Here is a 288,358-nt window from a genome sequence, read left to right on the forward strand (position 1 = left end):
AATGATCTCTCCTTCAGTCATAAATCCTCGGAGACAACAGCATTGACACTGCATGTTACTGAAGCAGTAAAAGAAATTGCTCCTGTAACTCTCCTTGTGTTAAGTAAAATGATGATAAAAAGCAATGGAATGCTTTGGCAGGACACCAAAACCATCCTCCTTCCTTGATATCTGCTGCAATGGAACCTTCCACTGGAAGAAAGCCTCTGATGACTTGTCACCCCAGAGAGGTCAGCTTTAGAAGCAGGACTGCTGCACAATAGAATGAACTGGAGCTCCTTAGCATCTCTTACATCCAGGAGGGGTGTGATCAGACCCACCTATCACCTTCAGGTGCGCTTTCTGACACCTTGTCTGACTTCACTGTCACTGTGCCAGCATCCTCAGGCTTAACCTGCTTCATTGTCAGTGTGCAGCAATTGCCAACGTTCTTGATGTCATTGTAATTGTTGGTGTAAAGGAGGTTGCCATTCAGGAACCATTCCACGTCCTCGTCATTATGGGACAGCTCGCAGGAGAAGACAGCAGAGCTCTCTTCTTCAATTTCTACATCCTGCAGGTGCTTCGTTACTTCTACATTGCGGGCTGTGGGGAAACAAGGTGAACTGTTACCACTGTTACTATAAATCATACTGGGATGTGGTAGAATGGTTGGACTAGATGATCTTTGTGTAATCATCTATGTGAAGATAATACATGTATAAAGTTAGCAGGAGAGAACGGCAGAAGTCAACCTCAAGAAGAGAAATCTGAGGTGAAATAGGACATGGAAGAGGCCACCCTCCCTGCTCATACCTTCAGCTGTCAGCGTGGCCTCAGTCTCTGCAATTCCTGCCTTGCACTTGTACACACCAGCATCATCGGGCTTCAGCTTCAGAATTCTGAGCTCTACTGAATGCTTATCCCTCTTGATCTTGTACTTCTCAGAGGGCTCGATGGGTGTGCGGCCCTTGAACCATTTCACAACCTTTGGAGAAGGCCTGAAGTCACAGGACAGGATGACAGAATGACGTTCCAAAGCTGTCTTGTCCTCCAACTTCCTGGTGATTTCTATATGGTAATCTGCAAAGCAGGGGTGGAAGAGAAGAAAGGATGAGGACAATTGGAAGAAGAGGAAAGTCTCTTGCGTGTATTCCATTCCAATTAATGTCAAGTTCACAATGGTTCTTTGAACGACTCTAAAGATAAAACAAACGATTGTCTATAGGGAATGCCATTGACTACATTTCTATGAAGTAATACTGTACAGTATCTACCAAATGCAAGGTCCAGCTCTTGTTCTGTGCTTATTAAATTGCTCCCAATTGTTGAGGCTTTTATTCAAATAAGAGTGAGTTGAAAATATAACAAGTACTTTAGGATGTGAATGGATAATCTTACGCTGGGGACAACAGCAGATAAAAAGCCTGCAAGTTTCTTTCAGATGAAATCAATGACAAACCGCACCAAATTTAGGTGCTACCAAACTTAAACTTGTCTAGTTCAGAAATACAATTAATTTCACCTGATTTGACTTCTTTGCTATAGCCAAGGACAAAACCTCAGCTCTGTAAATCTGAATAGTAAGCACATCACAGCTATTCAAACACATCTTTTACTGAGATGCAGCTGTCTCATTTAGTGTCCAACGACTTTGAACTGGAAATGGAGCAGACCAAAGCAGAATCTAAACATGGCTTCTACAAGGACTGATCAAATGCGGCCACCGTCAAATTCAAAGTATCTGATACAGAAGGATCACACTCACAGTCAGACAAAACCTCTTTGGAGAGGTGAACTGACTGCCCTGTTCACCCCCACTTTGGAAATAACTGCACTCATTTCCTACCTGCTCCCAGCAGTGTGGGATGGTGGGATAGCATCACACTTCCCACACTAAGCATCCCACCATGTCACTTGTTCCACCTAAACCTCAGTCCCAAAACAAAAGGGGAACTCGCTTCTGAACCCTCTTCACTTCATTTCAGATGTCTTATATGCTTGATCTCCAACCCACCCCCCACTCAGGAGAAAGACCCCCCGCTTACACCCTACCATCTTGTTGCATTCTGATGTTGTCATCAGCCTTCAGCTTGTTGTCCTCTTTGTACCACTGGGTCTGAACCTCATCGTGTGAAATCTCACAGACAAAAGATGCACTCCCATATTCATTCACTTCCACATCTTCCAGTGCTTTAACAATCTTGATATCTCCAGCTGTGAAACAGTAGAGATATATTTGTCAGGGTATTTCCAGAACTGAGTGCAGCATCTTTTCCTTACACATATTTGCATAGAAAATAAGTAGGATTATGTTTTATTCTAAACCATCATCCATTCCTGAGTCATTTCTCTCTTCAACACAGTCAATGCATTATTGCCCTTGAACTTAAAGACAGACCTACTAGCTACAATGGAGCTCCCTGCAAACAGTTTTCATGGAAACCAGAATCTCATTTATTCTAAAACCTTTCAAGCAAAATTAAGGGTAGAAAAACAATAGAACTGACTGAATCTTTAAGGTCATTTAGTTCCAGTCCCCCTGCTATAGGCAGGGACACCTCCCTCCACACCAACTCTTCTCCTCAGGGTCAAGGCTTCTCTCAAATCATTCTCCTCTAAGCCTGTGCCTGTGCTTGGGATTGCCCTGACCCAGGTGCAGGGCCTTGTACTTGGCCACACTCAAGTTCATGAGGCTGCCAAGGGCCCACCTCTCCAGCCTGTCCAGGTCCCTCTGAGTAGCATCCCTTCCCTCTAGCACATCAACAGCACCGCTCAGCTTGGTGTCATCTGCAAACTTGCTGAGGCTGCATTTGATTCCACTCTCCATGTTGCCTACAAAAATGTTAAATAACACTGGTCCCAACACCACCCTCCACCTGGACACTGAGCTATTGACTGCAGCTCTCTGAGTGTGACCATCCAGACAGTTCCCTATCCTGCAACTGGTCCATCCATCAAAACCATTTTTCTCCAGTTTGGTGACCAGGATGTCATGCAGGACGGGATCAAATGCTCTGCACAAGTCCAAGTAGATGATGTCAGTTGCTCTCCCATTATCCACTGATGCTGTTACTCCATCATGAAAGGCCACCAAGTTTGTCAGACATGGCTTGACCTTGATGAAGCCATATTGGTTACCACCAATTACCTCATCTTTATTTTCCAAACTATGCCAAGGAGAACTAGACAGAACTCTACAGTGTTGTGTCACTACAAACCTGTCTGAACCATTGGCTTCTCTGCATGCTCATCACTAGTCTCTCCTTAGCTTGTGTGCCTACAAACAATGTATGGGGAATGTCAGCCACAAATCTTACCTAGGGGACATCTTTGCTTCAAAATCCTTTGAACATCACACAATCCCTTTTAACTCTCCAGGTCTGCATTTAGTTATGTCAGAATCAGGCCATATTTCTGTGCTGCTATATCCCTTTCCTTCTGAAGGGCCTGGATACAACTTGGATTAACCTCAGGAGAAGAGTTCCTGCATAGAATCATAGATTTACCCAGGTTGGAAAAGACATTGAAGATCATCAAGTCCAACCGCAGCCTAACCAGTACCCTAACTCTAAAAACCCTACACTAAATCATATCCCTGAGTACCACATCCAAAAGGCTCTTAAACACAACCAGGGATGGTGATTCAACCACCTTTCTGGGGAGCCTATTCCAGTACCTAAAATCTCTAGTATCTAAATCTCTCTAAAAGAGCACAGGTATTAATCTGACCAGAAAGGTTCCTGTTTGTTCATAAAATGAGCCTTTTCCGCTCCATCTTGCATAGGCCACTGGGCACAGGGTAGCTGGGAGACCACAGAAAAAGTGGTTCTGTGAGCAATAGGGAAACTACTGCCTAATCCAACTCCTCCAATCTCTGCGCTCTGCCAGCATGTGTAAATAGGGTGGCAGATACACACAGGAGATAAATATTTCCACTTCCCTCAGCCAACACTGCTCTGAATTTCTATGGGACACACAGTTAGATGAAAAGGCATTTGACAAAGAAGGAAATGAAAGAGTTTAATCTGCTGTGTCATTCTCTCGGTAGCCAGAATAACTAACCCTCGCCAGTGTTAGTTCAAAGAATAGGCAGATTTTATCTCCTGACATGAGCAGTAATTCAAAGAAGCTGGTATATGATCCAGTATCCTGCATATTCACTGCAGGCAGGAAAAGACATTATGAGATAAGGGAGATCTACACATCACTTGTTATGAACACCTCATAAAGATAAAACCACACACAAGAGGAGAGTTTAGGAAGAGGACCACTCTTGGACTACTTTCCAAGAGGCATCAATTAGTACCTCTCTTCGCTCATTTTTCACACTACTCCACAGTGTCCTCCTGAGCCCCCTTACTCCTGTTGCCAACTGCTGATGCAGGGAATCCTGAGGAACCAAGGATTCATAGTTGTTCCATCAGTAGTCCTTGGTCAGCTCTCCCTCCCTGCCCCTTCTGTTTTGATCCCACTAACCAAATTTTAGTTAGTCTGAAAAGAGGATGGAAACCTCCGCAGCAATTAGTTTCTAAATATCTTGCAATGGGCAGCTTGTAGGAGCCCCATCTCAATGCCCACAGCACAGGAGGCAGGACTGCTTAGCCCATGCACTAGTGCATTTACCAGCACAGATGTAAGCCCAGATCTATGCACACCAAATACAGGCTCTCAGTTTGCACAAGGAGGCATCCATGGAGCTGAAGTATTAGGCAGATATTGTGGTGGGGCAGCAGTTATTGAGACGCCAGACAGAAAGGACACAGATAACGTGGCAACTCAGCTTTACCATTATGACTGATGATGGAACATCTAATTTCACTGCTCAAAAGAGAACTTCCATATAACTGGAAAGAATGAAATTCACAGGGGAAACCACACACAGACACACACAAAAGCAATACAAAGGAGATGAAGGATGGTTCACATACTAGTGATTCACTCTGAGACGCAAGCAAATGAAAGAGTATCCCCAACCATTTGCCTCCTGAAATGCTAAGTATATAAACTCATTGCTGTGATAACTCTGCCAGACGTGAGTCATACACTGTAAAACCTTATGGGGTCAATCAGTTTAACTTCATAAATTCATTACACCAACAAAAACAGACCATCGTGTCCAGGCTGGTTCATTTCAGCTCTTCAAAGCTGTTGGTAAAACTGCCTGAGAGCTGAAATGCTTACCAGCAAAAGCTAAAAACTGTAAATCAAATGTAATAGGCTGGCTTTGTCTACTGTATAGAAATGATGCCTGAAAAAAAGAAAATAAAAAAGAACGTAAACCAGAACAAATGGAATGGCTACATAAAACAGCCAGTACTGAAACAGCAACCCAACCTGGTTGCAGAATGAGAGAGAAAATGAGAGTTCACCAAAGTCATGGGACAGGACACATGTTCATGTTCATGCTAACACTGAACCCAAGTGGCCACATGAGGACAGCATCTAGTAGGAAATCAGAAAAAAGCATCCTTTCATACGTCCCTTGGGAAGGTGGCATCTACCAGGGCACAGCAGACCCGTGTGTTCAGTAACAAGTCTGATGCTTCAGAGCCCAATGATGAGCTACAAACTGGGGTTTAACCAATGCAACACATGGAGGGAAAATCTGTCTTGAGCATAAAGAAGAAAGAGAAAGGTATCCAAAAGGACTAACCAAGAAATGCCCAAACTGCCCATGAAGCATTTCTTCCCGTGGTGCAAAATACCACAAGAGGATTTATTTGCTCTTTCAGTTAAACATAAAATGAACCTTTAGGGTAGCTGATGTCTTGTCTTAGGCTGCTCAGCATGTGGATGTTCCCTGATCTTCATATTCACACTTGTGAATAATGAGACTTCTCTTATTTCCCTGGGAAGTAATGCCCACTTTTTTACTTTGACAGAGCTCCTTCCCATCCTAGAAGGGAAAATATCAAGTCAGATCTCCATTAGTCCTTCCATCTCTGCACTCAGCAAAGGGAGACTTCAGATCTATGCTTAATTCACCCACTCCCCTAGAATTAATGGAACTGTGCTTACTGGAACATATGCTGAAGCTTAAGCACAGTGCAGTGTTTTCAACATGAAGGAATGGCTATAGAACATGCATAAATTCTGGCTGACCTATGACAGCTTAAAGCACTGCGGAGGACTGTTAACAAGCCTGTTTGGACATCACCTTGAATAAATGACGTTATCCCCAAGTAAGGGAAGGAACAGCTGAGCACCAGGGAGGTACACAAAGTGCCAGAGCAAATTCTCACACTGTCAGGTGCAAAGAAAACTGAGATTTCACCCCAAAAACCCAGTTCACAACAAGGCTACAAAATCCCGGCTGAGAATTTCTGTGTTAGACTTGAAGCTCAAGACTGTACTGTAGTTCAACCAACAATATTTTGTGCAGCATGACCTAAAAAGTTCACAATAAAACCAAAACAAACTTCAATTTCAACTTGATAAATGAACTCAGGACATAATAACAAAGAGTGCTGATCTGGGCAAATAAAAGAGCATAAAGAAAAGAGAGCAGTGAAAAAGCTATCAAGGAAAAGCTCAGACTCGCATCCCTTGGAAGTGAAATTAAAGGCTCTCATTCATTTCCAGAGAAGTCAGAAAGGAAAATACCATTACATGCCATACCTTGAACCACTTGACGTCCATGTTGGGCCTGGACAGCTCACACTCAAATGTGACCTTGTCCTTCTCAATGACGCTACTGTCTGCCAATGGTTTGCTGATTTTCACAGGCAATTCTGAGAAGGAGAAAGAAGAATGTGGATTTAGTTGGGAACTTAGTTTTGTTCATAACCAGGTCCATGGGTGCTGTTAAATGGATCCTTCCAGATGGAAAAAACATTTCAGGTGGCCTCCTAGATTTTACCCCTTTTTGTGTTGCACGCAAGACTGAAAAAAAAAATTACTTCTGCAAAGTTCTTCTTGTCATAAGGAAACAAATATTTGGGGAATGGCAGAACCAGGTAAAATTTTCCTTCACGTCAAGAAAGTATAAATTTCACTCTCATGCTCTCGGTGTGGTTTCTGCTATGATTATTTGGACTAATTAAGCTTCTCCCTGATGAAAGCCTAGAAGTATATCACAAGAAGGACCAACTTACCCGTGACCTTTTATTTGTCTTACTCAAGCATCTCCTCCTGACCAAAACTGACAATAAAAGATTCAGCCAGACTACAGGTTTGAGCAGCTGAGTTGTTTCTAGGATCTCCTGCAATCTCAAGCTTGGAACACACACTTGTCTTTTGACTAAGTGTCTCTTATAGTGCAGTAAAACAACAGGTTTTCACACGGCGATTCCTCATTTACCTTGATCTGAAATCATTCTCAAACCATGTGGGATCAGTCCAGGGAGAAGGGGAGGAGAGGGGAAGGGAAAGGGGAAGTCCACAGTCCTCTAAAATCAGGCTTCTTAGCCTAAAGCTCAACAGCAAATAGCAGTCCACTTCCCCACATTGCTAGACTCCGAGCATTTAAAGAACATCAGCTGACCTCATTATGAGCTCTAACATAGCCAAAGGAATTCATATATTCAAATATTCTCTTGAGTGATGAGAAATATGGAGCATAACTTCAGACTTCTGCTGTTAAACTCTCACTTCTATCATAAACCAGAGTAAGAGTTCAATGCTGTTTTAGATGGAGGACTCATATTTTAAATAACTCATCTCATTAAGGCTTGGATTCCCTACTACAATTAGTTAAATTCCAGTTTGGATCATGCTTCACCTTGGATCACTTAGGGCTTCAGCCACTTATTGGAACTAACTCAATTTGTCTACAGAGAAGCTGTTTTCTATAGCAACAATAAGCTGTGATTGCAACTGGATGTCGGGAGAGCACAAATCCCGCAGTTATCCTGTACCAACATCCTCTCCTTCCATCAGAACAGCAAGTTTTTAAACCAGACTCATGCAAGCTTGCATGACACACCTTGTGTAAAACTGTTGGCAGCCATCAGGACAGCCAGTTGCTTCCTGTATAGACACTGTTCCATCAGTTTTGGTTTTTTGTCTCGCTAGAACAACAGCCAGTGTCTGAAAACTCCCACAACTGAAGCAACCACGCTGATATACCGCAGTCACTGGAGGTGCTCAAGAGCCACGGGTATGTGGCACTGGGGACGTGGTTAGTAAGTCCAGTGAGGGTGGGCTGGGTTGGACTCAGCTATCTCAGTGGTCTTTTCCAGCCTTGGGTGCAACTTGTAAGAGGGAATGAAGCAGCAAACTGCCCAGCACTGAGCTGCATTCTTCTGACACATGGTATCAGTGAACTGCTGTATTTCCCAATCTTCTCTGGAGCTATTGATCTAACCTAACTGAAAAAGTAAGCCTGAACCTAGATATAAATCAGGATCATAGTCACCCATGGTTGCTTATATATTCAGAAAGACACTCCAGAGGGTAATTCAGCGCATCTAGAAATTAAAGTAGAAGTTCCTTAGTCAAAAATATTCCACAGCCAGATTTTCACCTCGCTACCACTACATTTAAAAGGAGAATCCAACTTGTGGTGTGGGTCATTGATGTTGTTCCGGGGGGAATTGTGGCTGTTCCATGCCCACAGGGTAGAAGACAGCCAGTCTTCCTCTAAGCCACATAAAAAGCTGCTTAGTGCTCCCAAAGCGAATGCTCACCAGTTGTTTCCAACTTGAAGGTCATCTTCTAGCCAGCAGCCTCGCAGATGTATTCTCCAGCATCTTTCTTCTCCAGCTGCTCCACAACCAGACGCCGTGTTTTGCCCACAGATTCCATTCTGAACTTTCTGGAGGAGGCAAGCAGTCTTCCATCCTTGTACCATTTTACTTCGGTTGGATCCTGTGCTACTTCACAGCTGAGGGAGGCACTTGCTGCCAGGGCAGCACTCACCTCTTTCTGCACCTGCTCCTGGTTTATAAACACAGGTTTTGGCTCTGAGGGAAGAAAAGAAAAAGTATTGACTGAGGGACCGAAATGAGACCAACTTGCAGGTTTGTATGTACAGGTTGGAACAGGTTTAGGTTACCACTTGTGCCCAAACTAATAGCCTTCACTAGAGAATATCAGCTCTTCTGTTGAAACAAAATGTCAAATCTAGGCAAGAAAGAACCTAGGAACTGAAGGAACCAAGAGGGTCCTTGAACACCAGTCCCATGGTTGCAAGTCACTATGCAAACATATTGAACCCAAAAGAACATCTGTCCTGCAGGCAACCAAAACCTGAGTTCCTTTTACTTAAGACCCACTGTGAAACATCAAAACACATAAACATGTGATAGTCAAACCACTGGCTGCCTTTTCATGACCCAGAACAGTACTCCTGGCTTCCTGAACAGACTCCTCATGGCCTCTACCATTGCCACAACTGTGACTGTCAAAGGCACAAAGGAAATATGCTCACCAACGCAGTCCTTTGTTCTTTGTGTGTGATTTGCAGATATCTATCTTACTTTGAGCTCTGGCAATAGTCAGCTCTACCAGGTCTCTTACTGTGAGTAGCAGACTCACCTATCCAGATGCAGCCTCCAACATAAAGGCATAGTAAAAAGGCAGTGTACTACTAGGAGAATTTCCTGCTTCTCCTGCCATGAAAGGCTGCACGTAGAACATGCACTCCAGCCTCACTGCACATACTTATCTTAGTCAAATGTTTAGGTGAACAAGAATTACAGTTTGGGATCTCAGGCACAGGAGAGATTTGAATAATATCTTGAATATTGCTTCCACTGTACATATATTACTAATTATTGCTCTACAGACAGACTGAAACAGGTCTTTGTGTCATACTGAAACCAAATACTTTCTACAAACCCAGGCAATCAAGTCTAGGGAAAAAACCTCAGCACAGACTACAGTGATCCAGGTGCAGTATAATAGAAACTAGATTTTACTTTACTGTTCTCTGCTGTATTTCATACAACACCTGTCTTACCTGTGACATGAATCTTGAAGGTGAGTTTCTGGCCAGCAGCCTCGCAGCTGTACTCCCCTGCATCTTTCTTCTCCACCTGGCTCACCACCAGCCGACGCTGTTTGCCCTCTGACTCTACCTTGAACTTCTTGCTCGAGGTGATCAGTTTCCCCTCCTTTTATCACTTGACCTCTGTGATAAAATGTTTGCTCATTAAGACCGGGATGTGGTAGCATTGTGGTGGAGTGCTTGTTCATTAGGACCGGGATATAATGGTGGAATATGGAGGCCACAAAGGTTGCAGAACACTCTAATTTTATGGGTAGATTGTGTACTCTGCGTAGTTACAGGCAAAGCGCGCCCCGATGGATACAAAGTTCCACGGAAGGACCAACCAAGGAACGACACACCAAGTCGCACGATCACAACCGACCAATTAAAGGACAATACGCTCGGGATGGACAATACAAAAGAAGTTGCAAGGGACGGGACGGCGCAGCAGTTGGAGGAACAATAATCCCCCTGTCGCCCAGCGCTGAATTGTCTTTTAGTTTTACCCGCTACAATTAATAAAAGTTTATAATTGGAACATTATTGGCTCATTGCTTATAAATTGATGACAACCTCCATCTTCTCCTGGGCCACCTCGCAGCTCAGCGTGGCATTTTTCTGTTGTTGCAGCCTTCACCACCTTCTGTACCTTCTCCTTGTTTGTAAATACAAATTCTGGCTCTGAAAAGAGAGAGATACATTAGTTTGGCCTCTTGAAAGAAGAGCAGGTTTTGGGGAAGGAGTCAGAAAAATGAATCAGTTCTCCCAGTCTGATGCCCCAAGAGAATGATGTGGAGAGAAGTTGTGCAATTTATGGATGCCCCATCCCTGAAAACATTCAAGTCTAGGCTGGATGGGTGTTAGAGCAACCTAGTCTCAAAGAATGTGTTCCTTTCCAGGACAAAGATTGGAACTGGATGATCCTCCAGGTCCCTTCCAACAAAAGGCATTCTGTGATGCTTCTTGTATGACTCTCATGACTCTTTCATCCCCTAGCTGCCATTTACTTATGTCTTCAAAACATCAACTTATACAAAACATTCCTGTAGTATTCTCTCCCATGCTAAATGAGCCCTTCCAAGACAAAAACATGTTACATAGAGCACACCCCCTAGTGCTTGACACAAAGCCCCTGTTCTGAAACTTCCTGAGACGCAGCTGCATTGCAGAGTTGTTCTAGTGGTACAGGCACGTGGGAATGGAGAAGTGCAATCAGAACTTTCTTGTCTATGGCCTCATTCCCACAGCAAAAGGAAATTCCTGAAGATTTTAAAAGATGGAGCTGCCTCACAACTGTATTTAGAATAATTTGTTCAATTTCCTCATCAGAAATTAACCACCCCAAAGTTCAGCTCCAAAAATTTTAAGCATAGCAGGGAAAACTTACAAACTAATGACCGTTTTCTAAAACATTCTAGAATGAAAGGCCAAAATGTGTTCTCTCTCACCTGTGACATGAATCTTGAAGGTGAGTTTCTGGCCAGCAGCCTCGCAGCTGTACTCCCCTGCATCTTTCTTCTCTACCTGGATCACCACCAGCCGACACTGTTTGCCCTCTGACTCCACCTTGAACTTCTTGCTCGAGGTGATCAGTTTCCCCTCCTTGTACCACTTCACCTCCATCTTCTCCTGGGCCACCTCGCAGCTCAGCGTGGCATTTTGAGTCAGTGCAGCCTTCACCTCCTTTTGTACCTTGTCCTTGTTTGTAAACACGTCTTCTTTCTCTGCAGGGACATCACAACAGTCACACCATTTTGCTGTAGTCTGCTGCAGAGCTTACTCCAGTTCCCCATTTTCATTATACTTGCCCTTCACAGGGACCATCATGATGCCTCATTAAGACAGGAAAATACTTTCCCCTCTATTTTGCCTTGGGAAATGAATAGGCATATCATTTCATATCATATCATATCATAAATCTAAACATTTCGCAGTCTGATAGCAGATTTGGACATGAGATTTAGAACACCTGCATGCACTGCTGAACCTCCTCCCTTCTCTTTGTTTCTTCTGATGTCTCTCTACATTTCCAGTAAATCAGAAGGGAATGGCCCTCTAGAACAGGTTGCCCAAGGAGACTGTGGATGCTCCATCCCTGCAGGCATTCAAGGCCAGGCTGGATGTGGTTCTGGGCAGCCTGGGCTGCTGGTTGGCAACCCTGCACATAGGAAGAAGGGGGGTTGGAACTGGATGAGCACTGTGGGCCTTTGCAACCCAGGCCATTCATGAGTCTGATTAGTGGCATTTTCCACCTCATTGTGTCATTCAAATTTTGTAACCAGATCTCATCAAACACCTCCCCTTTTCTCACTCCTTGCATGCCTGGTGTGCTCTTGCACTGTAACCCTGCAGACACCAGCTGACTACAAGAGCTGCACAAGTTACCCTCCTTGCCTATTGTTTGTTGCAGTAATTCATTCCTGGATGGAAAAGCACATGTAGAAAAGTGTTGCTATGACACTAGATGACAAAGAAAGTCCTATAGCCAAAATGTTTTGCACCAGAGAGGCTGTAAGTTGATCCTCCAAATGCAAGACACACAAAATGAAGTGTTCCTTTATCTCTGGGATTCCAAGCATTTTCTCACCTCTGACTTTCACTTGGAATGTTGCTTTGTCATCTTTTGTTTCACAGCTGTAGCTCCCTTGGTCTTTCAGGGTCACATTTTTGACCATGAGCTTGCGGTGCGTCCCCTGGGAGATGATGGTTGTCCTCTGGTCCTGCTTCACCTCTATTTGATCTTTCTTCTATACGACAGCTCCGCTTGCAGCTGACACCTCACACACCAGCTCCAGGTCTTCAGAAGGACTGACTGATATTTCTGGAGTCGTTTTGGACTTGCTGACAAAATTAATGGCTTCATCTGAAGAAAAAAAGAGAAAGTGGTTTACATCCTGACTCAGGCTTATTCAGCACAGCATTAAGATACAGTTAGAACTGATTGTAATGTCTCTGCTCATTACATCTGGGGGATCAAGTTTCACCTCTGGAGGTACTCACATACAAACGTGTGCTTGATTCTCCTGTGTAAGGAAAGAGTAAGTTCTATGCAGACAGTTCTTATTTCTTCTAATCAATTCTGTATTCTGCACATGTTCTTCTGAAGCTAAAATGAAGGCAGCTAAGTAACCTGTTTGCAATACATGAACAAACCAATTCAACACCTTGTCTCTAAGCTAACAAGCAGCGTTTGATGAGCACATCAGTATTTCATGCCCTTCATTCCATCCAGACTGTACTGGCAATAACTATGCTGGTATTAACAAGGATAGCAATTACAAGCAAAATGGTAGAAATTCAGAAGATATAAGGAAAAGGGAACTCACCAGAGCTGAGGCGATCCTCCCTGGTGAGCGATCTCCAAGAGATGCTGCCTCAGTGAGGGTCAGCCCTTAAATGAGGTCTCAGAGGAGGTGGAGTCGAACTCCACCCCTCCAGGGAGCACAGCTACATAACTTTCACCTGTGCTCCCACAGCTGACCCCACACTTGCCTCAGCTGATCAATCAGTGGTTCACATTGTGATCTCCCATACACTCCACCCCTTCACAACGTGAACCAATGATTAGGTGAGTTCCCCTTATTACAGAGACCCAATCACGACGCTGATACAATCTCCCATCGCATTAGATGTTGATATTATTCAAATGATGATGATTGGATGGGTGTTTATGATCTTCCATGGGCCAGTGCTTGATAGATGTTACCGGAGACAAATCATCTTGAAGTGCAGGTCCGTCTGCGTTTCATCAGTCCAGAGTAATGGTCCTAGAGGCTTAGAATCAATCTTAAGGGGAGTAATATAGATGTTTCAAGGGTACTAGGAGGGGAAGATCCGCCCTCCAGGGCAAGATACAGGCCGTATTCTTATCTTGGGTCAATACTTCTGCTTGTACTGGATTATGTCCCGGCCTCCGATACCATACCCTCTGGCCAGATATCTGTGGCTGTATAACTATATCTGGCACCAGAGGAGGAGTCTTGATCTGCCATAGGGACATAATAGGTGTTCCTTTAGCAAAAAAGGCCGGAGTATTGACCACGATGTCAGTAGGCCATGTACCTAACACCGAGGGGGTGACTGAACCTCCCACCTCCAATAATCTCCCCCAAGGTGCAAGTAGGCCACACCATTTGGGTCCTACCTGCACCTTCCAAGGCCAATTTATCTTATGGATTCCCGGTTCTAAATTCTCAGGGGCAGGGAGCAGAAGATTATTTTCAGTACCAACCTGCGGTTTTACCTTATTATCGGTGCCTGTAATTTGGATCCTAAGAGGGGAGGCCCATATAGTTTGTAACATTTTCAGGGCACTGGGTCTGCCATCCCGAGGTCTTTCATTCAGGTCCCGCACGGTTTCATATAATCTTTTTGTCCACCCCTGCAGGGACTGAGAGTCTGTTTTCAGGGCAGCCTTAAGGATACCATTATAACGTTCAATAAGGCCTGCCCCTGTTGGGTTATATGGCAGGTGGAATCGCCATTCAATGTTGTTTTCTTCTGCCCAGCGCTGTATCATCGCTCCAGTGAAGTGAGTCCCTTGGTCACTCTCGATAACTTGAGGTGTCCCGTATGCAGACATCAGTTTAGTAAGTGCCTTAATTGTGTATGCTTGATTTGCCTTTGGTACAGGATAGGCTTGCAGCAGTCCACTTACAGTGTCAACGCAGGTCAGGGCATATCTCGCCCCCTCAGACCGAGGGAGGGGCCCAATGTAGTCGACCTGCCATCTCTGAAGAGGACTATATCCTCTAGCAATGTGGGATGTTGTTTCAGGCAACGGTCTCGGTCTCATCTTTGAGCAAGCATCGCAATCCTGACATGCTTGAACGATATCAGATAGTTGTACAGGCAGCCCCCATGCTTTAGCAGCTGCCCACATTATCTTCTGTCCAGCATGCCGTAGCTTCTGATGTAACCAACGGGCAATATTTTCAGATTGTGAATTCTCAATCCATCGGATTCGGGCCAGTGTGTCAGCTTCATCATTTCCTGGTGACTGCAAGGGTTGATGACCAGAGACATGGTAGACACATACTGTCCTGTGTTTGACCGTATTCCAAATGTCTACCCACATGTCTTTACCCCAAATCGGTCGGGCGTGGATAGTCCATTCCTGGGTAGCCCATTGCGTAATCCACAGAGTGAGCCCCCGGTACACAGCCCAACTATCTGTACAGATGTTCAGGACGCCGTCACCAGGTTCTTTAGTTATAACCATCCACACGGCTCGCAATTCTGCCCATTGGCTGCTTTGACCATCCCCCTCATCAAACCAGATGGTCTCAGTAGAGGGATGGTATGCTATTGCTCGCCACTTGCTCGAACGGTTGCCTCTGCTGGACCCATCCGTATACCAGGCATCTTCAGGAATAGGATATCTTCCTTCCTGAACGGGACTCTTCTCTGGTGGAGCAACCATCGGTTCTTTTGATGTATCACTGTGATACGTCACTGGGCCTAGGATCTTCTGTAGTTCTTCTTTAAGTGGAGATGAAGACAGACTGCTTCTCTGGCTTAGATAGGCGACCCATCGTGCCACCGTTTGTGCTTGGGCCACCCCCGTCTTAGGAAGGTGAGTCAAATCTCTTACCCACCCCTGGATTGGTAATGAAGTCTTAACTATGACCTCTGCTGTTTGCGTTATCGGCTCTACTGCTTGTAATGCCGAATAGGCAGCCAATAACTGTTTCTCAATCATGCTATATCGTTCTTCTGCTCCGTGCCAAACCTGAGACCAGAATCCAATGGGGGTTCGAACAGAACTCTGGCGTTGCCACAGGCCCCAGCCAAAACCATCTTGAGTAACATGAACATCTAGTTCAGCTGGGAGGGTCGGATCAAATATACCCAACGCCTGAGCTTGTTTAACTGCCAGTTTTGCCTGTTGGAAAGCATCCTGTTCTATCTTTCCCCAATTCCATGATTGACCCTTCTTTGTAAGCTTGTATAATGGCCTTAATAGCTGAGCTAAATGAGGTATAAAGGAGCGCCAATACCCCAATATACCCAAACATTCTTGCAATTGTTTTGATGTTGTAGGGACTGGAAACGCTTGGACTTTATCTACTACCGCACTGGGTAGTACTTTGGTTTTCCCGGACCAAATTACTCCCAGGAATTTTACAGATAGCCCCGGACCTTGCACCTTCTGTGGGTTTATAGCCCACCCTCTTTTCTGCAGGTAAGCTATCAACAAATCTGCTGCTTGTCTCACCGCCTCTAACGAATCGGATGTTAACAGGAGGTCATCAATATAATGATATAAATTGACATTATTTGGCTTTTCCCACTTAGCCAGATCACGTGCCACTAAATTATGACAAAAAGTGGGCGAATGTACGTACCCCTGGGGTAGGACCTGGAAAGTCCATTGCCTCCCTTCCCATGTAAATGCAAACTGATCTTGCGATTCTTCACTGATTGGAATACTGAAGAATGCATTCGCCAAATCCAAGACACAGTGATATGTTTTGATTTCCCTGCTTAGTGTGTCCATTAGGGAGGCAATATTGGGTACAGCCGCATGAACAGGTGGCGTGACCTTATTTAATTCCCTATAGTCTACTGTCATCCTCCATGTTCCATCCGGTTTTCGCACTGGCCATATTGGGGAGTTATATGGGCTATGTGCAGGCCTTATAATACCCACTCTTTCTAATTCCTGCACCGTCTTTGTTATTTCATCCTGCCCACCCGGGAGTCTGTACTGTTTCACATTAGTAATCCGGCGTGGCTTCGGCAAACAAATAGGCTCATGTTTTGCATGGCCTCTCAATATTGTCTGGATTGCCCGGATACTAATGCATCTCTGCCGCAATCGGAACTCTCCCACTGTTGTATGGAGAGCCAGACCCCACAGGATATCAATTCCTAATATATACTCTGGAATTGGGGCAATGGATACCTTGTACTCCCGTGGTGGAAGACGCCCGACCCCCAGTTTTACCCAGGTTTGGGTGACCGGAATTGTTTGTCCCCCAAAACCTCCAATCATCACTCTATTACCTTTAAATTTAGTTGGGTCTCCATATATTATAGATGTCTCTGCCCCGGTATCAACTAGGGCCATAACCTTCTGTATATTCTTTCGGGACCAGTATATCGTCAGTTCCACATAGGGCCTCCGGTCCCGTCTAGAGGCCCTAGGAGGACTGACATCCCTCGTCAAGCCATGAACTGAGCCAGATTCAAGTCTTTTACCTCCGATACCTCCGGTGTCGTAACCCGAGGCACCTGAGGTGGCTTCTTTTTCCTATTTGGAACTATAAAATCTTCTAAATTCCATGTTGTTGTTGGTCGCCGCTCTATAAATCTTATCCCTGGCCTTTTGGGTTTATTCTGAAATTTTTGTTCATCCTTCAGTTGCTTCCACAACTGAAGGAGAACCTGATTGGGCTGCCCATCAATTTTTGAAAACTGAACGCCTGCCCGGAGCAGATCATTAAACATTTGTTTCCGGGATACCCTAACAGGTCCTGCCCGAGAAGTTCGCGGGGCCGATCTTCTGGCTCGCACTATTGGAAAAGCCTCGGCATCCTCAATCACCCTGATATTGCGCTTAGCTCGTAAACGCTCAGTTTCTCCGAGGTCTGCTACCAATTGGGCGGCTTGTTGGACTACTGCCTCTGCGGATACTACTGGATTAAGTATGGAAACCAAGGTTCCATACATATGAGAGGGTGCTTGCTGTAAAATTAGGTCCCTCATTCCCGCAGAAAATTTAACCATATCAGGGCTATCGAATGTGTCTTCGTAGATAGCCTCTCTCATACCTAATTCGCGTATATAATTTTGAAGGTCTTCCATAGAAGACCACATCCCTGTGTTTACTGGCATGTCAGTTTTATTTGTCCACACCATGCGGCAAGCAGCCATTATCCATTCTACAATTGAATGGTTTTCTTCAGGGAACTGAGTCCCAGCATACAGTCTCTGCCGAAGGGCAGGATGTACTGTTATTGTGGCCAACTTAGATACATCGGGGCCACTAACCAGTACACTATCTGCCCCTGAATCCCATAACCGTAATAACCAAGCCGGAACACTTTCCCTTGGCCTTTGCCTAAATCGTTGCACTAGGTCCATGAGTTCAGTAGGTGTATATGGATGGGCTGTTACATGTAAAACAGATTCGGCAGGGGGCCATTGATCAGGAGGCACTCCTGCTGGTCGATCTTGAATTTTCTTTGTTTTTTGAGTTATTACTGGACGGACTTCTAGTGAGTCCGTCTCAGATGGTTTTTCTAGATCAGATTTAGTGATCTTATTTTGATTCACTTCTTCAGGATCTTGATCGTCATTAAATGAAATGTATCTAATTTGAGGGTTGGAGGAAGAAAATGACGGTTTTTTTCCTGTCAATAGATTGATCTCACCCTCCAATTTTTCAATACGGGCCTTTAACAATTCATTTTCATGTGCAATGTTGTTTGATTTTATCTCTGCCCGATTTAAAGCATTTAATAATGGCCAGGCTGCCATAGATGCAGCCATTCGCTTTTCTTTTGTAATTAAGATATCTTTTTGTAGTCCTAGAAAGTAATCAGTTAGACAATAGGCGTCCATGTTATTTGGTACTCTTAAAGGGCCCCATTGTTCAATAATTGTTGCTAATTGGTAATATGGGGACGCCTCAAAACCTGGAATTTGTCCAGGAAGGCATGTCCCTAAGGGGGTGGTCTTCTCCCCCTTGTACCAATTAAAGATTTTCCACACAAAGGACATTTTTTTTTTTCCTTATATTTCTAGATGCCAAGTCAGTGGCTCCTGCCTGGCTTGCCAAATGTATTGGCAATAACTATGCTGGTATTAACAAGGATAGCAATTACAAGTAAAATGGTAGAAATACAGAAGATATAAGGAAAAGGGAACTCACCAGAGCTGAGGTGATCCTCCCTGGTGAGCAATCTCCAAGAGATGCTGCCTCAGTGAGGGTCAGCCCTTAAATGAGGTCTCAGAGGAGGTGGAGTCGAACTCCACCCCTCCAGGGAGCACAGCTACATAACTTTCACCTGTGCTCCCACAGCTGACCCCACACTTGCCTCAGCTGATCAATCAGTGGTTCACATTGTGATCTCCCATACACAGACAGAACCTGCCTGAGGAGCAAGCTGATGGCTGTCAGCTACAGGCAGACCTAGCTTTGTACTGCATTTCTTAGAGCAACAACTGTTGCTTTCAGTCACTGAATATACCAAGGCCAATTACTATGCCAGGAACATTTATGGCATCAGTGAACAAAAAATGCGTTAAAAATTGTAATAGACAGGAGCCATTTATTCTTTTATAACTAGGTGACCAAAGAACAACAGTCCTTCTAGAGTCAAGCTGTTAAGAACTAATAGCATCAATCAGTATCACATAGATAGATTACTTCCCTGCCCTAAGACCATCTTGCGACCATTTGGTGCTCCTAATTAAGCCCTCTTGATGGCATTTTGTCTGAGCCATGCGACATTTTGTGATAGGAGTTACTGCTAGTGTTCCCTTAACCCTACACCAAAGTAGGAGGTATCCATTCTCAGGGAATCATGCAGGCTTCCTCTGTATTTGATGCTCAGAGACAGCCCCAGAACTTTTTAAATCTTAGCTTAGCTCTCATCCAATAATGTTCATCAAACAGTGCAACTTGTCCTTTGGGGATGCCTTTGTTCTGCATCAACCAGTTCCAACGGAGTCTTCTTGGCTTGTTTTAGATCAGTTTTTCAACAGATAAAGCCAGGGTCTTTGAATTACAAAGTGAAATTGCAGAATGCATGATTCTCAACCAAACAGAACAGCAGGTGGGATGCAGGGTGAATACCTGAACCAACACCACCTGCAAGCAATCCTTCAATATCTTAGGAATCTCTAGCCACCCCAAATCCAGTGTTGTGCTTGATCTATCATCTCTGCTGAGTTTTTAGCTAAGCTGATGGTGAGCATCACGGTGGTGATGGGTGAGCAGTCGGACTAGAGGGTCTTAATCAACCGTAAGGATCCTGTGATCAGAGGAACGTGAATGTGCTGTTAAAGGTCACAAGCGCTGCACTGCAGCATGAGCATACACAGCGAAAGGCTTTCAGTAGAGCTTCAGTTCATAAATGAGGACTGGGTTATGGAAAATAGGCTCAAGATATAAAACAGAAAACAGATCTTAACGCCAGGTTCTGTGAATGCAACCAGCTGAATTTCACAGATATTGAATTTCAATGACAATTTCTTGTGTTATTTTACCCTCCAGCTCCACCCTGAACAGGAACATGTCAGTGACAAGCATTACTCCTCCAGGCTTGACCTAACAGTGCTTTACTTGCACTATGAGCTAATGGCTGTGCTTACAGCACCTCAGGGAGACACCTCAGAGATCACAATGTCCTTCGGGTACAGCAGGAGACACTCAACTCTCCAAATGTGGAGTTTAATTTGTCCAAAGAGGAGACAGGATTCCCATGCTAATAACTTAGGACCATTTCAGTCATAGGTTTAAAGATGATGTAAGTGCTGAGGCAATACATGAACTAGATGAATGAAGCCCAGATGTCAGGGCTCAAGTCGTGACTCCAGCCCCAGCTGGAGCTAAGGCTGTCTTGAATTCATCACAACACAGTTACATTATTTGCTCATACTGTGGATTTGCATAGGGACAACAGGAAGGTCAGAATTGCTTCAATAGAGCTATGCAATCTTTGTCCTAAATACTGGAAACCCACAGCATTGGACAAATAAAATGAATTAAGTCTGAAGTGCTTTACATGGATTGTGATCCTATGTTTGCCTCACAAACTTACCTGAGACTTTCCAATCAAAAATCAGAGTGTCATCTCCAATTGTGTAGATGTATGTTCCCTCGTCTTCTTTCGTTACAGCTGAAGCCACAAGCTTATGCAGTTTCCCTTTATCTTCCATTGTGAATTTCTTACTGGTCTTGATTTCTTTGCCATTTTTGTACCACTTCACCATGACATTGGCTTCAGAGGTCTCAGAAACAAATTCAGCTTGTTTTCCAGCAACGGCCCTGATTACTCCTCCACTTGTCTCTTTGATTACGAAGTTTGCCAGTGCTGAAACAAAATATGAAGACACAAAATACATATGATGGTAAAGAACTGCAGGGACATTGGTGACCATGAGGCATTTCCACCCATGACGTTTCCACCCAATGACAAACAGGTCCTCCCATCATGAATGTTTATTTGTTCTACTTTGTCATGCAAAGCTGATTGATAGAGATATTATTGGAATGATTGCTCCCCTACTTCTAAACTATTCCAGTGCAATCAGAAAGGCTGTCTGAACCTGCAGCTGAAAGTACTGCTCTATGGTCATGCAGTGGTAAACCTGGTGACTGAATGCACTGGCCAATAGCTGTGAACTGCAGACATTCATCAGCTGGCATGCTTGCACGTTGTTGTAAGGTCAATAGTAAACATGGCATCCCCTCCAGGTACAGCTTCACCAGTTGTTAGGGGGGATTTCACAGCCAGGACTGGGTCTGAGGAAGAACATGTATGTCTTAATGCTCTTTAGATGCAAGTCTGGTATCTCATTTAGAGATGGAAGATTAAATCATAGGTACATTTCTACTTCTCCCTTTGCATGAGTGCTAGAAGAAGCACTTCTGTGCTTAAGATCTGTTACAGAAAGTTCTGCCTCTTGCACATGTGAGATATCAAAAGATAAGGATATTCATGTCTCTGTCACAGAAACAACTCGTATCACTTTAGTGGTAGCTGGAGGTTGATAGGAGATAGGAGAACTAGGAATAAAGGAAAGCCTTTGGTGTGTTAATGCACTGCTAACCTTAAAGTCAAAGGAAGCATCTTTAGGGAACCAACACAGCTGCTCAGCACACACTGACCCATTTCCATTGGGGTTTTTGTGCTTACCAAGGTGCACGCTCCCTGGGAATTCCAGAGACGGGCTCTGTCCATGCGCATTGACTGCAGACACTCGGAACTGATCATCAGCCTCTTCAGACAGATTGCTCACCGTGAACTCTGGGACGGGGACATGAGACTCGTGGCACCTCACCCAGGTGAAGCCAGTTAGTTTCTTGCATTCCACAATGTAGCCATCGACTGGAATGGGGCGGTGCATCTTCGGAGGGGACCATGCCAGCGTCACTGAGGTTTCTGTTTTATTTTTCACCACGGGGTCAGTTGGGGGCTGGGTGGGAGGTTTTCTGGGAGCTGAACAGAAATAAATTTCAGAAATATTAGCATAAGGTCATGTAGGCTGGAAAAGACCTTCAAAAGACCTTCAAAATCAGCAGACTCAACTTTCAGCATGACCTACTGAGTCCCACCATTAACTACTGTGGTACCTGAGGACATACATGACAAGCTTATTCCTGCAGGTATTTACATAGTGAATATATTCACCCTCTGGTTGCTTTGGAACATTTTAGAGGTTAAAATCCCATCAGACTTTTTCACTGTGTGCAGCCACTGATACAGGCAGGAGGCTGGGAATTACCTGATGGGCTCTAGTTACAGACTACTGACACAGTAAAGGATTGATTTCATTTAATTTTGGCCATCAGAAAGTTTGGTGTCTGGTTTCAGTCACCCATCTGGACTCCAATTATAATCATATGGAGAACAGCACATTCAGGAGAACTCATCTCAATAAACCTGAATGAAATCACAGAATCATAGGATCATGGGAGGGCTTGGGTTGGAAGAAACCTTCAAGATCATTAAGTGCTAGATGCCAAAGGTCCCACTAACACAGTATTAAGCCAAAAGCTAGATGCTGGAATCAGATCTCCTGACCTTACCATCAGAAACTGAGATGTCATATTTTGCTCAGAGGTGCCTGCTTGTAGGAGGGACAGCTTCCGAGCTTTTTCTGCTCCAGGAACCAGCTCGAGCTTCAGAATTTAAACAGCAGTCAGAAATTAAACTGAGCTTTGTCACCTCCATCAAATAGAAGGAGTGGTTGGGTGGTACAGCTTTCCAAATCGCTTAGAAACTGTCACAACAATCAGATGCCTACCTTTTCTTTTTTAACTTGTTAATACATAGAGCTTAATAGCATCAGAATGCCCCAAGCACTTCAGACAACAGGACAGCTGTAAACCCTTCTATAAGGATTCCTTTGTTTAACCACTGAGTAACTGTAATTCAGTGGTGCTGGTAGGAGAAGGGAAGTCCTAATCTTCCCAGATGGTGAACAGAGTTGATGTTCACATGCAGACTGGTGCTGCAGCAGAGCCAGAAACCACTCATTTGGGAAACACAGCACCAAGAAAATAATGGGAATAGCTTCATAAAATCAGGAGCTTCACTCAAATTTCATGTCAGATCTATAATTCTTCCTATTTTCAGGAAGAAATGATTTCCCTTTTTCTTGTAGTTTTATTTTCTTTTCCTTTCCAGCAAGCAGCTTTGTAGCTTACAAATTGTTTTCTAATCACCTCCTGGTGTGGACAAATCACACAGGTCTGACTCCATGTTTTACATAGTTAGCATATTATATTTGTTCCACTATGGAACTGTACAGTCATAGAATGGCCTGGGTTGAAAAGGATCCCAAAAATCATCCAGTTCCAACCCCCTGCTATGTGCAGGGACGCCATCCACCAGACCAGGCTGCCCAGAGCCACATCCAGCCTGGCCTTGAATGCCTGCAGGGATGGGGCATCCACAGCCTCCTTGGGCAACCTGTTCCAGTGCGTCACCACCCTCTGAGTGAAAAACATCTTCCTAAGATCCAACCTGATCCACAACCCCTACACACCCTCAGAGCCCCCTAGAGCCCCTAGTCCTCCTATTGCCCACCACAGCCCCATATGCCCACTAGAGTCCCCCTCAACTCTCTTTACAGGCCCTGCACAGCTCTATATAACAGTCTTAAAGAACTACCTCTAGTAGAAGCAATCTCCACACAGAGATCCTTTCCCAGCACACTGCGCCACGGGGGGAGCAAAACGGGGGGGGGGCACATACACACACAGCGCCGGGGGGGCCCGTAACCGACCCCCACCCATCCTTTAAAGGGGTGGGGGGTCCGTTTTAATGGGGGGGGGGGCGAGATCACCTTCACCCCCCACCCCCCCATCCCCACCCCATCCTTTAAAAGGGGGGTGTCCATTTTGGTGTTGGGGGGCAGTGACAATCCGCCCCCCCACCCCATCGTTTAAAGGAGGGGGGGTCCGAGACCACCCCCCCCACCCCATCTTTTAAGGGGGGGGGTCAGGGGCTCATGGGGGGCAGCACATCGTGCACAACATTGTGGGGGGGGGGGGCTTTAAAAGGGGGGGGTTACAAAAAGCATAGCTCTCAACTATAGATGGGATTGGGGGGGGCTCAATCGATGGGGGGGGGCCCTTCATGCAGGGGGGGCACAGCGTAAGTCAGCGGCTTTGAGGGGGGGTGTTGGGGCTGTTTGGCCTTTGGGGGGGTTATTGTGTGCCCCACCCCCACCACCCCCACACACAATGGGGTGTTAATGTGGGGGGGGGGGGCTTAGATTAGTTGCGTTCTCTATAGCACTGCCCCCCCCCGTCATTAACCCCCCCGCTTTATCCTTACGGCTGAGCCCCCCCCCGACAGCGCCCCATTCATCTTGATGGGGGGGGGGGTTTGTCACACGACCCCGGCGCGGCTTACGGCACATCGTCGACCCCACCCCACCCCCCATAACCCCACCCGGGGGGGGAGGGGGCGATGTGGTGAGTGGGGGGGGGGTTCCGGAGGTGGGGGTGAGCAAAGCGCAATATGGGGGGGGGGGGGTCCTATAACTGGAGGGCAGCGGCTGCACAAAGAGCCCGCGGGGGTCGGAGAGCAGCGCTTTGGCTGGGGGGGGTCCACGGGGTCCGGGGGTAATGCTGCCCCACCCCCTCCCCCACCCCCCACTGCCGACCCCCCCCCCCGCGTTGCCCCCCCGCCCCAACGTCAGCTCCTGCGGCAGCTCCTCGTCGCTCTCCTCCTCCTCTTCCTCGTCTGGGGGGTCAATATGTGGGGGGGGGGGTCCCATCGGGCAGCGGCAGCTCCGCCGGCTCCGATTGGCTGAGCCGCAGTGCGCGGGAGCGGCTGTTGTGTGCCGGTCGGTGGAGGGGAGGCTCTTCATGGAGCTGCCCCGCAGCCAACAACAGCCTGAATGAGATCCTGGAGTCCCAGACGCTGGAGGATGAGCTGGGAAAGAGCAGAGGCTCCCCACAGAAGGGCAAATCACGTCTGATAACGTGAGTGTGGAGCACAGCCAGCCCCTTCCTCACATGTGTGGGGTTTCCATGTTCCTCTGTGCCCATTGCAATGTGCCACCCCAATCCTGCTGCCCAGCCAGGAGTGGATGGGATGAGCAGGTTGGGATGCACAGAGCAGTGCTCAGACATTGCTGGGACATTTGTGCACTGCTGTTGAGCTTCCCTTTGTGCAGCAGGGGAGAGGATGGAGGTTTACAGGTGGATGGTTGTTATTTCTATGGCATTGCACAGGTGGTAGAACCATGTCCATTCCCAAACTTATTCCAGGGCATGCGGGAATTTGTGCAGTTGTAGTTCCTGAATTGTGCTATTTAAAACCCTCCTGTAAATGGGGATGTTTTGTAATGCCTGCTGGGGCTGCAGGCAGCATTGCCTTCCTCCTTAGGGGGCAGGTTTAATCACAAGCCTCCCTATTTCCTATCACAAACGTCCTACAAACCATGTCTGGGCATTGCTGTCTCGGCCTGGATCTCAGCTCCTGAGACTGTCAGATGTGAAGCAGCAGCAGCTGGGACAGGGCTGGCTCTGTGTGCCCTCTCTGGGTCTGTGGGCACAGAGTGGGGCAGAGGGATGACTGTGAGAGGGAGGAATTGCCCAGCCACAAGAAAGAGGAAATCAGCTGAAAAGGGGAGATTTGAGAAGCACTGAGGCTGTGGCTGCTTTGACAGTAAGAAGAAACCAAGCTGTCACTGTGCAGATGGGAACTCCAGTAGGAGAGCTGTGGTGGCTTTACAGATGGCAGACAGCAGCTGGAGTGTAGAGCCAAGGGTAGGGGGGGGATCTTCCTCTTAGCAATGCCATGCAAAGAATGATGCAGACTCTTGCAGGGTCGGCTTTGCTGTGTGACCCTGGGTGGAAGCAGCTGGAAGGTCTCAGCCCTTCTGCATTATCCCAGGAGCTGGGGCAGTGCTCGGTCTCATCCCACCTCTGCTAATAGCAAATGCAGAATCCCTTATCTGAGTGCCCTTTTCTCTCATGTAGAGTCACCAACCCTGGGAAGTTCACAAAAAGTTTGGGTGTTGTGTTGAGGGATGTGATTTAGCTGGGAAGTATTGGTGATGGTTGGACTGGATGATCATAAGATCATCCAGATCATAAGATCTGAGATCATAAGATCATAAGATCATCCAGGTCTTTTCCAACCTTGAAAATTCTATGGAGTTGTAGCAGATTGTGGGGGTGTAGGTGTGGTATATATATGTACACAGATGGGAATATCCGTATGGAAAAGATAGATCCATGTGTGTTCTGGGCTGCACTGAAAAAGGGGTGGCCAGCAGGAGAGGGAGGTGATTGTCCACTCCTGCTCAGCTCTTGTGAGGCCATATTTGCAGCACTGTGTCCAGGCCTGGGAAGGATGTGGAGCTGTTGGGGGGGGTCCAGAGGAGGGCCACTGTGATGATCAGAGGGCTGGAGCAGCTCTCCTATGAGGAAAGGTGGAGGGATCTGGGCTTGTTTAGCCTGGAGAATGGAAGGCTGTGGGGAGACCTCATTGTGGCCTTTGAGTACTTGAAGGGAGCGTATAAACAGGAGGGGGAATGGCTGTTTATGAGGGTGGATAATGATAGGACAAGGGGGAATGGTTTAAAACTGAGACTGGGGAGGTATAGGTTGGATCTTAGGTAGATGTTTTTTGCTCAGAGGGTGGTGACACACTGGAACAGGTTGCCCAAGGAGGCTGTGGATGCCCCATTCAAGGCCTGCAGGCATTCAAGGCCAGGTTGGATGGGCTCTGTCCATGAGCATTGACTGCAGACACTTGGAACTGATCATCACCCTCTGCAGACAGATTTACAGCCCCTGCACAGCTCTATATAACAGTCTTATAGAACTACCTCTAGTAGAAGCAATCTCCACACAGAGATCTTTTCCCAGCGCCCCTTTGTGACATCATAATGCCCCTTTGTGACATCATAACACCCTTTGTGACATCATAATGCACCTTTCTGATGCCATAATGCCCCTTTCTGACGTCATAATGACCCATTGTGATGTCTTAATGCCCCTTTGTGACGTCATAATGCCCTTTGTGATGTCATAATGCCATTTGAGACGTCATAAGGCTCCTTTGTTTTCATAATGCCTCTTTGTGACGTGATAATGCCTCTTTGTGACGTCATAATGCCCTTTGTGACGTCTTAATTCCCCTTTGTGATGTCTTAATGCTCTTTTGTGATGTCACAATACCCCTTTGTGATGTCATAACACCCCTTTGTGACATCACAATGCCCCTTTCAGACGTCATAATGACCCTTTTTGACGTCATAATTCCCCTTTGTGATGTCATAATGCTTCTTTGTGGTGTCATAATGCTTCTTTGTGATGTCATAATGCTACTTTGTGACGTCATAACGCCCTTTGTGACGTCATAATGCCCTTTGAGACGTCATAATGCTCCTTTGTGATGTCATAATGCTCCTTTGTGATTCATAATGCCCTTTGTGATGTCATAATGCCCTTTCTGACGTCATAATGCCCCTTTGTGGTGTCATAATGCTTCTTTGTGAGGTTTCTGTGGTGCCATTGATAATGAAGTGTGATGAACTGGAAGGCTTTCAGTAGAATTGCAGCCCTAACATAAACAATGACTTGAACTCTGGAATTCTGTGTAAAATCATTAGCTAGCTTGTGGTCCGGGTCTTCAAACCAAAGGCTGTGAGGTGCTGCTCTTGTTGACGCAGGCTGTGAAAGATGACTTGAGCTCTAAGAGTAATTTCCCTTCTGCTCTTTATATGAACGTCAAATCCACAATTAGAATATTAAGAAGATAATATAAAATTTTGTGCTGCTGGACTGAGGACTTCCATTAGCTGTTAGCCATAGTTTGGAACTTGCAAAGCAATCATATTGGAGCCTTGCTGGGCAACCTGCTCCAGTGTCTCACCACACCCACAGTAAAGCATTTCTTCCTAATATCCAATCCTAATCTACCTTCTTCCCATGTAAAGCCATTTCCCCTCATTCTGTTGCTACCTGCCCTTATGAAAAGTCCCTCCCCAGCCTTCCCTGTAGGCCCTCTTCAGATACTGGAAGGCCACTCTAAGGTCTCCTTGGAGTCTTCTCCAGGCTGAAGAGCCCCATCTCTCTCAGCCTGTGCACATAGTAGAGGTGCTTTCAGCCCTCTCTGATCACCTTCATGGCCCTCCTCTGGACCTGCCTGAACATCTCCAAGTCCTTCTTGTGTTGAGGGCTCCAGAACTGCGTGCAGTGCTCCAGATGGGGTTTCAATGAGAGGAGTGTGGAGGGGCAGCACCACCTCCCTCGACCTGCTGGTCATGCTTCTGTGCTTTAAGCTTATGCTTTAAGGTCCTATATGCTTTAAGGTTTAGATAGTGCAGTCGCCTCACCTCTTCAGGTTTATCTGTGAAGGTCCCTTCCAAGTGAACCGTGCTGATCCAGACAGTTCGGATTGCTCATTAAAGTGTTTTAGTAAGTTGGGCTGGTCCTACGAAGCAGTATGACTGCAGTAAGCAGTGTACATGGTGCGCTGTGAGTACTGCACACATTCCTCTTGGCAGCTTGTGGAACAGAAACTGTGCATTGTTTGGATTGTGTAAGTATTCCTGTTGGTCTCTTGTGATGCTTACCTTCTTAGAGCACCTTTCCTCGTTTGGCTCTACATATTTTGGTACCTTACTTGTTCTGTTTGGCTTAGCAGGGAAGGTCTTCTTCTGAAGCATCCTCAGTCTTGGTCTGGGCAGCATACTTAGAAATGACATGGACGTTACATGAGTGGGTGGTCAAAGGGGGGAAGAACTCACCTTTCTGATCTGTTTCCTTTTAGAACACAGTCCTGGAGAGGATTTGCTTTCCTTGTTTCCTGGAGACTTGGATTCTTAGATGGTTTTGACTGCAGCTATTTCTGATGTTAATTCCTTTTTCTGTACTTTAGTAGCCAAGTGCAAGTGGAGTGCTTTGGGAATTGTCTGAAGTTGCCAGGTTGCGTGTGATCACATATGTAACGTGGAGTTATGTGTGGTGCCAGTGATAATTAAGTGTGATGAACTTGAAGGCTTTCAGTACAATTTCAGCCCTAATGTAAACAGTGACTTGAACTCCGGAATTCTGTGTAAAATCATTAGCTAGCTTGTGGTCCAGGTCTTGAAACCAAAGGCTATGAGGTGCTGCTCTTGTTGACGCAGGCTGTGAAAGATGACTTGAGCTCTAAGAGTAATTTCCCTTCTGCTCTTTATATGAACGTCATATCAACAATTAGAATATTAAGAACATAATATAAAAGTTGTTGCTGCTGGCCTGTGGACTTCCATTAGCTGTTAGCCATAGTTTGGAACTTGCAAACCAATCTTATTTAGACTTTAGTGGTGAAATCTTCTGATGAAATCTTCCTTCTAATTCTGCAAAAGAATCTCGGTGGAACATTTCTGTCTGAAAAGGCTCTGGCATATGAAGATGTGCCAGACTGCAGCCATGTGCCAGATGCGTTTGGATCCATGGAATTTTCTGATGTAGCTTCAGTGTTTGAAGAATCTCCACTCGATCTAAATACTCAGAAAACAAAGCAGGTGTGTGAAGATGTACAGCTAGTTTCTTACAGAAAAAATACAGCTCTTAATCTAGAAATCTGCTTCTCATTGTATCTAGTGCTTACTCCATATTTAAGTATCTAGTGGACCTTGACCAAAGGAAGATAAAGATAGAGCAAAGAAGTATGTTAAGCATAAATTTTGTTGCCTTCTACCTGTAGGCCATGGTTGGTTTGACGTGATCCCTAACTCCAGTGTTTGGTTTGCACAGAAACAGCAAGCAAGGGAACAAGTAAAGGAGTCAGTGAGGATTTTAAAACACAATGGGAAGCGATAAGGCACAGTTAATAAGATTCTGGAGTTAGGCTGGAGGTAGGCAGAGGTTGAAAGGTACCGAAAGAAATTCAATCTTACTGTGTTGGACAACAAAATCCACTGTGATATTATTCAAATTTTTAACTAAACCAAGTGATAATTCATATTTATGTTTAGATAAGCTGGTGAAGGTTAATCCTCAATGGAGAATTGAGATGAACAAATAAAAAAATGGTGTTTGACAGTCTATAAGAAACGAACTTATTCTAGGAGAGAATCAGAGTTTTCAACTGTTTTGTTCAATAGCCAAATAATGTATGATATTTTTATAAGCATTGTGTCTGACCTTCTCAGCTGTTAGAATTTCTTTGACAGTAACTTCTCCGGCTGTGATCAGAAAACCTTTTGTTCCGTCTCTGGCACCATTCGAGGCATGATACTCAACTGGGTGATATGGAATTCACACTGTCAACTCCAGTGACAAGAAAAGTGGCATCTAAGAAGCGTGCAAACACAGAGAATGTTGATGCAGAGTCAGTGTTAAGAAATGAGCTGCCCTTTGCATTTCCTGCTCCAAAGGCCTTCTTTTCGAAGAGCCAGACAGAGAAGCAAGTAGAAGGCATATCTTTTTAGGCGCCTACTTCCAAAGGTATGTTGTATCTAACAAATGGAAACCTAGAACATGTGTAGCTTAGGAATTTTTTACTTTTAATATGAATGCAGTACTTGTAGGTCCTAAAATTCTGAAAGGTTTCAGTGTGGGGTTTATTTGGTCACAGCACATACAGCTGCCATCCTGTACATCTGACAGTGCACTGCAAGCGGTTTAACCATATATCAGGGCATGGTACACGTCTGTTAATGATAGAAGTTCTCACAGTTTCACAAGGAGCATGCCTTGAGATGCATTCAGATAATGAGATAAGTGCTGTGTTCCTAAAACTAGCATGTGTCTCCACTCTCCATCGAGATTTAGTAGATAATTTCTTTAACAATTATGATGAGAGTTTTGTTTTGTTTTTATTTTTTTCTGGGCTATTATTTTGAGTGAAAGAAAAGGGTATGCTTTTATTTAAGCGAGCTTTTGATTGCATCATGCTTCTAAATTAAATGTAACCTACTGAATTCCTCATGATAGCATACGAGTACTTGCGTGTATCTGTTCTCCCTAATAGAGGGAGAAGAGACTCAGTGAACCTGGACAGTGTTACCCAGGGTTGTGAGAACAGCTAAATGATTGTTGAGAACTGGTCAACTCGTGAGCCTGAGACCTGGGATCCTCCATCCTAGGGTGGAACTTTACTGGAGCACGTGGGTGCCACAGCAACAAAAGGACTGTGTACAATAGACTGAGAGTTTGCTGAGTTTCTTGGTTTACAGAAAGCACAACTAACTCAGCAGCAAGTGACGTATTTGGGATAGGAGATGACAGCTGGACTTTGAACCTTAAGGACTGCCAAGAAAGAAGCCATCTGCTCAACCCCTGAGCTGCAAACTGCCAAGGAACTCCATACGTTGCCAGGAATGACAGGAGGGTGCCGACCATGGATACACAGCTACGGACTGATGGTAAACTTGAAACAGCTTGAAGTGAGTAAGGGATATCCAGGGTGCACTGGTGCTCAATATTCAAGAAGCCCATCAATCTACACTGGGCCAAAGGATACCAGTTTTAATATCTCATGCAGTGTTTACTGTATTGGAGGCAAAAGGGGGACATTGGCTTTCACCCCACAGAATCACAGAATCACAGAATTACCCGGGTTGGAAGGGACCTCAAGGATCATGTAGTTCCAACCCCCCTGCCTAGCAGGGCCACCAAACATACGCCTTTACTAGATCAGGTTGCCCAGGGCCCCGTCCAACCTGGTCTTGAACACCTCCAAGGACGGGGCATCCACAACCTCACTGGGCAGCCTGTTCCAGGACCTAACCACCCTTCTAGTAAAGAACTTTCCCCTAACATCCAACCTAAATCTTCCCTCCTTCAACTTAAAACCATTTCCCCTAGTCCTGCTATTATCACCCCTTTCGAAGAGTTTACTCCACTCCTGGGAGTAAGTTCCCTTCAGGTACTGAAAGGCTGCAATGAGGTCACCCCGCAACCTTCTCTTCTCCAGGCTGAACAAACCCAACTCCCTCAGCCTGTCCTCATAGGGGAGGTGCTCCAGCCCCCTGATCATCTTCCTGTCCCTCCTCTGGACCCTTTCCAAAATCTCCATATCTTTTTTGTACTGAGGGCTCCGCACCTGGACACAGTACTCCAGATGGGGCCTCACAAGAGCAGAGTAGAGAGGGACGATCACCTCCCTATCCCTGCTGACCACCCCTCTCCTGATGGAGCCCAGGATCCCATTTGCTTTCCGGGCTGCCAGAGCGCACTGCTGGCTCATGTTAAGTTTCTCATCTATCAGGACCCCTAGGTCTTTTTCAGCCAAGCTGCTCTCAAGGACAACTCCTCCCAGCCTGTACAGGTGCCTGGGGTTCTTCCGGCCCAAGTGCAAAACCTTGCACTTTGCTGTGTTGAACCTCATTAGGTTCACCCGAGCCCAGCTTTCCAGCCTGTCAAGGTCCCTCTGAATGGCATCTGTTCACCCCAAAGATTCCCGAAATACCAGGCCATCCTGGTAGAGCAGGGTGATATAGAAATAATTGTAACTACTATTGCCAACCCAGTATCTTTCCTTAGCGGAACTCCCCTGGTGGAGAACCAGGATGACATCACTGCTTTGAAACAACTGATGCTGCACATTACATCCAGTCGGTTGGAGCTGAAGGACGAACCCTTAGAAGATGCAGAAGACGCCTGATTTACCAGCAGCTGCAGTTTTGTGAGACAAGGAGGCTTTAAGGCAGGACATGCAGTAACTGCTACTGAGCAGGGAATGGAAGCACAACCATCAGCCATGGGGACTACCCCTCAGAAGGCTGAAATAACTGCCTTGACGAGAGCCTTAATGATATGGACAGATGCTAAATATGTGTTTGGGGTGTCACACGCTCATAGTACCATCTGAAAAGAGCAAGGATTGCTCACACACAAGGAAAAGAACGTGATGTAAATGTACCTATGTTGTAGGGCACAGTTCTCTATCCAGGCCCAAGTCTGTGTGGGTGTCTCCTCTATCCACAAAGCTGCTCAAACTGCAGGAGGCACAGGCTGAGAGGAGAGGCCAGAGCAGCTCTCCCACTGTGACACGGAGCAGCAGGATACAAGTAAAGGAAGGCCCCGCAGCGGTACTGGGAAGGTTCCACACAGTCATCAATTTTTCATCTGAAAGGTAAAGAGGAATTCCCTTTTCTGCCCCTATCATCATTGGTCGGGTGAGTAGCAATGATGCCCGGTGTGCTTCCATCAATGGAGCAGAATAGGCGGAAGGCTGGGGTGCAGGCTTTCCTCTGCTGAGGTGAGTGGGGGCTCAGGGTGTTGCTCAGTGGTAGATTTGTTCACACTGAGTTCTAACAGGAAACTTGCTCAACATCGAAGGCCTTGCAAAAGTCTGGCTGAGTGATGTCAGTTGCTTTTCCTTTCCCTACTGATGCTGTCACTCCACTGTAGAAGGCCACCAAAGCGACCAGGCTGCATGTCTCCGTTTCCGCTGTTTCTCCATTTCCTTCTTGTTGCTCCCTGTAACCAGCAGGTTCAGCCATGCTGCTTTCCTGCCTCCTCTGCTGTGTTTCGTGTGGTCGGGATGGAGCTCAGAGCTCCAGCTCTGAGAAAGGTTTTCTGAGAAAGTTACCATCTCTTTTCCATTCCTTTACCCCTAAAAACAGTTTTCCAGTGTCTCTCATGCAAGAATTCTTTGAACAGCCTGCAGCTGACTCTCCTGAAGCTCAGGGTCCTGACTTTGCTTTTTGCCAGGCACACATTCCTTGAGATGAGGAACTCTAGGAGGGCATGGTCACTACAGCCCTGACCACCTCCAGTCTTAACCCCTGCTGTTCAGCATGTCCAGTAATGCTTCCCTTCTGCTTGGTGTGCTTAATGCTTGGCCCACAAAGTTATTGTCAGTGCACTCCAGCAGGCTCTCAGACAGTTTGCAGCAACTGGGATTGGAGCTGGGTGGTTGCTGGGAGGTGTCTCAGCAGAAAAGCTGGGCTGGGGTGGGGTGGGCGTGCTGTGTCAGTCCTCATCGCAGCTGGCAGAGAGAGTTAGAGGAGGGTGATGGGTGCTGCCTGCTCTCAATGCTGCTGCACTGAATTTGGGGCACAGCAGCACACTGGTGAGTGAGCTGGGAGGGAGACGGACTGCTGCTGTGCATGGCTAGGCCAGAGCTGGAGGATTGTCAAACACGTGAGTCATGCTGGTGCAGCCATTGCAGCTGCAGCAGGAGTAGAAGACAAAGAGGTTTTGTAGAGGACAGAGGGTGGTGACTCATGGTTTGATGTCCAGGTGGAGGCCGATAACAAGTGGTGTCATCCAGGAGTCTGTCTTGGGACCAGTGCTTTTTTACATGGTTATCAGAGACACCAATGATGCAATGGAGTGCACCCTCTGCTGTTTGCTGAGTGGTGCGGCTGACGCAGTGGAAGGAAGGGATGCCATTCAGAGGGAGCTCAACCGAGAGGTTGGCCTAGGTGAATTTAATGAGGTTCAACACAGCAAAGTGCAAGGTTTTGCACTTGGGCTGGAGGAATCCCAGGCATTTCTACAGACTGGGAGGAGCAGTCCTTAAGAGAAGCCCCGCAGAGAAGGACCTGGGGGTCCTGGTGGATGAAAAACAGAACGTGAGCCATCAGCGTGCTCTTGCAGCTCAGAGAGCAAATGGTCCCCTGGGCTCCATCAGAAGAGGGGATGGCCAGCAGGGACAGGGAGGTGATTGATCTTCATGATCCTTGAGGTCCCTTCCAACCCGGGCCATTCTATGATTCTGTGATTACACTCGCTGTCAGAAATAACGGCAGCTGTACAGATGTTGGATATATTTTGGGACAGTTCTTGTAACCAGCTGATTTTAAGACCTTGCCCGAGTCAAGAGTCTAAATTGAGTGTCAGAAGAAAGCTGGTAAAGTGGCTATTGCTCATTCTTTTTCATTTGCTGATTCTTTCATTCGGGTTCCTTTTCCAAAGGAGATTCTGGTGATGGAAGCAATTGAAGAAAGAACCAAAGCAGCTCTTGCCAAGAGTGCTTGAAGTCCCTGTGGAGAGAAGCAAAGAACTTGGGCTTCCTCTGGGATGCGCCCCACCATGTCTCAGGAAGGAGACAACTGCTGTTCCACTTTCTGCTTTGTGTGTGGAAAGGTACGTCTGGGTTTTCTTCTACTTGTTTTTCTTTCTTTTTCTGGCTTTGAAGGAGAAGGGGTGGAGCAAGGGGAGACCCACTGGTCATTTGTTAACTCAAGAGCAGGATGGATTCTGCATTGACTGTGAAAAACCTGGGCTAGTAGCATGGGCATATTTCAGGCTGGACTCTTCTTTTGCTGCTTGGTTTCCTTTTGGCTACAGGGAGACAGCTGTCTAAAGGTGTGTTTTCAAACCCACTCTCCAAAACCATGTTTCATTGTTGCAGGTGGTTCAGTGTGCTCTTGCAGGGTAGATGTGTTTGCTGTAGAATCTGAATGGTTTCTGTTCCTAGGGGAGGACTGGGAGGAGGTAGTGAGAAGAGAATTCAATGCCTGAGGTGTATCTTAGTGAGAAATGTTGGCATGAGGTGCTGAAAGTCTTGAGTTGTCAAAGGCCAGTGAGGCTCAGACTCCTTAACCTGCTGGAGCAGGGTGGAAGCAAGGAGTGGGCACTGCCGTCACACAAGCTGCACTTGGTTCTGGTCTGCCAGGTCTGTGCTGGCCTGGATTTCTTCTGAGAAGTTTGTTGGAGCTGCTTGGAGTAGTGAAGGGTGGGGAAGAAGTGCTGCTCCAGAGCTATGAGACGTGCAGCTCCTTCTGAAGTGCTCCTGAGAAGGACGGAGCGCATTTGCTGCAGCTTTCTCTGCAGATGTGCTCCTCACCTTGAAATCCTCGTGGTTTGTCCTCAGCTCCTGACCACGGCCTCTCTGTTTTGCAGGCTGATAACATGCAGAAGCCGCAGCTGGTGCGTGCTATGTCATCTTTAAACGTACCAGCATTTGCGGCAGCCCATGTTATTAAGAGCCACGTCGCCCAGGGGCCAGATGAGCTCTCTCTGGAGGTAAGCAGTTCCAGGCGTTCCGTGTTGTCGTGCATAGAAGAGGGCAGTCCTTTCTGCTTTGTTTTCCTACCAGATTTGCTGAATCTGGGATTGATGTTTCAATCTCTTTCAGGTCGGAGATCTGGTGAGCATTGTTGATATGAGGACATATCAACAGGCTGAGCCCCTGGTGGAGAGGCAAGCGTGGCTTTGAGGTAGGCACACGTTTTTGACTAGAGAGCACAACTTCAGTCGAGTTGGGAATCTCAGCTTGGAGCTGCTCTGCCTGCACAGGATGGCTGCTGGATGCAAACAGTTGCCCTGTGTCACTGTCAGTGGACCTTCCCTTTGGCTCTGGGCTCGGGCTAATGCTCACCTGTCTTTTTGTTCTAATTACAGGTTGGGCTTTTCCCTGGTGAGTGCATGGAACTCATCAGCGGAAAAGTTCCCGATTCCCTCCTCAATTCATTGCCAAAGCCAGGTGCGTAATTTACATTTGACAATGCGAGTTAGTCAAATAGGGTCAGAACGTTACTTTCAGGGGGTTTGTTTATGCCCAAGTTCAGCAAGCTTGGAAAGAGAACTACAGTAATCTCCTTGGGCACCTCCAGGGATGGGGAAAATCCATTCTTGCGTGTCCTTGTTGGGAATGTTCTTCCCGTTGTTACATGCTCTGTCGAATGCATTGCGCTCAGCTTCGTCCAACCGAGCCAGGCCTGAAATGAACTGGTTTCTTTGTTTTGTTGCGCAGAGCCAAAGAAATGGGGCAAGCTCATCAACGGCCTTTGTTCCCTGGTGAAGGTCAGCCCTGGGAGAGCAAAGCAGCCTGAGCCTCCGACATTCTCCGGATCCATGTCCTTGCTTGACATCGTTGAGAGGTATTTAGCCTTCAGGACTTGAGGGCTGAGCTGTAGGAATGGAAGCATCCTCTGCTGTTTGAAACAGAGGGCGTTTCTAAGCTGTGTTTCAGCAGAAAGCAGGCAGTGCCCAGAACAGGCAACTTTTGGCCAGGGCTCGGTGCAGCTCTTCCATCACCCTGCACCACGTCTGACAGCATGCTCTGTTTTCTCTGCAGAATGAGTTCTCCCAGGAAGAGGGCAGAGTCAGCAGCTGGCAGTTGGTGTTCCTGCTTCTGCCTGGGCAAACCATCCCCTGTGGCCAAACACCAACTGCAGAGCAGTGCCAGGGAGCCCTCTGAAGCAGAAGTCTTGGTCCTGGCAGGTAAGGGTGCAAGTCCAGCTTACAAAACACTGCTTGTCAGCAACACAGGTAGAATTCATGCTTTCAGTGGGCTTGTACCTCCTTCTGGCGTTCAAGCCCGTGCCTGACATCTTCAGTTGATCCCTGTCTTTCCCAAATGAGTCTCTTGTCAACACAAGAGCTGGACCTGCACGTGGATCACTTTCAAGACAGTGACACTGTTGCTAGAAGCCTATTTGCTTCTGCCCACCACCACTACATAGCCAAATGTCAAGAATCTCCATGGTTCATCTTGCGAACGTTCGACACTAACTGCTGTACATCTGCTCCTTCCTAGGTGACCCGAGCCCTTGTATATCCCCAAGACGCAGGGCATGTTACGATGACGCATCTTCCATCAATGAAGAGTTGTTACTAAGCACAGAATGCTGCAGTTCAGATGAAAGCCTTCCGTATAACATCAGCTATCAAGAGAAGAAGGTCATCATCGTTGAAGCCTTCATTCATCCCATCCCTACTGAAGCTGCTGACCTGAGCCCACCAGACACCTCAGGCACCAGCCTGGACTCAATGTCTCTGCAGTGCAGCCCAGCCCAAGCACAGCCTGAGTGCCCCGACAGCAGCACCACCATGCAGGCTCAGGTCAGCATCACCGAGGAGAAGCTGAGCATCTCGCAGGGGGGCACAGAATCAGGACACGAGTCCCAGGCTCCGGGCAACAGCACGGTCTCTGAGCAGCTCTCATGATTACAAGAGAGGATGAGTCCCATCTTTCCTCCAGACCTCACACCCCCTCCTTTCTCCTATTGAATAAAGGCACGCTCGTGCTCAATCAATGCCTTGACTGAATTCCGAGTTTTCATTCGCAGAGATTGGGATGAGTGCAAGAAACTGCAAGGCAGCTCAGCTTACAACACTCTGGCTGTGGGGTTTGTGCGGCCGAGCTCTGGGTGTGTTCCCATTTTGCCTGACTTTGGGATGCCTGCAGCGAGAGCTCTGCTGCCGTTGTGTATGGCAGCAAATAGTCTCTAGCATCCTGGATGCTGCTCATGAAAACCCCAAGCTTCCTGGCTGTGGCTGTGATGCTTTTCAGGGCCTTTTGATGCTCTTTGATGCCGTGGCTGCTCCCTAACACCTCTGTCCTCCCGCCGTGTCCATTCCTGGCTCCCACCTGTGAGCTGTCCCTGCAGATCATCTCTAGCCCTGCCATCATCGCGCTGCAGCAGGAGGAGCTCGCCCTGACCAACATCAGGCAGTGCTGCCTGCCTCTCTCACTCTCTAGACCAAGTGTAACTACGCTGTCATGGAGACAAATGCTTTCTGTCACATCCTCCATCCCTGCAGACATTTACCGTTAGGTGGCTCTTGCAGAAGAAGATTCAAGCAGCAGAACCTTTTGCTCAGCTACAGCACACAAATGCTACAAAAGCAGGAATAACCCGCAAGCTCTGGGTCTGTTTGTCTTGCACAGGCATGCACTAACTGCGTTTGATGGTACCCCCCATCCTTGATTTCCTTCCCTGCTTCTTGTCTGATGACGCTGCTGAGCCAGGAACAAGCTGCCCAGTGTGGCAGAGCATGGTGCAGGGCTGTGCTGGGACCTCCTCCCCTTCATCTGCTGCAGATCAGTGCCACGCACGTGCCATCGAGATGCTCTGGCACGGGATGTGCCTCCAACCCAAAGCTCCTTCCCACCTCCCAAGGAAAAGCAAAGCAACCCAAGCATCTCCAGCAAAGCTGCCCAGCAGACAGCAGGGAATGCAAACAGCTTCTGGCTGCTCCCCTGCACTCCTGTCCTAAGTAATAGACCCCATGAGGACTGGCTGGGAAATCAGTGCATGACACATGTGAGTGTGCACAGGATTGTGCAAAGCAGTGGGGTTCCATGAGTTTGTGTGTGTGTGTATCTCGGCTGTTATGAAAGCATGGGAAGACTGCCTTACTGAGTCCCAGATAATTACTTATCCTCAAATGATTTTTCCTGGCCAAATTTAAAGCCTCTTAGAGGTAATCGAGACCAACAGGCTGTTGTTGCACAATCAACAGGCACAAACTAGATGAATAGCTGAGGAAAATAAAGCATCATGCCAAGGGTACTAGATAAGTGAGCAGCTTGAGATCTGCACATTTATGTGATACTCATGGTCTTAGACAATATTTGCTTAGTGAGGTCACATAGAATGAAAGTAAAATAGAAGAAGTGCAATTGGTCTCAGTTCACACAGCTGGCTGGTTTGTCTCAGGCTAATCCTGAACTGCCTCAAGCGACTGCTTTGGTGCTCTACAGAACAGCAACTTCAGAGATCTCTTTCTATTACTAAGTTTTTGAAAGAGCAATTTGCTCTGTTAATTATCCATCATTTTTGTGCAGTCTGTTTTGTCAGACTTGTCTTTAGCTTCCAAGTTGTATGTGAAGAATTGTTTCCGTTGTAATGCACAATGTACTAAAAATTGAGAGATGAAAATGTGAAGAGTTTTTCCAGCTTTGATTTAATGTCTGGAATTTTGGAACCCACTACTTGCAGTTGTTAATCTGTCCAAACTGGTCTGGTTTGGAATGCCCTCATCCTTCTTGAATCGCTGTTAAAGGCGGAGCAATTCCTACAAGTGCCATGGCCCCACTGTTGTTCTAATTCTTGTTTCTTTGTTTTCCACACGCTGCTTTTCAAGCCTCCTTTTTCTTTACAGTCAAAGTGAGAACTGCACTGTGAGGTGTCTGAACCTTGTTGTGCCTCTACATAAATAGAACAGCAGCAAAGCCTGACAGGTGACTGTGCTGACAGCTCTCGTAGCCAGTAACACGTAACTGTGCTAAATCCCTTGTGACGGCTTTGATTTCATTTTTGCCAGTGAAATCCTTGTAAAAGGAAGTGCAGCAGTGTGATGAGCTAAGGTGAAGATGCTGGTTTTAGTAGTGCTCTAAGCTGAGTGAAAGGGCAATTGAATGAGGGTTATATGCTTTCTCTGGGACGATAAGGCTCTTTTTCCTGAGGGAAAGAGCCAGCTTTTCATGGGCTATATGTGGGCTTTGGCAAGGGCAGACAATCCAGTCTGTCAGGAAGCCATTTGAGGTGCTTCAGGTTTGTAAGCTTGTCTTTTTGTTTTTCAGGCGGATATTTGGAGCATGGTTGTAGTACTGTATGCTCTGCTGTGTGGGTTTTCCCTTTGGATGATGACAATATGATGGCACTCTACAGGAGGATACCAGTGGGTATCAGTGGTGCTAGAATACACTGAGAAGGGAAATAGCTGAGCTTGACAAGAGGCCTTGCTTTTCGGATGGCAGAACATGCTGAGCTGTGAGTAGAAAGGCCTGTCTGCTGAATATTGTCCCTGTTTTTGCTGCTTTGTCTACCAGTATTTAGTGGAATTGGTTCTACGCTTGGTTGGCCTATGTGGCACTGTAGCCTAATTCTGTACCATGATAGCATACAGAATTTAAGGAGAAGTATTTTCTTGCCAATGGTCTGGATTTTTTGTATCTGGTTCTTCAACTGGCTGCTCCCTATACTATCTGTAGTAAAAATACAGACACATCATTTGATTTCCCTGAAATGAATGTTCCTAAATGCCAGCTCTTCTCATGTCTACAAAGATCAAAGTTCTGCATTTGCTATTAGAATTTCCTCTTCCAGAATCAGGAGGTAATGTAGGACCCCACAGATTGCCTTCAGAATCCAGCAGTTAGTTCTGTTTCCTTTCGGAGTGCATAACAACCTGAGCAAATGAATTGAATGACGTGGCTTATTAGTCTGGTACAAACTCTGCTGTACACTGAAACTTGGTCCATTTGTAAGCAGGACTTTTTCCATCTCTGCAGGACAGCAGAAAACCCTTTGTGCTAATCATGATGCCAAGAAGCAGAATGCGGCAGATGATCCAACTGCTTCAGGTGTTCATTTCCTTAAAACTGAATAGTTTTGGACTGAGAGTTTGTAAGCAGAACGGAGCTCTTAAAGCTGTCAGAGACTATTTCTGCACTGTTCAATTCTATCTGCACAACATACACAGGATCTCAGAACTGCGTTGCTTGAATTGGTGGAACTTGTTGAAGTGAACTGGGATGAGCAAGTTTTAGAACTTAGTCAGAATGCAGTAAAAAATGGATAATCTCATGAGTATTAAGGTACAGGATTGCTATTTCTGCACTGAATTTGTTTTTATTTTACATGGCTGTGATCTGAAAGTTGCTTGAAACGCAGGCACCTAGGCACTGTTGTGTAACTGAATTTCACACGATAGGTCCTGAAATATCCTGGAATCAAAAACTCTGACTTGTTTTAAGTCTGCTGCTTGAGTCTAATCAGGGTCATAGTGTCTGTGTGCAGTGTTTCTTTCCCTGTAATGCTCCACATCATTTCATTTTGGGAATATTGAAGGAAATGGACTATGTGCCATAACTGTTGTTAGAACAAAGTATGTCTGGTGTGATCTTATGCATAGGTTCTGTAACTGCTCTTCACAGCTCAGGTGTTTGACCTTCCTTTTGGTGAAGTGATGAAATACTGCTGGTTTCTATTTGTGCTTCTAGGCACCTTGAAGCTCTTAGGAATAGAACAATTGTCTCCAGTTCTTTTCAATGATATCAGTAACAGCTCGAGTGTTGCTGCCCACTAGGTAGACCCAAAGAAGCAGATTACAGTGAAACAACACACGAGCTGGACCTGAATGAGGATCACTTTCAAGACAGTGGCTATGCTGCTTCAAGCCTACTTGCTTCTTCCTGCCGCCACTCTATTACCAAGTATCAACAACCTTTCATGATTCAACTTGCAAATGTTTGAAACTAACCCTTGTGTTTCTATGCCTTCCTAGGTGATTCGAGCCCTTGTCAACCCCAAAGATCCAAACCAAGCAGTGTCTTTCCATCAATGGAGAGTTCTTATTAAGCATGAATCGCTGCAATTCGGATGACAGCCTTCCACATGGTAACAGTGATGGACACAAGGGGCTCATCCACGTTCATGCTCTCATATCTCCTGGCTCTGCTGAAGCTCCTGACCTGAGCCTGCCAGACACAGCAGTCACCTGCCTGGATTGTGACCCAGCGCCTTTGCAGTGCTGCCCATCCCAAGCACAGCCCGAGTGTCCCAGCAGCAGCACCACCATGCAGGAGCAGGGCAGCATCAGTGAGGTGAAGCTGAGCATCTTAGATGGGGACTTAGAGTCAGGCTGCCAGTCCCAGGCACCAGGCAGCAGCACCAGCTCTGAGCCACTCTCATCTTGACAAGAGGAGTCCCATCTTCACCCTTGACCTCTCAAGCCCTCCTGTCTTTTATTGAATAAAGTCACTCTCATGCTCAGTCATCGCCTCGACTGCATTCTGAGTCTTCAATCACAGGGATTGGGATGAATGCAACAAACAGCAAGGCAGCTCAGCTTGCAATGCTATGGCTGTGGGGTTCGTGCAGGCAGAGCTCTGGGTTCCCATTTTGCCTGGCTTTGGGATGTCTGCAGCAAGATCTCTACCATTTTGTATGGGAGCAAATAATCTCTAGCATCCAGGTTGCTGCTCATGATATATCCCAGTCTTCCTGGCTGTCACTTTGTGATACTTTTCAAAGCCTTCTGATACTCTTTGATGCCTTGGCTGCTCCCTAACACCTCTGTCCTCCTGCCATGTTGACTCACGTCTCCCACTTTTAAGCTGGCTTTGCAGATCATCTCCAGCCCTGTCATCATCACGCTGCAGCAGGAGGTGCTCACCTGGCCCAATGTCTGGCAGTACTGCTTGTTCTGCAGATGAGCAGCTGCCTCCTCATCTCTTCAGCTACAGTAGTTTTTCTCAGGGCAGTTAGATGCAGTCATGCTCCTCTGGATTTGGTGTGTTAAATCCATGCTGCATGGCAGCAGTCAGTGCAATACAAAGGTGTTCTGTGTGCCATAGCATTTCTCCAGGGGCTGCCAAAGGTAGAAGCACAACACAGCACCATCCTTCTGACAGTAATGTCTGTGAGTGTTAGACATGTGAGCACTGCATCATCCCCAGCGTGTCAGTGCTTTTCCACACCAACCTGACACTCACACTCTGCACTGAATGTAACTCTGCTCTTGTGGAGACAAATGCTTTCTGTCACATCCTCCATCCCTGCAACCATTTGCCGGTAGGCAGCTCTTGCAGAAGAATCAAGCAGCAGAACCTTGTGCTCACCCTACAGCATGCAAATGCTATGAAAGCAGAAATAACCTGGCATGCTCTGGGTCTGCAAGGCTGCACAGATGGGAGAGGTAGATTGTGTTTTTGCAGTGGAAGTTTCCAGTATTTTCAGTACATAGTGTAGGCCCTAACTGAATGTATAACCCTCTTGTAAAACAGCTGTATAAGTAGTTTTTCCACCAAGAAAGTTGCTGAACAGAATTAAGTTCAGACTGGGGGCATTCTGACATGGGGAGAATTGAGACAAGCACAAGATAAATACAGGGTGGGTAGAGCCCAGCACAGGACAGAATGAATGTACTGACTTTTGGAAACATTGCCCTTCTCTGTCCGCAGAAAAGTACAAGGCAGACCTAAAAACAAGAGGTTGGTAATTGACCTTCTATGGAAATGAATCCTAGCCACAGTCTCGAGGAGTCTGTGAGCCTGAGATGCTCAACCAATGAGAGCCATGAGAGCATCACCTGCAGTGGGTTTAGGGCACAGAACAGAATTGATTTCACTGACTGGTGTGCAGTTTCTCCCTTGCCAATAGGGGATGTGCGCGCAGTATTGCAATAATGAATAAGCACTGCTGCTATCGCTGCCATCTTTGCCTAACTAGAAATCTTTGACTTTGAGAGTTTCTCACACAAGGGGAGAGGGTAAGAAAGTAAAGAGGCACAGAAAACTAAGGGAAACTGCTCTTCTTTATCTTATCTATAAAAATTGATACGATGCTGTTGTGCATTTTTTTTTAATTTTATTTTTAATTTTTTGCTAATGTCAGTTAGATTGTTTTAAAATATCCACACACCAAAATCTGACTACCAAGCAAATGTAATGAAAATGAAATGAAGGTGAGTTAGTGGAAAGCACAAGGCCATATTATATTAGGCTCCAGCAAATTTACAGGCAGTCACTGCACGAAGAGGTAGATCTGAGTTGCACATTATATGATTCCCACAAAGATTAAGGAAATCTGAAGCTTTCAATATATTTTTTTAATTCTTTTTTCATTTCATTTTTAAACACCTGACCCAGACCCCAACCCTCACAGGAGCTGTAAAGATAACAGCATTAACCAGCAATGTAACTCTAATCCTAACCCTTACCCTGATTCTAAAATCGTCCCTAACTCCAAATGCAACAACAAAAATGATGCTAGAAGTTTGTAGCAAAAGGAACCTTAACCCTGATCATAATCCAAAAAAAAAATCATTATGGTAACAATAATCTTTACCTTAAGAGTAATATTAATCAGAGCCCAGATGATGCCTGCATCCAATCAGAAGCATGCTTTGCATTATTTAAGAGTTGTATTTTTTCCAATGAACTCTCTCTATTATCACGTTTATAAAGTAACAGAGTCTGTTCTTTTTCTCCTGACACTGTGCCTTACTCCTGACATCCCCTGGAAATGACCCAGATAGGGCACCATCAAAGTAATGCTAATAGTAATGTCAATCCTAAGGGTATCTCTAGCCTCAGTGTTAATGGGACGCTAACAACAATCCCAACAGCCTTAAACATTCTGGTGGTGTGAAAGAGGTGCTGCCTTGCACATGCTGGGCAGTCCCATTGCCTGTTAAATGCAGGCGGCAGCGTAGAAACATGATGCCCGTGGTCAGAATGCCCTGTGGCAGATCCTGGCACCGGAGAACTGACCGGAGAACCATGAGAGAACTGACAACAAATCACGCGACATCAGAACCGACCCAGTGGTTATTTACAAGCCTTGGGAGACCCAGACAGGATCTCAGAGTGGTGAATGTAGGTACAGAAGTTGTTACTACTCTGTTTTCTTCTAAAAGAAGTGTTTTTTTTTCATCTCAGAAGTTGGGGGGGGGGGGGGGGGGGGGGGGGGGGGCGGGAAAGGGATATCAATTTAATTACTCATTAATTTATTGACAGACATTCACGTTTGCTACGTTTGGAGAAGTTTTTATTTGTTTGCTGTGGTTTGATTTTTTTTTTTTCTTTTTTTTTTCCCCCTTCCCTCCTCTTCCATCTTTGTGTTCTTCCCCTATAATCAAAAGAACGGATCCCCAGGGTCTGTCCCGCAGACGTTCTTTCCGTGGTCTCTGCTGCCACCTGCTGGCCAATAAGCGGAACTGCCACTGTTGGGCGTTTGGTGCCGCAGGAAGCACAACGCAGATCTGAGTTCTGACCGGTCTACGCAGCAAATCCGCCAATCTTTATTGCGATAAGCCCTCCAGACAAGAGCATAAAGTCTTTGCCTGAGGGCAGGGTTAGTAGTAATGGATGTCAGTTTTGAAATTTCCAGTCCATTCACCATAGCACTTTCTGCCTCCATGTCCCATAACCAGAGCAGCTATGCTGGCATGCTCTCTTGGTTTCTGTCTAAACCACTGTACTATATCCATCAGTTCAGCTGCTGTATTATGGGCAGCAGGGTTTGGGGGGTGGACACTGGTCAGGGCACTACCACCAGCTTATCCTGCATTTTTTTTTTTTTTTTTTTTCATTTTTGGGTTACAATCAGTCAGATCTCAAATAGATCTAGTCCAAATGGAACCTCAAAATCTGACCTTTTAGTGCCTTCATTTACAGAGTCCATTTTATACAGATTCCCTTGTACAGGGCCCCCATGGTCCTCCAGACAGTTGTTACTGATCTTCCATAGGAGAATGATTGAATTAGGTTTTTTCCCATCAAAACTGCCACCTGTCTTTCCAATTTTTCAACACTATCATTCAATAGCTGATTTGCATCAGCCTGAGCCTCTTCAGTTATGTTCAGACAGTTCAAGGCCATTAAAAGTGGCCATGCCACCATGAACACAGCTAACTGTCATTCTCAAGTTGTAAGTATGTCTTTGCTAAGACCATGGAAATACTCAGTCAGGTGGGCCAGGGACTCATGGACCCTCCCTCCGTCCCACACAGGGCCCCATTTTTCAGTGACAGAAGCAGTGCTGCATTTTGAGGATCCTAGGAATCCCAGGACATGCCCTGACAAAAGGTCATTCAAAGGGGTAGTCTTTCCCCATCCAAACAACTCCATGATATTCACAGAATCACAGAATTGTAGGGGTTGGAAGGGACCTCCAGAGACCACTGAGTCCAGTCCCCCTGCCAAAGCAGGTTCCCTACACCACAAAAGAGGTACGAAGAGGTAGATCTGAGTTGCACATTGTATGATTCCCACAAAGATTAAGGAAATCTGAAGCTTTCAATATATTTTTTTAATTCTTTTTTCATTTCATTTTTTAAACACCTGACCCAGACCCCAACCCTCACAGGAGCTGTAAAGATAACAGCATTAACCTGCAATGTAACTCTAATCCTAACCCTTACCCTGATTCTACAGGGGACTGTCTGAAACGGACATCAATTCAATTACTCATTTATTTATTGACAGACATTCAAGTTTGCTTCGTTTGGAGAAGTTTTTATTTGTTTGCTGTGGTTTGGTTTTTTCTTTTTTTCTTTTTTTTTTCCCCCTTCCCTCCTCTTCCATCTTTGTGTTCTTCCCCTATAATCAAAAGAGAACGGATCCCCAGGGTCTGTCCCGCAGACGTTCTTTCCGTGGTCTCTGCTGCCACCTGCTGGCCAATACACGGAACTGCCACTGTTGGGCGTTTGGTGCCACAGGAAGCACAACGCAGATCTGAGTTCTGACCGGTCTACGCAGCAAATCCGCCAATCTTTATTGTGATAAGCCCTCCACATGGCATTGCGCATGCACTCGAACACGCAACAGGCATAGATTTCTCTTAACTCCTTGAGGAGCAGGCAAGCAGAACAACTGAGCGCACCACTGCTTGTGATTGGGCCACCCCCATCATAGAGATGTGTGTTAGATCTTTTACCCACCCCTGGACTGGCCTTGTTGTTTAACGATAACCTCTGAAATCTGAGCTACTGGTTCTACCACCTGTAGTGTAGAATAGGTAGCCAATAAATGCTTTTCAACTGTGATGTATCTTTATTCTGCTCCATGCCAAACCTGTGGCCAAAACCTCATAGGGGTTCACAAAGAACTCTGGCTCTGCCAGAGCCCCCATCCAGACCCTTCTTGAGTTACATTCACATCTAGTTTGGCTGAAAAGGTTGGACTATAAATACTCAGTGCTTGGGTCTGTTTAACAGATATTTTTTCCTGATTATGCTGTCCATCGATCTTTTTAAACTGAACTCCTGCTCTAATCTGGTCTTTAAACATTTGTTGTCTCAAGACCCTAATGGGTCCAGACTGGATTACCTTAGGGGCTGGACGCCTAAGTCATGGCAGCAGATGGTTCTCTGCCTTTCTCAGACCTTTCCACCACCATTCAGAGCCTGCATCTGGCCGTAGGCACTCTTGTCTCCCCATCAATTGGGCAGCCTGTTGTATTACAGCACCTGAGGGCCACTGGGGGGTTCAGTATGGATAACATAGACCCATACTGATGTAAAGGTGATGGCTGTAGGATGAGATCCCTCGTTCCTGATGAAAGATTTATTGACTGGGCTCTCAAAATCATCTTCATAGATTGCCTCTTTCATGCCTAATTCTCTAATATAATTTTGTTAGTCCTCCATAGAGGACCACAGGCTGATATTTAATGGTATGTCATTCTTATTTGGCCATGTTATATGACACACAGCCATAAATCATTCACTGATCAAATGGCTATCCTCATTATGTTGGACAGAGCATACAGTCTTTGCCTGAGGGCAGGGTGAGTAGTAATGGATGTCAGTTTTGAAATTTCCAGTCCATTCACCACAGCGCTTTCTGCCTCCATGTCCCATAACCAGAGCAGCTATGCTGGCATGCTCTCTTGGTTTCTGTCTAAACCACTGTACTATATCCATCAGTTCAGCTGCTGTATTATGGGCAGCAGGGTTTGGGGGGTGGACACTGGTCAGGGCACTCCCACCAGCCTATCCTGCATTTTTTTTATTTTTTTTTTTTTCATTTTTGGGTTACAATCAGTCAGATCTCAAATAGATCTAGTCCAAATGGAACCTCAAAATCTGACCTTTTAGTGCCTTCATTTACAGAGTCCATTTTATACAGATTCCCTTGTACAGGGCCCCCATGGTCCTCCAGACAGTTGTTACTGATCTTCCATAGGAGAATGATTGAATTAGGTTTTTTCCCATCAAAACTGCCACCTGTCTTTCCAATTTTTCAACACTATCATTCAATAGCTGATTTGCATCAGCCTGAGCCTCTTCAGTTATGTTCAGACAGTTCAAGGCCATTAAAAGTGGCCATGCCACCATGAACACAGCTAACTGTCATTCTCAAGTTGTAAGTATGTCTTTGCTAAGACCATGGAAATACTCAGTCAGGTGGGCCAGGGACTCATGGACCCTCCCTCCGTCCCACACAGGGCCCCATTTTTCAGTGACAGAAGCAGTGCTGCATTTTGAGGATCCTAGGAATCCCAGGACATGCCCTGACAAAAGGTCATTCAAAGGGGTAGTCTTTCCCCATCCAAACAACTCCATGATATTCACAGAATCACAGAATTGTAGGGGTTGGAAGGGACCTCCAGAGACCACTGAGTCCAGCCCCCTGCCAAAGCAGGTTCCCTACACCACGTTGCACAGCTCAGCATCCAGGCAGGTCTTGAATATCTCCAGAGAAGGAGATTCCACAACCACCCTAGGCAGCCTGTTCCAGTGCTCTGTCACTCTCACCGTAAAGAAGTTATTGCACACATTAGTGCAGAACTTCCTATGGTGCAGTTTCTGTCTGTTTCCCCTTGTCCCGTCTCCACACACTGCTGAAAAGAGTCTGGCCTCAACACTTTGCCCCCCACACCTCAAATATTTATAGAACCTGGATCCTGTCCCCTCTCAGCCTTCTTTTCTCAAGGCTAAACAGACCCAGTTCCCTCAGTCTCTCCTCATTGGGGAGATGCTCCAGGCCCTTCACCATCTTAGTGGCCCTCTGCTGGACTCTTTCTAAGAGATCCCTGTCTTTTTTTTACTGGGGAGCCCAGAACTGGACACAATATTCCAGATGAGGCCCAACCAGGGCAGAGTAGAGGGGGAGGATCACCTCCTTCGACCTGCTGGACACGCTCTTTTTAATGCACCCCAGGATGCCATTGGCTTTTTTGGCTACAAGGGCACACTGCTGGCTCATGGTCAATCTGTCGTCCACCAGGACACCCAGGTCCCTCTCAGCAGAGCTCCTCCCCAGCAGCTCTTCCCCCAGCCTGTACCGGTGCATGCAATTATTTCTCCCTAGGTGCAAGACTCTACACTTGCTTTTGTTAAACCTCATCCGGTTTCTTACTGCCCGGCTCTCCAGCCTGTCCAGGTCTCGCTGAATGGCAGCACAGCCTTCAGGTGTGTCAGCCAATCCTCCCAACTTCGTGTCATCAGCAAACTTGCTGAGGGTGGTCATTGATGAAGATGTTGAACAAGACCGGACTGAGCACAGACCCCTGGGGGATACCGCTCGTTACAGGCCCTCAGCCAGACACTGCACCGCCAACGACAACACTCTGCACTCTGCCAGTCAGCCAATTCTCGACCCACTTCACTGTCCAATCACCTATCCCATACTTCCTCAGCTTTGTTATAAGGATGTCATGGGAGACTGTATCAGTTATAGAGGTTATAGAGTTCAATTCCTGTAGTCAATTTGGCGGCCCAGGTGGGACCAGCTCTGTTCGCTGCAGGACCAGCTGAGAGGGAGACACTTTTGGCGCACCCTGAGATTTCTCTGAAGGACTCCCTTCCTCACCTGATCACTGCAGGGACAGACAAGGACCACCCATAGGTGGACCAGGTATGTGTATGGTAAGTGGAGCCCATATGTCTTGAGGAGACATCCTACACAGTTTACAGCCATACGTGCTGCTCCCAGGGAGGTGAGCTCATGGCTTTGGTTGCCAGCTGGGGTAGGAAGACTCCTTGGGTGAGTTCCTATGAAAGGGAACTGTATGTCATATGAATGGAAACAAGAACAAGTACTCTCTCCCAGGTGGGTGACAATAGGAGGGACCTAGGTTGGTCTCTCCTACGGGTATGGGATATAGTGGATAGCCTGTCAAATGGTAGCCTGGGTTCTCCAAGTTGTAATCACGGGGGTTATAGGTTGTATGTTCAATATTATCATCTGCTTTAAGTGTTTGGTACCGTGTGTCAAGCCGACTCTGGGAAAAACATTAACGTTTGCAACTGGTCGACCAGAGTATGAGTGTTATTAAGATTCCAGCTAGAAAACGTTGTCAGCATTGTGTAGTATGAATAAACCATGGTTTTTGATCTAAATGTCAGAGTGAGTGTGGTGTGAGTGAGACACAGAACAGCTGCAGGGTGAGTGCCGAGTCCCGATCCATGTTTCCTTCCTCCTGTGAGGGAAATGGCCAGACACGGACAAAGTGAAAGACTGTGTTGTGTGTCCACTCATAAGTACTTTCTGCTTGTATGTAAGAAGACAGGAGTTTGTACTCTGTAGATTAGTAAGATTGTCCTGAGGAGAGGTGTACATTCCACCCGACCAATGAGTGTCAACCCATTTATGTAATACTATGTACTGCTTGCGAGGAAGTGTGTGAGGGAGGTGGTTCAATCAGTGCTGGTTCTGTGGCACAGTGTTTATAACTGAAGAATACAGACTGTATTAAGGGAGTTTATGTGAACTGAAGAACTGTACGTTTTGACAAACTGTTTTGATGGTATAAGAAAGTGTAATTGTTAATGATATATCAAAGTGTAGTTGAGGGAATGTGGAAGTGTATCTGAGCATAGAAATAGAGGAAGCATTTACAGAGGAAAAAGGATTAAAGTGAGTTTACCTGCATTGACATGAGAGCAACACCCTGCCAGACCGTTGCCCTGTGAGCTGAGCAGAGCAGAGCAGAGACACAGTCCCCATGTATCAGGTAGTGTTATTCTGCTTACCAAATGAATGAGTTCACTACAGAAGAGGCAAATCTTCCCCTCTGCTCCATCTGTGGCATACTCTGGAGTTCAAGGCATTGCAAAGCTATGGCACATCTACTTTCTTTCAATGATGAAAACTTAGTGTGCTCTGGGCTCTCATTTCAATTGCATCTAAAGAAGTCTAGGGTCATGCCAGCTGACAGGAAGCTGGCAAATGTTGTCTCATTGTAAGGAAGAGCAAGAAAGATGACATGGGCAATTATGGACCTGTCAGTCCAGAGCCTGGTAAAATTATGGAGAAAATGATGGTGGGAGTTATGGAAAAACAGCTGAAGGACAATTCTGTCATTGGTCGCAGCCAACACAAGTTTGTGAGGCAAAGGTCCTGTTTAATTTAAGCTCATTTTGTGACACAGTTATCCGTTTAGTTGACCAAGGGAAGCCAGTTGATGTAATCCTTGAGGATTTCAGTGGAGATTTTGATACTGTTTCTCACAACAACCTTCTGGACAGAATGTTCTGCATATGGCTAGACAGAAACACAATGTGGTGGGTGAGCAGTTGGCCAGTAGGTCAGTCCCAAAGGATTATAGTCAGTTTTTTCCATCAGGCTGGTAGATGGTCACTGTCGGGGTCCCCAGGGTTCCATTTTGGGGCCACTTTCCTTTCATGTTTATGCAGATGACTTGAATGCAGGACTAGAAGACGTTCTGAGCAAGTTTGCTGATGAGACCAGATGAGGAGGTGCTGTTGCCTCGACTGAGGGTGGAGAGGACTTGCAGAGAGATGTGGACAAGTCAGAGAAGTGGGTACCAGTTGGTACTAAGCACCAAGTGCATAAAGTATAACAAGAACAAGTGCCTGATTGTGCACCTGGGTAGGGGCAATGCTGGACATACACACTGACTGGATATGGGACACTGGAGAGGATTCTGACTGGAAAGGGTTGGGGTGCTGGTCAGCATCACACTGAATGTGAGTCAGCAGTGTGCCAAGGCAGCCAGGAAAGACAACAGTCCCCTGGAGTGCATGAAGCAACTTATTGCCAGCTGGGTGAGGGAAAGGGTTGTCCCTCTGCTCTGCATTGCTACTGCCTCACTATGTTCTGGGCACCACAGAACATAAAGGACTTCAAACTCTGGGAGAATGTGCAAAGGAGGGCACTGAAACCGAGAGATCTGAAGTTCAGAGTTTCACAGGGATTGGCTGCTTGTTCAGACTGGGCCCTTCTCACATCCCTGCTCACATCCTGCAATGAAACATAGGTCTCATATGGGACATGAACCTCACAGCGTCCTTGCACCACATGTAGAGCCTGGGATCTTCTGTCCCCATGTCTTTCATTTAACATCATACAAAATTCCAACACATTGCCCCAGGAAATGCCCAGAGCCAACATGACATACAGGACCTCTCTACCACTGGTCTTGCAATCAGGGCTTGACCTGTCTGCTTTGTAAGGCAAAGGAGAGGTTTCTTAGCATGCCAGTGCCTTTGCCTGCCTGTAGTCATGGCTTCCAGTTATCTTCTCTAACAAGTCCCTTGGGAAGCTTACTTGGTAATGTTCCTCAGCGGGCCCATTAATACTCCAAGAAACTTCACTGTTACTTCCGACTTTGTCTTGTTGAGCACTTTGTGCAAACTTCTCTCTGCACTAGAGGCTGATGAACTCAGCATCAAATGCACCCTGGGACCATTATAACCTAAAGAATCTCCTGTGCCTTATGCCATCTTGTTATCTTCTTCAGGTTATCAGAACTTGTTCAGCAAAAAGGAGGGATATCTGGAGAGAGCTTAAAGAATCCAGTATAAATTTATTGTCTATTTATTTATAGTTGGGTTTAAAGAAGACATTAAAGCAGCACTGTGCAACTGATACCAATCCAGGATGTCCCAATGAGTTCTGTACTGTTACTGTGTTGACAAAGGTCCTTCTCAACCTCCCCACCCAATTTCTGCTCACAATGGACCTATGGGACTTGCATCACTTTTCTTCACATCACTCTTCTCCTCTGCATTCATCCGCTCAGTGTTAAAACTGCTTTGCACCAACTCCCACTGGCTTTCCTCAGAGAACCAGCTACACATGGAAAAGGAAAGATTTCTCTTTTTTATCTGGCCAGCAAATGGAAAGAAAGGTGATGCAATTGAATGAACAGTAAAACACAGTGATCAACTGCATGCCATGTTCAAGCTGCATCTATTGAAGTTTGTCTTTCATATGGAATACTTTTAAAAGAAATGATTTATTCTGAGGTAGGATAGGATAGATTGAATCACAGTGAAGTAGTTGACAACAGAGGCCATCAGACTCTGGTAGATAGAGCAAATTCCAGTAATCTCCCTGGGATAGATCAGCCAGGTAGTTGAGAGGTATCAACTTAAAATTGATCAGGACTTGTGAGTATTTCACACATTGAGACGGGTTAACACATTCTCACTGATTCTCAGACTTTGGGGAGATGGAACAAATTCCAGTAATCCCCCTGAAAGTCAGAAATCAGACAGATAATTAGGAGGTATCTGACTGAACAAAGAGCAAGGGATGGAGAAATCTGGAGGGCAGTGGGAGTAGTTTGTGCCCAAATGGCCTGCTGAAAACATGCCCTTAACCATGGCCATTTATTTAGGAGAGCTGAAAAAACTTGGAGGATGAGACACATCAAATAGGCAGCAGGGAAGAGTAGTGCTGGGCACCGGGCTATAGTCACAGGGCATTGGCACTGGCACCACTGTCTGTGTCTCTGAATCTGAAGACATTTGTGTCCAGCGAACACAGTTCTGGAAAACATTGTAGTTTCAGTAAAAGAAAAAAAAAGACATCAAATCACCTCAAAGATTCATATTTACAAGTTAAAATGGAACAAGACTCATGAGAATTTTTCATGTTGAGAAGGGTTAACACAATTTCAATGATTTCCATCTTTGTCTTCAATTATTTGTTTCAGTTTTATTGACATTTATGATCAACTATTAAGCTTACAGCCTCAAAATAAATAAAAAGAGATACATTTGCATCTTGCACGTGGCCTGATGCCCCTTTCACCTTCGCAGTTCCCACAAGTCCTTCCATGCCGGAGAGTATGAGATCCAGCAGAGCACCTCTCCTCTTTGGTTCCTCCACTGCTTGGTCAAGAAGCTGCCATCTGTGCTCTCCAGGGATCTGCTGGATGCCACATGCCCTGCTGTGCTGTCCCTGCTGCAGATAATGGAGTGAGAAAGGCCACCAAATGGGACAAGGGACAGACAACATCAGATTCCCATCTGTCTGCAGAGGGCACCTTCCATTTACTCTCCCTGATCAGGAAGACAGGAAAAGACACTGATGGTCTCCTCTGTTTGCCATTTCCATTAGCTCTGACCTGTCTGCTCTTCCATCCCTAGGCAGAGCTCAGTGCACTCTCACAGAGGGCATTCACCCTTCTTTATCTCCTCGCCCATCCATCCTAAAGACTCGGTATCCCCCTTGTGCTACAGTGCAGTTGTGGAAGCCATTAAACTGTGTCCCCATGGTCCAAACAGGAGCTCAGGCCTGCAGCTCTATCAAGATTTCTAGCTTCTTGTGTGTTGGTGTTTGCATTAGTGCAAAACCACAGAAGTAAACATCCTAATTGGAAAGCATCACTGGACATAGCCTGACTGGATAGCTAATCTATGGTATCAGTGTGCAGAAGGTGGCACACAAACATTAGACTGATCGTGGGCCTTGGAGTTGACACAGCAACATGGTCACACCATGGGCATGGCTTTCCTGAAGGCCCTGTGCTGCTCTTGCAGCTGTGAGTGAATTCACCAGACAGCCAGTGCTATCCCCTCTCTGGCCCTCGGCTGATGCCCAGGAAGGAGCTGTCTATCTCAGGGATTTCCCACATGGTTTACAAGCACTGGCACACATCAGGAGCAGCCCAGGCACCTTGGGCATCACCCAGTGTGTGTGTGTGAGCAGCTGCCTCCCAGCTGAAGGTCCGAGGACTCAGAGCAGGAGCTCACATGCAGGCAACTCCTTGTGCTCTTCTGAACTGAACCAGAGGAATCCCAGCTCCTGTGGGTGTGTAGGGAGCTGAATCCCATTTCAGCTCCAGGATTTCTGTCAAGGGATGAGACTCCTGCACTGCCTCAGCTGGATCACTGCCCTGCACAGGGAAAGTCCAAACCTCGCCTTCCTTGTCTGGTTGCCCTTATTGTTTCATCAAACGATCTCTGGGAGCACTCCCCATATGTCTCCAATCAGTCACTGACCACTGGACATGTGGTGGTTAATTGAGCGAATTTCAAAGCACAGTCATGATGCTGTTGTCTTTCAGGAGCTGTTGGCCATGAGGACCCAGGGACATGTCAGGGGAGACAAGTCGGAAAGATAAAAATGACATAATCTGCTGCTTGCCTGTCCAGGCTCCTGGGACACAGGGAGCTCATAAAAGTGTGCAGGGCTGCAGAGAGACAGCTGTGCCCAGGAGCAGCTCTTGTGCACAGCACAGCCTGCAGGTGACAGAAGGAGAGGAGAGAAACTGAAGAGAGCTTGCAGGATGTGTGTGGTGTGAGCGGGCTGTGAGCTCACTGCAGGAGCATTGCTCACAGACCATGACAGGGTAAGTCTCACTGCAGACCATGAGCTGCTTTTCATAGAGGGTCAACTTAATTTGGGACATCCCATAGGAGATCTGGATGCAGGCACTGCATGTTTCTTTACTGTGGAAAAAGCCTTCTGCTCCAGCTGAGGGCTTCCATACTGCAGTATGAAATCACAGCCCTGAGGGCTGCATGTCCCAGCACGGCTGCAGGCTGTGCAGCCGGGGCTGCAGGCGGGTGCCCAGGGCTGTCCTGCAGAGCAGGGTCCCTGCTGTGCCCCAGGGGCTGTGTGCCGGGTATGGGACTCTGCCGCCTGCCAGGCTCAGCACTCAGCCTGCCCGGGGAGCTGCCCAGGGTGCTGCAGGGAGACGGGTGGGGGGAAGGAGCCCCCCGGCAGGGCTTGTGCTGCCACAGCTGCTGCCTGGGGCAGGGGATCACAGCTCCACTGCACAACGGAATGTTTCTGAGGGCACTTTGCAAGAGGAGAGCCAAGGCAGGGGGTTTCCATTTCCTGTTCTGAGGCAAAGAGGTTTGGAGTCAGAAATCTAAAAGGGGCAATAAGAGTTCTGAGAATTTTTCATCAATCAATTGCTTGTTTTGTGAACACTCACACATGATGTGCTTTCAGTCTCCCCTTTCTCGAAGGATGGAATTATCATCATTTTCTGTAGGCATGAATAATTCACTTATCCTACAAACAGGCAGCATTTTCTAACTGAAACTGAATGCCACAGAAGCTCGGGTAGGGGGCTCTAAGAGCACTTGGGGTAAAGATATGAGACATGAAACAGATGAAAATATCCAGGGAGAAGGCATAAGAAAATAAAAGGAAGGTTAGAGCTCCATATGCTGCTTCTGCTTAAGGAATGCTGAAATACATGAAATTAAATGCAAGTAATGGTGCTAAATGTACACTGTTGTAAGAGAATAAAAACATTTCATATTATAGCAGGAGGAGTGTGTCTGAGAATGGTCTGGACTTGTCATTATCTTCTGCACTCTGAGCAGGACTCCAAGCCCAACAACAGCAGATGTCCAACAGCAGCTCCATCAGCGAGTTCCTCCTGCTGCCGTTGGCAGACATGCGGCAGCTGCAGCTCCTGCACTTCTGGCTCTTCCTGGGCATCTACCTGGCTGCCCTCCTGGGCAACGGCCTCATCAGCACAGCCGTAGCCTGCGACCGCCGCCTGCACACCCCCATGTACTTCTTCCTCCTCAACCTGGCCCTCCTCGACCTGGGCAGCATCTCCACCACTCCCCAAAGCCATGGCCAACGCCCTCTGGGACACCAGGGCCATCTCCTACACAGGATGTGCTGCACAGCTCTTTTTCTTTTCCTTCTTCCTCTCAGCAGAGTATTCCCTTCTCACCATCATGTCCTATGACCGCTACGTTGCCATCTGCAAGCCCCTGCACTACGGGACCTTGATGGACAGCAGAGCTTGTGCCACCATGGCAGCAGCTGCCTGGGGCACTGGGGTTCTCTATTCCCTGCTGCACACTGCCAGTACGTTTTCACTGCCTCTCTGCCAAGGCAATGATGTCAACCAGTTTTTCTGTGAAATCCCACAGATCCTCAAGCTCTCCTGCTCTGGCTCCTACCTCATGGAATTTGTATTTCTCTTTTTTGGTGTCAGTTTAGGCTTTGGTTGCTTTGTTTTCATAGTTGTGTCCTATGTGCACATCTTCATGGCTGTGCTGAGGATGCCCTCTGAGCAGGGACGGCACAAAGCCTTCTCCATGTGCCTCCCTCACCTGGCTGTGGTCTCCCTGTTTCTCAGCACTGGTGCTTTTGCCTACCTGAAGCCCCCGTCCATTTCCTCCCCACTCCTGGATCTGACAGTGGCACTTCTGTATGCAGTGGTTCCTCCAACACTAAACCCTATTATCTACAGCATGAGGAACAGGGAGATCAAGCACGCTTTCAGGAAGGTGTTGCAATAAGCACTATTCCAGCTACAATAAAATGCACAACTTCCTCAATAGGATTCCCAGTGGTGGTTCTTTATGTTTTATGCATCTTTGTCTGTTTGATTATGTGAGATATAGGAATGTGCAAAAAAAAAATGTTATTGAACTTATAAATAAAAATGTATTTAAATTCTTTCCTACCTAATTTCCATTTTCTCACTCCAAGAACTCATGTAAACATGGAACCAGATTCCCTGAATATGTTATAAGATACCTAAAAAGCTTTCAAAATAGACTTACTTAGATTTTCTTTCTTCCTACTTTGCCTGGATTTGGGGAGGTACAGCCACAGACAGCAGCTCAACGTGCTCTTTTCATTCATGTGCTCTTACCAGTGCTGCAGTGCTCTTGAGTCCTCTCATTTGTGCAGTCCTGAAGGTCTTGTGTGTCTCACAACAGTCCTGTTGCCTCTACAGCAGCAATCCAGGGCTGCAGTCAGTAGCCGGCAATATGAACAGGTCTGTCAGAGCTGGTCTCCTTGCTGGCACTGCCATAACAAGAGGGCCCCTTTAGAGCAGGACCAGAGAACTGGAGGGAGGCCTCTTCCAAAGCTGGTGTAAGGAATATACCTCAGGAGCTGCTCCCTGAGAAAACCTTGAGATCTTCAGGTGCTCTTCACTGTGTGACCAGATCAGATTGAATAGTCCCAAGGAGATCCGTAAGCATCTCAAGGCAGTGCTGTGGTTTAAGGTTTATGGGTTGAGACAAAGAGAAAAAGAAAAGGATAATAATTATGACAAATGTATTTATACATATATAATATATTTAGTGTATTTTCACACATATACAACATATGCAGTTGCAAACATATATGAACTAATCCCTATGCGCATCTGTCTGCAAGTCCAGGATTAGTTGCAGGGGTTTTAACAGCCACAGGGTTCACTGTAGGAGTTGAAGTGGCTGTTGGGCTGTTGCAGGAGTTGAAGTGACCTCAGAGTTCATTGCCAGAGCTGGAACCACCACAGGACCTGTGACTATGTTGGAGCAGCCACTGGGCTCATTGGAGGGGTTGGAGCCACCGCAGGGCTGTACTTCCTCCCTTGGGAGGAATTTGTACCATTTTCTTATTACCATACTTGGAACAGCTACAGGACCCGTAGCAGGAGTAACTGCAGAGCTCATTATGAGGGGTGGAGTGACAGAGGGATCTGCCCAGAGCTTGGAGCAACTGCAGGACGTGTAGCAAAACCTTGGAGCTGCTGCATGGTCTGTGCCAGGAGTTGCAGAGGCTGCAGCACTGTCAGCAGATCCAGCTCTCTGGATCTGGCACACTGCAGTCATTTGTGCCTCTTGGGGGTTACCAGTGCCACAGCAGACCTGCCCCCAATATTCTACCAGTTTATCAGGATCCTGCAGTTGCTCGGAGATGAAGTTCCAAAGCCCTGGGGGTGCCCACCACTCCAGGCAGCTGCCCAGACCGTCCCACACCCTCTGCCATGCAGAGCCTTCTCACCTTGGGGCAGATCTCTCACTGATATTCCTGAATAATTGTTTAACCTCAATCATAGATTCATAGAATCACCAAGGTTGGAAAAGGCCTAAAAGATCATCCAGTCCAACCGTTCACCTATTACCTATAGCTCCCACTAAACCATGTCCCTCAACACAATATCCAGTACACCCCCGGACTCACAGAGGCGACAATGTAAATTGTGTAATTCCTAATCATATGGACAATATTACTTCCAAAACCCAAAGATGACCGCAGAGCTGAATGTGCACAAAACTTCACTTTGTCAGCTGCCAATTTTATCGTGGTACAAACTGAGGTCAAACAGCATAGCAAAATAAATACCCTAATGCAGCATCCAAGCACCAAGTAAGGAGCTGTGCAGTGAAGCTTCATGAGAAGACTCAACAAGCTCCACACATAGGGAGCACATCCACACATATCAGCACCATGGCCTGCACTTCTCCAGCTCCCACAAAGCCCTGTCCGCTCTGGACAGATGTGCTGCTATCTCAACCCTTGGAGCCTCACATCAGGCACCAAAATGACAGTGGTTGTTGAACCCAACATGTGGCTCAGCAGCACACAGTGCTTTGTGCACTGCCCAATTCCCAGTGGGATGGGGATGAGAACTGGGAAAAAGAGTACAACTTCTGGGATGTAACAAAGCAGTTTACTAAGAGAGATAAAAGAAGTGGAGTAATAGTTATCACTATATATCCGTTGATATGGAATTGTATGTAACAACTGATGCACAAGCACTTGCTCAGCACCACCAGACTGATGCTCAGCTGGACCCTGGGCAGTGAAGAGACTGAGATGAACTCCCACCCCTTTCAATACAATTTCTGCTTGCTGTCAGCTGATAGAGAACGTCCCTTTGGCCACTATCAGTCAGCTGTCCTCACTCTGTTCCCTCCCAGCTCCATGTGCCCTCCACTGACCATGGCCTTGGCTCTGTACAACACTGCTTAGCAGCAGCTGTAAACATCAGAGTGTTATCAATGGTTTTCTCCTAGAACCAAAACACTGCACCACAGCAGACAGTCTGAAGAAAACAATTCCATCCCAGCTGTAACTCAGATTCCTGCCTGTCCCCTCTTCTTGTTCTTCCTGATCAGGAAGCAAGGAACAGAATCTGCCGCTCTCCTCTCTGAGCCCTTTCCATCAGTTCCCAGCTGGCTCCTCTGCCATCCCCAGGCAGAGCTCAGTGCCCTCTCATGGATGGCAGCAGCCTTTTCTCTTCTTCCTTGCCCATCCGTCATGCAGAATCTGTACCCCATTTGCTACAGTACAGAGCTGAGAATCAACCCACCATGTCTCTGTGAACCAAACAAGACCCTAGGCCTGCAAAGGCACAGAGATTTGGAGTTCGCTGAGTGAATGTTTGTGGTCCTCTCATTAGTGTAACGACTCTTCAGAAAGGATCCCCTTCCAGAAGCATGTTTTGATTTTGCCTGGCTGGGCCTTGCATCTACACCGTGCTACTGGTGTTCAGAAGATGGCACACAGGTACGAGACCCATTGTAGGGCTCACAGTTGTCCAGTGAACATTGTCACTACCCAGGGCATGTCTTTCCTAAAGGTCCTCAGTGGCATTTGCCAGCTGGCTGGGGGTGTGCTGGAGACCCCAGGGAACTGCCATTCTGTTGTAATACAAGAAGAATTTTACAGAGCAGCAGCCATGGATCAAGATAAGCACTTTACAGAGCAGCAGCTGCAGAGCAGGATAAACAGCATGAGAACCAAGGACACCTCTAGCAAAAGAGTGAAAGGCTCGTGGCTTTGAAGCGGGGTTTTAGGGTTCTTATTGCAGAAGCTTTCTTCCAATTAGTACGTGTGATTTTTGAACACCCTTGTTTGTTTGCTATAAAAGTACGGCTCTTCAGGCAATAGATGGACACAGCTATATTTAACTATATTGGTGTGTGGTTGTTTGTCCTAGAACGCTGGCTTTTGCCTTCAGGTTCGCCAACACATGGGGGCCCGCAATGTCATGGGATTTAACTCTTGAACACCTGTGGGATCCCGAGAAACTAAGCCAGTATTTGAGTCAGGGATGGCGCAGCCTAGATAGATCTAAGGGGGTATGACTTATTTGGGGCTTGGCTTGTGCTTACCGTGCCAAAAAGGGAAATCCCCAAGTCAATTTTGATCAGTCACAGGAGGCACCAGTAACAATATCAGTTGCCCTTGTGGAAGGCAAGAAATGGAAATGGGTGTCCTCACGTCTAGAACGGAAAAAAGAAGTGGAGGAGGAGGCAACAGAAGATCCAGGTGACAGGTCTGGATAAGTACCGAGAAAGGAAAAAGGAAAAGTGTCATGAAGAAGAGAGTGATGAGGAGGAAATCTCTGTTACTGTTTGTCGATCCCTGAAGATGACTGAAATCGAAGGCGTAAGAAAGGAGTTCACACGGCACCAGAATGAATCTCTTGTTACCTGGTTGCTTCGCTGTTGGGACAGCTGGGACGGTAGCTTGTTGTGATGTGACAGGCCCTTCCCCATATTCTGGAAGAATCTTAGTGTAATACAGTGGGTGTAGACAAAAAGGCGTAGGTTATATAAGGATGTGTCTGTTTCAATAAATCGCCATTTTGCCACTTCATCTCCTTGGTGTCACTTGGTAATTGGCCTAGCTGCTGCTTCAGTTGAAGGCGAGAGATCGTAAAGAAATTAACGACCATAAAGCCTTCATGTGTATCATTAAAATTCTCAGCTATTAGACACAAGCGCTTTCCAGATTGAGCAAGGAACAACAGTAAATTGCACTGTGTGTTTCCTTGTGGTGTTACCTACGTGACCACAGAGAAGACACGAGGAAGTGGCATGACCAGCCTACTCCTGTACTATGAGCACGGGTGAGGGAACTACAAAACAGTCCAACCACCAGTACGGCTGCTCCAGTTATCACAGGTAACCAATAGAGGGGCCCTGCCCTCATTCAAGGGAGTGGAAGGGATAATAGAGTTTATTGGACTGTGTGGATTTGATGGCCTAGCACATCAGAACCACAGAAATATAAGGCACTGGTGGATACTGGTGCACAGTGCACCCTAATGCCCTCCAGTCATGAAGGGACAGAATCAATCCATATTTCTGGATATCTCTCAAGAATTGACTGTGTTGGAGGCTGAAATAAGCCTCACTGGTAAAGACTGGAAAAAACATCCTATGTGAGTGGTCCAGGGTTTCCGTTCATACTTGGTATTGAGGATACCTCAGAAGAGGGCATTTCAAGGATACTAAGGGGTATCACTGGGCCTTTGGAATCGCTGCTGTAGATATGGACAACATTAAGCAGCTGTCTGTTTTGCCTGGCCTGTCAGAGGACCCGTCTGTTGTGAGGCTGCTACGAGTAAAAATAAAAGAGCAGCAGGTACCGATTGCTACAAAGACAGTGCACAGACGGCAGTATCGCACCAACAGGGATTCCTTGCTCCCCATTCATGATTTGATTCGCCAGTTGGAGAATCAGGGAGTGATCAGTAAAACTCACTCACCTTTTAACAGCTCCATATGGCCAGTGCGTAAAGCCAGTGGAGAATGGAGGCTGACAGTAGACTACCGTGGCCTGAATGAGGTCACACCCCCACTGAGTGCTGCTGTGCTGGAGAGCAAATAATTCAAATTCTTCTATGAGCCAGTTTTGCTATTAAGTGAAGCAAAGTAAAAGGGCCTGCCCAGGAAATTCAGTTCTTAGGTATAAAGTGGCAGGATGGATGTCATCACATCCCAACAGTGATTGACAAAATCACTGCCATGTCTCCACCAACTAGCAAGAAAGAGACACAATCTTTCCTGGGTGCAGTGGGCTTTTGGAGGATGCACATTCCAAACTACAGCCTCATTGTAAGCCCCCTTTATCAGGTGATGCAGAAGAAGAATGATTTTGCATAGGGCCCAGAGCAGCAGCAGGCTTTTGAACAGATTAAACAGGAGACAGCCTGTGCCATGGACCTGGGGCCAGTACGGACTGGACAGGATGTAAAGAACATCCTCTATACTGCTGCTGGAGAGAAAGGTCCCACTTGGAGTTTGTGGCAAAGAGCCTCAGGAGGGACCCAAGGCCGACCCCTGGGATTCTGGAGCTGAGCGTACAAGGGGTCTGAAGAGTGCTACACTCCAACTGAGAAGGAGATCTTAGCCGCGTATGAGGGGGCTCGGGCTGCTTCCGAAGTAGCTGGTACTGAAATGCAGCTCTTTCTGGCACCTCGACTGTCAATGATGAACCGGATGTTGAAAGGGGAGGTTCTCTCCACCCATCATGCTACCGATGCCACCTGGAGCAAGTGGATTGCACTGATTAGACAACAAGCGCGGATGGGGAACCTCAATCGTCCAGGAATTTTAGAAGTGATCATGAACTGGACTGAAGATAAAAAGTTTGGAACATCACCAGGAGAAGAGGTGTCATGTGCTAAAGCGGCCCCACCATACATCGAACTACCAGAAAATGAAAAGAAATATGCTCTTTTCACTGATGGATCATTTCATATTGTAGGAAAGCATCGGAGATGGAAAGCTGCTGTTTGGAGCCCCACACGACAGGTCGCAGAGGCCACTGAAGGTAAAGGAGAATCAAGTCAGTTTGCAGAGGTAAAAGCTGTCCAGCTGACCTTAGATGTGGCTGAACGGGAGAGGTGGCCAATGCTTTATCTTTATACTGACTCATGGATGGTGGCAAATGCCTTATGGGGGTTGTTACAGCAGTGGGAACAAAATAACTGGCAACGGAGGTGTAAACCTATTTGGGCTGCTGAACTGTAGAAAAACATAACTGCTCAAAAAAAAGATATGATTGTAAAGGTGTGTCACGTGGATGCACACTTGCCCAAGAGTCGGGCTATTGCAGAACAACAAAACAACCATCAGGTAGGTCGAGCTGCCAGAATTGAGGTGGCTCAAATAGACTTGGACTGGCAGAACAAGAGTGAATTATTTCAAGCTTGATGGTTCCATGAGACCTCAGGCCATCAAGGAATGGACATAACATATAATTGGGCTAGAGACTGAGGGGTGGACTTAACTATGGATGCTATTGCACTGGTTATTCATGACTGTGAATCATGTGCCATAATTAAACAAGCCAAGAATATGAAGCCTCTCTGGGGGGAAGGCCAAGGCAAAAGTATAAATATGGGGAGGAGTGACAGGTGAATGATGTCACCTTGCCAGGATCTCATAATGATAAGCGTTTTGTGCTTACCATGGTGGAAGCAACCACTGGGTGGCTTGAAACATACGCAGTACCCCATGCTACTGCCAGAAACACAATATTGGGTTGTTAGAAACAAGTCCTATAGAGACATGACACCTCAGAAAGAACTGAGTCTCATAATGGGACACATTTCAAAAATTCCCTTAATAAATACTTGGGCCAAAGTTCATGGCATTGAGTGGATTTATCATATCCCCTACCATGCACCAGCTTCTGGTAAAATTAAAAGATACAATGGGGTGTTGAAAACTATGTTGAAAGCAATGGGTGGTGGAACACTGAAGCACTGGGAAAAGCATTTGCATGTGGTGCAAGGATGCTGTTAAAGTTCATATCCCACATGTGCCCTGTGTCTCATCACAGGATGTGGGGTGTGAGAAGGGCCCAGTCTGAACAAGCAGTCAATCCCAGTGAAACTCTGAACTTCAGATCTCTCAGTTCCAGTGCCCTCCTGTGCACACTCTCCCATAGTTTGATGTTCTTTATGTTCTGCATTGCCCAGAAGTGCACCCAGTGCTCCAGGTGAGGCAGTAGCAATGCAGAGCAAAGAGGGACAAACCTTTCTCCCACCCAGCTGGCAATAAATTGCTTGATGCACTTTAGGGGACTGTTGGCCTTCTTGGCTGGCTGGGCACACTGCTGACTCACTTAAAATTTTATGTTGAGCAGGACCCCCAATCCTTTTCAGTCAGACGTCTCTCATGTGTCCAATATACAGACAGTGTTTATGTCCAGGGTTGCCCATACCCAGGTGCACAATCAGGCACTTGTTCTTGTTATACTTTATGCACTTGGTGCTTAGTACCAACTGGTACCCACTTCTCTGACTTGTCCACATCTCTCTGCAAGTCCTCTCCACCCTCAGTGGAGGCAACAACACCTCCTCATCTGGTCTCATCAGCAAACTTGCTCAGAACATCTTCTAGTCCTGCATGCAAGTCATCTGCATAAACATGAAAGGAAAGTGGCCCTAAATTGGAACCCTGGGGAGCTCTGACAGTGACCATCTACCAGCCCAATGGAACCCACTGACTATAATCCTTTGGGACAGAACTACTGGCCAACTGCTCACCCACCACTGCTGGTGAACCTGAAAGGCAAAATGTCAGCGTGCTGGGTCAAACAGAGAAACACCAATATAGTTACATATAGCTGCATCAATTTATTGCCCGAAAGCCAGACTTTTATAGGAGACAGACAAGGGTGTCCAAAAATCACACACGCTAATTGGAGGAAAGCTACTGCAATAACAACCCTATAACCCCCCTTCAAAGCCACGAGCCATTCATTCTTTTCCTAGAGATGTCCTTTGTTCTCATGCTGTTTATCCTGCTCCGCAGCTGCTGCTCTGTGAACTCCTTATCTCAATCCATGGCTGCTGCTCTGTAAAATTCTTCTTGTATTACAACACACCACGTTTTGTTTCTGTCTAGCTGTATGCAGGAATTTCTGTCCAGAAGGGTGCTGGAGAAATAGTATCAAAAGCTCTACTGAAATCATCAAGGATTACATCAACTGCCTTCCCTTGTTCAGCTCAATGGATAAAGGTGTCATAAAAAGACCTGAAATTAAATAGGACCTTCCCCTCTGTATCTTGTGTTGTCTGTGACCTGTCCTTCAGTTGTTTTTCCATAACTCCCACCATCATTTTCTCCATAATTTTACCAAGCACTGTAGTGAGACTGACAGGTCCATAGTTGCCCGTGTCATCTTTCTTGCTCTTCCTTACAATGAGACAACATTTGCCAGCTTCCTGTCAACAGGTATGACCCTAGATTTATTAGATGCCATTGAAATGCGAGCCCAGAGCATGCTAAAGTGTCATCAGTGCAAGAACGTAGATGTGCCATAGCTTTGCAATGCCTTGAAATCCAGACTATGCCACAGATGGAGCAGAGAGGAAGATCTGCCTCTTCTGTTCTGAGCTCATCCTTTTGATAAGCTGAATATCACTACATACTCCATGGGGTCAGGTGCAAAAGACACAATGGGTGCCCTAAGCACGTGGCTGAGGTGGTATTTAGGATGGCCAAGAATACCTCCCTTCTGGCCCTCAGCTGATGCTCCAGAAGGAGGTGTCTATCTCATAGATTTTCCGTCACAGTTTACAAGCACTAGCACAAAACTAGGATCACCCAAGGCACCTTGGGCATCACTGAGAGACTGTGTATGAGTAGTGCAGTCCCTGTGGAATAAAAACCAAGGATTCAGATGAGGGACTCACACACAGACACCTCACTGTGCACATCTGAACTCAGTTAGGTGAACTTGTAGCTCCTGTGGTTCTTTGAAAAACTGATCCCAATTCAGCCCCAGGGTTTCCATCTGAGGATGAGATGCCTAACGCTAGAATAAGGATGGGATGGTCTGTTGATAACAGGACAAATGGAAACGGATTTAAATTAAAAAGGGGAGACATAGGTTAGATGTGAGGAACCTATATTTTTACACAGCAACACTGGAAAAAGTTGCCCTCAGAGGCTGTGCATGCCCAATGGATGGGATCCTGGGTTTACTCTGGGTTTACCCTCACGTCAGTCCATGTTTCTACTCATACTTTTGTCTAGGTGAACTCTCACTTTACTCAAGGTTTTACTCACAGTTTACCATCAGGGAGTGTGATCGGGAGATGGGCTGGTGGAGTGACTTGCTGGCATCCCCGAGGGAAGGCTGCCAGGCAGATACCCCCAGAAAAGTGGTTGACTCCCTGCCCTGTCACAGTCAGACAGACCTGACTGATGAGAAGGGTTGGAAGAGAGTCCCAACTCAACATCACAGGAGCCCCCCCATGCCTGCCTAGCCCTCGACCCCTGATCCATCTAAGCAACAGGTTTGACACTCTGAAATCTGAAGGAGATAAGAATGGGGAGGCAATGGAGGATCTGCCTAGGAGGAAACCTAATGCAAGGCAGTCACTACCAAGCCTTGTGACTTCCTCTGCCATGAAAGAAAGAAGGGTGGCCGTGGTGGGTGACTCCCTTCTCAGAGGAATAGAGGGCCCCATTTGCAGACTGGACCCCAGTTGTCAGTAAGTCTGCTGCCTTCTTGGTTTCAGGTCAGGGACATAATGAGGAAACTCCCAATGCTGGTTAGGTCCACTGATTATTTTCCACTACTCATAGTTTAGGTGGGCAGTGATGAAATTTCTTAGATAAGACTACAAACTATAAAAAGAGATTTCAGGAATTTAGGCCATTTAGTTCACAAAGTGGGAGATCAAGTGATTTTTTGTTCTATACCTTCAGTGGCAGTGAGGGACACAGAGCAGGCTTGGAAAGCAAAGCAATGAACAATTGTCTCAGAGGTTGGTACTGAGCCAGAAACTTTGAGTTCTTTGATCACAGGACAGTTTACTTGGCCCATGGTCTGTTATCCATGAATGGAACCCAACTGTCTCAAAGGGGGAAGTGAATCCTAGCATAGACGGTAGCGGGGCTTATCGAAAGAGCTTTAAACTAGCTACGATGGGGGAGTGGACAAAACAGGGCTTACCAGAGATAAGCCTAGGGAAATGCTGTTTGAGCTGGGAGAGAGGCAGATGCCTCAGCTGAAGTGCGTCTACACCAACGCACGCAGCTTGGTCAACAAGCAAGAGGAGCTGGAAGCAACTGTGCATCTGACAAACCATGACCTAGTTGCTATTACCGACCCATGGTGGGACCACTGCCATGACTGGAGTGCTGTGATGGATGGTTACAAGCTCTTCAGAAGGGATAGAGGAGGAAGGAAGGGTGGTGGTGTGGCCCTTTATATTAAAGAGAGTTTTGATGTTGAAGAGCTTGGGCTTCAGAATGAAGTGCATGTTTGTAAGGATCGGGGGAAAGGCCTGTAAGTGTGACATCTTGCTAAAGGTTTCTTATAGACCGCCTAATTGATGGGTGAGGCATTCTATGAGCAGCTTACTGAAGTCGCAAGATTGCCAGCACTCATTTTCTTGGGAGACTACAACTTCTCTGATATATGCTGGGAATATAATAAATAGCAGAGGAATCAGTCCAAGAGGTTTATAGATTGCATGCAAGACAGCTTCCTTACACAGCTGGTATGAAGTCCTACCAGGGGTGGTTCCTTGCTAGACCTGCTCTTCACTAACAGTGAAGGACTGGTAGGAGTTGAGAAGGTTGGGGACTGTCTTGGGCAGAGTGGCCATGAAATGGTAGAATTCTCTATTCTTGGAGATGTCAGAAGGGTGACTAGCAAAACTACTATCCTGAACTTCTAGAGGGCGGACTTTGACCTGTTCAGGACACTTGTAGCACAGGTCCCTTGGGAGTCGCTCCTTATGGGTAAAGGGGTCCAGGAAGCCTGGACACTCCTCAAGATGGAAATCTTAAAGGCACGAGATCAGGCTGTCCCTGAATGCCATAAGGTGAGCCATAGGGGAAGAAGACCAGTGCAGATGAACTGGGAAAAACTATTGAGACTCAGGAAGAAAAAGAGAATCTCCGTCCTCTGGAAGAAGGGGCTGGGTACTTGGGGAGATTACAAGGAAGTTGCTAAGGCATGCAGGGAGGAAGTTAGGAAGGCACATTAATTCCCTGTCCTTTAATCCATGCCCAGAGCTTCTCAGCCATGTCACTGCCAACTGTAAGCTCCATGCAGAGTTCAAGTGGGACACAGAGGGCACAGCCTTCTGCTGGGTGGATGCAAGTGTTGGTGGAACCAGATGGGACAAAGCCCTCCCACCATGCCCTCCTGGGAAAATGGCCACCCCAAGAATGGCAGTCTGCCTCCTCCATGACCCCATCTGAAATGCTCCTGCACTGATTGATTATAGGGCTTTAAACCAGGTCCAAATGGGGAAGGGTGGGGAATTGGATGTGACAGAGAAGGGCTGAGGGATATTGTTGCTGTTGGAGATTGAATGGAAAGCCTCTGAGTTGTTCTATAGGATTGTGTGAGGATTCCTCAGAGAAAGTCTTGTTGCCAATACCCCGTCCTAAATCTTACTGTGTACCCTCTGGGGGTAACCCCAACCTACTGCTGCCCTAAAGTGCCTGTAGACCAGTGCGGGTAGCATGGGAAATAAACGGGACAAATCAAGAGAAAACCACAGAGCTTTTCCTTTCATGCAGGCTGCTGATTCTGAGCAAGGCCCTGAACATCAGTACCACAGTGTAGATGCAAGACCCAGACAGGCTAAATCAAAGCATGCTTCTGGAAGGGGATGCTTTCTGAAGAATCCTTACACTAATGAGAGGACCACAAACATTCACTCAGCGAACTCCAAATCTCTGTGCCTTTGCAGGCCTAGGGTCTTGTTTGGTTCACAGAGACACGGTGGGTTGATTCTCAGCTCTGTACTGTAGCAAATGGGGTACAGATTCTGCATGACGGATGGGCAAGGAAGAAGAGAAAAGGCTGCTGCCATCCATGAGAGGGCACTGAGCTCTGCCTGGGGATGGCAGAGGAGCCAGCTGAGAACTGATGGAAAGGGCTCAGAGAGGAGAGCGGCAGATTCTGTTCCTTGCTTCCTGATCAGGAAGAACAAGAAGAGGGGACAGGCAGGAATCTGAGTTACAGCTGGGATGGAATTGTTTTCTTCAGACTGTCTGCTGTGGTGCAGTGTTTTGGTTCTAGGAGAAAACCATTGATAACACTCTGATGTTTACAGCTGCTGCTAAGCAGTGTTGTACAGAGCCAAGGCCATGGTCAGTGGAGGGCACATGGAGCTGGGAGGGAACAGAGTGAGGACAGCTGACTGATAGTGGCCAAAGGGACGTTCTCTATCAGCTGACAGCAAGCAGAAATTGTATTGAAAGGGGTGGGAGTTCATCTCAGTCTCTTCACTGCTCAGGGCCCAGCTGAGCATCAGTCTGGTGGTGCTGAGCAAGTGCTTGTGCATCAGTTGTTACATACGATTCTATATCAACGGATATATAGTGATTACTATTACTCCTCTCCTTTTATCTCTCTTAGTAAACTGCTTTGTTACAACCCAGAAGTTGTACTCTTTTTCCCAGTTCTCATCCCCATCCCACTGGGAATGGGGCAGTGCACAAAGCACTGTGAGCTGCTGAGCCACATGTTGGGTTCAACAACCACAGTCATTTTGGTGCCTGATGTGAGGCTCCAAGGGTTGTGGTAACAGCACATCTGTCCAGAGTGGACAGGGCTTTGTGGGAGTTGGAGATGTGCAGGCCATGGTGCTGATAGTTTCCCTATTTGTGAAGCTTGCTGAGTCTTCTCATGAAGCTGCATTTCACAGCTCCTTGCTTGCTGCTTGTTTTCCCTGCTGCATCATTTGTCAACTCTGGATGCTGGATTAGGGTATTTATTTTGCTATGCTGTTTGACCTTGGTTTGTACCACGATAAAATTGGCAAAGTGAAGTTTTGTGCACATTCAGCTCTTTGGACATCTTTGGGTTTTGGAAGTAATATTGTTGGTATGATTAGGAATTACACATTTTACACTGTCGTCTCTGGGAGACCAGGGGTATTCAAGGAGAGACTGGATATTGTGTTGAGGGACATGGTTAAGTGGGAGCTATTGGTAATAGGTGAACGGTTGGATTGGATGATCTTTCAGGCCTTTTCCAGCCTTGGTGATTCTATGATTCTAGGATTGAGGTTAAACAATTATTCAGGAATATCAGTGAGAGATCTGCCCCAAGGTGAGAAGGCTCTGCATGGCAGGGGGTGTGGGACAGTCTGGGCAGCTGCCTGGAGTGGTGGGCACCCCCAGGGCTTTGGAACTTCATCTCCGAGCAACTGCAGGATCCTGAGAAACTGGTAGAATATTGGAGACAGGTCTGCTGTGGCACTGGTAATCCTAAAAAGGCCCAAATGACTGCAGTGTGCCAGGGCCTGGCCCACACCTACTGAGCTGTGTTCAACACTATTCAGCATCTTCAAGGGGAAGAGAGCTGGATCTGCTGACATTGCTGCAGCCTCTGCAACTCCTGGCACAGTCCCTGCAATAGCTCCAAGTTTTTGCTACACATCCTGCAGTTGCTCCAAGCTCTGGACAGATCCCACTGTCACTCCACCCCTCATAAGGAGCTCTGCGGTCACTTATGCTACAGGTCCTGTAGCTGTTCCAAGTATTGAGATAAGAAAATTAAGCAAACCACTGAGTGCTGCTGTAGAGACGACGGGACTGCTGTGAGACACACAAGACCTTCAGGCCTGTAGAAATGAGAGGACTCGAATCCTCTGTGCACTGTATCAGTGTAAAGAGAGGAGGAATGAAAAGAACTAGTTGTGCTTCTATCTGTGGCTGTACCTTCCCCAAATCCAGACAAAGTTGGATAAGAGAAGAGTTAAGGAAAAGCGCATTTTGAATGCTATTTATTTATCTCTTAACCTATTCGGGGAATCTGGTTCCATGTTTACATGAGCTCTTGGAGTGAGAAAATGGATAGTAGGTGTGAAAGAAGTGAAACAAATTTTTATTTATAAGTTCAACAACATTTTTTTGCACGTTGCTATATCTCACATAATCAATCAATCAAAGATGCATAAAAGATGAAGAACCATCACTGGGAATCATGCGATGAAGATGTGCACTTTATTGAAGCGGGAATAGTGAGTATTGCAACACCTTCCTGAGAGCGTGCTTGATCTCCCTGTTCCTCATGCTGTAGATAATAGGGTTCAGTGTTGGAGGAACCACTGAGTACAGAAGTGCCACTGTCAGATCCAGGAGTGGGGAGGGAATGGAGGGGGGCTTCAGGTAGGCAAAAGCACCAGTGCTGAGAAACAGGGAGACCACGGCCAGGTGAGGGAGGCACGTGGAGAAGGCTTTGCGTCGTCCCTGCTCAGAGGGCATCCTCAGCACAGCCACGAAGATCTGCACATAGGACACAACTATGAAAACATAGCAGCCTACGTCTAAACTGATAGTAAAAATGAGAAACACAACTTCCCTGAGATTTGATTCTGAGCAGGAGAGCTTGAGGATCTGGGGAATTTCACAGAAAAACTGGTTGACAACATTGCCTTGGCAGAGAGGCAGTGAAAACGTACTGGCAGTGTGCAGCAGGGAATAGAGAACCCCAGTGCCCCAGGCAGCTGCTGCCATGGTGGCACAAGCTCTGCTGTCCATCAAGGTCCCGTAGTGCAGGGGCTTGCAGATGGCAACATAGCGGTCATAGGACATGATGGTGAGAAGGGAATACTCTGCTGACATGAAGAAGGTAAAGAAAAAGAGCTGTGCAGCACATCCTGTGTAGGAGATGGCCCTGGTGTCCCAGAGGGCGTTGGCCATGGCTTTGGGGAGTGGTGGAGATGCTGCCCAGGTCGAGGAGGGCCAGGTTGAGGAGGAAGAAGTACATGGGGGTGTGCAGGCGGCGGTCGCAGGCTACGGCTGTGCTGATGAGGCCGTTGCCCAGGAGGGCAGCCAGGTAGATGCCCAGGAAGAGCCAGAAGTGCAGGAGCTGCAGCTGCCGCGTGTCTGCCAACGGCAGCAGGAGGAACTCACTGATGGAGCTGCTGTTGGGCATCTGCTGTTGTTGGGCTTGGAGTCCTGCTCAGAGTGCAGAAGATAATGACAAGTCCAGACCATTCTCAGAGGCACTACTCCTGCTATACTATGAAATGTTTTAATTCTCCTACAACAGTGTACATTTAGCACCATTACTTGCATTTAATTTCATGTATTTCAGCATTCCTTAAGCAGAAGCAGCATATGGAGCTCTAACCTTCCTCTTATTTTCTTATCCCTTCTCCCTGGATATTTTCATCTGTTTCATGTCTCATATCTTTACCCCAAGTGCTCTTAGAGCCCCCTACCCGAGCTTCTGTGGCATTCAGTTTCAGTTAGAAAATGCTGTCTGTTTGTAGGATAAGTGAATTATTCATGCCTACAGAAAATGAAGATAATTCCATCCTTCGAGAAAGGGGAGACTGAAAGCACATCATGTGTGAGTGTTCACAAAACAAGCAATTGATTGATGAAAAATTCTCAGAACTCTTATTGCCCCTTTTAGATTTCTGACTCCAAACCTCTTTGCCTCAGAACAGGAAATGGAAACCCCCTGCCTTGGCTCTCCTCTTGCAAAGTGCCCTCAGAAACATTCCGTTGTGCAGTGGAGCTGTGATCCCCTGCCCCAGGCAGCAGCTGTGGCAGCACAAACCCTGCCGGGGGCTCCTTACCCCACTGGGCAGCTCCCCGGGCAGGCTGAGTGCTGAGCCTGGCAGGCGGCAGAGTCCCATACCCGGCACACAGCCCCTGGGGCACAGCAGGGACCCTGCTCTGCAGGACAGCCCTGGGCACCCGTCTCAGCTGGAGCAGAAAGCTTTTTCCACAGTAAAGAAACATGCAGTGCCTGCAGTCAAATCTCCTATGGGATGTCCCAGTTATAGTTACCCCTTAATTAAAAGCAGCTCATGGTCAGCTGTGAGACTTACCTTGTCATGGTCTGTGAGCAATGCTCCTGCAGTGAGTTCACAGCCCGCTCACACCACACACATCCTGCAAGCTCTCTCCAATTTCTCTCCTCTCCTTCTGTCACCTGCAGGCTGTGCTGTGCACGAGATCTGCTCCTGGGCACAGCTGTCTCTCTGCAGCTCTGCCCACTTTTATGAGCTCCCTGTGTCCCAGGAACCTGGACAAGCAAGCAGCAGATTATGTCATTTTTATCCTTCCCACTCATTTCCCCTGACATGTCCCTGGGTCCTCATGGCCAACAGCTCCTGAAAGACAACAGCATCATGACTGTGCTTTGAAATCCACTCAATTAACCACCACATGTCCAGTGGTCAGTGACTGATTGGAGACATATGGGGAGTGCTCCCAGAGATCGTTTGATGAAACAATAAGGGCAACCAGACAAGGAAGGCGAGGTTTGGACTTTCCCTGTGCAGGGCAGTGATCCAGCTGAGGCAGCGCAGGAGTCTCATCCCTTGACAGAAATCCTGGAGCTGAAATGGGATTCGGCTCCCCACAGAACCACAGGAGCTGGGATTTCTCTGGTTCAGTTCAGAAGAGCACAAGGAGTTGCCTGCATGTGAGCTCCTGCTCTGAGTCCTCGGTCCTTCAGCTGGGAGGCTGCAGCTCACACACAGACACTGGGTGATGCCCAAGGTGCCTGGGCTGCTCCTGATGTTTGCAAGTGCTTGTAAACCGTGTGGGAATTCCCTGAGATAGACACCTCCTTCCTGGGCATCAGCTGAGGGCCAGAGAGGGGATAGCACCGGCTGTCCTGTGAATTCACTCACAGCTACAAGAGCAGCACAGGGCCTTCAGGAAAGCCATGCCCATGGTGTGTCCGTGCTGCTACGTCACCTCCAAGACCCACGATCGGTCTAATGTTTGTGTGCCACCTTCTGCACACTGATTCTATAGATGAGCTATCCAGTCAGGCAATGTCCAGTGATGCTTTTCAATTAGGATATTTACTTCTGTGCTTTTGCACTAATGCAAACACCAACACACAAGAAGCTAGAAATCTTGGTAGAGCTGCAGGCCTGAGCTCCTGTTTGGACCATGGGGACACAGTTTAATGGTTTCCACAACTGCACTGTAGCACAAGGGGGATACCGAGTCTTTAGGATGGATGGGCGAGGAGACAAAGAAGGGCGACTGCCCTCTGTGAGAGTGCACTGAGCTCTGCCTGGGGATGGAAGAGCAGACAGGTCAGAGCTAATGGAAATGGCAAACAGAGGAGACCATCAGTGTCTTTTCCTGTCTTCCTGATCAGGGAGAGTAAATGGAAGGTGCCCTCTGCAGACAGATGGGAATCTGATGTTGTCTGTCCCTTGTCCCATTTGGTGGCCTTTCTCACTCCATTATCTGTGGCAGGGACAGCACAGCAGGGCATGTGGCATCCAGCAGATCCATGGAGAGCACAGATGGCAGCTTCTTGACCAAGCAGTGGAGGAACCAAAGAGGAGAGGTGCTCTGCTGGATCTCATACTCTCCGGCATGGAAGGACTTGTGGGAACTGTGAAGGTGAAAGGGGCATCAGGCCATGTGCAAGATGCAAATGTATCTCTTTTAATTTATTTATTTATTTTGAGGCTGTAAGCTTAATAGTTGATCATAAATGTCAATAAAACTGAAACAAATAATTGAAGACAAAGATGGAAATCAATGAAAATGTGTTAACCCTTCTCAACATGAAAAATTCTCATGAGTCTTGTTCCATTTTAAGTTGTAAATATGAATCTTTGAGGTGATTTGATGTCTTTTTTTTTCTTTTACTGAAACTACAATGTTTTCCAGAACTGTGTTCGCTGGACACAAATGCCTTCAGGTTCAGAGACACAGACAGCGGTGCCAGTGCCAATGCCCTGTGACTGTAGCCTGGTGCCCAGCACTACTCTTCCCTGCTGCCTATTTGATGTGCCTCATCCTCCAAGTTTTTTCAGCTCTCCTAAAGAAATGGCCATGGTTAAGGGCATGTTTTCAGCAGGCCATTTGGGCACACACTACTCCCACTGCCCTCCAGATTTCTCCATCCCTTGCTCTTTGTTCAGTCAGATACCTCCCAATTATCTGTCTGATTTCTGACTTTCAGGGGGATTACTGGAATTTGTTCCATCTCCCCAAAGTCTGAGAATCAGTGAGAATGTGTTAACCCGTCTCAATGTGTGAAATACTCACAAGTCCTGATCACTTTTAAGTTGATACCTCTCAACTACCTGGCTGATCTATCCCAGGGAGATTACTGGAATTTGCTCTATCTACCAGAGTCTGATGGCCTCTGTTGTCAACTACTTCACTGTGATTCAATCTATCCTATCCTACCTCAGAATAAATCATTTCTTTTAAAAGTATTCCATATGAAAGACAAACTTCAATAGATGCAGCTTGAACATGGCATGCAGTTGATCACTGTGTTTTACTGTTCATTCAATTGCATCACCTTTCTTTCCATTTGCTGGCCAGATAAAAAAGAGAAATCTTTCCTTTTCCATGTGTAGCTGGTTCTCTGAGGAAAGCCAGTGGGAGTTGGTGCAAAGCAGTTTTAACACTGAGCGGATGAATGCAGAGGAGAAGAGTGATGTGAAGAAAAGTGATGCAAGTCCCATAGGTCCATTGTGAGCAGAAATTGGGTGGGGAGGTTGAGAAGGACCTTTGTCAACACAGTAACAGTACAGAACTCATTGGGAAATCCTGGATTGGTATCAGTTGCACAGTGCTGCTTTAATGTCTTCTTTAAACCCAACTATAAATAAATAGACAATAAATTTATACTGGATTATTTAAGCTCTCTCCAGATATCCCTCCTTTTTGCTGAACAAGTTCTGATAACCTGAAGAAGATAACAAGATGGCATAAGGCACAGGAGATTCTTTAGGTTATAATGGTCCCAGGGTGCATTTGATGCTGAGTTCATCAGCCTCTAGTGCAGAGAGAAGTTTGCACAAAGTGCTCAACAAGACAAAGTCGGAAGTAACAGTGAAGTTTCTTGGAGTATTAATGGGCCCACTGAGGGCCATTACCAAGTAAGCTTCCCAAGGGACTTGTTAGAGAAGATAACTGGAAGCCATGACTACAGGCAGGCAAAGGCACTGGCATGCTAAGAAACCTCTCCTTTGCCTTACGAAGCAGACAGGTCAAGCCCTGATTGCAAGACCAGTGGTAGAGAGATCCTGTCTCTCATGTTGGCTCCTGGCATTTCCTGGGGCAATGGGTTGGAGGTCCGTATGATGTTAAATGAAAGACATGGGGACAGAAGATCCCAGGCTCTACATGTGGTGCAAGGACGCTGTGAGGTTCATGTCCCATATGAGACCTATGTTTCATTGCAGGATGTGAGAAGGGATGTGAGAAGGGCCCAGTCTGAACAAGCAGTCAATCCCTGTGAAACTCTGAACTTCAGATCTCTCAGTTCCAGTGCCCTCGTTTGCACATTCTCCCAGAGTTTGAAGTCCTTTATGTTCTGCGGTGCACAATCAGGCACTTGTTCTTGTTATACGTTATGCACTTGGTGCTTAGTACCAACTGGTACCCACTTCTCTGACTTGTCCACATCTCTCTGCAAGTCCTCTCCACCCTCAGTCGAGGCAACAGCACCTCCTCATCTGGTCTCATCAGCAAACTTGCTCAGAACGTCTTCTAGTCCTGCATTCAAGTCATCTGCATAAACATGAAAGGAAAGTGGCCCCAAAATGGAACCCTGGGGACCCCGACAGTGACCATCTACCAGCCTGATGGAAAAAACTGACTATAATCCTTTGGGACTGACCTACTGGCCAACTGCTCACCCACCACATTGTGTTTCTGTCTAGCCATATGCAGAACATTCTGTCCAGAAGGTTGTTGTGAGAAACAGTATCAAAATCTCCACTGAAATCCTCAAGGATTACATCAACTGGCTTCCCTTGGTCAACTAAACGGATAACTGTGTCACAGAATGAGCTTAAATTAAACAGGACCTTCGCCTCACAAACTTGTGTTGGCTGCAACCAATGACAGAATTGTCCTTCAGCTGTTTTTCCATAACTCCCACCATCATTTTCTCCATAATTTTACCAGGCTCTGGACTGACAGGTCCATAATTGCCCAGGTCATCTTTCTTGCTCTTCCTTACAATGAGACAACATTTGCCAGCTTCCTGTCAGCTGGCATGACCCTAGACTTCTTTAGATGCAATTGAAATGACAGCCCAGAGCATACTAAGGCGTCATCATTGAAAGAAAGTAGATGTGCCATAGCTTTGCAATGTCTTGAACTCCAGAGTATGCCACAAATGGAGCAGAGGGGAAGATTTGCCTCTTCTGTAGTGAACTCATTCATTTGGTAAGCAGAATAACACTACCTGATACATGAGGACTGTGTCTCTGCTCTGCTCTGCTCAGCTCACAGGGCAGAGGTTCAGGGTGTTGCTCTCATGTCAGTGCAGGTAAACTCACTTTAACCTTTTTTCTTCTGTAAATGCTTCCTCTGTTTGTATGCTCAGATACACTTCCACATTCCCTCAAGTACACTTCCATATATCATTAACAATTACACTTTCTTATACCATCAAAACTGTTTGTCAAACAGTACAGTTCTTCAGTTCACATAAACTCCCTTAATACAGTCTGTATTCTTCAGTTATAAACACTGTGCCACAGAACCAGCACTGATTGAACCACCTCCCTCACACACTTCCTCGCAAGCAGTACATAGTATTACATAAATGGGTTGACATTCATTGGTCGGGTGGAATGTACACCTCTCCTCAGGACAATCTTACTAATCTACAGAGTACAAACTCCCGTCTTCTTACATACAAGCAGAAAGTACATATGAGTGGACAGACAACACAGTCTTTCACTTTGTCCGTGTCTGGCCATTTCCCTCACAGGAGGAAGGAAACATGGATCGGGACTCGGCACTCACCCTGCAGCTGTTCTGTGTCTCACTCACACCACACTCACTCTGACATTTAGATCAAAAACCATGGTTTATTCATACTACACAATGCTGACAACGTTTTCTAGCTGGAATCTTAATAACACTCATACTCTGGTCGACCAGTTGCAAACGTTAATGTTTTTCCCAGAGTCGGCTTGACACACGGTACCAAACACTTAAAGCAGATGATAATATTGAACATACAACCTATAACCCCCGTGATTACAACTTGGAGAACCCAGGCTACCATTTGACAGGCTATCCACTATATCCCATACCCGTAGGAGAGACCAACCTAGGTCCCTCCTATTGTCAACTACCTGGGAGAGAGTATTTGTTCTTGTTTCCATTCATATGACATACAGTTCCCTTTCATAGGAACTCACCCAAGGAGTCTTCCTACCCAGCTGGCAACCAAAGCCATGAGCTCACCTCCCTGGGAGCAGCACGTATGGCTGTAAACTGTGTAGGATGTCTCCTCAAGACATATGGGCTCCACTTACCATACACATACCTGGTCCACCTATGGGTGGTCCTTGTCTGTCCCTGCAGTGATCAGGTGAGGAAGGGAGTCCTTCAGAGAAATCTCAGGGTGCGCCAAAAGTGTCTCCCTCTCAGCTGGTCCTGCAGCGAACAGAGCTGGTCCCACCTGGGCCGCCAAATTGACTACAGGAATTGAACTCTATAACCTCTATAACTGATACAGTCTCCCATGACATACTTATACCAAAGCTGAGGAAGTATGGGATAGGTGATTGGACAGTGAAGTGGGTCGAGAACTGGCTGACTGGCAGAGTGCAGAGGGTTGTCGTTGGCGGTGCTGTGTCTGGCTGCAGGGCTGTAACTAGCGGCGTCCCCCAGGGGTCTGTGCTGGGTCCGGTCTTGTTCAACATCTTCATCAACGACCTTGATGAGGGGATAGTGACCACCCTCAGCAAGTTTGCTGATGACACGAAGTTGGGAGGATTGGCTGACACGCCTGAAGGCTGTGCTGCCATTCAGCGAGACCTGGACAGGCTGGAGAGCTGGGCAGTAAGACACCGGATGAGGTTTAACAAAAGCAAGTGTAGAGTCTTGCACCTGGGTAGAAATAATTGCATGCACCAGTACAGGCTGGGGGAAGAGCTGCTGGAGAGGAGCTCTGCTGAGAGGGATCTGGGCGTCCTGGTGGACGACAGATTGACCATGAGCCAGCAGTGTGCCCTTGTAGCCAAAAAAGCCAATGGCATCCTGGGGTGCATTAAAAAGAGCGTGTCCAGCAGGTCGAAGGAGGTGATCCTCCCCCTCTACTCTGCCCTGGTGAGGCCTCATCTGGAATATTGTGTCCAGTTCTGGGCTCCCCAGTACAAAAAAGACAGGGATCTCTAGGAAAGAGTCCAGTGGAGGACCACAAAGATGGTGAAGGGCCTGGAGCATCTCCCCTATGAGGAGAGACTTAGGGAACTGGGTCTGTTTAGCCTTGAGAAAAGAAGGCTGAGAGGGGACCTGATCCAGGTCTATAAATATTTGAGGTGTGGGGGGCAAAGAGGTGAGGCCAGACTCTTTTCAGCAGTGTGTGGAGGAGGGACAATGGGAAACAGACAGAAACTGCACCATAGGAAATTCTGCACTAATGTGTGCAATAACTTCTTTATGGTGAGAGTGACAGAGCACTGGAACAGGCTGCCTAGGGTGGTTGTGGAATCTCCTTCTCTGGAGATATTCAAGACCTGCCTGGATGCTGAGCTGTGCAACGTGGTGTAGGGAACCTGCTTTGGCAGGGGGACTGGACTCAGTGGTCTCTGGAGGTCCCTTCCAACCCCTACAATTCTGTGATTCTGTGAATATCATGGAGTTGTTTGGATGGGGAAAGACTACCCCTTTGAATGACCTTTTGTCAGGGCATGTCCTGGGATTCCTAGGATCCTCAAAATGCAGCACTGCTTCTGTCACTGAAAAATGGGGCCCTGTGTGGGACGGAGGGAGGGTCCATGAGTCCCTGGCCCACCTGACTGAGTATTTCCATGGTCTTAGCAAAGACATACTTACAACTTGAGAATGACAGTTAGCTGTGTTCATGGTGGCATGGCCACTTTTAATGGCCTTGAACTGTCTGAACATAACTGAAGAGGCTCAGGCTGATGCAAATCAGCTATTGAATGATAGTGTTGAAAAATTGGAAAGACAGGTGGCAGTTTTGATGGGAAAAAACCTAATTCAATCATTCTCCTATGGAAGATCAGTAACAACTGTCTGGAGGACCATGGGGGCCCTGTACAAGGGAATCTGTATAAAATGGACTCTGTAAATGAAGGCACTAAAAGGTCAGATTTTGAGGTTCCATTTGGACTAGATCTATTTGAGATCTGACTGATTGTAACCCAAAAATGAAAAAAAAAAAAAAAAAATGCAGGATAGGCTGGTGGGAGTGCCCTGACCAGTGTCCACCCCCCAAACCCTGCTGCCCATAATACAGCAGCTGAACTGATGGATATAGTACAGTGGTTTAGACAGAAACCAAGAGAGCATGCCAGCATAGCTGCTCTGGTTATGGGACATGGAGGCAGAAAGTGCTATGGTGAATGGACTGGAAATTTCAAAACTGACATCCATTACTACTAACCCTGCCCTCAGGCAAAGACTTTATGCTCTTGTCTGGAGGGCTTATCGCAATAAAGATTGGCGGATTTGCTGCGTAGACCGGTCAGAACTCAGATCTGCGTTGTGCTTCCTGCGGCACCAAACGCCCAACAGTGGCAGTTCCGCTTATTGGCCAGCAGGTGGCAGCAGAGACAACGGAAAGAATGTCTGCGGGACCAACCCTGGGGATCCGTTCATTTGATTATAGTGGAAGAACACAAAGATGGAAGAGGAGGGAAGGGGGAAAAAAAAAAGAAAGAAAAAAATCAAACCACAGCAAACAAATAAAAACTTCTCCAAACGTAGCAAACGTGAATGTCTGTCAATAAATTAATGAGTAATTAAATTGATATCCCTTTCCCGCCCCCCCCCCCCCCCCCCCCCCCCAACTTCTGAGATGAAAAAAAAACACTTCTTTTAGAAGAAAACAGAGTAGTAACAACTTCTGTACCTACATTCACCACTCTGAGATCCTGTCTGGGTCTCCCAAGGCTTGTAAATAACCACTGGGTCGGTTCTGATGTCGCGTGATTTGTTGTCAGTTCTCTCATGGTTCTCCGGTCAGTTCTCTGGTGCCAGGATCTGCCACAGGGCATTCTGACCACGGGCATCATGTTTCTACGCTGCCACCTGCATTTAACAGGCAATGGGACTGCCCAGCATGTGCAAGGCAGCACCTCTTTCACACCACCAGAATGTTTAAGGCTGTTGGGATTGTTGTTAGCGTCCCATTAACACTGAGGCTAGAGATACCCTTAGGATTGACATTACTATTAGCATTACTTTGATGGTGCCCTATCTGGGTCATTTCCAGGGGATGTCAGGAGTAAGGCACAGTGTCAGGAGAAAAAGAACAGACTCTGTTACTTTATAAACGTGATAATAGAGAGAGTTCATTGGAAAAAATACAACTCTTAAATAATGCAAAGCATGCTTCTGATTGGATGCAGGCATCATCTGGGCTCTGATTAATATTACTCTTAAGGTAAAGATTATTGTTACCATAATGATTTTTTTTTTGGATTATGATCAGGGTTAAGGTTCCTTTTGCTACAAACTTCTAGCATCATTTTTGTTGTTGCATTTGGAGTTAGGGACGATTTTAGAATCAGGGTAAGGGTTAGGATTAGAGTTACATTGCTGGTTAATGCTGTTATCTTTACAGTTCCTGTGAGGGTTGGGGTCTGGGTCAGGTGTTTAAAAATGAAATGAAAAAAGAATAAAAAAATGAAATGAAAAAAGAATAAAAAAATGAAATGAAAAAAGAATAAAAAAATATATTGAAAGCTTCAGATTTCATTAATCTGTTGAAATCATATAATGTGCAACTCAGATCTACCTCTTCGTGCAGTGACTGCCTGTAAATTTGCTAGAGCCCAATATAATATGGCCTTGTGCTTTCCGCTAACTCACCTTCATTTCATTTTCATTAAATTTGCTTGGTAGTCAGATTTTGGTGTGTGGATATTTTAAAACAATCTAACTGACATTGGCAAAAAATTAAAAATAAATTAAAAAATGCACGATAGCATCAATTGTATCAATTTTTATAGATAAGAAGAGCAGTTTACCTTAGTTTTCTGTGCCTCTTTACTTTCTTACCCTCTCCCCTTGTGTGAGAAACTCTCAAAGTCAAAGATTTCTAGTTAGGCAAAGATGGCAGCGATAGCAGCAGTGCTTATTCATTATTGCAATACTGCGCGCACATCCCCTGTTGGCAAGGGAGAAATTGCACACCAGTCAGTGAAATCAATTCTGTTCTATGCCCTAAATCCAATGCAGGTAATGCTCTCACGGCTTTCATTGGTTGAGCATCTCAGGCTCACAGACTCCTCGAGACTGCTGCTAGGATTCATTTCCATATAAGGTCAATTACCAACCTCTTGTTTTTAGGTCTGCCTTGTACTTTTCTGCGGACAGAGAAGGGCAATGTTTCCAAAAGTCAGTACATTCATTCTGTCCTGTGCTGGGCTCTACCCACCCTGTATTTATCTTGTGCTTGTCTCAATTCTCCCCATGTCAGAATGCCCCCAGTCTGAACTTAATTCTGTTCAGCAACTTTCTTGGTGGAAAAACTACTTATACAGCTGTTTTACAAGAGGGTTATACATTCAGTTAGGGCCTACACTATGTACTGAAAATACTGGAAACTTCCACTGCAAAAACACAATCTACCTCTCCCATCTGTGCAGCCTTGCAGACCCAGAGCATGCCAGGTTATTTCTGCTTTCATAGCATTTGCATGCTGTAGGGTGAGCACAAGGTTCTGCTGCTTGATTCTTCTGCAAGAGCTGCCTACCGGCAAATGGTTGCAGGGATGGAGGATGTGACAGAAAGCATTTGTCTCCACAAGAGCAGAGTTACATTCAGTGCAGAGTGTGAGAGTCAGGTTGGTGTGGAAAAGCACTGACACGCTGGGGATGATGCAGTGCTCACATGTCTAACACTCACAGACATTACTGTCAGAAGGATGGTGCTGTGTTGTGCTTCTACCTTTGGCAGCCCCTGGAGAAATGCTATGGCACACAGAACACCTTTGTATTGCACTGACTGCTGCCATGCAGCATGGATTTAACACACCAAATCCAGAGGAGCATGACTGCATCTAACTGCCCTGAGAAAAACTACTGTAGCTGAAGAGATGAGGAGGCAGCTGCTCATCTGCAGAACAAGCAGTACTGCCAGACATTGGGCCAGGTGAGCACCTCCTGCTGCAGCGTGATGATGACAGGGCTGGAGATGATCTGCAAAGCCAGCTTAAAAGTGGGAGACGTGAGTCAACATGGCAGGAGGACAGAGGTGTTAGGGAGCAGCCAAGGCATCAAAGAGTATCAGAAGGCTTTGAAAAGTATCACAAAGTGACAGCCAGGAAGACTGGGATATATCATGAGCAGCAACCTGGATGCTAGAGATTATTTGCTCCCATACAAAATGGTAGAGATCTTGCTGCAGACATCCCAAAGCCAGGCAAAATGGGAACCCAGAGCTCTGCCTGCACGAACCCCACAGCCATAGCATTGCAAGCTGAGCTGCCTTGCTGTTTGTTGCATTCATCCCAATCCCTGTGATTGAAGACTCAGAATGCAGTCGAGGCGATGACTGAGCATGAGAGTGACTTTATTCAATAAAAGACAGGAGGGCTTGAGAGGTCAAGGGTGAAGATGGGACTCCTCTTGTCAAGATGAGAGTGGCTCAGAGCTGGTGCTGCTGCCTGGTGCCTGGGACTGGCAGCCTGACTCTAAGTCCCCATCTAAGATGCTCAGCTTCACCTCACTGATGCTGCCCTGCTCCTGCATGGTGGTGCTGCTGCTGGGACACTCGGGCTGTGCTTGGGATGGGCAGCACTGCAAAGGCGCTGGGTCACAATCCAGGCAGGTGACTGCTGTGTCTGGCAGGCTCAGGTCAGGAGCTTCAGCAGAGCCAGGAGATATGAGAGCATGAACGTGGATGAGCCCCTTGTGTCCATCACTGTTACCATGTGGAAGGCTGTCATCCGAATTGCAGCGATTCATGCTTAATAAGAACTCTCCATTGATGGAAAGACACTGCTTGGTTTGGATCTTTGGGGTTGACAAGGGCTCGAATCACCTAGGAAGGCATAGAAACACAAGGGTTAGTTTCAAACATTTGCAAGTTGAATCATGAAAGGTTGTTGATACTTGGTAATAGAGTGGCGGCAGGAAGAAGCAAGTAGGCTTGAAGCAGCATAGCCACTGTCTTGAAAGTGATCCTCATTCAGGTCCAGCTCGTGTGTTGTTTCACTGTAATCTGCTTCTTTGGGTCTACCTAGTGGGCAGCAACACTCGAGCTGTTACTGATATCATTGAAAAGAACTGGAGACAATTGTTCTATTCCTAAGAGCTTCAAGGTGCCTAGAAGCACAAATAGAAACCAGCAGTATTTCATCACTTCACCAAAAGGAAGGTCAAACACCTGAGCTGTGAAGAGCAGTTACAGAACCTATGCATAAGATCACACCAGACATACTTTGTTCTAACAACAGTTATGGCACATAGTCCATTTCCTTCAATATTCCCAAAATGAAATGATGTGGAGCATTACAGGGAAAGAAACACTGCACACAGACACTATGACCCTGATTAGACTCAAGCAGCAGACTTAAAACAAGTCAGAGTTTTTGATTCCAGGATATTTCAGGACCTATCGTGTGAAATTCAGTTACACAACAGTGCCTAGGTGCCTGCGTTTCAAGCAACTTTCAGATCACAGCCATGTAAAATAAAAACAAATTCAGTGCAGAAATAGCAAGCCTGTACCTTAATACTCATGAGATTATCCATTTTTTACTGCATTCTGACTAAGTTCTAAAACTTGCTCATCCCAGTTCACTTCAACAAGTTCCACCAATTCAAGCAACGCAGTTCTGAGATCCTGTGTATGTTGTGCAGATAGAATTGAACAGTGCAGAAATAGTCTCTGACAGCTTTAAGAGCTCCGTTCTGCTTACAAACTCTCAGTCCAAAACTATTCAGTTTTAAGGAAATGAACACCTGAAGCAGTTGGATCATCTGCCGCATTCTGCTTCTTGGCATCATGATTAGCACAAAGGGTTTTCTGCTGTCCTGCAGAGATGGAAAAAGTCCTGCTTACAAATGGACCAAGTTTCAGTGTACAGCAGAGTTTGTACCAGACTAATAAGCCACGTCATTCAATTCATTTGCTCAGGTTGTTATGCACTCCGAAAGGAAACAGAACTAACTGCTGGATTCTGAAGGCAATCTGTGGGGTCCTACATTACCTCCTGATTCTGGAAGAGGAAATTCTAATAGCAAATGCAGAACTTTGATCTTTGTAGACATGAGAAGAGCTGGCATTTAGGAACATTCATTTCAGGGAAATCAAATGATGTGTCTGTATTTTTACTACAGATAGTATAGGGAGCAGCCAGTTGAAGAACCAGATACAAAAAATCCAGACCATTGGCAAGAAAATACTTCTCCTTAAATTCTGTATGCTATCATGGTACAGAATTAGGCTACAGTGCCACATAGGCCAACCAAGCGTAGAACCAATTCCACTAAATACTGGTAGACAAAGCAGCAAAAACAGGGACAATATTCAGCAGACAGGCCTTTCTACTCACAGCTCAGCATGTTCTGCCATCCGAAAAGCAAGGCCTCTTGTCAAGCTCAGCTATTTCCCTTCTCAGTGTATTCTAGCACCACTGATACCCACTGGTATCCTCCTGTAGAGTGCCATCATATTGTCATCATCCAAAGGGAAAACCCACACAGCAGAGCATACAGCACTACACCCATGCTCCAAATATCCGCCTGAAAAACAAAAAGACAAGCTTACAAACCTGAAGCACCTCAAATGGCTTCCTGACAGACTGGATTGTCTGCCCTTGCCAAAGCCCACATATAGCCCATGAAAAGCTGGCTCTTTCCCTCAGGAAAAAGAGCCTTATCGTCCCAGAGAAAGCATATAACCCTCATTCAATTGCCCTTTCACTCAGCTTAGAGCACTACTAAAACCAGCATCTTCACCTTAGCTCATCACACTGCTGCACTTCCTTTTACAAGGATTTCACTGGCAAAAATGAAATCAAAGCCGTCACAAGGGATTTAGCACAGTTACGTGTTACTGGCTACGAGAGCTGTCAGCACAGTCACCTGTCTGGCTTTGCTGCTGTTCTATTTATGTACAGGCACAACAAGGTTCAGACACCTCACAGTGCAGTTCTCACTTTGACTGTAAAGAAAAAGGAGGCTTGAAAAGCAGCGTGTGGAAAACAAAGAAACAAGAATTAGAACAACAGTGGGGCCATGGCACTTGTAGGAATTGCTCCGCCTTTAACAGCGATTCAAGAAGGATGAGGGCATTCCAAACCAGACCAGTTTGGACAGATTAACAACTGCAAGTAGTGGGTTCCAAAATTCCAGACATGAAATCAAAGCTGGAAAAACTCTTCACATTTTCATCTCTCAATTTTTAGTACATTGTGCATTACAACGGAAACAATTCTTCACATACAACTTGGAAGCTAAAGACAAGTCTGACAAAACAGACTGCACAAAAATGATGGATAATTAACAGAGCAAATTGCTCTTTCAAAAACTTAGTAATAGAAAGAGATCTCTGAAGTTGCTGTTCTGTAGAGCACCAAAGCAGTCGCTTGAGGCAGTTCAGGATTAGCCTGAGACAAACCAGCCAGCTGTGTGAACTGAGACCAATTGCACTTCTTCTATTTTACTTTCATTCTATGTGACCTCACTAAGCAAATATTGTCTAAGACCATGAGTATCACATAAATGTGCAGATCTCAAGCTGCTCACTTATCTAGTACCCTTGGCATGATGCTTTATTTTCCTCAGCTATTCATCTAGTTTGTGCCTGTTGATTGTGCAACAACAGCCTGTTGGTCTCGATTACCTCTAAGAGGCTTTAAATTTGGCCAGGAAAAATCATTTGAGGATAAGTAATTATCTGGGACTCAGTAAGGCAGTCTTCCCATGCTTTCATAACAGCCGAGATACACACACACACAAACTCATGGAACCCCACTGCTTTGCACAATCCTGTGCACACTCACATGTGTCATGCACTGATTTCCCAGCCAGTCCTCATGGGGTCTATTACTTAGGACAGGAGTGCAGGGGAGCAGCCAGAAGCTGTTTGCATTCCCTGCTGTCTGCTGGGCAGCTTTGCTGGAGATGCTTGGGTTGCTTTGCTTTTCCTTGGGAGGTGGGAAGGAGCTTTGGGTTGGAGGCACATCCCGTGCCAGAGCATCTCGATGGCACGTGCGTGGCACTGATCTGCAGCAGATGAAGGGGAGGAGGTCCCAGCACAGCCCTGCACCATGCTCTGCCACACTGGGCAGCTTGTTCCTGGCTCAGCAGCGTCATCAGACTAGAAGCAGGGAAGGAAATCAAGGATGGGGGGTACCATCAAACGCAGTTAGTGCATGCCTGTGCAAGACAAACAGACCCAGAGCTTGCGGGTTATTCCTGCTTTTGTAGCATTTGTGTGCTGTAGCTGAGCAAAAGGTTCTGCTGCTTGAATCTTCTTCTGCAAGAGCCACCTACCGGTAAATGTCTGCAGGGATGGAGGATGTGACAGAAAGCATTTGTCTCCATGACAGCGTAGTTACACTTGGTCTAGAGAGTGAGAGAGGCAGGCAGCACTGCCTGATGTTGGTCAGGGCGAGCTCCTCCTGCTGCAGCGCGATGATGGCAGGGCTAGAGATGATCTGCAGGGACAGCTCACAGGTGGGAGCCAGGAATGGACACGGCGGGAGGACAGAGGTGTTAGGGAGCAGCCACGGCATCAAAGAGCATCAAAAGGCCCTGAAAAGCATCACAGCCACAGCCAGGAAGCTTGGGGTTTTCATGAGCAGCATCCAGGATGCTAGAGACTATTTGCTGCCATACACAACGGCAGCAGAGCTCTCGCTGCAGGCATCCCAAAGTCAGGCAAAATGGGAACACACCCAGAGCTCGGCCGCACAAACCCCACAGCCAGAGTGTTGTAAGCTGAGCTGCCTTGCAGTTTCTTGCACTCATCCCAATCTCTGCGAATGAAAACTCGGAATTCAGTCAAGGCATTGATTGAGCACGAGCGTGCCTTTATTCAATAGGAGAAAGGAGGGGGTGTGAGGTCTGGAGGAAAGATGGGACTCATCCTCTCTTGTAATCATGAGAGCTGCTCAGAGACCGTGCTGTTGCCCGGAGCCTGGGACTCGTGTCCTGATTCTGTGCCCCCCTGTGAGATGCTCAGCTTCTCCTCGGTGATGCTGACCTGAGCCTGCATGGTGGTGCTGCTGTTGGGGCACTCAGGCTGTGCTTGGGCTGGGCTGCACTGCAGAGACATTGAGTCCAGGCTGGTGCCTGAGGTGTCTGGTGGGCTCAGGTCAGCAGCTTCAGTAGGGATGGGATGAATGAAGGCTTCAACGATGATGACCTTCTTCTCTTGATAGCTGATGTTATACGGAAGGCTTTCATCTGAACTGCAGCATTCTGTGCTTAGTAACAACTCTTCATTGATGGAAGATGCGTCATCGTAACATGCCCTGCGTCTTGGGGATATACAAGGGCTCGGGTCACCTAGGAAGGAGCAGATGTACAGCAGTTAGTGTCGAACGTTCGCAAGATGAACCATGGAGATTCTTGACATTTGGCTATGTAGTGGTGGTGGGCAGAAGCAAATAGGCTTCTAGCAACAGTGTCACTGTCTTGAAAGTGATCCACGTGCAGGTCCAGCTCTTGTGTTGACAAGAGACTCATTTGGGAAAGACAGGGATCAACTGAAGATGTCAGGCACGGGCTTGAACGCCAGAAGGAGGTACAAGCCCACTGAAAGCATGAATTCTACCTGTGTTGCTGACAAGCAGTGTTTTGTAAGCTGGACTTGCACCCTTACCTGCCAGGACCAAGACTTCTGCTTCAGAGGGCTCCCTGGCACTGCTCTGCAGTTGGTGTTTGGCCACAGGGGATGGTTTGCCCAGGCAGAAGCAGGAACACCAACTGCCAGCTGCTGACTCTGCCCTCTTCCTGGGAGAACTCATTCTGCAGAGAAAACAGAGCATGCTGTCAGACGTGGTGCAGGGTGATGGAAGAGCTGCACCGAGCCCTGGCCAAAAGTTGCCTGTTCTGGGCACTGCCTGCTTTCTGCTGAAACACAGCTTAGAAACGCCCTCTGTTTCAAACAGCAGAGGATGCTTCCATTCCTACAGCTCAGCCCTCAAGTCCTGAAGGCTAAATACCTCTCAACGATGTCAAGCAAGGACATGGATCCGGAGAATGTCGGAGGCTCAGGCTGCTTTGCTCTCCCAGGGCTGACCTTCACCAGGGAACAAAGGCCGTTGATGAGCTTGCCCCATTTCTTTGGCTCTGCGCAACAAAACAAAGAAACCAGTTCATTTCAGGCCTGGCTCGGTTGGACGAAGCTGAGCGCAATGCATTCGACAGAGCATGTAACAACGGGAAGAACATTCCCAACAAGGACACGCAAGAATGGATTTTCCCCATCCCTGGAGGTGCCCAAGGAGATTACTGTAGTTCTCTTTCCAAGCTTGCTGAACTTGGGCATAAACAAACCCCCTGAAAGTAACGTTCTGACCCTATTTGACTAACTCGCATTGTCAAATGTAAATTACGCACCTGGCTTTGGCAATGAATTGAGGAGGGAATCGGGAACTTTTCCGCTGATGAGTTCCATGCACTCACCAGGGAAAAGCCCAACCTGTAATTAGAACAAAAAGACAGGTGAGCATTAGCCCGAGCCCAGAGCCAAAGGGAAGGTCCACTGACAGTGACACAGGGCAACTGTTTGCATCCAGCAGCCATCCTGTGCAAGCAGAGCAGCTCCAAGCTGAGATTCCCAACTCTACTGAAGTTGTGCTCTCTAGTCAAAAACGTGTGCCTACCTCAAAGCCACGCTTGCCTCTCCACCAGGGGCTCAGCCTGTTGATATGTCCTCATATCAACAATGCTCACCAGATCTCCGACCTGAAAGAGATTGAAACATCAATCCCAGATTCAGCAAATCTGGTAGGAAAACAAAGCAGAAAGGACTGCCCTCTTCTATGCACGACAACACGGAACGCCTGGAACTGCTTACCTCCAGAGAGAGCTCATCTGGCCCCTGGGCGACGTGGCTCTTAATAACATGGGCTGCCGCAAATGCTGGTACGTTTAAAGATGACATAGCACGCACCAGCTGCGGCTTCTGCATGTTATCAGCCTGCAAAACAGAGAACAGGCCGTGGTCAGGAGCTGAGGACAAACCACGAGGATTTCAAGGTGAGGAGCACATCTGCAGAGAAAGCTGCAGCAAATGCGCTCCGTCCTTCTCAGGAGCACTTCAGAAGGAGCTGCACGTCTCATAGCTCTGGAGCAGCACTTCTTCCCCACCCTTCACTACTCCAAGCAGCTCCAACAAACTTCTCAGAAGAAATCCAGGCCAGCACAGACCTGGCAGACCAGAACCAAGTGCAGCTTGTGTGACGGCAGTGCCCACTCCTTGCTTCCACCCTGCTCCAGCAGGTTAAGGAGTCTGAGCCTCACTGGCCTTTGACAACTCAAGACTTTCAGCACCTCATGCCAACATTTCTCACTAAGATACACCTCAGGCATTGAATTCTCTTCTCACTACCTCCTCCCAGTCCTCCCCTAGGAACAGAAACCATTCAGATTCTACAGCAAACACATCTACCCTGCAAGAGCACACTGAACCACCTGCAACAATGAAACATGGTTTTGGAGAGTGGGTTTGAAAACACACCTTTAGACAGCTGTCTCCCTGTAGCCAAAAGGAAACCAAGCAGCAAAAGAAGAGTCCAGCCTGAAATATGCCCATGCTACTAGCCCAGGTTTTTCACAGTCAATGCAGAATCCATCCTGCTCTTGAGTTAACAAATGACCAGTGGGTCTCCCCTTGCTCCACCCCTTCTCCTTCAAAGCCAGAAAAAGAAAGAAAAACAAGTAGAAGAAAACCCAGACGTACCTTTCCACACACAAAGCAGAAAGTGGAACAGCAGTTGTCTCCTTCCTGAGACATGGTGGGGCGCATCCCAGAGGAAGCCCAAGTTCTTTGCTTCTCTCCACAGGGACTTCAAGCACTCTTGGCAAGAGCTGCTTTGGTTCTTTCTTCAATTGCTTCCATCACCAGAATCTCCTTTGGAAAAGGAACCCGAATGAAAGAATCAGCAAATGAAAAAGAATGAGCAATAGCCACTTTACCAGCTTTCTTCTGACACTCAATTTAGACTCTTGACTCGGGCAAGGTCTTAAAATCAGCTGGTTACAAGAACTGTCCCAAAATATATCCAACATCTGTACAGCTGCCGTTATTTCTGACAGCGAGTGTAATCACAGAATCATAGAATGGCCCGGGTTGGAAGGGACCTCAAGGATCATGAAGATCAATCACCTCCCTGTCCCTGCTGGCCATCCCCTCTTCTGATGGAGCCCAGGGGACCATTTGCTCTCTGAGCTGCAAGAGCACGCTGATGGCTCACGTTCTGTTTTTCATCCACCAGGACCCCCAGGTCCTTCTCTGCGGGGCTTCTCTTAAGGACTGCTCCTCCCAGTCTGTAGAAATGCCTGGGATTCCTCCAGCCCAAGTGCAAAACCTTGCACTTTGCTGTGTTGAACCTCATTAAATTCACCTAGGCCAACCTCTCGGTTGAGCTCCCTCTGAATGGCATCCCTTCCTTCCACTGCGTCAGCCGCACCACTCAGCAAACAGCAGAGGGTGCACTCCATTGCATCATTGGTGTCTCTGATAACCATGTAAAAAAGCACTGGTCCCAAGACAGACTCCTGGATGACACCACTTGTTATCGGCCTCCACCTGGACATCAAACCATGAGTCACCACCCTCTGTCCTCTACAAAACCTCTTTGTCTTCTATTCCTGCTGCAGCTGCAATGGCTGCACCAGCATGACTCACGTGTTTGACAATCCTCCAGCTCTGGCCTAGCCATGCACAGCAGCAGTCCGTCTCCCTCCCAGCTCACTCACCAGTGTGCTGCTGTGCCCCAAATTCAGTGCAGCAGCATTGAGAGCAGGCAGCACCCATCACCCTCCTCTAACTCTCTCTGCCAGCTGCGATGAGGACTGACACAGCACGCCCACCCCACCCCAGCCCAGCTTTTCTGCTGAGACACCTCCCAGCAACCACCCAGCTCCAATCCCAGTTGCTGCAAACTGTCTGAGAGCCTGCTGGAGTGCACTGACAATAACTTTGTGGGCCAAGCATTAAGCACACCAAGCAGAAGGGAAGCATTACTGGACATGCTGAACAGCAGGGGTTAAGACTGGAGGTGGTCAGGGCTGTAGTGACCATGCCCTCCTAGAGTTCCTCATCTCAAGGAATGTGTGCCTGGCAAAAAGCAAAGTCAGGACCCTGAGCTTCAGGAGAGTCAGCTGCAGGCTGTTCAAAGAATTCTTGCATGAGAGACACTGGAAAACTGTTTTTAGGGGTAAAGGAATGGAAAAGAGATGGTAACTTTCTCAGAAAACCTTTCTCAGAGCTGGAGCTCTGAGCTCCATCCCGACCACACGAAACACAGCAGAGGAGGCAGGAAAGCAGCATGGCTGAACCTGCTGGTTACAGGGAGCAACAAGAAGGAAATGGAGAAACAGCGGAAACGGAGACATGCAGCCTGGTCGCTTTGGTGGCCTTCTACAGTGGAGTGACAGCATCAGTAGGGAAAGGAAAAGCAACTGACATCACTCAGCCAGACTTTTGCAAGGCCTTCGATGTTGAGCAAGTTTCCTGTTAGAACTCAGTGTGAACAAATCTACCACTGAGCAACACCCTGAGCCCCCACTCACCTCAGCAGAGGAAAGCCTGCACCCCAGCCTTCCGCCTATTCTGCTCCATTGATGGAAGCACACCGGGCATCATTGCTACTCACCCGACCAATGATGATAGGGGCAGAAAAGGGAATTCCTCTTTACCTTTCAGATGAAAAATTGATGACTGTGTGGAACCTTCCCAGTACCGCTGCGGGGCCTTCCTTTACTTGTATCCTGCTGCTCCGTGTCACAGTGGGAGAGCTGCTCTGGCCTCTCCTCTCAGCCTGTGCCTCCTGCAGTGTGAGCAGCTTTGTGGATAGAGGAGACACCCACACAGACTTGGGCCTGGATAGAGAACTGTGCCCTACAACATAGGTACATTTACATCATGCTCTTTTCCTTGTGTGTGAGCAATCCTTGCTCTTTTCAGATGGTACTATGAGCGTGTGACACCCCAAACACATAGTTAGCATCTGTCCATATCATTAAGGCTCTCGTCAAGACAGTTATTTCAGCCTTCTGAGGGGTAGTCCCCACGGCTGATGGTTGTGCTTCCATTCCCTGCTCAGTAGCAGTTACTGCATGTCCTGCCTTAAAGCCTCCTTGTCTCACAAAACTGCAGCTGCTGGTAAATCAGGCGTCTTCTGCATCTTCTAAGGGTTCGTCCTTCAGCTCCGACCGACTGGATGTAATGTGCAGCATCAGTTGTTTCAAAGCAGTGATGTCATCCTGGTTCTCCACCAGGGGAGTTCCGCTAAGGAAAGATACTGGGTTGGCAATAGTAGTTACAATTATTTCTATATCACCCTGCTCTACCAGGATGGCCTGGTATTTCGGGAATCTTTGGGGTGAACAGATGCCATTCAGAGGGACCTTGACAGGCTGGAAAGCTGGGCTCGGGTGAACCTAATGAGGTTCAACACAGCAAAGTGCAAGGTTTTGCACTTGGGCCGGAAGAACCCCAGGCACCTGTACAGGCTGGGAGGAGTTGTCCTTGAGAGCAGCTTGGCTGAAAAAGACCTAGGGGTCCTGATAGATGAGAAACTTAACATGAGCCAGCAGTGCGCTCTGGCAGCCCGGAAAGCAAATGGGATCCTGGGCTCCATCAGGAGAGGGGTGGTCAGCAGGGATAGGGAGGTGATCGTCCCTCTCTACTCTGCTCTTGTGAGGCCCCATCTGGAGTACTGTGTCCAGGTGCGGAGCCCTCAGTACAAAAAAGATATGGAGATTTTGGAAAGGGTCCAGAGGAGGGACAGGAAGATGATCAGGGGGCTGGAGCACCTCCCCTATGAGGACAGGCTGAGGGAGTTGGGTTTGTTCAGCCTGGAGAAGAGAAGGTTGCGGGGTGACCTCATTGCAGCCTTTCAGTACCTGAAGGGAACTTACTCCCAGGAGTGGAGTAAACTCTTCGAAAGGGGTGATAATAGCAGGACTAGGGGAAATGGTTTTAAGTTGAAGGAGGGAAGATTTAGGTTGGATGTTAGGGGAAAGTTCTTTACTAGAAGGGTGGTTAGGTCCTGGAACAGGCTGCCCAGTGAGGTTGTGGATGCCCCGTCCTTGGAGGTGTTCAAGACCAGGTTGGACGGGGCCCTGGGCAACCTGATCTAGTAAAGGCGTATGTTTGGTGGCCCTGCTAGGCAGGGGGGTTGGAACTACATGATCCTTGAGGTCCCTTCCAACCCGGGTAATTCTGTGATTCTGTGATTCTGTGGGGTGAAAGCCAATGTCCCCCTTTTGCCTCCAATACAGTAAACACTGCATGAGATATTAAAACTGGTATCCTTTGGCCCAGTGTAGATTGATGGGCTTCTTGAATATTGAGCACCAGTGCACCCTGGATATCCCTTACTCACTTCAAGCTGTTTCAAGTTTACCATCAGTCCGTAGCTGTGTATCCATGGTCGGCACCCTCCTGTCATTCCTGGCAACGTATGGAGTTCCTTGGCAGTTTGCAGCTCAGGGGTTGAGCAGATGGCTTCTTTCTTGGCAGTCCTTAAGGTTCAAAGTCCAGCTGTCATCTCCTATCCCAAATACGTCACTTGCTGCTGAGTTAGTTGTGCTTTCTGTAAACCAAGAAACTCAGCAAACTCTCAGTCTATTGTACACAGTCCTTTTGTTGCTGTGGCACCCACGTGCTCCAGTAAAGTTCCACCCTAGGATGGAGGATCCCAGGTCTCAGGCTCACGAGTTGACCAGTTCTCAACAATCATTTAGCTGTTCTCACAACCCTGGGTAACACTGTCCAGGTTCACTGAGTCTCTTCTCCCTCTATTAGGGAGAACAGATACACGCAAGTACTCGTATGCTATCATGAGGAATTCAGTAGGTTACATTTAATTTAGAAGCATGATGCAATCAAAAGCTCGCTTAAATAAAAGCATACCCTTTTCTTTCACTCAAAATAATAGCCCAGAAAAAAATAAAAACAAAACAAAACTCTCATCATAATTGTTAAAGAAATTATCTACTAAATCTCGATGGAGAGTGGAGACACATGCTAGTTTTAGGAACACAGCACTTATCTCATTATCTGAATGCATCTCAAGGCATGCTCCTTGTGAAACTGTGAGAACTTCTATCATTAACAGACATGTACCATGCCCTGATATATGGTTAAACCGCTTGCAGTGCACTGTCAGATGTACAGGATGGCAGCTGTATGTGCTGTGACCAAATAAGCCCCACACTGAAACCTTTCAGAATTTTAGGACCTACAAGTACTGCATTCATATTAAAAGTAAAAAATTCCTAAGCTACACATGTTCTAGGTTTCCATTTGTTAGGTACAACATACCTTTGGAAGTAGGCGCCTAAAAAGATATGCCTTCTACTTGCTTCTCTGTCTGGCTCTTCGAAAAGAAGGCCTTTGGAGCAGGAAATGCAAAGGGCAGCTCATTTCTTAACACTGACTCTGCATCAACATTCTCTGTGTTTGCACGCTTCTTAGATGCCACTTTTCTTGTCACTGGAGTTGACAGTGTGAATTCCATATCACCCAGTTGAGTATCATGCCTCGAATGGTGCCAGAGACGGAACAAAAGGTTTTCTGATCACAGCCGGAGAAGTTACTGTCAAAGAAATTCTAACAGCTGAGAAGGTCAGACACAATGCTTATAAAAATATCATACATTATTTGGCTATTGAACAAAACAGTTGAAAACTCTGATTCTCTCCTAGAATAAGTTCGTTTCTTATAGACTGTCAAACACCATTTTTTTATTTGTTCATCTCAATTCTCCATTGAGGATTAACCTTCACCAGCTTATCTAAACATAAATATGAATTATCACTTGGTTTAGTTAAAAATTTGAATAATATCACAGTGGATTTTGTTGTCCAACACAGTAAGATTGAATTTCTTTCGGTACCTTTCAACCTCTGCCTACCTCCAGCCTAACTCCAGAATCTTATTAACTGTGCCTTATCGCTTCCCATTGTGTTTTAAAATCCTCACTGACTCCTTTACTTGTTCCCTTGCTTGCTGTTTCTGTGCAAACCAAACACTGGAGTTAGGGATCACGTCAAACCAACCATGGCCTACAGGTAGAAGGCAACAAAATTTATGCTTAACATACTTCTTTGCTCTATCTTTATCTTCCTTTGGTCAAGGTCCACTAGATACTTAAATATGGAGTAAGCACTAGATACAATGAGAAGCAGATTTCTAGATTAAGAGCTGTATTTTTTCTGTAAGAAACTAGCTGTACATCTTCACACACCTGCTTTGTTTTCTGAGTATTTAGATCGAGTGGAGATTCTTCAAACACTGAAGCTACATCAGAAAATTCCATGGATCCAAACGCATCTGGCACATGGCTGCAGTCTGGCACATCTTCATATGCCAGAGCCTTTTCAGACAGAAATGTTCCACCGAGATTCTTTTGCAGAATTAGAAGGAAGATTTCATCAGAAGATTTCACCACTAAAGTCTAAATAAGATTGGTTTGCAAGTTCCAAACTATGGCTAACAGCTAATGGAAGTCCACAGGCCAGCAGCAACAACTTTTATATTATGTTCTTAATATTCTAATTGTTGATATGACGTTCATATAAAGAGCAGAAGGGAAATTACTCTTAGAGCTCAAGTCATCTTTCACAGCCTGCGTCAACAAGAGCAGCACCTCATAGCCTTTGGTTTCAAGACCTGAACCACAAGCTAGCTAATGATTTTACACAGAATTCCAGAGTTCAAGTCACTGTTTACATTAGGGCTGAAATTGTACTGAAAGCCTTCAAGTTCATCACACTTAATTATCACTGGCACCACACATAACTCCACGTTACATATGTGATCACACGCAACCTGGCAACTTCAGACAATTCCCAAAGCACTCCACTTGCACTTGGCTACTAAAGTACAGAAAAAGGAATTAACATCAGAAATAGCTGCAGTCAAAACCATCTAAGAATCCAAGTCTCCAGGAAACAAGGAAAGCAAATCCTCTCCAGGACTGTGTTCTAAAAGGAAACAGATCAGAAAGGTGAGTTCTTCCCCCCTTTGACCACCCACTCATGTAACGTCCATGTCATTTCTAAGTATGCTGCCCAGACCAAGACTGAGGATGCTTCAGAAGAAGACCTTCCCTGCTAAGCCAAACAGAACAAGTAAGGTACCAAAATATGTAGAGCCAAACGAGGAAAGGTGCTCTAAGAAGGTAAGCATCACAAGAGACCAACAGGAATACTTACACAATCCAAACAATGCACAGTTTCTGTTCCACAAGCTGCCAAAAGGAATGTGTGCAGTACTCACAGCGCACCATGTACACTGCTTACTGCAGTCATACTGCTTCGTAGGACCAGCCCAACTTACTAAAACACTTTAATGAGCAATCCGAACTGTCTGGATCAGCACGGTTCACTTGGAAGGGACCTTCACAGATAAACCTGAAGAGGTGAGGCGACTGCACTATCTAAACCTTAAAGCATATAGGACCTTAAAGCATAAGCTTAAAGCACAGAAGCATGACCAGCAGGTCGAGGGAGGTGGTGCTGCCCCTCCACACTCCTCTCATTGAAACCCCATCTGGAGCACTGCACGCAGTTCTGGAGCCCTCAACACAAGAAGGACTTGGAGATGTTCAGGCAGGTCCAGAGGAGGGCCATGAAGGTGATCAGAGAGGGCTGAAAGCACCTCTACTATGTGCACAGGCTGAGAGAGATGGGGCTCTTCAGCCTGGAGAAGACTCCAAGGAGACCTTAGAGTGGCCTTCCAGTATCTGAAGAGGGCCTACAGGGAAGGCTGGGGAGGGACTTTTCATAAGGGCAGGTAGCAACAGAATGAGGGGAAATGGCTTTACATGGGAAGAAGGTAGATTAGGATTGGATATTAGGAAGAAATGCTTTACTGTGGGTGTGGTGAGACACTGGAGCAGGTTGCCCAGCAAGGCTCCAATATGATTGCTTTGCAAGTTCCAAACTATGGCTAACAGCTAATGGAAGTCCTCAGTCCAGCAGCACAAAATTTTATATTATCTTCTTAATATTCTAATTGTGGATTTGACGTTCATATAAAGAGCAGAAGGGAAATTACTCTTAGAGCTCAAGTCATCTTTCACAGCCTGCGTCAACAAGAGCAGCACCTCACAGCCTTTGGTTTGAAGACCCGGACCACAAGCTAGCTAATGATTTTACACAGAATTCCAGAGTTCAAGTCATTGTTTATGTTAGGGCTGCAATTCTACTGAAAGCCTTCCAGTTCATCACACTTCATTATCAATGGCACCACAGAAACCTCACAAAGAAGCATTATGACACCACAAAGGGGCATTATGACGTCAGAAAGGGCATTATGACATCACAAAGGGCATTATGAATCACAAAGGAGCATTATGACATCACAAAGGAGCATTATGACGTCTCAAAGGGCATTATGACGTCACAAAGGGCGTTATGACGTCACAAAGTAGCATTATGACATCACAAAGAAGCATTATGACACCACAAAGAAGCATTATGACATCACAAAGGGGAATTATGACGTCAAAAAGGGTCATTATGACGTCTGAAAGGGGCATTGTGATGTCACAAAGGGGTGTTATGACATCACAAAGGGGTATTGTGACATCACAAAAAAGCATTAAGACATCACAAAGGGGAATTAAGACGTCACAAAGGGCATTATGACGTCACAAAGAGGCATTATCACGTCACAAAGAGGCATTATGAAAACAAAGGAGCCTTATGACGTCTCAAATGGCATTATGACATCACAAAGGGCATTATGACGTCACAAAGGGGCATTAAGACATCACAATGGGTCATTATGACGTCAGAAAGGGGCATTATGGCATCAGAAAGGTGCATTATGATGTCACAAAGGGTGTTATGATGTCACAAAGGGGCATTATGATGTCACAAAGGGGCGCTGGGAAAAGATCTCTGTGTGGAGATTGCTTCTACTAGAGGTAGTTCTATAAGACTGTTATATAGAGCTGTGCAGGGGCTGTAAATCTGTCTGCAGAGGGTGATGATCAGTTCCAAGTGTCTGCAGTCAATGCTCATGGACAGAGCCCATCCAACCTGGCCTTGAATGCCTGCAGGCCTTGAATGGGGCATCCACAGCCTCCTTGGGCAACCTGTTCCAGTGTGTCACCACCCTCTGAGCAAAAAACATCTACCTAAGATCCAACCTATACCTCCCCAGTCTCAGTTTTAAACCATTCCCCCTTGTCCTATCATTATCCACCCTCATAAACAGCCATTCCCCCTCCTGTTTATACGCTCCCTTCAAGTACTCAAAGGCCACAATGAGGTCTCCCCACAGCCTTCCATTCTCCAGGCTAAACAAGCCCAGATCCCTCCACCTTTCCTCATAGGAGAGCTGCTCCAGCCCTCTGATCATCACAGTGGCCCTCCTCTGGACCCCCCCCAACAGCTCCACATCCTTCCCAGGCCTGGACACAGTGCTGCAAATATGGCCTCACAAGAGCTGAGCAGGAGTGGACAATCACCTCCCTCTCCTGCTGGCCACCCCTTTTTCAGTGCAGCCCAGAACACACATGGATCTATCTTTTCCATACGGATATTCCCATCTGTGTACATATATATACCACACCTACACCCCCACAATCTGCTACAACTCCATAGAATTTTCAAGGTTGGAAAAGACCTGGATGATCTTATGATCTTATGATCTCAGATCTTATGATCTGGATGATCTTATGATCATCCAGTCCAACCATCACCAATACTTCCCAGCTAAATCACATCCCTCAACACAACACCCAAACTTTTTGTGAACTTCCCAGGGTTGGTGACTCTACATGAGAGAAAAGGGCACTCAGATAAGGGATTCTGCATTTGCTATTAGCAGAGGTGGGATGAGACCGAGCACTGCCCCAGCTCCTGGGATAATGCAGAAGGGCTGAGACCTTCCAGCTGCTTCCACCCAGGGTCACACAGCAAAGCCGACCCTGCAGGAGTCTGCATCATTCTTTGCATGGCATTGCTAAGAGGAAGATCCCCCCCCTACCCTTGGCTCTACACTCCAGCTGCTGTCTGCCATCTGTAAAGCCACCACAGCTCTCCTACTGGAGTTCCCATCTGCACAGTGACAGCTTGGTTTCTTCTTACTGTCAAAGCAGCCACAGCCTCAGTGCTTCTCAAATCTCCCCTTTTCAGCTGATTTCCTCTTTCTTGTGGCTGGGCAATTCCTCCCTCTCACAGTCATCCCTCTGCCCCACTCTGTGCCCACAGACCCAGAGAGGGCACACAGAGCCAGCCCTGTCCCAGCTGCTGCTGCTTCACATCTGACAGTCTCAGGAGCTGAGATCCAGGCCGAGACAGCAATGCCCAGACATGGTTTGTAGGACGTTTGTGATAGGAAATAGGGAGGCTTGTGATTAAACCTGCCCCCTAAGGAGGAAGGCAATGCTGCCTGCAGCCCCAGCAGGCATTACAAAACATCCCCATTTACAGGAGGGTTTTAAATAGCACAATTCAGGAACTACAACTGCACAAATTCCCGCATGCCCTGGAATAAGTTTGGGAATGGACATGGTTCTACCACCTGTGCAATGCCATAGAAATAACAACCATCCACCTGTAAACCTCCATCCTCTCCCCTGCTGCACAAAGGGAAGCTCAACAGCAGTGCACAAATGTCCCAGCAATGTCTGAGCACTGCTCTGTGCATCCCAACCTGCTCATCCCATCCACTCCTGGCTGGGCAGCAGGATTGGGGTGGCACATTGCAATGGGCACAGAGGAACATGGAAACCCCACACATGTGAGGAAGGGGCTGGCTGTGCTCCACACTCACGTTATCAGACGTGATTTGCCCTTCTGTGGGGAGCCTCTGCTCTTTCCCAGCTCATCCTCCAGCGTCTGGGACTCCAGGATCTCATTCAGGCTGTTGTTGGCTGCGGGGCAGCTCCATGAAGAGCCTCCCCTCCACCGACCGGCACACAACAGCCGCTCCCGCGCACTGCGGCTCAGCCAATCGGAGCCGGCGGAGCTGCCGCTGCCCGATGGGACCCCCCCCCCCCACATATTGACCCCCCAGACGAGGAAGAGGAGGAGGAGAGCGACGAGGAGCTGCCGCAGGAGCTGACGTTGGGGCGGGGGGGCAACGCGGGGGGGGGGGGCCGGCAGTGGGGGGTGGGGGAGGGGGTGGGGCAGCATTACCCCCGGACCCCGTGGACCCCCCCCAGCCAAAGTGCTGCTCTCCGACCCCCGCGGGCTCTTTGTGCAGCCGCTGCCCTCCAGTTATAGGACCCCCCCCCCATATTGCGCTTTGCTCACCCCCACCTCCGGAACCCCCCCCCCACTCACCACATCGCCCCCTCCCCCCCCGGGTGGGGTTATGGGGGGTGGGGTGGGGTCGACGATGTGCCGTAAGCCGCGCCGGGGTCGTGTGACAAACCCCCCCCCCCCATCAAGATGAATGGGGCGCTGTCGGGGGGGGGCTCAGCCGTAAGGATAAAGCGGGGGGGTTAATGACGGGGGGGGGCAGTGCTATAGGGAACGAAACTAATCTAAGCCCCCCCCCCCCCACATTAACACCCCATTGTGTGTGGGGGTGGTGGGGGTGGGGCACACAATAACCCCCCCAAAGGCCAAACAGCCCCAACACCCCCCCTCAAAGCCGCTGACTTACGCTGTGCCCCCCCTGCATGAAGGGCCCCCCCCCATCGATTGAGCCCCCCCCAATCCCATCTATAGTTGAGAGCTATGCTTTTTGTAACCCCCCCCTTTTAAAGCCCCCCCCCCCCACAATGTTGTGCACGATGTGCTGCCCCCCATGAGCCCCTGACCCCCCCCCTTAAAAGATGGGGTGGGGGGGGTGGTCTCGGACCCCCCCTCCTTTAAACGATGGGGTGGGGGGGCGGATTGTCACTGCCCCCCAACACCAAAATGGACACCCCCCTTTTAAAGGATGGGGTGGGGATGGGGGGGTGGGGGGTGAAGGTGATCTCGCCCCCCCCCCATTAAAACGGACCCCCCACCTCTTTAAAGGATGGGTGGGGGTCGGTTACGGGCCCCCCCGGCGCTGTGTGTGTATGTGCCCCCCCCCCGTTTTGCTCCCCCCGTGGCGCAGTGTGCTGGGAAAGGATCTCTGTGTGGAGATTGCTTCTACTAGAGGTAGTTCTATAAGACTGTTATATAGAGCTGTGCAGGGCCTGTAAAGAGAGTTGAGGGGGACTCTAGTGGGCATATGGGGCTGTGGTGGGCAATAGGAGGACTAGGGGCTCTAGGGGGCTCTGAGGGTGTGTAGGGGTTGTGGATCAGGTTGGATCTTAGGAAGATGTTTTTCACTCAGAGGGTGGTGACGCACTGGAACAGGTTGCCCAAGGAGGCTGTGGATGCCCCATCCCTGCAGGCATTCAAGGCCAGGCTGGATGTGGCTCTGGGCAGCCTGGTCTGGTGGATGGCGTCCCTGCACATAGCAGGGGGTTGGAACTGGATGATTTTTGGGATCCTTTTCAACCCAGGCCATTCTATGACTGTACAGTTCCATAGTGGAACAAATATAATATGCTAACTATGTAAAACATGGAGTCAGACCTGTGTGATTTGTCCACACCAGGAGGTGATTAGAAAACAATTTGTAAGCTACAAAGCTGCTTGCTGGAAAGGAAAAGAAAATAAAACTACAAGAAAAAGGGAAATCATTTCTTCCTGAAAATAGGAAGAATTATAGATCTGACATGAAATTTGAGTGAAGCTCCTGATTTTATGAAGCTATTCCCATTATTTTCTTGGTGCTGTGTTTCCCAAATGAGTGGTTTCTGGCTCTGCTGCAGCACCAGTCTGCATGTGAACATCAACTCTGTTCACCATCTGGGAAGATTAGGACTTCCCTTCTCCTACCAGCACCACTGAATTACAGTTACTCAGTGGTTAAACAAAGGAATCCTTATAGAAGGGTTTACAGCTGTCCTGTTGTCTGAAGTGCTTGGGGCATTCTGATGCTATTAAGCTCTATGTATTAACAAGTTAAAAAAGAAAAGGTAGGCATCTGATTGTTGTGACAGTTTCTAAGCGATTTGGAAAGCTGTACCACCCAACCACTCCTTCTATTTGATGGAGGTGACAAAGCTCAGTTTAATTTCTGACTGCTGTTTAAATTCTGAAGCTCGAGCTGGTTCCTGGAGCAGAAAAAGCTCGGAAGCTGTCCCTCCTACAAGCAGGCACCTCTGAGCAAAATATGACATCTCAGTTTCTGATGGTAAGGTCAGGAGATCTGATTCCAGCATCTAGCTTTTGGCTTAATACTGTGTTAGTGGGACCTTTGGCATCTAGCACTTAATGATCTTGAAGGTTTCTCCCAACCCAAACCCTCCCATGATCCTATGATTCTGTGATTTCATTCAGGTTTATTGAGATGAGTTCTCCTGAATGTGCTGTTCTCCATATGATTATAATTGGAGTCCAGATGGGTGACTGAAACCAGACACCAAACTTTCTGATGGCCAAAATTAAATGAAATCAATCCTTTACTGTGTCAGTAGTCTGTAACTAGAGCCCATCAGGTAATTCCCAGCCTCCTGCCTGTATCAGTGGCTGCACACAGTGAAAAAGTCTGATGGGATTTTAACCTCTAAAATGTTCCAAAGCAACCAGAGGGTGAATATATTCACTATGTAAATACCTGCAGGAATAAGCTTGTCATGTATGTCCTCAGGTACCACAGTAGTTAATGGTGGGACTCAGTAGGTCATGCTGAAAGTTGAGTCTGCTGATTTTGAAGGTCTTTTGAAGGTCTTTTCCAGCCTACATGACCTTATGCTAATATTTCTGAAATTTATTTCTGTTCAGCTCCCAGAAAACCTCCCACCCAGCCCCCAACTGACCCCGTGGTGAAAAATAAAACAGAAACCTCAGTGACGCTGGCATGGTCCCCTCCGAAGATGCACCGCCCCATTCCAGTCGATGGCTACATTGTGGAATGCAAGAAACTAACTGGCTTCACCTGGGTGAGGTGCCACGAGTCTCATGTCCCCGTCCCAGAGTTCACGGTGAGCAATCTGTCTGAAGAGGCTGATGATCAGTTCCGAGTGTCTGCAGTCAATGCGCATGGACAGAGCCCGTCTCTGGAATTCCCAGGGAGCGTGCACCTTGGTAAGCACAAAAACCCCAATGGAAATGGGTCAGTGTGTGCTGAGCAGCTGTGTTGGTTCCCTAAAGATGCTTCCTTTGACTTTAAGGTTAGCAGTGCATTAACACACCAAAGGCTTTCCTTTATTCCTAGTTCTCCTATCTCCTATCAACCTCCAGCTACCACTAAAGTGATACGAGTTGTTTCTGTGACAGAGACATGAATTTCCTTATCTTTTGATATCTCACATGTGCAAGAGGCAGAACTTTCTGTAACAGATCTTAAGCACAGAAGTGTTTCTTCTAGCACTCATGCAAAGGGAGAAGTAGAAATGTACCTATGATTTAATCTTCCATCTCTAAATGAGATACCAGACTTGCATCTAAAGAGCATTAAGACATACATGTTCTTCCTCAGACCCAGTCCTGGCTGTGAAATCCCCCCTAACAACTGGTGAAGCTGTACCTGGAGGGGATGCCATGTTTACTATTGACCTTACAACAACGTGCAAGCATGCCAGCTGATGAATGTCTGCAGTTCACAGCTATTGGCCAGTGCATTCAGTCACCAGGTTTACCACTGCATGACCATAGAGCAGTACTTTCAGCTGCAGGTTCAGACAGCCTTTCTGATTGCACTGGAATAGTTTAGAAGTAGGGGAGCAATCATTCCAATAATACCTCTATCAATCAGCTTTGCATGACAAAGTAGAACAAATAAACATTCATGATGGGAGGACCTGTTTGTCATTGGGTGGAAACCTCTGCAGAAGCATGTTTAGAGCATTATTAATCAGTAGAAGGAGATGTTTGGTTGATTTTTACTTAGTAAATCCAGGAAGAAGACCAAATGAAATATCGTGAGTTGCTCAGCACTGACACAATGATGAGTGCAGGAACAGAAGGTGATACTTTTTCAGAGATGTTGCAGCAAACATTGACCACGTTAGCCTGATCTAAATTGAAATAACGAGGCCTTTGCTCCTGACAGGTGCTGCAGTGAGATTTACCAAGAAGAGCAAAGATGTAGAAAAGATCTGCGCTTGGCTGCGTGAGGAAGCCAAACTGCAGGCTGAGCTTTCAGACACAGGCGCTACTGTGGAGTGGATGAAGGATGGGAAGGAGCTCAAGGCCAGTGAAAATTATGAACTGCAAATTGTGGGGAAGAAACACACCCTGAAAATTCACAACGACTCAATGGATGATGCTGCAAGTTATCAGTGCATCTGTGAGGGGGATAAAATGCTCTATCAGCTTTCAGTGAAAGGTATGTGACAGTCTGGGCTGTCCTCTTCCTGCCCAGGGCCAGCAGACTGCATTCACCTGACTCCCCGACAGTCCAGCTGTTGTCAGACAGCATCTGGGGTGTTTTCAGTGGCTGTTTTGACTTGAACTGGCCAATCTGCTTTGTAGAGCCATTTGATTTCTGTGTTCTGTCCTGTGATTCGTCCCTAAGATATAGAGGAAATCAAGGGAAAGACAGGAAAAAGAGCATCCCAGCCTTCCTGCTCTTCTGTCAGGGTGGCCACAAGAGATGATGTCAACATCTCTTTTTGTAGCAGTGATCCCAAATGTAGAAAACACCTGTGAAGAGTCACAGGGACTAAATTGATGGAGAGCAGAACTTCCTGCCAAGGCTTGTCAGCTAGTCTTAATTTAGCTTTTCTTCTCTCTCTTTGTCATGTTAGCATAATATTTCATACTGGCAGGTCTGCCCATAGAATTAACTGGCACAGGCTGCCCAGGTAGGTGGTGGGATCCCTGGAGGTGTTCAGGAGCTGTCGAGATGTGGCCCTGATGGATGTTATCAGGGGGCATGGTGGGGTGGGTTGGGGTTGGAATCAAAGGAGGACCCCCATGTATTTCATCGGGAAGCACTACTGGTAATAAGACCTTTGGAGCAAATCCTGGTAGGGCCACGCTCAGCTGGTCCAGTCTGGAGGCTGTTTCTCCTTACTGCAGTATCTGCAGTGAAAACCAGCAGCTGCTTTTGTGTGGTTGGGCTCACATCCAGCAGTGGTGACGGGACTACAATGATAAGAGACAGTTCCTGAAAAAATGAATGAAATTTGACTGTATGATAGGATGGAGTTAAATGTATTGACAGGATCTCAGTCATCCCAGTGTCCATCAGCTGGCTCTCGAGCTCCTAAATACAGGCATTCTGTAGAACGTTGTTGAATTTGTATTATACATGCGTGTTCTTGGAACTGCAGAACAAATGCATGCATAATCCAGACTTTGATTTTAGCAGCTCTGACTGCGCTGTCTCAACAGACCCAACTCAGTTGTGTGCGCTGTTTTGAAATGATATGTTAACAAGAAGTTGGAAAACAAGCTCAATTACCCTCAGTAAAATAGGACCGTGGACTTAGGCTTGAACTTTTGGCTAAGACAGTGGTGAGATTTTGAATCTTTGAAGTCAATTATTCCACTGTGTGTTAATAAGGGCCAGTTTTATCATCTAACTTTTGCACTCCAATTAATTTCCATAAAGGAATTCTTTTTTTTCTTTTTTCTTTTCAGTCCTAAGTGATATCTCTATCTTTTAGGCTTGATTTGTTTGCCAGGGGGTTACAGTGCAGTAATAGATACCCCCTCCATTGATTTCCTTCTAGTTTGCTTGTTCCAATTCTTTCCTCAGTTTTCCTATTTTAGACATTTTCTTGAAGCCTTGGGCTTCTTCCTTTGGCTCTGTTCCCTGTACAGTGTACGTCCTTCAACTTGTGGAGATAAGGTAATCTGGTACGTGGTTTATAAAAGCTGCCAATTTGCCAGCTTCTGAATTAGAATCTAGCAATTAGAACTAGGATTAAACGTGCACGTTTGATCTTATGATAAATGAATGCCTCATGGTCACCAATGTCCCTGCAGTTCTTTACCATCATATGTATTTTGTGTCTTCATATTTTGTTTCCGCACTGGCAAACTTCGTAATCAAAGAGACAAGTGGAGGAGTAATCAGGGCCGTTGCTGGAAAACAAGCTGAATTTGTTTCTGAGACCTCTGAAGCCAATGTCATGGTGAAGTGGTACAAAAATGGCAAAGAAATCAAGACCAGTAAGAAATTCACAATGGAAGATAAAGGGAAACTGCATAAGCTTGTGGCTTCAGCTGTAACGAAAGAAGACGAGGGAACATACATCTACACAATTGGAGATGACACTCTGATTTTTGATTGGAAAGTCTCAGGTAAGTTTGTGAGGCAAACATAGGATCACAATCCATGTAAAGCACTTCAGACTTAATTCATTTTATTTGTCCAACGCTGTGGGTTTCCAGTATTTAGGACAAAGATTGCATAGCTCTATTGAAGCAATTCTGACCTTCCTGTTGTCCCTATGCAAATCCACAGTATGAGCAAATAATGTAACTGTGTTGTGATGAATTCAAGACAGCCTTAGCTCCAGCTGGGGCTGGAGTCACGACTTGAGCCCTGACATCTGGGCTTCATTCATCTAGTTCATGTATTGCCTCAGCACTTACATCATCTTTAAACCTATGACTGAAATGGTCCTAAGTTATTAGCATGGGAATCCTGTCTCCTCTTTGGACAAATTAAACTCCACATTTGGAGAGTTGAGTGTCTCCTGCTGTACCCGAAGGACATTGTGATCTCTGAGGTGTCTCCCTGAGGTGCTGTAAGCACAGCCATTAGCTCATAGTGCAAGTAAAGCACTGTTAGGTCAAGCCTGGAGGAGTAATGCTTGTCACTGACATGTTCCTGTTCAGGGTGGAGCTGGAGGGTAAAATAACACAAGAAATTGTCATTGAAATTCAATATCTGTGAAATTCAGCTGGTTGCATTCACAGAACCTGGCGTTAAGATCTGTTTTCTGTTTTATATCTTGAGCCTATTTTCCATAACCCAGTCCTCATTTATGAACTGAAGCTCTACTGAAAGCCTTTCGCTGTGTATGCTCATGCTGCAGTGCAGCGCTTGTGACCTTTAACAGCACATTCACGTTCCTCTGATCACAGGATCCTTACGGTTGATTAAGACCCTCTAGTCCGACTGCTCACCCATCACCACCGTGATGCTCACCATCAGCTTAGCTAAAAACTCAGCAGAGATGATAGATCAAGCACAACACTGGATTTGGGGTGGCTAGAGATTCCTAAGATATTGAAGGATTGCTTGCAGGTGGTGTTGGTTCAGGTATTCACCCTGCATCCCACCTGCTGTTCTGTTTGGTTGAGAATCATGCATTCTGCAATTTCACTTTGTAATTCAAAGACCCTGGCTTTATCTGTTGAAAAACTGATCTAAAACAAGCCAAGAAGACTCCGTTGGAACTGGTTGATGCAGAACAAAGGCATCCCCAAAGGACAAGTTGCACTGTTTGATGAACATTATTGGATGAGAGCTAAGCTAAGATTTAAAAAGTTCTGGGGCTGTCTCTGAGCATCAAATACAGAGGAAGCCTGCATGATTCCCTGAGAATGGATACCTCCTACTTTGGTGTAGGGTTAAGGGAACACTAGCAGTAACTCGTATCACAAAATGTCGCATGGCTCAGACAAAATGCCATCAAGAGGGCTTAATTAGGAGCACCAAATGGTCGCAAGATGGTCTTAGGGCAGGGAAGTAATCTATCTATGTGATATTGATTGATGCTATTAGTTCTTAACAGCTTGACTCTAGAAGGACTGTTGTTCTTTGGTCACCTAGTTATAAAAGAATAAATGGCTCCTGTCTATTACAATTTTTAACACATTTTTTGTTCACTGATGCCATAAATGTTCCTGGCATAGTAATTGGCCTTGGTATATTCAGTGACTGAAAGCAACAGTTGTTGCTCTAAGAAATGCAGTACAAAGCTAGGTCTGCCTGTAGCTGACAGCCATCAGCTTGCTCCTCAGGCAGGTTCTGTCTGTGTATGGGAGATCACAATGTGAACCACTGATTGATCAGCTGAGGCAAGTGTGGGGTCAGCTGTGGGAGCACAGGTGAAAGTTATGTAGCTGTGCTCCCTGGAGGGGTGGAGTTCGACTCCACCTCCTCTGAGACCTCATTTAAGGGCTGACCCTCACTGAGGCAGCATCTCTTGGAGATTGCTCACCAGGGAGGATCACCTCAGCTCTGGTGAGTTCCCTTTTCCTTATATCTTCTGTATTTCTACCATTTTACTTGTAATTGCTATCCTTGTTAATACCAGCATAGTTATTGCCAATACATTTGGCAAGCCAGGCAGGAGCCACTGACTTGGCATCTAGAAATATAAGGAAAAAAAAAAATGTCCTTTGTGTGGAAAATCTTTAATTGGTACAAGGGGGAGAAGACCACCCCCTTAGGGACATGCCTTCCTGGACAAATTCCAGGTTTTGAGGCGTCCCCATATTACCAATTAGCAACAATTATTGAACAATGGGGCCCTTTAAGAGTACCAAATAACATGGACGCCTATTGTCTAACTGATTACTTTCTAGGACTACAAAAAGATATCTTAATTACAAAAGAAAAGCGAATGGCTGCATCTATGGCAGCCTGGCCATTATTAAATGCTTTAAATCGGGCAGAGATAAAATCAAACAACATTGCACATGAAAATGAATTGTTAAAGGCCCGTATTGAAAAATTGGAGGGTGAGATCAATCTATTGACAGGAAAAAAACCGTCATTTTCTTCCTCCAACCCTCAAATTAGATACATTTCATTTAATGACGATCAAGATCCTGAAGAAATGAATCAAAATAAGATCACTAAATCTGATCTAGAAAAACCATCTGAGACGGACTCACTAGAAGTCCGTCCAGTAATAACTCAAAAAACAAAGAAAATTCAAGATCGACCAGCAGGAGTGCCTCCTGATCAATGGCCCCCTGCCGAATCTGTTTTACATGTAACAGCCCGTCCATATACACCTACTGAACTCATGGACCTAGTGCAACGATTTAGGCAAAGGCCAAGGGAAAGTGTTCCGGCTTGGTTATTACGGTTATGGGATTCAGGGGCAGATAGTGTACTGGTTAGTGGCCCCGAAGTATCTAAGTTGGCCACAATAACAGTACATCCTGCCCTTCGGCAGAGACTGTATGCTGGGACTCAGTTCCCTGAAGAAAACCATTCAATTGTAGAATGGATAATGGCTGCTTGCCGCATGGTGTGGACAAATAAAACTGACATGCCAGTAAACACAGGGATGTGGTCTTCTATGGAAGACCTTCAAAATTATATACGCGAATTAGGTATGAGAGAGGCTATCTACGAAGACACATTCGATAGCCCTGATATGGTTAAATTTTCTGCGGGAATGAGGGACCTAATTTTACAGCAAGCACCCTCTCATATGTATGGAACCTTGGTTTCCATACTTAATCCAGTAGTATCCGCAGAGGCAGTAGTCCAACAAGCCGCCCAATTGGTAGCAGACCTCGGAGAAACTGAGCGTTTACGAGCTAAGCGCAATATAAGGGTGATTGAGGATGCCGAGGCTTTTCCAATAGTGCGAGCCAGAAGATCGGCCCCGCGAACTTCTCGGGCAGGACCTGTTAGGGTATCCCGGAAACAAATGTTTAATGATCTGCTCCGGGCAGGCGTTCAGTTTTCAAAAATTGATGGGCTGCCCAATCAGGTTCTCCTTCAGTTGTGGAAGCAACTGAAGGATGAACAAAAATTTTAGAATAAACCCAAAAGGCCAGGGATAAGATTTATAGAGCGGCGACCAACAACAACATGGAATTTAGAAGATTTTATAGTTCCAAATAGGAAAAAGAAGCCACCTCAGGTGCCTCGGGTTATGACACCGGAGGTATCGGAGGTAAAAGACTTGAATCTGGCTCAGTTCATGGCTTGACGAGGGATGTCAGTCCTCCTAGGGCCTCTAGACGGGACCGGAGGCCCTATGTGGAACTGACGATATACTGGTCCCGAAAGAATATACAGAAGGTTATGGCCCTAGTTGATACCGGGGCAGAGACATCTATAATATATGGAGACCCAACTAAATTTAAAGGTAATAGAGTGATGATTGGAGGTTTTGGGGGACAAACAATTCCGGTCACCCAAACCTGGGTAAAACTGGGGGTCGGGCGTCTTCCACCACGGGAGTACAAGGTATCCATTGCCCCAATTCCAGAGTATATATTAGGAATTGATATCCTGTGGGGTCTGGCTCTCCATACAACAGTGGGAGAGTTCCGATTGCGGCAGAGATGCATTAGTATCCGGGCAATCCAGACAATATTGAGAGGCCATGCAAAACATGAGCCTATTTGTTTGCCGAAGCCACGCCGGATTACTAATGTGAAACAGTACAGACTCCCGGGTGGGCAGGATGAAATAACAAAGACGGTGCAGGAATTAGAAAGAGTGGGTATTATAAGGCCTGCACATAGCCCATATAACTCCCCAATATGGCCAGTGCGAAAACCGGATGGAACATGGAGGATGACAGTAGACTATAGGGAATTAAATAAGGTCACGCCACCTGTTCATGCGGCTGTACCCAATATTGCCTCCCTAATGGACACACTAAGCAGGGAAATCAAAACATATCACTGTGTCTTGGATTTGGCGAATGCATTCTTCAGTATTCCAATCAGTGAAGAATCGCAAGATCAGTTTGCATTTACATGGGAAGGGAGGCAATGGACTTTCCAGGTCCTACCCCAGGGGTACGTACATTAGCCCACTTTTTGTCATAATTTAGTGGCACGTGATCTGGCTAAGTGGGAAAAGCCAAATAATGTCAATTTATATCATTATATTGATGACCTCCTGTTAACATCCGATTCGTTAGAGGCGGTGAGACAAGCAGCAGATTTGTTGATAGCTTACCTGCAGAAAAGAGGGTGGGCTATAAACCCACAGAAGGTGCAAGGTCTGGGGCTATCTGTAAAATTCCTGGGAGTAATTTGGTCCGGGAAAACCAAAGTACTACCCAGTGCGGTAGTAGATAAAGTCCAAGCGTTTCCAGTCCCTACAACATCAAAACAATTGCAAGAATGTTTGGGTATATTGGGGTATTGGCGCTCCTTTATACCTCATTTAGCTCAGCTATTAAGGCCATTATACAAGCTTACAAAGAAGGGTCAATCATGGAATTGGGGAAAGATAGAACAGGATGCTTTCCAACAGGCAAAACTGGCAGTTAAACAAGCTCAGGCGTTGGGTATATTTGATCCGACCCTCCCAGCTGAACTAGATGTTCATGTTACTCAAGATGGTTTTGGCTGGGGCCTGTGGCAACGCCAGAGTTCTGTTCGAACCCCCATTGGATTCTGGTCTCAGGTTTGGCACGGAGCAGAAGAACGATATAGCATGATTGAGAAACAGTTATTGGCTGCCTATTCGGCATTACAAGCAGTAGAGCCGATAATGCAAACAGCAGAGGTCATAGTTAAGACTTCATTACCAATCCAGGGGTGGGTGAGAGATTTGACTCACCTTCCTAAGACGGGGGTGGCCCAAGCACAAACGGTGGCACGATGGGTCGCCTATCTAAGCCAGAGAAGCAGTCTGTCTTCATCTCCACTTAAAGAAGAACTACAGAAGATCCTAGGCCCAGTGACGTATCACAGTGATACATCAAAAGAACCGATGGTTGCTCCACCAGAGAAGAGTCCCGTTCAGGAAGGAAGATATCCTATTCCTGAAGATGCCTGGTATACGGATGGGTCCAGCAGAGGCAACCGTTCGAGCAAGTGGCGAGCAATAGCATACCATCCCTCTACTGAGACCATCTGGTTTGATGAGGGGGATGGTCAAAGCAGCCAATGGGCAGAATTGCGAGCCGTGTGGATGGTTATAACTAAAGAACCTGGTGACGGCGTCCTGAACATCTGTACAGATAGTTGGGCTGTGTACCGGGGGCTCACTCTGTGGATTACGCAATGGGCTACCCAGGAATGGACTATCCACGCCCGACCGATTTGGGGTAAAGACATGTGGGTAGACATTTGGAATACGGTCAAACACAGGACAGTATGTGTCTACCATGTCTCTGGTCATCAACCCTTGCAGTCACCAGGAAATGATGAAGCTGACACACTGGCCCGAATCCGATGGATTGAGAATTCACAATCTGAAAATATTGCCCGTTGGTTACATCAGAAGCTACGGCATGCTGGACAGAAGATAATGTGGGCAGCTGCTAAAGCATGGGGGCTGCCTGTACAACTATCTGATATCGTTCAAGCATGTCAGGATTGCGATGCTTGCTCAAAGATGAGACCGAGACCGTTGCCTGAAACAACATCCCACATTGCTAGAGGATATAGTCCTCTTCAGAGATGGCAGGTCGACTACATTGGGCCCCTCCCTCGGTCTGAGGGGGCGAGATATGCCCTGACCTGCGTTGACACTGTAAGTGGACTGCTGCAAGCCTATCCTGTACCAAAGGCAAATCAAGCATACACAATTAAGGCACTTACTAAACTGATGTCTGCATACGGGACACCTCAAGTTATCGAGAGTGACCAAGGGACTCACTTCACTGGAGCGATGATACAGCGCTGGGCAGAAGAAAACAACATTGAATGGCGATTCCACCTGCCATATAACCCAACAGGGGCAGGCCTTATTGAACGTTATAATGGTATCCTTAAGGCTGCCCTGAAAACAGACTCTCAGTCCCTGCAGGGGTGGACAAAAAGATTATATGAAACCGTGCGGGACCTGAATGAAAGACCTCGGGATGGCAGACCCAGTGCCCTGAAAATGTTACAAACTATATGGGCCTCCCCTCTTAGGATCCAAATTACAGGCACCGATAATAAGGTAAAACCGCAGGTTGGTACTGAAAATAATCTTCTGCTCCCTGCCCCTGAGAATTTAGAACCGGGAATCCATAAGATAAATTGGCCTTGGAAGGTGCAGGTAGGACCCAAATGGTGTGGCCTACTTGCACCTTGGGGGAGATTATTGGAGGTGGGAGGTTCAGTCACCCCCTCGGTGATAGGTACATGGCCTACTGACATCGTGGTCAATACTCCGGCCTTTATTGCTAAAGGAACACCTATTATGTCCCTATGGCAGATCAAGACTCCTCCTCTGGTGCCAGATATAGTTATACAGCCACAGATATCTGACCAGAGGGTATGGTATCGGAGGCCGGGACATAATCCAGTACAAGCAGAAGTATTGACCCAAGATAAGAATACGGCCTGTATCTTGCCCTGGAGGGCGGATCTTCCCCTCCTAGTACCCTTGAAACATCTATATTACTCCCCTTAAGATTGATTCTAAGCCTCTAGGACCATTACTCTGGACTGATGAAAAGCAGACGGACCTGCACTTCAAGATGATTTGTCTCCGGTAACATCTATCAAGCACTGGCCCATGGAAGATCATAAACACCCATCCAATCATCATCATTTGAATAATATCAACATCTAATGCGACGGGAGATTGTATCAGCGTCGTGATTGGGTCTCTGTAATAAGGGGAACTCACCTAATCATTGGTTCACGTTGTGAAGGGGTGGAGTGTATGGGAGATCACAATGTGAACCACTGATTGATCAGCTGAGGCAAGTGTGGGGTCAGCTGTGGGAGCACAGGTGAAAGTTATGTAGCTGTGCTCCCTGGAGGGGTGGAGTTCGACTCCACCTCCTCTGAGACCTCATTTAAGGGCTGACCCTCACTGAGGCAGCATCTCTTGGAGATCGCTCACCAGGGAGGATCGCCTCAGCTCTGGTGAGTTCCCTTTTCCTTATATCTTCTGTATTTCTACCATTTTGCTTGTAATTGCTATCCTTGTTAATACCAGCATAGTTATTGCCAATACAGTCTGGATGGAATGAAGGGCATGAAATACTGATGTGCTCATCAAACGCTGCTTGTTAGCTTAGAGACAAGGTGTTGAATTGGTTTGTTCATGTATTGCAAACAGGTTACTTAGCTGCCTTCATTTTAGCTTCAGAAGAACATGTGCAGAATACAGAATTGATTAGAAGAAATAAGAACTGTCTGCATAGAACTTACTCTTTCCTTACACAGGAGAATCAAGCACACGTTTGTATGTGAGTACCTCTAGAGGTGAAACTTGATCCCCCAGATGTAATGAGCAGAGACATTACAATCAGTTCTAACTGTATCTTAATGCTGTGCTGAATAAGCCTGAGTCAGGATGTAAACCACTTTCTCTTTTTTTCTTCAGATGAAGCCATTAATTTTGTCAGCAAGTCCAAAACGACTCCAGAAATATCAGTCAGTCCTTCTGAAGACCTGGAGCTGGTGTGTGAGGTGTCAGCTGCAAGCGGAGCTGTCGTATAGAAGAAAGATCAAATAGAGGTGAAGCAGGACCAGAGGACAACCATCATCTCCCAGGGGACGCACCGCAAGCTCATGGTCAAAAATGTGACCCTGAAAGACCAAGGGAGCTACAGCTGTGAAACAAAAGATGACAAAGCAACATTCCAAGTGAAAGTCAGAGGTGAGAAAATGCTTGGAATCCCAGAGATAAAGGAACACTTCATTTTGTGTGTCTTGCATTTGGAGGATCAACTTACAGCCTCTCTGGTGCAAAACATTTTGGCTATAGGACTTTCTTTGTCATCTAGTGTCATAGCAACACTTTTCTACATGTGCTTTTCCATCCAGGAATGAATTACTGCAACAAACAATAGGCAAGGAGGGTAACTTGTGCAGCTCTTGTAGTCAGCTGGTGTCTGCAGGGTTACAGTGCAAGAGCACACCAGGCATGCAAGGAGTGAGAAAAGGGGAGGTGTTTGATGAGATCTGGTTACAAAATTTGAATGACACAATGAGGTGGAAAATGCCACTAATCAGACTCATAAATGGCCTGGGTTGCAAAGGCCCACAGTGCTCATCCAGTTCCAACCCCCTTCTTCCTATGTGCAGGGTTGCCAACCAGCAGCCCAGGCTGCCCAGAACCACATCCAGCCTGGCCTTGAATGCCTGCAGGGATGGAGCATCCACAGTCTCCTTGGGCAACCTGTTCTAGAGGGCCATTCCCTTCTGATTTACTGGAAATGTAGAGAGACATCAGAAGAAACAAAGAGAAGGGAGGAGGTTCAGCAGTGCATGCAGGTGTTCTAAATCTCATGTCCAAATCTGCTATCAGACTGCGAAATGTTTAGATTTATGATATGATATGAAATGATATGCCTATTCATTTCCCAAGGCAAAATAGAGGGGAAAGTATTTTCCTGTCTTAATGAGGCATCATGATGGTCCCTGTGAAGGGCAAGTATAATGAAAATGGGGAACTGGAGTAAGCTCTGCAGCAGACTACAGCAAAATGGTGTGACTGTTGTGATGTCCCTGCAGAGAAAGAAGACGTGTTTACAAACAAGGACAAGGTACAAAAGGAGGTGAAGGCTGCACTGACTCAAAATGCCACGCTGAGCTGCGAGGTGGCCCAGGAGAAGACGGAGGTGAAGTGGTACAAGGAGGGGAAACTGATCACCTCGAGCAAGAAGTTCAAGGTGGAGTCAGAGGGCAAACAGTGTCGGCTGGTGGTGATCCAGGTAGAGAAGAAAGATGCAGGGGAGTACAGCTGCGAGGCTGCTGGCCAGAAACTCACCTTCAAGATTCATGTCACAGGTGAGAGAGAACACATTTTGGCCTTTCATTCTAGAATGTTTTAGAAAACGGTCATTAGTTTGTAAGTTTTCCCTGCATGCTTAAAATTTTTGGAGCTGAACTTTGGGGTGGTTAATTTCTGATGAGGAAATTGAACAAATTATTCTAAATACAGTTGTGAGGCAGCTCCATCTTTTAAAATCTTCAGGAATTTCCTTTTGCTGTGGGAATGAGGCCATAGACAAGAAAGTTCTGATTGCACTTCTCCATTCCCACGTGCCTGTACCACTAGAACAACTCTGCAATGCAGCTGCGTCTCAGGAAGTTTCAGAACAGGGGCTTTGTGTCAAGCACTAGGGGGTGTGCTCTATGTAACATGTTTTTGTCTTGGAAGGGCTCATTTAGCATGGGAGAGAATACTACAGGAATGTTTTGTATAAGTTGATGTTTTGAAGACATAAGTAAATGGCAGCTAGGGGACGAAAGAGTCATGAGAGTCATACAAGAAGCATCACAGAATGCCTTTTGTTGGAAGGGACCTGGAGGATCATCCAGTTCCAATCTCTGTCCTGGAAAGGAACACATTCTTTGAGACTAGGTTGCTCTAACACCCATCCAGCCTAGACTTGAATGTTTTCAGGGATGGGGCATCCATAAATTGCACAACTTCTCTCCACATCATTCTCTTGGGGCATCAGACTGGGAGAACTGATTCATTTTTCTGACTCCTTCCCCAAAACCTGCTCTTCTTTCAAGAGGCCAAACTAATGTATCTCTCTCTTTTCAGAGCCAGAATTTGTATTTACAAACAAGGAGAAGGTACAGAAGGTGGTGAAGGCTGCAACAACAGAAAATGCCACGCTGAGCTGCGAGGTGGCCCAGGAGAAGATGGAGGTTGTCATCAATTTATAAGCAATGAGCCAATAATGTTCCAATTATAAACTTTTATTAATTGTAGCGGGTAAAACTAAAAGGCAATTCAGCGCTGGGCGACAGGGGGATTATTGTTCCTCCAACTGCCGCGCCGTCCCGTCCCTTGCAACTTCTTTTGTATTGTCCATCCCGAGCGTATTGTCCTTTAATTGGTCGGTTGTGATCGTGCGACTTGGTGTGTCGTTCCTTGGTTGGTCCTTCCGTGGAACTTTGTATCCATCGGGGCGCGCTTTGCCTGTAACTATGCAGAGTACACAATCTACCCATAAAATTAGAGTGTTCTGCAACCCTTGTGGCCTCCATATTCCACCATCATATCCCGGTCCTAATGAACAAGCACTCCACCACAATGCTACCACATCCCGGTCTTAATGAGCAAACATTTTATCACAGAGGTCAAGTGATAAAAGGAGGGGAAACTGATCACCTCGAGCAAGAAGTTCAAGGTAGAGTCAGAGGGCAAACAGCGTCGGCTGGTGGTGAGCCAGGTGGAGAAGAAAGATGCAGGGGAGTACAGCTGCGAGGCTGCTGGCCAGAAACTCACCTTCAAGATTCATGTCACAGGTAAGACAGGTGTTGTATGAAATACAGCAGAGAACAGTAAAGTAAAATCTAGTTTCTATTATACTGCACCTGGATCACTGTAGTCTGTGCTGAGGTTTTTTCCCTAGACTTGATTGCCTGGGTTTGTAGAAAGTATTTGGTTTCAGTATGACACAAAGACCTGTTTCAGTCTGTCTGTAGAGCAATAATTAGTAATATATGTACAGTGGAAGCAATATTCAAGATATTATTCAAATCTCTCCTGTGCCTGAGATCCCAAACTGTAATTCTTGTTCACCTAAACATTTGACTAAGATAAGTATGTGCAGTGAGGCTGGAGTGCATGTTCTACGTGCAGCCTTTCATGGCAGGAGAAGCAGGAACTTCTCCTAGTAGTACACTGCCTTTTTACTATGCCTTTATGTTGGAGGCTGCATCTGGATAGGTGAGTCTGCTACTCACAGTAAGAGACCTGGTAGAGCTGACTATTGCCAGAGCTCAAAGTAAGATAGATATCTGCAAATCACACACAAAGAACAAAGGACTGCGTTGGTGAGCATATTTCCTTTGTGCCTTTGACAGTCACAGTTGTGGCAATGGTAGAGGCCATGAGGAGTCTGTTCAGGAAGCCAGGAGTACTGTTCTGGGTCATGAAAAGGCAGCCAGTGGTTTGACTATCACGTGTTTATGTGTTTTGATGTTTCACAGTGGGTCTTAAGTAAAAGGAACTCAGGTTTTGGTTGCCTGCAGGACAGATGTTCTTTTGGGTTCAATATGTTTGCATAGTGACTTGCAACCATGGGACTGGTGTTCAAGGACCCTCTTGGTTCCTTCAGTTCCTAGGTTCTTTCTTGCCTAGATTTGACACTTTGTTTCAACAGAAGAGCTGATATTCTCTAGTGAAGGCTATTAGTTTGGGCACAAGTGGTAACCTAAACCTGTTCCAACCTGTACATACAAACCTGCAAGTTGGTCTCATTTCGGTCCCTCAGTCAATACTTTTTCTTTTCTTCCCTCAGAGCCAAAACCTGTGTTTATAAACCAGGAGCAGGTGCAGAAAGAGGTGAGTGCTGCCCTGGCAGCAAGTGCCTCCCTCAGCTGTGAAGTAGCACAGGATCCAACCGAAGTAAAATGGTACAAGGATGGAAGACTGCTTGCCTCCTCCAGAAAGTTCAGAATGGAATCTGTGGGCAAAACACGGCGTCTGGTTGTGGAGCAGCTGGAGAAGAAAGATGCTGGAGAATACATCTGCGAGGCTGCTGGCCAGAAGATGACCTTCAAGTTGGAAACAACTGGTGAGCATTCGCTTTGGGAGCACTAAGCAGCTTTTTATGTGGCTTAGAGGAAGACTGGCTGTCTTCTACCCTGTGGGCATGGAACAGCCACAATTCCCCCCGGAACAACATCAATGACCCACACCACAAGTTGGATTCTCCTTTTTAATGTAGTGGTAGCGAGGTGAAAATCTGGCTGTGGAATATTTTTGACTAAGGAACTTCTACTTTAATTTCTAGATGCGCTGAATTACCCTCTGGAGTGTCTTTCTGAATATATAAGCAACCATGGGTGACTATGATCCTGATTTATATCTAGGTTCAGGCTTACTTTTTCAGTTAGGTTAGATCAATAGCTCCAGAGAAGATAGGGAAATACAGCAGTTCACTGATACCATGTGTCAGAAGAATGCAGCTCAGTGCTGGGCAGTTTGCTGCTTCATTCCCTCTTACAAGTTGCACCCAAGGCTGGAAAAGACCACTGAGATAGCTGAGTCCAACCCAGCCCACCCTCACTGGACTTACTAACCACGTCCCCAGTGCCACATACCCGTGGCTCTTGAGCACCTCCAGTGACTGCGGTATATCAGCGTGGTTGCTTCAGTTGTGGGAGTTTTCAGACACTGGCTGTTGTTCTAGCGAGACAAAAAAACAAAACTGATGGAACAGTGTCTATACAGGAAGCAACTGGCTGTCCTGATGGCTGCCAACAGTTTTGCACAAGGTGTGTCATGCAAGCTTGCATGAGTCTGGTTTAAAAACTTGCTGTTCTGATGGAAGGAGAGGATGTTGGTACAGGATAACTGCGGGATTTGTGCTCTCCCGACATCCAGTTGCAATCACAGCTTATTGTTGCTATAGAAAACAGCTTCTCTGTAGACAAATTGAGTTAGTTCCAATAAGTGGCTGAAGCCCTAAGTGATCCAAGGTGAAGCATGATCCAAACTGGAATTTAACTAATTGTAGTAGGGAATCCAAGCCTTAATGAGATGAGTTATTTAAAATATGAGTCCTCCATCTAAAACAGCATTGAACTCTTACTCTGGTTTATGATAGAAGTGAGAGTTTAACAGCAGAAGTCTGAAGTTATGCTCCATATTTCTCATCACTCAAGAGAATATTTGAATATATGAATTCCTTTGGCTATGTTAGAGCTCATAATGAGGTCAGCTGATGTTCTTTAAATGCTCGGAGTCTAGCAATGTGGGGAAGTGGACTGCTATTTGCTGTTGAGCTTTAGGCTAAGAAGCCTGATTTTAGAGGACTGTGGACTTCCCCTTTCCCCTCCCCTCTCCTCCCCTTCTCCCTGGACTGATCCCACATGGTTTGAGAATGATTTCAGATCAAGGTAAATGAGGAATCGCCGTGTGAAAACCTGTTGTTTTACTGCACTATAAGAGACACTTAGTCAAAAGACAAGTGTGTGTTCCAAGCTTGAGATTGCAGGAGATCCTAGAAACAACTCAGCTGCTCAAACCTGTAGTCTGGCTGAATCTTTTATTGTCAGTTTTGGTCAGGAGGAGATGCTTGAGTAAGACAAATAAAAGGTCACGGGTAAGTTGGTCCTTCTTGTGATATACTTCTAGGCTTTCATCAGGGAGAAGCTTAATTAGTCCAAATAATCACAGCAGAAACCACACCAAGAGCATGAGAGTGAAATTTATACTTTCTTGACGTGAAGGAAAATTTTACCTGGTTCTGCCATTCCCCAAATATTTGTTTCCTTATGACAAGAAGAACTTTGCAGAAGTAATTTTTTTTTTCAGTCTTGCGTGCAACACAAAAAGGGGTAAAATCTAGGAGGCCACCTGAAATGTTTTTTCCATCTGGAAGGATCCATTTAACAGCACCCATGGACCTGGTTATGAACAAAACTAAGTTCCCAACTAAATCCACATTCTTCTTTCTCCTTCTCAGAATTGCCTGTGAAAATCAGCAAACCATTGGCAGACAGTAGCGTCATTGAGAAGGACAAGGTCACATTTGAGTGTGAGCTGTCCAGGCCCAACATGGACGTCAAGTGGTTCAAGGTATGGCATGTAATGGTATTTTCCTTTCTGACTTCTCTGGAAATGAATGAGAGCCTTTAATTTCACTTCCAAGGGATGCGAGTCTGAGCTTTTCCTTGATAGCTTTTTCACTGCTCTCTTTTCTTTATGCTCTTTTATTTGCCCAGATCAGCACTCTTTGTTATTATGTCCTGAGTTCATTTATCAAGTTGAAATTGAAGTTTGTTTTGGTTTTATTGTGAACTTTTTAGGTCATGCTGCACAAAATATTGTTGGTTGAACTACAGTACAGTCTTGAGCTTCAAGTCTAACACAGAAATTCTCAGCCAGGATTTTGTAGCCTTGTTGTGAACTGGGTTTTTGGGGTGAAATCTCAGTTTTCTTTGCACCTGACAGTGTGAGAATTTGCTCTGGCACTTTGTGTACCTCCCCGGTGCTCAGCTGTTCCTTCCCTTACTTGGGGATAACGTCATTTATTCAAGGTGATGTCCAAACAGGCTTGTTAACAGTCCTCCGCAGTGCTTTAAGCTGTCATAGGTCAGCCAGAATTTATGCATGTTCTATAGCCATTCCTTCATGTTGAAAACACTGCACTGTGCTTAAGCTTCAGCATATGTTCCAGTAAGCACAGTTCCATTAATTCTAGGGGAGTGGGTGAATTAAGCATAGATCTGAAGGCTCCCTTTGCTGAGTGCAGAGATGGAAGGACTAATGGAGATCTGACTTGATATTTTCCCTTCTAGGATGGGAAGGAGCTCTGTCAAAGTAAAAAAGTGGGCATTACTTCCCAGGGAAATAAGAGAAGTCTCATTATTCACAAGTGTGAATATGAAGATCAGGGAACATCCACATGCTGAGCAGCCTAAGACAAGACATCAGCTACCCTAAAGGTTCATTTTATGTTTAACTGAAAGAGCAAATAAATCCTCTTGTGGTATTTTGCACCACGGGAAGAAATGCTTCATGGGCAGTTTGGGCATTTCTTGGTTAGTCCTTTTGGATACCTTTCTCTTTCTTCTTTATGCTCAAGACAGATTTTCCCTCCATGTATTGCATTGGTTAAACCCCAGTTTGTAGCTCATCATTGGGCTCTGAAGCATCAGACTTGTTACTGAACACACGGGTCTGCTGTGCCCTGGTAGATGCCACCTTCCCAAGGGACGTATGAAAGGATGCTTTTTTCTGATTTCCTACTAGATGCTGTCCTCATGTGGCCACTTGGGTTCAGTGTTAGCATGAACATGAACATGTGTCCTGTCCCATGACTTTGGTGAACTCTCATTTTCTCTCTCATTCTGCAACCAGGTTGGGTTGCTGTTTCAGTACTGGCTGTTTTATGTAGCCATTCCATTTGTTCTGGTTTACGTTCTTTTTTATTTTCTTTTTTTCAGGCATCATTTCTATACAGTAGACAAAGCCAGCCTATTACATTTGATTTACAGTTTTTAGCTTTTGCTGGTAAGCATTTCAGCTCTCAGGCAGTTTTACCAACAGCTTTGAAGAGCTGAAATGAACCAGCCTGGACACGATGGTCTGTTTTTGTTGGTGTAATGAATTTATGAAGTTAAACTGATTGACCCCATAAGGTTTTACAGTGTATGACTCACGTCTGGCAGAGTTATCACAGCAATGAGTTTATATACTTAGCATTTCAGGAGGCAAATGGTTGGGGATACTCTTTCATTTGCTTGCGTCTCAGAGTGAATCACTAGTATGTGAACCATCCTTCATCTCCTTTGTATTGCTTTTGTGTGTGTCTGTGTGTGGTTTCCCCTGTGAATTTCATCCTTTCCAGTTATATGGAAGTTCTCTTTTGAGCAGTGAAATTAGATGTTCCATCAGCAGTCATAATGGTAAAGCTGAGTTGCCACATTATCTGTGTCCTTTCTGTCTGGCGTCTTAATAACTGCTGCCCCACCACAATATCTGTCTAATACTTCAGCTCCATGGATGCCTCCTTGTGCAAACTGAGAGCCTGGATTTGGTGTGCATAGATCTGGGCTTACATCTGTGCTGGTAAATGCACTAGTGCATGGGCTAAGCAGTCCTGCCTCCTGTGCTGTGGGCATTGAGATGGGGCTCCTACAAGCTGCCCATTGCAAGATATTTAGAAACTAATTGCTGCGGAGGTTTCCATCCTCTTTTCAGACTAACTAAAATTTGGTTAGTGGGATCAAAACAGAAGGGGCAGGGAGGGAGAGCTGACCAAGGACTACTGATGGAACAACTATGAATCCTTGGTTCCTCAGGATTCCCTGCATCAGCAGTTGGCAACAGGAGTAAGGGGGCTCAGGAGGACACTGTGGAGTAGTGTGAAAAATGAGCGAAGAGAGTTACTAATTGATGCCTCTTGGAAAGTAGTCCAAGAGTAGTCCTCTTCATAAACTCTCCTCTTGTGTGTGGTTTTATCTTTATGAGGTGTTCATAACAAGTGATGTGTAGATCTCCCTTATCTCATAATGTCTTTTCCTGCCTGCAGTGAATATGCAGGATACTGGATCATATACCAGCTTCTTTGAATTACTGCTCATGTCAGGAGATAAAATCTGCCTATTCTTTGAACTAACACTGGCGAGGGTTAGTTATTCTGGCTACCGAGAGAATGACACAGCAGATTAAACTCTTTCATTTCCTTCTTTGTCAAATGCCTTTTCATCCAACTGTGTGTCCCATAGAAATTCAGAGCAGTGTTGGCTGAGGGAAGTGGAAATATTTATCTCCTGTGTGTATCTGCCACCCTATTTAGACATGCTGGCAGAGCGCAGAGATTGGAGGAGTTGGATTAGGCAGTAGTTTCCCTATTGCTCACAGAACCACTTTTTCTGTGGTCTCCCAGCTACCCTGTGCCCAGTGGCCTATGCAAGATGGAGCAGAAAAGGCTCATTTTATGAACAAACAGGAACCTTTCTGGTCAGATTAATACCTGTGCTCTTTTAGAGAGATTTAGGTACTAGAGATTTTAGGTACTGGAATAGGCTCCCCAGAAAGGTGGTTGAATCACCATCCCTGGTTGTGTTTAAGAGCCTTTTGGATGTGGTACTCAGGGATATGATTTAGTGTAGGGTTTTTAGAGTTAGGGTACTGGTTAGGCTGCGGTTGGACTTGATGATCTTCAATGTCTTTTCCAACCTGGGTAAATCTATGATTCTATACAGGAACTCTTCTCCTGAGGTTAATCCAAGTTGTATCCAGGCCCTTCAGAAGGAAAGGGATATAGCAGCACAGAAATATGGCCTGATTCTGACATAAATAAATGCAGACCTGGAGAGTTAAAAGGGATTGTGTGATGTTCAAGGGATTTTGAAGCAAAGATGTCCCCTAGGTAAGATTTGTGGCTGACATTCCCCATACATTGTTTGTGGGCACACAAGCTAAGGAGAGACTAGTGATGAGCATGCAGAGAAGCCAATGGTTCAGATAGGTTTGTAGTGACACGACATTGTAGAGTTCTGTCTATTTCTCCTTGGCATAGTTTGGAAAATAAAGATGAGGTAATTGGTGGTAACCAATATGGCTTCCTCAAAGTCAAGCCATGCCTGACAAACTTGGTGGCCTTTCATGATGGAGTAACAGCATCAGTGGATAATGGGAGAGCAACTGACATCATCTACTGGGACTTGTGCAGAGCATTTGATCCCGTCCTGCATGACATCCTGGTCACCAAACTGGAGAAAAATGGTTTTGATGGATGGACCAGTTGCAGGATAGGGAACTGTCTGGATGGTCACACTCAGAGAGTTGCAGTGAGTAGCTGAGTGTCCAGGTGGAGGGTGGTGTTGGGACCAGTGTTATTTAACATTTTTGTAGGCAACATGGAGAGTGGAATCAAATGAACCCTCAGCAAGTTTGCAGATGACACCAAGCTGAGCGGTGCTGTTGATGTGCTAGAGGGAAGGGATGCTACCCAGAGGGACCTGGACAGGCTGGAGAGGTGGGCCCTTGGCAGCCTCATGAACTTGAGTGAGGCCAAGTACAAGGCCCTGCACCTGGGTCAGGGCAATCCCAAGCACAGGCACAGGCTTAGAGGAGAATGATTTGAGAGAAGCCTTGACCCTGAGGAGAAGAGATGGTCTGGAGGGAGGTGTCCCTGCCTATAGCAGGGGGACTGGAACTAAATGACCTTAAAGATTCAGTCAGTTCTATTGTTTTTCTACCCTTAATTTTGCTTGAAAGGTTTTAGAATAAATGAGATTCTGGTTTCCATGAAAACTGTTTGCAGGGAGCTCCATTGTAGCTAGTAAGTCTGTCTTTAAGTTCAAGGGCAATAATGCATTGACTGTGTTGAAGAGAGAAATGACTCAGGAATGGATGATGGTTTAGAATAAAACATAATTCTACTTATTTTCTATGCAAATATGTGTAAGGAAAAGATGCTGCACTCAGTTCTGGAAATACCCTGACAAATATGTCTCTACTGTTTCACAGCTGGAGATATCAAGATTGTTAAACCACTGGAAGATGTGGAAGTGAATGAATATGGGAGTGCACCTTTTGTCTGTGAGATTTCACACGATGAGGTTCAGACCCAGTGGTACAAAGAGGACAACAAGCTGAAGGCTGATGACAACATCAGAATGCAACAAGATGGTAGGGTGTAAGCGGGGGATCTTTCTCCTGAGTGGGGGGTGGGTTGGAGATCAAGCATATAAGACATCTGAAATGAAGTGAAGAGGGTTCAGAAGTGAGTTCCCCTTTTGTTTTGGGACTGAGGTTTAGGTGGAACAAGTGACGTGGTGGGATGCTTAGTGTGGGAAGTGTGATGCTATCCCACCATCCCACACTGCTGGGAGCAGGTAGGAAATGAGTGCAGTTATTTCCAAAGTGGGGGTGAACAGGGCAGTCAGTTCACCTCTCCAAAGAGGTTTTGTCTGACAGTGAGTGTGATCCTTCTGTATCAGGTACTTTGATGGTGACGACAGCCACATTCGGTCAGTCCTTGTAGAAGCCATGTTTAGATTCTGCTTTGGTCTGCTCCATTTCCAGTTCAAAGTCGTTGGACACTAAATGAGACAGCTGCATCTCAGTAAAAGATGTGTTTGAATAGCTGTGATGTGCTTACTATTCAGATTTACAGAGCTGAGGTTTTGTCCTTGGCTATAGCAAAGAAGTCAAATCAGGTGAAATTAATTGTATTTCTGAACTAGACAAGGTTAAGTTTGGTAGCACCTAAATTTGGTGCGGTTTGTCATTGATTTCATCTGAAAGAAACTTGCAGGCTTTTTATCTGCTGTTGTCCCCAGCGTAAGATTATCCATTCACATCCTAAAGTACTTGTTATAATTTCAACTCACTCTTATTTGAATAAAAGCCTCAACTGGGAGCAATTTAATAAGCACAAAACAAGAGCTGGACCTTGCATTTGGTAGATACTGTACAGTATTACTTCATAGAAATGTAGTCAATGGCATTCCCTATAGACAATCGTTTGTTTTATCTTTAGAGTCGTTCAAAGAACCAATGTGAACATGAAATTAAATGGAATGGAATACACGCAAGGGACTTTCCTCTTCTTCCAATTGTCCTCATCCTTTCTTCTCTTCCACCCCTGCTTTGCAGATTACCATATAGAAATCACCAGGAAGTTGGAGGACAAGACAGCTTTGGAACGTCATTCTGTCATCCTGTCCTGTGACTTCAGGCCTTCTCCAAAGGTTGTGAAATGGTTCAAGGGCCGCACACCCATCGAGCCCTCTGAGAAGTACAAGATCAAGAGGGATAAGCATTCAGTAGAGCTCAGAATTCTGAAGCTGAAGCCCGATGATGCTGGTGTGTACAAGTGCAAGGCAGGAATTGCAGAGACTGAGGCCACGCTGACAGCTGAAGGTATGAGCAGGGAGGGTGGCCTCTTCCATGTCCTATTTCACCTCAGATTTCTCTTCTTGAGGTTGACTTCTGCCGTTCTCTCCTGCTAACTTTATAAATGTATTATCTTCACATAGATGATTACACAAAGATCATCTAGTCCAACCATTCTACCACATCCCAGTATCATTTATAGTAACAGTGGTAACAGTTCACCTTGTTTCCCCACAGCCCGCAATGTAGAAGTAACGAAGCACCTGCAGGATGTAGAAATTGAAGAAGAGAGCTCTGCTGTCTTCTCCTGTGAGCTGTCCCATAATGACGAGGACGTGGAATGGTTCCTGAATGGCAACCTCCTTTACACCAACAATTACAATGACATCAAGAACGTTGGCAATTGCTGCACACTGACAATGAAGCAGGTTAAGCCTGAGGATGCTGGCACAGTGACAGTGAAGTCAGACAAGGTGTCAGAAAGCGCACCTGAAGGTGATAGGTGGGTCTGATCACACCCCTCCTGGATGTAAGAGATGCTAAGGAGCCCCAGTTCATTCTATTGTGCAGCAGTCCTGCTTCTAAAGCTGACCTCTCTGGGGTGACAAGTCATCAGAGGCTTTCTTCCAGTGGAAGGTTCCATTGCAGCAGATATCAAGGAAGGAGGATGGTTTTGGTGTCCTGCCAAAGCATTCCATTGCTTTTTATCATCATTTTACTTAACACAAGGAGAGTTACAGGAGCAATTTCTTTTACTGCTTCAGTAACATGCAGTGTCAATGCTGTTGTCTCCAAGGATTTATGACTGAAGGAGAGATCATTCAGTGTGTGTTTTGCCTCTGGGATGACTAATGACCAGGCTGTGAGCAACCTGATCTAGCTGTGAATGTCCCTTTTTATTGCAGGGGAGCTGGGCTAGATGGCCTTTAAGGGTCTCTTCCAATTCTAAGGAACTTGTGCCTGAAGTGCAGAAGTGGATGAATTATACCACTTCTTCATATCCTCCCCATGATTACAGAGGAAATACAACAAAACAACATGCATGGTCTTACTGTTGTCATTTGCTTGAATACGAAGACGTCTCTTTTTTATGGTTGAGATTTTTGTTGATATGGGTCAGGAGGAACTCACACTTTTTAGCTTTCTCAATAGGCAAAAGGTTCCAGTTGCTGCAAGCCATCGAGGTAACCAATAGAGGGGCCCTGATCCCCCTTGTGCCATCGGGATGCTCTGGCACGGGATGTGCCTCAAATTCAAAGCTCCTTCCCACCTCCCAAGGAAAAGCAAAGCAACTCAAGCATCTCCAGCAAAGCTGCCCAGCAGACAGCAGGGAATGCAAACAGCTTCTGGCTGCTCCCCTGCACTCCTGTCCTAAGTAAGTGACCCCTCGAGGACTGGATGGGAAATCAGTGCATGACACACGTGAGTGTGCACAGCATTGTGCAAAGCAGTGGGGATCCATGTGTGTGTGTGTGTGTATTTGTGCATGGATGGTGTTGTACACACATTTGTGTCCATGAGTGTACAAACCAGTGGTGTTGCTCAGGTGTGTGTAGGTCTGTGGGTATGTGTGCAAGGACGAGCATGCACATATATGTACGTGCACAGGGGTGTGCAGAGTGTTGGAGCTGCACAAGGACATTGTGGTACCGGTGTGTGCGTGCACTTTGGGAGTGAAAGGAAGGGGTTACACATGTGTGAGTGTGTGTGCGCACAGGGCTGCACTAAGGGATGTGGTTGTGTGAGTGTGTGTGAGCACATAGTGCGTGGATGCGGTGGCACAAATGTGTGCTTGCACAGGGCTGTGCTGAGGAGTTGGGCTGCACACAGGTGCACACAAAGGGATGTTTGAACCCTTTGCCCCTAAGAACAGTTTTCCGGTGTCCCTCGTCCAAGAATTCTTTGAACAGCCTGCAGCTGACTCTCCTGAAGCTCAGGGTCCTGACTTTGCTTTTTGCCAGGCCCGCATTCCTTGAGATGAGGAACTCTAGGAGGGCATGGTCACTACAGCCCTGATCACCTCCAGTCTTAACCCCTGCTGTGCAGCATGTCCAGTAATGCTTCCCTTCTGCTTGGTGTGCTTAATGCTTGGCCCACAAAGTTATTCCCAGTGCAGTCCAGCAGTCTCTCAGACAGCTTGCAGCCAGCCATGCTGATTTCCCAGCCTGACTGGAATCCCCCATCAAGTTGAGAGTCAGTGAGCGCGGTGCTTCTGGTAGCTGCAGTAAGCAGGGCCCATCAACAGGCTCCCTTGACCAGGCGGCCTGGAGCAGACCCTCACCTCCAGAAGCCCATTATTGGCTCAGTCCCGAATTTTACCCGCAAGTTCTCAACGTGATCGTGGCTGTTCTTAGTCCTTTGCAGTCAGCTTCTTCATAGAGAGGGCAAATACCTTGCCCTCCGGAATTCCATAGTAACAATCATGTCTCCTTTATGTCAGGTGAGGTGTTTTTTGTTGTTGTTGTTTTTTGTTTGCTTGTTTGTTTGTTTTCCATTTTCTAGGTAGAAAATTTAATTTCTGAGCCAGGAGAAGAAGAAGTGCAACATGTAACAATCTTCCTGGCACTGTGCAGTTTGCATGAGTAGCCAAGTGCTCCTCAGGTAACGTGTGCTGCAGAGCTGACCTTGGTGGCAGGGGTTGTGTCTTCATTTTCTTCCTGTCATGTGGGAACATAAGAAGACTCTTCAGAGCAGGAGCTGCAGAGGAAGATGAACGGCATGAGAAGGTAAGGCTAGGAACCAAGGACACCTCCAGAAAGAACAGAAAAACTAAGTCATTTAAGATGCATTATGGCCGTGTGATACTGTCCGTGACTGGAGGAGAAGCACATGGCTAGGAATGACTGATGGCTCTGGTGGGATGAGTGCCTACGTGCGCCGTAAAGGAGAGTTTGTGGGATGTTCTGTGGACATGTGAAGGCTGTGGGAAAGTTAAGAGAGAAAACGTGTGAATTCACAGAAGTGGTATTAGAACCTGGAATAAACCATTTGGATCACTCACATCTGAGTCCGTGCCAGATTGTCGCACTGTCAGAACCTGAGGCCTGGGATTTTCCTTTAGTAGTGCCAACTGCCTGTTGTAAATGAGAAAAGATATTACTAAACATAGCTTCCCTCCTTGTAGGTTTGATATTTCTGTCTTTGCATTCCTTTAGCACCCAGGGTGTTGATGCAGCTGCACAAATCCGCTGTACTGTCCTCCTGTTTTGCATGGAAGAATGGTAAAATAGCAATCTCTGGGTGAAATTTTGTTCAGGCGTTTTCCTTTCTGTGCTCCTAGGAAGCAATGGCTTGGAAATGGCAGTGCCGCCTGGGAACCCACACAGCAACCCAGTATCTCATTGTCTGGGTCTGTGAAAAACCACAATGATGACAAAAGATGTTTCAATTCTGTCTGTGCTGTCAGTGCAGCCCTGAGGAGCGGTGTGGGCATGGCATGGCAGGGAGAAGGGATTTCCCTTCCAATGGGAAAGTGCCTGTTCATGTGTTGGTATGTAACCAACCGCTCCATGGCCTGCCCCACGTGCTTCTGAATGGGCAGCTCAACTTTTGTGTCACTCAGGCACCTGTGGCAGAGGTCAGGATTTCTGCAGGTATGGGATATATCCCATCACTTAGTGCCTTACAAGGAGCTGAGAAGCTTTTCTTGCTCAAGTCCTGCTTAACCACCTACAATGAAGTTGATGTCATTTTTCTAGTGTCCTTCAATTCCGTGTCCGCATTTTCCCAAAAGCAAAAGAATTTGGAGGTAACCAGCTGCAGTGAAGTGAGCGATTTCAGTGCCCATTTCTGATGGTGGCAGTGAGTTCAGAGGTCACACTGAATTGACAGTGCCTGTTTCCATTCTGACAAAGGCTGTAGTTTCAGCTGACTTCCCGAGGCTGCCATACGTGGTGGTGACGCAGCCTTGGGCTTGTGCGTTTGCATGACTCCCACCTTTCCTTTCTGTGAATTGCAGGTCAGCTGGTGCTGGAAGCGGCCGGTATCTGAGTAGGAATGAAGGTGAGCGCAGGAGCAGCTGCTGAGGGGAGGAAGGAAGTCCACGCTAATGAGCTCTGAAACATCTGCGGGTCCGGTACCAGAATAGGCAGCAGTGATGCAGGGGGCTCCCCAGCAGGAAGCTGGCTGATCCAAATGCTTGCTGAGAGTTTGGAAGCCCAAACCCTTATTGTCACTGTAAGGGTGGCTAATAAAAAGATGTTAACCAAGATGGTGGTAAATAGTCAAAGGTTATTAGCAAAGGGAAACTCACCAATATCGATACCTTGACTAGAAAGCTGAGGCAGTCTCAACTGGGGAGCAATCTCCAAGAGATGCTGCCTCAGTGGTGGTCAGCCTTTAAATGAGGTCTCAGAGGAGGTTGAGTCGAGGTCCACCCCTTCTGGGAGCACAGCTAGATTACTCTCACCTGTGCTCCCGCAGCTGACCCAATACTTGCCTCAGCTGATTAATCAGAGGTTCAAGCTGTGATTTCCCATACAGTCTCTAAGCTAAAGGCAGCATCTCCTTGATCTGATGGTGGTGTGCCTGAGTGAGGGAGTGATCCAAGCTGGATGCAGAAGAGTCATCTTAATTTCTCTGCTATTTTACTTCAGATGACACCTATTGGGTGTTGGTTTCTTAAAATTTGGATCTAGGAGGTGGCCTCTCCCTTTGCTTCTGGTGAAAGCACAGAAGTGCAGCAGGAGTAGAAGATAAAGAGGTTTTCTTCGTGACAGGAACACCAATTATTTGATTCAAATGTGTAACTGATGTAGATGGTGAAGAACAGATCCGCCTCAAAGACATGCTTGATCACATAAGGAATGAGCATGTGATCCAAGACAGGCAGCGTGGCTTTAGCAGGGGAAGGCCATGCCTAACCAGTCTGGTGGCCTTCTATGATGGAGTGACGGCATTTGTGGACAAAAGGAAGGTAACAGATGTCATTGACCTGGACTTGAGCAAGATCTTTGACATGGCCCTCCACCACATCCTTATCTCTAAACTGGAGGGATGTGGATTTGACAGGTGGACCACCTGGTGGATAAGGGATTGGTTGAAAGGCCACAGACAGAGGGTGGTGATTCATGGTTCTATGTCCAGGTGGAGGCCGATAACAAGTGGTGTCATCCAAGAATCTGTCTTGGGACCAGTGCTTTTTTACATGGTTATCAGTGACACCAATGATGCAATCGCGTGCACCCTCTGCTGTTTGCTGAGTGTTACGGCTGACGCAGTGGAAGGAAGGGATGCCATTCAGAGGGAGCTCAACCGAGAGGTTGGCCTAGGTGAATCTAATGAGGTTCAACACAGCAAAGTGCAAGGTTTTGCACTTCAGCCGGACAGCCCGGCTGAAGTGCCTTTATACTAATGCACGGAGCCTGAGTAACAAGCAGGAGGAACTGGAAACTGTGATGCACTCTGAAAATTATGACATTGTTGCTATCACAGAAACATGGTGGGATGACTCCCACAATTAGGATACTACCATCGATGGCTATAGGCTCTTTAGGAGAGATAGGCGAGGTAGGAAGGTTGGGGGAGTCGCCCTTTATGTCAGAGATTGGATAAACTGTGAGGAGCTCCCCATGAGAAACAGTCAAGAACAGGTTGAGAGCCTGTGGGTTAGGATTAGAGATGGGACTAATAAAGGACAGCTGGTATTAGGGGTATACTACAGGCCACCTGATCAAGGGGAGGCTGCTGATGAGGCTTTCTTGCTCCAGATGCGTGAGGCGTCTGGCTCACAGACTCTTGTCCTGGTGGGGGACTTCAACCATCCTGACATCTGTTGGGAAAACAGATGCTCGGTCGGAGGCCAGGCACGAACTGCTGGGCTGAGCTGCTGCGCCCGCGTCAAAGCCGGCGTGGCCTATGGGGTCACAATCCGTTGTTGCCTGGTGATGTCTCCAACCATGGCTTGGCCAAGCTGCTGGGCGTCACCTTTGCTTGACCTTCGCTTGGGTACATCACTGCCCGTCTCACAGCAATGCCGCAGTCCACTGCTGGGTCATCACAGTGAGCCGTCCTCACCCGCAGCACGTGCTCCAGCCCCAGCTCAAGTTTATGGGCTTTTCCCAGTGCCGCTGCCCTCTCCCTTCCCCACATCTCCTGTGCTTGGCATGGGTGTTTCCTACCAGAGCGGGGCCTCAGCCATGTGATCCCATGATCCCCCTCAGGTCTCCCTGGCCATTACACACATGCAAAACACGTATGGCGTGTAGTATTCAATAAAAGTTCATGTTTGTCTCTGATAGATGGACGTGATGATCTTAGTGGCGATTTAACACGTCATGGACTTTGAGTGTCCTCTGTTTTCACGCACGTAATGTTCTTGTGTGATCAGTACTTTCTGTCTTTTGTCGCATCCATTTCATTTGTCAAAAGAATTATTAATCCCTCTGAGCAATCTAAATGATGCATGGATATGCTATTTGAAGTTTTAGGGTGTAATCATTATATTCCTTGTAGAAGGACCATGTATTGAAAAATTTAACTTGAAATCCGTTTTTGCAATTACTGTTAATATACACTGTACCAAGTTCTGATTAGATTTAAATGGAACCAATAGTATATGTGGATATTATTTATGAATACTTTAGATATCACATCAATTGACGCTGTGAAGTAGAGCTCATGTATTTGTTGCCCAAGGCATGCATTTGCTGGGTAGTGTTAATATCCATCTTGTACTCCTGAAGAGCTCGCTGTTTACAAATGGCACCTGTTCTACTGCTCTTCTGATGGTCTAGAAATGGAATTCAGCTAACTGTAAAGACTGCAAGTACTGCAGTGTTGCAAGGATCGAGTTGCAATGCTTTAATGTAGTAGGTGCCTTCTCTCTGACAGCCTTAAAGTATTTTCTTGTATGTATGTGTCATCTTCTTTCCTGAGAGTTTAAGCTCTAGGGTACAATGTTTTGGAGGTCTTGATGCTCTTTGATACAGATTTGAGAGGGTTTTTGACATTTATTGTTTCTGAAATGGTTTGATCTTGTCTTAGAGAGTCGAATGCCACAAATAGGTAAATACTATCTCCTGTTGCTGAATCAGTGCAACATTTATGGCATCCTGCTGGTTTTTTATTTGTTTTTTAATTTCCTGATTGATCTATACATTATTGCTGCATATGAGCTCGCAGATGAGTTAACAGGTGATGAGAACTCTAATGCCGGGCAGGGCATGACTGCTCTTCATCTTGTGTAACAAAACAGGGGCTGCTACTGTGACCTGATTTTTAAAGGATATGTTGAGTGAATAAAAAGATGCCTGAAGTTGAACCCAATAATTGTGAGGAAATAGAATGTATTTTTTTGTTTAATCATCTCTTTCTCTTTTTATGAAGGGTATTGGTTTGCCAGATATTTTCAGATTCATTTCAGATAAATGATTTTGTGCTTCTGTCATTTGGTGGGTTGATCGCACAGTTTGTTTTGGGGCAGTGCCTTTGCTGAGGGATGGTGAGAGAAAGCACCTCTGGTACTATGTGTTCGTGCCACCTGGTGGCTTTGCTGGGCAGCCTGGGCTTCAGATACACAGTTAAAAACACAGGTGTAAAGTGTCTGTAAAATCCTCTACATTCCAGTACTGTAGTTTTTTTCTACTAACCCAGTGAGAGTTAAACTTTTAGTATATGCAGATCGACTTAAGCTGGTTGTTATCTTTGTTAGCAGTTTTTAGCTTGTGGTTCTTTTGATCTGATATCAATGACATAAGTCAGAGCATTTGTAAATACAGATTCTGAGTGGAATGCACAGATGGTTTGTCTCCAGAACAAAACAAGCCTTCAGTAAAAGGATTTTGTAGGTATTTATAGATAACTATTATCCTGTTGCTAATTACATACTGTGAATTTAAAGTGGAAAATATTCTTTCTTGTCTCACTTAGAATACAAAGAGGTGCCTAATGTTGTGCTGTTTCCCAGCTTCATTAATTGACTTTTTTTTTTTTTTTTCCCCAGGCGTCAGTATAGGGGTAGGTCCTGTTTAATATCTTTATTGATGATCTGGATGGGGGGATTGAGTGTATCCCCAGTGAGTTTGCAGATGACTCCTCGCTGGAAGGAAGTGTTGATTTGCCTGAGAGTAGGAAGGCCTTACAGAGGGATCTGAATTGGCTGGATCAGTGAGCTGAAGGCAATTGTATAAGCTTCAACAAAGTCAAGTGCCAGCTACTGCACTTTGATCACAATATCATGCCACTCCATTTTGCAGGCTTGTGGCTAGAATCTAGATTCTGGTGGTGTTCGTTGACAGCCAGATGAATGTGAGCCAGCAGTGTGCCTGGTAGCCTAGAAGGCCTGGCTTGTATCAGAAATAGTGTTGCCAGCAGGACCAGGGAGGTGATAATCTCTCAGTACTTGGCACTGGTGAAGCTGTGACTTTAGTACTGTGTTCATTTTAGGGCCCCCTCACTACAAGAAAGACCCTGGCACATGTTCATAGAATGGTAATGAGGCTGGTGCGGGGTCTGGAGCATAAGTCTTGTGAGGAGCAGCTGAGGAAGCTGGGGGTATTTAGTCCGGCGAAGAGGAGGCTTGGGGGGAGACCTCATTGCTCTCTACAACTTCCTGAAGGGGGGTTGTGGTGAGGTGAGGTTCAACCTCTTTTTGTGTGTAACTAGTGACAGGACAAGAGGGAGTGGCTTAGAGTTGTGCCAGGAGAGGTTCTACTGGATGTTCGGAGAAACAACTTCTCAAAAATAGTCATTAGGTATTGGAAAGGTTTGCCCAGGGTGATGGTGGAATCACCATCCCTGCAGACGTCCAAGAAACGTGTAGATGTGGCTCTGAGGGACATAGTGTGCATGCTGGGAGTGGGTTGATGGTTGAACTAGATGACCTTCAGTGGTCTTTTCCAACCTTAAGTCACAGAATCATAGAACCATAGAGTCATTCGTTCCTCTAAGAACCAGCTACACTCTGAAATGCTATACAGCTTGGTTGGTCCTTCTGATCCTTCTCATTTATGGCTCTGTATTATCTTATCCTCAGTGATCCTGCCGTCCTTCAAGAAAGGTGCTTTAGATATACTTCTGTTATACTTCAGCTTGATTGCTTTAAGTGTATCTCTCAATACCACAGTCCAAGGAAATGTGTGTGTACATTCTTCCGGCTAGATAAATAAATAAAAACACAAAGCATCTCTGAAGCTCGGACTCACTGTGTTTATTAAATGTTTTATTAACTTCATAATGACTCACAAAGAAACATTTTAATTTTGATTGTGTGTTTCTGTCTATGCTCTGATTTCTGTTAAAATCAGGTTTTGGATATGTAGAGGGAGAATTTTTTCGGTGAATAAGTGTGTGTTTAGGGCAGGAATGGATGATCCTTGATTTCACATGGTAGATGTTCTTTACCTGCTCTGTACTCATTTTACAAATCATTTCATGCTGTAACAGTAAACAAATGGTGAATTCTACATCAGATACGTCTGCTACTGTAAGGTCTTTGTCTGATTTCAAAGTTAAAGTCAGGAGTCAAACTAAAAGAAGAAAAAACTAGTTTGATAAGGACGTATAGAAATTCTGCCTTTCTGTAACACAGCTTTGTTGGAAGTAACCGCGGGAGACAAGTCTCATGCTATCATGGTCAACAAGTCTCGTTTATTAGGTGTTACAGCATCTCATTTATACAATCAGTAATAAGTTCATGCATATTGCAGAAGTAAAGCTCAGGATTGGTGGGTTACACATTACTTCATCTGACCTTTGTGGTTAGTCTTATGGATACTTTTTCTTTGCAGCTCTGTCTACACCTTGCTACACATCTTGCTTTTCCCTCAGGCCGTCCTTGCCTCTAGATACATATTTCGTCTTTAGCTACATACCCTGTCTTTTCACATCCTGATTTCGCCAGAGCTGCTTAGCCCGTGATCGGCCCTAGGATAGACCGTCTTTGTCTTTAATCACGTTCATTCTTTTACAATTTAACTAGTGGAATCTCTTCATGTCCTTTCTCATGAAGCCATTCTGCATAAACATTCTCCACATAGATCTGACCCACATCAGACGCACAGCAGCTCCCGCCCCATAGATCTGACCCACATCAGCCCCAAAGAAGCTCCTGCCCCATAGATCAGACCCACATCAGCCAAACAGCAGCTCCTGTCCCATAGATCGGACCCACATCACCCCCACAGCAGCTCCAGCCCCATAGATCTAGCCCCATCAGACCCACAGCAGCTCCAGTCCCATAGATCTGACCCACATCTACACCACAGCAGCTCCTGCCCCATAGATCTGACCAAAATGTGCCCCAGAGCAGCTCCTGTCCAAGAGATCTGCCCCACAGCAGCTCCTGCCACATAGATCTGACCCACATCTGCCCCACAGCAGCTCCTGCCCCATAGATCTGACCAACATGTGCCCCACAGCAGCTCCTACACCATAGATCTGACCCACATTAGCCCCACAGCATCTCCTGCCCCATAGATCTGACGCCCATCAGCCCCACAGCATCTTCTGTCCCATCGATCTGACCCACATCTTCCCCACAGAGCCTTCTGTCCTAAAAATCTGACCCACATCTGCCCCACAGCAGCTCCTGTCTCATAGATCAGAACAACATCAGCACCACAGCAGCTCCTGCCCCATAGATCTGACCCACATCAGCCACACAGCAGCTCGTGCCCCATACACCTGACCCACATGTGCCCCACAGCAGCTCCTGCCCCATACATCTGACCCAAATGCGCCCCACAGAAGCTCCTGCCTTATAGATCAGACCATCATCAGCCTCACAACAGCTTCTGCCCCATAGATCTGACCCTCATCATCCCCACAGCAGCTCCTGCCCCATTGATCTGACTCACATCTGCCCCACTGCAGCTCCTGCCCCATAGATCTGACGCCCATCAACCCCACAGCATCTTCTGCCCCATCGATCTGACCCACATCTGCCCCACAGAGCCTTCTGCCCTAAAAATCTGACCCACATCAGCCACAGAACAGATCCTGCCCCATAGATCTGATCCCAATCAGCACCACAGCAGCTCCTGCCCCATAGATCTGACCCTCATCATCCCCACAGCATCTTCTGCCCCATTGATCTGATTCTCAGCAGCAACACAGCAGCTCCTGCCCCACAGATATGACCCACATATACCCCACAGCAGCTCCTGCCCCATAGATCTTACCAACATCAGCTCCACAGCAGCACCTACCCCATCGATCTGACCCACATCTGCCCCAAAGCAGCTCCTGCCCATAGATCTGACCCACATCTGCCCCACAGAAGCTCCTGCCCCATAGATCAGACCCACATGTGCCCCACAGCAGCTCCTGCCCCATACATCTGTCCCACATGTGCCCCACAGCAGCTCCTGCCCCATAGATCTGACCCGCATCAGCCACACAGCAGCTCCTGCCCCGTACATCTGACCCACTTGCGCCCCACAGCAGCTCCTGCCTTATAGATCAGACCATCATCAGCCTCACAACAGCTCCTGCCCCACAGATCTGACCCACATCTGCCCCATAGCAGCTCCTGACCCATATATCTGACCCATATCAGATCCACAGCAAAGCCTGCCCCATAGATCTCAACCACATGAGCCCCACAGCAGCTCCTGTCCCACAGATCTGACCCACATAGGCCCCACAGCAGCTCCTGCCCCATAGATCTGACCCTCAGCTACACCACAGCAGCTCCTGCCCCATAGATCTGACCAAAATGTGCCTTAGAGCAGCTCCTGTCCAAGAGATCTGCCCCACAGCAGCTCCTGCCCCATAGATCTGACCAACATGTGCCCCACAGCAGCTCCTACACCATAGATCTGACCCACATTAGCCCAACAGCATCTTCTGCCCCATAGATCTGACGCCCATCAGCCACACAGCATCTTCTGCCCCATCGATCTGACCCACATCTGCCCCACAGAGCCTTCTGCCCTAAAAATCTGACCCACATCTGCCCCACAGCAGCTCCTGTCTCATAGATCAGAACAACATCAGCACCACAGCAGCTCCTGCCCCATAGATCTGACCCACACCAGCCCCACAGCAGCTCCTTCCCAATACATCTGACCCAAATGCGCCCCACAGAAGCTCCTGCCTTATAGATCAGACCATCATCAGCCTCACAACAGCTCCTGCCCCATAGATCTGACCCTCATCATCCCCACAGCAGCTCCTGCCCCATTGATCTGACTCACATCTGCCCCACTGCAGCTCCTGCCCCATAGATCTGACCCACATCTGCCCCATAGCAGCTACTGCCCCATATATCTGACCCATATCAGATCCACAGCAATGCCTGCCCCATAGATCTCAACCACGTGAGCCCCACAGCAGCTCCTGTCCCATAGATCTGACCCACATAGGCCCCACAGCAGCTCCTGCCCCATAGATCTGACCCTCAGCAGCAACACAGAAGCTCCTGCCCCACAGATCTGACCAACACCAGCCCCACAGCATCTCCTGCCCCAAAGATCTGACCAACATCAGCTCCACAGCAGCACCTACCCCATAGATCTGACCCACATCTGCCCCACAGCAGCTCCTGCCACATAGATCTACCGACATGTGCCCCACAACAGCTCCTGCCTTATAGATCAGACCCACATCAGCCCCACCGCAGATCCTGCCCCATAGATCTGACCCTCATCATCCCCACAGCATCCTCTGCCCCATAGATCTGACCCTCAGCAGCAACACAGCAGCACCTGCCCAACAGATATGACACACATATACCCCACAGGAGCTCCTGCCCCATAGATCTTACCAACATCAGCTCCACAGCAGCACCTACCCCATAGATCTGACCCACATCTGCCCCAAAGCAGATCCTGCCCCATAGATCTGACCCTCATCATCCCCACAGAAGATCCTGCCCCATTGATCTGACTCACATCTGCCCCACTGCAGCTCGTGCCCCATTGATCTGACTCACATCTGCCCCACTGCAGCTCCTGCCCCATAGATCTGACCCACATCTCGCCCATAGCAGCTGCTGCCCCATATATCTGACCCATATCAGAACCACAGCAACGCCTGCCCCATAGATCTCAACACACATGAGCCCCACAGCAGCTCCTGCCCCATAGATCTGACCCTCAGCAGCAACACAGCAGCTCCCGCCCCACAGATCTGACCAACACCAGCCCCACAGCAGCTCCTGCCCCATAGATCTGACCCTCATCATCCCCACAGCAGCTCCTGCCCCATTGATCTGACTCACATCTGCCCCACTGCTGCTCCTGACCCATAGATCTGACCAACATCGGACCCACAACAGCTCCCGCCCCATAGATCTGACCCACATCGGACCCACAACAGCTCCTGCCCCATAGATCAGACCCACATCTACCCCACTGCAGCTCCTGCCCCATATATCTTACCAACATCAGCGCCATAGCATCTCCTGCCCCATAGACCTGACACACATCACCCCCACAGCGGCTCCTGCCCCATAGATCTAGCCCCCATCAGAACCACAGCAGCTCCAGTCCCATAGATCTGACCCACATCTACCCCACAGCAGCTCCTGCCCCATAGATCTGATCCAAATCAGCCCCACACCAGATCCTGCCCCATAGATCTGACCCACATCAGCCCCACAGCAGCTCCTGCCTTATATATCAGACCATCATCAGCCTCACAACACCTCCTGCCCCATAGATCTACCCCACAGCAGCTCCTGCCCCATAGATCTGACCCTCATCACAGCAGATCCTGCCCCATTGATCTGACTCACATCTGCCCCACTGCAGCTCCTGCCCCATAGATCAGACCCACATCTGCCCCACAGCAGCTTCTGCCCCATATATCTGACCCACATCAGCACCACAGCAGTTCCTGCCCCATTGATCTGACCCAAACCAGCCCCACAGCAGCTCCTGCCCCATAGATCAGACACACAGCAGCTCCTGCCTCATAGATCTGTCCCCCCTGAGCCCCACAGCAGATCCTGTCCCGTAGATTTGAACCTCATCAGCCACACAGCAGCTCCTGCCCCATTGATCTGACCCACATAAACCCACAGCAGGACCTGTTCCGTAGATCTGACACACATCATCCCCACAACTGCTCCTGCCCCAAAAATTTGATATACATGTGCCCCACAGGAGCTCCTGCCCCATAGATCTGACCCACATCTGCCCCACAGCAGCTCCTGCCCAGTAGATCTGACCCACAGCAGCTCCTGCCCCATAGATCTGACCAACATGTGCCCCAGAGCAGCTCCTGACCCATTGATCTGACCCACACCAGCCCCACAGCAGCTCCTGCCCCATAGATCAGACCCACATCTGCCCCACAGCAGCTTCTGCCCCATATATCTGACCCACATCAGCACCACAGCAGTTCCTGCCCCATATATCTGACCCACATCAGCACCACAGCAATGCCTGCCCCATAGATCTCAACCACATGAGCCCCACAGCAGCTCCTGTCCCACAGATCTGACCCACATCTGCCCCACTGCAGCTCCTGCCCCATACATCAGACTCACATCTGCCCCACAGCAGCTCCTGCCCCATAGATCTGACCCACATCAGCCCCTCACCAGCTCCTGCCCCATAGATCTGACCCACACCAGCCCCACAGCAGATCCTGCCCCATAGATCTGACACACACCTGCCCCACAGCAGCTCCTGGCCATAGATCTGACACACATCTGCCCCACAGCAGCTCCTGCCCCATAGATCTGACACACACCTGCCCCACAGCAGCTCCTGCCCCATAGATATGACACACACCTTCCCCACAGCAGCTCCTTCCCTATTGATCTGACCCACATAAGCCCCACAGCAGCACCTGTTCCGTAGATCTGACACACATCAGCCCCACATGAGCTCCTGCCCCATAGATATGACCCACCTCAGCCCCTGCCTCATAGATCTGACCAACATGTGCCCCTTAGCAGCTCCTGCCCCATAGATCTGACCCACAGCATCTCCTAACTCATAGATCTGACCCTCATATGACCCACAGCAGATCCTGCCCCATAGATCTGACCCTCATCAGCCCCACAGCAGCTCCTGACCCATAGATCAGACCCACAGCAGCTCCTGCCTCATAGATCTGTCCCCCCTGAGCCCCACAGCAGCTCCTGTCCCGTAGATTTGAACCTCATCAGCCACACAGCATCTCCTGCCCCATTGATCTGACCCACATAAACCCACAGCAGCACCTGTTCCGTAGATCTGACACACATCATCCCCACAACTGCTCCTGCCCCAAAGATTTGATATACATGTGCCCCACAGGAGCTCCTGCCCCATAGATCTGACCCACATCTGCCCCACAGAAACTCCTGCCCAGTAGATCTGACCCACAGCAGCTCCTGCCCCATAGATCTGACCAACATGTGCCCCAGAGCAGCTCCTGCCCCATAGATCTGACCCGCATCAGCCTCACAACAGCTCCTGCCCCATAGATCTACCCCACAGCAGCTCCTGCCCCATACATCTGACCCACATGTGCCCCTTAGCAGCTCCTGCCCCATAGATCAGAACCACATCTGCCCCACAGCAGCTCCTGCCCCATAGATCTTACACACATCAGCCCCTCACCAGCTCCTGCCCCATTGATCTGACCCACATCTGCCCCACAGCAGCTCCTGCCCCATAGATCTGACCCACATCAGCCCCTCACCAGCTCCTGCCCCATTGATCTGACCCACACCAGCCCCACAACAGCTCCTGCCCCATAGATCTGACTCACACCTGCCCCACAGCAGCTCCTGCCCCATAGATATGACACACACCTGCCCCACAGCAGCTCCTGCCCCATAGATCTGACACACACCTGCCCCACATGAGCTCCTGCCCCATAGATCTGACACACATCAGCCCCACATGAGCTCCTGCCTCATAGATATGACCCACCTCAGCCCCTGCCTCATAGATCTGACCAACATGTGCCCCTTAGCAGCTCCTTCCCCATAGATCTGACCCACAGCAGCTCCTAACTCATAGATCTGACCCTCATATGACCCACAGCAGATCCTGCCCCATAGATCTGACCCACAGCAGCTCCTGCCCCATAGATCAGACCCACATCAGCCCCACCGCAGATCCTGCCCCTTAGATCTGACCCACAGCAGCTCCTGCCCCATAGATCAGACCCACATCAGCCCCACCGCAGATCCTGCCCCATAGATCTGACCCGCATCAGCCCCACAGCAGCTCCTGCCCCATACATCTGACCCACATGCGCCCCACAGCAGCTCCTGCCTTATAGATCAGACCATCATCAGCCTCACAACAGCTCCTGCCCCATAGATCTACCCCACAGCAGCTCCTGCCCCATTGATCTGACTCACATCTGCCCCACTGGAGCTCCTGCCCCATAGATCTGACCCACATCTGCCCCAAAGCTGCTCCTGCCCCATATATCTGACCCATATCAGATCCACAGCAACGCCTGCCCCATAGATCTCAACCACATGAGCCCCACAGCAGCTCCTGTCCCACAGATCTGACCCACATAGGCCGCACAGCAGCTCCTGCCCCATAGATCTGACCCTCAGCTGCAAAACAGAAGCTCCCGCCCCACAGATCTGAACAACACCAGCCCTACAGTAGCTCCTGCCCTATAGATCTCACCCACATCTGCCCCAGAACAGCTCCCGCCCCATAAATCTGACCCACATCAGCCCCACAGAAGCTCCTGCCCCATAGATCAGACTCACATCAGGCACACAGCAGCTCCCGCCCCATAGATCTGACCCGCATCGGACCCAAAACAGCTCCTGCCCCATAGATCAGACCCACATCTACCCCACAGCAGCTCCTGTCCCATATATCTTACCAACATCAGCGCCATAGCATCTCCTCCCCATAGATCTGACGCACATCACCCCCACAGCAGCTCCTGCCCCGTAGATCTAGCCCCAATCAGACCCACAGCAGCTCCATTCCCATAGATCTGACCCTCATCTACCCCACAGAAGCTCCTGCCCTATAGATCTTACACACAGCACCCCCACAGCAGCTCCTGCCCCATAGATCTGACCCACTTCTTCCCCACAGCTGCTCCTGCCCCATAGATCTCAACCACATGAGCCACACAGCAGCTCCTGTCCCACAGATCTGACCCACAGCACCCCCACAGCTACTCCTGCCCCATAGATCTGACCAACATCTACCCCACAGCAGCTCCTGCCCCATAGATCTCACTCACATGTGCCCCAGAGCAGATATTGCCCTATAGATCTGACCCACAACTACCCCACAGCAGCTCCTGCCCCATAGATCTGACCCACATCAGCCCCTTCCTCATAGATCTGACCCACATGTGCCCCTTTGCAGGGGGGCTCCTCTGCCTGGTGGTCATGGCGGGCCCCCTCCTCCTTCTCACTCCTAGGGCCCCCAGTTCCATCCTCCCGCCTGAAACAGGGAAAACTTCTACCCTAGCCCTCTTAGCTGCCGACATGGCTGCTAACTGCCACAGCTGTCAGAGGCGAGTGCGTTGCGCGCGGCAGCGGTGACCAAGGTGACGTGGAGAGGGTTCTAAAATGGCGGCCGCACTGCTGGCACTGGTGTTCCACATAGGATGAGGAGGGGGCTGGTAATAGCAGGACAAGGGGAAACTGATTTAAGTTGAAAGAGGGAAGATTTAGGTTGGATGTTAGGGGGAAAGTTGTTTACTAGGAGAGTGGTTAGGCCCTGGAACGGGCTGCCCAGGGAGGTTGTGGATGCCCCGTCCTTGGGGGTGTTCAGGGCCAGGTTGGACAGGGCCCTGGGCAACCTGATCTAGTAAAGGTGTATGTTTGGTGGCCCTGCCAGGCAGGGGGGTTTGTTCTTCATGATCCATGATGTCCCTTCCAACCTGGGTCATTCTGTGACTCTGTGATACTGGTGTGTGGCTGTTTGTCCCAGCGCGCTGACCTTTTGTCTTCAGGTTCACCAACAAGACTGTAACTGATTTATGGAGGAGGCAAGTGATGGGTGCTACTGTGTGACAATCAACATCATTTTGTGGACATTTGAAAGCACCTTCCTCCAGAGCTGTTCACCTCCAGAAGAGGGTGCTCAGAAGTGTTTACTGGCAGAAGATCTGGCTCCAGCTTGGTATGGGAAAACTGGGGAATGATACCATCGTGTCCTGTGAAGAACAAGAAGCAGGTGGGCGTCCCTGCTCCCTCTTGTCTGCTGGCAAGGTCCAGATGAGTTCCCAGAGCCAGAAGCTGCCATTCCAAGGAGAGCTGACTCAAACATTTTGGATTTGAGCTGTCACACCAAGGAGAGCTGACTGAACCACGTTGGACTTATTTGTAAGTTTATACTATCATTGGAAACTGTTGCCGTGGTCACAGTCATCGTCAGCGGAACAACAACTCCTGATGACCCACCACTACTGAAGATCAATGACTGAACTACTAAACACGTCAAATCCATGGTGGCGACTCTCTCTCCCTCTTGCTTCCTATAAAGACTCCTTGATTCTTTTTCCTGTCTTTTCTATTGCCCGCCTTCCCTTCCTAATCACCCTAAATCGTAATAGCGTCCGTCCTCCAACATTTGAACCATGCTCAGGCATACACGTATGGACCTCCTCTCCTTCCTATAAATTGGAGCAGGACAGAGAACCACAAGGATTGTCAGCTCCCAAGTCATACAAGTATTGCACACAACACAGATAACTTCATCTGTTGGCCCCGCTGTCTCTGCATACCACCAAGCGAGGACCTGCAGTGCCCAGGCGAGACGATGTGCCTGGCAGTGCAAAGCCAGCCCACGTGTGTGCAGATGGCAAGGAGCGTGTGGCACTGTGCACCGACAGCCCTTGCCTGCCCAGGACTGCGTGTGGAGGGCGTTCTCCACTGCAGCCCTGCCCAACAGTCAGTAGGGGTGTGCGGCCATGATGGCAGTAATGAACAAACTGCTGCTTCACAAAGATCTTGGCCCGATTAGAAATCTTTGAGTAGTGCTGTTACAGCAGACAGAATGTGATAAGCGCAAGTAGTCTCCTACACTTCACATCCTTGCTACTTCATTCTGGGTGTTGTCACTGAGCAGCATCTAACACAAGTTCTGCCCTGGTCAGCTGGCTGCCTTAGCTTGAGCCCTGATGGCAACGCTATGACGTGATGTTAGTATTGCTGTTTTCTCCTCGTCAGAATACTCTGCCTTTTGAAGGAAGCAGCTTCTTGGTTATTTTGTTTTGTTGTTGAACTTTATTGAATTAATTTACAATATCTATATTCCATATAGTTATAGATGTTTTGAATATGATCATCTGTGGTGCTGAGAATTTTTGTAGAAAAGGTATACTCAGTTCAGAAGGTGTAATAAGGATGTTAAAGAAAGAACCCCCTGTTGTGTTGACCAGTGATGATGCTCCCACCCCCTGACCAATGGTGGAGAGGAGCATGAAGAGAGAGGTGGTGCTGGGGGGATCTTGGGGCTGCTGGGCCTGTCATACTTTTTCCAGGCAGAGGTTTTACAGGTGTTGCCCCCATGCCGACCCTGTGGGGGGGGGCACTCCCACATCCTGAAGGATGGAGGAGAGGAGCGGGAGGGCAGAGTTGGTGCTGTGGGGGGCTGGGAGCTGTGGGGCCTGGTATGCTTTCCCCTGGCTGTAGTTTTCTGGGTGTCGGATGATGCCCTCAAACTGCCACCCTGTGGGGGCTGCTCCAACCTCCTGAAGGATGGTGAAGGAAAGTTGGTGACAGTTCCTGGGGGGGACAGGGGGCTGCTGGGCCAGTTGGCTTCCCCGAGGCAATGGTCGTCTGTCTGTTGGATGATGTCCCCAGGTCTATACTCTGCTGGGGTCGCTTCCATCCCCTGATGGATGGTGGAGGGGAGGGTGAGGGCAGAGATGGTGCTGGAGGCTGACAGGCCTCTCAGGCTTCCCTGAGGCAGTGGCTGCCTGCGGGTGACACTTTGAGGGAGCCACTGCCAACCCCTGAAGAATGGTGGTGGGGGACAGGAGGGTGGTGTTGATGCCAGGGTGCTGCTGTTTGGGTGCCAGCCGATGACTGCAAGCTTCCAAACCAGGTGGGTCCCTCCTGTCCCCTGAAAGAGGTGTTGATGCCCAAGGTGGATAGGGGCCACTGGGCATGATGTACTTCCCAGGGGCCACGGAGCCTGGGCTGGTGGGCTACGGGGGCTGCACTGGGGGCAGCTGAGCCTGACAGCCGTCAGGCCTGGCAGGGGCCGCTCTGGTGGTGCTCTGCGGCTGGTGGGCAGATTGTCACTGCACAGGCACCGGTTGTTTGTGCCACGTCTTTTCTGTCCGGCGCACTGAGGCGAGCAAGCTGTTTGTCCAAGCGTGAGGTGTTGCTGCGGTCAATATGCTGGACTGCAGCATCTTCAGCAAGGCGCCTGCAGGGAGAGAAACGTGCTGAGGGCACAGGAGAACCCCCTGCTCTCCTTCCTCACAGTGCATGATAGAGTCACTCTCAGCTCCAGGCCTGTCTCAGGCCCAGCAGTAAGAACATGCAGCAGGAATGGCAAGGCCAGTTAAATGTCTGACAGTGTCAATCTCAGACAGTGTTAGGCAACAACTAACTGGCTTCTCTATGCTGCTTTAACTAGAAATGCCTCCTTGCTCACAGGATCCCTATAGTAAAGAGAGGGGGCAGGATGGGGTTGGGGGTGAACAAGAACTCACTGGTTTATCTGCCTCCGTTGTCGGACAAGACGATAGCACGAAAACATTGCCATCAGCATGGTAACGAAGATAGCCACACCAAATCCCAGGCAGTACTTCTTGATAAAATTATTGTCTGCGGCATTTGCGTGTTCCTCACCATCCGCACCTGGAAAAACAATCTGGATCTGTTTCACCAGCTGCTGCTTTGAGTGACATGGACAAGAACAACCACAGGAAGGATCCCGCTCCGGGCTGCTGCTGTGCCTGGTGGCTCAGGGGAAGCACAGCAAGCTCTGGAATGCAGGGTCTGTGCACAGACCAACTAACACAACTAAGGATTTAGCACGGCCTTCCCTGGAGGCACTTCTGCAACCAAAGAATGAGAACTTTTCACCACACACTGCAGCTTACCTAAACGCATAACGGCATCACTGAATGGGACCAGGGCATTGTGCGAGGGCAGGGCACACACACACAGGTGTGCATTCTCACTCACACCTGCAGACGCGCCTGGCTGACATTAGGACTGTGAGCTGGCATCTCTCAAAGGAAGTAAAATCTCATGACATGGTATGCTGTAATTTCTCTCTTCCTTAGGGACCTGCAGTGACTGGAAGGGGCTCAGGTGATGACATGGCACTCAGACCTGGGTCAAAAGTTGCAAAGCTGCAGAGAAGCCAGGTGGGCAGTTGGCTGGCACTCAGCAGCTTTCCAGATACTCTCTCCAGGCCATGTAAAACAATCTTCAGAGAAGGCATAGAAGAACATTTGGCCCCTCAAGGTTTTTTTAGTGGGGAGATCTCTGATGTATGGAGACAAAGTCAACGGGATGCTGGGAGCATGCAGCACCCAAGAAACAGTGACTACCCAAGCTTCTCATGGAGAAGAAATCACCAGGCAGTGAAAAGATGAACCCCTCCTGAACTTCCACAACCAAATATGAGCAAAGATCATGAGATGAAGACTGGTGACTTACGTCTGGCATCCACCCCAGGCTCAGGGACGCGACTTTGCTTTCGAAATGCACCAAAGGGGCCTGCAGGCACAAGAGTGATCAGACACAGGCGAGGAGAGCTTCCGCTGTGCACTGGGGTCTGCCTTGTTTTTTTTCCTGCAGTGACCTGTGAGGACTGGCTGCAGGTCAGGGAATGACATGGCCCAAACAGCAAAGGAATAGGAGCAAAGACTGGCAAGGGCCGCCTTCCCACTGAAATGTGACAATTCTCCAAGTAAAGAAATACTAATGACTGATCTGTGTACGACCTTCAAAGCACAAAGAGTCTTGAAAGACCTTTGGAGAGCCTTACGTACCCAAATAAGCTATTATAGCACTAATTTTTCGACTTCCAAGGAAACAGACACTCACAACTTACCTCGGAGTTTCCCCTGAGGCACAAAAGCAGTCTCCTTCCAGTCATCTGAGGAAGGAGTACCAATGTCATCATCTAGAAGAAAGAACAGAAGAGGGATGTTCCCATTGCATGCTGTGATCTTCCTCTCCCTTAGTGACAGGGAAGGGGCCAGGGAAGGGGACAGGTAACAGGATGGGAGACTCAGGCCTTGATCGCCAAAGCTATAGAGGGGCCAGGGTGACCTGGAGCCTAGCACTCGGCAGCTTTACAAATGCTCCCTCCTGGCCACATGCAGCACCCCTCCGGGACCGCTTGGAAGAGCATACAAAATAAAGGTGCCTGAAACACACTGGGCTACAGCTGGGGGTCTCTGTTGGGAACCAGGATTTTTCTATGGGGAGCATCAGGCAGCTGGAGCAGAAATGCTCATGCTTTTCCCAGCACACTCCTTCCACGTTCTCCCCTGGGACACCCCCAGGATGAAGAGCATGCTCCACCCAGCCAGCGGCAGAGCCGTGGGAGCACAGGGCTTCCTCATGCCCTTGCCCAGCTCCTGTGGTGCTGCCTGTCCCCCTTTTCCAATACCCCCCCGCCCCCATCGAAGGCAGCCTTAGGGCTATAAGGCACAGAGCCACTGGAACCAGAACCTGGGCTTCTCACTCTCATTTCCACTTATTTTTTACCCCATCTCTGCCCACCCACCTGCTCCTGCTGCTCGCCCTGGAGCAGCACAAGTCTCCTGACAACACATGGCTATCAGTAGGAGGACGGCAAGGCAGGTGGGGGCCGTGGCCCCCAGTACTCGTTCCATGCTGCTACCACCACTGCTACAGCCACAACGAGTGCTGCTACTGGGGCACAGAACACCTAGAGCACGCAGCTGGGCATTGTGATCTTGTGGCACAAGGCAGCAATGTGGCAGGGCATAGTGACCTCACATCCCCAGGCTGCTGGCTGGGCCTCCCCACGGGCTGCTCCTCCTGTGACGCAGGGCTGCATAGAGTGGGTGCTTGTGGCACCCCTTAGTGGGTGAGTGCCAGGCTGCTGGGGAAGAATTACTGGGAGCGTGTCCCACTGGGTAGATCTGTTCCACCGCAAGGACCAGGCTCCCCCTGGGCTTGTTATGGACGCTGAAGATTCCCAGTCATCTAGAGCAGCAGGAGACCATGGCAGATATTTTCACATTTACATTGTGGAAATATATTATTGTGGAATGGTTTGGGTGGGAAGGGACATTAAAGACCCAGAGACTCTGTCAAAGGATAAAGAAAATCACTCCAGTGTTGTTTTTTCTGCTTTGTGCAAATCAAAAGATTGCATTTTGTCTTTTAATGGCCAAAAAAGCCATTTCTTCAGGGACACTGTATTTGTTGTCACAGACTCTAACAAAAATGCAAACTGAGCTTTATCTGTAGCATCAATACTTTAGTATTTCGTATCTTGTATTTGACAGTTCCCTCCCAGCCAGTTGCCCGTGCCTTTCTCTCAGCCCATGAGAGCACCACTTACTGCCTCTGGGAACTTGGAAACTGGCAGCATGATGGCCAGCACACACACAAGGTGCTCGTGACGCAGCTCCAGACGGCTCTCCTGAGGCCCAGCTTCATTTCACGGCCACTCACGCTCTGCTGCTGGACATTCTGCAACGGAAAAGCCACCGGATGCAAATCCCATCCCTCACAGATGGTATCAGACCCCTGCTCTCATGGCAGTCACCACCGCCCGGCATTGGACAGCGCTTCCACTGCCCTTGCTCCTGCCACAAGACACCAACGTCTGCTTCTAGTTCGGCTCCACCATGGGATCCTGTTTGCAACAGAAAAACACACGGAGGCTGCCAGCCACTGCAACACGCGCTGTGAAACCCCTGGCACTGCTGAGTCCCATGAGCAGAGGAGAGAAGCGTCTGCCTGCCATGGACGGGCTGCGGCGGGATTGAATCCTGCCTTCCAATCGGGACACCCCCAGGGAGAGCCTCCCTGGGGACCCAAAGACTTACGGCAGCGCCAACACAGCAGGCAGAAACGCGACGTGCTCCTGACTGCCCGCACTGTTCAAAGCTCCCTGACTTGCGGAATCAAACTCTATAATCCAGAGATGGGTTATAAAGCAGGTATGTTTTATTCCAGCGCTGGGTGCAAGGGGGATAGCTCCTCCAAACTTGCACACCAACTTGTAAAACCGTGATACAGATATAGGTACACCTCATGCATAGTCAATGATTTCCCGTAATTCTAACATGCATCCCTTAATTCTAATACACATTCTTTATCATGCAGACCCCCTCTTGTTATCGCCCATCTTGTCAGGGAGATGCAAATATCAAAAGAGGAGTTGCAACACCTAATCCCCTTCTCGCCAGGTGTCTCAGGGAGTTCTCACTCCTTAATCTTCATCCTTCCTGCTCTTCCAGACCCACTGTCTCCATTCCTTGTTATTCTAACTAAATCATTTTCTGTAAACTACCTTTAACTATCCCCCTTTTAGCCCCCCTTTATTCTGAATTCCAGCAGAGCATCTGTTTTCTGCTTCTCTGTTCATCCCTCCCTCTCCCTCTCCCTCCCTACGCCCTATGACGGCAGCCCTTCAAAGCAACCAACACAACCACGCCAAACCGCAGCCCGGACTCGTCCCGCTCACTGCAATCCAGACCCACTCCATCCGTACAAACCTTCATCCACGCCGTTTCTTAACCGGGCCTCGACGCCACCCGGATCTTACAGCCAGCGAGCGGCCGGCAAACGAACGGCCGTCTTCCTCTTGGTGCCGCACAGCCCAGCACGGCCGGAGCTGCACCACACGATCCGGGCCGGGGCCGGCTCAGGCTCTGCCTCCAGGCTTTTGGGGCCGGCCGGGTGACTCCGCAGCACAGCGAGACCGTGGAGCCGCCCGGGAGCCGCCTCTGGGTGCCGGCAGCGCCGCGAGCTCCTCCCCCGACAGCCCCTCCGTGCCCCCGCACCGAGGCCCGACCCCGTTCGCAGCACAGAGCCCGCTCCTCCCGGCCCCGCTCATGGCCGCCATGGCCCGGAAGTGCTCTCCGCCGCCTGCAGGAAACACTTCCTGTCACTGTCACGTGGCTCAGGCCGGGCTGGGGCCTGTTGGGGGGGGGGGCAGCTGCCAGATCTTCTGCCAGTAAACACTTCTGAGCACCCTCTTCTGGAGGTGAACAGCTCTGGAGGAAGGTGCTTTCAAATGTCCACAAAGTGATGTTGATTGTCACACAGTAGCACCCATCACTTGCCTCCTCCATAAATCAGTTACAGTCTTGTTGGTGAACCTGAAGACAAAAGGTCAGCGCGCTGGGACAAACAGCCACACACCAGTATCACAGAGTCACAGAATGACCCAGGTTGGAAGGGACCTCATGGATCATGAAGAACAAACCCCCCTGCCTGGCAGGGCCACCAAACATACACCTTTACTAGATCAGGTTGCCCAGGGCCCTGTCCAACCTGGCCCTGAACACCCCCAAGGACGGGGCATCCACAACCTCCCTGGGCAGCCTGTTCCAGGGCCTAACCACTCTGCTAGTAAACAACTTTCCCCCTAACGTCCAACCTAAATCTTCCCTCTTTCAACTTAAATCAGTTTCCCCTAGTCCTGCTATTATCAGCCCTTTCCAAGAGTTTACTCCCCTCCTGGCAGTAAGTTCCCTTCAGGTATTGAAAGGCTGCAATGAGGTCACCCCGCAACCTTCTCTTCTCCAGGCTGAACAAGCCCAACTCCCTCAGCCTGTCCTCATAGGGGAGGTGCTCCAGCCCCCTGATCATCTTCGTGACCCTCCTCTTGGCCCCTTCCAACAGCTCCATGTCTTTTTTGTACTGAGGGCTCCACACCTGGACACGGTACAACAGATGGGGCCTCACAAGAGCAGAGTAGAGAGGGACGATCACCTCCCTGTCCCTGCTGATCACCCCTCTCCTGATGGAGCCCAGGATCCCATTTGCTTTCCGGGCTGCCAGAGCGCACTGCTGGCTCATGTTGAGTTTCTCATCCATCAGGACCCCCAGGTCCTTCTCTGCCGAGCTGCTCTCAAGGACCACTCCTCCCAGCCTGTACAGGTGCCTGGGGTTCTTCCAACCTAAGTGCAAAACCTTGCACTTTGCCGTGTTGAACCTCATTAGGTTCACTCAGGCCCACCTTTCAAGCCTGTCAAGGTCCCTCTGAATGGCATTCCTTCAACTGCACCACTCAGCTTAGTGTCATCATGCACACACACCCATGTGGACAAATTCTGTATAATCATCTCCTCACTCTGGTGATAAAATCTCCCCGAAGAAGGATCCTGCAGCTCCACCATGGCACCTTCTAACTGAGGAAGAGGACCTTTGGTGAAGAAAAGAGCACTTGGGCAGTATGAGTCTCCAAGCACATGTGCTTCGTGTCTCCAGGCTGCTGCTGAGACCCAAAGGTGCTGTAAATCCATATAACTACCTTCACTTTTGCAGTATGACTGAATTAGGCACAGAAATATGGATAAAAGAGGCATTAAAATCAGAGCAGTTGGCCTTCAAGGCACACAGCTTTCAAAATGGCTCGGAGAGCAGAGCAAACTCTTTGCAAGTAACTATTACCACACAGTTCCATTTGGCTAAGTCAAAACATGTGCATTCTATTCGAGTATGATGATCTTTACATGCAGTTTATAACTGTAAAAAGGTATGTTTCAACTTGGGGAGAGGGGAGCTGTGGTGAGAGCCATGGTTTGGAATCCTTCAGGGCCAGCTTGCTTATCTGTGAGTCTGAGGGAGACGCCTCCAGGCCAAAGAAGGTGCTACAGAGAGAAAGGTTTGACACAAATGGTTTTATTTGACTGCTAGAGACAAATGAGTAGGAAGAAGCTATGATTTCTTTGCTGACTGCTGGTAAATCAGAACTGCAGACTGTAGGAGAGCTTAAAGGAGCAGTAGTAGGAGTGTGAATGAATGCTCTCTGTTCTGCACTAGGATGGATGTGTGACCAGCATGACATACCAACCTTCCACTCCCAAATCATGCTTTCCTGGAGGGCCTTCAAAACACTCTCACTGAGCCAAAAAAGACACTTTCTGGGCAGGGAAGGTCCCCAGAATGCCCATAGCCCCACCTGAGCACCTGACACTGGCACTCTGTGCCTGCCTCACTGAGCCTCTTTGTATTTTCACCTCTGCCCAGCATCATGTAGAAGGGCTGCCAAGGGCTGTGTGCCTGCGTGCTCCCCTGTGACAGCATTGTGTTGTAGGTGCCAACAAAGGGAAAGCACGGACAGTGCAAAGTAGCTGATAACTGCATTAAATGGGACTGTTTTGGCAGCACTTTGATTGTGTGCTGAACATACTTACACGGATCTTCATTAATTTAGGGGCTGAAGAGAGGCTGCAGCTCATTGCACAACATTCAGAGGTTCCCTCCCACATGCAAACGCATCTTTTGAAAAGCCAAGCCTTGATCTCGTTTGAGGTACCTTAGAAAATGTAACTGCAGTGGATCTGCTGAAGCTGAATTATTTGTGGAGAGAACATATTACATGTCTTCCCTTAGATCTAGTCACTAGTTATCTCACATGTGCTGTTGTATTAGACAGAAAAAGCACAAAATGTTGTACTTCCTCTTGTTCCAAAGGAAGTGACAGTCGTTATTCTTTCCAGCAAATCTAATTGCATCAATTGTTTCTCACACAATACTCACAATTAAGGTTTCCAAAAGAACAGCTAAACTATAAAGCAGAGGGGAGCTGTTATTCACAGGTGTTGGATTAGATCTAATTTATGAGTGTAGCAGAAGCTACTTAGATGCGGGTGCTTAAAGCACATTCCTTCCTCCTATATTCTGAAAGAATACTTAGACCACTCAAGGATATTTCAATACCCTGAGCTTTTCCTGGAAATGCTTGAATATGGCGTAGGCAAACGAGAGATAAAGGAGAATCTTATAGCACAGGCAGATGACTAATGATGGTGCAAGCCATAAAAAAACACAGGACTACTAACAAGGGAATGGAGATCAGCTGAGTAACCAAAAGAACAGGGTTTCAAATATTCATTTTTACACAAATGCAATTGTGATAGAGTAGGTGCATTATTCCGAGGGAAGGCAGAAAGTGAGATAGAGTAAAAGCTCTGCACTGTGCTGGTCACAGCACATTCAGCATTTTGCAAGCAGCTCCCAGCTGCATAGAATTGAGCAACACACCCATGAGCAGCACACAGCACTGGAGGTGCTGCTGCCCTGCTGTCACCTACAGGTTGTGCTTAACAGTACTACTATATGTGAATACTTATGCTGCAGCTCTCTCCAGCTCCTCCAGATCTGAGCAAGACTGGATCAAAGAAGGGTAAGGTGCCCTGTTTTTTGAGGCAGCAAGGTTTTTTATTCATAGGGGAAAAGAGGTGTAGTCCAACATGAACATGTGCCTCTAAAATCTTTGTCAGTCTTCAAGGGAGGGAGCTGGAATTTCATCTGATTAATTTTTCCCCACTCTCAGTTCTCAGGAGGGTCACCGGCTGAGGAACTGGCAAAACTCTTTTCCCATTTTGTTTTCAACCTTTACCTTTTGTCAGCTCACTCTGCATCTTCTAGATCCCAGCCACCCCCAGTTTCCAAACACACCACCTTCTCACCCATCCTCTGCTCATACATGAGGTACCGCCAGCTGATGTTTATTCAGCTCAGATGTTGATGTGGACATGGGGCACCTGCCTCATAGATCTGACCCAAATCTGTACTTTTTCACACCTTGTTCTCTTCTACTTTTCTTTGACTTCTGCCTTCCCTTCCCTTCCCTTCCCTTCCCTTCCCTTCCTTTCCCTTCCCTTCCCTTCCCTTCCCTTCCCTTCCCTTCCCTTCCCTTCCCTTCCCTTCCCTTCCCTTCCCTTCCCTTCCCTTCCCTTCCCTTCCCTTCCCTTCCCTTCCCTTCCCTTCCCTTCCCTTCCCTTCCCTTCCCTTCCCTTCCCTTCCCTTCCCTTCCCTTCCCTTCCCTTCCCTTCCCTTCCCTTCCCTTCCCTTCCCTTCCCTTCCCTTCCCTTCCCTTCCCTTCCCTTCCCTTCTCTTCTCTTCTCTTTCTCCTCGTCGCCCGCGCGTGAGTAGGCCCGGCCCGGCCTGGACCGGCACGGCCTCTGTCACGAAGAAGGGGGTCGCTTGCGTGGCCGAGGAGGGATGGGGGGGTCCGCGACGGGGTTGCGGGTATGCGGGTAGACCTGGCTGCCGGCCGGCGCCTGATCTTCCCGGCCCCGCATCCGTCCTCCACCTTCCCCCCCCCCCCGGTCCACACCGCACGAGCGGGAACCCGACCCGTACCTGACGGTGGCCCGCCTCCGCCTGCCCCCACCCCGGCCCTCACCCACAACCCGCCCTCTCCCGGACGCATCTCGCCCGACCAGCCCGCGACCGTGTTTTTTTATTTGTTTGTTTGTTTGTTTGTTGTTTGGTCAGTCACTCGCTCGGTTATTTGTTTGGACCCGATTGGCCCGTTTGGTTTTTTTCTTTTCTTTCCTTTTTCCGCCGGAGTGCTCCTGACGACTCGGCTCAATGGCGGCTCGACTCAGCGACCGGAGCCCGCCAAAACGCCTCGCCACCCCCCAGCCCCACCGCCGCCACCACCACCACCGCCACCACCGCCACCACCGCCACCACCGCCACCACCTCCTCCTCCCGCCGAAAATCCCACGTACCGTTCCACCTCATCTGCCGGCTGGGAGAGAAGCTAGGCGCGAACCCCGCGGGGGACGCGGCTGCCTCCCGCCGGCCCACCTCTCGCCGCTGCCGTCTTCCCGCCGCTCTTTCGCCATCCCTCGCCACGCGGCCTGCCCGCAGTCCGGATATCCGGCCCGAACGGACCACGGTGGGCGGGGCCCGCGCACGCGCCCACGCTTTTCCTGCAGAGCCGGGGAGGCGGGGGGGGGGCGGGGCGGCATTTTCAAAAACTAAAAAAGGGGAAAGTAAAGAAGAACCCATGAGAAAAACAAACAAACAAACAAACAAACAAACGGAAAATAATAAAACCGAGAGGGCGCGTGGGGGCACGGACAAACAATCAAACGGACCAAAGTACGAACGAACGGACGAACAAACAAACACGCAGACAAAAGGGCAAAACCGCGGTGGCGGTGGCGGGACGGCCAGCTTCAAGCAAGGCCGAACCGAGAAGCCCGGGTGCGCCCCGACCCGGCGAACAGCGGCCGGCTCATATGTGCACCCTGGTCGTTCCGCGGCTGCGGCCGAGTGGCGTCTCCGTGGCGCCTCCGGTGCTCTGGCACGGTCAACACGGCTCGACCCCTGGCCATCGCGGCTCGAGTGCGCCGGCACGGTCCAGCCACTCCCGGCGGGCTCTGCTCGGCTCGGACGTTCCGCGGAAGTGGCCAAGTGTCGCTCTCGTGGCGGCTCCTCTGCGCTGGCACTGTCTACCCGGCTCCAAGCGTCTCCGGAGGGTGTGGGGAAGGGGGGGGGGGCACGGCGTCGGCGGCTAGGCGTCGCTTCCCATGCGTCTCGACTAGGTCGGCACGGTCTACCCAGGTCTGAGCGGGCCGTGGGGCTCGGCGGCGGCGGCTAGAGGTCTACACGCAAGCCGCACGGGCAGCGACCCCTAGCCACCGCCGCCGAGCACCACGGCCCGCTCGGAGCCGGGTAGACCGTGCCGACCAACTCGAGCCGGACGTGCAGCGACCGCTGGCCAGCGCGGAGGCTCGTGTGCGCCGGCACGGTCCAGCCTCTCCCGGCGGGCTCCGTTCGGTTCGGACGTTCCTCGGTGGTGTCCGGGGGGTCTCAGCCGCGGCGGCTCGAGTGCGCCGGCACTGCACAGCCTCTCCCGGCGGGCTCGGCTCGGCACGGACGTTCCTCGGCGGCGTCCGGCAATCTGAGCCGCGGAGCCTCGAGTGCGCCGCCACGGTCCAACCGCTCCCGGTGGGTTCCGCTCGGCTCGGACGCTCCTCGGCAAAGTCGGGCGATCTGAGCCGCGGCGCCACGGTCCAGCCTCTCCAGGCGGACTCAGCTCGGCTCGGACGTTCCGCGGAAGTGGCCAAGTGCTGCTCTCGTGGCTGCTCCGCTGCGCCGGCACTGTGTACCCGGCTCCGAGCGTCTCCGGGGGGGGGAGGGGGGGAGTAAGGGGGAGGGGGGGGGGCACGGCGTTGGCGGCTAGGCGTCGCTGCCCATGCGGCTTGACTAGGTCGGCACGGTCTACCCGGCTCCGAGCGGGCCGTGGTGCTCGGCGGCGGCGGCTAGGGGTCGCTGCCCGTGCGGCTTGCGTGTAGCTGCCAGGTCTACCCGCTTTCGGCTAGGCTTTGCCGCTTTGTGAGATGGGGGGCGCTAAAGCTCCGGAGCTTGCTCTGGGGTCGCTGTAGTTTCTTACCTACCGTTACGTCGACGTAGAGCGCCGCTTACCCTCGGCGCCGCTGCCGGTAGTCGGCGCAGTTCTTTTCCGAAGCCGTTTTTTCTTACGCCTTCCGTTTTCGTCTGCAGGAGCGAGCGCGTGCTCGTCTCCAGAGGCGGCAACGAGCGGGCGCAGGCGAGCGCGGTTGAGCGCCGGGCTGTGGAGTTTTTCGGTTGTGGCTTCCCGCCACTCTTTCGCCATCCCTCGCCACGCGGCCTGCCCGCAGTCCGGATTTCCGGCTCGAACGGACCACGCTCAAGTGCGCCGGCACGGTCCAACCGTTCCGGCGGGCACCGCTCGGCTCAGACGTTCCTTGGAATCAGCCAAATGTCGCTCCCGTGGCGTCTCCGCAGGCAAAAATGCATAGCCGGCGCCGCAAAGCTCGCGAGCCGCACCGAGCCAGGGAAACCGTGCCGTGGAGCAGCTGTGGGGCACATGTGGGTGAGATCTATGGGGTAGGAGCTGCTGTGCGGCTGATGTGGGTCAGATCTATGGGCAGGAGCTGATGTAGGGAAGATTTGGGTCTGATCTATGGGTTAGGAACTGCTGTGGTTCAGATCTATGGGGCAGGAGCAGCTGTGGGGCACATGTGGGTCAGATCTACGGGTTAGGTGCTGCTTTGGGGAAATTGTGGGTCAGATCTATGGGGCAGGAGCTGCTGTGGATCAGATCTATGGAACAGGAGCTGCTGTGGGGCACATGTGAGTTAAATCTATGGGGCAGGAGATGGTGTGGGGCAGATGTGGGTCAGATCTATGGGGCAGGATCTCCTGGGGGCTGATGTGGGTCAGATCTGTGGGGTAAAATCTGCTGTGGGGCAGATGTGGGTCAGTTCTATGGGGCAAGAGCTGCTGTGGGGCTGATACGGTTAAGATCTACGGAGCGGGAGATGCTATAGGGCTGATGAGGGTCAGATCTATGGGGCAGGAGCTGATGTGGGGCTGATGTTGGTCAGATCTATAGGGCAGGAGCTGCAGTGGGGCTGATGTGGGTCAGATCTATGGGGCAGGATCTCCTGTGTGGCTGATGTGGGTCAAATCAATGGGGCAGAGCTGCTCTGGGGCACATGTGGGTCAGATCTATGGAGCAGGAGCTGCTGTGGGGCAGATTTGAATCAGATCTATAGGGCAGGAGCTGCTGTGGGTCAGATCTATGGGCAGGAGCTGCTGTGGGGCACATGTGAGTTAGATCTATGGGGCAGGAGATGGTGTGGGGCAGATGTGGGTCAGATCTATGGGGCAGGATCTCCTGGGGGCTGATGTGGGTCAGATCTGTGGGGTAAAATCTGCTGTGGGGCAGATGTGGTTCAGATCTATGGGGCAGGAGTTTCTGTGGGGTTGATGTGGGTCAGATCTATGGGTCAGGAGCTGCTGTGAGGGAGATGTGGGTCAGTTCTATGGGGCAAGACATGCTGTGGTGCAGATGTGGGTCAGATCTATGGCGCAGGAGCTGCTGTGGGGCTGATGAGGGTCAGATCTATGGGGCAGGAGCTGATGTGGGGCTGATGTTGGTCAGATCTATAGGGCAGGAGCTGCAGTGGGGCTGATGTGGGTCAGATCTATGGGGCAGGATCTCCTGTGGGGCTGATGTGGGTCAAATCAATGGGGCAGAGCTGCTCTGGGGCACATGTGGGTCAGATCTATGGAGCAGGAGCGGCTGTGGGGCAGATTTGAATCAGATCTATAGGGCAGGAGCTGCTGTGGGTCAGATCTATGGAGCAAGAGCTGATGTGGGGCACATGTGAGTTAGATCTATGGTGCAGGAGATGGTGTGGGGCAGATGTGGGTCAGATCTATGGGGCAGGAGCTGCTGTGTGGCTGATGAGGGTCAGATCTATGGGGCATGGGCTGCTGTGGGTCAGATCTACGGGACTGGAGCTGCAGTGGAGCACATGTGGGTCAGATCTATGGGGTAGAAGCTGCTGTGGGGCTGATACGGTTAAGATCTATGCAGCGGGAGATGCTATGGGGCTGATGAGGGTCAGATCTATGGGGCAGGAGCTGATGTGGGGCTGATGTTGGTCAGATCTATAGGGCAGGAGCTGCAGTGGGGCTGATGTGGGTCAGATCTATGGGGCAGGATCTCCTGTGGGGCTGATGTGGGTCAAATCAATGGGGCAGAGCTGCTCTGGGGCTGATGAGCGTCAGTTCTATGGAGCAGGAGCTGCTGTGGGGCAGATTTGAATCAGATCTATAAAGCAGGAGCTGCTGTGGGTCAGATATATGAGCAGGAGCTGCTGTGGGGCACATGTGAGTTAGATCTATGGGGCAGGAGATGGTGTGGGGCAGATGTGGGTCAGATCTATGGGGCAGGATCTCCTGGGGGCTGATGTGGGTCAGATCTGTGGGGTAAAATCTGCTGTGGGGCAGATGTGGTTCAGATCTATGTGGCAGGAGCTTCTGTGGGGTTGATGTGGGTCAGATCTATGGGTCAGGAGCTGCTGTGGGGCAGATGTGGGTCAGTTCTATGGGGCAAGAGCTGCTGTGGTGCAGATGTGGGTCAGATCTATGGGGCAGGATCTCCTGGGGGCTGATGTGGGTCAGATCTGTGGGGTAAAATCTGCTGTGGGGCAGATGTGGTTCAGATCTATGGGGCAGGAGTTTCTGTGGGGTTGATGTGGGTCAGATCTATGGGTCAGGAGCTGCTGTGGGGCAGATGTGGGTCAGTTCTATGGGGCAAGAGCTGCTGTGGTGCAGATGTGGGTCAGATCTATGGGGCAGGAGCTGCTGTGGGGCTGATACGGTTAAGATCTATGGAGCGGGAGATGCTATGGGGCTGATGAGGGTCAGATCTATGGGGCAGGAGCTGCTGTGGGGCTGATACGGTTAAGATCTATGGAGCGGGAGATGCTATGGGGCTGATGAGGGTCAGATCTATGGGGCAGGAGCTGATGTGGGGCTGATGTTGGTAAGATCTATGGAGCAGGAGCTGCTGTGTGGCTGATGTGGGTCAGATCTATGGGGCAGGAGATGCTGTGGGGCTGATGTGGGTCAAATCAATGGGGCAGAGCTGCTCTGGGGCACATGTGGGTCAGATCTATGGAGCAGGAGCTGCTGTGGGGCAGATTTGAATCAGATCTATAAGATCTATAGGGCAGGAGCTGCTGTGGGTCAGATCTATGGAGCAGGAGCTGCTGTGGGGCAGATGTGGGTCAGTTCTATGGGGCAGGATCTCCTGGGGGCTGATGTGGGTCAGATCTGTGGGGTAAAATCTGCTGTGGGACAGATGTCGTTCAGATCTATGGGGCAGGAGCTTCTGTGGGGTTGATGTGGGTCAGATCTATGGGTCAGGAGCTGCTGTGGGGGAGATGTGGGTCAGTTCTATGGGGCAAGAGCTGCTGTGGTGCAGATGTGGGTCAGATCTATGGGTCAGGAGCTGCTGTGGGGCAGATGTGGGTCTGTTCTATGGGGCAAGAGCTGCTGTGGTGCAGATGTGGGTCAGATCTATGGGGCAGGAGCTGCTGTGGGGCTGATACGGTTAAGATCTATGGAGCGGGAGATGCTATGGGGCTGATGAGGGTCAGTTCTATGGGGCAGGAGCTGATGTGGGGCTGATGTTGGTCAGATCTATAGGGCAGGAGCTGCAGTGGGGCTGATGTGGGTCAGATCTATGGGGCAGGATCTCATGTGGGGCTGATGTGGGTCAAATCAATGGGGCAGAGCTGCTCTGGGGCACATGTGGGTCAGATCTATGGAGCAGGAGCTGCTGTGGGGCAGATTTGAATCAGATCTATAGGGCAGGAGCTGCTGTGGGTCAGATCTATGGGCAGGAGCTGCTGTGGGGCACATGTGAGTTAGATCTATGGGGCAGGAGATGGTGTGGGGCAGATGTGGGTCAGATCTATGGGGCAGGATCTCCTGGGGGCTGATGTGGGTCAGATCTGTGGGGTAAAATCTGCTGTGGGGCAGATGTGGTTCAGATCTATGGGGCAGGAGCTTCTGTGGGGTTGATGTGGGTCAGATCTATGGGTCAGGAGCTGCTGTGGGGCAGATGTGGGTCAGTTCTATGGGGCAAGAGCTGCTGTGGTGCAGATGTGGGTCACATCTATGGGGCAGGAGCTGCTGTGGGGCTGATACGGTTAAGATCTATGGAGCGGGAGATGCTATGGGGCTGATGAGGGTCAGATCTATGGGGCAGGAGCTGATGTGGGGCTGATGTTGGTCAGATCTATAGGGCAGGAGCTGCAGTGGGGCTGATGTGGGTCAGATAGATGGGGCAGGATCTCCTGTGGGGCTGATGTGGGTCAAATCAATGGGGCAGAGCTGCTCTGGGGCACATGTGGGTCAGATCTATGGAGCAGGAGCTGCTGTGGGGCAGATTTGAATCAGATCTATAGGGCAGGAGCTGCTGTGGCTCAGATCTATGGGCAGGAGCTGCTGTGGTGCAGACGTGGGTCAGATCTATGGGGCAGGATCTCCTGGGGGCTGATGTGGGTCAGATCTGTGGGGTAAAATCTGCTGTGGGGCAGATGTGGTTCAGATCTATGGGGCAGGATCTTCTGTGGGGTTGATGTGGGTCAGATTTATGGGTCAGGAGCTGCTCTGGGGCAGATGTGGGTCAGATCTATGGGGCAAGAGCTGCTGTGGTGCAGATGTGGGTCAGATCTATGGGGCAGGAGCTGCTGTGAGGCTGATACGGTTAAGATCTATGGAGCGGGAGATGCTATGGGGCTGATGAGAGTCAGATCTATGGGGCAGGAGCTGATGTGTTGCTGATGTGGGTCAGTTCTATGGGGCAAGAGCTGTTGAGGTGCAGATGTGGGTCAGATCTATAGGGCAGGATCTCCTGGGGGCTGATGTGGGTCAGATCTGTGGGGTAAAATCTGCTGTGGGGAGATGTGGTTCAGATCTATGGGGCAGGAGCTTCTGTGGGGTTGATGTGGGTCAGATCTATGGGTCAGGAGCTGCTGTGGGGCAGATGTGGGTCAGTTCTATGGGGCAAGAGCTGCTGTGGTGCAGATGTGGGTCAGATCTATGGGTCAGGAGCTGCTGTGTGGCTGATGAGGGTCAGATCTATGGGGCATGGGCTGCTGTGGGTCAAATCTACGGGACTGGAGCTGCAGTGAAGCACATGTGGGTCAGATCTATGGGGTAGAAGCTGCTGTGGGGCTGATGGGGGTCATATCTATAAGGCAGGAGCTGCTGTGGGGCTGACGTGGGTCAGATCTATGAGGCAAGAGCTGCTGTGGGGCAGAGTTGGGTCAGATCTATGGGGCAGGATCTCCTGTGGGGCTGATGTGGGTCAAATCAATGGGGCAGTGCTGCTCTGGGGAACATGTGGGTCAGATCTATGGAGCAGGAGCTGCTGTGGGGCAGATTTGAATCAGATCTATAGGGCAGGAGCTGCTGTGGGTCAGATCTATGGAGCAGGAGCTGCTGTGGGGCACATGTGAGTTAGATCTATGGGGCAGGAGATGGTGTGGGGCAGATGTGGGTCAGATCTATGGGCAGGATCTCCTGGGGGCTGATGTGGGTCAGATCTGTGGGGTAAAATCTGCTGTGGGGCAGATGTGGTTCAGATCTATGGGGCAGGAGCTTCTGTGGGGTTGATGTGGGTCAGATCTATGGGTCAGGAGCTGCTGTGGGGCAGGTGTGGGTCAGTTCTATGGGGCAAGAGCTGCTGTGGTGCAGATGTGGGTCAGATCTATGGGGCAGGAGCTGATGTGGGGCTGATGTTGGTCAGATCTATAGGGCAGGAGCTGCAGTGGGGCTGATGTGGGTCAGATCTATGGGGCAGGATCTCCTGTGGGGCTGATGTGGGTCAAATCAATGGGGCAGAGCTGCTCTGGGGCAAATGTGGGTCAGATCTATGGAGCAGGAGCTGCTGTGGGGCAGATTTGAATCAGATCTATAGGGCAGGAGCTGCTGTGGGTCAGATCTATGGGGCAGGATCTCCTGTGGTGCAGACGTGGGTCAGATCTATGGGGCAGGATCTCCTGGGGGCTGATGTGGGTCAGATCTGTGCGGTAAAATCTGCTGTGGGGCAGATGTGGTGCAGATCTATGGGGCAGGAGCTTCTGTGGGGTTGATGTTGGTCAGATCTATGGAGCAGGAGCTGCTGTGGGGCAGATTTGGGTCAGATCTATGGGGCAGGAGCTGCTGTGGGGCTGATGTGGGTCAGATCTATGGGGCAGAGCTGCTCTGGGGCAGATGTGGGTCAGTTCTATGGGGCAAGAGCTGCTGTGGTGCAGATGTGGGTCAGATCTATGGGGCAGGAGCTGCTGTGGGGCTGATACGGTTAAGATCTATGGAGCGGGAGATGCTATGGGGCTGATGAGGGTCAGTTCTATGGGGCAGGAGCTGATGTGGGGCTGATGTTGGTCAGATCTATAGGGCAGGAGCTGCAGTGGGGCTGATGTGGGTCAGATCTATGGGGCAGGATCTCCTGTGGGGCTGATGTGGGTCAAATCAATGGGGCAGAGCTGCTCTGGGGCAAATGTGGGTCAGATCTATGGAGCAGGAGCTGCTGTGGGGCAGATTTGAATCAGATCTATAGGGCAGGAGCTGCTGTGGGTCAGATCTATGGGGCAGGATCTCCTGTGGTGCAGACGTGGGTCAGATCTATGGGGCAGGATCTCCTGGGGGCTGATGTGGGTCAGATCTGTGCGGTAAAATCTGCTGTGGGGCAGATGTGGTGCAGATCTATGGGGCAGGAGCTTCTGTGGGGTTGATGTTGGTCAGATCTATGGAGCAGGAGCTGCTGTGGGGCAGATTTGGGTCAGATCTATGGGGCAGGAGCTGCTGTGGGGCTGATGTGGGTCAGATCTATGGGGCAGAGCTGCTCTGGGGCAGATGTGGGTCAGTTCTATGGGGCAAGAGCTGCTGTGGTGCAGATGTGGGTCAGATCTATGGGGCAGGAGCTGCTGTGGGGCTGATACGGTTAAGATCTATGGAGCGGGAGATGCTATGGGGCTGATGAGGGTCAGTTCTATGGGGCAGGAGCTGATGTGGGGCTGATGTTGGTCAGATCTATAGGGCAGGAGCTGCAGTGGGGCTGATGTGGGTCAGATCTATGGGGCAGGATCTCATGTGGGGCTGATGTGGGTCAAATCAATGGGGCAGAGCTGCTCTGGGGCACATGTGGGTCAGATCTATGGAGCAGGAGCTGCTGTGGGGCAGATTTGAATCAGATCTATAGGGCAGGAGCTGCTGTGGGTCAGATCTATGGGCAGGAGCTGCTGTGGGGCACATGTGAGTTAGATCTATGGGGCAGGAGATGGTGTGGGGCAGATGTGGGTCAGATCTATGGGGCAGGATCTCCTGGGGGCTGATGTGGGTCAGATCTGTGGGGTAAAATCTGCTGTGGGGCAGATGTGGTTCAGATCTATGGGGCAGGAGCTTCTGTGGGGTTGATGTGGGTCAGATCTATGGGGCAGGAGCTGCTGTGGGGCAGATGTGGGTTAGATCTATGGGCAGGAGCTGCTGTGCTGAACATGTTGGTAGTGTCTATGGGGCAGGAGCAGCTGTGGGGCAGATGGGGGTCAGATCTATGGGGCAGGAGCTGCTGTGGGGCTGATGTTGGTCAGATCTTTGGGGCAGCAGCTGCTGTGGAGCAGATCTGGGTAAGATCTATGCTGCAGGAGCTGCTGTGGGGCAGACGTGGCACATATCTATGGGGCAAAATCTGCTGTGGGGCTGATGTGGGTCAGATCTATGGGGTAGGAGCTGCTGTGGGGCTGATGTGGGTCAGATCTATGGGCAGGAGCTGATGTAGGGAAGATTTGGGTCTGATCTATGGGGCAGGAACTGCTGTGGTTCAGATCTATGGGGCAGGAGCAGCTGTGAGGCACATGTGGGTCAGATCTATGGTTTAGGTGCTGCTTTGGGGAAAATGTGGGTCAGATCTATGGGGCAGGAGCTGCTGTGGGTCAGATTTGGGTCAGATCTAAGGGGCAGGAGCTGCTGTGGGGCTGCTGTGGGTCAGATTTATGAGTCAGGAGCTGCTGTGTGGCTGATGTGGGTCAGATCTATGGGGCAGGAGCTGCTGTGGGGCTGATGGGGGTCATATCTATAAGGCAGGAGCTGCTGTGGGGCTGACGTGGGTCAGATCTATGAGGCAAGAGCTGCTGTGGGGCAGAGTTGGGTCAGATCTATGGGGCAGGATCTCCTGTGGGGCTGATGTGGGTCAAATCAATGGGGCAGTGCTGCTCTGGGGAACATGTGGGTCAGATCTATGGAGCAGGAGCTGCTGTGGGGCAGATTTGAATCAGATCTATAGGGCAGGAGCTGCTGTGGGTCAGATCTATGGAGCAGGAGCTGCTGTGGGGCACATGTGAGTTAGATCTATGGGGCAGGAGATGGTGTGGGGCAGATGTGGGTCAGATCTATGGGCAGGATCTCCTGGGGGCTGATGTGGGTCAGATCTGTGCGGTAAAATCTGCTGTGGGGCAGATGTGGTGCAGATCTATGGGGCAGGAGCTTCTGTGGGGTTGATGTTGGTCAGATCTATGGAGCAGGAGCTGCTGTGGGGCAGATTTGGGTCAGATCTATGGGGCAGGAGCTGCTGTGGGGCTGATGTGGGTCAGATCTATGGGGCAGAGCTGCTCTGGGGCAGATGTGGGTCAGTTCTATGGGGCAAGAGCTGCTGTGGTGCAGATGTGGGTCAGATCTATGGGGCAGGAGCTGCTGTGGGGCTGATACGGTTAAGATCTATGGAGCGGGAGATGCTATGGGGCTGATGAGGGTCAGTTCTATGGGGCAGGAGCTGATGTGGGGCTGATGTTGGTCAGATCTATAGGGCAGGAGCTGCAGTGGGGCTGATGTGGGTCAGATCTATGGGGCAGGATCTCATGTGGGGCTGATGTGGGTCAAATCAATGGGGCAGAGCTGCTCTGGGGCACATGTGGGTCAGATCTATGGAGCAGGAGCTGCTGTGGGGCAGATTTGAATCAGATCTATAGGGCAGGAGCTGCTGTGGGTCAGATCTATGGGCAGGAGCTGCTGTGGGGCACATGTGAGTTAGATCTATGGGGCAGGAGATGGTGTGGGGCAGATGTGGGTCAGATCTATGGGGCAGGATCTCCTGGGGGCTGATGTGGGTCAGATCTGTGGGGTAAAATCTGCTGTGGGGCAGATGTGGTTCAGATCTATGGGGCAGGAGCTTCTGTGGGGTTGATGTGGGTCAGATCTATGGGTCAGGAGCTGCTATGGGGCAGATGTGGGTCAGTTCTATGGGGCAAGAGCTGCTGTGGTGCAGATGTGGGTCAGATCTATGGGGCAGGAGCTGCTGTGGGGCTGATACGGTTAAGATCTATGGAGCGGGAGATGCTATGGGGCTGATGAGGGTCAGATCTATGGGGCAGGAGCTGATGTGGGGCTGATGTTGGTCAGATCTATAGGGCAGGAGCTGCAGTGGGGCTGATGTGGGTCAGATAGATGGGGCAGGATCTCCTGTGGGGCTGATGTGGGTCAAATCAATGGGGCAGAGCTGCTCTGGGGCACATGTGGGTCAGATCTATGGAGCAGGAGCTGCTGTGGGGCAGATTTGAATCAGATCTATAGGGCAGGAGCTGCTGTGGCTCAGATCTATGGGCAGGAGCTGCTGTGGGGCACATGTGAATTAGATCTATGGGGAGGAGATGGTGTGGGGCAGATGTGGGTCAGATCTATGGGGCAGAAGCTGCTGTGTGGCTGATGAGGGTCAGATCTATGGGGCATGGGCTGCTGTGGGTCAGATCTACGGGACTGGAGCTGCAGTGGAGCACATGTGGGTCAGATCTATGGGGTAGAAGCTGCTGTGGGGCTGATGGTGGTCATATCTATAAGGCAGGAGCTGCTGTGGGGCTGACGTGGGTCAGATCTATGAGGCAGGAGCTGCAGTGGGGCTGATGTGGGTCAGATCTATGGGGCAGGAGCTGCTGTGGGGCTGATGTGGGTCAGATCTATGGAGCAGGAGCTGCTGTGGGGCACATGTGAGTTAGATCTATGGGGCAGGAGATGGTGTGGGGCAGATGTGGGTCAGATCTATGGGGCAGGATCTCCTGGGGGTTGATGTGGGTCAGATCTGTGGGGTAAAATCTGCTGTGGGGCAGATGTGGTTCAGATCTATGGGGCAGAAGCTTCTGTGGGGTTGATGAGGGTCAGATCTATGGGGCATGGGCTGCGGTGGGGCAGATGTGGGTCAGATCTATGGGGCAGGATCTCCTGTGGGGCTGATGTGTGTCAAATCAATGGGGCAGAGCTGCTCTGGGGCACATGTGGGTCAGATCTATGGAGCAAGAGCTGCTGTGGGGCAGATTTGAATCAGATCAATAGGGCAGGAGCTGCTGTGGGTCAGATCTATGGAGCAGGAGCTGCTGTGGGTCAGATGTGGGTCAGATCTATAGGTCAGGATCTGCTGTGGCTGCTGTGGATCAGTTCTATGGGCAGGAGATGCTGTGGAGCTGATGTGGGTCAGATCAGTGGGGCAGAGCTTCTCTGGGGCACATGTGGGTCAGATCTATTGGGCAGGAGCTGCTGTGGGTCAGATTTGGGTCAGATCTATGGGGCAGGAGCTGCTGTGGGGCTGCTGTGGGTCAGATTTATGAGTCAGGAGCTGCTGTGTGGCTGATGTTGGTCAGATCTATGGGGCAGGAGCTGCTGTTGTGCAGATGTGGGTCAGATCTAAGGGGCAGGAGCTGCTGTGGGGCTGATGTTGGTCAGATCTATAGGGCAGGAGCTGCTGTGTGGCTGATGTGGGTCAGATCTATGGGGCAGGATCTCCTGTGGGGCTGATGTGGGTCAAATCAATGGGGCAGAGCTGCTCTGGGGCACATGTGGGTCAGATCTATGGAGCAGGAGCTGCTGTGGTGCAGATTTGAATCAGATCTATAGGGCAGGAGCTGCTGTGGGTCAGATCTATGGGCAGGAGCTGCTGTGGGGCACATGTGAGTTAGATCTATGGGGCAGGAGATGGTGTGGGGCAGATGTGGGTCAGATCTATGGGGCAGGATCTCCTGGGGGCTGATGTGGGTCAGATCTGTGGGGTAAAATCTGCTGTGGGGCAGATGTGGTTCAGATCTATGGGGCAGGAGCTTCTGTGGGGCACATGTGGGTCAGATCTATGGGTCAGGAGCTGCTGTGGGGCAGATGTGGGTCAGTTCTATGGGGCAAGAGCTGCTGTGGTGCAGATGTGAGTCAGATCTATGGGGCAGGATCTCCTGGGGGCTGATGTGGGTCAGATCTGTGGGGTAAAATCTGCTGTGGGGCAGATGTGGTTCAGATCTATGGGGCAGGAGCTTCTTTGGGGTTGATGTGGGTCAGATCTATGGGTCAGGAGCTGCTGTGGGGGAGATGTGGGTCAGTTCTATGGGGCAAGAGCTGCTGTGGTGCAGATGTGGGTCAGATCTATGGGGCAAGAGATGGAGTGGGGCAGATGTGGGTCAGATCTATGGGGCAGGAGCTGCTGTGTGGCTGATACGGTTATGATCTATGGAGCGGGAGATGCTATGGGGCTGATGAGGGTCAGATCTACGGGGCAGGAGCTGATGTGGGGCTGATGTTGGTCAGATCTATAGGGCAGGAGCTGCAGTGGGGCTGATGTGGGTCAGATCTATGGGGCAGGAGCTGCTGTGGGGCAGATGTGGATCGGTTCTATGGGGCAAGAGCTGCTGTGGTGCAGATGTGGGTCAGATCTATGGGGCAGGAGCTGCTGTGGGGCTGATACGGTTAAGATCTATGGAGCGGGAGATGCTATGGGGCTGATGTTGGTCAGATCTATAGGGCAGGAGCTGCTGTGTGGCTGATGTGGGTCAGATCTATGGGGCAGGATCTCATGTGGGGCTGATGTGGGTCAAATCAATGGGGCAGAGCTGCTCTGGGGCACATGTGGGTCAGATCTATGGAGCAGGAGCTGCTGTGGGGCAGATTTGAATCAGATCTATAGGGCAGGAGCTGCTGTGGGTCAGATCTATGGGCAGGAGCTGCTGTGGGGCACATGTGAGTTAGATCTATGGGGCAGGAGATGGTGTGGGGCAGATGTGGGTCAGATCTATGCGGCAGGATCTCCTGGGGGCTGATGTGGGTCAGATCTGTGGGGTAAAATCTGCTGTGGGGCAGATGTGGTTCAGATCTATGGGGCAGGAGCTTCTGTGGGGTTGATGTGGGTCAGATCTATGGGTCAGGAGCTGCTGTGGGGCAGATGTGGGTCAGTTCTATGGGGCAAGAGCTGCTGTGGTGCAGATGTGGGTCAGATCTATGGGGCAGGAGCTGCTGTGGGGCTGATACGGTTAAGATCTATGGAGCGGGAGATGCTATGGGGCTGATGAGGGTCAGATCTATGGGGCAGGAGCTGATGTGGGGCTGATGTTGGTCAGATCTATAGGGCAGGAGCTGCAGTGTGGCTGATGTGGGTCAGATCTATGGGGCAGGATCTCCTGTGGGGCTGATGTGGGTCAAATCAATGGGGCAGAGCTGCTCTGGTGCACATGTGGGTCAGATCTATGGAGCAGGAGCTGCTGTGGGGCAGATTTGAATCAGATCTATAGGGCAGGAGCTGCTGTGGGTCAGATCTATGGGCAGGAGCTGCTGTGGTGCAGACGTGGGTCAGATCTATGGGGCAGGATCTCCTGGGGGCTGATGTGGGTCAGATCTGTGGGGTAAAATCTGCTGTGGGGCAGATGTGGTTCAGATCTATGGGGCAGGATCTTCTGTGGGGTTGATGTGGGTCAGATTTATGGGTCAGGAGCTGCTCTGGGGCAGATATGGGTCAGTTCTATGGGGCAAGAGCTGTTGAGGTGCAGATGTGGGTCAGATCTATAGGGCAGGATCTCCTGGGGGCTGATGTGGGTCAGATCTGTGGGGTAAAATCTGCTGTGGGGAGATGTGGTTCAGATCTATGGGGCAGGAGCTTCTGTGGGGTTGATGTGGGTCAGATCTATGGGTCAGGAGCTGCTGTGGGGCAGATGTGGGTCAGTTCTATGGGGCAAGAGCGGCTGTGGTGCAGATGTGGGTCAGATCTATGGGTCAGGAGCTGCTGTGTGGCTGATGAGGGTCAGATCTATGGGGCGTGGGCTGCTGTGGGTCAAATCTACGGGACTGGAGCTGCAGTGAAGCACATGTGGGTCAGATCTATGGGGTAGAAGCTACTGTGGGGCTGATAGGGGTCATATCTATAAGGCAGGAGCTGCTGTGGGGCTGACGTGGGTCAGATCTATGAGGCAAGAGCTGCTGTGGGGCAGAGTTGGGTCAGATCTATGGGGCAGGATCTCCTGTGGGGCTGATGTGGGTCAAATCAATGGGGCAGTGCTGCTCTGGGGAACATGTGGGTCAGATCTATGGAGCAGGAGCTGCTGTGGGGCAGATTTGAATCAGATCTATAGGGCAGGAGCTGCTGTGGGTCAGATCTATGGAGCAGGAGCTGCTGTGGGGCACATGTGAGTTAGATCTATGGGGCAGGAGATGGTGTGGGGCAGATGTGGGTCAGATCTATGGGCAGGATCTCCTGGGGGCTGATGTGGGTCAGATCTGTGCGGTAAAATCTGCTGTGGGGCAGATGTGGTGCAGATCTATGGGGCAGGAGCTTCTGTGGGGTTGATGTGGGTCAGATCTATGGGTCAGGAGCTGCTGTGGGGCAGATGTGGGTCAGTTCTATGGGGCAAGAGCTGCTGTGGTGCAGATGTGGGTCAGATCTATGGGGCAGGAGCTGCTGTGGGGCTGATACGGTTAAGATCTATGGAGCGGGAGATGCTATGGGGCTGATGAGGGTCAGATCTATGGGGCAGGAGCTGATGTGGGGCTGATGTTGGTCAGATCTATAGGGCAGGAGCTGCAGTGGGGCTGATGTGGGTCAGATCTATGGGGCAGGATCTCCTGTGGGGCTGATGTGGGTCAAATCAATGGGGCAGAGCTGCTCTGGTGCACATGTGGGTCAGATCTATGGAGCAGGAGCTGCTGTGGGGCAGATTTGAATCAGATCTATAGGGCAGGAGCTGCTGTGGGTCAGATCTATGGAGCAGGAGCTGCTGTGGGGCACATGTGCGTTAGATCTATGGGGCAGGAGATGGTGTGGGGCAGATGTGGGTCAGATCTATGGGGCAGGATCTCCTGGGGGCTGATGTGGGTCAGATCTGTGGGGTAAAATCTGCTGTGGTGCATATGTGGTTCAGATCTATGGGGCAGGAGCTTCTGTGGGGTTGATGTGGGTCAGATCTATGGGTCAGGAGCTGCTGTGGGGCAGATGTGGGTCAGTTCTATGAGGCAAGAGCTGCTGAGGTGCAGGTGTGGGTCAGATCTATGGGGCAGGATCTCCTGGGGGCTGATGTGGGTCAGATCTGTGGGGTAAAATCTGCTGTGGTGCATATGTGGTTCAGATCTATGGGGCAGGAGTTTCTGTGGGGTTGATGTGGGTCAGATCTATGGGTCAGGAGCTGCTGTGGGGCAGATGTGGTTCAGATCTATGGGGCAGGAGCTTCTGTGGGGTTGATGTGGGTCAGATCTATGGGTCAGGAGCTGCTGTGGGGCAGATGTGGGTCAGATCTATGGGGCAGGAGCTGCTCTGGGGCACATGTGAGTTATATCTATGGGGCAGGAGATGGTGTGGGTCAGATCTATGGAGCAGGAGCTGCTGTGGAGCACATGTGAGTTAGATCTATAGGGCAGGAGCTGCTGTGGGGCAGAGTTGGGTCAGATCTATGGGGCAGGATCTCCTGTGGGGCTGATGTGGGTCAAATCAATGGGGCAGTGCCGCTCTGGGGCACATGTGGGTCAGATCTATGGAGCAGGAGCTGTAGTGGGGCAGATTTGAATCAGATCTATAGGGCAGGAGCTGCTGTGGGTCAGATCTATGGAGCAGGAGCTGCTGTGGGGCACATGTGAATTAGATCTATGTGGCAGGAGATGGTGTGGGGCAGATGTGGGTCAGATGTATGGGTCAGGAGCTACTGTGGGGCTGATGGGGGTCAGATCTTTGGGGCAGGAGCTACTGTGGGGCTGATGGGGGTCAGATCTTTGGGGCAGGAGCTACTGTGGGGCTGATGTTGGTCTGATCTATGGGGCAGGAGCTGCTGTGCGACAGATGTGGGTCAGATCTATGGGGCAGGAGCTGTTGTGGGGCTTATGGGGGTCAGATCTATGGGGCAGGAGCTACTGTGGGGCTGATGTTGGTCTGATCTATGGGGCAGGAGCTGTTGTGTGGCTGATGTTGGTCTGATCTCTGGGGCAGGAGCTGCTGTGCGACAGATGTGGGTCAGATCTATGGGGCAGGTGCTGCTGTCCGACATATGTGGGTCAGATCTATGGGGCAGGATCTGCTGTGGGGCTGATGTGGGAAAGATCTATGGGGCAGGAGATGCTTTGGGGCAGATGTGTGTCAGATCTATGGGGCAGGAGTTGCTGTGGGGCTGATGTGGGTCAGATCCTTGGGGCTGAAGCTGCTGTGGGTCATATCTATTGGGCAGCAGCTGCTTTACATATGATGTGTGTCAGATCTATGGGGCAGGAGCTGCTGTGGGGCTGATGTGGGTTAGATCTATGGGGCAGGAGCTGTTGTGGGTCAGATCTATGGGGCAGGAACAGATGTGGGCCTGATGTTGGTCAGATTTATGGAGCAGGAGCTGCTGTGTTGCAGATGTGGGTCAGATCTATGGGGCAGGAGCTGCAGTGGAGATGATGTACTTCAGATCTATGGGGCAGGAGCTACTGTGGGGCTGCTGTGGGTTAGATCTATGGGGCAGGAGCAGTTGTGGGTCATATCTATTGGGCAGCAGCTGCTTTACATATGATATGTGTCAGATCTATGGGGCAGGAGCTGCTGTGGGGCTGATGTGGGTCAGATCTATGGGGCAGGAGCTGCTGTGCGACAGATGTGGGTCAGATCTATGGGGCAGGAGCTGCTGTGGGGCTGCTGTGGGTTAGATCTATGGGGCAGGAGCTGTTGTAGGGCTGATGGGGGTCAGATCTATGGGGCAGGAGCTACTGTGGGGCTGATGTTGGTCTGATCTATGGGGCAGGAGCTGCTGCGGGGCTGATTTGGGTCAGATCTATGGGGAAGGAGCTGCTGTGGGGATGATGTGGGTCAGATCTATGGGACAGGAGCTACTGTGGGGCTGATGTGGGTCAAATCAATGGGGCAGAGCTGCTCTTGGGAACATGTGGGTCAGATCTTTGGGGCAGGAGCTGCTGTGGGGCTGATGTGGGTCAGATCTATAGGGCAGGAGCTGCTGTGGGGCTGATGTGGGTCAGATCCTTAGGGCTGAAGCTGCTGTGGGTCATATCTATTGGGCAGCAGCTGCTTTACATATGATGTGTGTCAGATCTATGGGGAAGGAGCTGCTGTGGGGCTGATGTGGGTTAGATCTATGGGGCAGGAGCTGTTGTGGGGCTGATGGGGGTCAGATCTATGGGGCAGGAGCTGCTTTGGGGCTGATGGGGGTCAGATCTATGGGGCAGGACCTACTGTGGGGCTGATGGGGGTCAGATCTATGGGGCTGGAGCTGCTGCGGGGCTGATTTGAGTCAGATCTATGGGGCAGGAGCAGCTGTGGGGCTGATGTGGGTTAGATCTATGGGGCAGGAGCTGTTGTGGGGCTGATGGGGGTCAGATCTATGGGGCAGGAGCTACTGTGGGGCTGATGGGGGTCAGATCTATTGGTCAGGAGCTACTGTGGGGCTGATGTGGGTCAAATAAATGGGGCGGAGCTGCTCTTGGGAACATGTGGGTCAGATCTATGGGGCAGGAGCTGCTTTGGGGCTGATGTGGGTCAGATCCTTGGGGCTGAAGCTGCTGTGGGTCATATCTATTGGGCAGCAGCTGCTTTACATATGATGTGTGTCAGATCTATGAGGCCGGAGCTGCTGTGGGGCTGCTGTGTGTTAGATCTATGGGGCAGGAGCTGTTGTGGGGCTGATGGGGGTCAGATCTATGGGGCAGGAGCTACTGTGGGGCTGATGTTGGTCTGATCTATGGGGCAGGAGCTGCTGTGCGACAGATGTGGGTCAGATCTATGGGGCAGAGCTGCTCTTGGGAACATGTGGGTCAGATCTATGGGGCAGGAGCTGCTGTGGGGCTGATGTGGGTCAGATCTATTGGGCAGCAGCTGCTTTACATATGATTTGTGTCAGATCTATGGGGCAGGAGCTGCTGTGGGGCTGATGTGGGTAAGATCTATGGGGCAGCAGCTGTTGTGGGGCTGATGGGGGTCAGATCTATGGGGCAGGAGCTACTGTGGGGCTGATGGGGGGCAGATCTATGGGGCAGGAGCTACTGTGGGGCTGATGGGGGTCAGATCTATGGGGCAGGAACTACTGTGGGGCTGATGTTGGTCTGATCTATGGGGCAGGAGCTGCTGTGCGACAGATGTGGGTCAGATCTATGGGGCAGGTGCTGCTGTGGGGCTGATGTGGGTAAGATCTATGGGGCAGGAGCTACTGTGGTTAAGATCTATTTGGCAGGATCTGCTGTGGGGAAGATTTGGGTCAGATCTATGGGGCAGGAGCTGCAGTGGACATGATGTACGTCAGATCTATGGGGTAGGAGCTGCTGTGGGGCTGCTGTGGGTTAGATCTATGGGGCAGGAGCTGCTGTGGCGTTGATGTGGGTCAGATCTATTGGGCAGCAGCTGCTTTACATATGATTTGTGTCAGATCTATGGGGCAGGAGCTGCTGTGGGGCTGATGTGGGTAAGATCTATGGGGCAGCAGCTGTTGTGGGGCTGATGGGGGTCAGATCTATGGGGCAGGAGCTACTGTGGGGCTGATGGGGGTCAGATCTATGGGGCAGGAGCTACTGTGGGGCTGATGTTGGTCTGATCTATGGGGCAGGAGCTGCTGTGTGGCTGATGTTGGTCAGATCTATGGGGCAGGTGCTGCTGTGCGACATATGTGGGTCAGATCTATAGGGCAGGAGCTGCTGTGAGGCTGATGGGTGTTAGATCTATGGGGAGGAGCTGCTGTGGTGCAGATGTGGGTCAGATCTATGGGGCAGGAGCTGCTGTGGGGCTGCTGTGGGTTAGATCTATGGGGCAGGAGCTGTTGTGGGTCATATCTATTGGGCAGCAGCTGCTTTACATATGATGTGTGTCAGATCTATGGGGCCGGAGCTGCTGTGTGGCTGATGTGGATTAGATCTATAGGGCAGGAGCTGCTGTGCGACAGATGTGGGTCAGATCTATGGGGCAGAGCTGCTCTTGGGAACATGTGGGTCAGATCTATGGGGCAGGAGCTGCTGTGAGGCTGATGTGGGTCAGATCTATAGGTCAGGAGCTGCTGTGCGACAGATGTGGGTCAGATCTATGGGGCAGGAGCTGCTGTGGGGCTGATGGGGGTCAGATCTATGGGGCAGGAGCTACTGTGGGGCTGATGGGGGTCAGATCTTTGGGGCAGGAGCTACTGTGGGGCTGATGTTGGTCTGATCTATGGGGCAGGAGCTGCTGTGCGACAGATGTGGGTCAGATCTATGGGGCAGGAGCTGTTGTGGGGCTTATGGGGGTCAGATCTATGGGGCAGGAGCTACTGTGGGGCTGATGTTGGTCTGATCTATGGGGCAGGAGCTGTTGTGTGGCTGATGTTGGTCTGATCTCTGGGGCAGGAGCTGCTGTGCGACAGATGTGGGTCAGATCTATGGGGCAGGTGCTGCTGTCCGACATATGTGGGTCAGATCTATGGGGCAGGATCTGCTGTGGGGCTGATGTGGGAAAGATCTATGGGGCAGGAGATGCTTTGGGGCAGATGTGTGTCAGATCTATGGGGCAGGAGTTGCTGTGGGGCTGATGTGGGTCAGATCCTTGGGGCTGAAGCTGCTGTGGGTCATATCTATTGGGCAGCAGCTGCTTTACATATGATGTGTGTCAGATCTATGGGGCAGGAGCTGCTGTGGGGCTGATGTGGGTTAGATCTATGGGGCAGGAGCTGTTGTGGGTCAGATCTATGGGGCAGGAACAGATGTGGGCCTGATGTTGGTCAGATTTATGGAGCAGGAGCTGCTGTGTTGCAGTTGTGGGTCAGATCTATGGGGCAGGAGCTGCAGTGGAGATGATGTACTTCAGATCTATGGGGCAGGAGCTACTGTGGGGCTGCTGTGGGTTAGATCTATGGGGCAGGAGCTGTTGTGGGTCATATCTATTGGGCAGCAGCTGCTTTACATATGATGTGTGTCAGATCTATGGGGCAGGAGAGTCTGTGGGGCTGATGTGGGTCAGATCTATGGGGCAGGAGCTGCTGTGCGACAGATGTGGGTCAGATCTATGGGGCAGGAGCTGCTGTGGGGCTGCTGTGGGTTAGATCTATGGGGCAGGAGCTGTTGTAGGGCTGATGGGGGTCAGATCTATGGGGCAGGAGCTACTGTGGTGCTGATGTTGGTCTGATCTATGGGGCAGGAGCTGCTGCGGGGCTGATTTGGGTCAGATCTATGGGGAAGGAGCTGCTGTGGGGATGATGTGGGTCAGATCTATGGGGCAGGAGCTACTGTGGGGCTGATGTGGGTCAAATTAATGGGGCAGAGCTGCACTTGGGAACATGTGGGTCAGATCTATGGGGCAGGAGCTGCTGCGGGGCTGATTTGGGTCAGATCTTTGGGGCAGGAGCTGCTGTGGGGCTGATGTGGGTCAGATCTATAGGGCAGGAGCTGCTGTGGGGCTGATGTGGGTCAGATCCTTAGGGCTGAAGCTGCTGTGGGTCATATCTATTGGGCAGCAGCTGCTTTACATATGATGTGTGTCAGATCTATGGGGAAGGAGCTGCTGTGGGGCTGATGTGGGTTAGATCTATGGGGCAGGAGCTGTTGTGGGGCTGATGGGGGTAAGATCTATGGGGCAGGAGCTGGTTTGGGGCTGATGGGGGTCAGATCTATGGGGCAGGAGCTACTGTGGGGCTGATGTGGGTCAAATCAATGGGGCAGAGCTGCTCTTGGGAACATGTGGGTCAGATCTATGGGGCAGGAGCTACTGTGGGGCTGATGGGGGTCAAATCAATGGGGCAGAGCTGCTCTTGGGAACATGTGGGTCAGATCTATGGGGCAGGAGCTGCTGTGGGGCTGATGTGGGTCAGATCTATGGTGTAGGAGCTGCTGTGGGGCTGATGTGGGTCAGATCTATGGGGCAGGAGCTGCTGTGGTTAAGATCTATTTGGCAGGATCTGCTGTGGGGCAGATTTGGGTCAGATCTATGGGGCAGGAGCTGCAGTGGAGATGACGTACGTCAGATCTATGGGGCAGGAGCTGCTGTGGGGCTGCTGTGGGTTAGATCTATGGGGCAGGAGCTGTTGTGGGGCTGATGGTGGTCAGATCTATGGGGCAGGAGCAACTGTGGGGCTGATGTGGGTCAAATCAATGGGGCAGAGCTGACCTTGGGAACATGTGGGTCAGATCTATGGGGCAGGAGCTGCTTTGGGGCTGATGTGGGTCAGATCCTTGGGGCTGAAGCTGCTGTGGGTCATATCTATTAGGCAGCAGCTGCTTTACATATGATGTGTGTCAGATCTATGGGGCAGGAGCTGCTGTGGGGCTGATGTGGGTTAGATCTATGGGGCAGGAGCTGTTGTGGGGCTGATGGAGGTCAGATCTATGGGGCAGGAGCTGCTGTGGGGCTGATGGGGGTCAGATCTATGGGGCAGGAGCTACTGTGGGGCTGATGTTGGTTTGATCTATGGGGCAGTAGCTGCTGCGTTGCTGATTTGGGTCAGATCTATGGGGCAGGAGCTGCTGTGGGGCTGAAGTGGGTTAGATCTATGGGGCAGGAGCTGTTGTGGGGCTGATGGGGGTCAGATCTATGGGGCAAGAGCTGCTGTGGGGCTGATGTGGGTCAGATCTATGGGGCAGGAGCTACTGTGGGGCTGATGTTGGTCTGATCTATGCGGCAGGAGCTGCTGTGCGACAGATGTGGGTCAGATCTATGGGGCAGGTGCTGCTGTGCGACATCTGTGGGTCAGATCTATGGGGCAGGAGCTGCTGTGGGGCTGATGTGGGTTAGATCTATGGGGCAGGAGCTGTTGTGGGGCTGATGTGGGTCAGATCTATAGGTCAGGAGCTGCTGTGGGGCTGATGTGGTTCAGATCTATGGGGCAGGAGCTGCTGTGCGACAGATGTGGGTTAGATCTATGGGGCAGGATCTGCTGTGGGGCTGATGTGGGTTAGATCTATGGGGCAGGAGCTGTTGTGGGGCTGATGTGGGTCAGATCTATAGGTCAGGAGCTGCTGTGGGGCTGATGTGGTTCAGACCTATGGGGCAGGATCTGCTGTGGGGCTGATGTGGGAAAGATCTATGGGGCAGGAGATGCTTTGGGGAAGATGTGGGTCAGATCTATGGGGCAGGAGCTGCTGTGGGGCTGATGTGGGTCAGATCCTTGGGGCTGAAGCTGCTGTGGGTCATATCTATTGGGCAGCAGCTGCTTTACATATGATGTGTGTCAGATCTATGGGGCAGGAGCTGCTGTGTGGCTGATGTGGGTTAGATGTATGGGGCAGGAGCTGTTGTGGGGCTGATGGGGGTCAGATCTATGGGGCAGGAGGTACTGTGGGGCTGATGTTGGTTTGATCTATGGGGCAGTAGCTGCTGCGTTACTGATTTGGGTCATATCTATGGGGCAGGAGCTGCTGTGGGGCTGAAGTGGGTTAGATCTATGGGGCAGGAGCTGTTGTGGGGCTGATGGGGGTCAGATCTATGGGGCAAGAGCTGCTGTGCGACATATGTGGGTCAGATCTATGGGGTAGGAGCTGCTGTGAGGCTGATGGGTGTTAGATCTATAGGGAAAAGCTGCTGTGTGGCTGATGTGGTTCAGATCTATGGGGCAGGAGCTGCTGTGTGGCAGATGTGGGTCAGATCTATGGTGTAGGAGCTGCTGTGGGGCTGATGTGGGTCAGATCTATGGGGCAGGAGCTGCTGTGGTTAAGATCTATTTGGCAGGATCTGCTGTGGGGCAGATTTGGGTCAGATCTATGGGGCAGGAGCTGCAGTGGAGATGATGTGGGTCAAATCATTGGGGCAGAGCTGCTCTTGGGAACATGTGGGTCAGATCTATGGGGCAGGAGCTGCTGTGGGGCTGATGTGGGTCAGATCTATAGGGCAGGAGCTGCTGTGGGGTTGATGTGGGTCAGATCTATGTCTCAGGAGCTGCTGTGGGGCTGATGTGGGTCAGAGCCTTGGGGCTGAAGCTGCTTTGGGTCATAGCTATTGGGCAGCAGCTGCTTTACATATGATGTGTGTCAGATCTATGGGGCAGGAGCTGCTGTGGGGCTGATGTGGGTAAGATCTATGGGGCAGCAGCTGTTGTGGGGCTGCTGGGGGTCAGATCTATGGGGCAGGAGCTACTGTGGGGCTGATGGGGGTCAGATCTATGGGGCAGGAGCTACTGTGGGGCTGATGTGGGTCAAATCAATGGGGCAGAGCTGCTCTTGGGAACATGTGGGTCAGATCTATGGGGCAGGAGCTGCTGTGGGGCTGATGTGGGTTAGATCTATGGGGCAGGAGCTGTTGTGGGGCTGATGGGGGTCAGATCTATGGGGCAGGAGCTACTGTGGGGCTGATGTTGGTTTGATCTATGGGGCAGGAGCTGCTGCGGTGCTGACTTGGGTCAGATCTATGGGGCAGGAGCTGCTGTGGGGCTGAAGTGGGTTAGATCTATGGGGCAGGAGCTGTTGTGGGGCTGATGGGGGTCAGATCTATGGGGCAGGAGCTACTGTGGGGCTGATGTGGGTCAAATCAATGGGGCAGAGCTGCTCTTGGGAACATGTGGGTCAGATCTATGTGGCAGGAGCTGCTGTGGGGCTGATAAGGGTCAGATCTATGGGGCAGGAGCTGCTGTGGGGCTGATGTGGGTTAGATCTATGGGGCAGGAGCTGTTGTGTGGCTGATGTGAGTCAGATCTATAGGTCAGGAGCTGCTGTGGGGCTGATGTGGTTCAGATCTATGGGGCAGGAGCTGCTGTGGGGCTGATGTGGGTCAGATCTATAGGTCAGGAGCTGTTGTGGGGCTGATGGGGGTCAGATCTATGGGGCAAGAGCTGCTGTGGGGTTGATGTGGGTCAGATCTATGGGGCAGGAGCTGCTGTGCGACAGATGTGGGTCAGATCTATGGGGCAGGTGCTGCTGTGCGACATACGTGGGTCAGATCTATGGGGCAGGAGCTGCTGTGGGGCTGATGTGGGTTAGATCTATGGGGCAGGAGCTGTTGTGGGGCTGATGTGGGAAAGATCTATGGGGCAGGAGATGCTTTGGGGCAGATGTGGGTCAGATCTATGGGGCAGGAGTTGCTGTGGGGCTGATGTGGGTCAGATCCTTGGGGCTGAAGCTGCTGAGGGTAATATCTATTGGGCAGCAGCTGCTTTACATATGATGTGTGTCAGATCTATGGGGCAGGAGCTGCTGTGGGGCTGATGTGGGTTAGATCTATGGGGCAGGAGCTGTTGTGGGGATGATGGGGGTCAGATCTATGGGGCAGGAGCTACTGTGGGGCTGATGTTGGTTTGATCTATGGGGCAGTAGCTGCTGCGTTGCTGATTTGGGTCAGATCTATGGGGCAGGAGCTGCTGTGGGGCTGAAGTGGGTTAGATCTATGGGGCAGGAGCTGTTGTGGGGCTGATGGGGGTCAGATCTATAGGTCAGGAGCTGATGTGGGGCTGATGTGGTTCAGATCTATGGGGCAGGAGCTGCTGTGGGGCTGATGTGGGTCAGATCCTTGGTGCTGAAGCTGCTGTGGGTCATATCTATTGGGCAGCAGCTGCTTTACATATGATGTGTGTCAGATCTATGGGGCAGGAGCTGCTGTGGGGCTGAAGTGGGTTAGATCTATGGGGCAGGAGCTGTTGTGGGGATGATGGGGGTCAGATCTATAGGTCAGGAGCTGTTGTGGGGCTGATGGGGGTCAGATCTATGGGGCAGGAGCTGCTGTGGGGCTGATGTGGGTCAGATCCATGGGGCTGAAGCTGCTGTGGGTCATATCTATTGGGCAGCAGCTGCTTTACATATGATGTGTGTCAGATCTATGGGGCAGGAGCTGTTGTGGGGCTGATGGGGGTCAGATCTATGGGGCAGGAGCTGCTGTGGGGCTGATGGGGTCAGATCTTTGGGGCAGGAGCTACTGTGGGGCTGATGGGGGTCAGATCTATGGGGCAGGAGCTACTGTGGGGCTGATGTTGGTCTGATCTATGGGGCAGGAGCTGCTGTGCGACAGATGTGGGTCAGATCTATGGGGCAGGTGCTGCTGTGCGACATATGTGGGTCAGATCTATGGGGCATGATCTGCTGTGGGGCTGATGTGGGAAAGATCTATGGGGGAGGAGATGCTTTGGGGCAGATGTGGGTCAGATCTATGGGGCAGGAGTTGCTGTGGGGCTGATGTGGGTCAGATCCTTGGGGCTGAAGCTGCTGTGGGTCATATCTATTGGGCAGCAGCTGCTTTACATATGATGTGTGTCAGATCTATGGGGCAGGAGCTGCTGTGGGGCTGATGTGGGTTAGATCTATGGGGCAGGAGCTGTTGTGGGTCTGATGGGGGTCAGATCTATGGGGCAAGAGCTGCTGTGGGGCTGATGGGGGTCAGATCTATGGGGCAGGAGCTACTGTGGGGCTGATGTTGGTCTGATCTATGGGGCAGGAGCTGCTGTGCGACAGATGTGGGTCAGATCTATGGGGCAGGTGCTGCTGTGCGACATATGTGGGTCAGATCTATGGGGCAGGAGCTGCTGTGGGGCTGATGTGGGTCAGATCTATAGGGCAGGAGCTGCTGTGGGGTTGATGTGGGTCAGATCTATGGGTCAGGAGCTGCTGTGGGGCTGATGTGGGTCAGATCCTTGGGGCTGAAGCTGCTGTGGGTCATAGCTATTGGGCAGCAGCTGCTTTACATATGATGTGTGTCAGATCTATGGGGCAGGAGCTGCTGTGGGGCTGATGTGGGTCAGATCTATGGGGCAGGAGCTACTATGGGGCTGATGGGGGTCAGATCTATGGGGCAGGAGCTACTGTGGGGCTGATGTTGGTCTGATCTATGGGGCAGGAGCTGCTGTGCGACAGATATGGGTCAGATCTATGGGGCAGAGCTGCTCTTGGGAACATGTGGGTCAGATCTATGGGGCAGGAGCTGCTGTGGGGCTGATGTGGGTCAGATCTATAGGGCAGGAGCTGCTGTGCGACAGATGTGGGTCAGATCTATGGGGCAGGAGCTGCTGTGGGGCTGATGTGGGTCAGACCCTTGGGGCTGAAGCTGCTGTGGGTCATATCTATTGGGCAGCAGCTGCTTTACATATGATGTGTGTCAGATCTATGGGGCAGGAGCTGCTGTGGGGCTGATGTGGGTTAGATCTATGGGGCAGGAGCTGTTGTGGGGCTGATGGGGGTCAGATCTATGGGGCAGGAGCTGCTTTGGGGCTGATGGGGGTCAGATCTATGGGGCAGGAGCTACTGTGGGGCTGATGGGGGTCAGATCTATGGGGCAGGAGCTGCTGTGCGACAGATGTGGGTCAGATCTATGGGGCATGTGCTGTTGTGCGACATATGTGGGTCAGATCTATGGGGCAGGAGATGCTTTGGGGCAGATGTGGGTCAGATCTATGGGGCAGGAGATGGTGTGTGGCAAATGTGGGTCAGATCTATTGTGTAGGAGCTGCTGTGGGGCTGATGTGGGTCAGATCTATAGGGCAGGAGCTGCTGTGTGACAGATGTGGGTCAGATCTATGGGGCAGGAGCTGCTTTACATATGATGTGTGTCAGATCTATGGGGCAGGAGCTGCTGTGGGGCTGATGTGGGTTAGATCTATGGGGCAGGAGCTGTTGTGGGGCTGATATTGGTTAGATCTATGGGGCAGGAGCTACTCTAGGGCTGATGTTGGTCTGATCTATGGGGCAGGAGCTGCTGCGGGGCTGATTTGGGTAAGATCTATGGGGCAGGAGCTGCTGTGGGGCTGATGTGGGTTAGATCTATGGGGCAGGAGCTGTTGTGGGGCTGATGGGGGTCAGATCTATGGGGCAGGAGCTACTGTGGGGCTGATGTGGGTCAAATCAATGGGGCAGAGCTGCTCTTGGGAACATGTGGGTCAGATCTATGGGGCAGGAGCTGCTGTGGGTCTGATGTGGGTCAGATCCTTGGGGCTGAAGCTGCTGTGGGTCATATCTACTGGGCAGCAGCTGCTTTACATATGATGTGTGTCAGATCTATGGGGCAGGAGCTGCTGTGGGGCTGATGTGGGTTAGATCTATGGGGCAGGAGCTGTTGTGGGGCTGATGGGGGTCAGATCTATGGGGCAGGAGCTACTGTGGGGCTGATGGGGGTCAGATCTATGGGGCAGGAGCTACTGTGGGGCTGATGTTGGTCTGATCTATGGGGCAGGAGCTGCTGTGCGACATATGTGGGTCAGATCTATGGGGCAGGAGATGCTTTGGGGCAGATGTGGGTCAGATCTATGGGGCAGGAGTTGCTGTGGGGCAGATGTGGGTCAGATCTATGGGGCAGGAGCTGCAGTGGAGATGATGTAAGTCAGATCTATGGGGCAGGAGCTGCTGTGGGGCTGATGTGGGTCAGATCTATAGGGCAGGAGCTGCTGTGGGGCTGATGTGGGTCAGATCTATGGGGCAGGAGCTGCTGTGCGACAGATGTGGGTCAGATCTATGGGGCAGGAGCTGCTGTGGGGCTGATGTGGGTCAGATCCTTGGGGCTGAAGCTGCTGTGGGTCATATCTATTGGGCAGCAGCTGCTTTACATATGATGTGTGTCAGATCTATGGGGCCGGAGCTGCTGTGGGGCTGATGTGGGTTAGATCTGTAGGGCAGGAGCTGCTGTGCGACAGACGTGGGTCAGATCTATGGGGCAGAGCTGCTCTTGGGAACATGTGGGTCAGATCTATGGGGCAGGAGCTGCTGTGGGGCTGATGTGGGTCAGATCTATAGGGCAGGAGCTGCTGTGGTGCTGATGTGGGTCAGATCCTTGGGGCTGAAGCTGCTGTGGGTCATATCTATTGGGCAGCAGCTGCTTTACATATGATGTGTGTCAGATCTATGGGGCAGGAGCTGTTGTGGGGCTGATGGGGGTCAGATCTATGGGGCAGGAGCTGCTCTGGGGCTGATGGGGGTCAGATCTATGGGGCAGGATCTACTGTGGGGCTGATGGGGGTCAGATCTATGGGGCAGGAGCTACTGTGGGGCTTATGTTGGTCTGATCTATGGGGCAGGAGCTGCTGTGCGACAGATGTGGGTCAGATCTATGGGGCAGAGCTGCTCTTGGGAACATGTGGGTCAGATCTATGGGGCAGGAGCTGCTGTGGTGCTGATGTGGGTCAGATCTATAGGGCAGGAGCTGCTGTGGGGCTGATGTGGGTCAGATCCTTGGGGCTGAAGCTGCTGTGGGTCATATCTATTGGGCAGCAGCTGCTTTACATATGATGTGTGTCAGATCTATGGGGCAGGAGTTGCTGTGGGGCTGATGTGGGTTAGATCTATGGGTCAGGAGCTGTTGTGGGGCTGATGGGGGTCAGATCTATCGGGCAGGAGCTGCTGTGGGGCTGATGGGGGTCAGATCTATAGGGCAGGAGCTGCTGTGGGGCTGATGTGGGTCAGATCCTTGGGGCTGAAGCTGCTGTGGGTCATATCTATTGGGCAGCAGCTGCTTTACATATGATGTGTGTCAGATCTATGGGGCAGGAGCTGCTGTGGGGCTGATGGGGGTCAGATCTATAGGGCAGGAGCTACTGAGGGGCTGATGTTGGTCTGATCTATGGGGCAGGATCTGCTGTGGGGCTGATGTGGGAAAGATCTATGGGGCAGGAGATGCTTTGGGGCAGATGTGGGTCAGATCTATGGGGCAGGAGTTGCTGTGGGGCTGATGTGCGTCAGATCCTTGGGGCTGAAGCTGCTGTGGGTCATATCTATTGGGCAGCAGCTGCTTTACATATGATGTGTGTCAGATCTATGGGGCAGGAGTTGCTGTGGGGCTGATGTGGGTTAGATCTATGGGTCAGGAGCTGTTGTGGGGCTGATGGGGGTCAGATCTATCGGGCAGGAGCTGCTGTGGGGCTGATGGGGGTCAGATCTATGGGGCAGGAGCTACTGTGGCGCTGATGTTGGTCTGATCTATGGGGCAGGAGCTGTTGCGGGGCTGATTTGGGTCAGATCTATGGGGCAGGAGCTGCTGTGGGGCTGATGTGGGTTAGATCTATGGGGCAGGAGCTGTTGTGGGGCTGATGGGGGTCAGATCTATGGGGCAGGAGCTACTGTGGGGCTGATGTGGGTCAAATCAATGGGGCAGAGCTGCTCTTGGGAACATGTGGGTCAGATCTATGGGGCAGGAGCTGCTGTGGGGCTGATGTGGGTCAGATCTATAGGGCAGGAGCTGCTGTGCGACAGATGTGGGTCAGATCTATGGGGCAGGTGCTGCTGTGCGACATATGTGGGTCAGACCTATTTGGCAGGATCTGCTGTGGGGCTGATGTGGGAAATATCTATGGGGCAGGAGATTCTTTGGGGCAGATGTGGGTCAGATCTATGGGGCAGGAGTTGCTGTGGGGCTGATGTGGGTCAGATCCTTGGGGCTGAAGCTGCTGTGGGTCATATCTATTGGGCAGCAGCTGCTTTACATATGATGTGTGTCAGATCTATGGGGCAGGAGCTGCTGTGGGGCTGATGTGGGTTAGATCTATGGGGCAGGAGCTGTTGTGGGGCTGATGGGGGTCAGATCTATGGGGCAGGAGCTGCTTTGGGGCTGATGGGGGTCAGATCTATGGGGCAGGAGCTACTGTGGGGCTGATGGGGGTCAGATCTATGGGGCAGGAGCTGTTGTGGGGCTGATGTTGGTCTGATCTATGGGGCAGGAGCTGCTGTGCAACAGATGTGTGTCAGATCTATGGGGCATGTGCTGCTGTGCGACATATGTGGGTCAGATCTATGGGGCAGGAGCTGCTGCGGGGCTGATTTGGGTCAGATCTATGGGGCAGGAGCTACTGTGGGGCTGATGTTGGTCTGATCTATGGGGCAGGAGCTCCTGTGCGACAGATGTGGGTCAGATCTATGGGGCAGGATCTGCTGTGGGGCTGATGTGGGAAAGATCTATGGGGCAGGAGATGCTGTGGGTCATATCCATTGGGCAGCAGCTGCTTTACATATGATGTGTGTCAGATCTATGGGGCAGGAGCTGCTGTGGGACTGATGTGGGTTAGATCTATGGGGCAGGAGATGCTTTGGGGCAGATGTGGGTCAGATCTATGGGGCAGGAGTTGCTGTGGGGCTGATGTGGGTCAGATCCTTGGGGCTGAAGCTGCTGTGGGTCATATCTATTGGGCAGCAGATGCTTTAAATATGATGTGTGTCAGATCTATGGGGCAGGAGCTGCTGTGGGGCTGATGTGGGTTAGATCTATGGGGCAGGAGCTGTTGTGGGGCTGATGGGGGTCAGATCTATGGGGCAGGAGCTACTGTGGGGCTGATGTTGGTCTGATCTATGGGGCAGGAGCTGCTGCGGGGCTGATTTGGGTCAGATCTATGAAGCAGGAGCTGCTGTGGGGCTGCTGTGGGTTAGATCTATGGGGCAGGAGCTGTTGTGGGGCTGATGGGGGTCAGATCTATGGGGCAGGAGCTACTGTGGGGCTGATGTGGGTCAAATCAATGGGGCAGAGCTGCTCTTGGGAACATGTGGGTCAGATCTATGGGGCAGGAGCTGCTGTGGGGCTGATGTGGGTCATATCTATAGGGCAGGAGTTGCTGTGGGGCCGATGTGGGTCAGATCCTTGGGGCTGAAGCTGCTGTGGGTCATATCTATTGGGCAGCAGCTGCTTTACATATGATGTGTGTCAGATCTATGGGGCAGGAGCTGCTGTGGGGCTGATGTGGGTTAGATCTATGGGGCAGGAGCTGTTGTGGGGCTGATGGGGGTCAGATCTATGGGGCAGGAGCTACTGTGGGGCTGATGTTGGTCTGATCTACGGGGCAGGATCTGCTGCGGGGCTGATTTGGGTCAGATCTATGGGGCAGGAGCTACTGTGGGGCTGATGTAGGTTAGATCTATGGGGCAGGAGCTGCTGTGGGGCTGATGTGGGTCAGATCTATAGGGCAGGAGCTGCTGTGCGACAGATGTGGGTCAGATCTATGGGGCATGAGCTGCTGTGGGGCTGATGTGGGTCAGATCCTTGGGGCTGAAGCTGCTGTGGGTCATATCTATTGGGCAGCAGCTGCTTTACATATGATGTGTGTCAGATCTATGGGGCAGGAGCTGCTGTGGGGCTGATGTGGGTAAGATCTATGGGGCAGCAGCTGTTGTGGGGCTGATGGGGGTCAGATCTATGGGGCAGGAGCTACTGTGGTGCTGATGGGGGTCAGATCTATGGGGCAGGAGCTACTGTGGGGCTGATGTTGGTCTGACCTATGGGGCAGGAGCTGCTGTGCGACAGTTGTGGGTCAGATCTATGGGGCAGGTGCTGCTGTGCGACATATGTGGGTCATATCTATTGGGCAGGATCTGCTGTGGGGCTGATGTGGGAAAGATCTATGGGGCAGGAGATGATTTGGGGCAGATGTGTGTCAGATCTATGGGGCAGGAGCTGCTGTGGGGCTGCTGTGCGTTAGATCTATGGGGCAGGAGCTGTTGTGGGGCTTATGGGGGTCAGATCTATGGGGCAGGAGCTACTGTGGGGCTGATGTTGGTCTGATCTATGGGGCAGGAGCTGCTGCGGGGCTGATTTGGGTCAGATCTATGGGGCAGGAGCTGCTGTGGGGCTGAAGTGGGTTAGATCTATGGGGCAGGAGCTGTTGTGGGGCTGATGGGGGTCAGATCTATGGGGCAGGAGCTGTTGTGGGGCTGATGTTGGTCTGATCTATAGGGCAGGAGCTGCTTTACATATGATGTGTGTCAGATCTATGGGGCAGGAGCTGTTGAGGGGCTGATGGGGGTCAGATCTATGGGGCAGGAGCTACTGTGGGGCTGATGTGGGTCAAATCAATGGGGCAGAGCTACTCTTGGGAACATGTGGGTCAGATCTATGGGGCAGGAGCTGCTGTGGGGCTGATGTGGGTCAGATCTATAGGGCAGGAGCTGCTGTGCGACAGATGTGGGTCAGATCTATGGGGCAGGAGCTGCTGTGGGGCTGATGTGGGTCAGATCCTTGGGGCTGAAGCTGCTGTGGGTCATATCTATTGGGCAGCAGCTGCTTTACATATGATGTGTGTCAGATCTATGGGGCAGGAGCTGCTGTGGGGCTGATGTGGGTTTGATCTATGGGGCAGGAGCTGTTGTGGGGCTGATGTGGGTCAGATCTATGGGGCAGGTGCTGCTGTGCGACATATGTGGGTCAGATCTATGGGGAGGATCTGCTGTGGGGCTGGTGTGGGAAAGATCTATTTGGCAGGAGCTGCTGTGTGGCAAATGTGGGTCAGATCTATGGGGCAGGAGCTGCTGTGGGTCAGAACTATGGGGCAGGAACAGATGTGGGCCTGATGTTGGTCAGATTTATGGAGCAGGAGCTGCTGTGTTGCAGATGTGGGTCAGATCTATGGGGCAGGAGCTGCAGTGGAGATGATGTACTTTAGATCTATGGGGCAGGAGCTACTGTGGGGCTGCTGCGGGTTAGATCTATGGGGCAGGAGCTGTTGTGGGTCATATCTATTGGGCAGCAGCTGCTTTACATATGATGTGTGTCAGATCTATGGGGCCGGAGCTGCTGTGGGGCTGATGTGGGTTTGATCTATGGGGCAGGAGCTGTTGTGGGGCTGATGTTGGTCTGATCTATGGGGCAGGAGCTGCTGTGCGACAGATGTGGGTCAGATCTATGGGGCAGGTGCTGCTGTGCGACATATGTGGGTCAGATCTATGGGGCAGGATCTGCTGTGGGGCTGATGTGGGTCAGATCTATAGGGCAGGAGATGCTTTGGGGCAGATGTGGGTCAGATCTATGGGGCAGGAGCTGCTGTGAGGCTGATGGGTGTTAGATCTATGGGGAGGAGCTGCTGTGGTGCAGATGTGGGTCAGATCTATGGGGCAGGAGCTGCTGTGGGGCTGCTGTGGGTTAGATCTATGGGGCAGGAGCTGTTGTGGGTCATATCTATTGGGCAGCAGCTGCTTTACATATGATGTGTGTCAGATCTATGGGGCCGGAGCTGCTGTGTGGCTGATGTGGATTAGATCTATAGGGCAGGAGCTGCTGTGCGACAGATGTGGGTCAGATCTATGGGGCAGAGCTGCTCTTGGGAACATGTGGGTCAGATCTATGGGGCAGGAGCTGCTGTGAGGCTGATGTGGGTCAGATCTATAGGGCAGGAGCTGCTGTGCGACAGATGTGGGTCAGATCTATAGGGCAGGAGCTGCTGTGGGGCTGATGTGGGTCAGATCTATAGGGCAGGAGCTGCTGTGCGACAGATGTGGGTCAGATCTATAGGGCAGGAGCTGCTGTGCGACAGATGTGGGTCAGATCTATGTGGCAGGAGTTGCTGTGGGGCTGATGTGGGTCAGATCCTTGGGGCTGAAGCTGGTGTGGGTCATATCTATTGGGCAGCAGCTGCTTTACATATGATGTGTGTCAGATCTATGGGGCAGGAGCTGCTGTGGGGCTGATGTGGGTTAGATCTATGGGGCAGGAGCTGTTGTGGGGCTGATGGGGGTCAGATCTATAGGGCAGGAGCTACTGTGGGGCTGATGTGGGTCAAATCAATGGGGCAGAGCTGCTCTTGGGAACATGTGGGTCAGATCTATGGGGCAGGAGCTGCTGTGCGGCTGATGTGGGTCAGATCTATAGGGCAGGAGCTGCTGTGGGGCTGATGTTGGTCAGATCATTGGGGCTGAAGCTGCTGTGGGTCTTATCTATTGGGCAGCAGCTGCTTTACATATGATGTGTGTCAGATCTATGGGGCAGGAGCTGCTGTGGGGCTGATGTGGTTATGATGTATGGGGCAGCAGCTGTTGTGGGGCTGATGGGGGTGAGATCTATGGGGCAGGAGCTACTGTGGGGCTGATGGGGGTCAGATCTATGGGGCAGGTGCTGCTGTGCGACATATGTGGGTCAGATCTATGGGGCAGGAGCTGCTGTGGGGCTGGTGTGGGAAAGATCTATTTGGCAGGATCTGCTGTGGGGCAGATTTGGGTCAGATCTATGGGGCAGGAGCTGCTGTGTGGCAAATGTGGGTCAGATCTATGGGGCAGGAGCTGCTGTGGGTCAGAACTATGGGGCAGGAACAGATGTGGGCCTGATGTTGGTCAGATTTATGGAGCAGGAGCTGCTGTGTTGCAGATGTGGGTCAGATCTATGGGGCAGGAGCTGCAGTGGAGATGATGTACTTCAGATCTATGGGGCAGGAGCTACTGTGGGGCTGCTGCGGGTTAGATCTATGGGGCAGGAGCTGTTGTGGGTCATATCTATTGGGCAGCAGCTGCTTTACATATGATGTGTGTCAGATCTATGGGGCCGGAGCTGCTGTGGGGCTGATGTGGGTTAGATCTATAGGGCAGGAGCTGCTGTGCGACAGATGTGGGTCAGATCTATGGGGCAGAGCTGCTCTTGGGAACATGTGGGTCAGATCTATGGGGCAGGAGCTGCTGTGAGGCTGATGTGGGTCAGATCTATAGGGCAGGAGCTGCTGTGCGACAGATGTGGGTCAGATCTATAGGGCAGGAGCTGCTGTGGGGCTGATGTGGGTCAGATCCTTGGGGCTGAAGCTGCTGTGGGTCATATCTATTGGGCAGCAGCTGCTTTACATATGATGTGTGTCAGATCTATGGGGCAGGAGCTGCTGTGGGGCTGATGTGGGTTAGATCTATGGGGCAGGAACTGTTGTGGGGCTGATGGGGGTCAGATCTATGGGGCAGGAGCTACTGTGGGGGTGATGGGGGTCAGATCTATGGGGCAGGAGCTACTGTGGGGCTGATGTTGGTCTGATCTATGGGGCAGGAGCTGCTGTGCGACAGATGTGGGTCAGATCTATGGGGCAGGTGCTGCTGTGCGACATATGTGGGTCAGATCTATGGGGCAGGAGCTGCTGTGGGGTTGATGTGGGTCAGATCTATGGGGCAGGAGATGCTTTGGGGCAGATGTGGGTCAGATCTATGCGGCAGGAGATGCTGTGGGGCTGATGTGGGTCAGATCCTTGGGGCTGAAGCTGCTGTGGGTCATATCTATTGGGCAGCAGCTGCTTTACATATGATGTGTGTCAGATCTATGGGGCAGGAGCTGCTGTGGGGCTAATGTGGTTATGATCTATGGGGCAGCAGCTGTTGTGGGGCTGATGGGGGTGAGATCTATGGGGCAGGAGCTACTGTGGGGCTGATGGGGGTCAGATCTATGGGGCAGGAGCTACTGTGGGGCTGATGTTGGTCTGATCTATGGGGCAGGAGCTGCAGTGCGACAGATGTGGGTCAGATCTATGGGGCAGGTGCTGCTGTGCGACATATGTGGGTCAGATCTATGGGGCAGGATCTGCTGTGGGGCTGATGTGGGTCAGATCTATAGGGCAGGAGATGCTTTGGGGCAGATGTGGGTCAGATCTATGGGGCAGGAGCTGCTGTGAGGCTGATGGGTGTTAGATCTATGGGGAGGAGCTGCTGTGGTGCAGATGTGGGTCAGATCTATTTGGCAGGAGCTGCTGTGGTTAAGATCTATTTGGCAGGATATGCTGTGGGGAAGATTTGGGTCAGATCTATGGGGCAGGAGCTGCAGTGGAGATGATGTACGTCAGATCTATGGGGCAGGAGCTGCTGTGGGGCTGCTGTGGGTTAGATCTATGGGGCAGGAGCTGTTGTGGGGCTGATGGGGGTCAGATCTATGGGGCAGGAGCTACTGTGGGGCTGATGTGGGTCAAATCAATGGGGCTGAAGCTGCTCTTGGGAACATGTGGGTCAGATCTATGGGGCAGGAGCTGCTGTGGGGCTGATGTGGGTCAGATCTATAGGGCAGGAGCTGCTGTGTGACAGATGTGGGTCAGATCTATGGGGCAGGAGCTGCTGTGGGGCTGATGTGGGTCAGATCTATAGGGCAGCAGCTGCTGTGCGAAAGATGTGTGTCAGATCTATGGGGCAGGAGCTGCTGTGGGGCTGATGTGGGTAAGATCTATAGGGCAGGAGCTGTTGTGGGGCTGATGTGTGTCAGATCTATGGGGCAGGAGCTACTGTGGGGCTGATGTGAGTCAAATCAATGGGGCAGAGCTGCTCTTGGGAACATGTGAGTCAGATCTATGGGGCAGGAGCTGCTGTGTGGCAGATGTGGGTCAGATCTATGGTGTAGGAGCTGCTGTGGGGCTGATGTGGGTCAGATCTATGGGGCAGGAGCTGCTGTGGTTAAGATCTATTTGGCAGGATCTGCTGTGGGGCAGATTTGGGTCAGATCTATGGGGCAGGAGCTGCAGTGGAGATGATGTACGTCAGATCTATGGGGCAGGAGCTGCTGTGGGGCTGATTTGGGTTAGATCTATAGGGCAGGAGCTGCTGTGCGACAGATGTGGGTCAGATCTATGGGGCAGAGCTGCTCTTGGGAACATGTGGGTTAGATCTATGGGGCAGGAGCTGTTGTGGGTCATATCTATTGGGCAGCAGCTGCTTTACATATAATGTGTGTCAGATCTATGGGGCCGGAGCTGCTGTGGGGCTGATGTGGGTTAGATCTATGGGGCAGGAGCTGCTGTGGGGCTGATGTGGGTCAGATCTATGGGGCAGGAGCTGCTGTGAGGCTGATGTGGGTCAGATCTATGGGGCAGGAGCTGCTGTGTGGCAGATGTGGGTCAGATCTATGGTGTAGGAGCTGCTGTGGGGCTGATGTGGGTCAGTTCTATGGGGCAGGAGCTGCTGTGGTTAAGATCTATTTGGCAGGATCTGCTGTGGGGCAGATTTGGGTCAGATCTATGGGGCAGGAGCTGAAGTGGAGATGATGTACGTCAGATCTATGGGGCAGGAGCTGCTGTGGGGCTGCTGTGGGTTAGATCTATGGGGCAGGAGCTGTTGTGGGTCATATCTATTGGGCAGCAGCTGCTTTACATATGATGTGTGTCAGATCTATGGGGCCGGAGCTGCTGTGGGGCTGATGTGGGTTAGATCTATAGGGCAGGAGCTGCTGTGCGACAGATGTGGGTCAGATCTATGGGGCAGAGCTGCTCTTGGGAACATGTGGGTCAGATCTATGGGGCAGGAGCTTCTGTGAGGCTGATGTGGGTCAGATCTATAGGGCAGGAGCTGCTGTGCGACAGATGTGGGTCAGGACTATTGTGCAGGAGCTGCTGTGGGGCTGATGTGGGTCAGATCCATGGGGCTGAAGCTGCTGTGGGTCATATCTATTGGGCAGCAGCTGCTTTACATATGATGTGTGTCAGATCTATGGGGCAGGAGCTGTTGTGGGGCTGATGTGGGTTAGATCTATGGGGCAGGAGCTGTTGTGGGGCTGATGTTGGTCTGATCTATGGGGCAGGAGCTGTTGTGGGGCTGATGTTGGTCTGATCTATGGGGCAGGAGCTGCTGTGCGACAGATGTGGGTCAGATCTATGGGGCAGGTGCTGCTGTGCGACATATGTGGGTCAGATCTATGGGGCAGGATCTGCTGTGGGGCTGATGTGGGAAAGATCTATGGGGCAGGAGATGCTTTGGGGCAGATGTGGGTCAGATCTATGGGGCAGGAGTTGCTGTGGGGCAGATTTGGGTCAGATCTATGGGGCAGGAGCTGCAGTGGAGATGATGTACGTCAGATCTATGGGGCAGGAGCTGCTGTGGGGCTGATTTGGGTTAGATCTATAGGGCAGGAGCTGCTGTGGGGCTGATGTGGGTCAGATCTATGGGGCAGGAGATGGTGTGTGGCTGCTGTGGGTTAGATCTATGGGGCAGGAGCTACTGTGGGGCTGATGGGGGTCAGATCTATGGGGCAGGAGCTACTGTGGGGCTGATGTTGGTCTGATATATGGGGCAGGAGCTGCTGTGCGTCAGATGTGGGTCAGATCTATGGGGCAGGTGCTGCTGTGGGGCTGATGTGGGTCAGATCTATGGGGCAGGAGCTGTTGTGGGGCAGATGGGGGTCAGATCTATGGGGCAGGAGCAGCTATGGGGCTGATGGGGGTCAGATCTATGGGGCAGGAGCTGCTGTGGGGCTGATGTGGGTTAGATCTATGGGGCAGGAGCTGTTGTGGGGCTGATGGGGGTCAGATCTATGGGGCAGGAGCTGCTGTGGGGCTGATGTTGGTCTGATCTATGGGGCAGGAGCTGCTGTGCGACAGATGTGGGTCTCATCTATGGGGCAGGTGCTGCTGTGCGACATATGTGGGTCAGATCTATGGGGCAGGAGCTGCTGTGAGGCTGATGGGTGTTAGATCTATGGGGAGGAGCTGCTGTGGTGCAGATGTGGGTCAGAGCTATGGGGCAGGATCTGCTGTGGGGAAGATTTTGGTCAGATCTATGGGGCAGGAGCTGCAGTGGAGATGATGTACGTCAGATCTATGGGGCAGGAGCTGCTGTGGGGCTGCTGTGGGTTAGATCTATGGGGCAGGAGCTGTTGTGGGGCTGATGGGGGTCAGATCTATGGGGCAGGAGCTACTGTGTGGCTGATGTGGTTCAAATCAATGGGGCAGAGCTGCTCTTGGGATCATGTGGGTCAGATCTATGGGGCAGGAGCTGCAGTGGGGCTGATGTGGGTCCGATCTATAGGGCAGAGGCTGCTGTGCGACAGATGTGGGTCAGATCTATGGGGCAGGAGCTGCTGTGGGGCTGATGTGGGTCAGATCCTTGGGGCTGAAGCTGCTGTGGGTCATATCTATTGGGCAGCAGCTGCTTTACATATGATGTGTGTCAGATCTATGGGGCAGGAGCTGCTGTGGGGCTGATGTGGGTTAGATCTATGGGGCAGGAGCTGTTGTGGGGCTGATGGGGGTCAGATCTATGGGGCAGGAGCTACTGTGGGGCTGTTGTGAGTCAAATCAATGGGGCAGAGCTGCTCTTGGGAACATGTGGGTCAGATCTATGGGGCAGGAGCTGCTGTGGGCTGATGTGGGTCAGATCTATAGGGCAGGAGCTGCTGTGGGGCTGATGTGGGTCAGATCCTTGTGGCTGAAGCTGCTGTGGGTCATATCTATTGGGCAGCAGCTGCTTTACATATGATGTGTGTCAGATCTATGGGGCAGGAGCTGCTGTGGGGCTGATGTGGGTAAGATCTATGGGGCAGCAGCTGTTGTGGGGCTGATGGGAGTCAGATCTATGGGGCAGGAGCTACTGTGGGGCTGATGGGGGTCAGATCTATGAGGCAGGAGCTCCTGTGGGGCTGATGTTGGTCTGATCTATGGGGCAGGAGCTGCTGTGCGACAGATGTGTGTCAGATCTATGGGGCAGGTGCTGCTGTGCGACATATGTGGGTCAGATCTATGGGGCAGGAACCGATGTGGGCCTGATGTTGGTCAGATTTATGGAGCAGGAGCTGCTGTGTTGCAGATGTGGGTCAGATCTATGGGGCAGGAGCTGCTGTGGGGCAGATGTGGGTCAGATCTATGGTGTAGGAGCTGCTGTGGGGCTGATGTGGGTCAGATCTATGGGGCAGGAGCTGCTGTGCGACAGATGTGGGTCAGATCTATGGGGCAGAGCTGCTCTTGGGAACATGTGGGTCAGATCTATGGGGCAGGAGCTGCTGTGAGGCTGATGTGGGTCAGATCTATAGGGCAGGAGCTGCTGTGCGACAGATGTGTGTCAGATCTATGGGGCAGGAGCTGCTGTGGGGCTGATGTGGGTTAGATCTATGGGGCAGGAGCTGCTGTGGGGCTGATGTTGGTCTGATCTATGGGGCAGGAGCTGCTGCGGGGCTGAATTGGGTCAGATCTATGAAGCAGGAGCTGCTGTGGGGCTGATGTTGGTCTGATCTATGGGGCAGGAGCTGCTGCGGGGCTGATTTGGGTCAGATCTATGAAGCAGGAGCTGCTGTGGGGCTGCTGTGGGTTAGATCTATGGGGCAGGAGCTGTTGTGGGGCTGATGGGGGTCAGATCTATGGGGCAGGAGCTACTGTGGGGCTGATGTGGGTCAAATCAATGGGGCAGAGCTGCTCTTGGGAACATGTGGGTCAGATCTATGGGGCAGGAGCTGCTGTGGGGCTGATGTGGGTCAGATCTATAGGGCAGGAGCTGCTGTGCGACAGATGTGGGTCAGATCTATGGGGCAGGAGCTGCTGTGGGGCTGATGTCGGTAAGATCTATGGGGCAGGAGCTGCTGTGGGGCAGATGTGGGTCAGATCTATGGGGCAGCAGCTGTTGTGGGGCTGATAGGGGTCAGATCTATGGGGCAGGAGCTACTGTGGGGCTGATGGTGGTCAGATCTATGGGGCAGGAGCTACTGTGGGGCTGATGTTGGTCTGATCTATGGGGCAGGAGCTGCTGTGTGACAGATGTGGGTCAGATCTATGGGGCAGGTGCTGCTGTGCGACATATGTGGGTCAGATCTATGGGGCAGGATCTGCTGTGGGGCTGATGTTGGTAAGATCTAGGGGTCAGGAGCTGCTGTGGGGCAGATGTGGGTCAGATCTATGGTGTAGGAGCTGCTGTGGGGCTGATGTTGGTCAGATCTATGGGGCAGGAGCTACTGTGGGGCTGATGTGGGTCAAATCAATGGGGCAGAGCTGCTCTTGGGAACATGTGGGTCAGATCTATGGGGCAGGAGCTGCTGTGGGGCTGATGTGGGTCAGATCTATGGGGCAGGAGCTGCTGTGGGGCTGATGTGGGTTTGATCTATGGGGCAGGAGCTGTTGTGGGGCTGATGGGGGTCAGATCTATGGGGCAGGAGCTGCTGTGTGGCAAATGTGGGTCAGATCTATGGGGCAGGAGCTGCTGTGAATCAGATCTATGAGGCAGGAACAGATGTGGGCCTGATGTTGGTCAGATTTATGGAGCAGGAGCTGCTGTGTTGCAGATGTGGGTCAGATCTATGGGGCAGGAGCTGCAGTGGAGCTGATGTGGGTTAGATCTATGGGGCAGGAGCTGTTGTGGGGCTGATGGGGGTCAGATCTATAGGGCAGGAGCTACTGTGGGGCTGATGTTGGTCTGATCTATGGGGCAGGAGCTGCTGTGCGACAGATGTGGGTCAGATCTATGGGGCAGGTGCTGCTGTGCGACATATGTGGGTCAGATCTATGGGGCAGGATCTGCTGTGGGGCTGATGTGGGAAAGATCTATAGGGCAGGAGTTGCTTTGGGGCAGATGTGGGTCAGATCTATGGGGCAGAGCTGCTTTTGGGAACATGTGGGTCAGATCTATGGGGCAGGAGCTGCTGTGGGGCTGATGTGGGAAAGATCTATAGGGTAGGAGTTGCTTTGGGGCAGATGTTGGTCAGATCTATGGGGCAGAGCTGCTTTTGGGAACATGTGGGTCAGATCCTTGGGGCTGAAGCTGCTGTGGGTCATATCTATTGGGCAGCAGCTGCTTTACATATGATGTGTGTCAGATCTATGGGGCAGGAGCTGCTGTGGGGCTGATGTGGGTAAGATCTATGGGGCAGCAGCTGTTGTGGGGCTGATGGGGGTCAGATCTATGGGGCAGGAGCTACTGTGGGGCTGATGGGGGTCAGATCTATGGGGCAGGAGCTCCTGTGGGGCTGATGTGGGTCAGATCTATGGGGCAGGAGCTGCTGTGCGACAGATGTGGGTCAGATCTATGGGGCAGGAGCTGCTGTGGGGCTGATGTGGGTCAGATCCTTGGGGCTGAAGCTGCTGTGGGTCATATCTATTGGGCAGCAGCTGCTTTACATATGATGTGTGTCAGATCTATGGGGCCGGAGCTGCTGTGGGGCTGATGTGGGTTAGATCTGTAGGGCAGGAGCTGCTGTGCGACAGACGTGGGTCAGATCTATGGGGCAGAGCTGCTCTTGGGAACATGTGGGTCAGATCTATGGGGCAGGAGCTGCTGTGGGGCTGATGTGGGTCAGATCTATAGGGCAGGAGCTGCTGTGGTGCTGATGTGGGTCAGATCCTTGGGGCTGAAGCTGCTGTGGGTCATATCTATTGGGCAGCAGCTGCTTTACATATGATGTGTGTCAGATCTATGGGGCAGGAGCTGTTGTGGGGCTGATGGGGGTCAGATCTATGGGGCAGGAGCTGCTCTGGGGCTGATGGGGGTCAGATCTATGGGGCAGGATCTACTGTGGGGCTGATGGGGGTCAGATCTATGGGGCAGGAGCTACTGTGGGGCTTATGTTGGTCTGATCTATGGGGCAGGAGCTGCTGTGCGACAGATGTGGGTCAGATCTATGGGGCAGAGCTGCTCTTGGGAACATGTGGGTCAGATCTATGGGGCAGGAGCTGCTGTGGTGCTGATGTGGGTCAGATCTATAGGGCAGGAGCTGCTGTGGGGCTGATGTGGGTCAGATCCTTGGGGCTGAAGCTGCTGTGGGTCATATCTATTGGGCAGCAGCTGCTTTACATATGATGTGTGTCAGATCTATGGGGCAGGAGTTGCTGTGGGGCTGATGTGGGTTAGATCTATGGGTCAGGAGCTGTTGTGGGGCTGATGGGGGTCAGATCTATCGGGCAGGAGCTGCTGTGGGGCTGATGGGGGTCAGATCTATAGGGCAGGAGCTGCTGTGGGGCTGATGTGGGTCAGATCCTTGGGGCTGAAGCTGCTGTGGGTCATATCTATTGGGCAGCAGCTGCTTTACATATGATGTGTGTCAGATCTATGGGGCAGGAGCTGCTGTGGGGCTGATGGGGGTCAGATCTATAGGGCAGGAGCTACTGAGGGGCTGATGTTGGTCTGATCTATGGGGCAGGATCTGCTGTGGGGCTGATGTGGGAAAGATCTATGGGGCAGGAGATGCTTTGGGGCAGATGTGGGTCAGATCTATGGGGCAGGAGTTGCTGTGGGGCTGATGTGCGTCAGATCCTTGGGGCTGAAGCTGCTGTGGGTCATATCTATTGGGCAGCAGCTGCTTTACATATGATGTGTGTCAGATCTATGGGGCAGGAGTTGCTGTGGGGCTGATGTGGGTTAGATCTATGGGTCAGGAGCTGTTGTGGGGCTGATGGGGGTCAGATCTATCGGGCAGGAGCTGCTGTGGGGCTGATGGGGGTCAGATCTATGGGGCAGGAGCTACTGTGGCGCTGATGTTGGTCTGATCTATGGGGCAGGAGCTGTTGCGGGGCTGATTTGGGTCAGATCTATGGGGCAGGAGCTGCTGTGGGGCTGATGTGGGTTAGATCTATGGGGCAGGAGCTGTTGTGGGGCTGATGGGGGTCAGATCTATGGGGCAGGAGCTACTGTGGGGCTGATGTGGGTCAAATCAATGGGGCAGAGCTGCTCTTGGGAACATGTGGGTCAGATCTATGGGGCAGGAGCTGCTGTGGGGCTGATGTGGGTCAGATCTATAGGGCAGGAGCTGCTGTGCGACAGATGTGGGTCAGATCTATGGGGCAGGTGCTGCTGTGCGACATATGTGGGTCAGACCTATTTGGCAGGATCTGCTGTGGGGCTGATGTGGGAAATATCTATGGGGCAGGAGATTCTTTGGGGCAGATGTGGGTCAGATCTATGGGGCAGGAGTTGCTGTGGGGCTGATGTGGGTCAGATCCTTGGGGCTGAAGCTGCTGTGGGTCATATCTATTGGGCAGCAGCTGCTTTACATATGATGTGTGTCAGATCTATGGGGCAGGAGCTGCTGTGGGGCTGATGTGGGTTAGATCTATGGGGCAGGAGCTGTTGTGGGGCTGATGGGGGTCAGATCTATGGGGCAGGAGCTGCTTTGGGGCTGATGGGGGTCAGATCTATGGGGCAGGAGCTACTGTGGGGCTGATGGGGGTCAGATCTATGGGGCAGGAGCTGTTGTGGGGCTGATGTTGGTCTGATCTATGGGGCAGGAGCTGCTGTGCAACAGATGTGTGTCAGATCTATGGGGCATGTGCTGCTGTGCGACATATGTGGGTCAGATCTATGGGGCAGGAGCTGCTGCGGGGCTGATTTGGGTCAGATCTATGGGGCAGGAGCTACTGTGGGGCTGATGTTGGTCTGATCTATGGGGCAGGAGCTCCTGTGCGACAGATGTGGGTCAGATCTATGGGGCAGGATCTGCTGTGGGGCTGATGTGGGAAAGATCTATGGGGCAGGAGATGCTGTGGGTCATATCCATTGGGCAGCAGCTGCTTTACATATGATGTGTGTCAGATCTATGGGGCAGGAGCTGCTGTGGGACTGATGTGGGTTAGATCTATGGGGCAGGAGATGCTTTGGGGCAGATGTGGGTCAGATCTATGGGGCAGGAGTTGCTGTGGGGCTGATGTGGGTCAGATCCTTGGGGCTGAAGCTGCTGTGGGTCATATCTATTGGGCAGCAGATGCTTTAAATATGATGTGTGTCAGATCTATGGGGCAGGAGCTGCTGTGGGGCTGATGTGGGTTAGATCTATGGGGCAGGAGCTGTTGTGGGGCTGATGGGGGTCAGATCTATGGGGCAGGAGCTACTGTGGGGCTGATGTTGGTCTGATCTATGGGGCAGGAGCTGCTGCGGGGCTGATTTGGGTCAGATCTATGAAGCAGGAGCTGCTGTGGGGCTGCTGTGGGTTAGATCTATGGGGCAGGAGCTGTTGTGGGGCTGATGGGGGTCAGATCTATGGGGCAGGAGCTACTGTGGGGCTGATGTGGGTCAAATCAATGGGGCAGAGCTGCTCTTGGGAACATGTGGGTCAGATCTATGGGGCAGGAGCTGCTGTGGGGCTGATGTGGGTCATATCTATAGGGCAGGAGTTGCTGTGGGGCCGATGTGGGTCAGATCCTTGGGGCTGAAGCTGCTGTGGGTCATATCTATTGGGCAGCAGCTGCTTTACATATGATGTGTGTCAGATCTATGGGGCAGGAGCTGCTGTGGGGCTGATGTGGGTTAGATCTATGGGGCAGGAGCTGTTGTGGGGCTGATGGGGGTCAGATCTATGGGGCAGGAGCTACTGTGGGGCTGATGTTGGTCTGATCTACGGGGCAGGAGCTGCTGCGGGGCTGATTTGGGTCAGATCTATGGGGCAGGAGCTACTGTGGGGCTGATGTAGGTTAGATCTATGGGGCAGGAGCTGCTGTGGGGCTGATGTGGGTCAGATCTATAGGGCAGGAGCTGCTGTGCGACAGATGTGGGTCAGATCTATGGGGCATGAGCTGCTGTGGGGCTGATGTGGGTCAGATCCTTGGGGCTGAAGCTGCTGTGGGTCATATCTATTGGGCAGCAGCTGCTTTACATATGATGTGTGTCAGATCTATGGGGCAGGAGCTGCTGTGGGGCTGATGTGGGTAAGATCTATGGGGCAGCAGCTGTTGTGGGGCTGATGGGGGTCAGATCTATGGGGCAGGAGCTACTGTGGTGCTGATGGGGGTCAGATCTATGGGGCAGGAGCTACTGTGGGGCTGATGTTGGTCTGACCTATGGGGCAGGAGCTGCTGTGCGACAGTTGTGGGTCAGATCTATGGGGCAGGTGCTGCTGTGCGACATATGTGGGTCATATCTATTGGGCAGGATCTGCTGTGGGGCTGATGTGGGAAAGATCTATGGGGCAGGAGATGATTTGGGGCAGATGTGTGTCAGATCTATGGGGCAGGAGCTGCTGTGGGGCTGCTGTGCGTTAGATCTATGGGGCAGGAGCTGTTGTGGGGCTTATGGGGGTCAGATCTATGGGGCAGGAGCTACTGTGGGGCTGATGTTGGTCTGATCTATGGGGCAGGAGCTGCTGCGGGGCTGATTTGGGTCAGATCTATGGGGCAGGAGCTGCTGTGGGGCTGAAGTGGGTTAGATCTATGGGGCAGGAGCTGTTGTGGGGCTGATGGGGGTCAGATCTATGGGGCAGGAGCTGTTGTGGGGCTGATGTTGGTCTGATCTATAGGGCAGGAGCTGCTTTACATATGATGTGTGTCAGATCTATGGGGCAGGAGCTGTTGAGGGGCTGATGGGGGTCAGATCTATGGGGCAGGAGCTACTGTGGGGCTGATGTGGGTCAAATCAATGGGGCAGAGCTACTCTTGGGAACATGTGGGTCAGATCTATGGGGCAGGAGCTGCTGTGGGGCTGATGTGGGTCAGATCTATAGGGCAGGAGCTGCTGTGCGACAGATGTGGGTCAGATCTATGGGGCAGGAGCTGCTGTGGGGCTGATGTGGGTCAGATCCTTGGGGCTGAAGCTGCTGTGGGTCATATCTATTGGGCAGCAGCTGCTTTACATATGATGTGTGTCAGATCTATGGGGCAGGAGCTGCTGTGGGGCTGATGTGGGTTTGATCTATGGGGCAGGAGCTGTTGTGGGGCTGATGTGGGTCAGATCTATGGGGCAGGTGCTGCTGTGCGACATATGTGGGTCAGATCTATGGGGAGGATCTGCTGTGGGGCTGGTGTGGGAAAGATCTATTTGGCAGGAGCTGCTGTGTGGCAAATGTGGGTCAGATCTATGGGGCAGGAGCTGCTGTGGGTCAGAACTATGGGGCAGGAACAGATGTGGGCCTGATGTTGGTCAGATTTATGGAGCAGGAGCTGCTGTGTTGCAGATGTGGGTCAGATCTATGGGGCAGGAGCTGCAGTGGAGATGATGTACTTTAGATCTATGGGGCAGGAGCTACTGTGGGGCTGCTGCGGGTTAGATCTATGGGGCAGGAGCTGTTGTGGGTCATATCTATTGGGCAGCAGCTGCTTTACATATGATGTGTGTCAGATCTATGGGGCCGGAGCTGCTGTGGGGCTGATGTGGGTTTGATCTATGGGGCAGGAGCTGTTGTGGGGCTGATGTTGGTCTGATCTATGGGGCAGGAGCTGCTGTGCGACAGATGTGGGTCAGATCTATGGGGCAGGTGCTGCTGTGCGACATATGTGGGTCAGATCTATGGGGCAGGATCTGCTGTGGGGCTGATGTGGGTCAGATCTATAGGGCAGGAGATGCTTTGGGGCAGATGTGGGTCAGATCTATGGGGCAGGAGCTGCTGTGAGGCTGATGGGTGTTAGATCTATGGGGAGGAGCTGCTGTGGTGCAGATGTGGGTCAGATCTATGGGGCAGGAGCTGCTGTGGTTAAGATCTATTTGGCAGGATATGCTGTGGGGAAGATTTGGGTCAGTTCTATGGGGCAGGAGCTGCAGTGGAGATGATGTACGTCAGATCTATGGGGCAGGAGCTGCTGTGGGGCTGCTGTGGGTTAGATCTATGGGGCAGGAGCTGTTGTGGGGCTGATGGGGGTCAGATCTATGGGGCAGGAGCTGCTGTGGGGCTGATGGGGGTCAGATCTATTGGGCAGGAGCTACTGTGGGGCTGATGTTGGTCTGATCTATGGGGCAGGAGCTGCTGCGGGGCTGATTTGGGTCAGATCTATGGGGCAGGAGCTGCTTTGGGGCTGATGTGGGTTAGATCTATGGGGCAGGAGCTGTTGTGGGGCTGATGGGGGTCAGATCTATGGGGCAGGAGCTACTGTGGGGCTAATGTGGGTCAAATCAATGGGGCAGAGCTGCTCTTGGGAACATGTGGGTCAGATCTATGGGGCAGGAGCTGCTGTGGGGCTGATGTGGGTCAGATCTATAGGGCAGGAGCTGCTGTGCGACAGATGTGGGTCAGATCTATGGGGCAGGATCTGCTGTGGGGCTGATGTGGGTCAGATCCTTGGGGCTGAAGCTGCTGTGGGTCATATCTATTGGGCAGCAGCTGCTTTACATATGATGTGTGTCAGATCCTTGGGGCAGGAGCTGCTGTGGGGCTGATGTGGGTTTGATCTATGGGGCAGGAGCTGTTGTGGGGCTGATGGGGGTCAGATCTATGGGGCAGGAGCTGCTGTGGGGCTGATGTGGGTTTGATCTATGGGGCAGGAGCTGTTGTGGGGCTGATGGGGGTCAGATCTATGGGGCAGGAGCTACTGTGGGGCTGATGTTGGTCTGATCTATGGGGCAGGAGCTGCTGTGCGACAGATGTGGGTCAGATCTATGGGGCAGGTGCTGCTGTGCGACATATGTGGGTCAGATCTATGGGGCAGGATCTGCTGTGGGGCTGATGTGGGTCAGATCTATAGGGCAGGAGATGCTTTGGGGCAGATGTGGGTCAGATCTATGGGGCAGGAGCTGCTGTGAGGCTGATGGGTGTTAGATCTATGGGGAGGAGCTGCTGTGGTGCAGATGTGGGTCAGATCTATGGGGCAGGAGCTGCTGTGGGGCTGCTGTGGGTTAGATCTATGGGGCAGGAGCTGTTGTGGGTCATATCTATTGGGCAGCAGCTGCTTTACATATGATGTGTGTCAGATCTATGGGGCCGGAGCTGCTGTGTGGCTGATGTGGATTAGATCTATAGGGCAGGAGCTGCTGTGCGACAGATGTGGGTCAGATCTATGGGGCAGAGCTGCTCTTGGGAACATGTGGGTCAGATCTATGGGGCAGGAGCTGCTGTGAGGCTGATGTGGGTCAGATCTATAGGGCAGGAGCTGCTGTGCGACAGATGTGGGTCAGATCTATAGGGCAGGAGCTGCTGTGGGGCTGATGTGGGTCAGATCTATAGGGCAGGAGCTGCTGTGCGACAGATGTGGGTCAGATCTATAGGGCAGGAGCTGCTGTGCGACAGATGTGGGTCAGATCTATGTGGCAGGAGTTGCTGTGGGGCTGATGTGGGTCAGATCCTTGGGGCTGAAGCTGGTGTGGGTCATATCTATTGGGCAGCAGCTGCTTTACATATGATGTGTGTCAGATCTATGGGGCAGGAGCTGCTGTGGGGCTGATGTGGGTTAGATCTATGGGGCAGGAGCTGTTGTGGGGCTGATGGGGGTCAGATCTATAGGGCAGGAGCTACTGTGGGGCTGATGTGGGTCAAATCAATGGGGCAGAGCTGCTCTTGGGAACATGTGGGTCAGATCTATGGGGCAGGAGCTGCTGTGCGGCTGATGTGGGTCAGATCTATAGGGCAGGAGCTGCTGTGGGGCTGATGTTGGTCAGATCATTGGGGCTGAAGCTGCTGTGGGTCTTATCTATTGGGCAGCAGCTGCTTTACATATGATGTGTGTCAGATCTATGGGGCAGGAGCTGCTGTGGGGCTGATGTGGTTATGATGTATGGGGCAGCAGCTGTTGTGGGGCTGATGGGGGTGAGATCTATGGGGCAGGAGCTACTGTGGGGCTGATGGGGGTCAGATCTATGGGGCAGGTGCTGCTGTGCGACATATGTGGGTCAGATCTATGGGGCAGGAGCTGCTGTGGGGCTGGTGTGGGAAAGATCTATTTGGCAGGATCTGCTGTGGGGCAGATTTGGGTCAGATCTATGGGGCAGGAGCTGCTGTGTGGCAAATGTGGGTCAGATCTATGGGGCAGGAGCTGCTGTGGGTCAGAACTATGGGGCAGGAACAGATGTGGGCCTGATGTTGGTCAGATTTATGGAGCAGGAGCTGCTGTGTTGCAGATGTGGGTCAGATCTATGGGGCAGGAGCTGCAGTGGAGATGATGTACTTCAGATCTATGGGGCAGGAGCTACTGTGGGGCTGCTGCGGGTTAGATCTATGGGGCAGGAGCTGTTGTGGGTCATATCTATTGGGCAGCAGCTGCTTTACATATGATGTGTGTCAGATCTATGGGGCCGGAGCTGCTGTGGGGCTGATGTGGGTTAGATCTATAGGGCAGGAGCTGCTGTGCGACAGATGTGGGTCAGATCTATGGGGCAGAGCTGCTCTTGGGAACATGTGGGTCAGATCTATGGGGCAGGAGCTGCTGTGAGGCTGATGTGGGTCAGATCTATAGGGCAGGAGCTGCTGTGCGACAGATGTGGGTCAGATCTATAGGGCAGGAGCTGCTGTGGGGCTGATGTGGGTCAGATCCTTGGGGCTGAAGCTGCTGTGGGTCATATCTATTGGGCAGCAGCTGCTTTACATATGATGTGTGTCAGATCTATGGGGCAGGAGCTGCTGTGGGGCTGATGTGGGTTAGATCTATGGGGCAGGAACTGTTGTGGGGCTGATGGGGGTCAGATCTATGGGGCAGGAGCTACTGTGGGGGTGATGGGGGTCAGATCTATGGGGCAGGAGCTACTGTGGGGCTGATGTTGGTCTGATCTATGGGGCAGGAGCTGCTGTGCGACAGATGTGGGTCAGATCTATGGGGCAGGTGCTGCTGTGCGACATATGTGGGTCAGATCTATGGGGCAGGAGCTGCTGTGGGGTTGATGTGGGTCAGATCTATGGGGCAGGAGATGCTTTGGGGCAGATGTGGGTCAGATCTATGCGGCAGGAGATGCTGTGGGGCTGATGTGGGTCAGATCCTTGGGGCTGAAGCTGCTGTGGGTCATATCTATTGGGCAGCAGCTGCTTTACATATGATGTGTGTCAGATCTATGGGGCAGGAGCTGCTGTGGGGCTAATGTGGTTATGATCTATGGGGCAGCAGCTGTTGTGGGGCTGATGGGGGTGAGATCTATGGGGCAGGAGCTACTGTGGGGCTGATGGGGGTCAGATCTATGGGGCAGGAGCTACTGTGGGGCTGATGTTGGTCTGATCTATGGGGCAGGAGCTGCAGTGCGACAGATGTGGGTCAGATCTATGGGGCAGGTGCTGCTGTGCGACATATGTGGGTCAGATCTATGGGGCAGGATCTGCTGTGGGGCTGATGTGGGTCAGATCTATAGGGCAGGAGATGCTTTGGGGCAGATGTGGGTCAGATCTATGGGGCAGGAGCTGCTGTGAGGCTGATGGGTGTTAGATCTATGGGGAGGAGCTGCTGTGGTGCAGATGTGGGTCAGATCTATTTGGCAGGAGCTGCTGTGGTTAAGATCTATTTGGCAGGATATGCTGTGGGGAAGATTTGGGTCAGATCTATGGGGCAGGAGCTGCAGTGGAGATGATGTACGTCAGATCTATGGGGCAGGAGCTGCTGTGGGGCTGCTGTGGGTTAGATCTATGGGGCAGGAGCTGTTGTGGGGCTGATGGGGGTCAGATCTATGGGGCAGGAGCTACTGTGGGGCTGATGTGGGTCAAATCAATGGGGCTGAAGCTGCTCTTGGGAACATGTGGGTCAGATCTATGGGGCAGGAGCTGCTGTGGGGCTGATGTGGGTCAGATCTATAGGGCAGGAGCTGCTGTGTGACAGATGTGGGTCAGATCTATGGGGCAGGAGCTGCTGTGGGGCTGATGTGGGTCAGATCTATAGGGCAGCAGCTGCTGTGCGAAAGATGTGTGTCAGATCTATGGGGCAGGAGCTGCTGTGGGGCTGATGTGGGTAAGATCTATAGGGCAGGAGCTGTTGTGGGGCTGATGTGTGTCAGATCTATGGGGCAGGAGCTACTGTGGGGCTGATGTGAGTCAAATCAATGGGGCAGAGCTGCTCTTGGGAACATGTGAGTCAGATCTATGGGGCAGGAGCTGCTGTGTGGCAGATGTGGGTCAGATCTATGGTGTAGGAGCTGCTGTGGGGCTGATGTGGGTCAGATCTATGGGGCAGGAGCTGCTGTGGTTAAGATCTATTTGGCAGGATCTGCTGTGGGGCAGATTTGGGTCAGATCTATGGGGCAGGAGCTGCAGTGGAGATGATGTACGTCAGATCTATGGGGCAGGAGCTGCTGTGGGGCTGATTTGGGTTAGATCTATAGGGCAGGAGCTGCTGTGCGACAGATGTGGGTCAGATCTATGGGGCAGAGCTGCTCTTGGGAACATGTGGGTTAGATCTATGGGGCAGGAGCTGTTGTGGGTCATATCTATTGGGCAGCAGCTGCTTTACATATAATGTGTGTCAGATCTATGGGGCCGGAGCTGCTGTGGGGCTGATGTGGGTTAGATCTATGGGGCAGGAGCTGCTGTGGGGCTGATGTGGGTCAGATCTATGGGGCAGGAGCTGCTGTGAGGCTGATGTGGGTCAGATCTATGGGGCAGGAGCTGCTGTGTGGCAGATGTGGGTCAGATCTATGGTGTAGGAGCTGCTGTGGGGCTGATGTGGGTCAGTTCTATGGGGCAGGAGCTGCTGTGGTTAAGATCTATTTGGCAGGATCTGCTGTGGGGCAGATTTGGGTCAGATCTATGGGGCAGGAGCTGAAGTGGAGATGATGTACGTCAGATCTATGGGGCAGGAGCTGCTGTGGGGCTGCTGTGGGTTAGATCTATGGGGCAGGAGCTGTTGTGGGTCATATCTATTGGGCAGCAGCTGCTTTACATATGATGTGTGTCAGATCTATGGGGCCGGAGCTGCTGTGGGGCTGATGTGGGTTAGATCTATAGGGCAGGAGCTGCTGTGCGACAGATGTGGGTCAGATCTATGGGGCAGAGCTGCTCTTGGGAACATGTGGGTCAGATCTATGGGGCAGGAGCTTCTGTGAGGCTGATGTGGGTCAGATCTATAGGGCAGGAGCTGCTGTGCGACAGATGTGGGTCAGGACTATTGTGCAGGAGCTGCTGTGGGGCTGATGTGGGTCAGATCCATGGGGCTGAAGCTGCTGTGGGTCATATCTATTGGGCAGCAGCTGCTTTACATATGATGTGTGTCAGATCTATGGGGCAGGAGCTGTTGTGGGGCTGATGTGGGTTAGATCTATGGGGCAGGAGCTGTTGTGGGGCTGATGTTGGTCTGATCTATGGGGCAGGAGCTGTTGTGGGGCTGATGTTGGTCTGATCTATGGGGCAGGAGCTGCTGTGCGACAGATGTGGGTCAGATCTATGGGGCAGGTGCTGCTGTGCGACATATGTGGGTCAGATCTATGGGGCAGGATCTGCTGTGGGGCTGATGTGGGAAAGATCTATGGGGCAGGAGATGCTTTGGGGCAGATGTGGGTCAGATCTATGGGGCAGGAGTTGCTGTGGGGCAGATTTGGGTCAGATCTATGGGGCAGGAGCTGCAGTGGAGATGATGTACGTCAGATCTATGGGGCAGGAGCTGCTGTGGGGCTGATTTGGGTTAGATCTATAGGGCAGGAGCTGCTGTGGGGCTGATGTGGGTCAGATCTATGGGGCAGGAGATGGTGTGTGGCTGCTGTGGGTTAGATCTATGGGGCAGGAGCTACTGTGGGGCTGATGGGGGTCAGATCTATGGGGCAGGAGCTACTGTGGGGCTGATGTTGGTCTGATATATGGGGCAGGAGCTGCTGTGCGTCAGATGTGGGTCAGATCTATGGGGCAGGTGCTGCTGTGGGGCTGATGTGGGTCAGATCTATGGGGCAGGAGCTGTTGTGGGGCAGATGGGGGTCAGATCTATGGGGCAGGAGCAGCTATGGGGCTGATGGGGGTCAGATCTATGGGGCAGGAGCTGCTGTGGGGCTGATGTGGGTTAGATCTATGGGGCAGGAGCTGTTGTGGGGCTGATGGGGGTCAGATCTATGGGGCAGGAGCTGCTGTGGGGCTGATGTTGGTCTGATCTATGGGGCAGGAGCTGCTGTGCGACAGATGTGGGTCTCATCTATGGGGCAGGTGCTGCTGTGCGACATATGTGGGTCAGATCTATGGGGCAGGAGCTGCTGTGAGGCTGATGGGTGTTAGATCTATGGGGAGGAGCTGCTGTGGTGCAGATGTGGGTCAGAGCTATGGGGCAGGATCTGCTGTGGGGAAGATTTTGGTCAGATCTATGGGGCAGGAGCTGCAGTGGAGATGATGTACGTCAGATCTATGGGGCAGGAGCTGCTGTGGGGCTGCTGTGGGTTAGATCTATGGGGCAGGAGCTGTTGTGGGGCTGATGGGGGTCAGATCTATGGGGCAGGAGCTACTGTGTGGCTGATGTGGTTCAAATCAATGGGGCAGAGCTGCTCTTGGGATCATGTGGGTCAGATCTATGGGGCAGGAGCTGCAGTGGGGCTGATGTGGGTCCGATCTATAGGGCAGAGGCTGCTGTGCGACAGATGTGGGTCAGATCTATGGGGCAGGAGCTGCTGTGGGGCTGATGTGGGTCAGATCCTTGGGGCTGAAGCTGCTGTGGGTCATATCTATTGGGCAGCAGCTGCTTTACATATGATGTGTGTCAGATCTATGGGGCAGGAGCTGCTGTGGGGCTGATGTGGGTTAGATCTATGGGGCAGGAGCTGTTGTGGGGCTGATGGGGGTCAGATCTATGGGGCAGGAGCTACTGTGGGGCTGTTGTGAGTCAAATCAATGGGGCAGAGCTGCTCTTGGGAACATGTGGGTCAGATCTATGGGGCAGGAGCTGCTGTGGGCTGATGTGGGTCAGATCTATAGGGCAGGAGCTGCTGTGGGGCTGATGTGGGTCAGATCCTTGTGGCTGAAGCTGCTGTGGGTCATATCTATTGGGCAGCAGCTGCTTTACATATGATGTGTGTCAGATCTATGGGGCAGGAGCTGCTGTGGGGCTGATGTGGGTAAGATCTATGGGGCAGCAGCTGTTGTGGGGCTGATGGGAGTCAGATCTATGGGGCAGGAGCTACTGTGGGGCTGATGGGGGTCAGATCTATGAGGCAGGAGCTCCTGTGGGGCTGATGTTGGTCTGATCTATGGGGCAGGAGCTGCTGTGCGACAGATGTGTGTCAGATCTATGGGGCAGGTGCTGCTGTGCGACATATGTGGGTCAGATCTATGGGGCAGGAACCGATGTGGGCCTGATGTTGGTCAGATTTATGGAGCAGGAGCTGCTGTGTTGCAGATGTGGGTCAGATCTATGGGGCAGGAGCTGCTGTGGGGCAGATGTGGGTCAGATCTATGGTGTAGGAGCTGCTGTGGGGCTGATGTGGGTCAGATCTATGGGGCAGGAGCTGCTGTGCGACAGATGTGGGTCAGATCTATGGGGCAGAGCTGCTCTTGGGAACATGTGGGTCAGATCTATGGGGCAGGAGCTGCTGTGAGGCTGATGTGGGTCAGATCTATAGGGCAGGAGCTGCTGTGCGACAGATGTGTGTCAGATCTATGGGGCAGGAGCTGCTGTGGGGCTGATGTGGGTTAGATCTATGGGGCAGGAGCTGCTGTGGGGCTGATGTTGGTCTGATCTATGGGGCAGGAGCTGCTGCGGGGCTGAATTGGGTCAGATCTATGAAGCAGGAGCTGCTGTGGGGCTGATGTTGGTCTGATCTATGGGGCAGGAGCTGCTGCGGGGCTGATTTGGGTCAGATCTATGAAGCAGGAGCTGCTGTGGGGCTGCTGTGGGTTAGATCTATGGGGCAGGAGCTGTTGTGGGGCTGATGGGGGTCAGATCTATGGGGCAGGAGCTACTGTGGGGCTGATGTGGGTCAAATCAATGGGGCAGAGCTGCTCTTGGGAACATGTGGGTCAGATCTATGGGGCAGGAGCTGCTGTGGGGCTGATGTGGGTCAGATCTATAGGGCAGGAGCTGCTGTGCGACAGATGTGGGTCAGATCTATGGGGCAGGAGCTGCTGTGGGGCTGATGTCGGTAAGATCTATGGGGCAGGAGCTGCTGTGGGGCAGATGTGGGTCAGATCTATGGGGCAGCAGCTGTTGTGGGGCTGATAGGGGTCAGATCTATGGGGCAGGAGCTACTGTGGGGCTGATGGTGGTCAGATCTATGGGGCAGGAGCTACTGTGGGGCTGATGTTGGTCTGATCTATGGGGCAGGAGCTGCTGTGTGACAGATGTGGGTCAGATCTATGGGGCAGGTGCTGCTGTGCGACATATGTGGGTCAGATCTATGGGGCAGGATCTGCTGTGGGGCTGATGTTGGTAAGATCTAGGGGTCAGGAGCTGCTGTGGGGCAGATGTGGGTCAGATCTATGGTGTAGGAGCTGCTGTGGGGCTGATGTTGGTCAGATCTATGGGGCAGGAGCTACTGTGGGGCTGATGTGGGTCAAATCAATGGGGCAGAGCTGCTCTTGGGAACATGTGGGTCAGATCTATGGGGCAGGAGCTGCTGTGGGGCTGATGTGGGTCAGATCTATGGGGCAGGAGCTGCTGTGGGGCTGATGTGGGTTTGATCTATGGGGCAGGAGCTGTTGTGGGGCTGATGGGGGTCAGATCTATGGGGCAGGAGCTGCTGTGTGGCAAATGTGGGTCAGATCTATGGGGCAGGAGCTGCTGTGAATCAGATCTATGAGGCAGGAACAGATGTGGGCCTGATGTTGGTCAGATTTATGGAGCAGGAGCTGCTGTGTTGCAGATGTGGGTCAGATCTATGGGGCAGGAGCTGTTGTGGGGCTGATGGGGGTCAGATCTATAGGGCAGGAGCTACTGTGGGGCTGATGTTGGTCTGATCTATGGGGCAGGAGCTGCTGTGCGACAGATGTGGGTCAGATCTATGGGGCAGGTGCTGCTGTGCGACATATGTGGGTCAGATCTATGGGGCAGGATCTGCTGTGGGGCTGATGTGGGAAAGATCTATAGGGCAGGAGTTGCTTTGGGGCAGATGTGGGTCAGATCTATGGGGCAGAGCTGCTTTTGGGAACATGTGGGTCAGATCTATGGGGCAGGAGCTGCTGTGGGGCTGATGTGGGAAAGATCTATAGGGTAGGAGTTGCTTTGGGGCAGATGTTGGTCAGATCTATGGGGCAGAGCTGCTTTTGGGAACATGTGGGTCAGATCCTTGGGGCTGAAGCTGCTGTGGGTCATATCTATTGGGCAGCAGCTGCTTTACATATGATGTGTGTCAGATCTATGGGGCAGGAGCTGCTGTGGGGCTTATGTGGGTTATATCTATGGGGCAGGAGCTGTTGTGGGGCTGATGGGGGTCAGATCTATGGGGCAGGAGCTGCTCTGGGGCTGATGGGGGTCAGATCTATGGGGCAGGGGCTACTGTGGGGCTGATGGGGGTCAGATCTATGGGGCAGGAGCTACTGTGGGGCTGATGTTGGTCTGATCTATGGGGCAGGAGCTGCTGTGCGACAGATGTGGGTCAGATCTATGGGGCAGAGCTGCTCTTGGGAACATGTGGGTCAGATCTATGGGGCAGGAGCTCCTGTGGTGCTGATGTACGTCAGATCTATAGGGCAGGAGCTGCTGTGCGACAGATGTGGGTCAGATCTATGGGGCAGGAGCTGCTGTGGGGCTGATGTGGGTCAGGTCCTTGGGTCTGAAGCTGCTGTGGGTAATATCTATTGGGCAGCAGCTACTTTACATATGATGTGTGTCAGATCTATGGGGCAGGAGCTGCTGTGGGGCTGATGTGGGTTAGATCTATGGGGCAGGAGCTGCTGTGGGGCTGATGTGGGTTAGATCTATGGGGCAGGAGCTGCTGCGGGGCTGATTTGGGTCAGATCTATGGGGCAGGTGCTGCTGTGCAACATATGTGGGTCAGATCTATGGGGCAGGATCTGCTGTGGGGCTGATGTGGGAAAGATCTAAGGGGCAGGAGATGCTTTGGGGCAGATGTGGGTCAGATCTATGGGGCAGGAGTTGCTGTGGGGCTGATGTGGGTCAGATCCTTGGGGCTGAAGCTGCTGTGGGTCATATCTATTGGGCAGCAGCTGCTTTACATATGATGTGTGTCAGATCTATGGGGCAGGAGCTGCTGTGGGGCTGTTGTGGGTTAGATCTATGGGGCAGCAGCTGTTGTGGGGCTGATGGGGGTCAGATCTATGGGGCAGGCGCTACTGTGGGGCTGATGTTGGTCTGATCTATGGGGCAAGAGCTGCTGCGGGGCTGATTTGGGTCAGATCTATGGGGCAGGAGCTGCTGTGGGGCTGATGTGGGTTAGATCTATGGGGCAGGAGCTGTTGTGGGGCTGATGGGTGTCAGATCTATGGGGCAGGAGCTACTGTGGGGCTGATGTGGGAAAGATCTATGGTGTAGGAGCTGCTGTGGGGCTGATGTGGGTCAGATCTATGGGGCAGGAGCTGCTGTGGTTAAGATCTATTTGGCAGGATCTGCTGTGGGGCAGATTTGGGTCAGATCTATGGTGCAGGAGCTGCTGTGGGGCAGATGTAGGGCTTATCTATGGGTCAGGAGCTGCTGTGAGGCTGATGGGTGTTAGATCTATGGGGAGGAACTGCTGTGGTGCAGATGTGGGTCAGAGCTATGGGGCAGGAGCTGCTGTGTGGCAGATGTGGGTCAGATCTATGGTGTAGGAGCTGCTGTGGGGCTGATGTGGGTCAGATCTATGGGGCAGGAGCTGCTGTGGTTAAGATCTATTTGGCAGGATCTGCTGTGGGGCAGATTTGGGTCAGATCTATGGGGCAGGAGCTGCAGTGGAGATGATGTACGTCAGATCTATGGGGCAGGAGCTGCTGTGGGGCTGCTGTGGGTTAGATCTATGGGGCAGGAGCTGTTGTGGGTCATATCTATTGGGCAGCAGCTGCTTTACATATGATGTGTGTCAGATCTATGGGGCAGGAGCTGCTGTGGGGCTGATGTGGGTTAGATCTATAGGGCAGGAGCTGCTGTGCGACAGATGTGGGTCAGATCTATGGGGCAGAGCTGCTCTTGGGAACATGTGGGTCAGATCTATGGGGCAGGAGCTGCTGTGGGGCTGATGTGGGTCAGATCTATAGGGCAGGAGCTGCTGTGCGACAGATGTGGGTCAGATCTATGGGGCAGGAGCTGCTGTGGGGCTGATGTGGGTCAGATCTATGGGGCTGAAGCTGCTGTGGGTCATATCTATTGGGCAGCAGCTGCTTTACATATGATGTGTGTCAGATCTATGGGGCAGGAGCTGCTGTGGGGCTGATGTGGGTTAGATCTATGGGGCAGGAGCTGTTGTGGGGCTGATGGGGGTCAGATCTATGGGGCAGGAGCTGCTGTGGGGCTGATGGGGGTCAGATCTATGGGGCAGGTGCTGCTGTGCGACATATGTGGGTCAGATCTATGGGGCAGGATCTGCTGTGGGGCTGATGTGGGATAGATCTATGGGGCAGGAGCTACTGTGGGGCTGATGTTGGTCTGATCTATGGGGCAGGAGCTGCTGTGCGACAGATGTGGGTCAGATCTATGGGACAGGTGCTGCTATGCGACATATGTGGGTCAGATCTATGGGGCAGGATCTGCTGTGGGGCTGATGTGGGAAAGATCTATGGGGCAGGAGATGCTTTGGGGCAGATGTGGGTCAGATCTATTGGGCAGGATCTGCTGTGGGGCTGATGTGGGTCATATCTATAGGGCAGGAGCTGCTGTGGGGCTGATGTGGGTCAGATCTATGGGGCAGGAGCTGCTGTGCGACAGATGTGGGTCAGATCTATGAGGCAGGAGCTGCTGTGGGGCTGATGTGGGTCAGATCCTTGGGGCTGAAGCTGCTGTGGGTCATATCTATTGGGCAGCAGCTGCTTTACATATGATGTGTGTCAGATCTATGGTGCAGGAGCTGTTGTGGGGCTGATGGGGGTCAGATCTATGGGGCAGGAGCTGTTGTGGGGCTGATGTTGGTCTGAACTATGGGGCAGGAGCTGCTGTGCGACAGATGTGGGTCAGATCTATGGGGCAGAGCTGCTCTTGGGAACATGTGGGTCAGATCTATGGGGCAGGAGCTGCTGTGGTGCTGATGTGGGTCAGATCTATAGGGCAGGAGCTGCTGTGCGACAGATGTGGGTCAGATCTATGGGGCAGGAGCTGCTGTGGGGCTGATGTGGGTCAGATCCTTGGGGCTGAAGCTGCTGTGGGGCTGATGGGGGTCAGATCTATAGGGCAGGAGTTGCTGTGGGGCTGATGTGGGTCAGATCCTTGGGGCTGAAGCTGCTGTGGGTCATATCTATAGGGCAGCAGCTGCTTTACATATGATGTGTGTCAGATCTATGGGGCAGGAGCTGCTGTGGGGCTGATGTGGGTTAGATCTATGGGGCAGGAGCTGTTGTGGGGCTGATGGGGGTCAGATCTATGGGGCAGGAGCTACTGTGGGGCTGATGGGGGTCAGATCTATGGGGCAGGAGCTGCTGTGGGGCTGATGGCTGTCAGATCTATGGGGCAGGAGCTGCTGTGGGGCTGATGGGGGTCAGATCTATTGGGCAGGAGCTACTTAGGGGCTGATGTTGGTCTGATCTATGGGGCAGGAGCTGCTGTGCGACAGATGTGGGTCAGATCTATGGGGCAGGTGCTGCTGTGCGACATGTGGGTCAGATCTATGGGGCAGGATCTGCTGTGGGGCTGATGTGGGAGAGATCTATGGGGCAGGAGATGCTTTGGGGCAGATGTGGGTCAGATCTATGGGGCAGGAGTTGCTGTGGGGCTGTTGTGCGTCAGATCCTTGGGGCTGAAGCTGCTGTGGGTCATATCTATTGGGCAGAAGCTGCTTTACATATGATGTGTGTCAGATCTATGGGGCAGGAGCTGCTGTGGGGCTGATGTGGGTTAGATCTATGGGGCAGGAGCTGTTGTGGGGCTAATGGGGGTCAGATCTATGGGGCAGGAGCTACTGTGGCGCTGATGTTGGTCTGATCTATGGGGCAGGAGCTGCTGCGGGGCTGATTTGGGTCAGATCTATGGGGCAGGAGCTGCTGTGGGGCTGATGTGGGTTAGATCTATGGGGCAGGAGCTGTTGTGGGGCTGATGGGGGTCAGATCTATGGGGCAGGAGCTACTGTGGGGCTGATGTGGGTCAAATCAATGGGGCAGAGCTGCTCTTGGGAACATGTGGGTCAGATCTATGGGGCAGGAGCTGCTGTGGGGCTGATGTGGGTCAGATCTATAGGGCAGGAGCTGCTGTGCGACAGATGTGGGTCAGATCTATGGGGCAGGAGCTGCTGTGGGGCTGATGTGGGTCAGATCCTTTGGGCTGAAGCTGCTGTGGGTCATATCTATTGGGCAGCAGCTGCTTTACATATGATGTGTGTCAGATCTATGGGGCAGGAGCTGCTGTGGGGCTGATGTGGGTTAGATCTATGGGGCAGGAGCTGTTGTGGGGCTGATGGGGGTCAGATCTATGGGGCAGGAGTTGCTGTGGGGCTGCTGCGGGTTAGATCTATGGGGCAGGAGCTGTTGTGGGTCATATCTATTGGGCAGCAGCTGCTTTACATATGATGTGTGTCAGATCTATGGGGCAGGAGCTGCTGTGGGGCTGATGTGGGTTAGATCTATGGGGCAGGAGCTGTTGTGGGGCTGATGGGGGTCAGATCTATGGGGCAGGAGCTGCTGTGGGGCTGATGGGGGTCAGATCTATGGGGCAGGTGCTGCTGTGCGACATATGTGGGTCAGATCTATGGGGCAGGATCTGCTGTGGGGCTGATGTGGGATAGATCTATGGGGCAGGAGCTACTGTGGGGCTGATGTTGGTCTGATCTATGGGGCAGGAGCTGCTGTGCGACAGATGTGGGTCAGATCTATGGGACAGGTGCTGCTATGCGACATATGTGGGTCAGATCTATGGGGCAGGATCTGCTGTGGGGCTGATGTGGGAAAGATCTATGGGGCAGGAGATGCTTTGGGGCAGATGTGGGTCAGATCTATTGGGCAGGATCTGCTGTGGGGCTGATGTGGGTCATATCTATAGGGCAGGAGCTGCTGTGGGGCTGATGTGGGTCAGATCTATGGGGCAGGAGCTGCTGTGCGACAGATGTGGGTCAGATCTATGAGGCAGGAGCTGCTGTGGGGCTGATGTGGGTCAGATCCTTGGGGCTGAAGCTGCTGTGGGTCATATCTATTGGGCAGCAGCTGCTTTACATATGATGTGTGTCAGATCTATGGTGCAGGAGCTGTTGTGGGGCTGATGGGGGTCAGATCTATGGGGCAGGAGCTGTTGTGGGGCTGATGTTGGTCTGAACTATGGGGCAGGAGCTGCTGTGCGACAGATGTGGGTCAGATCTATGGGGCAGAGCTGCTCTTGGGAACATGTGGGTCAGATCTATGGGGCAGGAGCTGCTGTGGTGCTGATGTGGGTCAGATCTATAGGGCAGGAGCTGCTGTGCGACAGATGTGGGTCAGATCTATGGGGCAGGAGCTGCTGTGGGGCTGATGTGGGTCAGATCCTTGGGGCTGAAGCTGCTGTGGGGCTGATGGGGGTCAGATCTATAGGGCAGGAGTTGCTGTGGAGCTGATGTGGGTCAGATCCTTGGGGCTGAAGCTGGTGTGGGTCATATCTATTGGGCAGCAGCTGCTTTACATATGATGTGTGTCAGATCTATGGGGCAGGAGCTGCTGTGGGGCTGATGTGGGTTAGATCTATGGGGCAGGAGCTGCTGTGGGGCTGATGTGGGTCAGATCTATGGGGCAGGAGCTGCTGTGCGACAGATGTGGGTCAGATCTATGGGGCAGGTGCTGCTGTGCGACATATGTGGGTCAGATCTATGGGGCAGGATCTGCTGTGGGGCTGATGTGGGAAAGATCTATGGGGCAGGAGATGCTTTGGGGCAGATGTGGGTCAAATCTATGGGGCAGGAGTTGCTGTGGGGCTGATGTGCGTCAGATCCTTGGGGCTGAAGCTGCTGTGGGTCATATCTATTGGGCAGAAGCTGCTTTACATATGATGTGTGTCAGATCTATGGGGCAGGAGCTGCTGTGGGGCTGATGTGGGTTAGATCTATGGGGCAGGAGCTGTTGTGGGGCTGATGGGGGTCAGATCTATGGGGCAGGAGCTACTGTGGCGCTGATGTTGGTCTGATCTATGGGGCAGGAGCTGCTGCGGGGCTGATTTGGGTCAGATCTATGGGGCAGGAGCTGCTGTGGGGCTGATGTGGGTTAGATCTATGGGGCAGGAGCTGTTGTGGGGCTGATGTGGGTCAGATCTATGGGGCAGGAGCTACTGTGGGGCTGATGTGGGTCAAATCAATGGGGCAGAGCTGCTCTTGGGAACATGTGGGTCAGATCTATGGGGCAGGAGCTGCTGTGGGGCTGATGTGGGTCAGATCTATAGGGCAGGAGCTGCTGTGCGACAGATGTGGGTCAGATCTATGGGGCAGGAGCTGCTGTGGGGCTGATGTGGGTCAGATCCTTTGGGCTGAAGCTGCTGTGGGTCATATCTATTGGGCAGCAGCTGCTTTACATATGATGTGTGTCAGATCTATGGGGCAGGAGCTGCTGTGGGGCTGATGTGGGTTAGATCTATGGGGCAGGAGCTGTTGTGGGGCTGATGGGGGTCAGATCTATGGGGCAGGAGCTGCTGTGGGGCTGATGGGGGTCAGATCTATGGGGCAGGAGCTACTGTGGGGCTGATGGGGGTCAGATCTATGGGGCAGGAGCTACTGTGGGGCTGATGTGGGTCAGATCTATGGGGCAGGAGCTGCTGTGCGACAGATGTGGGTCAGATCTATGGGGCAGGAGCTGCTGTGGGGCTGATGTGGGTCAGATCCTTGGGGCTGAAGCTGCTCTGGGTCATATCTATTGGGCAGCAGCTGCTTTACATATGATGTGTGTCAGATCTATGGGGCAGGAGCTGCTGTGGGGCTGATGTGGGTTAGATCTATGGGGCAGGAGCTGTTGTGGGGCTGATGTTGGTCTGATCTATGGGGCAGGAGCTACTGTGGGGCTGATGTGGGTCAAATCAATGGGGCAGAGCTGCTCTTGAGAACATGTGGGTCAGATCTATGGGGCAGGAGCTGCTGTGGGGCAGATGTAGGGCTTATCTATGGGGCAGGAGCTGCTGTGAGGCTGATGGGTGTTAGATCTATGGGGAGGAGCTGCTGTGGTGCAGATGTGGGTGAGAGCTATGGGGCAGGAGCTGCTGTGTTGCAGATGTGGGTCAGATCTATGGTCAGGTGCTGCTGTGGGGCTGATGTGGGTCAGATCTATGGTGTAGGAGCTGCTGTGGGGCTGATGGGTGTTAGATCTATGGTGTAGGAGCTGCTGTGTGGCAGAAGTGGGTCAGATCTATGGGGCAGGAGCTGCTGTGGGGCTGATGTGGGTCAGATCCTTGGGGCTGAAGCTGCTGTGGGTCATATCTATTTGGCAGCAGCTGCTTTACATATGATGTGTGTCAGATCTATGGGGCAGGAGCTGCTGTGGGGCTGATGTGGGTTAGATCTATGGGGCAGGAGCTGTTGTGGGGCTTATGGGGGTCAGATCTATGGGGCAGGAGCTGCTGTGGGGCTGATGTGGGTCAGATCTATGGGGCAGGAGCTACTGTGGGGCTGATGTTGGTCTGATCTATTGGGCAGGAGCTGCTGTGGGGCTGATGGGGGTCAGATCTATGGGGCAGGAGCTGCTGTGGGGCTGATGGGGGTCAGACCTATGGGGCTGGAGCTACTGTGGGGCTGATGGGGGTCAGATCTATGGGGCAGGAGCTACTGTGGGGCTGATGTTGGTCTGATCTATGGGGCAGGAGCTGCTGTGCGACAGATGTGTGTCAGATCTATGGGGCAGGTGCTGCTGTGCGACATATCTTGGTCAGATCTATGGGGCAGGATCTGCTGTGGGGCTGATGTGGGAGAGATCTATGGGGCAGGAGATGCTTTGGGGAATATGTGGGTCAGATCTATGGGGCAGGAGTTGCTGTGGGGCTGATGGGGGTCAGATCTATGGGGCAGGAGCTACTGTGGGGCTGATGGGGGTCAGATCTATGGGGCAGGAGCTACTGTGGGGCTGATGTGGGTCAGATCTATGGGGCAGGAGCTGCTGTGCGACAGATGTGGGTCAAATCAATGGGGCAGAGCTGCTCTTGAGAACATGTGGGTCAGATCTATGGGGCAGGAGCTGCTGTGGGGCAGATGTAGGGCTTAACTATGGGGCAGGAGCTGCTGTGAGGCTGATGGGTGTTAGATCTATGGGGAGGAGCTGCTGTGGTGCAGATGTGGGTGAGAGCTATGGGGCAGGAGCTGCTGTGTGGCAGATGTGGGTCAGATCTATGGTGTAGGAGCTGTTGTGGGGCTGATGGGGGTCAGATCTATGGGGCAGGAGCTGCTGTGGGGCTGATGGGGGTCAGATCTATGGGGCAGGAGGTACTGTGTGGCTGATGGGGGTCAGATCTATGGGGCAGGAGCTGCTGTGGGGCTGATGTGGGTCAGATCTATGGGGCAGGAGTTGCTGTGGGGCTGATGTGGGTCAGATCCTTGGGGCTGAAGCTGCTGTGGGTCATATCTATTGGGCAGCAGCTGCTTTACATATGATGTGTGTCAGATCTAAGGGGCAGGAGCTGATGTGGGGATGATGTGGGTTAGATCTATGAGGCAGGAGCTGTTGTGGGGCTGATGGGGGTCAGATCTATGGGGCAGGAGCTACTGTGGGGCTGATGTTGGTCTGATCTATGGGGCAGGAGCTGCTGCGGGGCTGATTTGGGTCCGATCTATGGGGCAGGAGCTGCTGTGGGGATGATGTGGGTTAGATCTATGGGGCAGGAGCTGTTGTGGGGCTGATGGGGGTCAGATCTATGGAGCAGGAGCTACTGTGGGGCTGATGTTGGTCTGATCTATGGGGCAGGAGCTGCTGTGCGACAGATGTGGGTCAGATCTATGGGGCAGGATCTGCTGTGGGGCTGATGTGGGAAAGATCTATGGGGCAGGAGATGCTGTGGGTCATATCTATTGGGCAGCAGCTGCTTTACATATGATGTGTGTCAGATCTATGGGGCAGGAGCTGCTGTGGGGCTGATGGGGGTCAGATCTATGGGGCAGGAGCTACTGTGGGGCTGATGGGGGTCAGATCTATGGGGCAGGAGCTACTGTGGGGCTGATGTGGGTCAGATCTATGGGGCAGGAGCTGCTGTGCGACAGATGTGGGTCAAATCAATGGGGCAGAGCTGCTCTTGAAAACATGTGGGTCAGATCTATGGGGCAGGAGCTGCTGTGGGGCAGATGTAGGGCTTAACTATGGGGCAGGAGCTGCTGTGAGGCTGATGGGTGTTAGATCTATGGGGAGGAGCTGCTGTGGTGCAGATGTGGGTGAGAGCTATGTGGCAGGAGCTGCTGTGTGGCAGATGTGGGTCAGATCTATGGTGTAGGAGCTGCTGTGGGGCTGATGTGGGTCAGATCTATAGGGCAGGAGCTGCTGTGCAGCAGATGTGGGTCAGATCTATGGGGCAGGTGCTGCTGTGGGGCTGATGTGGGTCAGATATATGGTGTAGGAGCTGCTGTGGGGCTGATGGGTGTTAGATCTATGGTGTAGGAGCTGCTGTGTGGCAGATGTGGGTCAGATCTATGGGGAAGGAGTTGCTGTGGGGCTGATGTGGGTCAGATCCTTGGGGCTGAAGCTGCTGTGGGTCATATCTATTGGGCAGCAGCTGCTTTACATATGATGTGTGTCAGATCTATGGGGCAGGAGCTGCTGTGTGGCTTATGTGGATTAGATCTATGGGGCAGGAGCTGCTGTGGGGCTGCTGTGGGTTAGATCTATGGGGCAGGAGCTGTTGTGGGGCTGATGGGGGTCAGATCTATGGGGCAGGAGCTGCTGTGGGGCTGATGGGGGTCAGATCTATGGGGCAGGAGCTACTGTGGGGCTGATGGGGGTCAGATCTATGGGGCAGGAGCTACTGTGGGGCTGATGTTGGTCTGATCTATGGGGCAGGAGCTGCTGTGCGACAGATGTGTGTCAGATCTATGGGGCAGGAGATGCTGTGGGGCTGATGTGGGTCAGATCTATGGGGCAGGAGCTGTTGTGGGGCTGATGGGGGTCAGATCTATGGGGCAGGAGCTACTGTGGCGCTGATGTTGGTCTGATCTATGGGGCAGGAGCTGCTGTGCGACAGATGTGGTCTGATCTATGGGGCAGGTGCTGCTGTGCGACATATGTGGGTCAGATCAATGGGGCAGGATCTGCTGTGGGGCTGCTGCGGGTTAGATCTATGGGTCAGGAGCTGTTGTGGGTCATATCTATTGGGCAGCAGCTGCTTTACATATGATGTGTGTCAGATATATGGGGCCGGAGCTGCTGTGGAGATGATGTACGTCAGATCTATGGGGCAGGAGCTGCTGTGGGGCTGATTTGGGTCAGATCTATAGGGCAGGAGCTGCTGTGCGACAGATGTGGGTCAGATCTATGGTGCAGGAGCTGCTGTGGGGCTGATGTGGGTCAGATCCATGGGGCTGAAGCTGCTGTGGGTCATATCTATTGGGCAGCAGCTGCTTTACATATGATGTGTGTCAGATCTAATGGGCAGGAGCTGCTGTGGGGCTGATGTGGGTTAGATCTATGGGGCAGGAGCTGTTGTGGGGCTGATGTGGGTCAGATCTATTGGGCAGGAGCTGCTGTGGGGCTGATGGGGGTCAGATCTATGGGGCAGGAGCTACTGTGGGGCTGATGGGGGTCAGATCTATGGGGCAGGAGCTACTGTGGGGCTGATGTTGGTCTGATCTATGGGGCAGGAGCTGCTGTGCGACAGATGTGGGTCAGATCTATGGGGCAGGTGCTGCTGTGGGGCTGATGTGGGTCAGATCTATGGGGCAGGAGCTGTTGTGGGGCTGATGGGGGTCAGATCTATGGGGCAGGAGCAGCTGTGGGGCTGATGGGGGTCAGATCTATGGGGCAGGAGCTGCTGTGGGGCTGATGTGGGTTAGATCTATGGGGCAGGAGCTGTTGTGGGGCTGATGGGGGTCAGATCTATGGGGCAGGAGCTGCTGTGGGGCTGATGTTGGTCTGATCTATGGGGCAGGAGCTGCTGTGCGACAGATGTGGGTCAGATCTATGGGGCAGGTGCTGCTGTGCGACATATGTGGGTCAGATCTATGGGGCAGGATCTGCTGTGGGGCTGACGTGGGAAAGATCTATGGGGCAGGAGATGCTTTGGGGCAGATGTGGGTCAGATCTATGGGGCAGGAGTTGCTGTGGGGCTGATGTGGGTCAGATCCTTGGGGCTGAAGCTGCTGTGGGTCATATCTATTGGGCAGCAGCTGCTTTACATATGATGTGTGTCAGATCTATGGGGCAGGAGCTGCTGTGGGGCTGATGTGGTTTAGATCTATGGGGCAGGAGCTGTTGTGGGGCTGATGGGGGTCAGATCTATGGGGCAGGAGCTACTGTGGGGCTGATGTTGGTCTGATCTATGGGGCAGGAGCTGCTGCGGGGCTGATTTGGGTCAGATCTATGGGGCAGGAGCTGCTGTGGGGCTGATGTGGGTTAGATCTATAGGACAGGAGCTGTTGTGGGGCTGATGGGGGTCAGATCTATGAGGCAGGAGCTACTGTGGGGCTGATGTGGGTCAAATCAATGGGGCAGAGCTGCTCTTGGGAACATGTGGGTCAGATCTATGGGGCAGGAGCTGCTGTGGGGCTGATGTGGGTCAGATCTATAGGGCAGGAGCTGCTGTGGGGCTGATGTGGGTCAGATCTATGGGGCAGCAGCTGTTGTGGGGCTGATGGGGGTCAGATCTATTGGGCAGGAGCTACTGTGGGGCTGATGGGGGTCAGATCTATGGGGCAGGAGCTACTGTGGGGCTGATGTTGGTCTGATCTATGGGGCAGGAGCTGCTGTGCGACAGATGTGGGTCAGATCTATGGGGCAGGTGCTGCTGTGCGACATATGTGGGTCAGATCTATGGGGCAGGAGCTGCTGTGAGGCTGATGGTTGTTAGATCTATGGGGAGAAGCTGCTGTGGTGCAGATGTGTGTCAGATCTATGGGGCAGGATCTGCTGTGGGGAAGATTTGGGTCAGATCTATGGGGCAGGAGCTGCAGAGGAGATGATGTACGTCAGATCTATGGGGCAGGAGCTGCTGTGGGGCTGCTGTGGGTTAGATCTATGGGGCAGGAGCTGTTGTGGGGCTGATGGGGGTCAGATCTATGGGGCAGGAGCTACTGTGGGGCTGATGTGGGTCAAATCAATGGGGTAGAGCTGCTCTTGGGAACATGTGGGTCAGATCTATGGGGCAGGAGCTGCAGTGGGGCTGATGTGGGTCAGATCTATAGGGCAGGAGCTACTGTGCGACAGATGTGGGTCAGATCTATGGGGCAGGAGCTGCTGTGGGGATGATGTGGGTCAGATCCTTGGGGCTGAAGCTGCTGTGGGTCATATCTATTGGGCAGCAGCTACTTTACATATGATGTGTGTCAGATCTATGGGGCAGGAGCTGCTGTGGGGCTGATTTGGGTCAGATCTATGGGGCAGGAGCTGCTGTGGGGCTGATTTGGGTCAGATCTATGGGGCAGGAGCTGTTGTGGGGCTGATGGGGGTCAGATCTATGGGGCAGGAGCTACTGTGGGGCTGATGTGGGTAAATCAATGGGGCAGAGCTGCTCTTGGGAACATGTGGGTCAGATCTATGGGGCAGGAGCTGCTGTGGGGCTGATGTGGGTCAAATCCTTGGGGTTGTAGCTGCTTCTGGTCATATCTATTGGGCAGCAGCTGCTTTACATATGATGTGTGTCAGATCTATGGTGCAGGAGCTGCTGTGGGGCTGATGTGGGTAAGATCTATGGGGCAGCAGCTGTTGTGGGGCTGATGGGGGTCAGATCTATGGGGCAGGAGCTACTGTGGGGCTGATGGGGGTCAGATCTATGGGGCAGGAGCTCCTGTGGGGCTGATGTTGTTTGATCTATGGGACAGGAGCTGCTGTGAGACAGATGTGGGTCAGATCTATGGGGCAGGTGCTGCTGTGCGACATATGTGGGTCAGATCTATGGGGCAGGAGCTACTGTGGGGCTGACGGGTGTTAGATCTATGGGTAGGAGCTGCTGTGGTGCAGATGTGGGTCAGAGCTATGGGGCAGGAGCTGCTCTGGGGCTGATGTGGGTTAGATCTATGGGGCAGGAGCTACTGTGGGGCTGATGTTGGTCTGATCTATGGGGCAGGAGCTGCTGTGCGACAGATGTGTGTCAGATCTATGGGGCAGGTGCTGCTGTGCGACATATGTGGGTCAGATCTATGGGGCAGGAACCGATGTGGGCCTGATGTTGGTCAGATTTATGGAGCAGGAGCTGCTGTGTTGCAGATGTGGGTCAGATCTATGGGGCAGGAGCTGCTGCGGGGCAGATGTGGGTCAGATCTATGGTGTAGGAGCTGCTGTGGGGCTGATGTGGGTCAGATCTATGGGGCAGGAGCTGCTGTGGTTAAGATCTATTTGGCAGGATCTGCTGTGGGGAAGATTTGGGTCAGATCTATGGGGCAGGAGCTGCAGTGGAGATGATGTACTTCAGACCTATGGGGCAGGAGCTGCTGTGGGGCTGATGTGGGTTAGATCTATGGGGCAGGAGCTGCTGTGGGTCATATCTATTGGGCAGCAGCTGCTTTACATATGATGTGTGTCATATCTATGGGGCCGGAGCTGCTGTGGGGCTGATGTGGATTAGATCTATAGGGCAGGAGCTGCTGTGCGACAGATGTGGGTCAGATCTATGGGGCAGAGCTGCTCTTGGGAACATGTGGGTCAGATCTATGGGGCAGGAGCTGCTGTGAGGCTGATGTGGGTCAGATCTATGGGGCAGGTGCTGCTGTGCGACAGATGTGTGTCAGATCTATGGGGCAGGAGCTGCTGTGGGGCTGATGTGGGTTATATCTATGGGGCAGGAGCTTTTGTGGGGCTGATGGGGGTCAGATCGATGGGGCAGGAGCTACTGTGGGGCTGATGTTGGTCTGATCTATGGGGCAGGAGCTGCTGCGGGGCTGATTTGGGTCAAATCTATGGGGCAGGAGCTGCTGTGGGGCTGATGTGGGTTAGATCTATGGGGCAGGAGCTGTTGTGGGGCTGATGGGGGTCAGATCTATGGGGCAGGAGCTACTGTGGGGCTGATGTGGGTCAGATCCTTGGGGCTGAAGCTGCTGTGGGTCATATCTATTGGGCAGCAGCTGCTTTACATATGATGTGTGTCAGATCTATGGGGCAGGAGCTGCTGTGGGGCTGATGTGGGTTAGATCTATGGGGCAGGAGCTGTTGTGGGGCTGATGGGGGTCAGATCTATGGGGCAGGCGCTACTGTGGTGCTGATGTTGGTCTGATCTATGGGGCAGGAGCTGCTGCGGGGCTGATTTGGGTCAGATCTATGGGGCAGGAGCTGCTGTGGGGCTGATGTGGGTTAGATCTATGGGGCAGGAGCTGTTGTGGGGCTGATGGGTGTCAGATCTATGGGGCAGGAGCTACTGTGGGGCTGATGTGGGAAAGATCTATGGTGTAGGAGCTGCTGTGGGGCTGATGTGGGTCAGATCTATGGGGCAGGAGCCGCTGTGGTTAAGATCTATTTGGCAGGATCTGCTGTGGGGCAGATTTGGGTCAGATCTATGGGGCAGGAGCTGCTGTGTGGCAAATGTGGGTCAGATCTATGGGGCAGGAGCTGCTGTGGGTCAGATCTATGGGGGAGGAACAGATGTGGGCCTGATGTTGGTCAGATTTATGGAGCAGGAGCTTCTGTGTTGCAGATGTGGGTTTGATCTATGGTGCAGGAGCTGCTGTGGGGCAGATGTAGGGCTTATCTATGGGGCAGGAGCTGCTGTGAAACTGATGGGTGTTAGATCTATGGGGAGGAGCTGCTGTGGTGCAGATGTGGGTCAGAGCTATGGGGCAGGAGCTGCTGTGTGGCAGATGTGGGTCATATCTATGGTGTAGGAGCTGCTGTGGGGCTGATGTGGGTCAGATCTATGGGGCAGGAGCTGCTGTGGTTAAGATCTATTTGGCAGGATCTGCTGTGGGGCAGATTTGGGTCAGATCTATGGGGCAGGAGCTGCAGTGGAGATGATGAACGTCAGATCTATGGGGCAGGAGCTGCTGTGGGGCTGCTGTGGGTTAGATCTATGGGGCAGGAGCTGTTGTGGGTCATATCTATTGGGCAGCATCTGCTTTATATATGATGTGTGTCAGATCTATGGGGCAGGAGCTGCTGTGGGGCTGATGTGGGTTAGATCTATAGGGCAGGAGCTGCTGTGCGACAGATGTGGGTCAGATCTATGGGGCAGAGCTGCTCTTGGGAACATGTGGGTCAGATCTATGGGGCAGGAGCTACTGTGGGGCTGATGTGGGTCAGATCTATAGGGCAGGAGCTGCTGTGCGACAGATGTGGGTCAGATCTATGGGGCAGGAGCTGCTGTGGGGCTGATGTGGGTCAGATCTATAGGGCAGTAGCTGCTGTGCGACAGATATGGTCAGATCTATAGGGCAGGTGCTGCTGTGCGACAGATGTGGGTCAGATCTATGGGGCAGGAGCTGCTGTGGGGCTGATGTGGGTCAGATCCTTGGGGCTGAAGCTGCTGTGGGTCATATCTATTGGGCAGCAGCTGCTTTACATATGATGTGTGTCAGATCTATGGGGCAGGAGCTGCTGTGGGGCTGATGTTGGTCAGATCCTTGGGGCTGAAGCTGCTGTGGGTCATATCTATTGGGCAGCAGCTGCTTTACATATGATGTGTGTCAGATCTATGGGGCAGGAGCTGCTGTGGGGCTGATGTGGGTTAGATCTATGGGGCAGGAGCTGTTGTGGGGCTGATGGGGGTCAGATCTATGGGGCAGGAGCAGCTGTGGGGCTGATGGGGTTCAGATCTATGGGGCAGGTGCTGCTGTGCGACATATGTGGGTCAGATCGATGGGGCAGGTGCTGCTATGCGACATATGTGGGTCAGATCTATGGGGCAGGATCTACTGTGGGGCTGATGTGGGAAAGATCTATTGGGCAGGAGTTGCTGTGGGGCTGATGTGGGTCAGATCCTTGGGGCTGAAGCTGCTGTGGGTCATATCTATTGGGCAGCAGCTGCTTTACATATGATGTGTGTCAGATCTATGGGGCAGGAGCTACTGTGGGGCTGATGTTGGTCTGATCTATGGGGCAGGAGCTGCTGTGCGACAGATGTGTGTCAGATCTATGGGGCAGGAGCTGCTGTGGGGCTGATGTGGGTCAGATCTATAGGGCAGGAGCTGCTGTGCGACAGATGTGTGTCAGATCTATGGGGCAGGAGCTGCTGTGGGGCTGATGTGGGTCAGATCTATGGGGCAGGAGCTACTGTGGGGCTGATGTTGGTTTGATCTATGGGGCAGGAGCTGCTGCGGTGCTGATTTGGGTCAGATCTATGGGGCAGGAGCTGCTGTGGGGCTGAAGTGGGTTAGATCTATGGGGCAGGAGCTGTTGTGGGGCTGATGGGGGTCAGATCTATGGGGCAAGAGCTACTGTGGGGCTGATGTGGGTCAAATCAATGGGGCAGAGCTGCTCTTGGGAACATGTGGGTCAGATCTATGGGGCAGGAGCAGCTGTGGGGCTGATGTGGGTCAGATCTATAGGGCAGGAGCTGCTGTGGGGCTGATGAGGGTCAGATCTATGGGGCAGGAGATGCTGTGGGTCTGATGTGGGTAAAATCTATGGGGCAGGATCTGCTGTTGTGGGGCTGATGGTGGTCAGATCTATGGGGCAGGAGCTACTGTGGGGCTGATGGGGGTCAGATCTATGGGGCAGGAGCTACTGTGGGGCTGATGTTGGTCTGATCTATGGGGCAGGAGCTGCTGTGCGACAGATGTGGGTCAGATCTATGGGGCAGGTGCTGCTGTGCGACATATGTGGGTCAGATCTATGGGGCAGGAGCTGCTTTGAGGCTGATGGGTGTTAGATCTATGGGGAGGAGCTGCTGTGGTGCAGATGTGGGTCAGAGCTATGGGGCAGGAGCTGCTGTGTGGCAGATGTGGGTCAGATCTATGGTGTAGGAGCTGCTGTGGGGCTGATGTGTGTCAGATCTATGGGGCAGGAGCTGCTGTGGGGCTGCTGTGGGTCAGATCTATGGGGCAGGAGCTGTTGTGGGGCAGATGGGGGTCAGATCTATGGGGCAGGAGCTGCTGTGGGGCTGATGGGGGTCAGATCTATGGGGCAGGAGCTACTGTGGGGCTGATGTTGGTCTGTTCTATGGGGCAGGAGCTGCTGTGCGACAGATGTGGGTCAGATCTATGGGGCAGGTGCTGCTGTGCGACATATGTGGGTCAGATCTATGGGGCAGGATCTGCTGTGGGGCTGATGTGGGAAAGATCTATGGGGCAGGAGATGCTTTGGGGCAGATGTGGGTCAGATCTATGGGGCAGGAGATGGTGTGTGGCAGATGTGGGTCAGATCTATTGTGTAGGAGCTGCTGTGGGGCTGATGTGGGTCAGATCTATGGGGCAGGAGCTGCTGTGGGTCAGATCTATGGGGCAGGAACAGATGTGGACCTGATGTTGGTCAGATTTATGGAGCAGGAGCTGCTGTGTTGCAGATGTGGGTCAGATCTATGGTGCAGGAGCTGCTGAGGGGCAGATGTAGGGCTTATCTATGGGGCAGGAGCTGCTGTGAGGCTGATGGGTGTTAGATCTATGGGGAGGAGCTGCTGTGGTGCAGATGTGGGTCAGAGCTATGGGGCAGGAGCTGCTGTGTGGCAGATGAGGGACATATCTATGGTGCAAAATCTGCTGTTGGACTGATGTGGGTCAGATCTATGAGTTTGGAGCTGCTGTGGGGCACATGTGGGTCAGATCTATGGGCCAGGAGCTGCTGCGGGGCTGATTTGGGTCAGATCTATGGGGCAGGAGCTGCTGTGGGGCTGAAGGGGGTCAGATCCATGGGGCAGGTGCTACTGTGGGGCTGATGGGGGTCAGATCTATGGGGCAGGAGCTGCTGTGGGGCTGATGGGGGTCAGATCTATGGGGCAGGAGCTACTGTGGGGCTGAAGGGGGTCAGATCTATTGGGCAGGAGCTACTGTGGGGCTGATGTTGGTCTGATCTATGGGGCAGGAGCTTGTGTGCGACAGATGTGGGTCAGATCTATGGGGCAGGTGCTGCTGTGCGACATATGTGGGTCAGATCTATGGGGCAGGATCTGCTGTGGGGCTGATGTGGGAAAGATCTATGGGGCAGGAGATGCTTTGGGGCAGATGTGGGTCAGATCTATGGGGCAGGAGTTGCTGTGGGGCTGATGTGGGTCAGATCCTTGGGGCTGAAGCTGCTGTGGGTCATATCTATTGGGCAGCAGCTGCTTTACATATGATGTGTGTCAGATCTATGGGGCAGGAGCAACTGTGGGGCTGATGTTGGTCTGATCTATGGGGCAGGAGCTGCTGTGCGACAGATATGGGTCAGATCTATGGGGCAGAGCTGCTCTTGGGAACATGTGGGTCAGATCTATGGGGCGGGAGCTGCTGTGGGGCTGATGTGGTTCAGATCTATAGGGCAGGAGCTGCTGTGCGACAGATGTGTGTCAGATCTATGGGGCAGGAGTTGCTGTGGGGCTGATGTGGGTCAGATCCTTGGGGCTGAAGCTGCTGTGGGTCATATCTATTGGGCAGCAGCTGCTTTACATATGATGTGTGTCAGATCTATGGGGCAGGAGCTGCTGTGGGGCTGATGTGGGTTAGATCTATGGGGCAGGAGCTGTTGTGGGGCTGATGGGGGTCAGATCTATGGGGCAGGAGCTGCTGTGGGGCTAATGGGGGTCAGATCTATGGGGCAGGAGCTACTGTGGGGCTGATGGGGGTCAGATCTATGGGGCAGGAGCTACTGTGGGGCTGATGTTGGTCTGATCTATGGGGCAGGAGCTGCTGTGCGACAGATATGGGTCAGATCTATGGGGCAGAGCTGCTCTTGGGAACATGTGGGTCAGATCTATGGGGCAGGAGCTGCTGTGGGGCTGATGTGGGTCATATCCTTGGGGCTGAAGCTGCTGTGGGTCATATCTATTGGGCAGCAGCTGCTTTACATATGATGTGTGTCAGATCTATGGGGCAGGAGCTGCTGTGAGGCTGATGTGGGTAAGATCTATGGGGCAGGAGCTGTTGTGGGGCTGATGGGGGTCAGATCTATGGGGCAGGAGCATCTGTGGGGCTGAAGGGCGTCAGATCTATGGGGCAGGAGCTACTGTGGGGCTGATGTGGGTCAGATCTATGGGGCAGGAGCTGCTGTGGGGCTGATGGGGGTCAGATCTATGGGGCAGGAGCTACTGTGGGGCTGATGTTGGTCTGATCTATGGGGCAGGAGCTGCTGTGCGACAGATGTGGGTCAGATCTATGGGGCAGGTGCTGCTGTGCGACATATGTGGGTCAGATCTATGGGGCAGGATCTGCTGTGGGGCTGATGTGGGTCAGATCTATGGGGCAGGAGTTGCTGTGGGGCTGATGTGGGTCAGATCCTTGGGGCTGAAGCTGCTGTGGGTCATATCTATTGGGCAGCAGCTGCTTTACATATGATGTGTGTCAGATCTATGGGGCAGGAGCTGCTGTGGGGCTGATGTGGGTTAGATCTATGGGGCAGGAGCTGTCGTGGGGCTGATGGGGGTCAGATCTATGGGGCAGGAGCTACTGTGGGGCTGATGTTAATCTGATCTATGGGGCAGTAGCTGCTGCGGGGCTGATTTGGGTCAGATCTATGGGGCTGGAGCTGCTGTGGGGCTGATGTTGGTCTGATCTATGGGGCAGGAGCTGCTGTGCGACAGATGTGGGTCAGATCTATGGGGCAGGAGCTGCTGTGCGACATATGTGGGTCAGATCTATGGGGCAGGATCTGCTGTGGGGCTGATGTGGGAACGATCTATGGGGCAGGAGATGCTTTGTGGCAGATGTGGGTCAGATCTATGGGACAGGAGTTGCTGTGGGGCAGATGTGGGTCAGATCTATGTTGTAGGAGCTGCTGTGGGGCTACTGTGGGTTAGATCTATGGGGCAGGAGCTGTTGTGGGTCATATCTATTGGGCAGCAGCTGCTTTACATATGATGTGTGTCAGATCTATGGGGCCGGAGCTGCTGTGGGGCTGATGTGGGTTAGATCTGTAGGGCAGGAGCTGCTGTGCGACAGATGTGGGTCAGATCTATGGGGCAGAGCTGCTCTTGGGAACATGTGGGTCAGATCTATGGGGCAGGAGCTGCTGTGGGGCTGATGTGGGTCAGATCTATAGGGCAGGAGCTGCTGTGGGGCTGATGTGGGTCAGATCTATAGGGCAGGAGCTGCTGTGCGACAGATGTGGGTCAGATCTATGGGGCAGGAGCTGCTGTGGGGCTGATGTGGGTCAGATCCTTGGGGCTGAAGCTGCTGTTGGTCATATCTATTCGGCAGCAGCTGCTTTACATATGATGTGGGTCAGATCTATGGGGCAGGAGCTGCTGTGGTGCTGATGTGGGTTAGATCTATGGGGCAGGAGCTACTGTGGGGCTGATGTTGGTCTGATCTATGGGGCAGGAGCTGCTGCGGGGCTGATTTGGGTAAGATCTATGGGGCAGGAGCTACTGTAGGGCTGATGTTGGTCTGAACTATGGGGCAGGAGCTGTTCTGGGGCTGATGGGGGTCAGATCTATGGGGCAGGAGCTACTGTGGGGCTGATGTGGGTCAAATCAATGGGGCAGAGCTGCTCTTGGGAACATGTGGGTCAGATCTATGGGGCAGGAGCTGCTGTGGGGCTGATGTGGGTCAGATCTATAGGGCAGGAGCTGCTGTGCGACAGATGTGGGTCAGATCTATGGGGCAGGAGCTGCTGTGGGGCTGATGTGGGTCAGATCCTTGGGGCTGAAGCTGCTGTGGGTCATATATATTGGGCAGCAGCTGCTTTACATACGATGTGTGTCAGATCTATGGGGCAGGAGCTGCTGTGGGGCTGATGTGGGTTAGATCTATGGGGCAGGAGCTGTTGTGGGGCTGATAGGGGTCAGATCTATGGGGCAGGAGCTACTGTGGGGCTGATGGGGGTCAGATCTTTGGGGCAGGAGCTACTGTGGGGCTGATGTTGGTCTGATCTATGGGGCAGGAGCTGCTGTGGTTAAGATCTATTTGGCAGGATCTGCTGTGGGGCAGATTTGGGTCAGATCTATGGGGCAGGAGCTGCTGTGGGGCTGCTGTGGGTTAGATCTATGGGGCAGGAGCTGTTGTGGTTAAGATCTATTTGGCAGGATCTGCTGTGGGGCAGATTTGGGTCAGATCTATGGGGCAGGAGCTGCTGTGGGGCTGCTGTGGGTTAGATATATGGGGCAGGAGCTGTTGTGGGTCATATCTATTGGGCAGCAGCTGCTTTAAATATGATGTGTGTCAGATCTATGGGGCCGGAGCTGCTGTTGGGCTGATGTGGGTTAGATCTATGGGCAGGAGGTGTTGTGGGGCTGATGGGGGTCAGATCTATGGGGCAGGAGCTGCTGTGGGGCTGATGGGTGTCAGATCTATGGGGCAGGAGCTACTGTGGGGCTGATGTTGGTCTGATCTATGGGGCAGGAGCTGCTGTGCGACAGATGTGGGTCAGATCTATGGGGCAGGTGCTGCTGTGCGACATATGTGGGTCAGATCTATGGGGCAGGATCTGCTGTGGGGCTGATGTGGGAACGATCTATGGGGCAGGAGATGCTTTGGGGCAGATGAGGGTCAGATCTATGGGGCAGGAGTTGCTGTGGGGCAGATGTGGGTCAGATCTATGGTGTAGGAGCTGCTGTGGGGCTGATGTGGGTCAGATTTATGGGGCAGGAGCTGCTGTGGTTAAGATCTATTTGGCAGGATCTGCTGTGGGGCAGATTTGGGTCAGATCTATGGGGCAGGAGCTGCTGTGGGGCTGCTGTGGGTTAGATCTATGGGGCAGGAGCTGTTGTGGGTCATATCTATTGGGCAGCAGCTGCTTTAAATATGATGTGTGTCAGATCTATGGGGCCGGAGCTGCTGTGGGGCTGATGTGGGTTAGATCTATGGGCAGGAGGTGTTGTGGGGCTGATGGGGGTCAGATCTATGGGGCAGGAGCTGCTGTGGGGCTGATGGGTGTCAGATCTATGGGGCAGGAGCTACTGTGGGGCTGATGGGGGTCAGATCTATGGGGCAGGAGCTACTGTGGGGCTGATGTTGGTCTGATCTATGGGGCAGGAGCTGCTGTGCGACAGATGTGGGTCAGATCTATTGGGCAGCAGCTGCTTTACATATGATGTGTGTCAGATCAATGGGGCAGGAGCTGCTGCGGGGCTGATTTGGGTCAGATCTATGGGGCAGGAGCTGTTGCGGGGCTGATGGGGGTCAGATCTATGGGGCAGGAGCTACTGTGGGGCTGATGTTGGTCTGATCTATGGGTCATGAGCTGCTGCGGGGCTGATTTGAGTCAGATCTATGGGGCAGGAGCTGTTGTGGGGCTGATGGAGGTTAGATCTATGGGGCAGGAGTTGCTGTGGGGCTGATGGGGGTCAGATCTATGGGGCAGGAGCTGCTGTGAGACAGATGTGGGTCAGATCTATGGGGCAGGAGTTGCTGTGGGGCTGATGGGGGTCAGATCTATGGGGCAAGAGCTGCTGTGGGGCTGATGTGGGTCAGATCTATGGGGCAGGTGCTGGTGTGCGACATAAGTGGGTCAGATCTATGGGGCAGGATCTGCTGTGGGGCTGATGTTGGTCTGATCTATGGGGCAGGAGCTGCAGTGGAGATGATGTACGTTAGATCTATGGGGCAGGAGCTGCTGTGGGGCTGCTGTGGGTTAGATCTATGGGGCAGGAGCTGTTGTGGGTCATATCTATTGGGCAGCAGCTGCTTTACTTATGATGTGTGTCAGATCTATGGGGCCGGAGCTGCTGTGGGGCTGATGTGGGTTAGATCTATAGGGCAGGAGCTGTTGTGGGGCTGATGGGGGTCAGATCTATGGGGCAGGAGCTGCTGTGGGGCTGATGGGGGTCAGATCTATGGGGCAGGAGCTACTGTGGGGCTGATGGGGGTCAGATCTATGGGGCAGGAGCTGCTGTGCGACAGATGTGGATCAGATCTATGGGGCAGAGCTGCTCTTGGGAACATGTGGGTCAGATCTATGGGGCAGGAGCTGCTGTGGGGCTGATGTGGGTCAGATCTATAGGGCAGGAGCTGCTGTGCGACAGATGTGGGTCAGATCTATGGGGCAGGAGCTGCTGTGGGGCTGATGTGGGTTAGATCTATGGGGCAGGAGCTGTTGTGGGGCTGATGGGGGTCAGATCTATGGGGCAGGAGCTGCTGTGGGGCTGATGGGGGTCAGATCTATGGGGCAGGAGCTACTGTGGGGCTGATGGGGGTCAGATCTATGGGGCAGGAGCTGCTGTGCGACAGATGTGGGTCAGATCTATGGGGCAGGTGCTGCTGTGCGACAGATGTGGGTCAGATCTATGGGGCAGGATCTGCTGTGGGGCTGATGTGGGAAAGATCTATGGGGCAGGAGATGCTTTGGGGCAGATGTGGGTCAGATCTATGGGGCAGGAGCTGCTGTGGGGCTGATGTGGGTCAGATCCTTGGGGCTGAAGCTGCTGTGGGTCATATCTATTTGGCAGCAGCTGCTTTACATATGATGTGTGTCAGATCTATGGGGCAGGAGCTGCTGTGGGTCTGATGTGGGTTAGATCTATGGGGCAGGAGCTGTTGTGGGGCTGATGGGGGTCAGATCTATGGGGCAGGAGCTACTGTGGGGCTGATGGGGGTCAGATCTATGGGGCAGGAGCTACTGTGGGGCTGATGTGGGTTAGATCTATGGGGCAGGAGCTGTTGTGGGGCTGATGGTGGTCAGATCTATGGGGCAGGAGCGACTGTGGGTCAGATCTGTGGGTCAAATCAATGGGGCAGAGCTGCTCTTGGGAACATGTGGGTCAGATCTATGGGGCAGGAGCTGCTGTGGGGCTGATGTGGGTCAGATCTATGGGGCAGGAGCTGCTGTGGGGCTGATGTGGGTCAGATCTATAGGGCAGGAGCTGCTGTGCGACAGATGTGGGTCAGATCTATGGGGCAGGAGCTGCTGTGGGGCTGATGTGGGTCAGATCCTTGGGGCTGAAGCTGCTGTGGGTCATATCTATTGGGCAGCAGCTGCTTTACATATGATGTGTGTCAGATCTATGGGGCAGGGGCTGCTGTGAGGCTGATGTGGGTTAGATCTATGGGGCAGGAGCTGTTGTGGGGCTGATGGAGGTCAGATCTCTGGGGCAGGAGCTGCTGTGGGGCTGATGGGGGTCAGATCTATGGGGCAGGACCTACTGTGGGGCTGATGGGGGTCAGATCTATGGGGCAGGAGCTACTGTGGGGCTGATGTTGGTCTGATCTATGGGGCAGGAGCTGCTGTGCGACAGATGTGGGTCAGATCTATGGGGCAGGATCTGCTGCGGGGCTGATGTGGGAAAGATCTATGGGGCAGGAGCTGTTGTGGGGCTGATGGGGGTCAGATCTATGGGGCAGGAGCTGCTGTGGGGCTGATGGGGGTCAGATCTATGGGGCAGGAGCTACTGTGGGGCTGATGTTGGTCTGTTCTATGGGGCAGGAGCTGCTGTGCGACAGATGTGGGTCAGATCTATGGGGCAGGTGCTGCTGTGCGACATATGTAGGTCAGATCTATGGGGCAGGATCTGCTGTGGGGCTGATGTGGGAAAGATCTATGGGGCAGGAGATGCTTTGGGGCAGATGTGGGTCAGATCTATGGGGCAGGAGATGGTGTGTGGCAGATGTGGGTCAGATCTATGGTGTAGGAGCTGCTGTGGGGCTGATGTGGGTCAGATCTATGGGGCAGGAGCTGCTGTGGTTAAGATCTATTTGGCAGGATCTGCTGTGGGGCAGATTTGGGTCAGATCTATGGGGCAGGAGCTGCAGTGGAGATGATGTACGTCAGATCTATGGGGCAGGAGCTGCTGTGGGGCTGCTGTGGGTTAGATCTATGGGGCAGGAGCTGTTGTGGGTCAGATCTATTGGGCAGCAGCTGCTTTACATATGATGTGGGTCAGATCTATGGGGCAGGATCTGCTGTGGGGCTGATGTGGGTTAGATCTATAGGGCAGGAGCTGCTGTGCGACAGATGTGGGTCAGATCTATGGGGCAGAGCTGCTCTTGGGAACATGTGGGTCAGATCTATGGGGCAGGAGCTGCTGTGCGGCTGATGTGGGTCAGATCTATAGGGCAGGAGCTGCTGTGGGGCTGATGTGGGTCAGATCTATGGGGCAGGAGCTGCTGTGCGACAGATGTGGGTCAGATCTATGGGGCAGGAGCTGCTGTGGGGCTGATGTGGGTCAGATCCTTGGGGCTGAAGCTGCTGTGGGTCATATCTATTGGGCAGCAGCTGCTTTACATATGATGTGTGTCAGATCTATGGGGCAGGAGCTGCTGTGGGGCTGATGTGGGTTAGATCTATGGGGCAGGAGCTGTTGTGGGGCTGATGGGGGTCAGATCTATGGGGCTGGAGATGCTCTGGGGCTGATGGGGGTCAGATCTATGGGGCAGGAGCTACTGTGGGGTTGATGGGGGTCAGATCTATGGGGCAGGAGCTACTGTGGGGCTGATGTTGGTCTGATCTATGGGGCAGGAGCTGCTGTGCGACAGATGTGGGTCAGATCTATGGGGCAGAGCTGCTCTTGGGAACATGTGGGTCAGATCTATGGGGCAGGAGCTGCTGTGGTGCTGATGTGGGTCAGATCTATAGGGCAGGAGCTGCTGTGCGACAGATGTGGGTCAGATCTATGGGGCAGGAGCTGCTGTGGGGCTGATGTGGGTCAGATCCTTGGGGCTGAAGCTGCTGTGGGTCATATCTATTGGGCAGCAGCTACTTTACATATGATGTGTGTCAGATCTATGGGGCAGGAGCTGCTGTGGGGCTGATGTGGGTTAGATCTACGGGGCAGGAGCTGCTGCGGGGCTGATGTGGGTCAGATCTATGGGGCAGGTGCTGCTGTGCGACATATGTGGGTCAGATCTATGGGGCAGGATCTGCTGTGGGGCTGATGTGGGAAAGATCTATGGGGCAGGAGATGCTTTGGGGCAGATGTGGGTCAGATCTATGGGGCAGGAGATGCTTTGGGGCAGATGTGGGTCAGATCTATGGGGCAGGAGTTGCTGTGGGGCTGATGTGGGTCAGATCCTTGGGGCTGAAGCTGCTGTGGGTCATATCTATTGGGCAGCAGCTGCTTTACATATGATGTGTGTCAGATATGGGGCAGGAGCTGCTGTGGGGCTGATGTGGGTTAGATCTACGGTGCAGGAGCTGTTGTGGGGCTGATATGGGTCAGATCTATGGGGCAGGAGCTACTGTGGGGCTGATGTTGGTCTGATCTATGGGGCAGGAGCTGCTGCGGTGCTGATTTGGGTCAGATCTATATGGCAGGAGCTGCTGTGGGGCTGATGTGTGTTAGATCTATGGGGCAGGAGCTGTTGTGGGGCTGATGGGGGTCAGATCTATGGGGCAGGAGCTACTGTGGGGCTGATGTGGGTCAAATCAATGGGGCAGAGCTGCTCTTGGGAACATGTGGGTCAGATCTATGGGGCAGGAGCTGCTGTGGGGCTGATGTGGGTAGATATATGGGGCAGGAGTTGCTGTGTGACAGATGTGGGTCAGATCTATGGGGCAGGAGCTGCTGTGGGGCTGATGTGGGTCAGATCCTTGGGGCTGAAGCTGCTGTGGGTCATATCTATTGGGCAGAAGCTGCTTTACATATGATGTGTGTCAGATCTATGGGGCAGGAGCTGCTGTGGGGCTGATGTGGGTTAGATCTATGGGGCAGGAGCTGTTGTGGGGCTGATGGGGGTCAGATCTATGGGGCAGGAGCTACTGTGGGGCTGATGTTGGTCTGATCTATGGGGCAGGAGCTGCTGCGGGGCTGATTTGGGTCAGATCTATGTGGCAGGAGCTGCGGTGGGGCTGATGTGGGTTAGATCTATGGGGCAGGAGCTGTTGTGGGGCTGATGGGGGTCAGATCTATGGGGCAGGTGCTACTGTGGGGCTGATGTGGGTAAAATCAATGGGGCAGAGCTGCTCTTGGGAACATGTGGGTCAGATCTATGGGGCAGGAGCTGCTGTGGGGCTGATGTGGGTCAGATCTATAGGGCAGGAGCTGCTGTGCGACAGATGTGGGTCAGATCTATGGGGCAGGAGCTGCTGTGGGGCTGATGTGGGTCAGATCCTTGGGGCTGAAGCTGCTGTGGGTCATATCTATTGGGCAGCATCTGCTTTACATATGATGTGTGTCAGATCTATGGGGCAGGAGCTGTTGTGGGGCTGATGGGGGTCAGATCTATGGGGCAGGAGATGCTCTGGGGCTGATGGGGGTCAGATCTATGGGGCAGGAGCTACTGTGGGGCTGATGGGGGTCAGATCTATGGGGCAGGAGCTACTGTGGGGCTGATGTTGGTCTGATCTATGGGGCAGGAGCTGCTGTGCGACAGATGTGGGTCAGATCTATGGGGCAGAGCTGCTCTTGGGAACATGTGGGTCAGATCTATGGGGCAGGAGCTGCTGTGGTGCTGATGTGGGTCAGATCTATAGGGCAGGAGCTGCTGTGCGACAGATGTGGGTCAGATCTATGGGGCAGGAGCTGCAGTGGAGATGATGTACTTCAGATCTATGGGGCAGGAGCTACTGTGGGGCTGCTGCGGGTAAGATCTATGGGGCAGGAGCTGTTGTGGGTCATATCTATTGGGCAGCAGCTGCTTTACATATGATGTGTGTCAGATCTATGTGGCAGGAGCTGCTGTGGGGCTGATGTGGGTCAGATCTATGGGGCAGGAGCTGCTGTGCGACAGATGTGGGTCAGATCTATGGGGCAGGAGCTGCTGTGGGGCTGCTGTGGGTTAGATCTATGGGGCAGGAGCTGTTGTGGGGCTGATGGGGGTCAGATCTATGGGGCAGGAGCTACTGTGGGGCTGATGTTGGTCTGATCTATGGGGCAGGAGCTGCTGCGGGGCTGATTTGGGTCAGATCTATGGGGCAGGAGCTGCTGTGGGGATGATGTGGGTCAAATCAATGGGGCAGAGCTGCTCTTGGGAACATGTGGGTCAGATCTTTGGGGCAGGAGCTGCTGTGGGGCTGATGTGGGTCAGATCTATAGGGCAGGAGCTGCTGTGGGGCTGATGTGGGTCAGATCCTTGGGGCTGAAGCTGCTGTGGGTCATATCTATTGGGCAGCAGCTGCTTTACATATGATGTGTGTCAGATCTATGTGGCAGGAGCTGCTGTGGGGCTGATGTGGGTAAGATCTATGGGGCAGGAGCTGCTGTGCGACAGATGTGGGTCAGATCTATGGGGCAGGAGCTGCTGTGAGGCTGATGTGGGTCAGATCTATGGTGCAGGAGCTGCTGTGGGGCAGATGTAGGGCTTATCTATGGGGCAGGAGCTGCTGTGAGGCTGATGGGTGTTAGATCTATGGGGAGGAGCTGCTGTGGTGCAGATGTGGGTCAGAGCTATGGGGCAGGAGCTGCTGTGTGGCAGATGTGGGTCAGATCTATGGTGTAGGAGCTGCTGTGGGGCTGATGTGGGTCAGATCTATGGGGCAGGAGCTGCTGTGGGGCTGCTGTGGGTTAGATCTATGGGGCAGGAGCTGTTGTGGGGCTGATGGGGGTCAGATCTATGGGGCAGGAGCTACTGTGGGGCTGATGGGGGTCAGATCTATGGGGCAGGAGCTGCTGTGCGACAGATGTGGGTCAGATCTATGGGGCAGGTGCTGCTGTGCGACATATGTGGGTCAGATCTATGGGGCAGGATCTGCTGTGGGGCTGATGTGGGAAAGATCTATGGGGCAGGAGATGCTTTGGGGCAGATGTGGGTCAGATCTATGGGGCAGGAGCTGCTGTGGGTCAGATCTATGGGGCAGGAACAGATGTGGGCCTGATGTTGGTCAGATTTATGGAGCAGGAGCTGCTGTGTTGCACATGTGGGTAAGATCTATGGTGCAGGAGCTGCTGTGGGGCAGATGTAGGGCTTATCTTTGGGGCAGGAGCTGCTGTGAGGCTGATGGGTGTCAGATCTATGGGGTGGAGCTGCTGTGGTGCAGATGTGGGTCAGAGCTATGGGGCAGGAGCTGCTGTGGGGATGATGTGGGTCAGATCTATGGTGTAGGAGCTGCTGTGGGGCTGATGTGGGTTAGATCTATGGGGCAGGAGCTGTTGTGGGGCTGATGGGGGTCAGATCTATGGGGCAGGTGCTACTGTGCGACAGATGTGGGTCAGATCTATGGGGCAGAGCTGCTCTTGGGAACATGTGGGTCAGATCTATGGGGCAGGAGCTGCTGTGGGGCTGATGTGGGTAAGATCTATGGGGCAGGAGCTGTTGTGGGGCTGATGTGTGTCAGATCTATGGGGCAGGAGCTACTGTGGAGCTGATGTGGGTCAAATCAATGGGGCAGAGCTGCTCTTGGGAACATGTGAGTCAGATCTATGGTGCAGGAGCTGCTGTGGGGCTGATGTGGGTCAGAGCTATGGGGCAGGAGCTGCTGTGTGGCAGATGTGGGTCAGATCTATGGTGTAGGAGCTGCTGTGGGGCTGATGTGGGTCAGATCTATGGGGCAGGAGCTGCTGTGGTTAAGATCTATTTGGCAGGATCTGCTGTGGGGAAGATTTGGGTCAGATCTATGGGGCAGGAGCTGCTGTGGGGCTGCTGTTGGTTAGATCTATGGGGCAGGAGCTGTTGCGGGGCTGATGGGGGTCAGATCTATGGGGCAGGAGCTACTTTGGGGCTGATGTTGGTCAAATCAATGGGGCAGAGCTGCTCTTGGGAACATGTGGGTCAGATCTATGGGGCAGGAGCTGCTGTGGGGCTGATGTGGGTCAGATCTATAGGGCAGGAGCTGCTGTGTGACAGATGTGGGTCAGATCTATTGGGCAGGAGCTGCTGTGGGGCTGATGGGGGTCAGATCTATGGGGCAGGAGCTACTGTGTGGCAGATGTTGGTCTCATCTATGGGGCAGGAGCTGCTGCGGGGCTGATTTGGGTCAGATCTATGGTGCAGGAGCTGCTGTGGGGCTGATGTGGGTTAGATCTATGGGGCAGGAGCTGTTGTGGGGCTGATGGGGGTCAGATCTATGGGGCAGGAGCTACTGTGGGGCTGATGTGGGTCAAATCAATGGGGCAGAGCTGCTCTTGGGAACATGTGGGTCAGATCTATGGGGCAGGAGCTGCTGTGGGGCTGATGTGGGTCAGATCTATAGGGCAGGAGTTGCTGTGGGGCTGATGTGGGTCAGATCCTTTGGGCTGAAGCTGCTGTGGGTCATATCTATTGGGCAGCAGCTGCTTTACATATGATGTGTGTCAGATCTATGGGGCAGGAGCTGCTGTGGGGCTGATGTGGGTAAGATCTATGGGGCAGGAGCTGTTGTGAGGCTGAATTGGGTCAGATTTATGGTGCAGGAGCTGCTGTGGGGCAGATGTAGGGCTTATCTATGGGGCAGGAGCTGCTGTGAGGCTGATGGGTGTTAGATCTATGGGGAGGAGCTGCTGTGGGGATGATGTGGGTCAGAGCTATGGGGCAGGAGCTGCTGTGTGGCAGATGTGGGTCAGATCTATGGTGTAGGAGCTGCTGTGGGGATGATGTGGGTCAGATCTATGGGGCAGGAGCTGCTGTGGGGCTGCTGTGGGTTAGATCTATGGGGCAGGAGCTGTTGTGGGGCTGATGGGGGTCAGATCTATGGGGCAGGAGCTACTGTGGGGCTGATGTGGGTCAAATCAATGGGGCAGAGCTGCTCTTGGGATCATGTGGGTCAGTTCTATGGGGCAGGAGCTGCTGTGGGGCTGATGTGGGTCAGATCTATAGGGCAGCAGCTGCTTTACATATGATGTGTGTCAGATCTATGGGGCAGGAGCTGCTGTGGGGCTGATGTGGGTAAGATCTATGGGGCAGCAGCTGTTGTGGGGCAGATGGGGGTCAGATCTATGGGGCAGGAGCTACTGTGGGGCTGATGGGGGTCAGATCTATGGGGCAGGAGCTGCTGTGCGACAGATGTGGGTCAGATCTATGGGGCAGGTGCTGCTGTGCGACATATGTGTGTAAGATCTATGGGGCAGGATCTGCTGTGGGGCTGATGTGGGAAAGATCTATGGGGCAGGAGATGCTTTGGGGCAGATGTGGGTCAGATCTATGGGGCAGGAGATGGTGTGGGTCAGATCTATGGGGCAGGAACAGATGTGGGCCTGATGTTGGTCAGATTTATGGAGCAGGAGCTGCTGTGTTGCAGATGTGGGTAAGATCTATGGTGCAGGAGCTGCTGTGGGGCAGATGTAGGGCTTATCTTTGGGGCAGGAGCTGCTGTGAGTCTGATGGGTGTTAGATCTATGGGGAGGAGCTGCTGTGGTGCAGATGTGGGTCAGATCTATGGGGCAGGAGCTGCTGTGGTTAAGATCTATTTGGCAGGATCTGCTGTGGGGCAGATTTGGGTCAGATCTATGGGGCAGGAGCTGCAGTGGAGATGATGTACGTCAGATCGATGGGGCAGGAGCTGCTGTGGGGCTGCTGTGGGTTAGATCTATGGGGCAGGAGCAGTTGTGGGTCATATCTATTGGGCAGCAGCTGCTTTACATATGATGTGTGTCAGATCTATGGGGCAGGAGCTGCTGTGGGGCTGATGTGGGTTAGATCTATGGGGCAGGAGCTGTTGTGGGGCTGATGGGGGTCAGATCTATGGGGCAGGAGCTACTGTGCTACAGATGTGGGTCAGATCTATGGGGCAGGTGCTGCTGTGCGACATATGTGGGTCAGATCTATGGGGCAGGATCTGCTGTGGGGCTGATGTGGGAAAGATCTATGGGGCAGGAGATGCTTTGGAACAGATGTGGGTCAGATCTATGGGGCAGGAGTTGCTGTGGGGCTGATGTGGGTCAGATCCTTGGGGCTGAAGCAGCTGTGGGTCATATCTATTGGGCAGCAGCTGCTTTACATATGATGTGTGTCAGATCTATGGGGCAGGAGCTGCTGTGGGGCTGATGTGGGTTAGATCTATGGGGCAGGAGCTGTTGTGGGGCTGATGGGGGTCAGATCTATGGGGCAGGAGCTGCTGCGGGGCTGATTTGGGTCAGATCTATGAGGCAGGAGCTGCTGTGGGGCTGATGTGGGTTAGATCTATGGGGCAGGAGCTGTTGTGGGGCTGATGGGGGTCAGATCTATGCGGCAGGAGCTGCTCTTGGGAACATGTGGGTCAGATCTATGGGGCAGGAGCTGCTGTGGGGCTGATGTGGGTCAGATCTATAGGGCAGGAGTTGCTGTGGGGCTGATGTGGGTCAGATCTATAGGGCAGGAGCTGCTGTGGGGCTGATGTGGGTCAGATCTATGGGGCAGGAGCTGCTGTGCGACAGATGTGGGTCAGATCTATGGGGCAGGAGCTGCTGTGGGGCTGATGTGGGTCAGATCCTTGGGGCTGAAGCTGCTGTGGGTCATATCTATTGGGCAGCAGCTGCTTTACATATGATGTGTGTCAGATCTATGGGGCAGGAGCTGCTGTGGGGCTGATGTGGGTTAGATCTATGGGGCAGGAGCTGTTGTGGGGCTGATGGGGGTCAGATCTATGGGGCTGGAGATGCTCTGGGGCTGATGGGGGTCAGATCTATGGGGCAGGAGCTACTGTGGGGTTGATGGGGGTCAGATCTATGGGGCAGGAGCTACTGTGGGGCTGATGTTGGTCTGATCTATGGGGCAGGAGCTGCTGTGCGACAGATGTGGGTCAGATCTATGGGGCAGAGCTGCTCTTGGGAACATGTGGGTCAGATCTATGGGGCAGGAGCTGCTGTGGTGCTGATGTGGGTCAGATCTATAGGGCAGGAGCTGCTGTGGGGCTGATGTGGGTCAGATCCTTGGGGCTGAAGCTGCTGTGGGTCATATCTATTGGGCAGCAGCTACTTTACATATGATGTGTGTCAGATCTATGGGGCAGGAGCTGCTGTGGGGCTGATGTGGGTTAGATCTACGGGGCAGGAGCTGCTGCGGGGCTGATTTGGGTCAGATCTATGGGGCAGGAGCTGCTGTGGGGCTGATGTGGGTCAGATCTATGGGGCAGGTGCTGCTGTGCGACATATGTGGGTCAGATCTATGGGGCAGGATCTGCTGTGGGGCTGATGTGGGAAAGATCTATGGGGCAGGAGATGCTTTGGGGCAGATGTGGGTCAGATCTATGGGGCAGGAGATGCTTTGGGGCAGATGTGGGTCAGATCTATGGGGCAGGAGTTGCTGTGGGGCTGATGTGGGTCAGATCCTTGGGGCTGAAGCTGCTGTGGGTCATATCTATTGGGCAGCAGCTGCTTTACATATGATGTGTGTCAGATATGGGGCAGGAGCTGCTGTGGGGCTGATGTGGGTTAGATCTACGGTGCAGGAGCTGTTGTGGGGCTGATATGGGTCAGATCTATGGGGCAGGAGCTACTGTGGGGCTGATGTTGGTCTGATCTATGGGGCAGGAGCTGCTGCGGTGCTGATTTGGGTCAGATCTATATGGCAGGAGCTGCTGTGGGGCTGATGTGTGTTAGATCTATGGGGCAGGAGCTGTTGTGGGGCTGATGGGGGTCAGATCTATGGGGCAGGAGCTACTGTGGGGCTGATGTGGGTCAAATCAATGGGGCAGAGCTGCTCTTGGGAACATGTGGGTCAGATCTATGGGGCAGGAGCTGCTGTGGGGCTGATGTGGGTAGATATATGGGGCAGGAGTTGCTGTGTGACAGATGTGGGTCAGATCTATGGGGCAGGAGCTGCTGTGGGGCTGATGTGGGTCAGATCCTTGGGGCTGAAGCTGCTGTGGGTCATATCTATTGGGCAGAAGCTGCTTTACATATGATGTGTGTCAGATCTATGGGGCAGGAGCTGCTGTGGGGCTGATGTGGGTTAGATCTATGGGGCAGGAGCTGTTGTGGGGCTGATGGGGGTCAGATCTATGGGGCAGGAGCTACTGTGGGGCTGATGTTGGTCTGATCTATGGGGCAGGAGCTGCTGCGGGGCTGATTTGGGTCAGATCTATGTGGCAGGAGCTGCGGTGGGGCTGATGTGGGTTAGATCTATGGGGCAGGAGCTGTTGTGGGGCTGATGGGGGTCAGATCTATGGGGCAGGTGCTACTGTGGGGCTGATGTGGGTAAAATCAATGGGGCAGAGCTGCTCTTGGGAACATGTGGGTCAGATCTATGGGGCAGGAGCTGCTGTGGGGCTGATGTGGGTCAGATCTATAGGGCAGGAGCTGCTGTGCGACAGATGTGGGTCAGATCTATGGGGCAGGAGCTGCTGTGGGGCTGATGTGGGTCAGATCCTTGGGGCTGAAGCTGCTGTGGGTCATATCTATTGGGCAGCATCTGCTTTACATATGATGTGTGTCAGATCTATGGGGCAGGAGCTGCTGTGGGGCTGATGTGGGTTAGATCTATGGGGCAGGAGCTGTTGTGGGGCTGATGGGGGTCAGATCTATGGGGCAGGAGATGCTCTGGGGCTGATGGGGGTCAGATCTATGGGGCAGGAGCTACTGTGGGGCTGCTGTGGGTCAGATCTATGGGGCAGGAGCTACTGTGGGGCTGATGTTGGTCTGATCTATGGGGCAGGAGCTGCTGTGCGACAGATGTGGGTCAGATCTATGGGGCAGAGCTGCTCTTGGGAACATGTGGGTCAGATCTATGGGGCAGGAGCTGCTGTGGTGCTGATGTGGGTCAGATCTATAGGGCAGGAGCTGCTGTGCGACAGATGTGGGTCAGATCTATGGGGCAGGAGCTGCAGTGGAGATGATGTACTTCAGATCTATGGGGCAGGAGCTACTGTGGGGCTGCTGCGGGTAAGATCTATGGGGCAGGAGCTGTTGTGGGTCATATCTATTGGGCAGCAGCTGCTTTACATATGATGTGTGTCAGATCTATGTGGCAGGAGCTGCTGTGGGGCTGATGTGGGTCAGATCTATGGGGCAGGAGCTGCTGTGCGACAGATGTGGGTCAGATCTATGGGGCAGGAGCTGCTGTGGGGCTGCTGTGGGTTAGATCTATGGGGCAGGAGCTGTTGTGGGGCTGATGGGGGTCAGATCTATGGGGCAGGAGCTACTGTGGGGCTGATGTTGGTCTGATCTATGGGGCAGGAGCTGCTGCGGGGCTGATTTGGGTCAGATCTATGGGGCAGGAGCTGCTGTGGGGATGATGTGGGTCAAATCAATGGGGCAGAGCTGCTCTTGGGAACATGTGGGTCAGATCTTTGGGGCAGGAGCTGCTGTGGGGCTGATGTGGGTCAGATCTATAGGGCAGGAGCTGCTGTGGGGCTGATGTGGGTCAGATCCTTGGGGCTGAAGCTGCTGTGGGTCATATCTATTGGGCAGCAGCTGCTTTACATATGATGTGTGTCAGATCGATGGGGCAGGAGCTGCTGTGGGGCTGATGTGGGTTAGATCTATGGGGCAGGAGCTGTTGTGGGGCTGATGGGGGTCAGATCTATGGGGCAGGAGCTGCTGCGGGGCTGATTTGAGTCAGATCTATGGGGCAGGAGCAGCTGTGGGGCTGATGTGGGTTAGATCTATGGGGCAGGAGCTGTTGTGGGGCTGATGGGGGTCAGATCTATGGGGCAGGAGCTACTGTGGGGCTGATGTGGGTCAAATCAATGGGGCAGAGCTGCTCTTGGGAACATGTGGGTCAGATCTATGGGGCAGGAGCTGCTGTGGGGCTGATGTGGGTCAGATCTATAGGGCAGGAGCTGCTGTGGGGCTGATGTGGGTCAGATCCTTGGGGCTGAAGCTGCTGTGGGTCATATCTATTGGGCAGCAGCTGCTTTACATATGATGTGTGTCAGATCTATGTGGCAGGAGCTGCTGTGGGGCTGATGTGGGTAAGATCTATGGGGCAGGAGCTGCTGTGCGACAGATGTGGGTCAGATCTATGGGGCAGGAGCTGCTGTGAGGCTGATGTGGGTCAGATCTATGGTGCAGGAGCTGCTGTGGGGCAGATGTAGGGCTTATCTATGGGGCAGGAGCTGCTGTGAGGCTGATGGGTGTTAGATCTATGGGGAGGAGCTGCTGTGGTGCAGATGTGGGTCAGAGCTATGGGGCAGGAGCTGCTGTGTGGCAGATGTGGGTCAGATCTATGGTGTAGGAGCTGCTGTGGGGCTGATGTGGGTCAGATCTATGGGGCAGGAGCTGCTGTGGGGCTGCTGTGGGTTAGATCTATGGGGCAGGAGCTGTTGTGGGGCTGATGGGGGTCAGATCTATGGGGCAGGAGCTACTGTGGGGCTGATGTGGGTCAGATCTATAGGGCAGCAGCTGCTTTACATATGATGTGTGTCAGATCTATGGGGCAGGAGCTGCTGTGGGGCTGATGTGGGTAAGATCTATGGGGCAGCAGCTGTTGTGGGGCTGATGGGGGTCAGATCTATGGGGCAGGAGCTACTGTGGGGCTGATGGGGGTCAGATCTATGGGGCAGGAGCTGCTGTGCGACAGATGTGGGTCAGATCTATGGGGCAGGTGCTGCTGTGCGACATATGTGGGTCAGATCTATGGGGCAGGATCTGCTGTGGGGCTGATGTGGGAAAGATCTATGGGGCAGGAGATGCTTTGGGGCAGATGTGGGTCAGATCTATGGGGCAGGAGCTGCTGTGGGTCAGATCTATGGGGCAGGAACAGATGTGGGCCTGATGTTGGTCAGATTTATGGAGCAGGAGCTGCTGTGTTGCAGATGTGGGTAAGATCTATGGTGCAGGAGCTGCTGTGGGGCAGATGTAGGGCTTATCTTTGGGGCAGGAGCTGCTGTGAGTCTGATGGGTGTTAGATCTATGGGGAGGAGCTGCTGTGGTGCAGATGTGGGTCAGATCTATGGGGCAGGAGCTGCTGTGGTTAAGATCTATTTGGCAGGATCTGCTGTGGGGCAGATTTGGGTCAGATCTATGGGGCAGGAGCTGCAGTGGAGATGATGTACGTCAGATCGATGGGGCAGGAGCTGCTGTGGGGCTGCTGTGGGTTAGATCTATGGGGCAGGAGCAGTTGTGGGTCATATCTATTGGGCAGCAGCTGCTTTACATATGATGTGTGTCAGATCTATGGGGCAGGAGCTGCTGTGGGGCTGATGTGGGTTAGATCTATGGGGCAGGAGCTGTTGTGGGGCTGATGGGGGTCAGATCTATGGGGCAGGAGCTACTGTGCTACAGATGTGGGTCAGATCTATGGGGCAGGTGCTGCTGTGCGACATATGTGGGTCAGATCTATGGGGCAGGATCTGCTGTGGGGCTGATGTGGGAAAGATCTATGGGGCAGGAGATGCTTTGGAACAGATGTGGGTCAGATCTATGGGGCAGGAGTTGCTGTGGGGCTGATGTGGGTCAGATCCTTGGGGCTGAAGCAGCTGTGGGTCATATCTATTGGGCAGCAGCTGCTTTACATATGATGTGTGTCAGATCTATGGGGCAGGAGCTGCTGTGGGGCTGATGTGGGTTAGATCTATGGGGCAGGAGCTGTTGTGGGGCTGATGGGGGTCAGATCTATGGGGCAGGAGCTGCTGCGGGGCTGATTTGGGTCAGATCTATGAGGCAGGAGCTGCTGTGGGGCTGATGTGGGTTAGATCTATGGGGCAGGAGCTGTTGTGGGGCTGATGGGGGTCAGATCTATGCGGCAGGAGCTGCTCTTGGGAACATGTGGGTCAGATCTATGGGGCAGGAGCTGCTGTGGGGCTGATGTGGGTCAGATCTATAGGGCAGGAGTTGCTGTGGGGCTGATGTGGGTCAGATCCTTTGGGCTGAAGCTGCTGTGGGGCTGATGTGCGTCAGATCTATAGGGCAGGAGCTGCTGTGCGACAGATGTGGGTCAGATCTATGGGGCAGGAGCTGCTGTGGGGCTGATGTGGGTCAGATCCTTGGGGCTGAAGCTGCTGTGGGTCATATCTATTGGGCAGCAGCTGCTTTACATATGATGTGTGTCAGATCTATGGGGCCGGAGCTGCTGTGGGGCTGATGTGGGTAAGATCTATGGGGCAGGAGCTGTTGTGGGGCTGATGTGTGTCAGATCTATGGGGCAGGAGCTACTGTGGGGCTGATGTGGGTCAAATCAATGGGGCAGAGCTGCTCTTGGGAACATGTGAGTCAGATCTATGGTGCAGGAGCTGCTGTGGGGCTGATGTGGGTCAGATCTATAGGGCAGGAGCTGCTGTGCGACAGATGTGGGTCAGATCTATGGGGCAGGAGCTGCTGTGGGGCTGATGTGGGTAAGATCCTTGGGGCTGAAGCTGCTGTGGGTAATATCTATTGGGCAGCAGCTGCTTTACATATGATGTGTGTCAGATCTATGGGGCAGGAGCTGCTGTGGGGCTGATGTGGGTAAGATCTATGGGGCAGGAGCTGTTGTGGGGCTGATGTGTGTCAGATCTATGGGGCAGGAGCTACTGTGGGGCTGATGTGGGTCAAATCAATGGGGCAGAGCTGCTCTTGGGAACATGTGAGTCAGATCTATGGTGCAGGAGCTGCTGTGGGGCTGATGTGGGTCAGAGCTATGGAGCAGGAGCTGCTGTGTGGCAGATGTGGGTCAGATCTATGGTGTAGGAGCTGCTGTGGGGCTGATGAGGGTCAGATCTATGGGGCAGGAGCTGCTGTGGTTAAGATCTATTTGGCAGGATCTGCTGTGGGGAAGATTTGGGTCAGATCTATGGGGCAGGAGCTGCAGTGGAGATGATGTACGTCAGATCTATGGGGCAGGAGCTGCTGTGGGGCTGCTGTGGGTTAGATCTATGGGGCAGGAGCTGTTGCGGGGCTGATGGGGGTCAGATCTATGGGGCAGGAGCTACTTTGGGGCTGATGTTGGTCAAATCAATGGGGCAGAGCTGCTCTTGGGAACATGTGGGTCAGATCTATGGGGCAGGAGCTGCTGTGGGGCTGATGTGGGTCAGATCTATAGGGCAGGAGCTGCTGTGCGACAGATGTGGGTCAGATCTATGGGGCAGGTGCTGCTGTGGGGCTGATGGGGGTCAGATCTATGGGGCAGGAGCTACTGTGTGGCAGATGTTGGTCTCATCTATGGGGCAGGAGCTGCTGCGGGGCTGATTTGGGTCAGATCTATGGTGCAGGAGCTGCTGTGGGGCTGATGTGTGTTAGATCTATGGGGCAGGAGCTGTTGTGGGGCTGATGGGGGTCAGATCTATGGGGCAGGAGCTGCTGTGGGACTGATGTGGGTCAGATCTATAGGGCAGGAGTTGCTGTGGGGCTGATGTGGGTCAGATCCTTTGGGCTGAAGCTGCTGTGGGTCATATCTATTGGGCAGCAGCTGCTTTACATATGATGTGTGTCAGATCTATGGGCAGGAGCTGCTGTGGGGCTGATGTGGGTAAGATCTATGGGGCAGGAGCTGTTGTGAGGCTGATGTGGGTCAGATCTATGGTGCAGGAGCTGCTGTGGGGCTGATGTGGGTCAGATCTATGGGGCAGGAGCTGCTGTGGGGCTGCTGTGGGTTAGATCTATGGGGCAGGAGCTGTTGTGGGGCTGATGGTGGTCAGATCTATGGGGCAGGAGCTACTGTGGGGCTGATGTGGGTCAAATCAATGGGGCAGAGCTGCTCTTGGGATCATGTGGGTCAGTTCTATGGGGCAGGAGCTGCTGTGGGGCTGATGTGGGTCAGATCTATAGGGCAGCAGCTGCTTTACATATGATGTGTGTCAGATCTATGGGGCAGGAGCTGCTGTGGGGCTGATGTGGGTAAGATCTATGGGGCAGCAGCTGTTGTGGGGCTGATGGGGGTCAGATCTATGGGGCAGGAGCTACTGTGGGGCTGATGGGGGTCAGATCTATGGGGCAGGAGCTGCTGTGCGACAGATGTGGGTCAGATCTATGGGGCAGGTGCTGCTGTGCGACATATGTGGGTCAGATCTATGGGGCAGGATCTGCTGTGGGGCTGATGTGGGAAAGATCTATGGGGCAGGAGATGCTTTGGGGCAGATGTGGGTCAGATCTATGGGGCAGGAGATGGTGTGGGTCAGATCTATGGGGCAGGAACAGATGTGGGCCTGATGTTGGTCAGATTTATGGAGCAGGAGCTGCTGTGTTGCAGATGTGGGTAAGATCTATGGTGCAGGAGCTGCTGTGGGGCAGATGTAGGGCTTATCTTTGGGGCAGGAGCTGCTGTGAGGCTGATGGGTGTTAGATCTATGGGGAGGAGCTGCTGTGGTGCAGATGTGGGTCAGATCTATGGGGCAGGAGCTGCTGTGGTTAAGATCTATTTGGCAGGATCTGCTGTGGGGCAGATTTGGGTCAGATCTATGGGGCAGGAGCTGCAGTGGAGATGATGTACGTCAGATCGATGGGGCAGGAGCTGCTGTGGGGCTGCTGTGGGTTAGATCTATGGGGCAGGAGCTGTTGTGGGTCATATCTATTGGGCAGCAGCTGCTTTACATATGATGTGTGTCAGATCTATGGGGCAGGAGCTGCTGTGGGGCTGATGTGGGTTAGATCTATGGGGCAGGAGCTGTTGTGTGGCTGATGTTGGTCTGATCTATGGGGCAGGAGCTACTGTGCGACAGATGTGGGTCAGATCTATGGGGCAGGTGCTGCTGTGCGACATATGTGGGTCAGATCTATGGGGCAGGATCTGCTGTGGGGCTGACGTGGGAAAGATCTATGGGGCAGGAGATGCTTTGGAACAGATGTGGGTCAGATCTATGGGGCAGGAGTTGCTGTGGGGCTGATGTGGGTCAGATCCTTGGGGCTAAAGCTGCTGTGGGTCATATCTATTGGGCAGCAGCTGCTTTACATATGATGTGTGTCAGATCTATGGGGCAGGAGCTGCTGTGGGGCTGATGTGGGTTAGATCTATGGGGCAGGAGCTGTTGTGGGGCTGATGGGGGTCAGATCTATGGGGCAGGAGCTGCTGCGGGGCTGATTTGGGTCAGATCTATGAGGCAGGAGCTGCTGTGGGGCTGATGTGGGATAGATCTATGGAGCAGGAGCTGTTGTGGGGCTGATGGGGGTCAGATCTATGGGGCAGGAGCTGCTCTTGGGAACATGTGGGTCAGATCTATGGGGCAGGAGATGCTGTGGGGCTGATGTGGGTCAGATCTATAGGGCAGGAGATGCTGTGGGGCTGATGTGGGTCAGATCCTTTGGGCTGAAGCTGCTGTGGGGCTGATGTGCGTCAGATCTATAGGGCAGGAGCTGCTGTGCGACAGATGTGGGTCAGATCTATGGGGCAGGAGCTGCTGTGGGGCTGATGTGGGTCAGATCCTTGGGGCTGAAGCTGCTGTGGGTCATATCTATTGGGCAGCAGCTGCTTTACATATGATGTGTGTCAGATCTATGGGGCAGGAGCTGCTGTGGGGCTGATGTGGGTAAGATCTATGGGGCAGGAGCTGTTGTGGGGCTGATGTGTGTCAGATCTATGGGGCAGGAGCTACTGTGGGGCTGATGTGGGTCAAATCAGTGGGGCAGAGCTGCTCTTGGGAACATGTGAGTCAGATCTATGGTGCAGGAGCTGCTGTGGGGCTGATGTGGGAAAGAGCTATGGGGCAGGAGCTGCTGTGTGGCAGATGTGGGTCAGATCTATGGTGTAGGAGCTGCTGTGGGGCTGATGTGGGTCAGATCTATGGGGCAGGAGCTGCTGTGGTTAAGATCTATTTGGCAGGATCTGCTGTGGGGAAGATTTGGGTCAGATCTATGGGGCAGGAGCTGCAGTGGAGATGATGTACGTCAGATCTATGGGGTAGGAGCTGCTGTGGGGCTGCTGTGGGTTAGATCTATGGGGCAGGAGCTGTTGCGGGGCTGATGGGGGTCAGATCTATGGGGCAGGAGCTACTTTGGGGCTGATGTTGGTCAAATCAATTGGGCAGAGCTGCTCTTGGGAACATGTGGGTCAGATCTATGGGGCAGGAGCTGCTGTGGGGCTGATGTGGGTCAGATCTATTGGGCAGCAGCTGCTTTACATATGATTTGTGTCAGATCTATGGGGCAGGAGCTGCTGTGGGGCTGATGTGGGTAAGATCTATGGGGCAGCAGCTGTTGTGGGGCTGATGGGGGTCAGATCTATGGGGCAGGAGCTACTGTGGGGCTGATGGGGGTCAGATCTATGGGGCAGGAACTACTGTGGGGCTGATGTTGGTCTGATCTATGGGGCAGGAGCTGCTGTGCGACATATGTGGGTCAGATCTATGGGGCAGGATCTGCTGTGGGGCTGATGTGGGAAAGATCTATGGGGCAGGAGATGCTTTGGGGCAGATGTGGGTCAGATCTATGGGGCAGGAGATGGTGTGTGGCAGATGTGGGTCAGATCTATGGGGCAGGAGCTGCTGTGGGGCTGATGTGGGTCAGATCCTTGGGGCTGAAGCTGCTGTGGGTCATATCTATTGGGCAGCATCTGCTTTACATATGATGTGTGTCAGATCTATGGGGCAGGAGCTGCTGTGGGGCTGATGTGGGTCAGATCTATAAGGCAGGAGCTGCTGTGGGGCTGATGTGGGTCAGATCCTTGGGGCTGAAGCTGCTGTGGGTCATATCTATTGGGCAGCAGCTGCTTTACATATGATGTGTGTCAGATCAATGGGGCAGGAGCTGCTGTGGGGCTGATGTGGGTAAGATCTATGGGGCAGCAGCTGTTGTGGGGCTGATGGGGGTCAGATCTATGGGGCAGGAGCTACTGTGGGGCTGATGGGGGTCAGATCTATGGGGCAGGAGCTCCTGTGGGGCTGATGTTGGTCTGATCTATGGGGCAGGAGCTGCTGTGCGACAGATGTGGGTCAGATCTATGGGGCAGGTGCTGCTGTGCGACATATGTGGGTCAGATCTATGGGGCAGGAGCTGCTGTGAGGCTGATGGGTGTTAGATCTATGGGTAGGAGCTGCTGTGGTGCAGATGTGGGTCAGAGCTATGGGGCAGGAGCTGCTGTGGGGCTGATGTGGGTTAGATCTATGGGGCAGGAGCTGTTGTGGGGCTGATGGGGGTCAGATCTATGGGGCAGGAGCTACTGTGGGGCTGATGTTGGTCAGATCTATGGGGCAGGTGCTGCTGTGCGACATATGTGGGTCAGATCTATGGGGCAGGAGCTGCTGTGGGTCAGATCTATGGGGCAGGAACCGATGTGGGCCTGATGTTGGTCAGATTTATGGAGCAGGAGCTGCTGTGTTGCAGATGTGGGTCAGATCTATGGTGCAGGAGCTGCTGTGGGGCAGATGTGGGTCAGATCTATGGTGTAGGAGCTGCTGTGGGGCTGATGTGGGTCAGATCTATGGGGCAGGAGCTGCTGTGGTTAAGATCTATTTGGCAGGATCTGCTGTGGGGAAGATTTGGGTCAGATCTATGGGGCAGGAGCTGCAGTGGAGATGATGTACTTCAGATCTATGGGGCAGGAGCTGCTGTGGGGCTGCTGTGGGTTAGATCTATGGGGCAGGAGCTGTTGTGGGTCATATCTATTGGGCAGCAGTTGCTTTACATATGATGTGTGTCAGATCTATGGGGCCGGAGCTGCTGTGTGGCTGATGTGGATTAGATCTATAGGGCAGGAGCTGCTGTGCGACAGATGTTGGTCAGATCTATGGGGCAGAGCTGCTCTTGGGAACATGTGGGTCAGATCTATGGGGCAGGAGCTGCTGTGATGCTGATGTGGGTCAGATCTATAGGGCAGGAGCTGCTGTGCGACAGATGTGGGTCAGATCTATGGGGCAGGAGGTGCTGTGGGGCTGATGTGGTTCAGATCTATGGGGCAGGAGCTGCTGTGGGGCTGATTTGGGTCAGATCTATGGTGCAGGAGCTGCTGTGGGGCTGATGTGGGTTAGATCTATGGGGCAGGAGCTGTTGTGGGGCTGATGGGGGTCAGATCTATGGGGCAGGAGCTACTGTGCGGCTGATGTGGGTCAAATCAATGGGGCAGAGCTGCTCTTGGGAACATGTGTGTCAGATCTATGGGGCAGGAGCTGCTGTGGGGCTGATGTGGGTCAGATCTATAGGGCAGGAGTTGCTGTGGGGCTGATGTGGGTCAGATCCTTTGGGCTGAAGCTGCTGTGGGTCATATCTATTGGGCAGCAGCTGCTTTACATATGATGTGTGTCAGATCTATGGGGCAGGAGCTGCTGTGGGGCTGATGTGGGTAAGATCTATGGGGCAGGAGCTGTTGTGAGGCTGATGTGGGTCAGATCTATGGTGCAGGAGCTGCTGTGGGGCAGATGTAGGGCTTATCTATGGGGCAGGAGCTGCTGTGAGGCTGATGGGTGTTAGATCTATGGGGCAGGAGCTGCTGTGGTGCAGATGTGGGTCAGAGCTATGGGGCAGGAGCTGCTGTGTGGCAGATGTGGGTCAGATCTATGGTGTAGGAGCTGCTGTGGGGCTGATGTGGGTCAGATCTATGGGGCAGGAGCTGCTGTGGGGCTGCTGTGGGTTAGATCTATGGGGCAGGAGCTGTTGTGGAACTGATGGGGGTCAGATCTATGGGGCAGGAGCTACTGTGGGGCTGATGTGGGTCAAATCAATGGGGCAGAGCTGCTCTTGGGATCATGTGGGTCAGTTCTATGGGGCAGGAGCTGCTGTGGGGCTGATGTGGGTCAGATCTATAGGGCAGCAGCTGCTTTACATATGATGTGTGTCAGATCTATGGGGCAGGAGCTGCTGTGGGGCTGATGTGGGTAAGATCTATGGGGCAGCAGCTGTTGTGGGGCTGATGGGGGTCAGATCTATGGGGCAGGAGCTACTGTGGGGCTGATGGGGGTCAGATCTATGGGGCAGGAGCTGCTGTGCGACAGATGTGGGTCAGATCTATGGGGCAGGTGCTGCTGTGCGACATATGTGGGTCAGATCTATGGGGCAGGATCTGCTGTGGGGCTGATGTGGGAAAGATCTATGGGGCAGGAGATGCTTTGGGGCAGATGTGGGTCAGATCTATGGGGCAGGAACAGATGTGGGCCTGATGTTGGTCAGATTTATGGAGCAGGAGCTGCTGTGTTGCAGATGTGGGTAAGATCTATGGTGCAGGAGCTGCTGTGGGGCAGATGTAGGGCTTATCTTTGGGGCAGGAGCTGCTGTGAGGCTGATGGGTGTTAGATCTATGGGGAGGAGCTGCTGTGGTGCAGATGTGGGTCAGATCTATGGGGCAGGAGCTGCTGTGGTTAAGATCTATTTGGCAGGATCTGCTGTGGGGCAGATTTGGGTCAGATCTATGGGGCAGGAGCTGCCGTGGAGATGATGTACGTCAGATCGATGGGGCAGGAGCTGCTGTGGGGCTGCTGTGGGTTAGATCTATGGGGCAGGAGCTGTTGTGGGTCATATCTATTGGGCAGCAGCTGCTTTACATATGATGTGTGTCAGATCTATGGGGCAGGAGCTGCTGTGGGGCTGCTGTGGGTCAGATCTATGGGGCAGGAGCTGCTGTGGGGCTGATGTGGGTCAGATCCTTTGGGCTGAAGCTGCTGTGGGTCATATCTATTGGGCAGCAGCTGCTTTACATATGATGTGTGTCAGATCTATGGGGCAGGAGCTGCTGTGGGGCTGATGTGGGTTAGATCTATGGGGCAGGAGCTGTTGTGGGGCTGATGGGGGTCAGATCTATGGGGCAGGAGCTACTGTGCGACAGATGTGGGTCAGATCTATGGGGCAGGTGCTGCTGTGCGACATATGTGGGTCAGATCTATGGGGCAGGATCTGCTGTGGGGCTGATGTGGGAAAGATCTATGGGGCAGGAGATGCTTTGGAACAGATGTGGGTCAGATCTATGGGGCAGGAGTTGCTGTGGGGCTGATGTGGGTCAGATCCTTGGGGCTGAAGCTGCTGTGGGTCATATCTATTGGGCCGCAGCTGCTTTACATATGATGTGTGTCAGATCTATGGGGCAGGAGCTGCTGAGGGGCTGATGTGGGTTAGATCTATGGGGCAGGAGCTGTTGTGGGGCTGATGGGGGTCAGATCTATGGGGCAGGAGCTGCTGCGGGGCTGATTTGGGTCAGATCTATGAGGCAGGAGCTGCTGTGGGGCTGATGTGGGTTAGATCTATGGGGCAGGAGCTGTTGTGGGGCTGATGGGGGTCAGATCTATGGGGCAGGAGCTACTGTGGGGCTGATGTGGGTCAAATCAATGGGGCAGAGCTGCTCTTGGGAACATGTGGGTCAGATCTATGGGGCAGGAGCTGCTGTGGGGCTGATGTGGGTCAGATCTATAGGGCAGGAGTTGCTGTGGGGCTGATGTGGGTCAGATCCTTTGGGCTGAAGCTGCTGTGGGGCTGATGTGCGTCAGATCTATAGGGCAGGAGCTGCTGTGCGACAGATGTGGGTCAGATCTATGGGGCAGGAGCTGCTGTGGGGCTGATGTGGGTCAGATCCTTGGGGCTGAAGCTGCTGTGGGTCATATCTATTGGGCAGCAGCTGCTTTACATATGATGTGTGTCAGATCTATGGGGCAGGAGCTGTTGTGGGGCTGATGTGTGTCAGATCTATGGGGCAGGAGCTACTGTGGGGCTGATGTGGGTCAAATCAATGGGGCAGAGCTGCTCTTGGGAACATGTGAGTCAGATCTATGGTGCAGGAGCTGCTGTGGGGCTGATGTGGGTCAGAGCTATGGGGCAGGAGCTGCTGTGTGGCAGATGTGGGTCAGATCTATGGTGTAGGAGCTGCTGTGGGGCTGATGTGGGTCAGATCTATGGGGCAGGAGCTGCTGTGGTTAAGATCTATTTGGCAGGATCTGCTGTGGGGAAGATTTGGGTCAGATCTATGGGGCAGGAGCTGCAGTGGAGATGATGTACGTCAGATCTATGGGGTAGGAGCTGCTGTGGGGCTGCTGTGGGTTAGATCTATGGGGCAGGAGCTGTTGCGGGGCTGATGGGGGTCAGATCTATGGGGCAGGAGCTACTTTGGGGCTGATGTTGGTCAAATCAATGGGGCAGAGCTGCTCTTGGGAACATGTGGGTCAGATCTATGGGGCAGGAGCTGCTGTGGGGCTGATGTGGGTCAGATCTATTGGGCAGCAGCTGCTTTACATATGATTTGTGTCAGATCTATGGGGCAGGAGCTGCTGTGGGGCTGATGTGGGTAAGATCTATGGGGCAGCAGCTGTTGTGGGGCTGATGGGGGTCAGATCTATGGGGCAGGAGCTACTGTGGGGCTGATGGGTGTCAGATCTATGGGGCAGGAACTACTGTGGGGCTGATGTTGGTCTGATCTATGGGGCAGGAGCTGCTGTGCGACATATGTGGGTCAGATCTATGGGGCAGGATCTGCTGTGGGGCTGATGTGGGAAAGATCTATGGGGAAGGAGATGCTTTGGGGCAGATGTGGGTCAGATCTATGGGGCAGGAGATGTTGTGTTGCAGATGTGGGTCAGATCTATGGGGCAGGAGATGCTTTGGGGCTGATGTGGGTCAGATCCTTGGGGCTGAAGCTGCTGTGGGTCATATCTATTGGGCAGCAGCTGCTTTACATATGATGTGTGTCAGATCTATGGGGCAGGAGCTGCTGTGGGGCTGATGTGGGTTAGATCTATGGGGCAGGAGCTGTTGTGGGTCAGATCTATGGGGCAGGAACAGATGTGGGCCTGATGTTGGTCAGATTTATGGAGCAGGAGCTGCTGTGTTGCAGATGTGGGGCAGATCTATGGGGCAGGAGCTGCAGTGGAGATGATGTACTTCAGATCTATGGGGCACGAGCTACTGTGGGGCTGCTGCGGGTTAGATCTATGGGGCAGGAGCTGTTGTGGGTCATATCTATTGGGCAGCAGCTGCTTTACATATGATGTGTGTCAGATCTCTGGGGCCGGAGCTGCTGTGGGGCTGATGTGGGTTAGATCTATAGGGCAGGAGCTGCTGTGCGACAGATGTGGGTCAGATCTATGGGGCAGAGCTGCTCTTGGGAACATGTGGGTCAGATCTATGGGGCAGGAGCTGCTGTGGGGCTGATGTGGGTCAGATCTATGGGGCAGGAGCTGCTGTGCGACAGATGTGGGTCAGATCTATGGGGCAGGAGCTGCTGTGGGGCTGCTGTGGGTTAGATCTATGGGGCAGGAGCTGTTGTGGGGCTGATGGGGGTCAGATGTATGGGGCAGGAGCTACTGTGGGGCTGATGTTGGTCTGATCTATGGGGCAGGAGCTGCTGCGGGGCTGATTTGGGTCAGATCTATGGGGCAGGAGCTGCTGTGGGGATGATGTGGGTCAGATCTATGGGGCAGGAGCTACTGTGGGGCTGATGTGGGTCAAATCAATGGGGCAGAGCTGCTCTTGGGAACATGTGGGTCAGATCTTTGGGGCAGGAGCTGCTGTGGGGCTGATGTGGGTCAGATCTATAGGGCAGGAGCTGCTGTGGGGCTGATGTGGGTCAGATCCTTGGGGCTGAAGCTGCTGTGGGTCATATCTATTGGGCAGCAGCTGCTTTACATATGATGTGTGTCAGATCTATGGGGCAGGAGCTGCTGTGGGGCTGATGTGGGTTAGATCTATGGGGCAGGAGCTGTTGTGGGGCTGATGGGGGTCAGATCTATGGGGCAGGAGCTACTGTGGGGCTGATGGGGGTCAGATCTATTGGTCAGGAGCTACTGTGGGGCTGATGTGGGTCAAATCAATGGGGCAGAGCTGCTCTTGGGAACATGTGGGTCAGATCTATGGGGCAGGAGCTGCTGTGGGGCTGATGTGGGTCAGATCTATGGTGTAGGATCTGCTGTGGGGCTGATGTGGGTCAGATCTATGGGGCAGGAGCTGCTGTGGTTAAGATCTATTTGGCAGGATCTGCTGTGGGGCAGATTTGGGTCAGATCTATGGGGCAGGAGCTGCAGTGGAGATGACGTACGTCAGATCTATGGGGCAGGAGCTGTTGTGGGGCTGATGGGGGTCAGATCTATGGGGCAGGAGCTACTGTGGGGCTGATGTGGGTCAAATCAATGGGGCAGAGCTGCTCTTGGGAACATGTGGGTCAGATCTATGGGGCAGGAGCTGCTGTGGGGCTGATGTGGGTCAGATCCTTGGGGCTGAAGCTGCTGTGGGTCATATCTATTGGGCAGCAGCTGCTTTACATATGATGTGTGTCAGATCTATGGGGCAGGAGCTGCTGTGGGGCTGATGTGGGTTAGATCTATAGGGCAGGAGCTGCTGTGGGGCTGATGGGGGTCAGATCTATGGGGCAGGAGCTACTGTGGGGCTGATGTGGGTCAAATCAATGGGGCAGAGCTGCTCTTGGGAACATGTGGGTCAGATCTATGGGGCAGGAGCTGCTGTGGGGCTGATGTGGGTCAGATCCTTGGGGCTGAAGCTGCTGTGGGTCATATCTATTGGGCAGCAGCTGCTTTACATATGATGTGTGTCAGATCTATGGGGCAGGAGCTGCTGTGGGGCTGATGTGGGTTAGATCTATAGGGCAGGAGCTGCTGTGGGGCTGATGGGGGTCAGATCTATGGGGCAGGAGCTACTGTGGGGCTGATGTTGGTCTGATCTATGGGGCAGGAGCTGCTGTGCGACAGATGTGGGTCAGATCTATGGGGCAGGTGCTGCTGTGCGACATATGTTGGTCAGATCTATGGGGCAGGATCTGCTGTGGGGCAGATGTGGGTCAGATCTATGGGGCAGGAGTTGCTGTGGGGCAGCTGTGGGTTAGATCTATTGGGCAGGAGCTGTTGTGGGTCATATCTATTGGGCAGCAGCTGCTTTACATATGATGTGTGTCAGATATATGAGGCCGGAGCTGCTGTGGGGCTGACGTGGGTTAGATCTATAGGGCAGGAGCTGCTGTGCGACAGATGTGGGTCAGATCTATGGGGCAGAGCTGCTCTTGGGAACATGTGGGTCAGATCTATGGGGCAGGAGCTGCTGTGGGGCTGATGTGGGTCAGATCCTTGGGTCTGAAGCTTCTGTGGTTCATATCTATTGGGCAGCAGCTGCTTTACATATGATGTGTGTCAGATCTATGGGGCAGGAGCTGTTGTGGGGCTGATGGGGGTCAGATCTATGGGGCAGGAGCTACTGTGGGGCTGATGGGGGTCAGATCTATGGGGCAGGAGCTACTGTGGGGCTGATGTTGGTCTGATCTATGGGGCAGGAGCTGCTGTGCGACAGATGTGGGTCAGATCTATTGGGCAGCAGCTGCTTTACATATGATGTGTGTCAGATCTATGGGGCAGGAGCTGCTGCGGGGCTGATTTGGGTCAGATCTATGGGGCAGGAGCTGTTGTGGGGCTGATGGGGGTCAGATCTATGGTGCAGGAGCTGCTGTGGGGCAGATGTGGGTCAGATCTATGGTGTAGGAGCTGCTGTGGGGCAGATGTGGGTCAGATCTATGGTGTAGGAGCTGCTGTGGGGCTGATGTGGGTCAGTTCTATGGGGCAGGAGCTGCTGTGGTTAAGATCTATTTGGCAGGATCTGCTGTGGGGAAGATTTGGGTCAGATCTATGGGGCAGGAGCTGCAGTGGAGATGATGTACTTCAGATCTATGGGGCAGGAGCTGCTGTGGGGCTGATGTGGGTTAGATCTATGGGGCAGGAGCTGTTGTGGGTCATATCTATTGGGCAGCAGCTGCTTTACATATGATGTGTGTCAGATCTATGGGGCCGGAGCTGCTGTGTGGCTGATGTGGATTAGATCTATAGGGCAGGAGCTGCTGTGCGACAGATGTTGGTCAGATCTATGGGGCAGAGCTGCTCTTGGGAACATGTGGGTCAGATCTATGGGGCAGGAGCTGCTGTGAGGCTGATGTGGGTCAGATCTATAGGGCAGGAGCTGCTGTGCGACAGATGTGGGTCAGATCTATGGGGCAGGAGCTGCTGTGGGGCTGATGTGGTTCAGATCCTTGGGGCTGAAGCTGCTGTGGGTCATATCTATTGGGCAGCAGCTGCTTTACATATGATGTGTGTCAGATCTATGGGGCAGGAGCTGCTGTGGGGCTGATGTGGGTTAGATCTATGGGGCAGGAGCTGTTGTGGGGCTGATGGGGGTCAGATCTATGGGGCAGGAGCTGCTTTGGGGCTGATGGGGGTCAGATCTATGGGGCAGAAGCTACTAAGGGGCTGATGGGGGTCAGATCTATGGGGCAGGAGCTACTGTGGGGCTGATGTTGGCCTGATCTATGGGGCAGGAGCTGCTGTGCGACAGATGTGGGTCAGATCTATGGGGCAGGAGCTGTTGTGGGGCTTATGGGGGTCAGATCTATGGGGCAGGAGCTACTGTGGGGCTGATGTTGGTCTGATCTATGGGGCAGGAGCTGCTGCGGGGCTGGTTTGGGTCAGATCTATGGGGCAGGAGCTACTGTGGGGCTGATGGGGGTCAGATCTATGGGGCAGGAGCTACTGTGGGGCTGATGTTGGTCTGATCTATGGGGCTTGAGCTGTTGTGGGGCTGATGTTGGTCTGATCTCTGGGGCAGGAGCTGCTGTGCGACAGATGTGGGTCAGATCTATTGGGCAGGTGCTTCTGTCCGACATATGTGGGTCAGATCTATGGGGCAGTATCTGCTGTGGGGCTGATGTGGTAAAGATCTATGGGGCAGGAGATGCTTTGGGGCAGATGTGGGTCAGATCTATGGGGCAGGAGTTGCTGTGGGGCTGATGTGGGTCAGATCCTTGGGGCTGAAGCTGCTGTGGGTCATATCTATTGGGCAGCAGCTGCTTTACATATGATGTGTGTCAGATCTATGGGGCAGGAGCTGCTGTGGGGCTGATGTGGGTTAGATCTATGGGGCAGGAGCTGTTGTGGGGCTGATGGGGGTCAGATCTATGGGGCAGGAGCTACTGTGGGGCTGATGTTGGTCTGATCTATGGGGCAGGAGCTGCTGCGAGGCTGATTTGGTTCAGATCTATGAAGCAGGAGCTGCTGTGGGGCTGCTGTGGGTTAGATCTATGGGGCAGGAGCTGCTGTGGTGCAGATGTGGGTCAGAGCTATGGTGTAGGATCTGCTGTGGGGCTGATGTTGGTCAGATCTATGGGGCAGGAGCTGCTGTGGTTAAGATCTATTTGGCAGGATCTGCTGTGGGGCAGATTTGGGTCAGATCTATGGGGCAGGAGCTGCAGTGGAGATGATGTACGTCAGATCTATGGGGCAGGAGCTGCTGTGGGGCTGATGGGGGTCAGATCTATAGGGCAGGAGCTGCTGTGGGGCTGATGTGGGTCAGATCCTTGGGGCTGAAGCTGCTGTGGGTCATATCTATTGGGCAGCAGCTGCTTTACATATGATGTGTGTCAGATCTATGGGGCAGGAGCTGCTGTGGGGCTGATGTGGGTTAGATCTATGGGGCAGGAGCTGTTGTGGGTCAGATCTATGGGGCAGGAACAGATGTGGGCCTGATGTTGGTCAGATTTATGGAGCAGGAGCTGCTGTGTTGCAGATGTGGGGCAGATCTATGGGGCAGGAGCTGCAGTGGAGATGATGTACTTCAGATCTATGGGGCAGGAGCTACTGTGGGGCTGCTGCGGGTTAGATCTATGGGGCAGGAGCTGTTGTGGGTCATATCTATTGGGCAGCAGCTGCTTTACATATGATGTGTGTCAGATCTCTGGGGCCGGAGCTGCTGTGGGGCTGATGTGGGTCAGATCTATGGGGCAGAGCTGCTCTTGGGAACATGTGGGTCAGATCTATGGGGCAGGAGCTGCTGTGGGGCTGATGTGGGTCAGATCTATGGGGCAGGAGCTGCTGTGCGACAGATGTGGGTCAGATCTATGGGGCAGGAGCTGCTGTGGGGCTGCTGTGGGTTAGATCTATGGGGCAGGAGCTGTTGTGGGGCTGATGGGGGTCAGATGTATGGGGCAGGAGCTACTGTGGGGCTGATGTTGGTCTGATCTATGGGGCAGGAGCTGCTGCGGGGCTGATTTGGGTCAGATCTATGGGGCAGGAGCTGCTGTGGGGATGATGTGGGTCAGATCTATGGGGCAGGAGCTACTGTGGGGCTGATGTGGGTCAAATCAATGGGGCAGAGCTGCTCTTGGGAACATGTGGGTCAGATCTTTGGGGCAGGAGCTGCTGTGGGGCTGATGTGGGTCAGATCTATAGGGCAGGAGCTGCTGTGGGGCTGATGTGGGTCAGATCCTTGGGGCTGAAGCTGCTGTGGGTCATATCTATTGGGCAGCAGCTGCTTTACATATGATGTGTGTCAGATCTATGGGGCAGGAGCTGCTGTGGGGCTGATGTGGGTTAGATCTATGGGGCAGGAGCTGTTGTGGGGCTGATGGGGGTCAGATCTATGGGGCAGGAGCTGCTGTGGGGCTGATGGGGGTCAGATCTATGGGGCAGGACCTACTGTGGGGCTGATGGGGGTCAGATCTATGGGGCAGGAGCTGCTGCGGGGCTGATTTGAGTCAGATCTATGGGGCAGGAGCAGCTGTGGGGCTGATGTGGGTTAGATCTATGGGGCAGGAGCTGTTGTGGGGCTGATGGGGGTCAGATCTATGGGGCAGGAGCTACTGTGGGGCTGATGGGGGTCAGATCTATTGGTCAGGAGCTACTGTGGGGCTGATGTGGGTCAAATCAATGGGGCAGAGCTGCTCTTGGGAACATGTGGGTCAGATCTATGGGGCAGGAGCTGCTGTGGGGCTGATGTGGGTCAGATCTATGGTGTAGGATCTGCTGTGGGGCTGATGTGGGTCAGATCTATGGGGCAGGAGCTGCTGTGGTTAAGATCTATTTGGCAGGATCTGCTGTGGGGCAGATTTGGGTCAGATCTATGGGGCAGGAGCTGCAGTGGAGATGACGTACGTCAGATCTATGGGGCAGGAGCTGTTGTGGGGCTGATGGGGGTCAGATCTATGGGGCAGGAGCTACTGTGGGGCTGATGTGGGTCAAATCAATGGGGCAGAGCTGCTCTTGGGAACATGTGGGTCAGATCTATGGGGCAGGAGCTGCTGTGGGGCTGATGTGGGTCAGATCCTTGGGGCTGAAGCTGCTGTGGGTCATATCTATTGGGCAGCAGCTGCTTTACATATGATGTGTATCAGATCTATGGGGCAGGAGCTGCTGTGGGGCTGATGTGGGTTAGATCTATAGGGCAGGAGCTGCTGTGGGGCTGATGGGGGTCAGATCTATGGGGCAGGAGCTACTGTGGGGCTGATGTTGGTCTGATCTATGGGGCAGGAGCTGCTGTGCGACAGATGTGGGTCAGATCTATGGGGCACGTGCTGCTGTGCGACATATGTTGGTCAGATCTATGGGGCAGGATCTGCTGTGGGGCAGATGTGGGTCAGATCTATGGGGCAGGAGTTGCTGTGGGACATAAGTCGGTCCGATCTATGGGGCAGGAGCTGCTGTGGGGCAGCTGTGGGTTAGATCTATTGGGCAGGAGCTGTTGTGGGTCATATCTATTGGGCAGCAGCTGCTTTACATATGATGTGTGTCAGATATATGAGGCCGGAGCTGCTGTGGGGCTGACGTGGGTTAGATCTATAGGGCAGGAGCTGCTGTGCGACAGATGTGGGTCAGATCTATGGGGCAGAGCTGCTCTTGGGAACATGTGGGTCAGATCTATGGGGCAGGAGCTGCTGTGGGGCTGATGTGGGTCAGATCCTTGGGTCTGAAGCTTCTGTGGTTCATATCTATTGGGCAGCAGCTGCTTTACATATGATGTGTGTCAGATCTATGGGGCAGGAGCTGTTGTGGGGCTGATGGGGGTCAGATCTATGGGGCAGGAGCTACTGTGGGGCTGATGGGGGTCAGATCTATGGGGCAGGAGCTACTGTGGGGCTGATGTTGGTCTGATCTATGGGGCAGGAGCTGCTGTGCGACAGATGTGGGTCAGATCTATTGGGCAGCAGCTGCTTTACATATGATGTGTGTCAGATCTATGGGGCAGGAGCTGCTGCGGGGCTGATTTGGGTCAGATCTATGGGGCAGGAGCTGTTGTGGGGCTGATGGGGGTCAGATCTATGGGGCAGGAGCTACTGTGGGGCTGATGTTGGTCTGATCTATGGGGCAGGAGCTGCTGCGGGGCTGATTTGAGTCAGATCTATGGGGCAGGAGCTGCTGTGGGGCTTATGTGGGTTAGATCTATGGGGCAGGAGCTGTTGTGGGGCTGATGGGGGTGAGATCTATGGGGCAGGAGCTACTGTGGGGCTGATGTGGGTCAAATCAATGGGGCAGAGCTGCTCTTGGGAACATGTGGGTCAGATCTATGGGGCAGGAGCTGCTGTGGGGCTGATGTGGGTCAGATCCTTGGGGCTGAAGCTGCTGTGGGTCATATCTATTGGGCAGCAGCTGCTTTACATATGATGTGTGTCAGATCTATGGGGCAGGAGCTGCTGTGGGGCTGATGTGGGTCAGATCTCTGGGGCCGGAGCTGCTGTGGGGCTGATGTGGGTTAGATCTATAGGGCAGGAGCTGCTGTGCGACAGATGTGGATCAGATCTATGGGGCAGAGCTGCTCTTGGGAACATGTGGGTCAGATCTATGGGGCAGGAGCTGCTGTGGGGCTGATGTGGGTCAGATCTATAGGGGAGGAGCTGCTGTGCGACAGATGTGGGTCAGATCTATGGGGCAGGAGCTGCTGTGGGGCTGCTGTGGGTTAGATCTATGGGGCAGGAGCTGTTGTGGGGCTGATGGGGGTCAGATGTATGGGGCAGGAGCTACTGTGGGGCTGATGTTGGTCTGATCTATGGGGCAGGAGCTGCTGCGGGGCTGATTTGGGTCAGATCTATGGGGCAGGAGCTGCTGTGGGGATGATGTGGGTCAGATCTATGGGGCAGGAGCTACTGTGGGGCTGATGTGGGTCAAATCAATGGGGCAGAGCTGCTCTTGGGAACATGTGGGTCAGATCATTGGGGCAGGAGCTGCTGTGGGGCTGATGTGGGTCAGATCTATAGGGCAGGAGCTGCTGTGGGGCTGATGTGGGTCAGATCCTTGGGGCTGAAGCTGCTGTGGGTCATATCTATTGGGCAGCAGCTGCTTTACATATGATGTGTGTCAGATCTATGGGGCAGGAGCTGCTTTGGGGCTGATGTGGGTTAGATCTATGGGGCAGGAGCTGTTGTGGGGCTGATGGGGGTCAGATCTATGGGGCAGGAGCTGCTGTGGGGCTGATGGGGGTCAGATCTATGGGGCAGGACCTACTGTGGGGCTGATGGGGGTCAGATCTATGGGGCAGGAGCTGCTGCGGGGCTGATTTGAGTCAGATCTATGGGGCAGGAGCAGCTGTGGGGCTGATGTGGGTTAGATCTATGGGGCAGGAGCTGTTGTGGGGCTGATGGGGGTCAGATCTATGGGGCAGGAGCTACTGTGGGGCTGATGGGGGTCAGATCTATTGGTCAGGAGCTACTGTGGGGCTGATGTGGGTCAAATCAATGGGGCAGAGCTGCTCTTGGGAACATGTGGGTCAGATCTATGGGGCAGGAGCTGCTGTGGGGCTGATGTGGGTCAGATCTATGGTGTAGGATCTGCTGTGGGGCTGATGTGGGTCAGATCTATGGGGCAGGAGCTGCTGTGGTTAAGATCTATTTGGCAGGATCTGCTGTGGGGCAGATTTGGGTCAGATCTATGGGGCAGGAGCTGCAGTGGAGATGACGTACGTCAGATCTATGGGGCAGGAGCTGTTGTGGGGCTGATGGGGGTCAGATCTATGGGGCAGGAGCTACTGTGGGGCTGATGTGGGTCAAATCAATGGGGCAGAGCTGCTCTTGGGAACATGTGGGTCAGATCTATGGGGCAGGAGCTGCTGTGGGGCTGATGTGGGTCAGATCCTTGGGGCTGAAGCTGCTGTGGGTCATATCTATTGGGCAGCAGCTGCTTTACATATGATGTGTGTCAGATCTATGGGGCAGGAGCTGCTGTGGGGCTGATGTGGGTTAGATCTATAGGGCAGGAGCTGCTGTGGGGCTGATGGGGGTCAGATCTATGGGGCAGGAGCTACTGTGGGGCTGATGTTGGTCTGATCTATGGGGCAGGAGCTGCTGTGCGACAGATGTGGGTCAGATCTATGGGGCAGGTGCTGCTGTGCGACATATGTTGGTCAGATCTATGGGGCAGGATCTGCTGTGGGGCAGATGTGGGTCAGATCTATGGGGCAGGAGTTGCTGTGGGACATATGTCGGTCCGATCTATGGGGCAGGAGCTGCTGTGGGGCAGCTGTGGGTTAGATCTATTGGGCAGGAGCTGTTGTGGGTCATATCTATTGGGCAGCAGCTGCTTTACATATGATGTGTGTCAGATATATGAGGCCGGAGCTGCTCTGGGGCTGACGTGGGTTAGATCTATAGGGCAGGAGCTGCTGTGCGACAGATGTGGGTCAGATCTATGGGGCAGAGCTGCTCTTGGGAACATGTGGGTCAGATCTATGGGGCAGGAGCTGCTGTGGGGCTGATGTGGGTCAGATCCTTGGGTCTGAAGCTTCTGTGGTTCATATCTATTGGGCAGCAGCTGCTTTACATATGATGTGTGTCAGATCTATGGGGCAGGAGCTGTTGTGGGGCTGATGGGGGTCAGATCTACGGGGCAGGAGCTACTGTGGGGCTGATGGGGGTCAGATCTATGGGGCAGGAGATACTGTGGGGCTGATGTTGGTCTGATCTATGGGGCAGGAGCTGCTGTGCGACAGATGTGGGTCAGATCTATTGGGCAGCAGCTGCTTTACATATGATGTGTGTCAGATCTATGGGGCAGGAGCTGCTGCGGGGCTGATTTGGGTCAGATCTATGGGGCAGGAGCTGTTGTGGGGCTGATGGGGGTCAGATCTATGGGGCAGGAGCTACTGTGGGGCTGATGTTGGTCTGATCTATGGGGCAGGAGCTGCTGCGGGGCTGATTTGAGTCAGATCTATGGGGCAGGAGCTGCTGTGGGGCTTATGTGGGTTAGATCTATGGGGCAGGAGCTGTTGTGGGGCTGATGGGGGTCAGATCTATGGGGCAGGAGCTACTGTGGGGCTGATGTGGGTCAAATCAATGGGGCAGAGCTGCTCTTGGGAACATGTGGGTCAGATCTATGGGGCAGGAGCTGCTGTGGGGCTGATGTGGGTCAGATCTATAGGGCAGGAGCTGCTGTGAGACAGATGTGGGTCAGATCTATGGGGCAGGAGTTGCTGTGGGGCTGATGTGGGTCAGATCCTTGGGGCTGAAGCTGCTGTGGGTCATATCTATTGGGCAGCAGCTGCTTTACATTTCATGTGTGTCAGATCTATGGGGCAGGAGCTGCTGTGGGGCTGATGTGGGTTAGATCTATGGGGCAGGAGCTGTTGTGGGGCTGATGGAGGTCAGATCTATGGGGCAGGAGCTACTGTGGGGCTGATGGGGGTCAGATCTATGGGGCAGCAGCTGTTGTGAGGCTGATGGGGGTCAGATCTATGGGGCAGGAGCTTCTGTGGGGCTGATGGGGGTCAGATCTATGGGGCAGGAGCTACTGTGGGGCTGATGTTGGTTTGATCTATGGGGCAGGAGCTGCTGTGCGACAGATGTGGGTCAGATCTAAGGGGCAGGTGCTGCTGTGCGACATATGTGGGTCAGATCTATGGGGCAGGATCTGCTGTGGGGCTGATGTTGGTCTGATCTATGGGGCAGGAGCTGCTGTGGGGCAGATTTGGGTCAGATCTATGGGGCAGGAGCTGCAGTGGAGATGATGTATGTCAGATCTATGGGGCAGGAGCTGCTGTGGGGCTGCTGTGGGTTAGATCTATGGGGCAGGAGCTGTTGTGGGTCATATCTATTGGGCAGCAGCTGCTTTACTTATGATGTGTGTCAGATCTATGGGGCCGGAGCTGCTGTGGGGCTGATGTGGGTTAGATCTATAGGGCAGGAGCTGCTGTGCGACAGATGTGGATCAGATCTATGGGGCAGAGCTGCTCTTGGGAACATTTGGGTCAGATCTATGGGGCAGGAGCTGCTGTGGGGCTGATGTGGGTCAGATCTATAGGGCAGGAGCTGCTGTGCGACAGATGTGGGTCAGATCTATGGGGCAGGAGCTGCTGTGGGGCTGATGTGGGTTAGATCTATGGGTCAGGAGCTGTTGTGGGGCTGATGGGGGTCAGATCTATTGGGCAGGAGCTGCTGTGGGGCTGATGGGGGTCAGATCTATGGGGCAGGAGCTACTGTGGGGCTGATTGGGGTCAGATCTATGGGGCAGGAGCTGCTGTGCGACAGATGTGGGTCAGATCTATGGGGCAGGTGCTGCTGTGCGACATATGTGGGTCAGATCTATGGGGCAGGATCTGCTGTGGGGCTGATGTGGGAAAGATCTATGGGGCAGGAGATGCTTTGGGGCAGATGTGGGTCAGATCTATGGGGCAGGAGCTGCTGTGGGGCTGATGTGGGTCAGATCCTTGGGGCTGAAGCTGCTGTGGGTCATATCTATTTGGCAGCAGCTGCTTTACATATGATGTGTGTCAGATCTATGGGGCAGGAGCTGCTGTGGGGCTGATGTGGGTTAGATCTATGGGGCAGGAGCTGTTGTGGGGCTGATGGGGGTCAGATCTATGGGGCAGGAGCTACTGTGGGGCTGATGGGGGTCAGATCTATGGGGCAGGAGCTACTGTGGGGCTGATGTGGGTTAGATCTATGGGGCAGGAGCTGTTGTGGGGCTGATGGGTTTCAGTTCTATGGGGCAGGAGCGACTGTGGGTCAGATCTGTGGGTCAAATCAATGGGGCAGAGCTGCTCTTGGGAACATGTGGGTCAGATCTATGGGGCAGGAGCTGCTGTGGGGCTGATGTGGGTCAGATCTATAGGGCAGGAGCTGCTGTGCGACAGATGTGGGTCAGATCTATGGGGCAGGAGCTGCTATGGGGCTGATGTGGGTCAAATCCTTGGGGCTGAAGCTGCTGTGGGTCATATCTATTGGGCAGCAGCTGCTTTACATATGATGTGTGTCAGATCTATGGTGCAGGAGCTGCTGTGGGGCAGATGTAGGGCTTATCTATGGGGCAGGAGCTGCTGTGAGGCTGATGGGTGTTAGATCTATGGGGAGGAGCTGCTGTGGTGCAGATGTGGGTCAGATCTATGGGGCAGGAGCTGCTGTGTGGCAGATGTGGGTCAGATCTATGGTGTAGGAGCTGCTGTGGGGCTGATGTGGGTCAGATCTATGGGGCAGGAGCTGCTGTGGTTAAGATCTATTTGGCAGGATCTGCTGTGGGGTAGATTTAGGTCTGATCTATGGGGCAGGAGCTGCAGTGGAGATGATGTACGTCAGATCTATGGGGCAGGAGCTTCTGTGGAACTGCTGTGGGTTAGATCTATAGGGCAGGAGCTGCTGTGCGACAGATGTGGGTCAGATCTATGGGGCAGGATCTGCTGTGGGGCTGATGTTGGTCTGATCTATGGGGCAGGAGCTGCTGTGCGACAGATGTGGGTCAGATCTATGGGGCAGAGCTGCTCTTGGGAACATGTGGGTCAGATCTATGGGGCAGGAGCTGCAGTGGAGATGATGTACGTCAGATCTATGGGGCAGGAGCTGCTGTGGGGCTGATGTGGGTTAGATCTTTGGGGCAGGAGCTTTTGTGGGGCTGATGGGGGTCAGATCTATGGGGCAGGAGCTGCTGTGGTTAAGATCTATTTGGCAGGATCTGCTGTGGGGCAGATTTAGGTCAGATCTATGGGGCAGGAGCTGCTGTGTGGCAAATGTGGGTCAGATCTATGGGGCAGGAGCTGCTGTGCGACAGATGTGGGTCAGATCTATGGGGCAGAGCTGCTCTTGGGAACATGTGGGTCAGATCTATGGGGCAGGAGCTGCAGTGGAGATGATGTACGTCAGATCTATGGGGCAGGAGCTGCTGTGGGGCTGATGTACGTCAGATCTATGGGGCAGGAGCTGCTGTGGGGCTGATGTGGGTTAGATTTTTGGGGCAGGAGCTGTTGTAGGGCTGATGTGGGTCAAATCAATGGGGCAATGCTGCTCTTGGGAACATGTGGGTCAGATCTATGGGGCAGGAGCTGCTGTGGGGCTGATGTGGGTCAGATCTATAGGGCAGGAGCTGCTGTGCGACAGATGTGGGTCAGATCTATGGGGCAGGAGCTACTGTGGGGCTGATGTTGGTCTGATCTATGGGGCAGGAGCTGCTGTGCGACAGATGTGGGTCAGATCTATGGGGCAGGTGCTGCTGTGCGACATATGTGGGTCAGATCTATGGTGCAGGATCTGCTGTGGGGCTGATGTGGGAAAGATCTATGGTGCAGGAGATGCTTTGGGGCAGATGTGGGTCAGATCTATGGGGCAGGAGATGGTGTGTGGCATATGTGGGTCAGATCTATGGTGTAGGAGCTGCTGTGGGGCTGATGTGGGTCAGATCTATGGGGCAGGAGCTGCTGTGTGGCAAATGTGGGTCAGATCTATTTGGCAGGAGCTGCTGTGGGTCAGATCTATGGGGCAGGAACAGATCTGGACCTGATGTTGGTCAGATTTATGGAGCAGGAGCTGCTGTGTTGCAGATGTGTGTCAGATCTATGGTGCAGGAGCTGCTGTGGTGCAGATTTAGGGCTTATCTATGGGGCAGGAGCTGCTGTGAGGCTGATGGGTGTTAGATCTATGGGGAGGAGCTGCTGTGGTGCAGATGTGGGTCAGAGCTATGGGGCATGAGGTGCTGTGTGGCAGATGTGGGTCAGATCTATGCTGCAGGAGCTGCTGTGGGGCAGATGTAGGGCTTATCTATGGGGCAGGAGTTGCTGTGAGGCTGATGGGTGTTAGATCTATGGGGAGGAGCTACTGTGGGGCTGATGGGGGTCAGATCTATGGGGCAGGAGCTACTGTGGGGCTGATGTTGGTCTGATCTATGGGGCAGGAGCTGCTGTGCGACAGATGTGGGTCAGATCTATGGGGCAGGTGCTGCTGTGCGACATATGTGGGTCAGATCTATGGGGCAGGAGCTGCTGTGAGGCTGATGGGTGTTAGATCTATGGGGAGGAGCTGCTGTGGTGCAGATGTGGGTCAGAGCTATGGGGCAGGAGCTGCTGTGTGGCAGATGTGGTTCAGATCCTTGGGGCTGAAGCTGCTGTGGGTCATACCTATTTGGCAGCAGCTGCTTTACATATGATGTGTGTCAGATCTATGGGGCAGGAGCTGCTGTGGGGCTGATGTGGGTTAGATCTATGGGGCAGGAGCTGTTGTGGGGCTGATGTGGGTCAGATCCTTGGGGCTGAAGCTGCTGTGGGTCATATCTATTTGGCAGCAGCTGCTTTACATATGATGTGTGTCAGATCTATGGGGCAGGAGCTGCTGTGGGGCTGATGTGGGTTAGATCTATGGGGCAGGTGCTGCTGTGCGACATATGTGGGTCAGATCTATGGGGCAGGATCTGCTGTGGGGCTGATGTGGGAAAGATCTATGGGGCAGGAGATGCTTTGGGGCAGATGTGGGTCAGATCTATGGGGCAGGAGCTGCTGTGGGGCTGATGTGGGTCAGATCCTTGGGGCTGAAGCTGCTGTGGGTCATATCTATTTGGCAGCAGCTGCTTTACATATGATGTGTGTCAGATCTATGGGGCAGGAGCTGCTGTGGGGCTGATGTGGGTTAGATCTATGGGGCAGGAGCTGTTGTGGGGCTGATGGGGGTCAGATCTATGGGGCAGGAGCTACTGTGGGGCTGATGGGGGTCAGATCTATGGGGCAGGAGCTACTGTGGGGCTGATGTGGGTTAGATCTATGGGGCAGGAGCTGTTGTGGGGCTGATGGGGGTCAGATCTATGGGGCAGGAGCGACTGTGGGTCAGATCTGTGGGTCAAATCAATGGGGCAGAGCTGCTCTTGGGAACATGTGGGTCAGATCTATGGGGCAGGAGCTGCTGTGGGGCTGATGTGGGTCAGATCTATAGGGCAGGAGCTGCTGTGCGACAGATGTGGGTCAGATCTATGGGGCAGGAGCTGCTATGGGGCTGATGTGGGTCAAATCCTTGGGGCTGAAGCTGCTGTGGGTCATATCTATTGGGCAGCAGCTGCTTTACATATGATGTGTGTCAGATCTATGGTGCAGGAGCTGCTGTGGGGCAGATGTAGGGCTTATCTATGGGGCAGGAGCTGCTGTGAGGCTGATGGGTGTTAGATCTATGGGGAGGAGCTGCTGTGGTGCAGATGTGGGTCAGATCTATGGGGCAGGAGCTGCTGTGTGGCAGATGTGGGTCAGATCTATGGTGTAGGAGCTGCTGTGGGGCTGATGTGGGTCAGATCTATGGGGCAGGAGCTGTTGTGGGGCTGATGGGGGTCAGATCTAAGGGGCAGGAGCTACTGTGGGGCTGATGTTGGTCTGATCTATGGGGCAGGAGCTGCTGCGGGGCTGATTTGAGTCAGATCTATGGGGCAGGAGCTGCTGTGGGGCTTATGTGGGTTAGATCTATGGGGCAGGAGCTGTTGTGGGGCTGATGGGGGTCAGATCTATGGGGCAGGAGCTACTGTGGCGCTGATGTGGGTCAAATCAATGGGGCAGAGCTGCTCTTGGGAACATGTGGGTCAGATCTATGGGGCAGGAGCTGCTGTGGGGCTGATGTGGGTCAGATCTATAGGGCAGGAGCTGCTGTGAGACAGATGTGGGTCAGATCTATGGGGCAGGAGTTGCTGTGGGACTGATGTGGGTCAGATCCTTGGGGCTGAAGCTGCTGTGGGTCATATCTATTGGGCAGCAGCTGCTTTACATTTCATGTGTGTCAGATCTATGGGGCAGGAGCTGCTGTGGGGCTGATGTGGGTTAGATCTATGGGGCAGGAGCTGTTGTGGGGCTGATGGAGGTCAGATCTATGGGGCAGGAGCTACTGTGGGGCTGATGGGGGTCAGATCTATGGTGCAGCAGCTGTTGTGAGGCTGATGGGGGTCAGATCTATGGGGCAGGAGCTTCTGTGGGGCTGATGGGGGTCAGATCTATGGGGCAGGAGCTACTGTGGGGCTGATGTTGGTCTGATCTATGGGGCAGGAGCTGCTGTGCGACAGATGTGGGTCAGATCTATGGGGCAGGTGCTGCTGTGCGACATATGTGGGTCAGATCTATGGGGCAGGATCTGCTGTGGGGCTGATGTTGGTCTGATCTATGGGGCAGGAGCTGCTGTGGGGCAGATTTGGGTCAGATCTATGGGGCAGGAGCTGCAGTGGAGATGATGTATGTCAGATCTATGGGGCAGGAGCTGCTGTGGGGCTGCTGTGGGTTAGATCTATGGGGCAGGAGCTGTTGTGGGTCATATCTATTGGGCAGCAGCTGCTTTACTTATGATGTGTGTCAGATCTATGGGGCCGGAGCTGCTGTGGGGCTGATGTGGGTTAGATCTATAGGGCAGGAGCTGCTGTGCGACAGATGTGGATCAGATCTATGGGGCAGAGCTGCTCTTGGGAACATGTGGGTCAGATCTATGGGGCAGGAGCTGCTGTGGGGCTGATGTGGGTCAGATCTATAGGGCAGGAGCTGCTGTGCGACAGATGTGGGTCAGATCTATGGGGCAGGATCTGCTGTGGGGCTGATGTGGGTTAGATCTATGGGTCAGGAGCTGTTGTGGGGCTGATGGGGGTCAGATCTATTGGGCAGGAGCTGCTGTGGGGCTGATGGGGGTCAGATCTATGGGGCAGGAGCTACTGTGGGGCTGATTGGGGTCAGATCTATGGGGCAGGAGCTGCTGTGCGACAGATGTGGGTCAGATCTATGGGGCAGGTGCTGCTGTGCGACATATGTGGGTCAGATCTATGGGGCAGGATCTGCTGTGGGGCTGATGTGGGAAAGATCTATGGGGCAGGAGATGCTTTGGGGCAGATGTGGGTCAGATCTATGGGGCAGGAGCTGCTGTGGGGCTGATGTGGGTCAGATCCTTGGGGCTGAAGCTGCTGTGGGTCATATCTATTTGGCAGCAGCTGCTTTACATATGATGTGTGTCAGATCTATGGGGCAGGAGCTGCTGTGGGGCTGATGTGGGTTAGATCTATGGGGCAGGAGCTGTTGTGGGGCTGATGGGGGTCAGATCTATGGGGCAGGAGCTACTGTGGGGCTGATGGGGGTCAGATCTATGGGGCAGGAGCTGTTGTGGGGCTGATGGGGGTCAGATCTATGGGGCAGGAGCGACTGTGGGTCAGATCTGTGGGTCAAATCAATGGGGCAGAGCTGCTCTTGGGAACATGTGGGTCAGATCTATGGGGCAGGAGCTGCTGTGGGGCTGATGTGGGTCAGATCTATAGGGCAGGAGCTGCTGTGCGACAGATGTGGGTCAGATCTATGGGGTAGGAGCTGCTATGGGGCTGATGTGGGTCAAATCCTTGGGGCTGAAGCTGCTGTGGGTCATATCTATTGGGCAGCAGCTGCTTTACATATGATGTGTGTCAGATCTATGGTGCAGGAGCTGCTGTGGGGCAGATGTAGGGCTTATCTATGGGGCAGGAGCTGCTGTGAGGCTGATGGGTGTTAGATCTATGGGGAGGAGCTGCTGTGGTGCAGATGTGGGTCAGATCTATGGGGCAGGAGCTGCTGTGTGGCAGATGTGGGTCAGATCTATGGTGTAGGAGCTGCTGTGGGGCTGATGTGGGTCAGATCTATGGGGCAGGAGCTGCTGTGGTTAAGATCTATTTGGCAGGATCTGCTGTGGGGTAGATTTGGGTCAGATCTATGGGGCAGGAGCTGCAGTGGAGATGATGTACGTCAGATCTATGGGGCAGGAGCTTCTGTGGAACTGCTGTGGGTTAGATCTATAGGGCAGGAGCTGCTGTGCGACAGATGTGGGTCAGATCTATGGGGCAGGATCTGCTGTGGGGCTGATGTTGGTCTGATCTATGGGGCAGGAGCTGCTGTGCGACAGATGTGGGTCAGATCTATGGGGCAGAGCTGCTCTTGGGAACATGTGGGTCAGATCTATGGGGCAGGAGCTGCAGTGGAGATGATGTACGTCAGATCTATGGGGCAGGAGCTGCTGTGGGGCTGATGTGGGTTAGATCTTTGGGGCAGGAGCTTTTGTGGGGCTGATGGGGGTCAGATCTATGGGGCAGGAGCTGCTGTGGTTAAGATCTATTTGGCAGGATCTGCTGTGGGGCAGATTTAGGTCAGATCTATGGGGCAGGAGCTGCTGTGTGGCAAATGTGGGTCAGATCTATGGGGCAGGAGCTGCTGTGCGACAGATGTGGGTCAGATCTATGGGGCAGAGCTGCTCTTGGGAACATGTGGGTCAGATCTATGGGGCAGGAGCTGCAGTGGAGATGATGTACGTCAGATCTATGGGGCAGGAGCTGCTGTGGGGCTGATGTACGTCAGATCTATGGGGCAGGAGCTGCTGTGGGGCTGATGTGGGTTAGATTTTTGGGGCAGGAGCTGTTGTAGGGCTGATGTGGGTCAAATCAATGGGGCAATGCTGCTCTTGGGAACATGTGGGTCAGATCTATGGGGCAGGAGCTGCTGTGGGGCTGATGTGGGTCAGATCTATAGGGCAGGAGCTGCTGTGCGACAGATGTGGGTCAGATCTATGGGGCAGGTGCTGCTGTGCGACATATGTGGGTCAGATCTATGGTGCAGGATCTGCTGTGGGGCTGATGTGGGAAAGATCTATGGTGCAGGAGATGGTGTGTGGCATATGTGGGTCAGATCTATGGTGTAGGAGCTGCTGTGGGGCTGATGTGGGTCAGATCTATGGGGCAGGAGCTGCTGTGTGGCAAATGTGGGTCAGATCTATTTGGCAGGAGCTGCTGTGGGTCAGATCTATGGGGCAGGAACAGATGTGGACCTGATGTTGGTCAGATTTATGGAGCAGGAGCTGCTGTGTTTCAGATGTGTGTCAGATCTATGGTGCAGGAGCTGCTGTGGTGCAGATTTAGGGCTTATCTATGGGGCAGGAGCTGCTGTGAGGCTGATGGGTGTTAGATCTATGGGGAGGAGCTGCTGTGGTGCAGATGTGGGTCAGAGCTATGGGGCATGAGGTGCTGTGTGGCAGATGTGGGTCAGATCTATGCTGCAGGAGCTGCTGTGGGGCAGATGTAGGGCTTATCTATGGGGCAGGAGTTGCTGTGAGGCTGATGGGTGTTAGATCTATGGGGAGGAGCTACTGTGGGGCTGATGGGGGTCAGATCTATGGGGCAGGAGCTACTGTGGGGCTGATGTTGGTCTGATCTATGGGGCAGGAGCTGCTGTGCGACAGATGTGGGTCAGATCTATGGGGCAGGTGCTGCTGTGCGACATATGTGGGTCAGATCTATGGGGCAGGAGCTGCTGTGAGGCTGATGGGTGTTAGATCTATGGGGAGGAGCTGCTGTGGTGCAGATGTGGGTCAGAGCTATGGGGCAGGAGCTGCTGTGTGGCAGATGTGGGTCAGATCTATGGTGTAGGAGCTGCTGTGGGGCTGATGTGGGTCAGATCTATGGGGCAGGAGCTGCTGTGGTTAAGATCTATTTGGCAGGATCTGCTGTGGGGCAGATTTGGGTCAGATCTATGGGGCAGGAGCTGCAGTGGATATGCTGTACGTCAGATCTATGGGGCCGGAGCTGCTGTGGGGCTGCTGTGGGTTAGATCTATAGGGCAGGAGCTGCTGTGCGACAGATGTGGGTCAGATCTATGGGGCAGAGCTGCTCTTGGGAACATGTGGGTCAGATCTATGGGGCAGGAGCTGCTGTGAGGCTGATGTGGGTCAGATCTATAGGGCAGGAGCGGCTGTGCGACAGATGTGGGTCAGATCTATGAGGCAGGAGCTGCTGTGGGGCTGATGTGGGTCAGATCCTTGGGGCTGAAGCTGCTGTGGGTCATATCTATTGGGCAGCAGCTGCTTTACATATGATGTGTGTCAGATCTATGGGGCAGGAGCTGCTGTGGGGCTGATGTGGGTTAGATCTATGGGGCAGGAGCTGTTGTGGGGCTGATGGGGGTCAGATCTATGGGGCAGGAGCTGCTGTGGGGCTGATGGGGGTCAGATCTATGGGGCAGGAGCTACTGTGGGGCTGATGGGGGTCAGATCTATGGGGCAGGAGCTACTGTGGGGCTGATGTTGGTCTGATCTATGGGGCAGGAGCTGCTGTGCGACAGATGTGGGTCAGATCTATGGGGCAGGTGCTGCTGTGCGACATATGTGGGTCAGATCTATGGGGCAGGATCTGCTGTGGGGCTGATGTGGGTAAGATCTATGGGGCAGGAGATGCTTTGGGGCAGATGTGGGTCAGATCTATGGGGCAGGAGTTGCTGTGGGGCTGATGTGGGTCAGATCCTTGGGGCTGAAGCTGCTGTAGGTCATATCTATTGGGCAGCAGCTGCTTTACATATGATGTGTGTCAGATCTATGGGGCAGGAGCTGCTGTGGGGCTGATGTAGGTTAGATCTATGGGGCAGGAACTGTTGTGGGGCTGATTGGGGTCAGATCTATGGGGCAGAGCTGCTGTGGGGCTGATGGGGGTCAGATCTATGGGGCAGGAGCTACTGTGGGGCTGATGTTGGTCTGATCTATGAGGCAGGAGCTGCTGTGCGACAGATGTGGGTCAGATCTATGGGGCAGAGCTGCTCTTGGGAACATGTGGGTCAGATCTATGGGGCAGGAGCTGTTGTGGGGCTGATGGGGGTCAGATCTACGGGGCAGGAGCTGCTGTGGGGCTGATGGGGGTCAGATCTATGGGGCAGGAGCTGCTGTGGGGCTGATGTGGGTCAGATCTATGGGGCAGGAGCTGCTGTGGTTAAGATCTATTTGGCAGGATCTGCTGTGGGGCAGATTTGGGTCAGATCTATGGGGCAGGAGCTGCAGTGGAGATGATGTACGTCAGATCTATGGGGCAGGAGCTGCTGTGGGGCTGATGTGGGTTAGATCTATAGGGCAGGAGCTGCTGTGCGACAGATGTGGGTAAGATCTATGGGTCAGAGCTGCTCTTGGGAACATGTGGGTCAGATCTATGCTTCAGGAGCTGCAGTGGAGATGATGTAGGTCAGATCTATGGGGCAGGAGCTGCTGTGGGGCTGCTGTGGGTTAGATCTATGGGGCAGGAGCTGTTTTGGGTCATATCTATTGGGCAGCAGCTGCTTTACATATGATGTGTGTCAGATCTATGGGGCCGGAGATGCTGTGGGGCTGATGTGGGTCAGATCTATAGGGCAGGACCTGCTGTGCGACAGATGTGGGTCAGATCTATGGGGCAGGAGCTGCTGTGGGGCTGATGTGGGTCAGATCCTTGGGTCTGAAGCTGCTGTGGTTCATATCAATTGGGCAGCAGCTGCTTTACATATGATGTGTGTCAGATCTATGGGGCAGGAGCTGCTGTGGGGCTGATGTGGGTTAGATCTATGGGGCAGGAGCTGTTGTGGGGCTGATGGGGGTCAGATCTATGGGGCAGGAGCTGCTGTGGGGCTGATGGGGGTCAGATCTATGGGGCAGGAGCTACTGTGGGGCTGATGGGGTCAGATCTATGGGGCAGGAGCTACTGTGGGGCTGATGTTGGTCTGATCTATGGGGCAGGAGCTGCTGTGGGGCTGATGTGGGTTAGATCTATGGGGCAGGAGCTGTTGTGGGGCTGATGGGGGTCAGATCTATGGGTCAGGAGCTACTGTGGGGCTGATGTGGGTCAAATCAATGGGGCAGAGCTGCTCTTGGGAACATGTGGGTCAGATCTATGGGGCAGGAGCTGCTGTGGGGCTGATGTGGGTCAGATCTATGGTGTAGGAGCTGCTGTGGGGCTGATGTGGGTCAGATCTATGGGGCAGGAGCTGCTGTGGTTAAGATCTATTTGGCAGGATCTGCTGTGGGGCAGATTTGGGTCAGATCTATGGGGCAGGAGCTACTGTGTGGCAAATGTGGGTCAGATCTATGGTGCAGGAGCTGCTGTGGGGCAGATGTAGGGCTTATCTATGGGGCAGGAGCTGCTGTGAGGCTGATGGGTGTTAGATCTATGGGGAGGAGCTGCTGTGGTGCAGATGTGGGTCAGATCTATGGGGCAGGAGCTGCTGTGGTTAAGATCTATTTGGCAGGATCTGCTGTGGGGCAGATTTGGGTCAGATCTATGGGGCAGGAGCTGCAGTGGATATGCTGTACGTCAGATCTATGGGGCCGGAGCTGCTGTGGGGCTGCTGTGGGTTAGATCTATAGGGCAGGAGCTGCTGTGCGACAGATGTGGGTCAGATCTATGGGGCAGAGCTGCTCTTGGGAACATGTGGGTCAGATCTATGGGGCAGGAGCTGCTGTGAGGCTGATGTGGGTCAGATCTATAGGGCAGGAGCGGCTGTGCGACAGATGTGGGTCAGATCTATGAGGCAGGAGCTGCTGTGGGGCTGATGTGGGTCAGATCCTTGGGGCTGAAGCTGCTGTGGGTCATATCTATTGGGCAGCAGCTGCTTTACATATGATGTGTGTCAGATCTATGGGGCAGGAGCTGCTGTGGGGCTGATGTGGGTTAGATCTATGGGGCAGGAGCTGTTGTGGGGCTGATGGGGGTCAGATCTATGGGGCAGGAGCTGCTGTGGGGCTGATGGGGGTCAGATCTATGGGGCAGGAGCTACTGTGGGGCTGATGGGGGTCAGATCTATGGGGCAGGAGCTACTGTGGGGCTGATGTTGGTCTGATCTATGGGGCAGGAGCTGCTGTGCGACAGATGTGGGTCAGATCTATGGGGCAGGTGCTGCTGTGCGACATATGTGGGTCAGATCTATGGGGCAGGATCTGCTGTGGGGCTGATGTGGGTAAGATCTATGGGGCAGGAGATGCTTTGGGGCAGATGTGGGTCAGATCTATGGGGCAGGAGTTGCTGTGGGGCTGATGTGGGTCAGATCCTTGGGGCTGAAGCTGCTGTAGGTCATATCTATTGGGCAGCAGCTGCTTTACATATGATGTGTGTCAGATCTATGGGGCAGGAGCTGCTGTGGGGCTGATGTAGGTTAGATCTATGGGGCAGGAACTGTTGTGGGGCTGATGGGGGTCAGATCTATGGGGCAGAGCTGCTGTGGGGCTGATGGGGGTCAGATCTATGGGGCAGGAGCTACTGTGGGGCTGATGTTGGTCTGATCTATGAGGCAGGAGCTGCTGTGCGACAGATGTGGGTCAGATCTATGGGGCAGAGCTGCTCTTGGGAACATGTGGGTCAGATCTATGGGGCAGGAGCTGTTGTGGGGCTGATGGGGGTCAGATCTACGGGGCAGGAGCTGCTGTGGGGCTGATGGGGGTCAGATCTATGGGGCAGGAGCTGCTGTGGGGCTGATGTGGGTCAGATCTATGGGGCAGGAGCTGCTGTGGTTAAGATCTATTTGGCAGGATCTGCTGTGGGGCAGATTTGGGTCAGATCTATAGGGCAGGAGCTGCAGTGGAGATGATGTACGTCAGATCTATGGGGCAGGAGCTGCTGTGGGGCTGATGTGGGTTAGATCTATAGGGCAGGAGCTGCTGTGCGACAGATGTGGGTAAGATCTATGGGTCAGAGCTGCTCTTGGGAACATGTGGGTCAGATCTATGCTTCAGGAGCTGCAGTGGAGATGATGTAGGTCAGATCTATGGGGCAGGAGCTTCTGTGGGGCTGCTGTGGGTTAGATCTATGGGGCAGGAGCTGTTTTGGGTCATATCTATTGGGCAGCAGCTGCTTTACATATGATGTGTGTCAGATCTATGGGGCCGGAGATGCTGTGGGGCTGATGTGGGTCAGATCTATAGGGCAGGACCTGCTGTGCGACAGATGTGGGTCAGATCTATGGGGCAGGAGCTGCTGTGGGGCTGATGTGGGTCAGATCCTTGGGTCTGAAGCTGCTGTGGTTCATATCAATTGGGCAGCAGCTGCTTTACATATGATGTGTGTCAGATCTATGGGGCAGGAGCTGCTGTGGGGCTGATGGGGGTCAGATCTATGGGGCAGGAGCTACTGTGGGGCTGATGGGGTCAGATCTATGGGGAAGGAGCTACTGTGGGGCTGATGTTGGTCTGATCTATGGGGCAGGAGCTGCTGTGGGGCTGATGTGGGTTAGATCTATGGGGCAGGAGCTGTTGTGGGGCTGATGGGGGTCAGATCTATGGGTCAGGAGCTACTGTGGGGCTGATGTGGGTCAAATCAATGGGGCAGAGCTGCTCTTGGGAACATGTGGGTCAGATCTATGGGGCAGGAGCTGCTGTGGGGCTGATGTGGGTCAGATCTATGGTGTAGGAGCTGCTGTGGGGCTGATGTGGGTCAGATCTATGGGGCAGGAGCTGCTGTGGTTAAGATCTATTTGGCAGGATCTGCTGTGGGGCAGATTTGGGTCAGATCTATGGGGCAGGAGCTACTGTGTGGCAAATGTGGGTCAGATCTATGGTGCAGGAGCTGCTGTGGGGCAGATGTAGGGCTTATCTATGGGGCAGGAGCTGCTGTGAGGCTGATGGGTGTTAGATCTATGGGGAGGAGCTGCTGTGGTGCAGATGTGGGTCAAAGCTATGGGGCAGGAGCTGCTGTGTTTCAGATGTGGGTCAGATCTATGGTGTAGGAGCTGCTGTGGGGCTGATGTGGGTCAGATCTATGGGGCAGGAGCTGCAGTGGAGATGACGTACGTAAGATCTATGGGGCAGGAGCAGCTGTGGGGCTGCTGTGGGTCAGATCCTTGGGGCTGAAGCTGCTGTGGGTCATATCTATTGGGCAGCAGCTGCTTTACATATGATGTGTGTCAGATCTATGGGGCTGGAGCTGCTGTGGGGCTGATGTGGGTTAGATCTATAGGGCAGGAGCTGCTGTGGGGCTGATGGGGGTCAGATCTATGGGGCAGGAGCTACTGTGGGGCTGATGGGGGTCAGATCTATGGGGCAGGAGCTACTGTGGGGCTGATGTTGGTCTGATCTATGGGGCAGGAGCTGCTGTGCGACAGATGTGGGTCAGATCTATGGGGCAGGTGCTGCTGTGCGACATATGTGTGTCAGATCTATGGGGCAGGAGATGCTGTGGGGCTGATGTGGGTTAGATCTATGGGGCAGGAGCTGTTGTGGGGCTGATGGGGGTCAGATCTATGGGGCAGGAGCTACTGTGGGGCTGATGTGGGTCAAATCAATGGGGCAGAGCTGCTCATGGGAACATGTGGGTCAGATCTATTGGGCAGGAGCTGCTGTGGGGCTGATGTGGGTCAGATCTATAGGGCAGGAGCTGCTGTGCGACAGATGTGGGTCAGATCTGTGGGGCAGGAGCTGCTGTGGGGCTGATGTGGGTCAAATCCTTGGGGCTGAAGCTGCTGTGGGTCATATCTATTGGGCAACAGCTGCTTTACATATGATGTGTGTCAGATCTATGGGGCAGGAGCTGCTGTGGGGCAGATTTGGGTCAGATCTATGGGGCAGGAGCTACTGTGGGGCTGATGTTGGTCTGATCTATGGGGCAGGAGCTGCTGTGCGACAGGTGTGGGTCAGATCTATGGGGCAGGTGCTGCTGTGCGACATATGTGGGTCAGATCTATGGGGCAGGATCTGCTGTGGGGCTGATGTGGGAAAGATCTATGGGGCAGGAGATGCTTTGGGGCAGATGTGGGTCAGATCTATGGGGCAGGATATGGTGTGTGGCAGATGTGGGTCACATCTATGGTGTAGGAGCTGCTGTGGGGCAGATTTGGGTCAGATCTATGGGGCAGGAGCTGCTGTGTGGCAAATGTGGGTCAGATCTATGGGGCAGGAGCTGCTGTGGGTCAGCTCTATGGAGCAGGAACAGATGTGGACCAGATGTTGGTAAGATTTATGGAGCAGGAGCTGCTGTGTTTCAGATGTGGGTCAGATCTATGGTGCAGGAGCTGCTGTGGGGCAGATGTAGGGCTTATCTATGGGGCAGGAGCTGCTGTGAGGCTGATGGGTGTTAGATCTATGGGGAGGAGCTGCTGTGGTGCAGATGTGGGTCAGAGCTATGGGGCAGGAGCTGCTGTGTGGCAGATGTGGGTCAGATCTATGGTGTAGGAGCTGCTGTGGGGCTGATGTGGGTCAGATCTATGGTGTAGGAGCTGCTGTGGGGCTGATGTGGGTTAGATCTATGGGGCAGGAGCTGTTGTGGGGCTGATGGGGGTCAGATCTATGTGGCCGGAGCTGCTGTGGGGTTGATGGGGGTCAGATCTATGGGGCAGGAGCTGCTGTGGTTAAGATCTATTTGGCAGGATCTGCTGTGGGGCAGATTTGGGTCAGATCTATGGGGCAGGAGCTGCAGTGGAGATGCTGTACGTCAGATCTATGGGGCAGGAGCTGCTGTGGGGCTGCTGTGGGTTAGATCTATGGGGCAGGAGCTGTTGTGGGTCATATCTATTGGGCAGCAGCTGCTTTACATATGATGTGTGTCAGATCTATGGGGCCGGAGCTGCTG

This window comes from Coturnix japonica, chromosome 6 (genome assembly GCF_054131305.1).
Source record: "Coturnix japonica strain WE chromosome 6, WE-NBRP24, whole genome shotgun sequence".
Lineage (NCBI taxonomy): Eukaryota > Metazoa > Chordata > Aves > Galliformes > Phasianidae > Coturnix > Coturnix japonica.